Below are 250415 nucleotides of genomic sequence, written 5' to 3' on the forward strand. Positions count from 1 at the left end.
GGTGTCCTTGTGACTTTTCTCCCTGGGTGTCTCCACTTACATGGTTGTTGTCACAGTGAAGTCCATGAATTACCCTCCCACCTTCCAACTATCTTCAAGGTTAGAGTGAGTGCATTCAGATTTTTGTTCAGTTTCTTTTCAGGGAAATCATGTCATATAATGATTTCAATTCCCTGGCTGCATAAAAAAAGACATTGGACAAAGGAGCAGAAGGAAATCTTTTCGCACAGGAAAAAGCCTGGCACAGCCAATTGAATTTCCCATCACCCTATAACAACAACACTTCCCCTGCCCCTGGCTTGTGCTACGGTAGCTATGCACACAAGTGGAGAGAAGCAGTACGCCAAACGCTCTGTGAGCTGAACTGGTGAAAACCGAGGCAAAAAGGCTCCTCTCAGAATGCGGCCAGTGCAGTCCTACCCGAGCCCGAAGCGGCCGGCGCGTGGCGGAGTGAAAAGGCACTGTGGGTGTTATTTCAATTTCGCCGGATTCCGCCTCAGCAGTTGGGAGATTAGCAGCTGTAATTCGGCGCAATCCGATTTGCTCGCCCCGTGCGATTTTTCATTGTTGTGCTGCGAAAGCTCGCTAATCCTAGGAGGAATACGTGCGCGTAATTGGTGTGAAGTTGTTAGTTAGCCGTCTTTACACAAGACCGTCAATGGGCCGGCCACACAGGACAAGCAGATCCCTGCGACTCCTACGTCCTGCCCCACCAGCCGCGCTCTTGTGAATACCCCCTGACATGCATTACAAAAACATACATTAGTCCAACATGAAAGGAATATGCTTTTAGTGTATGTGAAGACATTCTGTATGTATATCTGATATAGTACATGCCGAGATATACTACATCAGTATCTGTCTCCACTTGTATATACATGACGCATTCATCATAGAATGTTTTAAAATATATTCTAATTTACAGGAAATTGTCGCATTTACTTTATAGTTTTGCGTATATTTTAAACTTACATAATTTTGAATGCAATGCATTGTTGTATGTTGTTCGATCTTGAGGCAACACTTTCCAAATACCTTTTAGGAAAGAAATAATTTAAACAAATGCCAGCCTCATTTCTCTTTACTTTATTCTTTGGTCAAGTCAGCCAAAAATCATACTGACCAGTTTTATCAAATGTCTCCACTGTCTCCATTTCCTGCTAGATACTACTGTAAACACAGAAGCATCAGCCTCTCATTTGTATGTACAGTATGTATGACTCTTTCCATAAGTAATAGATGGGGAGACTTAGATAATGGCTGATAAGAATGTGCCTTGGCTCACATTGATAGTATCCATCATTCTTCAGTTATTATGCCCATATTAATTCAGATTTTTTCTGATGTCCATCAGCATTTCTTACATCTCTTTCACATAAACAATTCACCCACATTGGCCTGACCAATGACTTATCACAACTGACTAGAGATCAGATAGCCTCACTGGCTCATGTCAGAGCCAGCAGCTATCAAGTGACCAATCAGCATAGAGAGATGTAAGCAAATGGGGAGGCCATATTTCATTTTATCTTGCATCTCAAGAGGCTTGACCACTAAGATCTCAAACACTGACAACTGTTTCTCTCATTCATAAGCCATGAGGTGACACTTACTCTCCCTGAATAAAATCCAGAAGTGGAACTGAAGTTTCATTTTTTATATAAAAAATAATGTTGAGATGTCATTAATTAAAATGACATTTCTTTACATGTAATGTAGGAAAGTGAAGCTGCCATGGTTTTCTGTCAGAGCACAGGCATGGACTCACACGCAGACCGAGCGAACTCAGGTTCCAAGCGGTTTATTGAGATCGCAGGGCAAGTTCATAGTGGGAGAACAGGCAGGGTCAAAAACCAGGAAGGCAGTCCGAGGCAGAATCAACAAAGAGTAGAAATCAAAAAGCAGGAACAGGCTGGGTCGAACCCGTGCAGACAGGCAGATCAGGCAACCAAGGCAGGGCGGCAGGCAGGGACGAGGTCAGAAGTCCAGCAGAAGTCAGAGCAGGATAAACAACAATAAATAATCAGGCGGGTACGAATCAGACGAAACCGAGACAAACTGGCAACAAGACAGAGACAAGCAGGGAATATAAATGCCTGGGCTGATGAGGAATTGGGATGCAGGTGGGCAGGCAGGCAGGTGGAGGCCATCAGGTAATCAGGGGGGCAGGGACAGGGCGGAGAGCAGGGCAGCGCTGGAACACAAGGAAAACAGTAAACAAAAGCACATGGACCATATAGACAGACAGGGAGAACACCAAAACAACAGCTAGGGGGCCGGAGTACTGACAGTTTTCCTTCTAACCATCTTTCACTGGAGATTTAAAAATATTCCCAGAATTTCATGGGATTCGGTGTTCCGTAGGGCTTCAGAACCTGTAGCAACAGGTGGTTTATATCTTATAGCCTATTAAGTGCAGGAAAGTGTGTAGACAGGTGGTAGGTCTGTTTCTCCCTCACCTAACTAAAGAGTGGAGAACTTTTTAAATAATTCAGCGCTGATATGACCAGACTGAGAATATGCTAGGAATCACCTAAACCAAACCAGACATCCTGGTAGTGTGTACACTGATTGTCCGAGGGGCGCTCACACGAACACTCCCCTCTCCCTGCAGGTACAAAACGGGGCAAACGGATACGATTACCTCGTAAATCTTTCGTCATGGCTGTCCAAAGGCAGATAACCTTCAATCAGAGCTGCCTGCCGCTCGCGGGGCTCTGGGTCGACCCGCGAGGGGAGAGGCTCCGTGACCGGAGCGAGAGTGCTCGACAGGCGGAACGCGCTTGTCTCCGCTCCCACACACACCCCAGGGTCACAGCCAGGAGCGTCCCACGGGATTCGTGATGATGCGGCAGTTTATGTAGAACAGATGGCACCCTCTGTACTTTCTGTGCTGCGTTAGCATTGCCACAGTGTTACTGCTTCCTTATGGAGGTCAGCCACTGTCTTCAAAAACCCCGCACAAACACTGTATTTTTAGCTCAATGTGAATTATTGCCATTTTAGCATATCACAATATATTTCTGCTTTGCATTAATGTATTTTAAATGTGTTTGAAACACAGTATACTCTTTGGCTGAACAACATGTTTGTCAGGATGTTACAAGATATTTCATTTCTGCTTAGAACAACAGAGGATACTGGTGTTATTGTTAAAATGCGATTACATTTACTGGCATGAAGGACAACTCATAAAGCTGACACACAAACCCGACGTTTTTAGCGAAAAACAATTTTAATTTTTGTAAGAAAACAAACAGCATGTATCAGATACAAGAATTGCAAATAAATAACCAAGACAAATACTGTTTTTTCCATATGTAAATGTTAGAAAACTAGTTTAACATGGAATGTTAGGAAGACCTTCATGAATGAATTGTTTTCAGTGGCTACTCACGTAACTTTGAGAGTTGTTTTAAAACCAGTGCTTCAGAAATGGCACAACAGTTTCTACTCTCACGGTGATTGTACCAAAAAACATGGCCACTGTTCCTCAGAGAGGGCTCTATATTATTTCACATACAGGCACCAAGTTTTGCACACAGAATCAGATAATATCTATGCATATGACTTTGTGATTTGCAAACAAACAAAGGCCTCTGTTAAAACATACATTCATGAAAAAATGTAGTTTTTAAAACAAAAAATGTGTAAGGTTTTACCAAAAACATATTTTAAAAAAGCTTTTCATATTTTGAAGCAAATATCTCAGTCCGTTGTTTAATATGGAGAGCTGGAGGTACGCCAAAGGAGTTGCATAACATCTGGATGAATCTGCGCCAGGTCCTGATATTGGCCATAGCCAATCCAGTTGAGCTTCAAAGGGGCAGACTCTAATTTCTACTGTTCAGGAAATATTAGTACAAAAAACAATCCACGCTGCCACCGGACAGCCTCTGGTAACCCAATGTGTGGGAAGGAGGGGGAGAGGAGGGGGCAGGCTTTGGGGAGGGGGGGGGGTGGGGCAGGGTTGGGTGTTATCTCCTCAGAGGGTCAGCCTCCTGCGCCGCCGTAGTCTGTCCCTCTCACACGTGCGCGCTCTTGGCGTGGTTGGCGGAGGAGGGGGGCGCGGGGTTGGCGGCGCCCTGCTTGGAGTAGTAGTAGCGGTTCTCGGTGTACTGGGCGGGGCCGTCGCCGGAGCAGCAGCTGATCATGCAGCCCCCCAGCAGGCAGAAGACGGACCCCACCCAGCCCGCGTAGAGCGAGAAGCCGAACGACATCAGGCCCTGCTCGTGGTGAGCCCCGATCGGGAACCACACGGTCGACACGATCCCGCATGCCGCTGCAGGGAGGGGAGAGGCACAGCAAACACACGGTTCACGTTAACGTGTCACTGTTTCCCCACCAAGCACAAGCCATCATCCTGCGACATCTTCCAAACGTTACCCTTCATGCATTATCCACTTATCCTGCTTAATATTGCACTACATATTATACAGACGCATACAGTGCAGCTCTTTGGTCAAGATCACAATGAAAGTGCTGTATACCAAATCCAGTTCCAAATCCACTCCTCTAACCAGCCAGCCCATTCATTAATAGGGACTTGATGAAAAAAATCACATCATGTTTTGTGCAAGCATAACTGTACTGTGTTAATTAGCTGTAAAGTTACTCGGCTAACTCTCTTAAGCAGATGTGTCACCATCACAGCTGTCCAAGACAGACTAGAGCTTTGACAAAAGACATAAAAATGAAAACAATATTTCAGCAAATGTCTGCTGGGCCAGCCATCCCCCTTTGCCAAATATGACAGCTGTATTTAAATATGTGACAAAGGCGATGACATTCCCAAACCCAGGGAAGAGGAAATTTGGAGATTTATAGCAGCCTGGTTTATGGCTTTTTAATGCCTGAGTTATGAGGGAGGGCTTGGGTCACTTTTAACGTATTAGCTGTATGTCTGTTTAACATTATAGATGGGGATCAGATGGGAAAGTAATATTTTGAGTATCCTGCATATTTGGACAGCTCATATTAATGTCCTATGACAATAATTTTAAAAGATTGCTTTCTGAGGCACTCAGAATGTGCATCAAAATAAGTGGTTTATCTTAAAAAAATAATAATGAATATATATGAACAGAGAAGTGAGTTCAACTGAGGATTAGCGCCGTCCCTCATGTACTTAAAGTAAAACCGCATTCCTAACACCCCATGCAGCCAACCCAAACCTTAATCGCGCTATTCAAAGGCTCATAGACAAGCACGTCCTGATAGCCTACAATTTCGATTTTTATTTCACGCCACATTCGGTTAAGAGGGGCGCAGTGTATAATTATGGAGGTCCAGCTGGCCGAACTTACCTATTAGCAGAATGAGGACTCCTCCCAGCACGGAGCGTTTGCTCTTCACGCTCTCGGGCTCGTTCCCCAGGTTGATGCAGGGCATGGACACGAGCACGAGCGCTACGGCGGGCAGCCCCAGGATCGAGGCGGTGATCATCAGCGCGCGAGACGTCTGGATGTAAGCTGCGGACACGAGCGGGGAAAATCAATAAGTCAACACTTAAAAATCAATAACGTAATGTGCTCAGTATCCAAACACGTGTTTCGGTGGCGATTTTTAAGAGGCATCGCACAAGGCGCACACTGCACGCGTCGCAAATGTCACGTTTATCCATTTTCCTTAACTTTTTCTTTCAAGTTAAACTATACCTCCAGGTCAAGGTTACGTTACGTTTAAGACCCAGAATATGCTGGCATAAAATTAAATGTCTTAATTGCTTTATTTAATTTCCCCTTATTACAAATAGGGGCAGCTTTGAAAATACCACTATAAAATGCTTTTGGTTTCGTGTTTTTGTCTCTGTTCGAATTACCGTACAGCACCTTTTAAAATGAAATAAAATGTGTATTCTCTCTAGAAACCAAAATAACTATATTGTTTAATTAACATCGAAAACAATTAGGCTATGTGCATGTTTTAAAATCAAATCACTTGCTGTGGCGTATGCAATGGATTGGATTTCGATGTTTTGATAAAAGTGAATTGATTCCAAAATATAAAATCTTTAATAAATATTTAAAACGCAGTCGTAGGCTTAAGGTGTACAGAAGAATGCAACACGACTAAGACGTGAACGATACTTACCAGGTAAGTCGAGGATCTGAGTCAACGATATGCAGTGGTACAGAGCTGTTGAAATGACACATTCCGCCCATAAGCCTTTGGCGCCCAGCTCGTCCATCTTCTTGCATGTGTTCATGCCATACTTGCAGGTGACGACCCAGTCATTAGTGGCAGTGGCAATGATGATCCCAATCCAGCCAATACAACTGACCATAAAACCGCTGAACTGTATGCAGGTGTTCGCCATGGCATTTAACAAAAAAAGAGAGTCACGAAGGTAAAGTTTTTGGATGTACTTGAAAAAAAGTAATAAAACGGAAACGACAACGAAAAAACAAAAAACAATCAGACGAATTGATTATGGAAACAATAAAAGTGTAAGGATCTGATTGATCTGATCAGTGTCCATTGAAAGTTAATCCAAGCAAAATGCTACCGTACGGTGTTTCTTCCCGGTGATTTGTGGTTCAGTTCCATTAGCTTTAAAACATATATCTAACACAGAAAGAAAGGTTAGCATTACAACGGTATCAAGGGTTTTATAGCCAATTGTAAGTCGAGAAAAAGCCCCCGAAAACTTCCAGCCAATCAGGTGGATAGGAAAAAATGTAACGGTCCTTGTTTTCTCTCTCCCCTGTTTTTAAGAGAGGCGAGTACTGAAACATGACGTCGTCATATAAAGCACTATATATTTATTTTTTCAGAAACTCAAATAGCCCTATCAAATTGTCGATACTTTTTTGACGTTGTATTAATTCTGTTTGTCTCTTAGGTTGATATGAAAGCCTAGATGCCTGAAACTTGTATTGATTGAAACTGTCCTTACGTCTTTCTCCCTCACGTTACTATTTACCCCAGTAGCCTACCTGAGCAGAAATTTTTCGAGATACCCGAAGCAATAACTGTTGTTTATTACATATTTTATAAGTTTTAAAGAAAAATAAAAACCCATGCTTTCACAGTTCTTTTGTGTCACAGGTTGTTTTATTCCAATTGTTTTGTGAGTTTTCATTTCTGAATAGTTACTGCCACCTAGCGGTCCACGTTCTCCCACTCTCGACGATTCAATTCGGGCATAGAATTAAACGGACATGGTTTACCGTTACATGGTCTACTACGTTATTGTGTCATGACAGTTCAAGCCCCAGCCTTGAAAATCCAATGAAAACGACAGCAGGCGGCGTATCAATTGTCTACTTTATTTTAATATCCCACAGTAACTTTGGAGAGTACTGTTCTACTGTTCTATAAAACTGAAGTATAAATACAGTTTGGACTTCATCATTTCGTTATACATTCAAACCCCGGGGGAAAGGGAAACGTACTACCATACAACAACGTTAAGTTACAATAAAATTGTGCAAAATAGACAAACATGTGCAATAAGGTGCCATTACAAAAGATACATCATCCAACGTCACCAGATTCTGTACAGTTCCGTGAAACCAACCAATGACCTCTCTGATGGGTTTGAAATACTAGCTAGCTGTTTTATTTATTATTATTTTTTAAAGAAATAGAGTAAAATAAACGGCAACATCAGAAACATCGGTGAACAAAAATAAGAAATACCGTCCAATACTGTTCCAGGGCAAACCACTCCTGCCTTTAACAACATCCACCTGAATATTTATTTGGGTTACTATAAAAAAGGCAAGTAAAAATAATTTTATTTCATTTTTTTCAGGTTAATCTCCATTTAAATCGAAATCTCTTATACAGTATACCATTTGAAGGGTAAAACATCCAATAGAGACATACCAGTTTCAAACAATGCAATCTCAAAAAATGCACTGCAGGTTAACAGTGAAAGAAAATCCTTTGGGTGTTCAGATATCTTATTGCCATTACAGCCTTCAAAAGGCCAATCTCTCTGTCACCACCAAACATATATGGTCTGTGAGTATAAGTTAATTTAATTTAGATTTAATTTAAAAATCAATTTAAAGCATGGCTAAACTCATCAAAGTCCTAACCAGCTATTATTTCGAGGGGTGGAGGGGTACTACACCATCTACTGTACATACATTGTTGGTGCAGATTGCAAAGCTATACAATACAAATATAAGCATGGAACAGCATGCCAACAACAAAATATGGATCAGATTTTAAATCTAAATGTTTAATTGAAATGCTGCTTGAATTTATGCCCTCCACTACTATAAATTGAAAGAAAATTGTGGGCACTGCAGTGATGGGCATTAAGTCTACAGTAGCCTGAATGACAAAATTTCAAAACTTAACCTTATGATGCTTCCACATAAGAAAGTAATTCACTCATTGTTTCATACTTTCGTGTAATATGATATTAGGGGACACGAGGAATGCTCCAATAGGCCTCTTCAATGTAACTTTTGGGCTTTGAATCTGATATTCTAAAATGGCAACAAGCATTGTATTTCTCCCCTTCGTTCAAAACACTTTTGTTCATTTCACCGGTCACCATATCGAGAATGCTATGCATGGAAAATAATAGAAACTGAATCATTTCTTTGATAATGTTAAGATTGAGTACATAAAGAGGTTCGTCAGAGCTAAGGACAAAGCACACCACAGTTTGACTGAATTCACAGAGGTTATTCAAATCTGAGGACAAAGCATATTGCAGTCAAACTGAACATACAGAAGTTACTCAAAGTCAAGGACAAAGAAGCTTGCAGTTAGGCTGAATACACGGAGGCCACAGAAAGCTGAGGAAAGTGTCTGTTGTGGTCAGATCATACATACAGTCTTATGCCATTGGAGGAGCTGTTTACATGCAAACAGAAAACAGTGAAGTCCTACTTTCTCTTACAACAGCAAGGAGCATATTGAACCTGTTCAGAAAACCTATGGTTAATGCTTTGTCATCAGTAATGCACTGTCTTACCTGGCTATTTTCATACACTTTCATTTTTCATTGCAACCATCTACCTGACGTGCAGTTGGAACATCCCATTTCGAACACTTTACCTGGGTTTAAATTTCAAATATTTATTCACTTTCACAAGTTTTCAGAACTTGTGTACGGTGACCTCTCACTCTAATTCACTTGAATTTCTTTGAAATTAAAATGTGAAGAAAATATTCAAAATGTCAAAAATGTACATTTTTCAATTCTTTCCTTTTGGTGAAATGCCCTTAAAAATGAAATCATTTCAATTTAACAGCACAGTCTGTTGACATTAATATATGAAACTAAAAATATAAAGAGTGCATTGTAAACAGCACAACTATTGGTGCTTTTTAAAGGATTAATGATTGCAAAATATGATGTTTAGAAATACACCAATATTAATAAATGTATTTTCATAAATGTAAGTGTTTTTAAAGGGGACAACCAGGTTGCCAGACAGAAAATTCCACACAAAGCTGGAGTGTACACTGTTGAGATGGGTATACACACAGCATATTATTAGTACATACTGTAACCTCAACATGACAACCCTGGCGTCCTCAATAATAATACATTTATTAACATTGGAGAATACATCAGCAATATGATATCTAATTGTGTCTAATACAGGTACTAATACTTTATTAATCACTTATGACTGAGTTGCATTCTACATATAAAGTGCCACTAATGCATACAATATTCAGCCTTTGACAATATTCCTTATATTTTTGAATACATATTTTAATGTCAACGCAGAATTAAAAAACCATTCATAAATCCCTCTCTCAGTTCCACACTGATACACTGCATCACCTCATTTCTTTATACATACAATATTTATAGAAAAATAATATCTGCAAAGGAGACACAAAGAGAGTACACATAAATTTATCTTTACAGCTTTTGCTGGTCCAACACTAAAAGTAAAAAAAAAAAAACAATCTCTCGCGCTCAGCCAGTGAATTGTCATTCATGGCCCAGAATGAAGTCAACAGGGAACATAGACTTTAATTTATCATAGACTTTATATATGCGTTTTTAGTCATTACAAATAGAATATTGTATTTTGTTTTCATGAGAACATGCTATCTAGATACTAAATATCTGAATATACACAAGAGTATTTTCCCATTTATTTGTCAGGGACCGTGTCATATTTCCAAACCCAAAACGGTAACTTGGCTTCTTTCAAATGCAGTCTCTAGACAGGCTACGGTAATGGAATGAAACACACATACTGTGCGATTGTTCGGGGCTGTTCTGAAATGCTAAAATCTCAGACAAAGTGCAAAAAATATCCATGTTATATTTAATATAAAGCGATCCCCAAATATTGGTCAAAGAGGGGTGGGTCAGTTTGTTGTACTTTCGGTTTAAGTAATAGGAAAGTGATTTGCAACGGGTGTGCGTTTAGCATAAATTCGACAATGGATAAACTGAATGTCTGTAATACCAAACAGAGGTGGACCATCTGAAGTGTTATTTACATTTAGTTGTATTCTACTGCCAAAGCTACAATAACTACTTCGATTATAACAGAAAAAAGACTGAGATCCCGAACACTTGACGATATGACAGGAGCACTGGTGCCTCTTCTGAACAGAGCAGCAAACATTATTTCTACACTGTTCCATTGTGTTACGAAAGATGCTGTATAAAACCAAGAAGGTAGGCTCTCTATATTTTACACTGAAAGGCAACCCCTGTATGACTGAAGCCAGAAGGTCCGAAGTTAAATAACATAAATATTAACCAGAACACTAACCGGAATTCCTCAGCCAAGCCAAAGAGGAACGTCATGAGCGTAGTCTTCCTAGTGAGAAACGGCCTCCAGAGATACTGTGCGATCTGAACTTACTTGAAGCTGTGCATTGTGGGTAGATCTTCCATGGGTCTGAGACAGGGTGCGGTTTGAGAGGGCAGAGGCGCACACCTCACACTTTGCATCTGATGTAGGTTAGTCCGGTGCGGAGGGCCTGGAGGTTGGGAAATATTTCACACAGCTCCTTGGGCAGGAAAGGCAAAGAGGTCGGGGGGGTGATGCCACCCACGGAAGGCCTCTTGTAGGGGGGCGCAGAGAGGTGCAGGAAGTGCGGGACCGTGACCAGGGATTCGGGGGCCACAGTGACACAGTTCTCTCTCTGCCTCTATCTCACGCTTTCTATGTCTCATTCTGTCAGTCACTCTCTATTTCTCTGTGTCTGTCTCACCCTCTCTCCGTCCCCCCTGCTCTCTTTCGCTCTGTCTCACCCTCTGTCCTTCCTCTCTCCCTCTCTCTATCTTACCCTCTCTCCTTCTCTCCTTTCGCCATCTCTCTTTCAGCCTTCCTTGCTTTATCTCCCTCTCTCCTCTTTCCTTTATCTCCCTCTCCTTTCTTTCTGTCCCTCCCCTCTCTCCCTCTTTTACTCTGTCCTTTCCTTGTCCTCTCCCTCTTTCTGTCCCTCCTCTCTCTTTTCCTCCCCTCTATCTGTCCTTCCTCTCTTTGTCCCTTCCCTCTCTCCCTCATTCTCTCTCTCCCTCCCCTCTCCCTCCTTCTATATCCCTCTCCCCCTCTCTCTGTCCCTTTCTGTTCTCTGTCCCTCTCACTCTCTCTCTTCTCTCTCTCCCTCTCTTCCTCTCTCTCTCTAGCTCTCCTTCAGGGAGTTGATGCGGGCGCAGATCTTGAGCGCCGGGCCCAGGCGGACGTTCATGGCGCTCATCAGGTGCTCCTCGGTGAGCAGCAGCAGGGCCTGGCCGTCGATCTCCTGCAGGCGGAACTCCTCAGCGATGTCCTGGCACCCTGCAGGGGAGGGGAGGGGGGGGCAGGGTGGGTGATACAAGGACTGACTCTGCCCCAAACATGCTTCAGAACAAAAGCTCAGCTCAGGCCTCTGATCCAGGCCTCATAACGATTAAATATGGCTCTACAAGAGGTACCGCGCAGCCATTTTTAGGGAACAGTTTCCGAACTCTGTGGTGCGTGTGACAGGATGTGGGAGGTACCTGGCAGGTTGTATATGAAAGACCAGACTTCCTGGACGCTCCAGAGCGTGGGGTTGGAGTGGGCGGCGGATGGGCTGCCGGGGGGGCCGCCCGAGGCCTCCCTCGTCCTCACCAGGCCCCGTTCCCGCTCTCGCTCCCGCTCCAGCTCCGTCTGCCGCCGCAGCCTTGTCGTCATGGGGACTGGGGGCTCCTCCTCCTCCTCTTCCTCCCGCGAGGGCTGGACGTCCACCTGCAGCTCACCAAAAGGTGACACATCTCTCAGCATGCTCTCTCTCTGTCTTTTTTGAACTTCAAAGCAGTCAAACCTGTATGGGTGTCATTCCCTCCACCCAGTAGCCACAGCTTAATTAGTTCAATTTGTTTAATTGGCTGTAAACATTTACATTTCCCAGAATTCACTGCAATACAAGTTAAGTCACGCAGAGCAAATGCCGGAGCTAAAACAAGCAGATGCACAGACAACACCTGAGTCTGATACTCCTGTCCTATGGGACACCATGTTTCACACAGACAAGAGGTCAAGGGGTGTGTTTATTTAGGGGCGGCAATGTAGCATAGTGGTTAAGGAGCAGAACTTGTAACCGAAAGGTTTCGATTCCCCACTGGGGCACTGCTGCTGTACCCTTGGGCAAGGTACTTAACCCAGAATTGCCTCAGTAAATATCCAGCTGTATAAATGGATAACATTGTAAAACAACTGTGTCCTATGTAAGTCGCTCTGGATAAGAGCGTCTGCTGAATGCCAGTAATGTAATGTAATGTAATTTAAAGGTACTGGTTCCATTGATTCAGCGCTTAAAGAGGGCAAAAGCCCTATGGGGTGACGCCTGCCCTCATAAGTCACCCACCTGTCTGAGGAAGTGCTCTCTGGAGCCCCCGTCAGGCCGGCTCGGGGGACGGCCCCGCCTCCCATCCGTCCTGCGGGGCCAACGTCCCGTTTTATCGGCCTTCAGCAAGCTGATGCGTTTGGTGCAGCTGACGTTATACCTGCAGGGGGAGGAAGAGAGAGAGGGAGAGAGAAGGAGAGAAAGAAATAGAAAGGGGAGAAGGAAAAAGAGAGAGAGGGAGGGAGAGAAAGCGACAGGGAGAAGGGATGAATCCAGGGAGAGAGGGGCACCACAATGAATCCTTTTCCTGGATATCAGACTGTCCGCTGTGTAAGATTTTGTGTCACATTAGTGCCTATTTGTATACATTTAATAGCTACTAAATCATTTGCATGAGGCCATGCAAACAGATTGAACACTAAATCCAAGTTAACTGGGTGCCATTTCATAGGTTTTCTCACACTTTCTGGGGCTAAACACATCTCATCTAAATACACGCCTATATGGATGGCATATGCATGCATGGTGTGATTACCTCCACTGGTGCAAAGACAGGAAGAAAGCTAGAGGCTACTCCATAAAAACACATAAGAAACAAGGTTTCATCAGTGCCAGTCATATTACCAATACAGAAGAGGCAATATATGAATTATATATAACACATGCCATCTGTTCTGACATGTACCTAGATCTATTCCTTACATTCTGGACTTTGCAATTCAATGTGTATTAACTTTTCATAAGGGCACAGAGAGAATTGTGTGAGACAATTTCGTCCTCTGCAGTGCCCTGACGATATGAAAATATATGTGGAATCATGCGGCGCAGAAAACCGCATGATTCCAGCGTTGTCTCATTCTGAATTATTCAGTAAGCAATATCGCACAAAGAAAGTTTTTTAGTGCGCCTATCTAGACTGAAGCATTTCAGTAACCAGGGAATTTGCATACTACGCTATACTGATTGTTTTCTTTCTGTATGAATAACCACTTTTCAGAGTTTGAGTGCACTCTTCTAATCACACAAAGCACCATTCAGGTTATTAGTATCTCGCAATGAAAGTATTACTTAAATCATATCCCAGAATTAAAGCTACTTACAAGCTACCAAAGCTCCTCTGTGATCTCCTTTGTCCTTCGCGAGAACAATTAGATGGGCATTTTGCTCCAAGCCTACATCTGGTCCGTTTTGAATCACCAATATCTCCTCCCTCTTTGATGTGTGTTTAGAGGGTCGCAGAGGGAAATCTGTGAATGATTATGTATTTTGGACCCCCAGTTCCATATGAGAGAATTTGATTTGGACAAAATGGGTTCCAGGTGCAAAAGGCAATACATTCCTCAACAAGGACAAATGAGTGAAGAGCTCACCTCCTGTCTGCGCTGAAGGCAGGCGAGTCAGGGGGGAGGGGGGGGAGAACCAAATCGAAGTTGTGTATGAAAAACAGGAATACCCCCAAAAATACCTAAATGGACAACTTCCCAAACCTCCCCACAATGCAGCAGGACATTTAAATCATCTTTGTGAAGGATGCTAGCACTAGGTGAGGTGGGCTGCTACACATTGCTGGTGGCTGAGGTGAGTCACCTTTAAGAACATGCGTGTTGAAGGACACAACATAAACACAATCCATGACGATAATCCAATAACCCTCTGTTCCCGGATGGCCTCTTGTTCCAGATGACTGCACGAAGTTTCAAATCATACAAACTGAACCTATGCTGTTATAGCACCCACTGTTTGTACCTATTGTACACTATCATACCTTCTGTACCTATTGTACTTCTTGTACGATAATCTACCTATTGCATCTATTGTACGATGTTGTACATATTGTATGCATCATATTTATAGTACGTACAGTACTACAAATTTTGTATACATTGTTCTTATTGAACGTACTATATCTATTGTATCCACCCAACCAGTAATACCCACTGTCTGTATGATACCTGCAGAGTCTACCATACCTTCTGTACCTGTTGTTTCTATGGTACCATACTGTATCTATCATGTACCTATTGAAGATATATCGTGTTCTCACCGTCGTACGCAGATCATGGAGCAGAAACGCTTGGATCTGAGGAAGGTGTGCGCGTACCCCCTCTTCCCACAGAACTCGCACTCCAGCACGCCCACGGCCCCCTCCTCCGCCCCGTCTGCTGGGAGAGAAGACCACGTTTCACACACCGGAGCTCTCCGATGGGGTGGAGTTCATCAGCAGCCACATTTACATTTACGTTTACATTTATTAATTTGGTAGACACTTTTATCCAAAGTGACTTACAAGTGAGCAAAAACCATAAGGAGTTAACAATATTAGAAGCGGTGACCAGGTTTCAATGGTTGGCCAGACAAGGTACAAGCTAGCTGGTAGAGCTAACAAGTGCGTTAAACCATTAGATTACTTTTTTGATAAAATATTTTATTTTATAGTTTAATAGGAAACAGTTTTGAGACAAGAGAAATTCCTTCAGGAGAGCTTCAGGACTAACCCTCGGCAGCGGGCGCGTCATCCATGTCCGAGTCGGTGGAGTTCTCCGGGGGCTCGGTGTCCATGGGGGCGTCGCAGGGCTGCTGCTGCCCGCCGTTGGACTTCACCTCCTGGGTGTCGGGCAGCGAGGCCTGCTGGTCCACCATCAGGGAGGAGCGGCTCACCTGCGGAGAGCGCACCGCCGCAGTCACGTGACCGCGCCGAGCAGAAGCTCGAGGACCGCTCCGAGACACCGCCGCACGCGGGACAGATGCCACACAGAGACGCCCAACGACAAGACGGACCTCCCACCTACGGCCCTCCGCTCCCTGACTCTTCCCACAATGCAACACCATGCTAACAGCTGCCTGCTTTTCATGGTAGAACACGGGCACGTGTGCAACCGCCCTACACAGCTGTTACCCTGCTCTTTGCGTGTGTGCCCCCAGCAATGATCGTGTAGAACATCTTTGTTTTGTCTCTCTACTCTTATCGGGCTCTGCTAAAACCCCACAGCGTCAGCGGCTCCCTCTTGTGGACATACCGGGAACGGCTCCAGCCCCTCTTGGATGACGAAGCCCTCAATGAGGTGTGTGAGGATGTGGGGTTTAACGATCGCCTGTGGGGGCTGGCTCTCAGGACCCCCTGGGAGGCTGGCTGGGGGGGGCTGGCTGGCGCTTCTTACCACTGCAGGCAGGAGGGGAGGGGGGGAGGAGTTGACATAAGGGGACTCTCCGGGGGACCGTATCACAGAGGTGCTGCCCGTCGACGTTACGCAGGAAAAAACAGAAACCGCTGAGGACCAGAGCAAAGGACAAAATCACTGCACTGTACCCAGGGAGGGGAGCCAGGTACTCCCTTCGCACTGTACCCATCACACAAGAATATCGCATGAGCATTACACTCTGCCCCGGACTACAGAGAGCAGGGCCACCTTCAGTCCTAATCTGGGGATACCTGTATTGCTGTCCTTGTGGGCAGACGAGTCCTCGCAGTTCCCCTCCGGCCTGGCAGGTGGCGACAGAGTTGGAGGAGTCGGCGTCCTGTTCCTGCGTGCCTGCGTGGGGCCATCCTCTCTCGCTTCCTCTGCGCACGTCCCCTGAACCTCGTACAGCTCCTGCCCCTGCTGTGTCAAACACATTACATTACTGGCATTTAGCAGACACTCTTATCCAGAGCGACTTACATAGGTTACAGTCTTTTTTTTACAAAGACATTATGAATTGCTGGCGCTGTTTGTGCACCAGTGTCTTTAACTCTGAAACATAAAAGCATAGCTTGACTGCCATTTATTGTTTCTGTCTGTCTCCGTGATGATTGGCACTGTTTTTGCCTTGTCTTTTCGCACTCATTTTCATGATGTGGTGCCTCCTTAGTTCCTCACAGAATCTTAGACAGTGCAGACAGAATGTGTCCCATTTCTCAGCTTTAATTCTTTCACTGATCTTGAGACTATCATAAGACTCACAAAGGCAGCATTTTTCACCTGTAAAAGGGTCTTTCTTGTCCCTGTCACGTCCCGTGGCATCCAGGCACTTCGCTGAACCGCACTACTCTTTTTGTCTAAATATTTTATGCGCTAGATGCTTTAGGAATATAGCACAAGGTAAGAGACATACTAAATTCAAATTGTGATGGATTTTCTCAGTAATTACTTGTCCTTGCACTAAACTCAGCACCATATTACATTTTGATTGATTGAGTGATTCTTATAAGCAGATTGCTTGAGTCTGTTATGTGGTTGTGTGGTGTTTCAGTTTTATGCATTAACTTTCGTCCACGGAACACACCTTAACTTTATACTGCGCAGATTTAGGTGAGGACACGATTATCTAAGGTGGCAGATCAAGCAGACGACGCTCCACCCCACTCCCAACCTGACAGCATCTACAGCCTGGTGTGATGGTGGCAGTGGTGTGTGGAACGCATCCGTAAATCACACCTGTTTAGCAAGCTAGCAGTGTTTTCGTTTTTTTTTTTGTTGTTTTAGTTTGTTTTGCTTTAGTTTTCGGCTAGGCAGGTGTGGGAAAAATTTCGGGTCGGCCTTCCCACTGCAGGGGGCCTGCACTCCTCTTTTTATTCGTTTGTTTCGTTGCTGCTCAGCCTCTCCATTCTCCACTGCGTGTAATGCGCACTGTTGTACATAAAACACTGTTGGTGGTGTTAACCTCAGCACCTGAGTCTGGTTTTATATCAGGCTTTTCAGTCTGCCTGGTTCTTGACTACACATTATGTTACAGTTTATGTTTACATTATATTACAGTTTATATTACAGTTATGTTACAGTTTAAGTTACTGTAATGTAGACAGTTTTGGAACTAAGAGACTCTTCAGTTTATCAAAAAGCGTTAGCGTATAGGAATGATTCTGCCCCAGTGTTTTCATCGCTATATCCTGTTGTTTCGTATATCAGTATCTCTTATAAGCGGAGCGCAATGTCCTTACTGATTTGCTCAACAGATGCAATTTTGGAATCATTTTCATTGCTCAGATTTCATATGTTCACAATTATGTGGATGGCTATTACCAGGGCTATTCAGAGAACCCTACTGGGGTAAGAAGTCATACTCCCTAAACTGCTCCAGTGAAGTGACTCACCACTGGGGGCTCTGTGGGGGCAGCTGGCTGAACCTTCAGGTCCACCGCGATGGTCTGAGGAGGCGGAAGGTTCTGGAAGGGCATCTGGACCAGCGCCTCGGCCACGGGGAGCTCCTCCTCGGACAGCAGCACCTGCCCTGACGGCACAGCCAGGGCCTGCAGGGGGAGGGGCTGCACCGAGGTGGGCGGAGCTGAGGGTGGGGCAGTGGGAGGGGGAGGCGTGGCCTGAGGTAGGAAGACGTGCTGGGAGGCCTGGAGGGAAGCGGACGAGGTGGTGGTGGTCATGGCCGCGGTCTGGGGGAGGGACTCGACATGCGAGGGCAACTGGGCGGGGCCGAGCCGCAGAGGCGGAGGCTGCGATTGGACGAGGGCGGCCTGGGGCTGGATGACGATGGCCGGGGACTGGCAGGTGGGCGACTGAGGGGCTGCGGGGGAAACGACCACGGTCTGCTGCTGCGCGGCGGACTGTGACGGCTCTGTCGGGAGGGCCGCTGTGGAGATGGCCACGCAGTGCTGCGATTGGACAGTGGCCGCGGTGGGCGTGGTCAGGGTCTGAATGGAGACGCAGTGCTGGGAGGGGGGAGGAGTCTCTTGCGCCGTGACCCGCAGGGCTATGGGTTGGACCTGCCTGAGGGCACCGGCAGGCTGCTGTATGATGAGCTGGTGGTGTGCTCCCTTGTGGCCAGGTGTGCAGTGCAGCTGGTGCTTCAGCAGAGCCTGAGGCTGGATGGGGGAGTACGATGCTGAAAGGCAAACATGTAGACGTTACAGCCCTGCTGCCAAAAACAGACAACCATTTGCCAGCAATGTATCAACAAGGTAACGCTGAGATAACACTGAGACAATTCTCGGCTGTCTAAGGGTGGTGACATACTTGGCACAATGAGCTGATGGGCAGAGGGCAGGCGGGCGACCTCCGTGGCCCGGGACTCACTCCCAGGGCTGCTCTCCGAGGACTCTGGCTGCTGGCTGGGCCTCAGAGGGCATATGGACATTTTGGGGAGCGAGGGTGCCAGCGCCGTCCCCTGCGAGGAGGCCTTGAGCGGGACGCTCTGCGCTGCAGGCGGGGCACTGGGGGGGTTGGCCCGCACAGCCAGACTCTGCACCTGGGAGGACACGGCAAACACAGCCAGAAACCCAGACTCATTTTAAGCCACCTCTGTCTGAAATACTTCAGAGCGTGAAAACCCATCCATTAATATGCCGGACACACTCTCCTGCCAATAAATTGGTAAGATGGTAAGATTATTTGGCAAGATTCTCCCCCAGAATCAAAGCTGATTGGCTGATTGTGGCCCTGCCCACCCCCCAACTCCACGCACACCTGCAAGCATGTAACGGGGGCTCACCTGGGTGGAGGCGGGCTGAGAGGAGGCAGAGGAAATGACTGGCAGCTCAGACTGCACCGCCCCCACCGTGGCAGCAGGAGTCAGAATCAGCTGAGAGACCAGAGCAAGAGAGAGGGAGAGAAAGAGAGAGGAAGGAAGGGGGAGAGAGAGAAAAAGGAAGGGAGGGAGAGAGATGTAGAGAGAGGACAGGAGAGAGAGAGAGGAAGGGAGGGAGAGAAGGCGAGAGGGAGAGAGATGTAGAGAGGACAGGAGAGAGAGAGAGGAAGGTAGAGAGACCGAGAGGAAGAGAAGGAAAGAGACAGAGAGAGTGGAGGAGGATAAAAGGAGGAAGAGAATGAAGGAGAAGAGAGAGGAAGAAAGATGTAGGGAGAAAGGTAGGGAAGCAGGGGAAGAAGGAGGGGACAGAGAAAGACAGCAGAAGAGTAGAATAAGAGTGGGAGAGAAAGGATACCAAGGTTAGGAAACATACAGTGAAAATGAGAAAAGTAAGAGAGAGTGGAAGAGATAGAGGGTTAGTGAGGAAAAGTAAGTCAGGAAGAGAGGGAATGAATGTGGCAGGAAGGAAGAGGGAAAAAAGAGGGTGAGGGAGAGAAATCAAGGGAAGACAGGAGCTGGATGTGTTAGTGGAAAAAAAAAGGCAACTTTCACTTTCGCATCCATTTATACCTCACACACAGAGCTTCGATATTTTACACACATCAAGGGTTCCAGAACACAAGCCAGCTTCTAAGAAAGATGCTTTGATGTGGCACACTCGAGTTCCGTTTATATGTGCTCATGGAAACAATGAGTGAGAGTCTGTCTTAAAGAGAAAGAATGTTTTACTCCAGATGAGTAAACAGTGACAGTCAAAAATCTGGTTTCACCCCTGCCCAGACATCTTCTTTGCCAGGTTATGTGGTCTCTTATGACATATGACACCAATATTAGAAACTAATGTGAGAGTCACACACCAAACACAAGGAAGGGGTCACTGGACAAAGAGGACCGAACCGCTTTCTGACTGCTTCTTGACCAGAGTGCTGGGGTACTAAACTGGCTCTCCCATTACCTTACTAGACTACTTCTCGACCACATAATCTGTTGGGTTAGTTGAACTAATTCTTAACCACAACTCAACCTTTCTCTTGCCAGACTGCTTCCAAACCACCAACTTTGACATTTTTCTGCTACAACGATGTCTAACCACAATGTTTAACCATTATCCTACAGACAACTTCCTCACCACAACTTGCAGTATTTCTGCTGCTGGACCACTTTCTAACCACAATGTTTAGTCATTATCCTGACAAATAGCTTCCTGTCCATAACAGTCAGGTGTGATCTGGTTGGACCACGTTCTGACCACAGCATTCAACGTTTATCCTGCTGAACCATTTCCTAACCACGACTTTTAGTCATTTTCCTGCTGGACCACTTCTGAACTACAAATATCCTACTACCTGGTTTCTTGCCAAATCACTTGACCGCAACCATAATCACAAGGTTTGGCTGCCATCTTGCCGGTCTGCTTTATGACTGCAGCGAGGTATCTACGGTTCTATAAACCGCCTTTCTCCAGAACGCAGCTATGCACATCTCGAAGCCAGATCTCCAAGCTTCCTGACCACCTGAACAACAACCAGGACCTTTCCTTTGCAAACAGATGACTTCACTTCCACATTGGCCTCCCCAGAACACAGACCCACAACCTTCTCATATGGTGACTTAACCCGTACAACACACTGCTACCTGCTACGGCTCTTTTCATGCAGTGTGTGTAGACCGCAAACCACTGGCCAAGACACGACATTTGTTTCAGTATTATTTATATAAGTGCCCGACATACTGTTATGAAGCCATCAACTCACTTTTCAACAAACGGAGGTCTGCTTTTGTTTAGCTGGTTTTGAAATCAGCAAATTTTTCTTCATAATTATTGGAATGATGGATAGCCTTAGGGAGAAAAGTGGAAAGCTTCAAATATGAGGAAGTCTCTCTGACCCATGTGCGCCTCTGAAGGCTGTTCTGTGAGAGCTGACCAGTTTCACAAACGTCTATGAGACAAAGTGGCTGCCTTCCAAATAAGGGCATTCGGGCCTCTCTGCTCGGTCTCCAGCTATGATGTCATGAGGTGACTCACAAGCAAAATCACGCAAAGCAACAATATCATATTTGTCTGCGACAGTCTTCACAGAGCTAGCCAGTCAGGGCTGTGCTGCCCCCTTTCAGACGGACTGAATTTACAAATTAAATCATTTCAGAAGGGGCTCAGCTGCGAAGCATGTGGAGAGAGGTCAGAGGTCACGGGTCAGAGGTGTGGGGCGGTGGCCTGTGGCACTGGGGCTGCCTCCTCACCATCTGGGTGCGCAGGTACATCTGGGCCTGGCTGCAGGTGGGCGAGCCGTTGCCCAGGAGCATAGCCTGCTGGGATATGGCGCCCCCGGCGGCGGTGGAGCTGGAGTTCTGGGAGCGGCTGATGAGCTGGGCTGTCACCGGGGAACTGGGCAGCGTGATCTGAGGTCAAAGGGCGCGGGGGGGAGGGGGGGGGCATGAAGGTTTAGGGAGGGTAAGTTGAGGGACAGATGAAGAGATGGGACAGAGGGAGGGTGGGGACCAGGTCCAACAAAGGAGGAGAAAGACAATCGTAAGGGAAAGAGAAAGAGGGCAACATAGGAGGAGAAGGGTGGGGGAGGGGGAGGAAAGAGTGCAGAGTAGGGGGTTAGACAGAGAGGATGGGTGACAGAAGGAGCAAGAGAGTTATACAAGAACTATAGTACACAAATATGGACCTGGCTCTGAAATACGGTCCAGCACTAACTCTGCTAAAGCCATTTTGTCAGATTTGTGATATACATACATTCCCTCAAAGCTCCATATCTGAGCGTTGTATAATTCTACAGAACACAAACTTCTCAGTAAAACAGCTGGGTAGCTTCTTTCCTGTTACATGTAGTTGTACACAAATACTCCCTTTAACATACCCAACATTTTTTCCATCAACTGTGGGGCTGTAAAATTGCTACTTTGTATGTCATGTTTTTTGTTATTCATTTTAGCTTGATTTTTGTCAGTACGGACTCCCAGTTCTGATACATGGATATAAAATTTCATTCAACTGAGCATATCTTGTATTTCTTATCTTCATTTTAAAATAGAATAGGTAATGGCTGTATGCAATGGAGATGCAATGTTTCAGGTCTCATATGTCACACTCATTAATAAACTGTTCATAATGATTAACCTGGTAATGCTACATCATTGTGAGACATCTTTTAACCACAGGATGTCCTTGCCTGTTTTCGGCTTGAATAAACTGAGCTGAAATGAAACTTGAGTCAACGTCCTCTCTCTGTAAGCAATGCAGAGAGTTCTCACAATTCAAAGACCTCATAAGACACTTCAGCATTGTGTGTTTTTACCCATAACACCTTGCAAACAAAATTAAAAAGTAGCTGTGAATAATTGCACACAGTCAGTGGAGCCGGGCACTGCTGCTTCCTCTGTTTCTTGGTGACTAGTGCGAAAGCGCTTCAAATGGATCTTACCTTCACGTCCTCCGTGTGTTTCAGAAAGGCAGAGAGAAGCCTGGATTCAGCTTAAGAGAGCAGCAAGAGTTCATAACTCGAGCCAAGCGTGAATACGCACCGGGGCCTGCGATACTCCAGGTGACGGGGCGACACTCCCGTTGGGCGAGGGGGAGGGGGAGGGCGACTGCCTGCTTCCCGACAGCGTGGTCTGAGAGAGACGGAGAGGCGCTCGTCAGGGTGGGGGGAGGTGACGAGGCCAGAGGCGCACCAGAATGCTTGCGCACACACCCAGGCACACGAACAAGAATACGGTAAAGCATACTGGATACGCAGTGCATTGTGGGATTGGGGGGGAGGTGGTGGTAAAAACACACACACACACACACACACACACACACACACGCATGTACGCACATGCACACGGTGGGGACAGGGAAACTGGCAGGGAAACCGTGGCCTTTGATGTGCCTCCGAGTCACACACACAGGCGGTGACTCACAGAGCACACTGCTTCACCTGACCTTGGCTTTGATCAACTCGTTCTGCAACACTAACATTAGGTACCTTTTTGGGGATGAAGGGGTGGGGGCTGTTAACAAGTTGCAGAGCGAGGAGAGGAGGAAGTGTCAGAAATGCATCGCCATAATAATACAAATAAAGACATAGATGGTTCAGATTGATGCTGAACAAACAAGACAGGGATGAATGGGTGAAGAAAAAATGCAACGGTCTGTATCACTCCTGCTTGTCACTCATAATTACCCTGCTAGCCACAGGGCTAGCTGGAGACAACGAGAGAGAGAGAGAGAGAGAGAGGGTTAAAGGGAAAGTGAGACAAAGGTAAAGAGAGAGCGAACGGAGGGATGGAGAGTACGAAAGTAAAGGTAATACAGCTGCAAAGTACAGATAAAGACACAAAAAGAGGCAGACGGACAGTAAGTGCGAGAGAAACACTGCAAGACAGAGAGAGAGAGAACGGGGGTTAGAGAGAGAGAGGCAGGAAGGGGGGTTACAGGGACAGGAAGGCAGAGAGAGGGGAGGGGCTAGGGCAGAGGCACAGAAAGCAGGCCTGAAATGACTGGTGGGTGCGGAATGAGGACAGCATGGGTACAGGTGTCAACTGTAGAAAGAGCTCTGGGTAAAGACTGAGGACAACCTGTGTGTAGGTATTTGGTGTAGCATGAAATTTGGTCAAAGACTAAGGACAGCATGTGTGTAGGTATCCAGTGTAGCGTGAGCTCTGGGTGTAGCGCGTGATCTGAGTGTAGCATGAGCTCTGGGTGTAGTGTGAACTCTGGGTATAGCATGTGTTCTGGGTGTAGCGTGAGCTCTGGGTTTAGCGTGAGCTCTGGGTGTAGCGTGAGCTCTGGGTGTAGCGTGAGCTCTGGGCGTAGCGTGAGCTCTGGGCGTAGCGTGAGCTCTGGGCGTAGCGTGAGCTCTGGATGTAGCGTGAGCTCTGGGCGTAGCGTGAGCTCTGGGCGTAGCGTGAGCTCTGGATGTAGCGTGAGCTCTGGGTGTAGCGTGAGCTCTGGGTGTAGCGTGAGTGTAGCGTGAGCTCTGGGTGTAGCGTGAGTGTAGCGTGAGCTCTGGGTGTAGCGTGAGCTCTGGGTGTAGCGTGTGCTCTGGGTGTAGCGTGAGCTCTGGGTGTAGCGTGAGCTCTGGGGGTAGCTTGAGCTCTGGGTGTAGCGTGAGCTCTGGGTGTAGCGTGAGCTCTGGGTGTAGCGTGTGCTCTGGGTGTAGCGTGAGCTCTGGGTGTAGCGTGAGCTCTGGGGGTAGCTTGAGCTCTGGGTGTAGCGTGAGCTCTGGGTGTAGCGTAAGCTCTGGGTGTAGCGTAAGCTCTGGGTGTAGCGTGAGCTCTGGGTGTAGCGTGAGCTCTGGGTGTAGCGTAAGCTCTGGGTGTAGCGTGAGCTCTGGGTGTAGCGTGAGCTCTGGGGGTAGCGTGAGCTCTGGGTGTAGCGTAAGCTCTGGGTGTAGCGTGAGCTCTGGGTGTAGCGTGAGCTCTGGGGGTAGCGTGAGCTCTGGGGGTAGGCTGTGCACAGGGTGTGTGCAGGTGTCGCTGGGCTCCCCCCACCTGCTGCACGGCGGCCAGGCTCTGCTGCTGCTGCAGGGCTGCGGTCTGGAGCAGGAGGTGCTGCTGCTGCGCCGCGTACATCTGCTGCAGGTACTGCGCCGCCATGCTCTGCGGCCGCTGCATGGCCTGCTGGATCACCTGGGGGGAGGGCGAGAGGGACACACCCGCTACAGCACAGCAGACGTAAAAACCCCGCCCGAACACTGAGGAGGACAGGCCGCCGGGAGAGGTGAGGGTCAGGCGGAGAGGGGGGGTCGGCTGTCTACTGATCTGCTCTGCCAAGGTGAGGCGACACTCTGGCGCGCAGCCATCAGGCCCGACAGTAACAAAAACCAGGGAAACCAGGCAGCCAGGTGGAGGATGCTGTTATATTCATACGAATCCTCAGCAAAGGCATGGAAACAAGTGATCGCGGAGCGAGGGTGTAAATCAGCCTCTGTCTGAGTGCTAAATATTTTCGTTCAGCTTGGAATCACGCAGCAGTTGTCCTGCTTTGATGTCGTACTGACTGCCAGTCGGGCTGCTTCCCTTGTTGCCTCCCACCTCCCTGCAAAGATGGCTCCTGGGTGTTTATTAGCCTCACCAGGTGTTGGGTCTGCCTCGTTTATCTCTGGTAACAATCGCACACTTGCAGTGAGCATGCACGGATCATTGTCTTGTTACTCTCTGGTCCCTTGTTTAATGAGATACGCCTGCTGCTCACTGACTGAGCGGGCACAGCAGCCGCTGCTTTTGATTGCCTGGCCTTTGCGCATTCATTATCTCAGCTCAGAGCATGGCTGTCGCCAAGGATGCTGCCGGGCCTGACGCGAGGCGGCGGGGCAGCGGCTCGGCGCTGTTACCTGGACGGCCTGTCTGTCGGTGGGGGCGCTGTAGAGAGAGGTGGGGGGAGCCTGGGTACGGGTGGGGGTGGGGGTGGAGGCGCTGGTAGTGGCGGCGGCGGCGGCCGTCGTGGCGGTCACGGTCGTCTCGCTGTCCATCTCTCCAGGACTCTGTCTGTCGGTCTTTCCCGAGTCGGCGGGGTCAGGAAGCTGGCTGGACAGAGACGGCATGTGACCGTTACCACGGTGACCTGGCTAACGCACGCCGTCCGTGCCGGCGTTGCCGTGACATCGGAGGAATGCTAGCTCGATGCGGTGACCTCGTGTGCTCGGCGTGTCAGCTGAGGACAGTTTTCCTCTTTCATCGTCTGTAGAAAACCAAATCTTGTGTTGTAAGTGTTCTTACTTTTCTGCAACCAGACTAGCTAGCAGTAGACAGCAGGAACCTGCACACTATGTCATGTATGTGTGTGCGTGTGTGTGTATGTATGTATGTGTCTGTGCGTGTGTGTGTGTGCGCACAAGAGAGTGTGTGTGTCTGTGTCAGACTGACTTGATGAGACAGGCCTCAGAATCAATCACCTTCAAGCAGAAGAAGGAACATGCTTTCTTTGGACTTATTCTGTTTCTTCACACATCACACATAACACACAGTTTTGCATAAGCAGATTTTGACGTGATGTCCCCCTGTAAATTTTTGTGGGAAAATAGGTCTGTGTTTTTGTGTTTTTTTCTGCATCATATTTTCTGAATGATGTCAAGCATGTAATTAGGTCTTCTTACTATTTTAGCAGAGTGCTAGAATTTCTTGCCATTTTTTGTATATATGACATCACAATAAATGACAAGGTGCCTTTTTCTGTTCATCCGCTTATCTCCCTCTAATAGCTATACGTGTTACGGACCACAGAAACGCATCTCTTCCAGCTGCAGCCTTTTGATACCATTTAACCAACCGCTGCATTGTGGTAGTTTATCTCACACAACCGCGACAGGAAGACTGGGCCAAGGGGTAGCATTCCCCTAAACTCTTGTCAAATTCAATACGAAACCAATCTGTAGGACGTGGCTGCGGATGGAGACAGCGGGACTGCGAAAAGTTGCCGGCATAGGCTTCTGCCGTTTTTGCGGCCTGATCATCGCTGTGGGTCAAGAGAACCACGTTGACAAATTCCAGTCCGGAGAAAAAAAGAGGGAAAAAAATCTAAAACACACCCTCTCAAGTTGACTTAATAGTAAAAATACAGCTGGATCAGCGAATGCGCAGGGGATGACGTAATTGTTTCATATTTCATTGTCTTTTTATGGCGCAAATGATGCTACCTTAAATTATGCCCGACCTCAACTGTTTGCAATTTATTTAAAAGTTTTTTTTTCAGCTCTGTTGTTAATTTTTTCTCTGTGTCAGCAACATGCAAAATTTCAGGCAATAAAACATGCAGGTACAATGCTGTAATGTTTACGGTTGAACAGACGCAGTGTTGTGAATGCAGTTATATGTAAGCCCTGAGCACTTGTAAAACCTATTTGACAGATTTGTGCTCTTAATGGATTAAAACGACTATTGGCGAGGACGAGAGAAATTATACCCGCGGCCTCTGAAAACGTACCATGAACTAGGAGAAGAGACAATAAATCCTGACAGGCGGCAATAAATCTTCAATTCTTAGACAAAGATGAGGAGATATGCTACGGCTGACTGTGTGTGCGTGTGTGAGGGAGCGCGCCCCTGTGTGTGTGTGTGTTAAATGCATTCATTACACTCAAAATGACAAAAGCCTTTGCAACCGACGCCCGGAGTGTCATTACAGATTTGCTAATGAGTGGTCTTAATTATTTTGTGATTTTTAGCTTGATAGCCCCTAATTAGATAAAACGTTTCACTAATGACACAGAAGTGTAAAGGCTGTTTTTTGGTTATTTGTGAAAAATCTGTTTTTGTGATATTTTATATAAAATGTCCCTCTATGTATGTAATATAAAATTGCCATTTTATGCAATAATCAAACTTTAAATAAATAAAAAAGGCTACAACACAGATTCCCGTTTAAGTGTAGTCTATTTTCAGCACTGAACCCCAATCAAGTCGACCCCTAATCGATAAGAACATTCTGCTATAGCATAAAAAACAATTGCATGCACGTGCAGGATCCCATCAGTACGTAACATTAAAAAAAAAACTATCTGTTGCCAAAAAAAAATTAATCAGTTGTGTTTTTGGCAGTAGGCAACCCACTTTTTTGATATGCAGATCTTGCATGTGACGTTTTTATCCAATAACTATTGTTAGAGGAAAATTTGACAGTCCAGAGTAAACCTTCATTGGCTAGCCAAAGATAACGTTTTAAACAAATAAACTTACAAGCAAAGCTATTTCAAAAAACAAAGCTCAAATTGTCTTTAAAAGCTAAGCAAATCGTCTGCGTTCATTTAATCTGCTGAAAAGGCCAAAATAGTATTTAAATATTCAGACAGGCAAACTGAAAGGCAATGTAATGATTTCAGTTTCAAAACGTGTCATCAAATTAAAAAAAAATAGTCTAGTATCTTTGCATTAACAGGTCCGACAAAGCTGAAGTTGTGTATTTTGTTCATGAGAAACCACACTGATGTAGGGACAAGTGAGACGACCAGGGAAATTATTTTTTACTAAAATTCCATATGATACATATTATCAATGTCAGTCATAAATCTGGCCTAAACTTTAATGTGGATTTTTTTCCTGAAAATTGCCTCTCCTCAACCAGGGACTTTTCTTGAGTCATTTAAGTATTTGGTGACATGTTAATTTATTCTAGCAAATTTCTCTGTTTGTGAACAGCACGAATTAATACTTATGTTCCATTTGACTCATGCTACATGTTGCATGGTGTTAAAATTAAAACGGCATTATCTTTGTGTTCGACAATTAATGGAAGCCCTTTTTATTAAAATAAGACGAAGAAACTTTGAAAGCAAGACAGTGTAATGATGATCTGATAGGTATAATTGATGTAAATTAAATTTCGAAGCCCTCGCTTGTTTTTCTTGTCTCTGTATTTTGAGTATCGCGTCTCCTTAATTAAATTTGCCTCCATCGCAAGCTTTTCTTTCTATCGCACTGCAAATTACGAGCGAACCATTATTCATTAAAAATTGAGTATTAAATTGAATCTTCGCTGGGTTGACAAAGAACACCATCAATTTCATTCTTTATCAGGATTTTTACATAATAAGTGAATTGTGCCTCAAATTTCAGATGACGCAATAAATTTGGGCTGAGAGTCCCAATCTGAAATATTTAATAATATTTAAGTAAATACATGTTTGAAATATTTGATCGTCGTGTGTTTTTAGCAGACTTAATTGATTAATGTTTGAACTCATATCCAAGGAGACATGGTGCACGAAAATTCATTAAAATTTAATAAATCATACAAAATATTTGGACAACATCGAGAAAATAAGTAACGCAACAACGCAAGTAATAATAGCTCCAACAAGAAAAGCAAACACTTCCATTTTTAACCCAGCGAATGCCGCAAAACATTAAACATAAAAGGCCTATTCAGAAATTTGGAGTAGATCAACAAATATGACTGCACACAAAATTGATTATCATAATGCTGATAAATAAAACTACAACAGGTATTACAACAGCATGTGTCGACATGCTAAACTGTAGCCTTGAGAATTACACTCACATGAACACAAGCTGTCGACCGAAATAATAATAAATAAATGAACACCCGTGGGGTTTTCGGAATTCACAGAAAGGGGCAAGTCAGTGTGTATGCTCTTGTATGATATGTGTCTTTCAATACCATAATCTCTTTAGAAATAAAATCACAGTCCCATTCTTTACAGCGCGAAAAAAAAATATTACCACTACTGTGCGTACTTTCAACAACATGCTACTCAAATCGGGAACATACATAGCACTTCCCTGCCATAGAACAACCAAGGAAAACGTCAAAGCTCTACAAATACTGAATTCTTTTTATAAAATCTACCCCAAACACATCAGTTCACAAAGGGGTTTTGAGCTCAACACACCCCCCAAACACACATTCGAACGTTCACAGTGGCTAAAGGGTTTCACCCTCAATAAAAACACAGACATAACAAAATGAGTTAACAGCATGTTGTAATAAAGTAGGGCACGGATGCACACACGGTTCTCGACCTTTGCATTTGCAAATTGCCAATTAATTGACTTTAATTTTACTAGACAGGGGCGTTTAAGTCAAGTGCATCGCTGGGCTCGCATGCATTTCTCCTCGCTCTCCTCCTCGCGCATCTGCTTGGAGGTGCCGCCGCGGCAGCTGTATCAAAGAAACGCCCAGGTATACTGCAAATAATGTATTCTACCTCTCGATACGATATATCTACAAAAGTCACTGGCAGCATAAATTATAAAATACGTATTTGAACACATCGCCTCTTTCTCTCCAACGAATTACATGGTCCACACCATCACAGCGCCATGCATGCACACGCATTAAGTTTCCCTATTATTCTCGTTACCTGCCTGGAATTAATATTAGACATGACCCATCTCGGAGTGACCGTGCCACTGGATCAGGCTGTCACCGTCCCAATCATGTTCTAATGCGTCAATGCTTTCTAAAATGGAGATAAAAACAAAACGCTACGCACAGTCAAGAATGAAAAAACAGACACAGCACCACTCGCAGTTTTGGAGGACCTTTCACAGGCAAAGACTGCTTTGATTTTTTTGGGAGTAAAAACTCATTCTAAGCGTAATTTTTCTTTTCCCGATCAGATGGATATAGCCTATTTTTCTTAGCTGTTTTTATATAGGCCTTTCGGTTGTAATTGTTTCATTCAGTCAGCATAAAGTTCACATGCTAACGGTTGCTGTAAAGTTCTAGTAATATGTAGGCTACTTAATAGTGTTAAACGAATTCTGGCATATTAACAGTGGAACTACTGGATCAGAATAAATTGAAATAAAACAGAAGCAACTTCATTAATTTATAACAGACATGTAAATATTTTGTTGCGAGGGAGATTTAGCACTACATTTATTTTATTGCGCCATTGTCTTCAACATATTGGATATTTTTGAACATTAGAATATTGTTTTGTGTAGATTTATAACTGCCAGTTAATTGATCATACGTCTGGTCTTCGAAAACGGATGAAGGTTCATGACTCGTGCTTTCAATTGCTTTACACTGGCCCCGTTAACGGAACAGAGCGACACATACATACTTCTTTCCTGCACGCTGCTTTAACGGATTTGATGTTATTGCATTTTGACTATATGTTGACACCCTAGCCGAGGTTTTACCATTGCAAAATACAGGGGGACATTGGTTACACACGTCGAAATCCGCGTGGTCTTTCAGTTGGGGGGATTTCCCTACCATTTTCTACGCCCCTGGGCATCGACGTTATAGATGTATCGCATGCCATTGTGTGACTGACTCTCAGATTAAGCAAATTAGATCATTCTGACAACATTTTAATTTTCGTATTGAGTCGCGCTGGGGGCCAATGTAAGATGATTAACTATAGCGTGTCCTGCAGACGTTTTACACCTCTGTTGAATGCCAGACAAAAGGAAAGTATTGGCATGAGCGTGTTAAGCACAAAAACCCAGCACGCTTTGTTAATTTAAGACGTTAATTAATCGGATAATCGTTTTCACGGTGCATTATAAACAGATTGAGCGTTATGTTTTAAAGCGGTCTGCTGCACTTGGGAACTACAGCAAATGGTGGCAAGGTCATTTAGTGGGCTAGCTAGCCTATCACAATGTAAACGCCGCAAGAAGAACCAACGCAAACACAAGTGCGCACAAAGGTGTGAAAGATTTGACCGAGGATTAAATTGGTTATTATAGTTTTCTACTGGATAGCACATGAATTGCCAGAGTAAAACTCTATACCTAATACTTTAAACATTGTTGAGGCTCTAAAAGAAAACATGCCGAGTAAAATAGTATCCATAGCAACAACTGTCTACCCATGCAGGAGGCCTTCTGGCCTTCCACGGGACCAAATATTAAAGAAAAGCTAAATTCATTACGGCTTAATAAAAGCCTTAAAAACGTCCACACAAAAAGAAAGAAATCAATTCTAAAGACTACATGAAATAAAAAATAAAGAAGAACCGACTGTGTTCACATTCATTGGTGAAATTTATTGCATGGGATGTTATATTTGAAGTTAGCCATCACATGCGGTTTATTAAAAATTGATATTGAGGTATTTACAATCTTTCCTTAAGCTGAATGAAAAGGAATGAAATATAGCCCTTAGAAAAAGTAATGTGCCAATAAATAGAAAATTCAATGTACAGTATAAAGAAGAAAATATATATGCCAATATAGTACAAAATTGCCACTTTCAGATTCGCAGATTTATACAGCAGAATGTTGCCTCATTACGATATTCATCATTTGAAATATTTTCTAAAAATATATATAAAAATACAAGTATTGGCATAAAGTCACTAATGTGATTTGGACATGTTCTTTTTGCAGACACTGGTATCCTGGGCAAATTGTAATGCTTGCTGTCGGCATTGCCAAATTATTGTTTTGAAGTGGTAATATCAAACCACCAAATCACACCTGAACACTATAGTTTTAAATCGCAGGGCAACCAAATTATGTCTGTCAGAGTTGCAGTAAGCGAAATAAACAGCCTCTTGGTACTTCAGTTTCAAAGAAGCAGATTTTTAATGATAATTGTTTACATTTAAGTAATTATTACTGGCATATTTGAAATATGTGGTTAGGTGGAACTGTCCATGATTCGGACTTAAGGGTGATGAGGCCTCGCGCAGGTATGAAATTAAAAAGAATTATGACAGTGGATGTGACCACTAGAGGGCAGAGTGGTGCTGACGAAGCCGCAGTTGTCTTTGTCATTCCACTGTAGTCGAAAGCCATATCAAGGGCGTAAAATTCCTTTCGGGCCACGTGTATTTCTTGAGAATATGGCTCAAATATAATATTCGGTAATAATTAAAGGTAAAACTACATAAATGTTTAGGATATTTATGCAAGGAAGAGCAGAAGGTGGTGAAAATACATGTGACCTTCCAGGAAATTAGTTTGACTGCACTGATAGAGACCAGTCATTATAAGCAGTCATAGCAATGTATTATTTATTTATACACCTGGACGTTTACAAAGGTACCTTGCATAGTCGTATAACGTTACTCCACTTGGGATTTTAACCCTCAATTATCTAGTTACAAAGTCAACTGTATAACCGCTATTCCTCAATGACCTGCCTTAAATCACCAATGGAACCTGACGGTGTGAAATACGTATCCATCCACAGAACGTGCCACGGGTTATAAGACAGGAAATCACGTTGGAATGGGTGATCTAACTCATACTTTTAGAGTTATCTAACATTTAGAGTTATCTTATCGTTTTACTATATTTACTCACTTGTTTAAAGTAACTAGGTGTTGATCATAATTTGTCAAGTGTAACACAATTGGGTGTTAATTAGTTTATGGAATTTACGTAGATCTCAGTATGTTTCCCGTTGTAGGCTACGTATGGAGTTAAAGTCGCTTAACAGTAAACAACGGCGGTCTAAGTATTGAAGCAGACTGTATTTGTTTCCTATTCCTTTTCACATCTTAAGTATATATGCCTATCTGTGTAAAACGGCCCACCTATATAATATAGCGTGTCTGACGTCTATGAAAGTATAAATGTGGAGAAGCATCCGCAAGAGGACATTAACTACATTGCAAAACATCATATGTTTATGCTTCGTGAATATAGACTTTACATTAATTAAATCATCTCTGCCATGCTGCGTTTGAAAAAGACTGATTATTACCCACGGTGAACTCCCTTTGACAATTTGTCTGCGACACTAATTGCTATAGACATTGGAAGGAAACACAGACACGCACGCACGCACACTGCATTCCCCATTGTACTTAAGAAAACGGAGCGGGGGACTGTCCCGCTGTGACTGCATGGAATTCTGGAACTGCAACTCCGACATAGAAGGCAGGGGCTTTTAGCAATGAGGCGCAAGATACGCTGATCCTTAATGATGACTCCTTGTTTTCAGCGAACTTATTTTATTACCCAACTCTATTGACGTTTGAAGCCAGAAATCATGCAACACAACTCAGCAGCGGTTGTCAAATAAAACCATGGCCACTGGTTACATTGTCAAGACACTACGGCGAACAACGTCATGTCAGCAGAATGTTTTCTTTCATTAAAGGTCGGGGAGGTTTTTTTTTTCAGCACATCAACGTATTCAACTCTGATTGGACAATATATTCAACTAAACCAATCGCATTCGAACAAATACTCATCTGTTGATTTAAACATCTCACCAGGGATGTCGTTTGCTAAAGGGGGAAACTCTTATAAAAACCTCTACACACGTTTTACCCTAACTATATACAACATAGCCAAACGTCAGCAATTTGTTATAAAATGTAATATTATTTGTTATGTACAAAATCACTTCGAAGCAATTTCGTGCACGTTTTATTTGTACAAAAGATGTCTCCTCTACAATTCAGTTGGTACAATCGGAATGCTAGTGAGCGCATCCATATTGCCAGTATCGGGGGTTTCTACAATGTTGTCTTTTTACATTTACACCCAGACTATATTGAAATGACAAATATTTCTATGTTCATCGTAATTATTTTTATGAAATAAGACAAGCTGTCGTTTTCTGTGGTTTTATATCTCGGTTATCCGTGTTTAGGGAAAGCGTATCTCCCCTACTACATTCCTCGATTGGATTCGTCCGTTGCGAGGCCTCAACAGTAGGGAGTGTTTTTAGTGTGACCACCAAAGTTAGGTTACTTGTTGTGAGCTGGACATTTGTAAACTGAATATATTAACTAACTACCACATTTTCTACGGGAGAAAGCAGACAGGCTGCTGGAACGGTGCATACAGTTAAGGTAGCTACGAAAAAGAGGATTTCTTCACCTGCTAGCTCGCCAGGTTACTGTAAGTAGCTGTAGGTCCGAAATCCGGAGCTTATGATGCCTACGTTGCGGGACAGCACCATGTCCCATCCCGGCGAGAGTCCCCATCAGGTCCGGGTAAAAGCCTACTACAAAGGGTAAGTCAAAGACCGGCGATCGTTTGTTTAATTAGTTTCCAAGCTTACCTGCAAGCTCACCGTGTGCGCTTCAGTCGTGACAATGTACAATGACGTTAGTTAGGTATGTCGGCTGTTAGACAGCGCTCCCCAGTTAGCTAGCTCAGGTAAGTTAACGTTAGACAAGATGGGCAGGTGAGGAAGCCAGCTAACTAACTTTGTCATTATTTTCTCGTTAGTGTGCTAGGAATTGACTGTTTAGAAATAACGGTCCAGCCAAACGAGCTATGCTGTGGTCAGTAGCTACCTAAGTAGCGAACTAGCAAATCAGTTAACTATTTGTGATGAGGCATCGGTAGCTAATTCAGCCACTGCCCCATCCTCTTGTCTCAAGTTGTGTCTTCTAAATTTTAGCTGATGATAATGAGAGCAGATTTGGGATATAATCATCTGGCTGGTTTTCTTGATACATCCAGGCATTTATTTCCAGTAAACCATTTCCTTAAATAATTATCTTGCTTCCTGTTTAAGTTAGCTATAGAAGGTGGGTCAAAGGCCTATAACTGTACTTTTTCTTCTTACTGACGTGCCCAAGTTTGGCCAAACAGTTAGCCTCCTTTCTCCTTCAGTGTCTGGAACGGGATTATCTGAAAATAATGTTGTTGAGGTCAGCAAGGGCGATACTCTGTAGGAAATACACATTCAAAAGACTGTCACGTTTCCCAGATCCATACCTTTGCAGGATTATGGCAATCAACTTGAGTATGCTCTGCGATCAGCTGTGTTAGCTAGGGTGACTTGTCTGCATGCTCTTAGCGAGGTGATACCCTTCTGATGTTTTCACGCTGTCCACCTCAGTCATATAGTTTGCTAGTAAGATAAACTGGCTCACTTTGGCTAGGTGTCAACGCAGTATGCGTTCAGATGGTGACAAGTGGGGTTAATTGTCCAATTCAATGCAACGTAGCCATATCCATTGCCCCGTCAGTTAATATACATGTGCTTCCTCTACGGTTTATTATGATAGTCTGATACTGTAACTAACTGCAGTATCTTATATTGGCAAATGTACTACGACACCCTTTGAGTGTTTGGTTGCGTGCAATAAGATTTAAACTGTCTAATGCTATTCTGAATTGGAATTTCTTTGTATGTGAAATGTAACCATTCGCGACGTGCACTGTGTAGGCTGCGAATACCTCTGGCTGCAACAAGAATAACTTGTAGTACCAGTTACTTGGCTAAATTCTGCCAAACCCGTTGTCGTCCCGCCCTCTCGCCGCACGCTCCACACGTTAATTCTCGCCAGCGTAAAGCATATCCCTCACAACGAGGTATTCAAACTATTTCTGAAATAACCTCTGAGGAATGTGAGCGATCTCTTAAAAGCAGTACGGAAATAAGGAACACCTCGTCCGCCAGCCTGTCAGATCTAATACCGTCGAGGTGACTTGACAAGTCAGTCTGTGTCATCGAAACGTCCGCCCCTCTCCTTTTTCATTCTTTCACAGAGTGCCGCCTGAGAGTTTGTGCACGGCTGACTCAAAGCGGAAAATATTAAGTCACTGGTTCACTTGAGGGTGTGATTATTACCTGAACTCCTCTCTCCACCTGGCTGTGTGACTGACCTGACCTCTGGAGTGGATGGCGTCCACACGAAGTCCAGTCAGTGGCTGAACCATGAAACCTGGGTAGAACAAACCTGAGCTTCATTAGAAACTACAAGGTGGCCATGATGGCGTACTGTTTTCACACTGAGGTGTTTGGCTTTTCTCATGGGCCACCAGAGACAGCTTGTCAAACAAGTTGGTGAACAGTTTTTACAGTTCTACATAACATTACATTCATTTAGATTTATATTTCGAGCAGAAGCTCTTAGCCAAAGCAACTTCGAGCACAGTACAACATAAGCGTTTTCATTCAAGTTGAATGGGCAACAGTGTCAGAAAGGGGCAACAACACTCCCAGGGTGTGAGCATAACACTATTCAAGCAACATTTGAGGATGCTGAGGGCAGATTTTATTGGAGTTTTTAAAGTGCCAAAATGCTACAATATGATTCCAGGCATGATTGGAAGACACAACAGAATCTGGGGTGTTGCTGGAAGTGGGTTGTAGTGAAGTGAAAGTTTTTATTGGTGAGTGTCACTGGGTGTTTCCTCCACTGACTTACTGCTCTCAGACTGGCCCAAATGACCCCTGCATCTTTTCTCTAGGTGTGAGGGTATGGTTTCATTTTGGTGGCAAGGGGGTCACTGCTTCACAGTGACCTGAAAAAAGTTTCGCAAAGGTTTGATCTCAGTCAGACTCAAAGAGGCGGGTGCAATGGCCAAGCCGCAACGTGTCGGAAGTAGGGCACAGCTCAGTCAGAGAGGGTTGGAGATATCTCCATGTTCCAGTTACTGGAACACTGGCCATTCACCAGGCTGGTTGGCACTTTTGGTAAGACACAGGGAGAGAGGATTCTTACGTAAATGATACACTGGAAAGTGTGTGTGTGTGTGTGTGTGTGTGTGTGTGTGTGTGTGTGTGTGTGTACACATATATATATATTTAAACACACACACACACACACACACACAATGAAATTATTTTCATTGACGCTCACCCTCCTCATCCACCCACCCAACATACAAGTATTTGTAGAAATACAATTCATGTATGTTTGTATACCCTATAATTATATTTGGCAGAAGCAGTGGGTGTGGACTTGTTTTGAAACCAGCAATTTGGCCCAGCGTGTTGGTAGACATTTCTTTGAGCTGTTTATAAACGCACTGTGCCAGCCCCCAGACCAAGGAGGTGGCCGTTTGGAGGGGGCCAGCTGTGTGTGTATTGTCTCTCGCGGAGGGCGCTTCAGGCCCTTGCTTTCAGGCTGTTGCTGTTTTAAGGCAAGGCTTGCTGAGGAGGGTAGACCACTTCTGTCCTGCGGGTCTTCCACCGTTTTATGATGCTTGCTTGTCGTCTGGTGTTCACGGCAGCTCGTTGTTTGAACGCATAGAGGGTCGGGTCTGTGGCGAATGAGGACAAGAGTGGCCCTCTTGCTGTGGCATCTGCCTCTCAGGGCTCGACAGTGCAAGCGTTTCACTCGCATTTGCGACTAGAAATAGATCAGTGGCGGCGGGTGAGCTGGAAACAGGGGAAGCCCGAACATTACCTTTAAATCTATCATTACTTTCAACCTGTTCCCCTTTATCCTCCTTGATTAACAATAAAACAAATAACTCACGGAATAATCGACACCAATGGCGTAACTAGAGTAAATGCTTATTCTTGCAAAACACCGCAGATTGCCTGTAGTTTGTGTGCTATTACAAAAGCTACAGCATGAGATTTTTTTAATTAACAAGGATGGCAATTTGAATAATTAAGTGGCAAGTAATCCCAAAGCCGTGTGTTACAATATTCCAATTAAAAAACGGAGCTAAATTTAGTTAAATCGATTTAAATTACTGAGAATGAACTTTTAGGTTAGGCTGAGTGCAATGAACAATAACGTTTAGAACACAGACCTCACAAAAGCTGTGATGTGTCACGAGCATTTAACGTAATTTAAATCGATAAATGCCATCCTTGTTAATTGTAGTGATAGATTTAAAGGTAGCGTTCGGGCTTCCCCTGTTTCCAGCTCACCTGCCGCCACTGATCTATTTGTAGTCTCAAATGCGAGTGAAACGCTCGCACTGTTGAGCCCTGCCTCTGAGAAAGCCCCTGGAAGAGGCCAGATAACACCTCTAACTATTAACAGAGTCGCTGTTGTATGTCTTTTGTGATGTTTGATTCTGGCATGAGCAGACACACCAGGGTGATATCATCAGAGTGACTTTTAGGTAGTATTGAATCAGACTTTCACCAAAAGTTATCAAATATATTGTTCACAATAATTTGACAGATATTTCCCATTGGTCTTCTTTATCTGCACGCCTGTCTTTAAACAGGACTATATCATTGTGTCCTTTCTCTGCCGGATGTTAATGTCGTACAGAACTTTATCTCGCTTTTCTTTTACTAACAGCACCAAGAGTGCTCTGAATTTGTTTAAGGAAATGTGTTTGCTAATCCTTCAGCTGTGTTCCACCACAAAGAGCTTTACCCTTTCCAGTGCCTGTCTGCAGCGTGTCAGACAGGGAGAGCCGCTGCTGAGAGAGCACACTTTGTGCCCTCTTCCGTCTGATATTCTCCCCGTTCTGGTCGGGGAGTGCCCGCCACCTGATCTGTGGGCAGTGCCGTGGTACATGCAGCCGGCGAGGATCTCTGATGTAAGCTGCCCTCTCCAGCCACAGTGGACACCCCTTTATTGAGCAGATGGGGTCAGCTGGTAGGGGGGGTTGGAGGGTGAATTAGATGTTCAGGGATTTTTGCCCCGCTGGGTTTTTAATCGGTCTGTGATGAGATCAGTTCCTGTCAACACCCAACCCTGCCCGTGTCTCTCCCCCCCTGCGGGTGTGGCTTGTTGGCACCTTTGTGATGTCATAGAGTTGGCAGGAAGTGTGTTGTGTGTAGTCACACATCACGAGCAGCAAAGTCAGTGTCCTGTTTGGTGTCCGCATAGTACAGGATGTGATAGTAATGCCATTTTAATGCAGTTACTCATCAGTGAGGGTCCCGCGCAGGGGTGCTGCTCGTTTACTCACCGAAAAAAATCCCCCTCATTAAAGAAGAGGCCTCCTGCCAGGCCTGGTATATTCGCTGGGAACTGTGGGACAGTTTAACAGCAGCATCAATTACTCACTTCATTTCAGTAGAATTTCGGTTTCTGGAGACAAAATGTGGGCTGTCAGAAGACAGTTTTAGGTTAGTCGTGTAAAACGTTTCGGCCGTGTGAAGGAATGGTCTCGTTCAATCGAACGTCGTTTTATTCTTTTCCTGTGGTGAAGCACCAGGGCTGTGATGTGGAATCCAGTGTGTTGCAGCCCAGAGGATTGCCACGCTGGACCAGCGCGAGGATAAAACACAACCCCTGCTACCAGCAGCCTGAAAAATCAGTTCCACATGGCAGTCCTCCCAGTCGGGGATGTCCAAGCTTTGTCTTTGAGGTTTAGACGGGGCTAAAAAAAATCCTCAGTCGCGTACACACCCTCTCTCTCACACACAGAGTGTTTCTTTTCACCAGTTAGCATTGCTTAAACATAAATGGCCCAATACATTGCGCAGGGCAGCAGTTAGCCTACTGATTTTCTTTAATTGTTCTACCAGCCTGATTAATCCTGGCAGAACAGCGTGGTTTTTTTGGACACTTATCTTGTACTGCGGTTTCCGTATTTAAATGGGCTGTTGGTTAAATCAGGTGAAGTTACTCCTTTAAAGGATTTACTGGGATTTTCCTCTGAGAGACAGTCAGTAGCGTACCCTAGCAATATCATTTAACTTAGGGCTATAGTTAATTGGAGCTTGAATTCAATTAGGCATGTATAATCGGAGCTCTCTGGAAAGAGCCAGTAATTGTTTGCAAACGAACCCAAGGGAAAGTGTTTAGACATGAAGACATGCCAAGTAGACTGCGGCATTCCACATCACATACCTGCATACCGGTTAGCTGGCACAGAACTTTATGATTGCCACACTAAGCACAGCTTCCAAACTCATGTATGTGAAAGGTTTAGCTGCTGCAAAATTCTCTGGATGTGATCTTGTGTATGTGTGAACGTCCAAAAAATCATTGCATCTACAGAAACCATTCTTATTCCTGCAAAAGAGGAAGCAGTGAAGCAATATATTTGCTTGTGGGTATGGAGCTGTCCATTTTTGTGAACATGTTGGACTAGAACATACCAGAAATACCGATGGCACCTTTTGAAATGTATCAGGAGGTTTGATAAACATATGTAATATGAACCAGAGCTCACAGCAATGGTGATTGGATTGGATAGTCTTTATTGTCCCCGAGGGGCAATTTGGTTTGTAAACAGTAGTCAACACAACCAACACACATCAGAAAATAAATAAAATATGAATAAATAAAGAGCATAAATACATATAACATACAGTAGATTGTCATCGTATTAAAAATGCAATGAGATATAAAACACTAGGAGTCCATTAGTCCGTTGTTAAAATGTGTGTGCAATAGCAAGTAGACCTACAGCTTGTTTAAAATCCCAACAGCTGATGGAACAAATGAATGACCCAGCCAGTAGCTTGCTGGAAAGTACGGACTACCGATCAGCTAAGTACATAACATGGCAATTATTCGATCTGGGACGCATCCAGCATCTCTAACAAGGTGTATGAACACGCAGTCCGTCCAGCCAGACGCTTTCCCATGGTTTGTTTCTTTCACACCACTTGCCTTCCAGAGGAGCCAAGGTGCCCTTCACATGGTAATAAATAAACTATTTGCATTAGCTGGGAGGGGTAGCTTCCCCGTGCAGCCCCGGGTGCTTGCGCGGGTGTGAGGGGGAGGGGGGGCGGAGCCTGGGCTGCTGCTGCTGCTGCGGATAACCTGAGGTTTCCTGCCCCGGGGCTCCGTGCTGTCATTGATTAACCAAAGCAGGAAGCATCGGAGTGACAGGCCCCGGACTGGCCGCGCGCCAGCCATTGTTGGGGGCGGTCAGCTGACCTGGCCCAGTGCTCAGATGTCGTACCCCCCCACCACGTTCTCCTTTGGAACACCATACAGGAAGGGGAGGGCACGCAGGTGCAGGGATGGCCCCGCCCCCTGAAAGAGGATTCACATCATACCGGCGCGGACTGGACGCGTTTCCTTATTAGGGCTGGGCGGTATGGCCTAAAATTTATATCACGGTATAATTTGAAGCATGAACGGTAACGGTATATATCACGGTATATTTGTTTTTCTGAAAATTAATATAAATGCTTCTGAAGGGGTAAAGCACTGGTATGGCAACTGCATGGCTATATATTGTACTACTAGGACATACTTCACATAGTACAGAGGTATTTTAAGAAAATTTATTGTGCAAAACTGCAATAATAAATAGAAAAAATACAAAACCTTGTCTCAAGTAATTTCTATCTCTGAAAAACACTTTTTTCATGAAATACAATAAAATCAAGCCGCACAAAGTGAAAATAAAAACTGACTCGGGGATTAAAGTTCTCCGTTGCTATGACGGATTTCCGTCATTTGGATTCCAGAGAGGCCATGTATGAGATCAGTGTAGATCCGAAGAGGGAGAAAAGCAACGGGAGGGGGTGTTACAGGACTTAGGAATTGCACTACCAGGTGATAGGTAGCTGATTTGTATAGGCATGCAATCTACTTGTATGTCGGTAATATATACACTATATGGACAAAAGTATTTGGCCACACCTGTTTTTCAGGGCTTGGGCTAGGCCCCTTATCTCCAATGAAGGGCAATCGTAATGCTTCAGCATACCAAGACATTTTGGACAATGCTATGCTTCCAACTTTGTGGCAACAGTTTGGGGAAGGCCCTTTTCTATTCCAACATGACTGTGCCACAGTGCACAAAGCAAGGACTATAAAGACATGGTTTGGTGAGTTCGGTGTGGAAGAACTTGACTGGCCCGCACAGAGCCCTGACCTCATAAATGCTCTACAGAATGAATGGGCACAAATTCCCACAGAAACACTCCAAAATCTTGTGGAAAGCCTTCCAAGAAGAGTGGAAGCTGTTATAGCTGCAAAAGGGGGACCAACTCCATATTAAAGTATATGTATTTGAATACAGTGTCATAACAATGTAATGGTCAGGCGTCTGAATACTTTTGTCCATATAGTGTATATCTCTAGCGGAACAATCGGAGATGATAATATAGCCCCACAGTGTACTGAAGTAGGCTAATCAATTAATCTTGTCTCGGTGGACGCGCGCACATTCAACTTTCGTCGACGTTAGATTAACACCAAAATATACATTTATAAACGTGAACAAAACACCCCAAAACCCCCAAATTACGAGAGTCTTAATATCCAGAAGGCAATAGGAATAGTTCAAATACGAATAAAGTCAAACAAGATTGCAATCAAAGTCAAAGTTTGTGACGAAGGAGGGGGGAGAAGCCACAGTTCAAAAAAGAGCAACGTGCAATCTCACTACTCAGACGAATGAGAAGAAAGCAATCCTTTTGCAACCACCCACATCTTCCGATCGAGAATAATCCACAAGGAAAGTTTATTCCAGCAGCTAAGAATTGTGACAGTTAGATGAGCCCGAACGCCGTGTTCACATGCATGCGCACACTAATTTCCCCTCATTCCTATAGCACTTGGCCTGTGAGGACGTCCTATCCGTCTTAATTATACAATATAATCAACTGATAGCACACACAATGCATAGCATAATTCAAGAGTGATGGAAAGAGAATAACCATTATTGTGGGACATAGGGGTTTTGAAGGGTTTTGTCATGACGTTGTATGTAGGCTACATTTTGTGAGGTTAGGCTACTGCTTTGTGTGTGTGTGTGTGTGTGTGTGTGTGTGTGTGTGTGTGTGTGTGTGTGTGTGTGTGTGTGTGTGTGTGTGTGTGTGTGTGTGTGTGTGTGTGTGTGCGCGCGCGCGCGAGAGAGAAGGGGTGCACGTCTGACAGTAGCTCAAACTCACGGTGTCCTGTAGGCTATACAGCCGCCGGGCTCACGGTGTCCCAGACAACAGTATTTTAATGCTTCAGAAAAGATTAATCACCGTCAGGTCAGCAAAGACTTGTGTATGTAGGTAAAGCTTAGTATTGTGTCTTTTCGATGAAGTTACACCTAGATCTGTGAAGGCTCTACCGGTTAGCACGGTATAGTCAAAATCCGTACTGTAGGGCAAATTCATACCGGTGGACTTTCTATACCGTTTATACCGCTACTCTTTATGTGAGTTTTTACCGCCCAGTCGACGTGCACTCCCCGGGCTCTTTTATTTTTACGGCTGTTTGTAAATGAGCTCCCGTGGGGGGGAGTTTGGGCTCTTAACGAAGGCAATAAAGAGAGCGGGTGGGATCTGCCCGGGGACGTGCCTTTCGCATTATTATTGTGTCCCTTTTAGCTGATGTTTGCGTTTTTTTCATTGGCAAATCCCTGTCAGCGAGGATCTCTGCTGGCAGTATAAAATACTGTAAAACGCGCGCACACGCACACGCACACACACACACACACACACACACGCACACGCACACATATAGGAAGCCCTCATTGTATGAGGACCTTTGACCCTCACTACCCATCTTATCACCCGTGGGCCCTGACTGGTTCTGAATTCTAAAATTCCGAGTCCCAGTGGTTGCAGCTTGCCGTTAGAGCCCACCTCAGTGGTCACAAAGGTTTTGAAAAGGTGACTGTGCCACCCCCTGGGGCACTGCCATCGTCCCCTCCGCAGCACCAGCGGTGACTAAGGACCTGAGGACATGGGCCGCGAGCTTAGTGGACAGGCGACCGCAGGGAGTGGAAGCCTTTTATGAGGCTGATGTGAAGCTGCGGTCAGAGAGCATGCCCTGTCACAGTCCAGATCGCTCTCTCTCTCTCTCTCTCTCTCTCTTGCGCTCTCTCTCGCTCTCTCTCCCGTGCTCTCTCTCTCTCTCTCTCTTATTCTCCTCCTCAGTGCCTCCCGGTCACATCCGAGCGATCTCATCTCGCGGGGGTCGTGACCTGGAGCATTCCACATAAAACAGCACCTCTTTTAATCAGTTTTACAGGCTGCTGTTCCTGCCCCTCTCCCAGGCCTGAGCACGGGTGCCATGATCCGCATACACCCACCACCCCACCCCCCCCGTGCGGGATTACGAGACCGGGGTTTGCTTAGGGCATAGCCCAGTTTGTTTTTGCACTTCCTCCAAAACAGAAAAATGAGGAAAGAGGAAAGTTTGAGCGGATTAAGAAGTTTTGCAATGCAGCTTAGAGCGATCGCCACCTTGCAGACGTCCCGGTGAAAGCCAGGGGAGATTGCGGTCACCCCCAGGTGGGTCACCGAGCCCCTGCCTGTGCCTGCAGCCATACAGGTTTTACTGTGCAGTGGAGAGAAGGGGGGGCGGGGGGGGTCATGTGACATGGGGCGCTGGACCTCAGAGCCTTGACCCCTGCCTGTGGTCTGCAGTCTGCTCCTTGCCCCCCCTCCCAACCGCCCCGCCTTTGTGTGGGCTGTCTGGCACAGCGTGGGGGCCCCCTGAGGGGTCAGCTGTAGCCCAGATTCTAACCCCCCTCCAGCACAGGGCCGCCATTAGCGGAAGAGTCCGGAAAATGCAAACAAAAGATAAACGTGCTAATTGGCCTACATAACCACCGAGTTTCTGTTTCCCTGTTTGTCCTTGCTGTCCTAACATGGCACCTTATGTGTTTGAGTATAGGCCTTCTGCGAACAGTTAATTTAAGTAAGAAAACATTTTTTTAAATACATTTTGTGGTCAGAAATTTTAATCACAGATTCCTCTGTTTGTGAAAGGGATGTGTGCTTAAAAATGGTATACATTATGTTAAGAAGCAGAATATGTTTATACATAGTGTATACACATAAGGTGAATATAACAAACAATATAACACCAGATTCAAAAACAATGTGGCACTACATTCTGTTAAACAACTCTATGGAAAATTTGTTTCATATATAGAAAAGATTCCCTCCTCAATTTGTGATGTTGTAGTTACAATAAATATTTATTGAAATAGTATTGGTCCCAAAAAAGTGAGTGAATAGAACCTAATGTATGCTTGTGCCAAAATGCCATTGAGGGGGCAAGTCTGTCAATGGCAGTGACTGTCGGTGATCCCCATCCTCTCCCTAATCGCCGTGTCATTTTGTCCTTCCTCCCACAGAGACATCATGATCACCCACTTCGAGCCGTCCATCTCCTTCGAAGGCCTGCACAGCGAGGTGCGCGACATGTGCTCCATGGACAACGACCAGCTCTTCACCATGAAGTGGATCGACGAGGAAGGTGCCCTGTCTCCCTCTTCCTCTTCCTCCCCCCCTCCCTCGGCGTCAGCGGCGGCCCTCGTCGCTTCGTAGCTTTAGCGTAGCGGCGTAGCCCGGAGCGCTGTGTCACTGGTCATTTGTCTGGGGAAATGCGGGCCGCCGTTCGCACGCTTGTTTATTTTTCCCAGCCTGCTCGCTGCTGCCAGGCTGTTAAGTTCAGGTGAGGCCTGAGCAGTTCCAGTGAACTCCAGCGGAATATCACAGGAGCTGCTTTACAGAGTGAGGAGAAAGGACTGGTGCTGCTGATAAGTACTATGTATTTGCTTAGCATAAACCCTCACCCAGGGTGACTTGCATGGCTCATGTTTTGTGTATGATTCACCAGCACAACTCAGTATGTACTGAAGCATTAAGGACACTGGCCCAGAGCATGAAAGTAGTGCACTGTGTATGTGGTTATGAGTTGATTACTGGTTAATTTTATGGCCCTGGAAAGCTAGATATCAGAAAGCAATAGAACAAAAGAGATAAGAGATCATAATATTGACTTCGACAGGAAGTGTTTTTAAAGTAGTAATTTGATGTGAAAGGTGTGTGCGTTTGCATTTGTGCGTGTGTGTTCGTGCGTGTGTGTCCGAAACCCGGCGCACCCAGAGCGGTGAGTAAATGCGCCCCTCGTGACTCACAGAGGGCTGTAAAAGGCAGAGCATCCCCCTGCGCCCCCCCTGCCTTTAACGGGAGCACCTGTGGCGACGTGGCCAGGGGGGAACAGGAAGTGCATGCGGGGCCTGCGATGAGTCACATGCTCGGCTGCCACGGGCATTTATCCTGCCCGCAGACGGCTTAGGAGCGCGGGCTGGACTTTGTTTCCCCTGTGGAAGGACTGCAGAATCCGTGCTTTTCGAGTGAGCCGAATGTAGCGCAGTTATAAACGTTACAGTTACACGCACTTGCATCTGTGCCCTAATGCGGCAGCTGAGTCTTAGTGGACGGCTTCATTTAAACGTCAGAAATAAAATGTGAAGGCAGAAACATCTGCGGACATCTCAACAAGAGCTGTTTAGATGTCCTTCAGCCCATTGAGGGCACAAATTTTTCATTCGTCTTGCGATTAGAGCTGTTCTCGATGACCGTTCAAGCAGCACACCGGATGCTGGTGGGTTCTTGTTTAATGGGGATGTTTAGTTGTCAGGCAGCAGGGTTAGGCCAGATTAGGACAGGGTGCTGACGGACCTCCATAAGGTATTTCCAGGACTTCTGAGGCTGGCAGGGAGCATCAGCCCACCTGTGCCACACTCAGTCAGGGAGTTTGCTCACAATTCAGCACTGATGTAGGATCCGTCCTTCCTCAGGCTGTCAGAAACCGCACCCTCTAGTGGTGTGGAGTGACACTGCATGAAAATCTCAAATTCAGTGTTTGTTTCTTCAGTTTGGGTGCTTTAAAGGCTCCTAACCTTGAAATGGGAAAACTTTTCATTTGTTTGAATACCTAGAAACACTGATTTGAAATACCTTTGTGCTTTCTTAAGTAACTTCTCCTCGCTAATGCTCATATGAGGCTACAGCTTAACCTCTCACTCCGTCTGTGCAAATACATATGCAAATAATGTTGTTGCTCATTCTTTAAAAAATATTCCTGCTGACTTAAACACATAAAAACAAATTGTATAGCTGGGCTGTGTATAGATATTGTGCAGAGTTTCCAGCTTACTATGTGGAATGCTAATTTTTTATCCATTTTAAGAGATGGCTAGCTGCTAACTAACAGTCCCTTTCATGACCAGCTGACTCTGAGTGTTAGAGGCACAGGGGAAGGAAGTGACTTGCCCTCAGTTCGAGCCAAAATTAAGAAATATCAACACCGTGATAGGTGTGTGTGTGTCTGTGTGTATCCCTGTAAGTCAACTTAAAGGGATTCTTTAGCAGGTACCTGAGAGAGACTTATACGTGATGTTAAGCGGTTTACTTTGGTCCTTTCAGGGGATCCCTGCACTGTCTCTTCCCAGCTGGAGCTGGAGGAAGCCCTGCGCCTCTACGAGCTCAACAAAGACTCCGAGCTCATCATCCACGGTAAGCCGCTGCACAGGGCGGGTACGCCCCAGAGACACGCGCCGAGGAGGAAACCCACCGGTGCCCTGCCAGATTAATAACAAAGCCCTGTGCACAAAGACGGTTCGTCCCCAATGCCAAACGACCACATTTCCAGTATGAAAGCCATGCGGTCATGCCATAAGAGAGTGATGAATGCGTATATTCATGTGGGGGTGCTGTGTACGCGAGTGGTGAGGGACATTGATGTAGGAGAGGGTGAGGCTGGCGTGGCGCTCCACAGCCCGGGAACCCTGAGAGCGGAGCTGGGAGCGCAGCGCGCGGCCCGGCCGAAGACGAGGCTCCCCTGCATGCGCGGGAAGGGCGAGGAACCCTCATCCGCTCGCCCTGACACGGGCACAGTAAACATCGCGCCTGTGATACGGTTGCTTTGTAAGGCACGCCACGGTAACGCTCGGTCGCCGGGGAGCGTGTGGCGACTCGTGTCTGCAGGACCACTCTAGGTTGTAACCTTGCCCCGGTTCCCCCCCCCGCAGTCTGCGTCATTTGGCCCGTCTGCATTCTCCCGTCCCAGGCCTCAGTCTGCGGAGGGTGCGTGTGTGTGTATGCACGCATGCCTTAGAGGGCACCGTGGGTCCGCTTCTTGTCCGTCATGCGTCCTCAGGCAACTCCTCCACTGCCGCCCTCCCCCTCCCCCTCCCTGTTTCTCCCCCCACAGCTCCCGGTCACATCAGAGTGATTTCATCTCACGGGGGTCATGTCTGTCTCTCTCTCTCCGTCCCTCTCTCTCCCTCTGCCCCCCACTCAAATTCATATTCAAATGGGCGTAATTACCATGACAAAGATTGCGTAGCCAAAGAAATTGAATACAATACATCCCCCTCCCTCCCTCCCTCTCTCTGTCAGTACAGTAGCTCGCTCTGTGGTCCCAAAGGAACGGCGGTCCTCCAGGCCTCTCCGGCTGTGTTGGAATTAGTTCTGAGGGAAGACCTTCATCGAATTAATCTCACCACTTTTGATGATCTTCAGCGCGCTGGGACGAAAAGACGAAACGGCAGCATCGTGAAAGGCGTAGTAAAGACATAGGAGCCTTGCGAAGATAGGTCAAGCTGACTGACAGATCCCCACTGCGCATAGCTCTGTGTGTGTGCATCTGCTGCTGACATATCTACTCTTGCTCTTGGTCCTGGGTAGAATGTAAAAAACACAATAATCTTTCATTGGTTGGAGAGCACAACAATGCCCTTTCATTGGTTCACTGGTTGTTGTGAAAGCACAGCAATGTTCTTTCATTGGTTGTTGCGAGACCACAACAATGTTCTTTTATTGGCTCATTGGGTGTTGCGCGAGAACAACATTCTTTCATGGGTTTATGTGTTGATGTCAGACCACAACAGCGTTCCCTCGTTGGTTCGCGCGTTCTTTCATTGGCCCTTGTCCCGGCCCGTGGCTTCGGCCTTACCTCACACAAAGGCCACCCTGCTAGCTCTGCCAGCGCCCCTCTCTTGCACCATGTCGTTTTCAGCTGACCCAGATTACCTTTCCACACCAGTCCTCATCCTAAAGGGGCCTTTGGCGTGTGCTCCTGGGAAATCTTCAGTGCATGTTCCATGCCTGTCTCTCAGTGGCTCTAGAGGTCAGGGAATCTGCTAGGCTGTCAGTCCTCTTGTAGGCATTGTAACCTGGGCTTACATTTGGCCGGAAAATATACCACAGACCGGGAGGTGACCGCTGACTGTGCTCCTCTACAGACTCAACAGGTTGTCGTCATTCTCCAGCGGTCAGATCCCAAAAGCGAAAAAAGTGATCGGGCTTCACAGTACCGCATCCTTTCAGTTCATTTCAGTTCAGTTCAGTTCAGTTCATATGCACATTACACATTCTTACTTCAGTTACCTTGAGGTACCCAGAGGTAGCGGTCGTGGAGGTCGAGGCAGACGAATACATCTGAGAGCCGAGGTACCTGAACGCAATACATGAATACATGTAAGGAGAAGTCCCCCATGGCTCCGCGCAGGCCCTGGACCCCGGCCCCTCCCCCTGCAATATGTTTTTTAATGTGCCGTTATGTACGGCCTTGACCCGGGGGTCAGCGCGGGAGATGTGAGGTGCAGGGCTTTACGGGCGGCCTCTTTTATGGGCTCTGAGTTATTGAGCGTGTGATTGACAGGAGTGTCGCGGAGGAGCGGGGCCCTGGGCGGGGCTGCGCTAGGCCCACGCAGGGGTGTGATTGGCACATGTGGACTGGGGCCAGGCCCCCGAGGTCTTAATCAAAGCCGGAGCGTTCAGAGTGGGGTGGGAGATGGGGGGGGGGGGGGGGGGGGTTGGGGGGGGGGGGGGGGGGGGATTCAAGGCCAAGGTGGCTGTAGTGAAGAGAGGTTGGTGGGGTATGGGAGCTAATGAGAGAGCGAGAGAGCGACTCACACAAACACACACACACACACACACACACACGCAAATAGACACACTAATGAGACACACAGCTCTCGCACAGCCAGCTGCAGGCACACACACACACACACACAGACATACACCCTAATTACCTTATCTCACCCTGTTTAGCTCAACTCTGACACACATACCCAGATACAACGTTCTAACAAGGACACGACTTGAACGCACAAGTCACCTCTGACACGTGCGCGCACAAATACGCGCACAGGTCAACACGCACATGAACGCAGGCATAACAACTCCGGGAATGAGTGTTCGGAGAGTACGGTGGTGAAGTTCGGACCCGAACACACACGCGCCTCACACTGTCCCCTTTCTGTCCTCAGTATTCCCCTGTGTTCCAGAGAAGCCCGGCATGCCATGTCCTGGGGAGGACAGTAAGTACACTCTCTACACAGGCCTCCTCCGTTCCACCTGTCCTCTCCTTCCTTCTCTCCATTACATCTGCCCTGTTCCCCGTCTCCTCCCCCTCTACCTCTCCCCTTTCCTTCTTTTCCCTGCCAGTTCTTAATGCGTTCGCCGTTCTCTCCTTCTCCCTCCCTCCCCCCCTTCTCCCTCCCTCCCCCTCTGTCCCTCCTCCCTCTCCCCTCCCGCTCTCCTTCTCTCTCTTTCCCTCTGGCTCTCCCTCTCCTCTCCATCTCGTCCCCAGCGTGCTCGCGCTTTTACGCTCACCTTTTACGTACCCTACAATTAATGTGCATTTTAATGCTAACAAAAGCTTGCTGTTTCTGAAGCAGGAAGCACTGAGGGGACATGTCCTTTGTTAGTTTTCTATATAAATGTACCCTTGCCACCTTCCAAAAGGCCCAGTGCTTTATGTACTTTCCCCCCGACGTGCCTTTAACTGAGCAAGCACCCTCCAGCAAGACTGAGTCGGGCTGGATTTGTGTGCTTTTTGGAGTGTGCGTAGGACCCAGGCAATCTGTCACTTGCAGTGAGGGAGCATGAGAGTGAGTTTGTGTGAACGAGCGAGTATGAGATTGTGAGTCAGTGAGTGAGTGAGTGGGAATGCAAGTGCAAATCAGTATGAGAGAGTGAAAGTGTGTGCATACACGTGGTGCTTATATTTACACAGGAAGGGCTGTGTAAATTTTGCCCTCTAATACAAGGGCAGCATCAGAGAGGGTTGTCAGTTTTTCAGGGCGTTCATCACAGCAGAGTCTGACCCCCCACTGCTCTCCCCCTCGCAGAGTCCATCTACAGGCGGGGAGCTCGGCGCTGGAGGAAACTCTACTACGCCAACGGACACGCCTTCCAGGCCAAGAGATTCAACAGGGTGATTCCCTTTCACAGACACACGCCGGCCTCTCCCTAAAGGAACCTCCAGCTCTGCATGCAAAACGGACCAAACAAACAAAAAGCAACTTCGGTTTGCGGCTGCTGAGCTGTTGGTTTGCTCGTATCAGATGTGCTTCTGCGCTTACGTGCGTGTATGCGTGCGTGTCTTGCATGTGTGCTGCGCGCAGCCGTTCTCACGGACAGCGATAGACAGCGTGGCTGTGTGGCAGCTGAATAATGGAGCGGGTTTTGATGTGTGTGTGTGTGTGTATGTGTGTTTCTTCCCTCTCGGCAGAGAGCACACTGCGCCATATGCACAGACAGGATATGGGGCCTGGGCCGGCAGGGCTACAAGTGCATCAACTGCAAGCTTCTCGTCCACAAGAAGTGCCACAAGCTGGTGACGGTGGAGTGCGGCCGGCAGGTGATCCAGGTGAGGGCCGCCGCCGGGGTCAGGAGGGGTTCGCACCTGGGCGTGGTGCCCGGTGAAACCGGGGGAAGGTACGCAGTTAGACGCGGGAGCCGTTCTGAAAGCAGCCTTGCTTCGGAAAGGACATGTCCAAATGCGCATTTTCCTCCGTGGCAGTGCTTTTTCACAAGGCTTAAGGGTAAGTCCACGTTTTGTCACAGTAAAAGTCTACCCAAAGGTGAACTCGGGTTTGGTCTCGACCGTGTTGTCAGCCGGCAATGACCGGGAGCCCAGGGCGCAGGAGCAAACTGGCTTTGTTGTGCCGGGGAATAGGGGTGGGCACATCGGCCGGGGGTTTGTCCATCTCATTGCGCACTAATGACTCCCACTGGTCAGTCGGGCCCCCACAGGAGAGCACATGTTTGTCTGTCTTCTCCCAGATTGTTAGGGGGTGTTGATGTGTGATGATGAGCAGCATCTGTAGCATACAGTTGTGCATTCCAAACTGGGAGAAAGGGGGGAAAACCATTGGGTATCTGTTACCGCCTGGCAAGTCTATTACAGGATTCACCACTGAGGTGTTTTTGAGCAGAGAGTAGTCCTGGGTGCACTTTAACTGCGTCTCCACCTCCGGTGTGTAGCCTGACGCGGCGTCTCTGTGTTTCTCCTCTTCCAGGAACCAGTGGTGGGTCCGGTGGGTCCAGGAACCGCTCAGCTGGATCCCCTGGAACCAGGTACGCTCCACTCTGAGGCCGGGTTTCGCCTGAAGCGCAGGTTGCCATGGAAACGCCCCCCTCACGTTGAAGACACCGTTGCAGTTCCCCACACACAGACCAAAGTGTCCACATTCAAAGGGGCCACCCGATGCCGTACCCCCCCACCCCCTGAAACACGGGCAACATGAGCGCGGGGGGCTCAGTGTGTGTCTGGAGTGAGCACGGCGGGGTTTTTCGCCGCACTGGCGCTAACGCACAGCATGTCGCCCCTGTAGAAGCCGTCTGCAGGGTCCCCCCTGCTTCACGGGTCATTGAGCTCCTGCAGCTAACGCCAGCCTTTATCTCTGATAACCCACGCGATACCCCATCCTCTAATCACCCGTCTGATTTTGTAGCATGTAGTGCTCTTACGCTCTCTTCTAAAGTGCCTTTTGATACTGCGACACACATTTGAGTGGAATGTGAGTATTATGATGTTTGTAAGCACAATATTTCATCCCTGGCATTGCCTGGTGCTCCGTTTGTCATAATGAATGCGTGGTTCATAATAGCCGCCCCGGGGGGATTGCGTCTGTGCGCGATGTAATGAGTCCAGTCACAGCAACGCTAATAAAGAAGGATAACGTTCTCTAACGGGCCTCTTAAAACCCAAAGATGTGCGTGTGTGTGGGGGGGGGGGGCCTCTGGGTGTGCGACCGTAGATGTGTTTTGAGGCTGTGGTGGGTATGGCAGGGACAAGCGGGCGCCTTATTGTATGTCACCGACCGGGTCCTGTTTTTGCAGCCTTTCCCTACAAGTCGTCCAGCGAGAGCCTGAACCATGATGGGGAGGAGAAGGAGGTGAGGAAAACTGGCACCTGTTTCTTTTTACCCCAGTGCTGCCTTCTCTGTCCAAATACGCAGTTTCCCATGTGGGAAGCGCAGAACCCTGGTATGACGCAGCTAAGCAGCTGCTCTCTTTCGCGTGATGCTGTGGTCACTCTGAATTTTTGCTTTTCCAGTAAATCGTGTAGATTTGTGCGTGTGTGTGTGTGTATGTGTATGTATGTGTGTGTGAGTCTGTGCATGGGGGTGTGAACAGGGAAGTGTTCATTTCTGTGCGTGTGTGTGTGTGTGTGTGTGTGTGTGTGTGTGTGTGTGTGTGCGTGCGCGTGCGCATGCATGGCGGCATGTGTGTTAGAGTATGTTTGCATTAATAGGTGTACGTGTCTGTGTGTCTGTCTGCATGTAGCAGTTTCCGGTATGTTCCATCTTTAACTCAATCCTTGCCAGAAGGGATGCTCCATCTCCCAGAGGGAGTGACATGCTTTCTCTCTGAGGGCTCCTCAAGGGGATGCTTCAGCCCTGTCTTTGGTGTATTGATTTCCCATGGCAACGCTAATAAAGTGGCCTTTAGTGCCACTCTGAACACCACAGCCTGATTAACAGCCCTGGGGGGGGGGTGTTTGGACAGTCGCTGAGTCACAGAGGGGGAGGGGTGACAGCTGCACCCCAGCCCACAAAGGGAATGGAGGGGGGAGGGGGGCGGGTCGAGTGTCCGTCACAGTGACACCTTTAACCCAAAGCGCGCCCATCCCCCCCCGCCCAGGCCATGAGCAGCCGGGAGAGCGGGAAGCCGCCCTCCAGCCTGGGCCTGGTGGACTTCGACCTGCTGCGGGTGATCGGGCGGGGCAGCTACGCCAAGGTGCTGCTGGTGCGGCTCAAGAAGACGGAGCGCATCTACGCCATGAAGGTGGTGAAGAAGGAGCTGGTCAACGACGACGAGGTGAGCGCGCCCAAAAACGCTGGCGGTCCCGCGGCACAATACAGCCTGGCGCGCATGAACTGTTGGTCACAACTGGGATTCAGGCAATCTGACATTAGCGATCGAGTGATGACCATCACCGAGCTGTGGTAGAGCCCAGGGCTGGGGCGGCACTGTAGCATAGTGGTAAGGAGCAGAGCTTGTAACCAAAAGGTTGGTGGCTTGACTTCCCACTGGGACACTCATACCCTTGGGCATGGTTCTTAACCCAGAGTTGCCTCAGTAAATTTTCAGCTGTATAAATGAATAACATAAATTGTAACCTATGTATATCACTCTGGATAAGAGTGTCAGCTGAATGACAGTAACATAATTATTGATTGATTGTTAATTACGTTCTGTTGGTGAACACTGAATCTGACCCCTCTGTGGTTTAAAATTGGCTCTCCCTTTTGGATGAATCTGAATCGTGATTGAAATGGAGACATAGCCATTGATGAGCCTTGTAAACAATGATTAGCTATACTTACTGTGATTGACAAATTGCTTCATAATCAATACTCTACTCTGTGGGCAGCGCTGCCGTTCTCAGCGATCAATGGAGAGTCCTCCACTCCTCCTCTCTTAATACGCAGTTCATTCACAGCGTGTCCGGTTCGTGTGTGTGCGTACGAGACACCGTGAGGGGGACGGTCTGTCTCTCCCTGTGGCTGTCTGGGTCTCGGCCCGCACCAGCGTCTGTGTCCACGTCGCCGTGGCGTCGCTGTGATGCGCAGGCTGACCTTCCGGAACGGCTCTTCTGTTCTGCAGCCGGCGGGGGCGTTTTGATGTCCCATTGATTTGTGTGTGTGTGTGTGTGTGTGTGTGTGTGTGTGTGCGTGTGTGTGTCTCCCCTCTGCGCTGCAGGACATCGACTGGGTCCAGACGGAGAAACACGTGTTCGAGCAGGCGTCCAACCACCCGTTCCTTGTGGGCCTGCACTCCTGCTTCCAGACCGAGAGCAGGTGAGGGCGGGGCTATACACGTGAGGTTAATGTGTGTGTGTGTGTGTGTATGTGTGTGTGTGTGTGTGTTACCGAGCTCATATGTGCTCTTTCTGTCCATTTGCATGCGTCTGTGTGCACATGTATGCAGTGTGCTTGTTCGCACTAGCATCTGTCTGGCATATTAGCGCAGAGGAGCGTGTGGTCCAGACAGCCATGTTAAGAGCTGAAGTATGAGCTGCTGTGTTTGCGGTTGACACTCTGTTCGCCCCCCTTTTTCCAGGCTTTTCTTCGTGATTGAATATGTGAATGGCGGAGACCTGATGTTCCACATGCAGAGGCAGAGGAAGCTTCCGGAAGAGCACGCCAGGTGAGCGCGTACCTCCACACCTCACCCGCGAGACATCTCCTCCATTTGCCCAATCAAATGCACCTCTCTGGTCGTCCTATGCCACCATTCAACACCTCCCTAACAAGAGAGGCTGAGTTATTTCACCTCAGGTTCAGTTACGAGGATCACAGACCTTTGCTGCTTCAAATTCCTTATTGATTTGCCTTCTAAACAAGGGTGACAGAGAGCTTAAGCCTTAGAGAGATGGTGGTGCACCAGTCAGTCTTGCGTCACAGTGAACTGTCGGCCTGTGCTGTACTTTTCTGGTGTGTTTTAGTAATCCAAACGGTTTCCCCTGCCCTCAGGTTCTACTCTGCTGAAATCAGCCTGGCCTTAAACTACCTCCATGAGCGCGGCATCATCTACAGAGACCTGAAGCTGGACAACGTTCTGCTGGAGTCAGAAGGACACATCAAGCTGACAGATTACGGCATGTGCAAGGTGTGTGTAAGGCCTGTGAGAGGTGTGTGTAAGACATATGCAAAGCATGTGTGTATGCATGCCAGCCTTAGCCTGTCTCTGCCTGTGCTGTTCACAAGGCATTGTAGAACAACCAGAAACCGGTGTTAGTTGTGACCCTTTCTGTCTGCACAGGGGCTAAATCTGAAGCTTAAGGTGTTGTTGGCAAGTCCTGAAAGGCTTCTGAATGAACAAACACATTGTAATATTTTGTCAAAGGTCTGGTTTACAGTCATATGACAGCTTAAGCTGGCCCAGGTGCAGTTTAGCCTCCAGGAGGAGTGCAGCAGAGGCTCATGGGTAATCCTATACACCTTTTTGTCCGTTGGGGGGGGGAGCAGTGTGTTGATTTGAGCTTCTGTGTTGCAGGAGGGGCTAAGGCCAGGAGACACAACAAGCACCTTCTGTGGGACGCCAAATTACATCGCCCCCGAGATCCTGAGAGGGGAAGATTACGGTAAGGGAAACGCACACGCATATGCTCCAGGGTGCTTAATTTGGCCGGCTGAGCCCTCCAGCCCAGACACTGCATGTGCAAGTCTGAGCTGTGTCATTATTTGATTATGACCAGGGTGGCGAGACGTAAATGCCTTTGACCCACCAGAACGGGGCGGGTTACGTGAGCCAGAGCTCCTCATCAGCGCCCCCTAGAGACTCATCAAGCACCTACAAGTTGCTAGTTTTGCGTCAGTTAGAGATATGCAAATCCTACAAATGCGACTGGCTGTCCTGTAGGGCATTGTGGAGCATGTGGTGTCTGAAGTAGCGGTTGGCTGTGCCCGTTTTGTCCCAGCACTCCTGTACGATCATAGAAGGTCCTGCCGGGTGGCAAACTTAGCATGCAGTTGGAGGTTCAAAAGCCAGGTTGGAAGAAAATAATACTGTTACATTACATTACATTACATTACATTATTGGCATTTAGCAGACGCTCTTATCCAGAGCAACCGACAGTTTTTTTACAATGTTATCCATTTATACAGCTGGATTTACTGAGGTAATGGTGGGTTAAGTACCTTGCCCAAGGGTACAATAGCAGTGGCCCAGTGGGGAGTCAGACTGGCAACGTTTCGGTTACGAGGCCTGTTCCTTAACCACCATGCTACAACTGCCGCCCTTGATGTCCCCCGTTCCCTGCGTGGCATCCTGACCTCGCCGTTTCACCCTGTTGCAGGCTTCAGTGTGGACTGGTGGGCGCTGGGCGTGCTCATGTTTGAGATGATGGCAGGGCGGTCGCCGTTCGACATCGTGGGCAGCTCGGACAACCCTGACCAGAACACAGAGGACTACCTCTTCCAAGGTACACATGAAATCAATGAGACATTATCATTAACTATAGTATTGCTATTATTGTTATTAGTATTGCACTAACTAGTGCAGTATTAGATGGCAGTAGGAGAAATATCAGTGTTAGTAGTCGTAGTAGTAGTAGTAGTAGTAATAGTAGTTATAGTACATTCTCATGACGTCTCTGTGTCTCTCCTTTCTGCTGTCAGTAATATTGGAGAAGCAGATCAGGATTCCCCGGTCCCTGTCGGTCAAAGCTGCCAGCGTGCTCAAGGGCTTCTTAAACAAGGTACAGAAACAGCAGACAGCAGGATCAGTGCTAATGGTGTTATTTACAGACGGTCGTCTGCGGGGATGATGTAACATGACCCTCCCCCGCCCCCCCTCCCCCCTCCCCCCTCCCCCTCTGTATCTCTCTCTCCCTCTCCCAGGAGCCTAAGGAGCGGCTGGGCTGCCATCCGCAGACAGGTTTCGCTGACATCACGGGCCATCCCTTTTTCCGAAACGTAGACTGGGACCTGGTGAGTCACCAACTCCCGCTGTCTGCGAGTGGCTTCTTACTGGATGTGGATCACTCATAGTAACTGAAAATCATTTGACGCGCGGCTTCTTCGGAAAGCCGAAAGCAGCCCGCGACACCTCACGCAGCGACGAGCTTCCACAGAAACCCTCGCACACAGACCGTGCTGTAATACAGAGGAATGATCTCGTCAGCGAGGGAGGAAGGCGTCTTTTAGCATTAGCTGAATGGAAGGAGCACTCAGGTCTAACAATGACAGAGCGCACCTGCTGCTTAGACGTGGCCATCGAAGCACGGGTGCGGTGGCTCTGCACCTGGCAGGTGGTTATTCTTTTTCTGCGGCTCTGATTGTTATGGAGAATGCGGTTAAAACGGGAGCCCTTTGGCGCAGACGGAATGCCGCCGCCGCCTCTTATCACCTGTTTGGTCTGGAGAGCAGCTGGGGAAAGCCGATCGCCGCCCGCAGGGATCGGGTTACACTTTCCCCTCAGACCGAGACGCGATGCGGCGTCCCCGTCTGGGGTCGCGTTACCGCCGCCCGCCCGAGGGCGGGGCCCTGCCTGTCGGGAACCGGCAGAGCCGGCTGCCCGTGTCCCTTCTCTAGGGTCTCTTCCCCGTCTCAGTCTTAGATGAGCTCTTTACTGAGGCAGGCAGGGGAAACAGCCTGGCCAGCACAGTGGTATAGGAGTCAGAGCAGTGGATATCTGGATCCAGGTTCTTTCAGGTTTGCCCTGTTCATTTGGGTAATACAGTTCATCCAGCAAAAACATCGAAATTGTATGAATGGGGTAATCAAATGAGGAGCAAATCAGGGCAAAAAAAGTGGAATAACTGTTCAGGAATCCTGCAGGGTTGATCTAAATTTCAGTCAACATCTTATTCACACTTTGCACCTATACTCATGGCTTAAGTTTAACAGCAAGTGGTGAGAGTGAGCCCATCAACAGCACAAAAGCTGCCAGCAGTATAGGTTTGAAAGCATGTTTTAGCCATAAGCAGAGCTGTGAGATGGGTGGAGACATTAGGGTGGGTGCAGACTGCGAGAAGGTGTTTCTGCAGGTGTGCAGTGTGTTTTTGCTGACGGAGGCCGTGTGCTTCCAGATGGAGCAGAAGCAGGTGGTCCCGCCGTTCAAGCCCAACATCTCCGGGGAGTTCGGCCTGGACAACTTCGACGCCCAGTTCACCAACGAGCCCATCCAGCTCACGCCCGACGATGAGTGAGTGCCTCCCTGCCCCACCCCATGCTCTGAGCTGGGCCACTGATCCCGGATCAGCTCTGACCCGCGCTTAAACAGCCGCTCTGCCTCCCCTTCACATTCGCATGAATGTTTCACGATGTCCACGTGACCCCATTCTATGTCGTCTCTCTCTCTTTAGCGATGCTGTCAGGAAGATCGACCAATCAGAGTTCGAAGGCTTTGAGTACATCAACCCGCTCCTCATGTCCGCTGAGGAGTGCGTCTGACCGCTCCGCTGCTCGCCGCGGGACCGGAAGCGTCGCGATTGCCTTTCCTACAGCTCCGCATGGTCAAAACCTTCTCCTGTTCAGGAGCGGCCGCTCGGCAAACCCGCGTCTCAGATGGCTGCCGTCGGCCGCCAGTTACCAAGCCAATCTCACTCTCTGCCATTAATAACCACTAGTCCTTAAGTGTACCGTTTCCACTCTGTACCCTGTAAACGCACACCGACGTCCAATCACGAATGATCTAACTGTCACACCTACTCATACTGACCAATGAAGGTCCAGTGAGGTCGTTTCCCTGGTCACAGGTCAGAGGGAAGAGGATATTTACAGTATGCTGGAGGCACGTTAGCCTCCATGTCTTCTCTGCAGCTGGGTGTTTGATAAATATTTTATTGTACATATGAAACATTGAGTGTATGTAATAGGTGCAGGCGTTTAGGGTCACATCTCTGAAGGGCAAAGACGTTTTTTTTTTTTTAAACTGTGGATCAGACACACAAGGGGCAAATCCGAAGCTTCTGCTTGTGGAAGCTTCCACAACTAGCTTTTGTCAGGGCCGAGCCTGTGGATTTGTGGGGGGGGAGAAACACTAGCCTTTTTTTTTTTTTTAAATCTTAACTTTTTTTCTTGTTTTATTTAATAATGTAATGGTCGGTATGTAATGTGCACAAGTGTTACGTTGAGTCTGGCTCCCCACTTGAGCCAGGAAGGGCACTGTATTATTTACGGGCGCTGGAGCCTGCCTCCAGGGCGGAGAGAGGCCTGGCCTTTCAACGCCGGCAATGCTCCAGTGAAGCCACGTCGCGGGCCAATTAACACTAATGTAGACTCTGACAAACTGTGAACGGGGGACGACAGCTGTCCGTCTGGAGGGCCGGAGCAGAGGCGTAGCCACTCTGAGCGCGCTGTCACCCAGGACCAAAAACTATCATCAGAACTTTAAAAAAAAATGGTAGTGAAATTAAAAAAAAAAAAAAGAAGAATGTTCTTGGAGGTGCACTTAATGTGTATTTTAAGTAAGAAGTGGTACTCTTCCAAGATGACACTGTCTTGTCATATGCAGTCTGGTTATATATGTTAAGTCTTTTATTTTTTTTCCTCCTAGATTTTCATGTTTATAAAAGCACATTGCCTTTCTGACGTGCTCTCTGCACGCTTTTTTTTCCCGCCGTTTGTTTTGTTTATCCACTGTTACCTGGCGATATCGTCGTTACTGGAGGTCAGCAGATGTTTTGTCGCTTCTCCTTTCTGCGTGCGACTGGCGGTCTCGGGCTTGGATAGCGAGGGAGCTGGAAAACAAAGCACAGTGCAGATGTCTCTCCTGATCAGCGGAGCCCGGGCCGGGGCCCGGGGCAGCGGGGAGGTCTCCCGAGGCCTCCCGTCTCATCCTGTTCCTCTGGCTGCGTTTCATAGCAGCGCCGTGGAAACGTGAAACTCAGTACGAGCACGGTCTGACGCACAGAACGCCTCTAATCCTGTCTCTCTCACACACACACACGCATACACACACACACACACACACACACACACACACACACACACACACACTGCTGGAAAAAAGGAGACACGGACTTTAAGGGGCATTACAACGACTGGGTTACGTGAGGATCCAACAATCCATAACCTTTCAGAAGTCATTAGCTAAATTCTGAAAACTCAGAGCAGGCCTGTGGAAAGAGGCATGGTTTGAGAAGCTGACAACCACTGGGGTACCGGATCCACTCGGAAACTGAGCTATTCTGTTACTTTCAAAATAATGTTCCTTTTATACTTTTTTATTTACATGCTGTTAAAGATATCGTGAACACTATGTTGTTTCATATTTTGTCGATGGGTGAAACATCTATGAACAACTATTGAAAATAAAAAAAAATCTGAACTGGAAAATGACTAATGACTGGTAAATGACTGTTAAATGACTTTTATATAAATAAATATGACTGAGCCGTCAGTGGTAGTAGTCCCATGACAGCCAGGCACTTCTGTAACAGATTCAGGCTCGCTGTGACATACTGCAGGTAATTAATTAAAACATTATTAAAAACAATTGCTGAAAATATGTGAATACCATGTTGGAGAGGACTGCTTTATAATCTTTGTTCACGAAATGTATCTTATAAGTCATTCTAATGTATTTGAAGCAACATAGAATGTCAGAGCCCTGCCCTTTTTTTTGCATATCTGGAAAGGATTGTCTCCCACAAATAGAATTGCACTTTTAACCTGTGTGATAATCCTGTATCTATGGGTCATACTCTGTGGGGCTTCCTGAACCCTCAATGGGTCATGTGACCCTGGTAATCCTCACTGGGTCATGTTACTGGAGTCATTTGCCTACCCACCACACTCCACCTGAATTGAAAGGTTAACGTCTCCAGGCCCCATGTGCATGAAGTGCCAGAGAGAGGTTAAGAAAACCAGAAGATCTACAAGAGGAAACACCACAAAAAATATGGACATTACAATGTACCAGTAGCAGTACACGCATTGGGTTTGAAAAAACATCCCCCAGACATATTTAAAAGATACATTGACAACACATATGTATGTACGTCCTTGTTTAAACTGCTTTCGGTATATCGTTCCCTATTCAGAACCCAGAAGAGACTCTGAAACCATCTAGAGAATATGGATTACCGGAGCCACTGAAGTGCACATTCCTCCACCATGAGTTCAGACAATATTGGTCAGAAAATGAAATTCTGTAAAATGTTTATTTATGAGTGCACACTGTTGGGAATGCTTCGCCTGCTGGCGCTTCATACATTTCATGAAGGCTCACATGCATGTTTCTGTCAGCCTTCTGAGCTTTTCCAGAACAGCATGCTGTCTAAGCTCAGACGATAACCCACCCCACCTTCAAAATAGTGCCTTGGTCTGACAGGAACAGCTCCCAGACGAGTGGGAGAGGATAGAGTCATTGGTGTGTATTTCTCAAAGTATGAGGTACGTTTCCCAGCGCGTTGACGAAGCTGACGGCGTGGCAACAGAGAGTCTGACGGTCCCTAACGCCCCCCCTTCCGTGCACACACACACAGACTCACACACGCTCCCGCTCCACCGGGGGGCCTCTTTGTAGCAACCTGCTGGAGTGACATTGAGCAGCACGCCGCCGGGCCTCTCAGGTGCACCGTGCGCAGAAAAGCGTCCTCTCTTCCCCAGCCGCCGCCGGATGACATTGCCGGATATCGGCTTGACATTGCCGGAGTGCTCTCCGTCTCAGAGCGCTGGGACTCTGGGAATCTCCTGTACAGAGAGCGAAATCCACCCCCCAATCCCACCCCCCCCAAAAAAAAATAAGATCACCTTGTAGGTCTGGTTTGATTAATGATCTAAACGGCAGAAGATCTGAAAAACCCATCGCGCATTAATTGCTCTTCGCTTGCAGGATTTCCACACCCCCGGGGGCATTAATTAAGCAACAAACAAAGCCTCTTCTGCAACAAACCGATCCCTTTGTAGAGTGTATGCTGCTGGCAAAGGTGCGCATCCACTGCGGATTTGCATGGCAAATTAGGCGCTCCGCTGTCCCCATTACTGGAGGAACCAGCAGTGATGTGTCTACATCCCCCCCGCGTCATTGTGGCTGTTTCCATTACTAGAGTAGACCTGAGAGTCTATATTGTCCTAGTGTATCAATATTAATATCAATATGTGTCTGCTTCTTGCAAAAAAAGTGACTAAAGTGACTCGGGCCCACAGATCCAGAGACTAGAAACCTCTTCAGTCGTACAGCATCTGAACTCATAACCACGAGCACAGATTTGGGTGTATCACGCTATCGACTGGGTCTTCATGGATCTCACTCCATACTTATAGGAACCACAAATTTTTCTCGTGGCTCTGTAATGCATTCGTCTTAAGCTCCTGCAGAGACTCCTCTCTCCTGGGGGTGCTTACTGAATTAGCCCAGAGATGGAAGTCTGGGCTACTAATATAGACTACTAATGGAAGCAGAGCCCAGACAAAGAGAGCAGCCCACCAGCGCTCAGATCGATGTGCGTTCAGATCACTTTTCTTGCAGCCATTTCCCAGACCGTTTGTACAGTACGTTTTGCTATTAATGAACGATGGAGTCAAGCTGTAATAGTTCACCTACGCGATTCATTTACCCTACAGAACGACAAGTGAGTTGATAACGGAAATCAATTACTTCCTGCTCAGCTGCCTGGAGCAATGCACTCATCTTAGCTTTCTGTGTATGGCTGCTGGCCTTGCTATCAGTGTACAGCAAAGAAAACAGTGATGAAAAGTTTACTCTTAAAGGCCTCTTATACCATTGCTCCATCAGATTTCACTGTAAATCAACTGTTATCATTTTCCTCTTGATCTGCTAATGTTCCTCTTGCCACAGTTTTCCTTGCTAATGCAAACAAAGCTTAAAGGCAACATGGAAGAGGAAGACAGGGAAGACCACCAGTATCGTAGCAAGTCTGGCATTTCCAGCTCACTTCCCTGGCATCATGAACATCAGAACCACTGGAACCTTTTGGCTCCAATCCGCATTTTCCCTCCCACCGTGGTTTAAGGGGGTTCGGGCTTTATCGTGTTAATTGGTCTCTTTTTTTCGGACAATGAGTTTCATTGCCCGAGCCCTTGCTCTTTCACATTAAAAACAAAACACCTATCAGCAGCTGGCGCTGCAGGACGGCGGCTCACACTGTGGACGGCAGGCCCGTTTTTAAAGTGCGCGGGGACGGAGGTGGCAGGACCTTTGTCCCGCGTCCTGTGCTCCTCGTCGGAGGCCATCAGGCAGTGAGTCACCGCAGCTGTGGGTGCACTTGCCTTCAACCTCCTTGTCCTTCACACGGAGCTGGAGTCTGCTCCCCGCGGCTGGCCGATGACTCATACCAGCTTGAGTCGGTTTAGTTTTAGCATTCTGTGTCTTCAAAAAACTGAGATAGCAGTTAAGCTGGAAAGAAAGATGTTTCTCTCTCTCTGGGTATTTTCAGAGTGTGGTTTTTTTGCAAAAAAAAAGAAGTTTTTCATTAATGTTCATGGTTTCTGTATTTGTAGCCACGGAACGAATGGAGCGTTGCAGCCATTTGAGTGGGCGCCTTTTTCAGTCTGATTTAGAACCAATGGACGTTTCAGTAGAGATAATACTTTCCCCCAGAAGCATTTTTTGAGGTCATTAAAGATAAACTGACAAATTTGCTGTTTTTATGCTGGTTTCTGTTCTAAATTCTTTCCATTTTGTTGTCTTAATGTGCTTTTCAGAGACTTCCTTTGGAGACTTGCTTTTGTTATTTTTATGCAGTACTTTAAAGACTTAAATTACATAAATATGAATAGTTTCAAAGATTGGTCTGACAAAGAAGCACAGAAGTTGTATAGAGTGGAGGCTGTATCCCTACTGGGGTGATTGTCTTTCTTGTAATTAGTCATTCAAGGTCCTTCTCTGGCACTGTTAGACAATAGTCTTTCAAAGTTAAGAAAATAATTGAAGAAATTATCTAACATTAGCCAATTAACATGTAACCTTGGAGCTAGCCTTTCATTTGGGGCAGAATCCATTACCCTAGTGTGGGTTTTATACTACTAATATACTTTACACCCGAAATCTCTGCAATCCACCAAACCAAATAAAAGAATTGTTGTCTTCAGAGCCAAAGCAGGGCCCCCCACAGCGTTAAGTGTGTTGTCACATTATAATGATTCTCCCCTCTTGGTTGAGACACACAAACCACAAATCATACCCCGGCAAATTTGCTGTTGGCTGCGCTGGTCACGGGATGAACAAGGAGACAAGGGTGTTTTGTTGTAATAAAATTACGTGTTTAGATTTGAGGCAGAACCTGTCTGGGAAGTAGACCTACGGGTGGAGGGGCTCGGCCAGTTTTCTTTTTTATTTACAAGCAGCAGATACTCCTGTCAATCTCTCTCGATATGCTAAAAAGGGGGCACAGAAAGTAGTGGTTCAGCGTGTTCTTAGAGTCACTCGGCGAGGCAGACGGAAACATTCTGTTCTGACATCTTACTTTCGTTTCTGTGTGACGTCTCCGTGGGAACAGTGTGGGCACACGTACACGCATACACATACACAGATTTGAGAATGACCTTTTTTTCCTTCAAAGAAGCCAAAGTCCTACTTGGAAAGAGCACCGTATCAAACTAGATTTGCTTTGTGGTTTTGAAAATGATGTCCCTTGTCGCACCTTTGAAATACTTAAGTTGCTATCTAGGTATATAAATAAAGGGTTGAAGCTGAGGGCTGTTTCACATTCAACACAGGGGAAATGTAATGTTGAGAGAAAAAAAAAACAACCTAATACACTTTAAAAAAAAACGAGGCTACATGTCATTGAACGTGGCAGAAGCATGTCCGTGCTTTGCCTCTGACCGCAGTGCTCAGTACGTGTCGATACGTGACCTATTTTAACTGAGGCAGAGGTCGGCGACAAAACGCAACGCCGCCCGCCCGCTTCGCAACTCTCCACGCCAAAACACGGCCGTACAGACGGCTGGGCGACACGGCTGTGCCGACGCTTCCCCTCCCTCCCTCTCTCTCTCCCTCCCTCCTCTCTCCTCTCTGCCCCTCCCCGCTGCAGATTACACGCAAAAAAAAAGCCAGACTGCGAGACAGACGGACACCCCCGCGCAGTTTCCGTGACATGCCCGAGTCTGGCTGACGTAGCCCCGCTCTGTTGTGGAGTGACGTCGCGCGTCCGTAGCGCCGTTTCTGGCTGGAGCTTGTTGACGGTCAGGCAGAGAGCGAAGGGGACACCGAGGGGAGAGGAGCCCGGAGCGCGTTCCTTTGAGGCAAGTCTGCGTTTTTTTTAATTTCCAAAAGACTGAGCGATCCGTTTTCTCGCATTATTGTCGATTCAGCCGCTCGTCTCCGGTTTCTGCGTCTGTGTACACGAAATAAACCGGTTAATTTTTGTTAAGCAGTACGCCCGGGAGGTTTACGCTAGCTTAGCTAGCTACCACACAGGGTGCGAAAACTGGCTTGCTCCGGGGTTAGTAGGGTACCTACTGCTCGGTCATTTTTAGGCAGATAGTTTCCTCATTATGTTAAATACTTTCAGAAGATCCGTGTTTTAACTTGAAAGAGATGGCTAGCTGGTTAATGAGCGAGCTGTGTGACTACATATATTCTCTGTTGCTGGTAATGAAAATGTCATATTTTGTGAGGAACGCCAGGGCGAAAAGCACCGTGGGGAAGGCGTTCAGGATGGAGTGCCAGCGAGGGTAGATGGGCTTTAAAACAGCGCTTTTAGCTGCCAGTCCGTTAGTTTGCTGGGTGATTGTTGGTATTTAATAATCCCCACGATATGTACCAAGAGAAAGCCTGAGAACATTTTTAGCCAGCTCCTCTTTTGGAAGCGAAAATGCTCGGTGCGTCGCGGTGTAGCTAGACGGCTAGCGGATTCGGTAACGTTAGCTCTCCAGCGGTGACGGAGCGGTCGGCACTGGCAGCCGTATGGAGGACAGAGCAAACCGGGCACCGATTTTTGCTTATTCCAGCGGCGGTCACCCGGTGAGATCGTTAGCTAGCGAATGCCATCGCCGTGAACTGCACGTTGGCAACGTTTGCCAGCGATCGCAGCCGTAGCCCAGCAGTAGTGAAACAGAGAGAGAGAGAGAGAGGGGGTGACAGAGGGAGGTGGGGGTGGAAGCGATCGAGCCGAGCGAGTGAGAGTTGTGTGCGGTGTCCTTGCGAGTAAGAGGGAGGGGTGACAGAGAGAGGGAGAGAGAGAGAAGGGAAAGCGCACGGTCGAAATGTCAAGACTCGCTCGCTAGCTGGCGATCGGTGCGCCCGAAAATCGGCTGCGGGGAGGAGAGGGACGGACTAGCGCACGAAACGACCGAGAGATCGGCCAGATACGACGCGCGGCTCGGTTCTTCCGCTACACCGGAGGGATCCCCCCGCAGCGTGTGAAGGGGACGCGGAATTCACCGACGCGGTTTAAAGCGTGCTTAGGTCTGCTGGCGCCGTAAAGTCGGTGTTGTTTTTCCTACACTACGCGAGTTACGCTGGGTTTATACTTCGATCGCGGACACGTTTGTTGTTAATGCGGGCTCGATGCTGTTATGGCAGTTTCCAAACGAAACAGAATGAAGACCTTGCTGGAATTTACATTGTGAACAGCCGCTGCGGCCAGGTAGACTGTGTGCGTGTTCGGTCTTCTAAAGTCCATTTACAGGATGTAATTTTATTTCTGTTTAGATCAAATTGTTTAAGCAAACGTGTTATTGTTATGCTTTCATCGCGGTGCTGTGTATTCGTTCGCACGCTTTGGAAAAATAACCATTTTAAAATAACCTTGTTTAGTGGTGATCTGAAATAGCCTACTTGGGATTTGCAGCACTAACACGCGTTGGGGTCTATTGGTGTACTTTTAGCGTGGTTGCTGTATATGGTTAAAATGGCTTTTCTATTAGGTCCTGCTGGTAGGGTCTGGTTGCATAGTACATTTTAAGGCGTAATCGATGGTACTTTGGAAATCTGTTTCCCCATTGAACATGTTGTTCCCGAGAAACGTATTAATTTATGAGTAATTGATCCTAATTTGAAAGGTACTTCACGTACGATCTGTTCGAAAGTGTTTCAAATACGCTAAAGCCTGTTCTTGCTATTCCAGGTGGCCACAAAGCTTGTCATACTTTACAGATGACATGAGTTGATTCGCTTTCGTTAAAAAAAATCACCTTTTCACTCAGTGGTGATTTACACAGTGGCGATGTATCACTCAGTGGTGATCCTTTTGATAATGCAAAATAAGGTTACGGGAACACGTAGTGGAGCGGGTTGTAGTCCCCGTGGTGTGTGAGTACATTCAGAAAACGTAACGTGGGAAAATAGCTTTGACTTATCGTAGTGTGAGTTTCGAAGGCATATTGCCACGCTGTTGTGGGTTCACTCGATGACAGAATGTTGGCGTATGTGTCGATGTTATTGAAAGCATATTGTGATGAATTCCCCTGGGCTCATGAATATGCATGAAAGTGGAATAAGTCAAGTGTTTGTGCTCAGTATGGTACTGGCCATTTGCTTCATTGCTTATTTAGTAACAGTCAGTCTCACACGTCTTAATACTCCCCCTGTGTCCATAACATAGAAGGTTGTTTATTTAATGCACATCAGGTTTTTTCGGAGATGCATTCGTTGGTGTCCTAATTTATAACATTATTAAGGGGGAAAATCCTAGGAGCAAACCCTTGGGATGGAAATGTTACTGGGGATGTTTGTGTCTAAAAGGAGGGAAGCTTTTTTTGACCTCTGCATTCCTGTCTCACTGTCTTTCTTGAACCTGTTTCCCTTCCACAGAAAACGAGCGATTCGCTAACAGAATTTCAACCCCTCACCATCATGCACGTGTCTGGACACCTGAAGGCTTGCTGCAGAAACTAAGAGAGAAGAAAGGCCCACGCTTTGAGGGAGAAGGAGAGAGCACCAGACGAAGAGAGAGGCCCAAGATCGGAGTACAGCCATGGCCAGCGCTCAGGCGAGCCTGAAAGCACCTTTCAAAGAACTGACCTCGCTGAAGGGCGCCGCGGGCAAGCGGCCGTCCCGCGAGAGGATGGAGGACGCGCCCATCAAGAAGCGGCTGATGGCGGAGATGAAGCTGAAGCGCCGGGGCCTGGAAGGGCCCCCCCGCGCCCCCAAGGTCAAGCGGGAGCACGCGGAGGAGCGCGACGCGGCCGACGCCTGCGACCGGGGCGGAAAGCACGCCCTCCACGCCAAGGCCCTGGACCTGAGTCCAGGCCTCAAGCACACGCTGGCGCAGTTCACCCTCAGCAGCCAGAGCTCGCTGGGCGGGCCGGCCGCCTTCTCGGCCCGCGGGGGCCCGGACCCCGCCTCGCCGCCGGGGCTCCTGGTCCCCCTGCCCTCCCCGCCGGTGCTGGGCGGCGGCCCGCTGCTGGTGCCCTGCGACAGCTCCACGGAGCTCACCCACTCGCTGCTGGAGGGCGAGTCCATCTCCTGCTTCATGGTGGGCGGCGAGAAGCGGCTGTGCCTGCCGCAGGTGCTGAACTCGGTGCTGCGCGAGTTCTCGCTGCAGCAGATCAACGCCGTCTGCGACGAGCTCTACGTCTACTGCTCGCGCTGCGACGCCGAGCAGCTCAGCATCCTCAAGGTGCTGGGCATCCTGCCGTTCAACGCGCCGTCCTGCGGCCTCATTACGCTCACCGACGCCCAGCGGCTCTGCAACGCCCTGCTGCGGCCCGGCGCCGCCCTGCCACCCGACCCCAGCGGCAAGCTGCCCGGCCATGGCCTGCTGAAGGAGGGCGGCCAGGCCGGCTTCCAGGTGGAGCACCAGTGCCTGGGCAAGTGCCAGGGCCTGTTCGTGCCGGGCTTCTACACGCAGCCCGACGCGCCCTGCATCCAGTGCGTGGAGTGCCAGCTGCTCTTCGCCCCACAGAAGTTCGTCATGCACTCGCACCGCTCGCCCGACAAGCGCACCTGCCACTGGGGCTTCGACTCGGCCAAGTGGCCCTGCTACCTGCAGCTGGGGAGGAAGTACCAGGGCACGGCGGAGGAGGCCGAGCTCAAGCGGCTGCTGGACGAGATGAAGGAGAAGTTCAGCTACCAGCTCAAGAGGCCCCTGGACAAAGTAAGTGCCGGTGGATTTCGCGCTCTCTCTCCCAGCCCGCCGTTTAAAGTAGAAGGCCCCGATTGTAGCTTACGCCGCTATTTGTCAAACTGGTCTGGGAGTTTGAGGTCGGAAAAGCATGTTCGTACTGGTCTCTGATTTTTGGGCGTCCCAGCGCAGACGTCTGTAGCAGATCAGTGTCGGCTTTTGTTGGTTTCAGGCCTAAAAGGTGACCCGCGGTGAGGGTTTTTTTTTCCATTCACAGTTGGATGTTTTCTTAAACCAGAGTTGACCCAGATAGAGTGAGGGGAAGGTTGGAGTAGGCCAGGTGACGTGGCCTCTGTTGAGTCTGGAGGAGGTATCCAGCTGGTCTTTCTGCTGGGGGTAGAGGGGAGGGAGGGGGGAGGGGAAGAGGGTGTGAACCAACTGCCGTAGGAATCAGCACAGGTCATCCAAATGTCACAGAACAAAAGAGTCAGTCCGGGCTCTATTGCGTTTCATTTTGACGCATGTTGGTGAAGGGCTGCATTCGCGCTGTCGTTTTGGTGAACGCGTCGCGGTTGCATCGCTTTTTTTTTCTTTTTCGGTCGCGAAACCCAGAATTCTAAAGCATTTGAAGCGGTGTGAATAGGTGAGGCTTTTTGTGGCTTTTGTTACCCACCCCCACCCCCACCCCCCTCCGAAAAATCTGAAGTCACCCAGAGCGCGAGGGAAAGCCAGCTCTATTAACAAAGCCAGCCGCGCAGCGGAACGGCCCAGCCGGGCTTGGCCCGACGCCATTGGCTGGCCCACGTCTCATGACCTCTCTGCCCGTGCTGTGCCCTTTTTTTTTTCTTTTTTTATGGTCATGCGGTCATTGTCATGACCAGCCAGAGGAGAGGCATCACAAATTACCCCACGCACTTCTCCCTGTCCTTTTCTCCTTGGCATGGAGGCGGGGCAGGGGTTAAAAGGAGCCTCTCTCTCTCTCTCTCTCTCTCTCCCTCTCTCCCTCTCTCTCTCTCTCCCTCACTTGCACTCTCTCACTCTCTCTCTCTCTGTTCCGCGTCGGCACAGGTGCGAGAGCTCTGCGCCGTAATTTCGAGCACGCTTCCTGTCTGCGCGGAGGGAGAGCCCTGTCTCCGCTAACGCTGCACATGTGCGGCGGAAATACCGTCTGGTGTCTCGTCTGGTGTGCAAAACCACATTCCTGCTCCCCGCCGCTCCTGCGACGTAATCGTCAGAGAGAGAGAGAGAGAGAGGGAGAGAGAGGGAGAGGGAGGGAGACAGACAGGGCTGTTCAGACACGTCTACACCGCAGGCTGACCTCACCTTTACTGTCAGACCTCCCCCCCCACACACACTCCTCGCACTCACACACGAACTCACTCACGGCTCAGAGCGAACACCCCCCCCCCCCCCCCCGGGATGAGCATGGAGCTGAGAAACCTGCGAACCCACTGCGCTCTCGCCGCATAATGAGGCGGTAACTGCAGGGGCTGTGACATGCCCCTGTCTGGCACCGTCTCGCACCACAGCAGGAGCTTCAGACCCGGGCTTTTGCGCTCGTCTGAGTTTCTCTTTTACTGCAAGGGACTTTTCTCTCAGTTGTTTTTTTTTTTTTTGCTTCTTTTTTCCCTGTCACATTTTCCATCTCGCGAACCCAGGCGGCTTGGGAACCAGGCGCAGTTGGGTCAGCACGCCAGCTCTTCCGAGAGCAGTTAAGTTGCCGTTTCCTGAGAAGAGGGTGCGTTTTTCAGTCCTCTCAGGGGCACGGCTGATGTTCTGCAGGTCAGAAATGTGTTTTCGGTTACGAGCGCCGGATGCATGAGTGTGCGAGAGGCGAGCGCGCTCAGAGAGTGACTGCTCATTGTCCTCGGGCGCTTTGGGACGTGCTGTGGTTTTTGGGGTTTTTTGATGTCGAAACTCGCCCTCTCCGGGGTGGGAAGCGGGGGAGACGTCTGCCGCTCGGCGGAGTGACGCTATCCTCTGGACTTTCCTGACTCACGGCCCGACGCCGGCGTGCACCTAAACCAATAAACCCCCGTGGCATTCAGGAAATTCACGCCGTGCGATAAACAAGCGGCAGGAACGACACAAACACGACAAAAAACGCACACTTGAAACTGCATGCAGCTCTCACTCACAGGCGCTTGTGTGCTTTTAGGCCAGTCAGCAGCCAGCGCAAGGCAGAACAATGTCCGCTTCAGTCATTCCTAATGTTGCCAGTTTCGAGCCCGGAGCTGTGTCCGGAGCGGTTATTTGAAAGCCCCGTTCATCTGGAATAAATGAACTGCCAGCCCAGCGTGACTCACCGCTTCCAGAGCAAGTGGGAGCTGTGGAAGCAGGTGCTTCCAGCGGGCATTAGTGTTAGCTTTAGCATTAGCTTTGAGCGTCAGCCTGCTCAGGAAGGCCTCCCTATGGTGGATGCCGCAAAGGCCCCAGGGAGAGCGGGGCGCGAGGGCCACACACAGCTGACAGGGATCCTTCCGGATGGTGTTTCTGTTTGATAGTTTAGCGTTTGTTTCACCGGGTGTCCTGCTGGCGCCAGCAGGTAGGCCTAGCCAAAGCCCGGCTCGTCAAACGGCCTTTTGTCCCCCGCGGGACTCCTCCCAGCTCCCGCCAGAGAGGCGATGCAAAGGCGCCGTAAAAAGCCAAGCTGTCAATGGGGGCGGGGCCAGCGGGAGCCCAGTTTGATTGATGGGTGGGGTTCTTTGTTGGGGGCGGGGGGGCGTGTGTCCGTTTTCACAGCCTGACTGGGTGGAGACGTCGCCAAAATCCTTTCGCATTTCACGCGCTGCGCTTCTCGCTCGCTGAAACGCGACTCCCGTCACGCGGGCGCGCGCGGGAAAGGGGGAGGACGATGCCGAGGGACGAGCAGAGAGGGAGAGAGAGCAGCGCTAGCGCTCCCTGCGGTCGCGGGCCTGGCGCGGCAGACTGTTCCGGCCGCCTGAGCGAACAGACGCGTTAGCGGCTGTGGTGCAGACAGCAGACAGCTGCCTGACTCTGTGTGTTCCTCTTCGGAAACCGGTGACTTCATTATCACAGGCTCGGTCTCTCTCTCTCTCGCTCTCGCTCTCTCTCTCTCTCCGCCTCCTACTCACCATGGTGGCGGCTGACATCACTGGCAATTCCGCTGCAGTTTGCTCCACTGGAGGACACACAAAACACTGCAGTGCTGACATGGCTTCCCAAAAGCCTGTTTCAGAAGACAGGGCCTCCCGATACCCCGTGACACAGACAGGGCCTCCCAAAACCTAATGCCACAGACAGGGCCTCCCAAAACCTAATGTCACAGACAGGGCCTCCCAAAACCTAATGTCACAGACAGGGCCTCCCAAAACCTAATGCCACAGACAGGGCCTCCCGATACCCCATGACACAGACAGGGCCTCCCAAAACCTAATGCCACAGACAGGGCCTCCCAAAACCTAATGCCACAGACAGGGCCTCCCAAAACCTAATGTCACAGACAGGGCCTCCCAAAAACCCCATGGCGCAAGCAGGGCCTCCAAAAATCCCGTATCGCAGACATGACTTTCCAGAACACCCCTCCATTGTCACACAAACGCTGCCCTCGGCACGGCACGTCGTCACAGGCCCCCGCGGCACGGACGCCCTCTCTGACGCTCCTGTGTGTTTGCCAGCCGACTCTCCAGGCTCCAGTTCACAGGCCGTAAGAGCCAAAGCAGGCCAAATGCCCGGCAAGCCAGTCGTTACATAAACAAAGAGCACTTGTGCATGCCCGCTGAAGGGGAGGGGAAGCCCTTCCAGTGCGGAGGGGGTCTGCGCTGCTGTTGCATGGGAGGTCGTCACCAGTTCCTCTGTACTGTGTGCGTTGTTATTTGTTGTATAGTAATATGGCGGTGGTTTGTAACTGTGGCTGCAGGTTAAATAAAGCCAGTCTGTGGTCAGGGGTGTGTGTATGTGTGTGCGCACCCTTGGCCCAGACGTCCCTCCCTCCCTCGCTCCCTCCCTCGCTCGCACACAAACTCAGACAGACAGACAGACTGAGAGGCAGCTGCATTATCAGGCGGTTCCCCTGGAGGCAGATGCTGAGATGAGGTGGGGATCAGTTTAGGACAGCTGTCTCCTGCTGTCGCCATGGCAGACTGAGCCAGGGCAGACACACACACACACACGCGCACACACACACACGCGCACAGTGACACACACATAATGACAATCACACATTCACACACCAACAAACACTAACACATAGACACGCACACACACACACATGTACAACGACACTAACATGCGCACACACCCATACAGCCACACACGCATACATGTACACAATGAGAGTAACACATGCATACACCCACAGACACGCACACACACACACAAACACGTACGAAATAACACTAACACATCCACACACACACAGACATTAATATCCACTCTCAAACACACATCTATACACACAGACACCACACACCAGCGGTTCCATTTCAGTTCACGCAGTTCAGGAACGGAACTGAAATTTGTCTCATTAGTCGCGGTATTGTCAGAGAAAATGATGACCGGTTAGTTGTGAATTCATGAATTGAATTTCAATTAATTCCCTGAAAAATAAATGAACTGAATTGAAGTGGCATTGACTCCAACTCAGACAGACAGTAATACACAAACCGCAGTCACAGGGTGAAAATTAACTGCCTGAGGTCTCTGTAAAGTGGCTGGCCTGTATCAGCCCTCCCACACAGCCAATCGCACGCCGGCCTCCGATGATTTTCATACGCAAACAACCTCTAACCTGCAAACAAACCCAAAAATCCCCCCTGCTGTCCACATCTGCGCGGTGCTGCTCATCTTTTCCTGTTTTTTTAAATCCACTCTCAGCGTCTGTCTGCGCAGAATATTAGACATTCTGGAGCTAGAACTGCGCCAGTCCTGGACTTTAAAAAGGAGACTGGGTGTGTTTATTGGTAAGAGGAAATGATCGGTGGTTTACCAAGCACAGTTGCGCGTAGCCCTTGTGCCTTACACTACAACAGGCGGTTTTCAAAATGTTTCCAAACAAACAACCATGTCCTGTAGTAGTCAGGGTTGTCCTCTACACCGCCTCCTGCTCTCACAGATTGTCCTTCATCTGCATGATCTTGCGGGAGTTTTGTCCCGTTGCTCGCCGATTTCTAACCCACTAGGGTAGCCTGTCCATTCAGCAGCCTCTCAGACTGACTCACGAACCCCGCCCCCGAAATGCCATCCGATTGCAGCGTGGAATCCGACCGTGACGGTCGCAGCAAACTTCGGATCGGGAGACGCGCTCGGTCAGTCTAGCGCAGGGTGTGAACGCCGTAACGGACCGCCCACCCTCTGGGAGGAATCGGCGTGAAAGCATCGTTCGGCTGCAGGGTCCCGACGGGTCATATTGACAAGAGCAAGAGGAGCGCCCCAGAACAGAGGGACTAATTGTTAACGCTGGGTAGCGGTCGCCTCGTTTTAGTCACGCTGAAATGCGGCGAAGCTAATGCCTGACCGCTGCGCTGTTGCATGGTTGAAGTCCATCTGCTTCCTGGTGCAGAGGCTGGGAAGACGGCCTGGTCCTTGCATTTGCAGCTGGCTCGGGGGCATCAGATGAGTGCTCAGGCCTCTACATACAGGGTTTTGGCTAGATTACTAGGCCCAATTTCCCCGTGTATGTGGCCAGTCTGGTCAGGGTGTCAGGAGTCATTTGCTTGTCGCACTAGGCCCTTCATAGGTCGGAACCAATCCACCAGGCTCCTCCCGTATTTCATGGGCCGAGCCTCGGCACCCCACCAGGGGTTAACCCTCGGCCGCCGCTGTCGCCGCCGTTTCCCAGCAACTCAGGTTGAGTCGGGGCGGTCACTCTGTAGCTAAGCCACTCTTGCTCTGGGTTAATGTCGAGTGCCGTTTGTGAGCGGGAGCCCAGAACACCGAGACGAGCAGCGATGAGTCCCGGGGACACGGATGGAGTGGTTTACTGTAGACATGCAAAGCCGCATGTAGGTCAGGACCGATCGGTCCACATTTAGATTAGTGCAGTTTATCTCCAAATAGCGCAATTTGTCTTCACAACCGACTTTTAATCATGCCTGTTTTTAACATGCTTTTTAACCGGTTGCGTACTTCTCTGAGTGAATAGCGGTCTACGTTTCAGCTGCCACGGTTAAGCAGCCTGGTTATTTGCCCTCAGTGGTCTGTAATGAGTCACGGGCACAATATAGCGCTAACAGACTCACATCGTAGAAAGAGAGAGGGAAAAGCGAAGCGGCTAGGTCGGTAGCCGCTGAGCGCAATGATGCCGAATCGTAGTATTAATATAGGGAGAGCCGATAATGAGGTTAACCATCTCCCCACGCCAGGGGTAAAGAGAGAACACGGCGTTTTGAGTTTCAAAGGCCAGTTAACACTGAAGTGCCGTCAGAGACTGTGCTCTCCTGCGGGTCATGGCCATGACTTTGTTCGTCCTCGCCAGGACAGCCTCTCCAAGACCTGTGACACGTTAGCGTAGCCTAGCGTAGCCTAGCGTAGCGTTTACATAGTGATCAAGGGACACCACTTGACTTTATAAATGGGAGGAAATACGGAAGATCCCTCACTTCTGTCCTATGCAGTTCATCCATCGCTGTGTTGCACACTGTATTGCGTTTTCGGTTGCTGGTAATATGAGGCTGGGGCTTTGTGAAATGGCCCCTCGTAACGACATGGTAGAGCAGCGCAGTTCTTCAGAGCTTCTGTCCTTAGTGTGTTAGCGCAGCAGGGTGTTTTATAGGGGCGTTCTGTGTAACGGTCTCTAATGAGAGTCCGGGAGTCCTGAGAGACGGAGTGTGGCGTCCTGCTGCTGCACTTCTGGGGTAACCCATTGTCTCTCTCTCTCCTCTCTCTCTTTCTCTCTTTCTCTCTCTCTCTCCCTCTGTTTGTCTTTTTCTCCTTCCCTCCTTCTCTAACGGTCTTCCTTCTTGTCTCTGGCTCTGCATGGGAGAGGTCCTTCACAGAGGCACTTCCACTGGTCCTTCCACCAGACGAGCTCAAGCGTTGTTTTAACCAGATCTCACTCGCACATCAGCTGGACCAGGCGGAATCATCCTGCCATGTACGCGAAGGTTCACGTGTAGGTTCAGGATCCATGTGTGGGTCCAGCCAGATGGGGGCTGCGTTTGGGGAAACGCTGCCCATTTTGTGCAGGAGTGGTTCAGCCTGAGATCAGGCTGCACTGTGATGGCAGTAAGAGCAGGTGGATATTAACTATAGTGATGGACTGTGTTTATGTAGTGCCCTTCATGGGCCTGGCAGCCCTTCAGAGTGAGGGGTTATGCTTGTCTGTGCGCCCTTGCACTCTCAGATGCCGTTTGCGGTGGGTGTGGGGCCGGGGGTAGGGTGGCCTGAGTGTAACCGGGACCCAGCAGAGAGTCACTCAGTTCGGAATGGAACCAGAAATGATCTGGGCCGCTTTAACTCAATTTGCCAAAATTCAGCCTGTTGCTAGGCACTTTCAGGAAGGAAAGCTGCTGAAGGGGTCAGCAGTGCCAAGCTGGCAACACTGGCAACATTCTGCTTTTAGCCAGAAGACCCAAACACCCCGATTCTGAGTAGCTTCAGTATCTTCCAGGAACGTAGTTTGAATTCGTTATGGGGATCCCCGTTTGAGAATGGGGCGTGTTGGAAACGCTCCCGTACGTTTGCCCGATGTCTTTATAAACTGTCGGAAAGCAGGCCTTTACTTGTCTGTCTCTTTTTTTTTTTTTTCTTTTCTTCTGCTTTGAAAATATTTCATGCTTCCGCTTGCACAGTTTAGCCGTGGCGTTATTTTCACCGCTCGCCTGGAGCGGAGCTTCTTAGAGGGCCAGGACTCCCGTGCGTGTCCGAGGCGCTTGCTGACGTTCGAGGCACTCCTGTTACGCGCGGGGCCAGTGCGCCTGGTGACCCTCCGCCCTCTGCAGTGGCACGGCTTTGGGGCAGAGACTTGCGGTAAGCCCTCTCGGAGTGGCAGGCCTGACCGTGAACTGGGAATGGACCGCTCACAGGGAGAGAGAGAAAGAAGGAAGGAGGCAGAGGGAGAGGGGGAGAGGGCAAGAAAGTGGAAGAGAGCCAGAGACCAAAGGGAAGAGGGAGAATGAGAGAGTGGAAGAGGGAGAGAGAGACGGGGAAAGAGAGAAAGCAGTAGAGCAAAAGAGAAATGGGGAGGAAAGATACAGCGTGAGAGGAAGAAGAGTGAGAGTGAAACAGAGACAGAGGAAAAGAGACCGAGAGAGAGACAGAGGGAAAGACAGAGTGAGAGAGATAAAGAGGGAGAGTGACAATGAAAGAGAATCAGCGGGAAAGACAAAGAGCAAGAGAGGGGAAGGTGGACAGCGAAAGACACGGAGTGAGAGAGGAAGAAGAGAGAGAGCAAGAGCGAGAGAACGAGACAGACGGAGGGGAAGAGAGAGAGCGCAGGGCGTGTCCCTCAGGGGTCCCGCGGGGCTGTGCTGTGTGGCGTGGGCCGGGACCCGGCGCGTGCCTCTCCGTCCACGTGCCGCCCTGATTACGCACTGTGACTCAGGTGACCTGTGACAGCTGGGTAATTAACGCGGTCGGCCGAGCGCTCCACGCCCACAGCTGGAGCAGCGGAGCAGGGAGCTTCACCTACATCACTCTGCCTGGGGGAGGGGGGGAGGACTGCTGAGGAATGACCCCGCCGGGGACTTTGACCGCGAGAGGCTGTGTCAGTTCCATTCTTTGGCGGTTTTTCAGTTAAAGAGCAGAGCAGGGGGGGGCCCCCCGGGCTCAAACGGCTATGTCGAAAGCGAGACGGGCTGGGCTTCTCACAGGGAAGGCATTCAGGTTCACACAGAGCCGCAGACAGACAGCCAGACACCCAGACAGAGGGACCAAAATAGCAGCGAGCAGGCTGCGTGTAATTCGACACCGCCCCCGGGTGGGGGAGTGGCCTGTAAGGAGAGGGGGGGCCAGTCAGGGACCTGCATTTCCTGATTCACCGCTCCGGCAGCTGAGCAGGGTTTACGGGGGGGAGGGGAGGGGGGGGGGGCAGGGACGAGCGGTCGGCCCTGTCAGAGAGGGTAAACTGCCAAACTCAACTCTCACACACGTCACACCTGCTCTCGCGCCTGATCCGGTTCCTCCTCACTCTGTACAGACAGTCAGTTCTGTCCTGTCCTGTGTCCCTGAATGAATCAGTCAGGTGTCTGGAGCGAGTCCCCCGCCCACGGGAGAGACGGTCACTCCTGTTCCACTTGACGGCGCCTGATGTTATCAGCCGAGTGCGTATCGGGGCCTCAGACGGTGTCTGGCAGCGAGCTGCACACACTGGCAGTTTGTCTCCTCTGCCCAGACGATACGCGTCTAGACGGGACACCCATGTGTCCCAAAAAATCCGCCAGAGGCCCACGGCCAAATTTGGGCAGGCCAAATGTGTGTCTGTGTGCGGGGGGGCGGGTAAAGTATGTCCTGTTTGTGCACAAATTGGTGTATGTGTATGTGTGTTTGTATCGGAATGTCTTGGATTTCTGTGTGGGTTTTTTTTGGTTATTCTGATGTGTGGTTATGTGTAGGTGAGCCTCTCGGATTGTGTGTATTCTGGTGTGTGTTCTCGTGTGTTTTCTGTGTTTTGTGTGTGTGTGTTCTCGTGTGTGTGTGTGCGTGTGTGTGTGTTTGTGTGCTCTGGTGTGTTTCTGTGCGAAATATTAATGACAGTAGAGTGGCACGGCTGTCTGTGCCAAATGGATAAATAGCTTAGCGGATTAGAGGCTCCACACAAAAGGTGTGGTATGGTGGACCACCCCCTGCCACTGCATGTGCTGTTCCTAGATTACCATAGTCCCGGCAAATTAAAAAAGCAAATGAACTCGATTCAGGAAAAAACAGACTTGAAAAGCGTGAAGGTTGGCCTCCCCTCTGCCTCTCCCTCCCTCTCTCTCTCCCTCTCCCTCTCCCTCTCACATGCCCCTGATCTCTGCTGTACTAGAAGCCTGAAGTGTAACAGGATGTGGTAAAGTACAGACAGGGCGTGACCAGCTCTCCCCCTCTCTCGCTGTCTCACTCGCTCCCTCGCTCTCCTCCCTCTCCCTCTCTCTCTCTCTCTCTTCATCCCTCTTCCTCTCTCCCTCCCTCCCTCTCTCTATATCTCTGCGCCTCTCTCTCTCTTTCCTTCTCTGGCCTTCTCCACCTCCCTGTCTCTCCCTCTCCCACCCTTCCTCTGTCCCTTTACCTCTCTCTCCCTCTCCCTCTTCCTCCCTCTCTCTCTCTCTCCCCCCCTCACTCGCTCCCTCTCTCCCTCCCTCTTTGAAAGGAATGAGAAATGTGCCAGAAAAGGGTTGTTTACTTGGCCAGGCCTCCGTCCTCCCGCGGCCCCCCACACAGATTGTGCCCCTCTGGTGTTTCGGCTGAATGCCGGCGGGGATGAAAAGGGGGCACAGTGCGGCTTTGTGTGCCCCCCTCCCCGGGGCATTCCAGACGCGCCCGGGGCCGGCGAGCCCGGCTCGGAGGAGGAGAGCCCTGTTTTCACAGCAGATGGAGTGGGGAGGTGGGGGGTGGAGGGGGTGTGCGCTGGCAGGGGCCGGAGAGTTCCGAAACAGCGTCCGGGTTTAAAAAGACGCACGCTCCAGAGCGCAGGAACACACCCACGGGGCACACCCGGAGGCCGGCGCGCTCCCTGCCTCGGGACGGAGACGAGCCGGGGGTTCCTCGCGAGCCCGGCCGAAAAAGCAGCATTTCTGATGGGGTCTCTGACCCGGTTCTGAAAAACGAAAAGCCCCATTAACCCTACCAAACGGTAACACGGAGCGCTTTACTCTAACTCAGCCGTGACCCTCCCCCACTGCAGGGTCACTTACCTGTAAAACTCAGATCAAACTTGTTTTTGATCTTGTTTTTTGGGGGGTGGGGAGTGGGGGGGGGGGGGTGGCTGAGAGTTCAGCTGCAGCCAGGCCTGAGTGAGTGCCTGGAATGCTAATCCACTCTGTCATAAGGTTGGGCTTTGGGGGGAAGAGAGTGTGTGTGTGTGTGTAACGCGTACAGTGTGGGAGCAGTAAGGTGAGAGGGGAAGGGGGCGGGAGCTCCACTGGTGTGGCCACGCCCTCACCCTCACCATGGGGCCCCAGTGTTTGGGCGGTGAGAGCGGTTTTCATTAAAAGCAGATTAGAGCGGCCGAGCGGGACTCCTCTCCCAGCCTGCCACACACACACCCCCCATCCACAGATACACACACCTCATGCACACACTCACAGCACTCCTGTGCAGACTCAACATACACGCGCACCACCCCCCACCATCACCACACACAAACATACGCACACGCACACTCACACACGCACACACACACGCACAGATGGCAGATGCCTGCAGTGTGCTCATAGGCCCCTCCTCCTCTTCGCACCCTGTGGAGGAGCGAGGTGAGGGGCAGCAGAGGTGTGTGTGTGAGAGGCGGGAATCCATCCCCCTCGCCAGCTCTCGCGGGGCTGAGAGCCCTCTAACCCCTAATAACAACATCCACCCTTCCAGGCAACGTCATTTAAAATGCTGGTTGAAAAAGGTGGGGGGGAAAAACTGTGTATGTGTGTAGAATTGACACGCTCTTGCAGGTCTCCGTGGGAACCGTTAGAACTGTTAGAACAGTGCGCAGACCTGCCTTTCACACGTGCTGTGTGTGCGTGTGTGTGTGTTTGTGTATGTATGTATGTGTGTGTTGTGTGTGTGTGTGTGTGTGTGTGTGTGTGTGTGTGTGTGTGTGTGTGTGCGTGTGTGCGTGTGTGTGTGTTTGTGTGTGTGTGTGTGTGTGTGTGTGTGTGTGTGTGTGTGTGTGTGTGTGCGTGCTTGGTGTTTGGGGGTGGTGGAGAGCACAGGCATTCAGTAAGACGTCAGCGGCGCGCAGCTCAAGAAGATGAATGAAAGGAGGCTCCCCCGCTGCACCCGTGCAGCAGAGACCGGGGTAACCTCCACGCTCAGCGCGCCGCTGCTGCTCCTTTATCACCGCTGCACACACAGCCGCGGTCCTACAGAGGCAGAACGTGCCCCGTGAGCGCGGTTACTGTGACGCCGAGAATGTCCGCGAAACAGGAGGGAGGTAAACGGCGTCCTGGCCGGGCCGTTTCCTTGCCTTGCTGATCTGGTCCGCGCCGCGCCGCGCCATTCCGTGTTGGGTTTTTTTGCTTGCAGCTGCATTGCAGTTTGTTTTCCGCCCTCGCTCTGCTGCAGCGGGTCTCACGTCATTGGGAAATAACCCCCCCCTGCCCCCTCCCCGCCACCCCCCCGAAATCAAATCCCCCCTCACGCACGCCCCCTTTTCCCAACGTCTCATTAACACCCCTGCGCGAAACGCGCGCAGAGAAAAAGCAGGGCGCGCTCTCCCTCTCACCCCCCCTCTGTGAGAGCCGGCCGGGCGACGCCAGCCACGTCGCAGCTTCAGAGATTAAAGACGCCTCGCGCCTCCCCGTTTGCGGAGGGAGGCCTCCGGTTGTAGTGGCTGTCCGCGTTTGTTGATTCCGCGAGCTCTCCGTTAAAAGCGTCTCTCTCGCGTTTGCCTTCTGCTGTGCGATGAAGGAAAAGCTTGCCTTTACCTCCGTTGGTTTGCCCTGCAACACCTCAGACTCTACCAGCGCTACCTGTCTGACGAGTGTCAGATTGTGATACCTGCTTTGTTTGTGTGTGTGTGTGTGAAGGAGAGAATTCAGTGGCATAGATTTATTTCGCAGGTGCCTAGAAACTGGGGTAGGAGGTTAGAGTCTGGCATAACACAGTAACAAGCATGCATGTAAAAAATAAAATCAAAAAACAACCACTGATGTGTGGGGGGGGGGGGGGTGCTTGAACTAGTGCCATAGCCTAAAGAGAATGGCTGGCTCACTAATACCCCTTTTTGTTGGTAGAGCTGGAACCAGGCTGGCCCACTAATACTGCTTTTCCACTGTAGAGCTGGAACCAGGCTGGCCCACTAATACTGCTTTTCCACTGTAGAGCTGGAAACAGGCTGGCCCACTAATATTGCTTTTCCACTGTAGAGCTGGAACCTGGCTGGCCCACTAATATTGCTTTTCCACTGTAGAGCTGTAACCAGGCCAGCTCACAAATACTGCTTTTTCCACGGTTGATCTGAAGCCAGGCTACCGTCACAAGAAAAAGCAGCGGTGCAGCCGGTATGGTGGAGCTGCTTGAGGAAGAGCCCGGGCCGTCACCGTGACGCGGCAGATGGCAGCGCTCGGTGCGGGGTCATGTGCAGTGCTCAGCGGCTGCGGTCGGGGGTCTCTCAGGGCTGTGCGGTTGTGGTGTGTGTGGGTGGCTGCAGTAGAGAAGCAGCTGCCAGTTTCAGCTGCAGCTTGTGCCAGAACAGGTCTAGCCCTAGTTCTCATATTGGTGTGTGTATACGTCTTCTTGTGTGTGTCTCTATATGTGTGTGTGTATGTGTGTGTGTGTATGCCTATCTGAGTGTGTCCTTATGTTTGTGTTTATGTGTGTATATATCTTTAGGTGTAGTGTGTGTGTGTCTGTGTGCATGCTCCGCAGCCCTGGGCCTGTGTGCAGTGGCACGGCTGTGTACAGTAGATAATCATCAGCTCCAGGCCCTGCTGAGTGTGCTGTGGATCAGAGCAGAGAGCACTGCAGGGAGAGAGAGGGAAAGAGGGAGAGGGAGCGAGAGAGAGGGGGAGAAAGAGAGAGAGAGAAGTAGAGAGAGAGACAGAGGGAGAGAAGCAGAGAGAGAGAGGGGGAGAGGGAGAGAGAGAGAGAGGGGGAGAGACAGAGAGAGAGAGGGAGAGAGAGAGGGGGAGAGGGAGAGAGAGAGAGAGAGAGAGAGAGGGAGAGAAGTAGAGAGAGAGAGGGGGAGAGGGAGAGGGAGAGAGGGAAAGAGCGGCGGAGCTGTTTACGGAGCGCGTCAGAGACGCAGCCCTGCACTCAGCACACACATCATTCAGATGATACACGCCATCCCCATCTGCATGAGTCACGCAGGCCTGCCCCTGTCTGCGTGTGTAAATACGAGCCGCCGCAACACAGCCATTGTTATTCTGGAGCAGGCTTCCTGCTGCGGTCTGGGATCAGAGACGCGGCTTCCCTCCCTCCCACCCTCCCGCTCCGATACAGTGTGTGTGCCTGCAACACACCCCCACCCCGGCCCCAGCCCTGTCCTGAGGCCGCTTTTCCAAGGATATTTTCGTGGCCAGTTTGAGAACAATGGGTGCGTGTGTGTGTGTGTGTGTGTGTGAGTGAGAGAAGGGGGAGTGGCTCTGTTGTTACGCTGCTGCCACAGAAATCAATCCCAGCAGCTGGAGGCTTGGGATGGAGAAGCCGTTGCAGTGTAATGAATTTACACACTCCCGGAGCGGCCTTGCTGCGGGCTGGGGGGGTTTTGGGGGGGATCTGATTTTAAAGTGCATCGTTGTGCTGGGGAGGGACGAGGTCCACAGTCTCCCCCCCCCCTTAACCACTGCGCTGTCCTGTCTTGCAGAAAGCCGGCATGGAGGACAGCCAGGTGCGGAGAGTGAGCCCCGACCTCTGCTTCCCCAATGGAAAGCTGTCCGAGAGCGAGCCGGGCAGAAAGGTACAGGCCTGCCCCCTCCCCCAGCCCTCCCCCCCCCCCACCCCGCGCACCAACCCCCAGCCACTGCCCCTGCCACACATCGGGGTCACCGAGGAGGTCACCACCTCACAGTGCAGCTGATGTCCCTGCCACCCCCCAGCCCCTCCCCCAACACCCTCCAAGTAACACACACCACCCCTCCCCCTGACGCCCTCCAAATAACACACACTCCACCCCCCCAACACTTTCCAGATCACACCCCGCCCCCCCTTCCCCCAACACCCTCCAAATCGCACACACACACCCTTCCCCCAACTCTGTTTCCTTGCGGAGAGCCTTGTATTTGTAATTAATTATACGGTTCTACCTGCCAGGGCACACACTTTGCGCCATGATGTATTGCTTTGTGTTCATGCGAGCCAGACCCACATGCGTTTGTAATCCCCGCAGAAATAACAGGTCACAGCCCGTCGCCGCTAGCATTCGTTTCCTCCTCTGTCACGTCTGCCAAACTCTTTTCCCTGAAATGATTCTAATGTGTGTGTGTGTGTGTGTGTGTGTGTGTGTGTGTGCGCGTCTCTGTTTTCACAGGCTAAATCCTCCCAGCCTGCCTTGGTTTTCAACCGCCTGTACCCGGACATCAAACAGGAGCCCGGCCACTCGGCCATCATTCACCCCAGGTAATTTTTGGTCCCTTCCCAGCATGCACCAGTGCTTCCCAGATGCCGGTCTGGGGGAGTAATCCCAGGCCAGATTAGGGCCGGGATTAGACAGTGCAGTTTACAGCGCCAGCGCACCGTGACACACCACACCGCGGCTAGACTGCAGCAGGGCTTTGCATTAGACCTGATCCGTCTGACCACTGATCTCCAGACAGGCGGGAGAGATCCTCGCCCTGCATCATTATCTCTTGCCCTATACAGGGCGAGACATCCTCACCGTCCATTAATATCATGTACCAGACAGGGGGGGGGAGCTCCTCACTCTACATGAATATCATGAAGGATTCAGGGATGACAGGACGATTCTTTATACATGCTACTTTCACACTACAGGGTCAAAGGTCAACAAGACCTGCTGCCCAGGAAAGGATCCTCCCTCCCTTTAACATGTATATATAAATGTGAAGTGTACATGACACCTCTCACAGATACGGGTCTGAACCCGACCCTAGGGGAAAGCGTTGGATTTCCCATGTAGTGACCGTGCGCGCTCCGAGCGCTTTCCCCCGGGTTTTATTTCGGCCGTGGAGGCGCCCCCCCCGGCTGCCCTCTGAATCCCACTTCGGCGCTCTCCCCCGTCCCATCCCGCCGGAGGAGCGCAGAGCCGCCCCCCCCCCCCCCCCCCCCCCCGACCCGCCAGGCCAGGAAGCGCCCGCTCCCGCGGCGGCCAACCAGAACAAACCCAGGAGTAAGCTTCTGAACAGGCGCCCGAGGCCGAACACACGGCATCCCCAGGACCACCCCTGTTTGTTTGTTGTCTTTAACAGCGTAACAAGCTCTCATGAATAATAAGAGCGGCGGGTAGCGTGTGTGTGGGGGGGGGGAGGGTTTCAGATCCGCTCTGCGCGCGCGTCTCTGACCGCGCCCCTCTTCCTCTCCTCTCTCTCGCAGCTACTTCCTGTACACGTGCGACAAGGTGGTGGCGCCCAACGTGTCGCTGCCGCACCCGCTGCGGAAGGAGGGCGAGGCGGGCGCCGAGGTGCTGGGGGCGCTGCTCAAGAGGCACTACGGCGAGGCGCGCCGGCGGCCCACCCAGGAGGAGCTCGCCGCGAGCACAGGTGCGTGCCCCGCCCCCGTAACACACACACACACGCACGCGTGCGCGCGGGGAGAGAGGGGAAACGCCGGGGAGCTGGCACTGCATGGGCTTTCGCTAATGATTAATGGAGACGTGAGGGGTACACCTGGAAGGGGAGAGAGAGAGAGACAGAGAGAGAGAGAGAGAGACAGAGAGAGGGAGGGAGTGTGTGAGTGAGTGTGAGAGAATGAGGGCATAGCGTGTGGTGTTTGTGTTTGTGAAGTGCGTAGTGTGTAGTGTGTGTTTGTCTTTGCGTGTGTCTTTGTGTCAGAGAATGTGTGTGTAATATGTGTGTATGTGTGTGTGTGTGTGTGTGTCTGTAGTGTGTGTGAGTGTGAGAGAGAGAGGGGTTAGCGGGAGAGCATGAGGGGGCTCCCTTGTTGCCAGAGCTGTGTCTCTGCATGTAGCGTGTCTCTCCGCTCCAAGCTCGGTAGAGGGAGGGGGGGAGGGGGAGGTTTTGCACTGCCAGACCGCGGCACTCAGCACACCCGCCCCTCCTCCTCCCCTCCCCTCTTTGCGGCCCTCTCTCCTTCCCTTTCGCTCCCTCTCTCGCCCTCTTATCTCCCTCCCTCTGTCTGTCTCTCTCATAGCCTCCATATCTCTTTTCCTCACCACTCCTCTCCCGCTCACTCTTCCTCCCTCCGTTTCCCTCTCCTTCTCTCCCTCATTTTCTCTCCCTCATCCGCCCTTCCTTCCTCTTCCTCCCCCGTCTCCATCCCTCTCTCCCCCTTCCTCTCTCTCTCTCCATCTCTTGCGTTCTCCTCCCGCCTCCCCCTTCTCTCTCTTGCTGTGTAGTTCGCGTGTGACTCACTCCTGTGTGCTTGCGTGTGTGTGTGTGTGCGCGCGCGCGTGAGAGACAGACATCACTGAGTCAGAGTCGGCTGGCCAGCGCCAGTCTCCGGCCTCCGCTGAGAATCCCGGGCCAGGCATGCTGGGAAGGCAGACCTGCTGTGAACACAGCCCTCTCTGCTTGTTAAGAGGCAGTGCATTTGCAAATGTGTTTCTGCTTTTTTTAACACGGGGCTCACTGGAACAGCCTGTCTGTAAAACCATGACTGGGACCCGCAGTAGTAACACTTCAATTCTCGCACTCTCCCCCCTCTCCGTCTCTCTCTCTCACTCCTTCCCTCTGTCTTTCCCCCTCTCTCGCTCTCCTGCCATTCCTTCTCTCTCTCTCATTTCGGGAGTCTCTCCTCTCTGATGAATGTGTGCGCTGAGCGTGCTCGTTGGGTTTGTGTTTTTTTTTTTTTTTTGGCAGCAACGACACGGTTTGCATGTAGGTTGATTTTGGGATCGGCTGTGTGGTCTCCATGGTTCTGTGTGTATGTGTGTGTGTGTGTTGTGTGTCAGTATATGTTTGTGTGCAAGCTTGTGTCCAGGACTAAGCCAAAACAAAGGGATGGAGGAAAAAACAAGGCAAGCATTACTATAAAGGCTCTATCTACCCCCCCCCCCCCCCCCCACAAATAATCGAGGGTGATTGTTTCAAAGTTTGACTATGCCTGTAATTTATAGAAGGTGAGGCCACCTGCTATTGATACTAACGATATCATTATTGTCAACATTATACACGTTACCTTGGAAGCATGTTGTTCTTCATTAGACGTAATCAGACGTTTGCGGATGTTTGTGCGAGATGATGATGTGGTACGGCTTAGCTGAACGCTCCTGAGCACGGCGGAGCAGCACTGGGTCCGTTCCCCACAGCAGCACGGGAATCGGTGTCATAGCAGAAAGCCGCCCACGGAGGCGGCGGTATTAGTCACAGACATGCTGCACGGCCACACTAGAGAGAGAGAGCATGTGTCTGTGTGTGTGAGAGTGTATATCTGTGTGTGTGAGAGTGTATATCTGTGTGTGTGTCTGTGTCTCTGTGTGTATCTGTGTGTGTGTTTGTGTGTGTGCGTGTGTGTGTGTGTGTTTGTGTGTGTGTGTCTGTGCCTCTGTGTGTGTCTGTGTGTCTCTGTGTGTCTCTGTGTGTCTCTGTGTGTTTCTCGCCGCCTCCTCGTCTCACTCCCCCTCCTCCGCTCTTCCCTGACGCAGACGGAGAGCTCCCGGCACTCGCTTCCCGGCGCGCGGGCGAGCGAGAGCGCGAGGCCCGGCCGGTCGCCATGGAGACGGGCCCGGGCGAGGACGCCCACGCGGCCGCCTCGGCGAAGGACGCGGCGAGCGCCGAGGACGACAAGGACAGGATGGTGCTGGAGATCGTGCAGATGTACAGCCGGCAGCAGGAGCGGCTGCACTCCACCCTGCACAAGCAGATGCAGCTGGAGATGGTAAACAAGATCGACGAACCCCCCCCCCACCCCCCACCCCTTTACCCCCCCTTTTCCTCTCACGTCCGCCCCCCTCCCCGTACGCACGCCTCTCCGCGTCACACCGTGCTGCTCCCACGCAGATTCGGGTGGGCGGGGAGGAGTGGGCGTCTGAGTGCATCTGTCCCCCCCACCCTCCCTCCCCCTTCTCCTGGCACCCGGTAGATGAAAGAGCGTCATACCAACAGGGAGAGAGACAGACAGTGTGGGGGTTGCGTCTCAGTGTGTGTGTGTGTGTGTGTGAGATCATGCGGTGACTCGGTGTTTGTGTGTATCAGAAGGGTGAAGTTTGGACGCGTGACAGACAGCTGTAGTTCTGAGAGGCTCGAGTGGGTTTAGATAGCTGGAGTGGAATACGACTCAGACGCAACACTGTAGAGGTGTGTGTGTGTGTGCATGTGTGTCCATGTGTCTGTGTGTGAGAGAGAGAGAGAGAAGGAGAGAGGGAGAGAGAGAAAGACAGCCTTTCAGAGGGTGTTTGCCTGAGTGTTTATGGCTGAAAGCCAGAGACGATCACTTACACTCTCAAACAGACACAGGTCTGATCCCATACCAGCTACACAGTGAAAGAGAGGCGTATCTGATTGAACAAGCTCTGAGCTGTGAACTGTGAACTCTGAACGCTCAGCTGTGACAATGGCCTGTGGGGTTTTTTTTTTGCATTACAGGAAATGCAGGCAATCATAGTTAGCTACACCAGTATTAGCTCTAGCTGATGGGGTGCATTTCACAGTTGTCTATGTTGGTATATGTCTGTGTGTTTGGTCTTGTGTATTAGTGTATATAATGGACTATGTGTGTATGTGCTATAGAGGAGTCTGTATGTTAGCCTGTATGTGTGTGTTATAGGAGGGTCTGTATGTTAGCCTGTATGTGTGTGTGATATAGAGGAGTCTGTATGTTAGCCTGTATGTGTGTGTGATATAGAGGAGTCTGTATGTTAGCCAGTATGTGTGTGTTATAGGAGCGTCTGTATGTTAGCCTGTATGTGTGTGTGATATAGAGGAGTCTGTATGTTAGCCTGTATGTGTGTGTGATATAGAGGAGTCTGTATGTTAGCCTGTATGTGTGTGATATAGAGGAGTCTGTATGTTAGCCTGTATGTGTGTGTGATATAGAGGAGTCTGTATGTTAGCCTGTATGTGTGTGTTATAGAGGAGTCTGTATGTTAGCCTGTATGTGTGTGTGATATAGAGGAGTCTGTATGTTAGCCTGTATGTGTGTGATATAGAGGAGTCTGTATGTTAGCCTGTATGTGTGTGTGATATAGAGGAGTCTGTATGTTAGCCTGTATGTGTGTGTTATAGAGGAGTCTGTATGTTAGCCTGTATGTGTGTGTGATATAGAGGAGTCTGTATGTTAGCCTGTATGTGTGTGATATAGAGGAGTCTGTATGTTAGCCTGTATGTGTGTGATATAGAGGAGTCTGTATGTTAGCCTGTATGTGTGTGTTATAGAGGAGTCTGTATGTTAGCCTGTATGTGTGTGTGATATAGAGGAGTCTGTATGTTAGCCTGTATGTGTGTGATATAGAGGAGTCTGTATGTTAGCCTGTATGTGTGTGTTATAGAGGAGTCTGTATGTTAGCCTGTATGTGTGTGTGATATAGAGGAGTCTGTATGTTAGCCTGTATGTGTGTGCTATAGAGGAGTCTGTATGTTAGCCTGTATGTGTGTGATATAGAGGAGTCTGTATGCTAGCCTGTATGTGTGTGCTATAGAGGAGTCTGTATGTTAGCCTGTATGTGTGTGTGATATAGAGGAGTCTGTATGTTAGCCTGTATGTGTGTGATATAGAGGAGTCTGTATGTTAGCCTGTATGTGTGTGTGATATAGATTGCTCAGTGTGTATATGTGAGGGGTAATGACATAATGACAGTGACTCCCTGTGCGTGTGTGTGAGGGGTACTGATAGCGACCCCCTGCCTGTGTGTGTATATGTATGTGTGAGGGGTAGTGACAGTGACTCCCTGTGCGTGTGTGTGAGGGGTAGTGACAGTGACTCCCTGTGCGTGTATATGTATATGAGAGGGGTACTGACAGCGACCCCCTGTGCATGTATATATGTATATGTGAGGGCTAGTGACAGTGACTCCCTGTGCGTGTATATGTATATGTGAGGGGTGGTGACAGCGACTCCCTGTGTGTGTAAATGTATATGTGAGGGGTGGTGACAGTGACTCCCTGTGTGTGTATATGTGAGGGGTGGTGACAGTGACTCCCTGTGTGTGTAAATGTATATGTGAGGGGTGGTGACAGTGACTCCCTGTGTGTGTATATGTGAGGGGTGGTGACAGTGACTCCCTGTGTGTGTAAATGTATATGTGAGGGGTGGTGACAGTGACTCCCTGTGTGTGTATATGTGAGGGGTGGTGACAGTGACTCCCTGTGTGTGTAAATGTATATGTGAGGGGTGGTGACAGTGACTCCCTGTGTGTGTATATGTGAGGGGTAGTGACAGCGACCCCCTGCCTGTGTGCCCGCGTGTGCAGGAGCTGGAGGCGCTGCGGGGGGGCGAGGCGGCGCGGCTGCGGGAGCTGTCGGCGGAGCACAGCGAGCTGCAGAGCGAGCTGCAGGCGGTGCACAGCGAGCACGCGCAGCGGCTGGGGGAGGTGCGGCAGGAGCAGCGCGAGCTGGAGCGCCGGCTGGAGCAGCTGAAGCAGCAGAGCTGCGGCTGCGAGCCCAGCGCGCACCGCGAGCAGGAGGCCCGCTACGCCGCGCAGGTACGCCGCAGCCCCACGCCGGGGCCTTTCCCGTCTCCTTTTTTGGATGTCTGGCTCACGGTGTCTGGCAGTGAGTCTGCGTTTGTGTGTGCGTGTTGGTGTGTCGGTTGAGCGCTGTTGTGACTAACTTGATTTCTCTCTGTCTCTCTCTCCCCTCTCCCTTACTCTTTCGTACCCTTGCTCCCTCTATCGCCTCTTCCCTCTGTATTTCGCTCTCTCTCTTTCCCTCTTACTCCCCCTTCTCTCCCTCTCTCTCTCTCCCCGTCTCCCTCTCCCTCTCTCCCTCTCTCCCTCTCTCCCTCTCTCCCTCTCTCTCTCTCTGTCTCTCCCCCTCTCTCTCCCTCTCTCTCTCTCCCTCTCACTGTCTCTCTCTCTCTCTCTCTCTCTCTCCCCCTCTCTCTCTCCCCTCTCTCTCTCTCCCTCTCTCTCTCTCCCTCTCTCTCTCTCTACCCCTCTCTCTCTCTCTCTCTCAACCCCACTCTCTCTCTCTCTCTCTCTCCCCCTCTCTCTCTCTCCCTCTCTCTCTATGTCTCTCCTGCTCTCTCTCTCTCTGTCTCTCCCCATCTCTCTCTCTCCCCCTCTCTCCCCCTCTCTCTCTCTCGGGGGGGTTAGCTGTCGGAGCTGCGGCGGAGGTTGGACCGGGCCGAGGCGGACCGGGAGGAGCTGCAGGAGGAGCTGTGCAGGGAGCGGGAGGCGCGGGAGAAGCTGGAGCTCATGATCTCCCAGCTCAAGCAGCAGATGTCCGGGTCCGGAGCGGCGGGGGGCTCCTCTCCCCCTGCCGCCCCCGAGGCCCCGGCGGCCGCCCCCACCCCCACCCCCGCCGAGGTAACCCCCGCCCAGGACTAGAGAGGCAGCCGGAGCCCGGGACAGACGGCCGCCTCACTCACAGACACCCACACTGCAAAGAGGAACTCTTTCAGGGCTACTCTTCTTCAATCACTCTTTCCTCGTCCGTACTTTTTTTGTTCTCCTAAATGTGGAAGTACTTTTTCAAGGACACTTTACACTTGTCGCTTTTTTTTAATTTAACATTTTGCTGAAAATGAGGGTTCATATTTGTATTTGTTCTCTCTTTAAACAGTATTTAAACTCCTTTTTTTCTGGATGTAAAAGTTTTTGTTTTAATTTAAAGTTTTCACACAAAGGCTGCTTTACAGACAGGAGGTGGTTCTTTTGGGGAACCTGGTCCAGTCCCCACGGTTCCGCCTCACTGCCCCGCTCCCACACAGACCCCGCCCCTCAACAGCTCCTGCTTCTGGCCTGCTGTGGACAGGACAGCAGCTGCAGCAGGGGCTCAGACTGACTCCTCCCCTCCGCTCAGCCCTCAGACGACTGAAAGGGACTTTGCCAACGTTCACTTTATACTACCTGACTGACACGAAGGGCCCCATGGACACAAAACGGCACCCTCTCCTGCGTTACCCTGGACAAACGGCCGAGACTCTGTACCAGCGTCAGCAGGAAATCGCCAAGCATGGACATATTTATTTTTTAATTGTTAATGCAGAGAAAAGGTAAAAAAGAAAAAGGTTATAAATATTAAGTGTATGAAAAGATTATTGCAAAGAGCATTTGTTGTCATTGTAACCTCACACGCAAACACACACACACACACACACATAAAAAAAAGACCTGACAGGTCAGAGAGGGGCAGTACACTGGAAGAAGCACCCAGACCATGGTGCCAGTCTCTCCTCCAGGTTAGGTGGGAAATGAACCTGGGAATCCGGATGAAGCTGTAACAAGCCTGCTGTCAGGCACACCTTGTATAATTGTATTTCCCTCCAAAAACCCCCCAGTTTCTCTGTGGCCAAACTACAAGTAACGCAATATGGCTGGCCCAAAAAAAGGAGAGGACGTGAGGGATAGGTGGTGTCCCCCCCTCTCCCCACCGGATGATGCTTGGGCCGTGGGATGAGCGCGGCTGATCTGAGCGCTTATTTTTGACCCGCCCCGAATTTCTTCCAGCTCGGCGGAGTGTGAAATCGGCCGGCTCGGAGCCAACAGGTGGGCCAGACAGACAGACGGGAGGAGGGCGGGGAGGGCCGTCACGGCGGGGACACGTGCGGGCCAGAGCAGCTGCTGCCGGACGCGGGCGCGCGGATCCCACAGGCACGGGCGCACATCCCAGCCCAAAACAGAACAGAGGTTTTCAGTTGTTTTTTTGCCCGGAGCTGCAGGTCCATTCCTGCTCGCCACAGAACGTCTACAGGAGACGCTCATTTAACACTCTGACGGTCGGAATTGGCAGATGGCTGGAAAATGGTTTTTGACGGTTGCGTTCGGGGCTTGGGGCTGTAGTTTCCCCCTAAGGCTCCCCCGGCCCCCCGTCCCCCCGCCCCCCCCCCCCCACGCACCGCAGCTCACGAACGGTTCGTCGGCGCACGTGAGAGGATTCGGTCCAGTCCACACAAACAAACACGTGGAACAGTGCCCCAGATTACAGGCTGCTATTTTCGCTGCATAAAAAAAATGCTATGCTGTGTCTTTTTCTGTTATGTTTTTTTTTTTTTTTTGTTTAGAGTTTTTTTTCCTCTTTGTTAAACCTTCATCTTGTTATGAAAATGTGGGTCACAGGTGAAATGAATTAGTCAGAGCCCTGTCCTCAGTCCAGCCCCTGGTAGACGTTATTCCAGTTCACTGAACAAACAGCTCTCAGTCGGAAAGATTGTGGGTGGGGGGGGGGGGTGTTGGGGTAGAGACTGACGCCCTGGCTAACTGGGTGGCCCGCAGTGCTGGTTAGGGGGTTGGAGGAGGTGCGGGGTGCTTTCTGTCAGAGCAGAATGGGACAGCTGCTCCGTGTTGTCTGTGGATAGTCTACAACCCCCCCACACACCCCCCCCCCCCTCCGTCAGGTTCCCATCACCAGCCAATCAGCTATTTGTTTGTTATCCAGTAGACAGCGAGCAGACGGACAGACAGCCAGACAGACGGAGCGGGTTTGTTTAGCCGCCAGCCGCGACGTTTCAGCTCTCTTAATTCAACAGCTCGGAGCTCAAAGGTAGCACGTAAGGTTGTTTTTAAACAACGCAGGCAACGGCCAGACGTGGGCTTTGTTGCGTCTGTGGATTCGACACCAGTTGAAAAACATTCCATTTCACTCAAGTTTCAAAAGACCCCTCTTAGACAATAACAGACCCCTCTCTCCCCCCCGGCCCATAACAATATACAGTACGAGCTAGTTAGCTCACAGATACTAGAGTAAAGACATTTTCATGCAAATAAAGCAAACATCCCATTTGCTTTCATAAGTGAAAATATTCATTTCATAAGTGAAAATATTCAATATATTTCAATGCGATAATGCAAATGTGTGCTCTACTATTCCATATATAAACTTTTCTTAAAATTATACTAAAATTATTTAATGTATTAACTAATAAAGATTTATATTCACTTTGTATATACTACAGTAGTCATTAATATATTAGCTATGTTATTACGAAATAATCTTCAAAAGGTTATATAGAAAACAAACAGTGGCTACAGACAGCCGAGATGTTTAACTTTTCACAGAGTAATCCAGTACAAATTGAAGATTTTTTTTTTGTAATTGTTTTGAACCTGTGAAAGGTGTAAAAGTTAGTTTTGTGTATGCATGCAAGTGGCAGGGTGTTTGGCGAATGGCGTTGTGACACTGGATGAACAGGTGACAGGAAACGATGTGGCTTGCTACTTTCCATCCCTTGACTGATTTTTTTTGTTTTTTAATATTAATATTACTGTGGATCTCGGCTCAGTTGATAAGACGTTGTTCGATGTGAACTCTTTTATTTGTTTGTTCTTTGTTTTCCTAAGATGCCCCATGACAGTTAGAAACTTGTAACATTTCATATGCAAACAGAACCAAGACACGAGGTTTGGGAGTGCTGGAAGCTGTTGTATGCATAATGCATTGGATTGTGAAAAGCTCACAGATTTAAAAAAAAAAAAAGATTTAAAGAAATAAAAAGTGAAGTGTTTTGCTTATATTTACACAAGACCCAAGCTACTGAGGAAACGTCTCTGGAACTGTAAAGCTAGGCGGAACCCCCTTCTTCTTGCTCCATGCAGTGTGTATGCTGAAGTCTCTTCAAAGTGTAAAGTGCCATGCCAAAAAGCCTTGACCTCAATTCCAGCTACCATGCAATGCCCGAGCTCGCCACTGGGTGTCTCTGCTGAGCGCTCCTCTGATGAAACGGGCTTGCACGTTGCATGGTTCTGAAGAGACACCCTTTTGATACCTGCCGCGTGTGTGTGAGTGTGTGCGCGTGAGTGAAAGCGAGCGAGAGTGTTCTTTCAAGTTCCTACAGCTCAGAGGAGGGATCTGAACAGAACTTTTCAAGGCACTACTGCATGGAGGGGGGGGATGAAGAGCCGTCTTCAAATAGCTTTGCGGTCTTGTGAAGTCATTTCATTCAAATTCAAAACTGAATAATTGTCCTTTGGGGGAAAAAAGAAGCCCTTTGTAGAGATGTTGTAATTAAATGCATTGTTTCAGATGTGTTTACAAGGAATACAATTGATAATCAGTATTAAGTTCACCTTCACCATGATTACCTCTGTAGACGCCAACTGAATGCAGTTTTTTACGTAGTTTGGAATATTTTACCTTTTATTTTCTAAAGCTTTTTCCCCCCCATGTACTGTTCAAATACCATGTGTTATTTGCATCTGATACACAGGGGGGCGCTGCAGAGCTATCTTATACGTCATCATAACGCAAGGAAAGGGAATGTGAAAGGAAGGGAGAAGGGAGATGCCCTACTTCAAAGTAGCTGTTGCCTCCGGAGGAACGCTTGTGAGCCCCCTCTGTGTCGCACTTGCAGTGTTAGAAGAGTACAGGCGGATGTGAATTTGTACATATTTTATGGGTGTGCAGTATGTCAATATTGCTAAATGAGAATAGGCCTGTCGTGGTAAGCAGGATTTTAACCCCCACACCTCCCCCCCAACAAATACAGCACAATTTCAACGATTTATTCAGATATCCCTCTTTGCTTGTTTTTCTGTTAGGGAAGTATAGACCGTGAAACATTTCAAAATGACTGAAAACAGTCTTTAGAGGGGGGAGAAAGAGAAAGAGAGTGATTGAGGGCTATCCCACACTGAGTGGCAATGTCCTTAATGCCATGTGGCAGACTAGCTTTTTTAAGAACAGATATACTATACGTTGTTGTTTTTGACTGTTTTGTCGTATCGTTTTGGATATCACACCCGTTATTATCTGCTTCTTAGCTTCTGTCTCACTCAGATTTACACAAGAGCTTCTGATTTATGACACAGTTTGACACTTGGGATGAAAGCCTGCTTACCCCGCCACCGGCTGTAACAGAATACACCTAACATATAGAATAAATATATTACTCTCTATGGCTTTGTTAACATTTAAAATATTTTTTCATTGCTATTCTGAAGGGCGAAACGCAGTGTCTGTATGTGGTCATTGCATATGATGTTACTATGTTGCCAATACTACACAGTGTGATAAGACATTTGTTCTTGCTTTGCATGAGACAAGACACTGTCCTCCTACCTCATGTTGTGATAAAAAAAGAAAAAAAAACGATTTTTTTAAGCAAGGGACACTGCATCTCTAACCGTTTATCATAATTGGTATTTACTAGAAATGCAAACCTGTATATGCTTTTAGGTATTATCTCAGTTGTACGTAGTGTTTTTGTTTTCAACCCCCTCCCTCCCCAGTTTCAGCTCCTGTAAATATACCCTGTATAGACAATGAACTTGGATCAAATTCAAGTAAAGTTCTGTAGTGTCTAGCTGTTGTGCTGCTTTTTTTTTTTTTACTTGGTGCTCTTACAACTTCAGGCCATAGCCTGGTTTTAAGTTGTGGCCCAGCAATGTTTTGTCACAAAGCCATAAACAGTTTCTACACTGAACAATGGGCTTAATTTAGTACTTGAATGAATGTGATTCCGTCATTCGGGGTGTGAAGAAAATCGAGTCATAATGACTTACATAAATTATCGCTGCATCTGCCGCTTATTACTCTGCCAAGGCAGGCGGCTATGACATAACAGTTTGCAGACGGCAAAAAATTAGCATTATGTCTGGCTCTTCCTCGAGGGCAGGTCTGAGCAAATGTGACGGCCATCTCCACCAGCGAAAGAAATGGGCTAGTATTTGATTTTTACTCAGGCCTTGAGGATAAACAGTTGATTGAAATGGACTAGATGTGCTCAGTGGTGTCAGTTAGCTATAATTTTAGTTACCCACTACATATAAAATGAAACGCACAATTAAAAAAAAATGCTGAAAAATAAATTACTCAGAAGAAGATTTCAGTAGGCAGCAAGCAGTGCAGAGTGCAGTTTCTGAACAGTTTTAACTGCAGCTTACAATGAACTAAAATGCAAGGCATTTATGTGAGGTGGTCTTTATAGTAACAGATCATGCCCCGACGAGAGCTCCAACCGCATAGCACATTAACTGCCAAAACCCTTGGACGGCTCCACAGACTGACATCTAGGTCATATGGAAAAAGGCTTTCATGCCAAGTTTCCCACTATTAATCACAAATACCACAGAAGAAGAATGCAATGAACAAGAAGGCCAAAGGGGAAAAAAAAACTTTTGGGGATGTCACACTATAGTAGGGGAGGTTGTCACAGTTCACTTTGCCTTTTCAATACAGGAAAAAGTAAAACGACCCCAGTAATAAGGAACCAAACTAAACATTTAACTGCACCGCACTGAGGCTACAATCTGAAAAGCCTAATCTGTGCCGTATCTGGATTTGATGCCGTGTGAGAGGAGTACTGGCAGAAAGTAATGTTGCCATGCCATCATGTGATCGGTAGAAGGTGGACATGGTGGTGACCTTCTTGAACAACTGTTCGATTTCCATCACAGATCTCTGTAGATACACCACATCTTAATAACTTGCGTATTCGTTCACATGTCCTTTATGGTATTGTATGTACCCATGGTTTCCCATTTATATATCATTTTGGCAACTGCCACATATAGTACACTCCTTATTTATTCATACCCCTGATTAAAGAGCAACACACAAATGTAATTCATAGTGCAAGCTGACCATTCAAAATTTATTATAGAAAACATGAGGGTTTTATTAGTTCACCCTGTTAATTAATCTTTTAAGTAAAATTCAGTCAAACATAAGTGGCTGAAACTCAAAGGAGAGGTTCACAAACAAAAACCTGAAGGTATGAAGAACACCAAGCAATTCTGCCAGGGGGGAATGGTCTAAAAACCCACTTTAGAAGTGCCAGACCCTCATAAAACACTATGGGAAATGTCTCAGTGTAATCCATGCCAGAGGAGGATTCACAAAAACTATTTACATGGGCTATGAATAAATGTAACCCTCATGTTTTCTGGAATAAAATGTATTCTTTGTGCAATGTTATTGAGATTAAAAATAGAACATTTAAAAATTAACATGTAAAATGATCCAATACATATTTTTTCAATTATATCATGTTTGGCTGCCATGAGCCAATGGAATTCACAAAGTTGTTCAAAATGACGCAGATTAGGCTAGTTCTTTTATAAATTGACTGATCCTCATGGAATTTGTCTTATTCCTTGCTGACAGCACATATAATGTGTGCAAAATTTGGTTACCATGTTTTAGTAAATTTAGTATCTCACAAAAATGGTGCTTATCAGTACATAGGCCTGGATATTAAAAAATATATCCCCACTGAACCAATTGACTAATGCAAACAAAATTTTGGTTGCAGGATCCTTGTAACCAGGACCTTATGTGGCTGCATAGTGTCCCTCTGCCACCAGGGGGCAGGAGAATCTTACAACAGGAAAGAGAAAAAAAAAACAGCAGAACCCCTTCAGAGGTACCGACATGCTCCTGCTTTCTGCCATTGAAAACCGACCTGGTACTGGCACCAGTCATGAATGTAACTATGATGAACTATGGGCTAAAAGCAACTGTAGCCCCACACAAGATCTTGCATGGGGCCCTGAAAAACTGGGGCAGCACATAGTTGCAAAGTTGTCAAAAGAAAGTTAGTAGGCAAAATAATATGGCCGCCCCAAGGCAATTTCAGCCTTGTCTTTCTTTTCTTATGGCCCAAATGTCCACAACTTCCAAACTGATCATCTGACATCAGAGAAACCTTTTCAGACTGCAGCTCAATTTACATTACATTGCATGACATTACATTCATTTAGCAGACACTCCTACCCAGAGCAACTTTCAGGAACAGAGAACAGAAAACAGAGAATCCATCCAAGTTAGACGATCAACAGTGTCAGACCAGGCTAACAACACTCCCAGACCAGTGAGGGCATGCACAACACCATTTAATTCCTACCACAAGTTAATTTGTGCCAACCTGAAACTAGACAGCCTCTACAACACATAACACAAATCTATTTAACATAGAATAATAACATTTTGTACATGTCCACAGATGGAAGAAAATATGCCTCAACACTGTTCTTCCTCTGTTGCTGGATTTTCATCATTATGGAATACACTTAAAAACTATATCCTCCTTGACTGTTTGACTTCCTTGACTGTCTGCATCTTGTATTGCACCAATTTACTTAACCAAACAGTATGGTCACTGCAAGCCAGTCGAAATAAAGTCTTGGGACGGATAATTGAAAAGCACCCTTACTCCAGACGGGGAAGTTACCATGTACCCGCTGCATAATCGTGGCGCTTTGCTCCCATAAATGCTCCATGCAGCTTTAAATGTATTGCTTTATTGTGTATTCAACAGACGAACAGGCAAACGTTTATGACTGCAGTTCCCCTAACCTCATATTACCCGTCAACCACACTTCCCATTTTAACCAACCGTGAGGGTTTTCATAACCCCTGCAGCTGGCAGAGCATCACAGCACATGTTGCAGTTTATAGACATCTCTCATAGATGTAATTCATCAAAGTGCCCCACATGTGATAATGTACTGATGTTTTGTCAGCCATTTATGCCTCTTTCTGCTGTAAACGTTGCCCTTTGTCCTGGATGCATCTGGAGGGAGGTGTCCTGTCTCTGTCTTTCTCCAGGTCCCTAGTCTCTTTTACACCCTATAGAAAAAGAAAGGAATGACCTGAGCGCTGCCAAGAACAAGGGGGAGTGGTGGGGAGTGGAACAATAGTGATTTAGAGTTGAGAGTGTGAGAGAGAAAACAACACCAGTTAAAGGTGAAAATGTTAGGGTGCCACCGCAAACCCACATCTCACACCCATGAACATGCATAACGTACCAGTCAAAAGTTTAGACACACTTTTCTTTCAATATTTTTTATTTTCCACATTTTAGAATAATAATCAAAACTATACCTAAAACTAAATCCTATAATTCAGATTCTTCAAAACAGCCAAAAAATATTTTTTAAAACTAAATTTCTGGGACGAAATTCATACAAAGGTATCAATTTCACGATTTATATCTGTCTAAGAAACAAATTTAAAGCATTTAAGCCTGGATCAAAATGATGAAAAGATCAAAATGTCTTTGAATCCATGTGTTTCACTATTTTAATCATGTGTGTCCAAACCTTTGACTGGACACACACATATATATATATATATATATATATATATATATATATATATATATATATATATATATATATATACATATACACACATACACACACACACATATGCACACGCAGAGAGAAGGAGAGAGAGAGGACATCAGTTTGAGATCAAGGTTCTTATTTCTTTTAGTTACTTATTGCCACAACTACCGCTTTGTCCCTACACCAGATTCTTGCCACATCCACTTCCCGCCAGAGCCCATTACATTGATGATGTTTTGCTGAAGTTAAAAGAACTCGTTAAGCTGCACATTTATTATTCATTCGGTTGCACAATGTTTGTATTCACTGTTATGTCTCTATTCACAGGGATGAGATAAGGAACAGTCACTAAAGCATTTACTAACACTGCAGGCAGAACATCAAGAGAATTTTCACTTTGTCAGTGATCTTTGCCACTTTGGGTGCGGATAAGACATGAATCATTTGGAAAGTATTACCAATGTAAAGGTTTCCCTCTTTAAGCACAGTCAGACCTTTCTGTACAACCTATGACTCGTCTCATTATGACCTGTTTCTGTATCGAATTACTGAATAAACCTTAAACAAAAGGCAAACATCTCTTTACCCTTGAAAACATGTACACACCCTGAACAATGGCCTTCAGCGTTACATCTCTGGAGAACACTGTTTCCTACACCCCTGTCCGGTTTAACCCTTTTGCAATGTTAGTTAAGCAACTATTCATGTCATCATACAACTAATATTCCTACTAATGACAGGCCAACAGTTACTTTTTAGCACAAAGTTCAAGAAACCTTTAGTTGACCTTCCATCAATCATCAGTGAGGCCACAATCCCCATTCATTACATTATTGTCATTTAGCATATGCTATTATCCAGAGCAACTTACAATTTTTATCCATTTATACATAGCCAGACATCTACTGAGGCAATTGCAGCTTAAGCGCCTTGCCCATGGGTACAGCAGTGCCCCAGTGAGGCATAAAACCTGCAACATGTTGTGTATGAGTCCTGTGTAGCATAATGGTTAGAAGCAGGACATGTGCAGCATAGTGGTTAAGAAGCAGTACTTAACGGAAAGTTTGCTGCTGCCTACATATTTCCTCACAATCAACTGCATTCAGCAATCCACCACACACAATCACAGACATTTCCTCCTTCGCTTTATTGTCAAATTTATTTTACCTGCAGAAGTGATCGAGCAAAAACATCTCACTGACATCCATATTATCAGTATAGTATTTAATCCTATATCTGAGTGTGTGGTCTGAGTCTACTTGTTGACAGATTATTGATTTTCAGTTACTTTCTGACTGTTTAGAGTATAGTTTGCAGTCTCAGACCCAATCCTGTTTCTAAATATATCACATGCCACAAACAACATGCTCACACACACTGTGGCGGGGGCGGTTTGTGCCCAAAAAAAAGAAGAAAATTAAAAATGAATTGTCTTTGCTTTTGATTTTGGCATCAATTTTCCATGCATTTGACCTGAATTCAGTGTTTTACACTGTACAGTCTTCCAGCGTCCTGTAGGTGAACATAAACGTTAAAAAAAAAATCACAAAAAAGATATCCAAATCACATGCAAATAAGGATGCTGAGAAGCAACACAAGCCTGCTAGTGCATGCAATGAGACGTAGTTCATAGTTACGACACCCATCCTTTTTTGCAAAAAAGCAGAATGCATTAAAAGAGTAGACAATAAAATTCCAATTGATGAAAACATAATAATCAGTGAAATCAAAACATCCTAGTGGTACTGTGTCATCTCTTTGCTGTTGTTCACTACAGTTTTCGGCTTGTCGGAATCTTTCTGTGGTGGGCAGTACTGATTATTTAATTTGCAAAAGCAGTCCACCCACTTCTGTTTGCATCTCACATTTTTTCAATATATACCACTAACATGAACTTTTAACAACCAAAGGGAAATGGTGATAATGCAGCTTCTCTATCTTCTAAAGGACTCTCACATGTTCTTAATTAGCTGGCAGTACTGATCAGAAAAGCAAGCCTAATAAATACAGTAAAACTGGACCAAAGCCACTGGAGGGGGTTTAGATTATTGTACCTTAATATTACATAGCTTTTAACATTACCTTTTTACACTTTTAATATCGCCCTTTTAACCTGAGTTGTAATGTAATTTACAGTCAACAAATGGAAAAATCCTATTGTAATAAATAGGTACATTCACTGCTGCAACTTTGCAAGCTTAAACAAATCAGAATCTAAGGCTATGTTCACACTGTAGGCAAATGTGGCCCAAATCAGATTTTTTTTTTGCTCATATGTGACTCAGATCATAACAATGTGAACAGCACAAACCACATGGAATCTGATCTTTTTAATTCCGATTTGGGCCACTTCCATATGTGGTCCTAAATCAGACACAGGTCTGATTTTTTACAACGCGACCTCAGTCTGAACAGTCACATTTACGTCACTCTAGATCGACGTTCGTCACAATTCTGCGCTGGCGGAAGTGACATGACTAAATTCCTTGTCATTAGATGTAATTGAAAGTAGACCATTGACATCCTGAAATTTTGGATGTAATCGGTTTCAGTGAAGCCATACACGTCACGATCCCACCACTCCTGGCTCCGACTCTGCATCCAGACACACCTCCGTCCTGAAGAAGCAGCCATTGCTCCACAAAAAGCAATTAAAAATTTTGCTCTCTTTCTCCTCATCCTCGTCCTCCTTATCGCCTGCCCATGAATTCACTGGCTTCCGCTGCACATCAACTTATTAAAAAAAAAGCGTAAACGCTGACTTCAGTGGCCTCCATGTTTATTTCCATATGACAGCGTGCTGCGTGTGACGTCTTTGTTTTGTTCTTTTGCTCATGCGGGTCAGTTCAGGACTGTGACCAGTTCACACTGGAATCTGATATTGGCCACATTTAAAAAACAAATGTGAACAGCCAAACAAATAAATCGGATCTGAGCAATAAATCCGAATTGAGCACCACGGCTTGCAGTGTGAACGTAGCCTAATTGTCTGGTGTTACAGTCCATCAACTGCATCATGCAAAGCTTGCGTCTTACTTGTGTAGAAGTCCTTGGCTTCACAACAACATACTTTGTCATTTAAATTGCGCAATGCTGTAAACAGCGAACGGCAATTTGAAGTGTGCATCAGAGAAGACGAGGCATCCCTGAATGCCACGGGGCGGAGCCTCCCCCAGCCACGCTACAGCGTTAGCCAACTTTCATCAAGAGCAGGGGTTTTTGAAGTATTTGGAGCTTTGCCCCCGCCGCTGCTGTTCGCTCCTGCGGAGTCTGAGCTGAAGTGCCAGTCGCAGAAGCCATCTGTGAGCGAGGAGGTCCTTCCGAGCCGAAAGGCCCCGAAACGCTTCCAGGAGAGCGCGCCGACCAGGAAGCTGTTGAGGAAGCACAGCCAGGGCACGTTCATGTCCAGATAAGCAGGCACATCCGCCCACACCAGGAGGAGGGCCATCTGAAAAATCACGAAGGGCGCCCACGTGCTCAGGAAGGGCTCGATGGTCAGGCACAGGACATGCCAGCTGAGTGGCCCTCCCGCCCGGGGCCCGTCCGGGAGCAGGGGCCCCAGGCTACAGTAAAGGAGGGTGCAGCCCACCGTCAGTAAGAGGACAGAGGAGACCTGGGTGCTCTGAGGGCTGGGGAAGACCAGACACCGGCGCAGCAGGAGGTGGGAGCCCTCGCCTGTGTCCGGGCGGAAGCCGGACGCCGCGAAGACGTAGAAGAGAGTCGCGGCCCAGACAGCGCAGGCGGCCCAGGCGTACGCCAACCGGCGGGTCCAGCGCAAGGGGTGCCGGCCGGGCCACAGGGTCCAGTAGTGGTCCAGGCCAGCGAGGAAAAACACGGGCCAGTGCAGGAGGCCGTAGGTGAAGCAGGCGATCTGCACCAGCAGGCAGATGTGGTACCGCGTGAACCTCAGGCCCAGGAGGCGGAAGTCCTCCAGGCCGTAGATGGCGGAGACAGCGAGCGTGAGGAGGCTGTCCACCAGCGCCAGAGAGATGCAGAAGGACCCCAGGAAACTCCTGACCATGTGCTGCCTCTGGCCCAGCACCACGGTCCAGTTCAGCAGGCTCTTAATGCCCAGGACCAGCAGCAGAGAGGGGATGGAGTTGTCCATGGCGACAGCATGAGTGTCCATGCCTCAGATCGTCTCTGAGCTACGTCTCTGCGGCACAGAAAGAGGAATTATCACCTTGTATAACGTGGCCATGCAGTGGGATATACTTATGGAAAAAAAAACGCAATCGTTATCTCATATAACACTAAAAGGGTGTGTCTGCAAATACAATGAGAAACCACTAAAGTAAGGTACGAACTACCTCTGCTGGTATAGTCTAATTAAATCTGCATTGATCTATAAAACGTACTAATGTAGTCAAAGTCCAAGTAAAGTCAAACATATTAAAAATCCTTTTTTTCTGAATCTCACCTTGCAATTTATTTGCCATTTACTTGACTTAAAGAGTTGTTTCTTTGGTTACGATTTTCCGCCAAATGATTTATACAAACAAAATATATGCAAAAAATTTGCAAATACCGCTGGTAAAAGGTTTTGAAGTTTTTGTTTGTTTTGACGTTTCCATTGGATTTCCAAAGGAATACTTCAGAGGAGAACTTTCAGATACTCCCTATGCAGTTGACCAAACCTTAATAAACTGGTCCCAGCTATGAGTATCCCATTTATCCTCCTACTTACCGCTTCCTTTCAATGTCAGCATCCCTCCTCCACCCCATCTCCACCATTTCCCCAGTGCATGATGTCAAAATGGGTGATAAACAACCTTGCTCTTGTGGCCGTATGCAATCCCTTCATCAGACTCCAAGCCAAAGATCAGTACCCCTATGCCCTCTGCGGTCTTTACACTTTCATTGATTGGATCCTCTCTCTTTGGATGAGTTGCATTAGACTCCCCTCGTTGGACTGACTCTGACTGCAAAAAGCTCACGACACCTGCTCCTCCTACCTTTGTGCCTGTACTGGGTTTGAAATCTCAGCGACACAAAGCTCCAGCATCGGACTCTAAGAAGGTAACCGCCTTCCTGCTTACCAGTACCAGCCTGTACTTTGTCTAGTGTGTACACAGTTAATGCAGGTACAAAGATATTTTCATGATGTCACAATGGCGGCTGAGTCACATGACATACTGTGAAAACAGTCTGTTTTATTCCAGTGCAGACAGAAGCTACCAGTTCTCCCTGAAAGTGTGGTTTTCACACCGACCATGTTTCAACACAAACCCCTGAGCTCAACTGTGCCAAGGCCATCATTACAACACAGCTTATGGTCCTTAATGGATCTCCTCACCTCACCCACTACTGTATGTATTTCTGCTGTGCTGCTTAGACACTTGACTCAGACGTTCCAGTCCATGCATGTGCTCAGTTGCAATTAGTTTAAACTCAGAAAATTTGAGGTGTTATGTCCTGTAGTCTCAAAGACACCGCCTAAAATTTCAAAATGAACTTATCTTGTCATCATCAGAACCCAGACTCAGACTTATTTTTTATATATACTTTCAGCACATATTAAATATTTAGTGTGTGCAATACACTTCAGTGCTATGGTACAGCCATGCAGCCGTACACATCTGCGTATGTTTCTCCCGAATAGTATTAATTTAAATAGGATATTTATTATTTCATTAAATATATACAGCTCAATTTTAATTTTACGGTTTAATTTACCGTCATCAATGGTATATACCTTGCATGATAGAGTTTCGTATTTTTAAACACATTAACAATTTAAATTTTATAAGTAATATTCGCAAAGCCATTTTCTGCGTACGGTGCATTGCAGTTTCGGAGTACCGTCCTTAAGAGTCAAATTAATTTAACCAGTTAAAAGCTGTTCACATATTACCTTACATAAAAGTGTAGCTCAGTCAAGATCCGCAGCCGACATTCTTCTTTGGATTACCTGTAAGACCAAAATTCACCGTATAGTGTTTCACAGAATTTAGCCATGCGAGTTCGGGGATCCTGCGTAATGAGTTGTCAACAACAAAATAGGACAGGACGTTACTAGAACTTGGCAACGAGTTGAAGTAACGTGGGGAGGGATGTTGAGGCTAAAGCCAAGTTGTCAGTTTGTTGGGTTTTTGCGCTTTGGGTGAAACGTAGCCCACTTAAGGGCGTGTTTAGTCACGGCACTAGGTTAAGTGTGAACTATTTCAGCACCTTAGGCTTATCCTATTGTGTGAACTTAAAGTCGCCACAGCTCGTACATACGCGGAACTGCAAGACTGATGGGTCAAAATAATCTGGTTTAACTGGAACAAAAAAATGTATTCAGACTGCAGTTTTATTTTTATATTTATTATTATTTATATTTATATTTGTTTTTTATATTTATTATTTACAGTAATTATTTAAGATGTTGCATGCTTTAAATTATTTCGTTACAAATTACCTTTAACTAATACGGAATTTTTCAGTTCTGACAACTGGAAAGACTTTTTGCGAAAGCGGATAAAAAATGAATGGGATCTTAAATGATGTTGGTGGCTCGCTAACCTTGTTAGGTAGGTAATGTTAGGTATTTTCAGTGAGGTAAAGTTAGGTGCGATAACATTTACTGACGAGAACCACACAAATATCTATATCATAATATCAAATATTTCCCAAATCCGCACTTTGCCGTACGGCATCCTAACAGTAGGTAATCACCTGTTTTACTTACAGACTCACGCCGACACGACCCTCCCTCTGACTCTGATTGGCTTTAGCGCCACATATAACCAATGAAAATCCGTGTTTTATTCCAACTCCGTCCAATCGTATTTTCACATACATGACGTTTTATCTGACATGGGACCAGATGACTGAACCTGCTGGTGTTGCAAGAGTCATTTTCCAAGGTAGCCAGCTAGCCAGCTAGCAACCGAGCCAGGCGCATAATGAACTGCTGTTAGTTAATCGTATTAGTTAATCAATGTTGCAGGCACATTGTGCAAAAGTGAAACGCTGTGCGGCAAGGTTACTAGTGAGGAGGAATATACCCTCATTGCCAAAGCTAAATACCTAGCGACGCTAGTTAGCCTAGCAAGTAATGAGCAGGTAGACTAGTGTGGTAGCTAGCAAGCTAACTGTTGTCCATTTCCCCGCATTCTACTTAGTTAGCTCACGGTGGGTTTTTGTGTTGCGTTTCTGGTCTATAATATGATTTTAGGTTTGATCAAGATACTTCTGTTTTAGGCCGACTAATTGTACGTTACCTGCCATATAGTTATAACTAGTAAAACTAAGACCCAGCATATCTAGGGCTAGCTGGCTACCTATGTTTTGAAAATGAAATTCATTCATTTGAACAGCTGGAATTTTTTGACTGCCATGTTTTGTATTGTAGCTAAGTGTTGAAGTCTCCTGAATATTTCAGACGGTTATCAGGTTGGTTATCAGGAGATGTACAATAGCCAGAGAGAATAGCAGTTACATAGCTAGTGTAGCTGTATAAAGTGAACCTGTAGTTTGCCCCGCAGGATGGAAGGGGTGGAGGAGATGGAGGTGCGGCCTCCGTCTAAACACGCAGAGGCTGAAGTCAGCTTGATGGAGGCCGAGAGGCCTCCCAAGAGGAGGGAACGCCAGGGGAAGTCGCCTAGGAGACGGCGGGATGTGAAGAGGCGGCCGGATGATCATGAACAGCTGCTGAGGCGGCGGTTACCAGGACAACCAGAATACTCCGAACCTGCAGCATCCACAGTGGAGACCGGCGAGAGCTCCCCAAAGAGATGGGACAGGTGCAGGTAGTCGTGACAGCCATAACAGTATAGCATAAGCATTACCCAGCGGGCTACTGACGTTTATTCTCTGGGGCTTGTGCAAAAACCCATTTAGGGGTTGACTGAATGAAAACTTTTAGTCGTCTGTTGACGAAATATAAGAATAATTACACGTTTGGTGCTAGTTGTCAGTATTGTGTCTTTATCAGCCAAAAAAACACTATCACCCAAGTGTTAGATTAGTATTACAATGACATTTGTGGTCTCACAGCGACCTACAACAGAAAATAACATGAAAAACTATTACCCTTTCGGTTTGTCTTATTACAGGCGAGGCCACTTTCTGCATGGACCATACCCAGCTACTCACTTTGGACCCAAGGCCTGCATTCTGCCAAACCCCACCTCAGTCATGTAAGACAATGTGATCAAAAAGTTGTGTTTTCCTATTGAAAGTTGGAGGAAAAAAAAAAAAAATATGTTTCTCCTAGCCTGTACAGTGGTGTCTCAGACCTGATTGCATAACCCCTCACAGATAAGATAAGAGAGAGGTAAGGCCACATTCGCTTTGACTGGCTGTCAATGTCTCTGGAGCGGTCGTCCCGGTCACACAAACAGGGTTTGACGTGGAGGCCAAGTGCCTCACTTGGCAGCAAGGCCGTGTAACACTGAGAGGGCGACAGGCATCTATTCTCTGCTCAGGATGCCTGTCCTCCATCCAGGGAAGGAGGAGAGAGAGAAGCGGTAAAAATGGCCGACGTGGACTTCTGACACCATTTGGAGTGTGGACCTGGCTAAAGCTTGTCACACAGTCGTTTATGGATTTCTCCGAGTTGGCTTTGTTTCGAAGCATTCCCTTATGTGCTTGAGGTGCCTGCTTACAGGGTGTTTAATTAGGAATGCCACCACATTAGCTCCATGCCATTTAGCATACATTGTTAATCCTGCTCTTTCCACAGAGGAGCTGTCTGTCAAAAAGACTACTGTTTTGCTGTGAAAGTTTGCTGTTTACTGATAGAAACTGCTGTCTGGGGTTGGGATTAGTAATGGGTTAAAAGGAGAGTTGCAGTAGGTAACCAGGGAGACATTTTACTGGTTTGTCTGTGCAGATGTTACTGAAGGGTTAAATGTTGTGAAATCAGGCACATCCAGGACCCGGCCAGCCAGAGGCTCACCTGGAACAAACCTCCGGTCAACGTGCTGGTGATCAGGAAGATCCGAGACGAGAGTCTGCTCGAGCCCTTTAAGGAGCTCTGCAGGTTTCTCATCCAGGTACTGTGCTGTTGTGTGTGTTTCTTGCAGAGCCTGGGTGTGTGCGCGGGTGGGCTTGTGTGCGTTGTTTTTGTAAGAGTCCCGTTTTTTGCGTATGTCCGCGAGCGCTTGTAACATGATTATGTGTGAGCTTTTTTAAAAAGGACTAGTTTCGTGTGTGTGTGTGTTTTTGTAAATGGACCAGTTGGGTGTATGGGTGTTTTTGTAAGAGGACTGTGTACGTGTACGTGCGTGCATGCCTGCATGCATGCTTCTTTGTATCTGGACTCATCTCTGTGTTGATGGCTAAAGATAGGGTTGGTCATTTCACAAGCTTGATCATTTCAGAGGCTTGATCACACGTTATTTTTAAGGACAGTGGTGAAGAGTGATAAACCATCAGGCTCCAGCACTAAACTGAACTGAAAAGAAGTGTACAGTACAGTATCACAGCCAGTAGATTCATTTTGAAACCATACTTTTAAATTTCATCCTTTGTGGGGAGTGTTCTGTCACCACATATGCATATGTCCAAAAAGTCTCCAACCCCCCCCCCAGCCCCTTGTGCTAATGGCATATGTTCTGATATGTTGTCTTGGGATTAAAGACAGATTCTGGTGAAATTGTAACCATTTTGTGGTCAAAATAATGGAACCAGGTTTATAGCAATTCACAAGTATGTAGCAATAATGCAATATGTTTTAGCCCTAAAAAGGCTTTTAAAAAATGATTCCAGCTTAAAACAATAACCTACAAGGCTATTACGTCAGGAACCCAGGTATCTTAATGTTTCTCAGTTTTTTTTGAGGCTTTTTCCACTTTTGCGTTTGTGTCATTTGCTGACATTGGCCGGAGTTCCACAGCAGTCGGGCAGATTGGCTTCTTTCCTCTTGGGATAGGGGTGGGTGGCGTGGCCAAGATTTGCTCATCTCTGACTCGTCAGGTGCCTGCCAATTGCTTGGATGATGTTGGTGGTCATCTTCAAATTAGCCTATTCTACTCCAATTAACACCCATCCTCCAATTAATCCTTGGTCTCCCCTCCACTGTTGTGCCTTGTGTGACTTGTAGGGTGAAAAATAGCCAGTGACTGTGTGCAAAGGATTGCATTTATCTTGCCTCAACACTCATGCATGAGTGCCGAGGTTGTCGCAGTCAGACAAGCCTAGAAAATACAAGTAGTGATTCTGTTGTAGAAAAGAATATGATATATTTTTTTTAAAAATCTGCATTTTCAAAATGGAGGCCAATCCTCAGATAGTAATGGCCTTCTTTGCTAGTTGCCATGACACCTGTTCATATAGTGTGGTTTCGTAGCAAGCTGTCCCGTCTCATTTGTTTACACCCGAAATATGAGCTTACGGTTTTTTTTTTAGAACATGAATACTTCAGTTTCTGTGACAACAGTTCTTGGAAATCTCATGTTAGGTGCCCTCTGAAATTGAACTGGTTAAGGACTTCTTTTTTTCCTTTTTTTTTTTTTTCAAGGAAGGTTAACCGCATAGCATATTTGCTTGGATACTCTGAAGCTGCCCAAATAACATATCCAGTTAATGTGTACGATTTTCGCTGGAGTCAAATTCATATTCAGATGGAGCTGTATTGGCATGCGAAATAAAGTTGTGTTGCCAACGCATCATAATCTTTGAAGCTCAAAATGATCTCTCTTTATCTGTGTCTCTGTCATGAGCAGGAGAAGCAGCTGGTGGTGTACGTGGAGAAAAAAGCAGTGGACGATGCCGCTCTCTTGAAGGACGAGGCGTTTGGTTCTATTCGCAACCAGCTTTGCACGTTCCGGGAGGGTAAGAGCACACTGAGCTTTGCACGCATCACGATCTGCAAGCTACTGAGGATTTGCGGTGAGAATACAGCACCAGAAGAGCTGGCTAGCTTCTAGGTCGCTAAACCACTAGCAGTGTTCCTCAGCCGCAGGTCACCGGTTTCCTGTGAAGCTGACAGTCACTCTGTCGCTGCTCTTTGGCCCTCTGTCTCTCTGTCTCCAAGGCTACGATGACATTTCGGACTGCGTGGACCTCATCATCTGTCTCGGGGGCGACGGGACCCTCCTTTATGCTTCCTCACTGTTCCAGGTATGCTGGGTCACGGTGCCACCTGCACCTTCCTGTGGTTATAGCACCCCCCCCCAGGTCAAGGAACTGAACAGTGTTCCCTGTAGGTCATGTGACATCAGTTTCCAAAATAAAAACCCTAGCTGTGCAGATGTTCCACCCAAGAGAACAGCAGCGCATTGTTCCGCATTGAATAAGGAACAGTGTTTTCAGACCAGGCTAAAAGAACTCCCAGACCAGTGAGTGTAATCACAACAGCATTCAAGCACTACCACAAGTTAACTTGTGCAACCTGACTAGACAGCCAAGTACACACACTACCATATGTCACACAGCCACTAAATCACAGTATCCATAACGCATTGCAGTACTACAGGTAAAATAAGTGGCAGGTAATACAAGTAGCAAGTGTTAGGCAAAGATGCAAACTCCTCACCTTTTGGCGAAGTTTGCCGTTTTGAGATCAAAATAGGTCACCTACAACATTTGTGCAGATCAGAGGAGAAATTGTTTTGGGGGGGGGGGGGGGTGGGAGTGGTTGTCACAACAGCAGAAGTTCAGAAACACTTGTTTATCTTCTCTGTGGACTGCATTTTTTCCCCACCTGCATTCTGTGAAGACCCGCCCCTACTCCGCCTCTGATTGGCTCTGACCCTGATATTCTTAGCCTAACCATCTCACTCCTAACCAACAAAAGCAAAGAGTAGCCTACTAGCCAATCAGAGAAGGTTTAAAAAAAAAAAAAAAAAAGCCCTGGCGCATTCCACTAGGAACGCAGGTGACTTCATAGTCACTGCCTTCGTAGGCAGCACCATAACCTGTTAGGTATCTCAGAAGGCGACGGTAGATATTATGTTTGGAATGCCCTTTGAAGTTTGAATGTGTCACACGAGACTTGCGTTTGCTCCCACAACATCGTCTTCATCAAACAAGCGCAGTACGTACGCTGCGCGTTCACACTGTTAGCATTCACACTAGCTAGCTTCACAGGCTCCAAACAAAAGAACTTTATAAAATAATTGAAAGGATAAAAGCCTAAATGACAAAATTGCTTACTATAATATTAATAACATATATCATTTGGCGTCTGCCAAATGACCTAAATGTAACGTAATGTAAAATGTAATGTAATATATTATTCAGTGGTGTATTCTCCCACTCATTTTTTGGTAGGAGAATCATTACTAGGGGGTGGGGATTGAGGTGGAACCGCTTTGCAGTCTCGGGGGTAAAGTTTAAGGTTAGCTTGAATTGAAGGTCGGCTAAGCTAAGGTTGAGTGTCAGCTTGGATTAGTTGGATGATGCAACGTGTTTTCAGAGCTCCTTATTGGCTGTGTGTGACTGCCTGACAGAAAGTGTTGACTTTGACTGATATTTCTGTCCCCGAAAAGGCGAGTGTCCCCCCGGTCATGGCATTCCACCTCGGCTCCCTGGGCTTCCTGACGCCGTTCAAGTTCGAGTCATACAAGACAGAGGTGGCGAAGGTATTTGAAGGTACAGTTCAATGAGAGAGCGCGCATGCGCTTCTGGTTCTGTCTTGAGTGTGCTCTTTTGTGATGCCACGGTCACAGTTGCTGTAGGCTGCTATGAGTTATTTAACATGCTCAACACTGCCATCTTCAGGGCAATATAGGGAATGAGGAACCACAGAGATTCAGTCGAAGTGGACACTTCAAAATTATGGGCAAATACTGATTTCTTTTCTGAGAAAGCCTTGGTTATTAGTCTTATAAATCTGAAGTACAATGTTAAGTATGTGTGCTCAAATGGCATGTGAAACCATGTGTCTGGTGACCAAAAAATAAGCATATTGAAATTGACTGCGCCTTGCTTGCAACAAAATATGTGCTGTGCTGGTAATGCTATACTATTGCATTTAATACAATTCGCCTACGCCGGTCACATATCAGACCAGGGACAGCGAAGGTAAGTGTCCTCATTCACGTGTGAACGTGTTCGCGTGTGTGTAAACGAGCGTGTGTGTAAATGCGCGTGCGCGCCCGCCCCGCAGGGAACGCGGCCATCACGTTGCGCAGCCGTTTGAAAGTGAAGGTGGTGAAGGGCATGTCGCAGAGGACGGGGCAGTGCTACGGGGAGGAGAACGGCGTCGCGCCCCCGAGCCACAGAGACGCCGAAGCAGGAAAGACGTCGCTGCAGCTGCAGGTGAGAGCCGCGCGCCCGGGACGGAGCGGGTGTGAGTCATGTGACCGGGACGGAGCGGGTGTGAGTGTGTCATGTGACCGGGACGGAGCAGGTGCGAGTCATGTGACCGGGACAGAGCGGGTGTGAGTCATGTGACCGGGACGGAGCGGGTGTGAGTGTGTCATGTGAAAGGGACGGAGCGGGTGTGAGTCATGTGACCGGGACGGAGCGGGTGTGAGTCATGTGACCTGCAGTATTAGGAAGCTGTTCTGCAGCTGTTGATGGTTAAGGTACAAGGTGTGTGTGTTCAACCACAATTAACTCAAAATGATGCTTTGATGTTTTTTTTAGATGTTTTTTTAATATTGTTCATTAGGGAGGTAGGTTCTACACTACATCGACAGCTGTGTTCTAAGCACCTTATTCTGTGATATTTTAGTGGATTTATAATGCTGTAAAATCAAAACAAAGCAAGAGAAGTTAAAAAAGGCCCCCTGACATGTTTTTAATATTCAGATAAATACTTTCTCTAACAATGCCAATGTGAAATTCTCACTAATACCATAACACATGAAAAGGTAAAATGATCCTGGAGGCTGTTTGAAAAGGAAGGAAAATGCCACAGTGTTATTACTGAGGACTCGTGACCCTGGAATACCCCTCTGCAATACAAAAGAGCACTCTGTCAATTCTGGGCTTGGAAATGCTGTGCTAAAAAACCGCCATCACAGCTGGTTTTGCTGAGATGCATTGGAAGCCGTGGCCTCCAATATCACCACACCCGCTGGAATAGCGATCTCCCGTGAGATGGTCCATAATTTCAGCCCTCACCGATTGGCCCATTATGAGAGGCCCGGGCACCAGGGTGCTGGCAGTAAAGGGCTAGAGACTGGCAGAACTTGGCACAGGGTCCCGCTCTCAGGCTGGGTGTCAGACGGCACATGTCCGCTCACACCGCGGGGGCCCCGAAGGACTGACATCATTTCCTTGGAGACAGCCATAACAAACTGATGTGCGAACGGGCGAAAAAAAAAGGGAAAAAAAAAACAGACAAAAATGCGTGTTACGGATCTGTTGAGTCTGTTGCCACGGAGACGATGCCGTCATTTCTCTCGAGTCTGCGGCGGACAGAATGTGCTCTGACACTTCAGCCACGCAGTCGGGATCGGCTTTCGATGATTTTTAAGCAGTCTGCGACGTGGACAGGGAGCGGTCAGTCTAACTCACTTTGAGTCACCACAACAAATTAATACCGTTACTACAGTCTTTTTAAGCGTGCACAGTGTTTTCGCTCAATTCAGAGGCCGCCAAGCGGTTGCAGTGCATTACAATATTAGTTAGCAGTGACTGTTAGCCCACATTATGCGTTTTGTATTGTGTAGTTAAAGGTGTTCTAGCACAGTTAGCATTAGCTGTCAGCTGTGAACTGAGTTGACCTCTCCTGCAGGTGCTGAATGAGGTGGTGGTGGACAGAGGCCCCTCCTCCTACCTGTCCAACGTTGACCTGTACCTGGACGGCAGGCTGATCACCTCGGTGCAGGGAGACGGTGAGATTAAGGGGGGCGGGACGGGGGGGTCGAGAGTCAGGAATGTTTTTCACTTTCCTGTCCGTGTTAGTGTTTTTTTGTGTTATGTTCTGTTCCTGATCATGATGCACGTGGAACCAATGTGATATGGTCACGCTGGAGGGGGATTCCAGTACCGGTGCGCTCAGTCTCTTTCTTGGCCTTGCAGGTGTCATAGTGTCCACCCCCACAGGCAGCACTGCCTATGCTGCGGCCGCGGGGGCCTCCATGATCCACCCCAATGTCCCCGCCATCATGGTGACCCCCATCTGCCCACACTCCCTGTCCTTTCGCCCCATCGTGGTGCCGGCCGGTGTGGAGCTCATGGTGAGAGAGAGAGAGAAGGGGGAAAGAGAGGGGGGGAGAGACAGGGGGCGAGGGAGGGGGGGAGAGAGAGGGGGCGAGGGAGGGGGCGAGAGAAGGAGGGAGGGAGGGGGAGAGAGAGGAAGGGAGGGAGGGGGTGAGAGAAGGAGGGAGGGAAAAAAAGAGACAGTGAGAGAGAGGGAGAGAGAGGGGGGGCGAGGGAGGAGAGCAAGAGGGAGGGAGGGAGGGGGTGAGACAAGGAGAGAGGGAGGGAAAGAGACAGAGAGAGAGAGCGAGAGAGGGGGGACGAGGGAGGGGGGAGAGAAAGAGGGAGGGAAGGAGAAAGAGGGAGAGAGTGGTGATGGTGAGGTGAGGCGGGGCAGGGTGGAGAACATGAGTCATTACGTTCATGACAGAGCAGAGGAGAAATGGATATCCTGTTAATGTGTTGGATGGAATCGGAACTGAGCAAAGCTGTAAAAGGATTTTATCTTCGCTGTAATGGCCCTGCCACTGCCAAGCACAGCCATTTCAGATTTGTGACAAGCGTGCGAACGGCTTTTCTGTTTTGTGTAGATAACGCTGTCCCCTGATGCACGGAACACAGCCTGGGTGTCTTTCGATGGCAGGAAGAGGCAGGAGATCCAGCACGGGGACAGGTAATCCCACCAATTGCCACTCCTCTTCCTCACCACGTGATCTCAGCGTCCTCAGTCCTGCTCCTGCAGGACTCCTGCTACTCCAGAATTCATACTTTCCTATTACTAGCTAATATACCCCTGCATTCATCCTGCCCTGGTCAGGCTATCCCAGAATTCACAGCACCCTGTTGCTGAAGAGGTAGATGAGTCCTGTTCCTTGTATGCAGTGCACATGCAAAGGAGTGTTGTTCTGTTTTTCTCTGGCACGGCGCCCCCTGCAGTATTAAAATCACCACGTCCTGCTACCCGGTGCCTTCCATCTGCTGCCACGACCTGGTGTACGACTGGTTCGAGAGCCTGGCCGAGTGTCTGCACTGGAACGTCCGCAAAAAGCAGACCCGCCTGACGGACGTTACCGATTCCTCCGACACAGAGAACTGAGCCCCCCCCCCCCTCCCCCCTCCCCCCTCCCCTGCTCCCCTTCCTGTGGGTCCCTCCGAGGCCGGTGACGAGTGGCAGGGTGACGCGTCACTTCTCCGATTCTGAACACAAGCGGCAGGGAGAGTGAATCTCTGCAAGATCCCCGAAAATGTGTGGGGCTTCCATGGCTCGCCGGTCTGAGCCAATCATATCGCTGCCATGGAGAGGGAAGTCTCTATTCAATAAGTCCGCGTCTCACAGCACATGGTGGCCCAGCCCATTATGGGGTTCATGAATCCCTCCATCTCTCGGCGCTCACCGAACCCCCTGTGTGGCAGTTTCCCTCTCTGCCTCTGACCGGACTGAGCCGTTCGGGACGCGCCAGACAGACTTTAACCCCAGTTACGGACCACAACCAGGCATACGGCTGACAGTCAACACTGAGAGAAATCTCACTCGGAACAGCACTCTTTACAAGAGACAGCAGCTAGCTTTAGATTTCATCATTTTAAGTGCTTAGAGGCACCATTAACACGTTGCATGTTCCCAGTGGGTAAAGTGGTCAGAGCACGACCAGCAGTGCAGGTGTCAGTGTGACACACACACACTTCCAGATTATGAAATTATGGAAAAATCTGCAAACCACTCAGATACAGAAGCTGTACAGAAGAGGATGACTGAAGATGGAAGTATATCTCACTGCATTTAACCTACATCAGTATTTATTCATATTTATCGATTTGAATGTATATATATATGCTGAAAATAAAAACACCATGTTTACTCTTTTAAGGAAGTTTCTGCGTGTTAGTGTATGTTTCTGTATGACCTTGGGCATCGTTTTCGCATGTAGATTTCATCCTGAATCGTACATACGAGCCTGAGATGAGGTGGTGTTGGACGTCTCTGCAAACTTCGGACCGTGTGTACGAAGTAATCCGGCTGAACAGATGTATTGTGGGCATGAGACTGATGTTTTCCGATCTGTGAGCTTGATGCATTGAAAGAGTTGAAAGACAGTAGCAGACAGCATTATATAGACGGTGAAGATGCATCAGTTTGAAAATTCAAACAAAAGCAATACTGCGGGTAGTGATAACATTCAGAAATTAACTGGGCTATAATACCTAGTTACAATATTCAACTCAATGGCATATTAAGAGTTTTAATTGTTCTGCAATAAAATAATTATATTTGGTCAAGACAAGTTAAAAAAGTTTGCAAATTGCACAAAAAATGTATTTTGTGACAGCATTTATTGTATAATGTGACAGCATTTCAACCAAAAACAAATTTTTACACTGTTGTGTGTTGATGTAACTATATCTTGATGTGTGATGTAGCTTTTGGAGGGTGTGGCTAATAGTACCTTATGCCAGTGTTTCTCAAGCCTCTCCTGGAGGACCTCCCCTGCTCCAACACAGCTGATTCAAATGATGAGCTCGTTATGAACTCCTGAAGCTGCTTAATAACAAACTGATCATTTGAATCAGCTGTGTTGGAGCAGGGAGAGATCTAAAACATGCAGGGCAGGGGGTCCTCCAGGAGAGGGTTGAGAAACACTGCCTTATGCCGCGAGTGTGTATTCAGAGATCACGTTTTTAGCATGTGAGCATGAATGGCTCATTAGACAGTTCCCCAGAGCCATCCTCTTAGATATGTGTCATCTACTCAGTGGAACACTGGGGAGGGCGGCTGAATGGAATAGCGCTATTCCAGCGCAGATGCCAGCCCTCTCCACGCTTAGCTTTCTGGCCATGGGGACGTGCGAGAGGGGGCTCGGTGTCTGTTGTGTCCTAGCCGTCGGTAAGATGCATTTTGCCGGCGCGCCGAGGGACATCATTTGTCTGACATTTGCTTCCTGTGCACCGCAGTAGCACAAGAGGACATCAGACGGGAATTGAAAGTCCTCAGTGGATTCAGGCAATCAACTCCACACATGTTGATATACAGGCACCATCAGCAAAAAACAAAACTTGCTTATAGTCCTATTGAGGTTAGTGTAAGGTCATTTTTAAAGAACTGGTGAACCTTTGTACAGTAACATGTAAGCACAGGCATTATGAAAGTTGTGTTTCCTCAGCAACAAGAATATTAACAGTATATTAAAAAAATCTGATGGCATAATGTATGCACATATCTGAATTATAATATGTAAATATTTTATAAGAGCATAACCAAAATTGCTATGGTTTTTAATGTATACTCATTTGCGTAGCTCAAAATATAATGCACACAGTAATTTAACATGTGAGAGGACGGGTAGAAATAAAATAGAAATTTGTATACACCCAACACATTTCACACAAACAAGCACCTTATGTCTGCTTTCTAAATCTTTATTGCAATGAAAGGATACAGATATACTTCCCAATAGACAATTATATAAATTATATTCCAGTAACTGTAAAGACCATCTTCAAAGTGATATCAATCCAAATATGGACAACTAAGTGGTTGAAGAAGTTTTGACTGGACAAATGTTAACGGGTCTTCTTTTTAAAAAATTATGAAAAGCTGCATGTATGTGTAATATACATATAAATATATGTATATATACACATATATACTTTGTGTGTGTTTGTATATAAACATAATATATGCTCACACACACAATGTACAAAGCTACAATACAACATATTGATGCTGTGCAACACTTAAATGTAATCAGATTTCTAAAATAAGAAATTATTCAGCCAATATCTACAATACGCATCTATCTGGCACACTGGTAAACCTTTTCTTTCGGTGAGAGAGAGAGACACAGAAAGATGCATTTAAGAGAGAGAGAAGCAATGCTAGAGAGAGAAAATGACGGTGCTATCTGGCGCTTGTTGTCAACTACAAATGGCAAGGTCCTCAAAAGCGGATGCACTCAAATGGGTTTCCAGACAACGGAGGAGCACAAGGCAAAGTGAGTGTACAGGCTGGAGGCCCTCAGGCCTGCTGTGGTAGGCTGGGCACCAGGGGAAATTTGGGGGGGGGGCTTGTTTTTGGAACTCCTCTGTGGGGGTCTACATTGGGTCTGTCCTTGTGCAATGAGGAAATTTTGTCCCCAAAAAAAGCATCAATTTAACGCTCTGAAAAGTTACTGTAAAAGCTAACACCAGGATGGCAGACTTAAGATCTCACATCTCCAGTTGCTGGACAACAGCGCCCCATGGATAAAACCTTGCATTGCTACCGTCCACAAACAAACACAGTTATTGTCCACGCACTTAAAGGCGATCTGTGTGCAGAAATGAATACATGACGTAGCTACATAGACGCTATTGAAACATAAATCCAATGATGTTAAATACCAGATGGTTTGAAGTTCCGAGTATTGGTGACGCACTACCTACAGTAAGTCTATTGGTGGTCATTCAGAGATTGGAAATGCTCCAAACAACACAAGACCAACAAATGGTGAAAGAGCAAAAAAATATATATATATAAATTTCAAGTTGACTCGCTATTTTCTGAACGGTCAATATGAGTATCTTGAATATATCTGTGGAAATCATATATAAATTTTGAATTTACAAGTACTTTTTTTTTTTTTAATTCTCCACACTATGGTGAAGGAACACCTAAAATTTACTAGCAAAAATAAAATGCATACATACTACAGAACTATACTGGACCCACCCAGTCCACCAGGTTTCAAAGGTAGGTTTTAATCGCCAGCAAGTTAGTAAAGACGTCAATTTCATCACAACTCGACAAAAAAAATGGCATATCGGAAACCACACGACTACCTAGACTTACGCGAGATGGAACCTTTGCACCATCGCGCCAGTGCAGCTGGCCGAATTGACAAATCACTGACAGACTCGGTACAAGCCGACAAATGTGGTCAGACAAGCGCAAGCAGAACACTCCTGCCGATGTGCGTCACATCAACATTTTACGTAATGAAATCTGGCTTGTTGTGATCATCATTGTGCATGAACTGTCAAGAAAGGACACATTTACCTTAAATACTAGAGACTGCAGGTGACAAGTGACCAGTTTTTTTTTTTTTTAAACTTGATATTTATCAAAATTCCTTGCTTGCATTTGATACTTTCCTAAAGCACAGCGCCTGCTTGCTGCATTTGGCACTAGCCTTCAAATCAATATCCGTATTCAAGTCATAACGAATTCTCTGCATGTTGCTTCTCCCATCATTGTCATATGCAAAAGGTAAACTTCTTTTGACCTTATATTAAATATTTTAATCCTTGCAAAGGGTTACCACCATTATAACCAGCTAGCTGTGCAGTGGTATTTTTTCGCCTCGATGTTCCACGATCAGGACTGGAACGCATCTCGTCTTTAGGGGGAGCAGCCACTGTGAGAAGCTTCTGCAAAGCACTCTGGGTAATAGCACAGCTGGGGTCAAAGGTATATGCAAGAACACTGGGCAGTGTTTGCACACCTGCCTACTCTTCCACCACAATCATATACATGCCCCCCCCCCAAAACAATACACACCTGTGGCTGTCTGATCGTAGGAAAAAGTACCTTCAAGCACAGGTTAACACCCTAAGATGTGGCATAACATATCTGTACTAGGTTGTGCACAATGGTGCAAGCTCTTCCATGCCAGGTAGCTAGAGAAGGAAAGGAGAAGGAAAGACAGGGACAAAGGTCCTAAAGAAGATGATCTTATTTCTTACAAAAAAAAAAAACAGATCATGAGCATCAAACAAGCTTTGGTCCGACTAAACAAGTACTGTGTGATCTGGGGGTGTGGCTGCACCAACTGCACGTAAGTTCACAATTTGCCCTTCCTGGACCGGCCTTAAAATAAAGACAAAATAAAAGTGTTTCGTGGGCTTTAAATTACCACTAGGCAACAAACAAACTATGCACAGTTGTGCAGTTTCCCTCAGGGCTACCAGACTCTGGTCCTGGAGGACCAAAGTGCTCTCATGGTTTCTGCCTGCTCAAGACAATAACCACCTGCTTCAGCCAACAATTCTGGTTATTAGAGTTAATTGAACAGTACACACCCTTCCCAAATCTTACGTGTGTTAGCTGTTTAATATGAGCTGGAAAACCTGTTAGGTTTTTGTCCCTCCAGGAAGAGAGTCACATAGCTGTGTAGTTTCATTTCTGAATTTGAATAATTACAGTTGGTTCACACACAGAACATACTGGTACTTCCAAGGAAAAAACCATGCGTACACGTTACTACTTCGTAGCAATGATGAGCAATTTGTTTCTTGTTTTTTTTTTTCTCCACAAATGGACAGATTTGAAAACCGGCTTGATAACATGGGTTAATGGATTCTTAAAACGGGAACCATTTCATCAACCCTGGAAAAACTCAATGAAGTGTTGGAGGATGGGATTTAAGAGAGATTAGCCTCAGGGGGTAAATTCTTTACACAAGCACAACAGTTTGTCATTTCATGTCTTCTTACAGAAGGGGAAATGGATTCAGAACCACAATAAGGCTTCTTTGTCTCAGTTGTGTTTTCTTTTTCTCTGTCCTCAGTCGAAATTACCAGGAGGGTGATCGGAATTCTTTGTGGAAGATCTCAAACCAACAGGGAAAATGGGTGGCCCTTTTCTTCTGAGTGTGTGAAGCAGCGTCCCTGGCGGACCGCAGAAGTTCATCGCTTGGACACACCGCTTTATGTTTTCACTGGCGCCGGCTTAGCCTCGCTGTCGTCATCCTCTTCCTCGTACTCCCCCTCGCCTTCCTCCTCCTCCTCCCCCTCCTCCTCCTCCTCCTCCTCCTCCTCCCCCTCTTCCTCCTCCGTGTGCTGCTCCAGCTCCTCCCGGGTGATCATCTCGAAGTCGTTGCCGTTGCTGTGCTGCGAGCCCTCGTCCTCCCTGCGGTCGCTGTCCGTGTCCGAGTGCCGCTCTGCGTCCGGCCCCTCGCCAGCCGCCCCCGCGGTCTCCTCCGCCGTCGTCGTCGTCTCCACCGCTGCCGCCGCCTTGGCCTCTTCCTCCTCTTCCTCCTCCTCGCCTTCGTCCTCCTTCTTCTCGCTGTCCGAGCGCTCCTCGCTGTCCGACTTCTGCGCCTTGGCGGCGGGCTCGGCCTTGGCCTTCTCGCCGGACGCCTTCTTGCCGTCGGCGCGCGGGCCCTTGTACTCGTGTGTGTAGAGCGGCCGGAAGGAATCGATGAAGCCCACGTCCGCCGTCAGGTTGGGCAGGAACCAGAAGTGGTGGCGGCCGGCGGTCACCACCCAGATGATGAGGAACAGGATGCAACGAGCTGGAAAGAGAAACGCCCCAGAACCCATCAGCTGAACTGTCATAACCGAACGGACGGCACACAGGCTTTAATATGATAGGTGGACGTGGCTGCCTGGTTTCAAAGGACTCTGCTCCTCTGACTTTTACAGTGAATTTCGCCCAGATTCAATGAAACCACGTAGCACTTTGACCAAACTGAAGAGATTCATGAGCTGCTTTATTTGTACTTGATGGCACTTGCCATTAATTCCAGCAACTGCCAAACTAGGTGTAGTGGCAAGGAGCAGGGGCTATGACCAAAGGGTTGCTGGTTCAATCCCTGCTGGGGCACTGCTGTGATACCCCTGGGCAAGGTACTTAACCCACAATTTCTTCAGTAAATATCAGGCTGTATAAATGGATAAACTTGTAAGTCACTATCACATCTGCTAAATGACAATAATCTAATGTAATGTAATGTAATGTTATACATTACATTACATACTGAAAGTACTGAAAAAAACTTGCTATGTGCTTGACTAAGACTATGTGGTTGAACAAGTTATGGACAAAGTGCACAGCATCAAATCTGCGTGTGGTCAAAGTCTAGGTGACAGCTTAGCATATGGCTGGGGGGTGAGGTGGAACGCGGTCTCGACCGCTTGACTTAGACGCGTACCGACTGCCAGGAGGAGTATGCTCGCGACGAAGCACCCGGCCGCCACACTCAGGTAGTACACGCCCACTCGCATCTCCGCAGGCCACAGGGGGAACAGGGTGGCGGCGATGACCGCAATAACTGCAAAGGAAACGCACTTTCAATATCGCGGCCACCACAGCAACAAAGAGAAATTGCTATTCTTTGCCTGAAAAGCAAAGAGGGGTGGCTGTTCACTCATTAATGCTCAACAAACACATCCACCCCCCAGGGACGGTACAGATATTCTAAAGATACGGCCGACATTCTACGTAAATTCAACAGATATTCCACACGCACTACAAGACATTCTACATACACTTCAATCACTCCAAAGAAACTGCAAGACATATCACACATTCTACTCACTGTGTACATATTCTATATTTCACGTAATCCAAAAACATATTCTGTATACTAACAATTACAGTTCAGCCTATTCCACATAAACTTTTAAATATACAAATCTTAGGCTATTTCAAGTCTAGTTTATGTCACCAAAATACTAATACCTTAATACTGAATCGTAATAGCATTATGATACAGAGGTGTACAAATGAATTGGCAATAGCTCTCTGCTCAGGTTGAATGAATTAGCAAGGGCTCAGCTGTACATTCTTTCTTCAAAGACAGAAAATGGCTCAATCTCTTCTGTAACAACTTTAAAACACCCACCTAAAATCAGTCCCATGGCAAAGGTTTTAAAATGTACCGGGTCATAAATCCACACGTAGACCTGCAGAGAGGAAGGAACGGATCACAAATGGTTAGACTCATTTTCTGTGCAAGTATTTGAAAATGCACATTAAAAGATATGGCCAGCGAGGGAATGATGATTCTCTGAAGACCTTTGATAAAATGGACCATTTAGAGTTGGCTCATGACGGAAAAGGAGATTTCAACATTTTATTTGTTTGGGTAGGGTCAGGGTTCCGTAGCTGTAGGAAGTCCCTGTTCATACACCTCACCACGGTGGTTGGATTTCATTCCCATTTATTTTCATTACGGGGGTACGTTATGAACTTGTCCTGTTCATTCACAACTTTTACAGAAGGAAAATAACCCTCAAGTATGATTTTTTTATTGATTAATGACACCTGGCAGAGTAACATTCTCAAAGGCACTTGTTTATCCCATGTTTAACAGAACATCTGCCCTAACATACGGCAGCGGAAATTTTCTTAGGAAAACGGTTTTTCCTGTCTGCCTTCCTGCTGCATTTCAGAATAAGTCATGGTTCCAGCATCACCAGCACACCATAGAAGTCCCACCCTCACATGACACAATGTAGAGGTTTTGGTTTCATTGATACAATATGACTGGCTGTTCAAATGCAGCTGGAAGCTGGGAATGTCTCTGGAGACCCGTCTATGTTTGTAAACAAAAGGGCAGGATCGTTTGGCTGGTTTGTGCATTCGGTCCCGATCTTCTGTTACAGAAGGAAATCCTGTCTGTGCTTTCATTATTTGCGGGACGTGAATGTTTATTTTTCAAGAACAACTCCTCAAAATGTTAACCACACCGTGTCCCCAGGCAAGGGATAAGCCCCGTTTGGGATGCTTTGCAGCTGTGGTGTGCTACACAAGGTGCCCATGCTCCTGCTCCCCAAGATCGCAGCGGGCTGGCTCCAGGGCCAGCCCGCTGTCCCATCCGGGGTCAACCCCCTATGGAAATTCGGCTCAGGTGTGGCCCGGCCACAGCTGGGGCAGGTCGGTGGTAACAGTGGTGACGTCAGAGTGACTCCTCAGAGCCGGGGAGCGCCGCTCTGGCACGGGGGGGGTTGGGGACCCGGAATGGCATCTGGTTCTCATTTCATCTGAGCCCTTAATCCTAAGATCGCAACGGACCAGTCTCTCAGATGGGTTTACCCAACCCCCCCCCCCCGGGCACCCGTGCTTCGCGAGAGATAGAGAGGGCTTCAAAATGGGCAGATCCAAAATCGTCCTCCCCCTCACTGACCTCGTTGCCATCCAAGAACATTTGATCCTCGTGTGGCTCCAGCTTGAACTTCTTCTTCACGTCCTTCTTCTTCTTCGGAGTCCCCGGGCTTTCATCCTAAAAGGCCGCACAACAGGAGAGAGACAGAAACATTAACCTGGGGCGGCGCATCTGAATTATTTGGTATTTGAATATCCAATGGCTCACAGGATTGATTATTCAAATAACCGATCCCCGTGTTTCTCCCTCCAAAAGCCAAACGAAACTCTGGTTCACTCTGCTTAAACAGCGACCCACTGCAAAGTGATGTGCATTCACTCACGTTTGGGCAGGCAAATTATTTTACACTGGGCTTTGGTTCATTAGTGCTTTTGAAAAAGGTAAGAATTTGTTTTCTTCCATGTTCATTCTCGACTCATGCAAATTCAGATCCAAGTTATCAAGTAGCGGTCAAATATTCAATATTTGGTCCCTAGTATGATGCAACATTGTTTTTTATGCAAAGCCATCACAAAGCATACAGGAAATGACCCATTACTCAGTCTGTCGAGTAAACATGGCTTAGTGGTACAGCAAAAGATAACAGCCTGGGATTTGAGCCATTGGGCCCAAGTTCAGGTCCAAAGTCCTAGATCATACTACTGTCCCAACAAACTACACTCAAACCTTATACTTAAGAGATTCCATTTACCAAAACCATGGTATTCAAGTATCAGGGTGGAGAGGTATTCATGCACTGCATCTGGGTACTGTTTTGTAATAACCATTTCTCATCTATTGCACTATGGAATCACAAACTATACATCTCTATACATGTGGTTCTTCAAGGACCTATGAGAGGAATTTTGGTCGGAGGGGGTACAGTTACCAAACCTTACCATTCTTAACCAAAATTAATTTTCTTATGTTCACAAAATTTACTATAGGCGTTTATCATATTCAAGGAAAACACAGTGAAAGACAGTTCCTAGGCCAACAGCCCCTTTCTGGCAAAACTGTCAGACCTCTCTACCCTAAGGTCTTGACATGAAACAGGACCCAAAACTGCTCTCCCTGAACTTTGTAGATTACTAAATAATAAAGCACAGATACAGAAAAGCCATAACCAATGAGTTAATGGATCACGTTCCCCTAGAATACAGGCATAATCAAACACCAAAAAAGGTAGGTGTGTAAAAGCGCCTGGGATGTATCCAAGTAACTGGAACGTTCTCGTTGCAAACAGCAGTGCATCACTGAACACAAGCAGACAACAACGATCCACTTACGGTCTTCTCCTTCTTAGTGTCCATGGCTTCGCTGTCCTTCTTCTTATCCTTCTCCTTCTTGCTCTTTTTCTCCTCCTCTTTTGCGCTGTCGCCTTTGCCCTTCTCTTTCTCCTTGTCCTTCTTAGGGTCCTTCTCTGGTTTCTTCTTCATCACCTTCAAGGCCCGGTGGAAGAACTGCTTCTTCAGAAGTCTGGAGAGGTCAAGACGGTTACTCACCGGTCTATACTCACGATCTTCCCAGACTCAACACACTGCACACCACAAGCACCAATCCCATCGCTCCCCCATGCCCAAACCACCAATCCAATGACCTCCCTCATAACTTCAACCACCTTGCTGGCTCTTTCCAGCAGACATTTGTTACAATGACAAATGTAGAACATACTCACACATTTATATTTTATATATTGTGTATATCCAGATGATAACATTAGTTTATCAAGGGTATTAATAACCCGAGGGGGACTATTTATGTATATATACATATGTGTTTGTTTATGTACTTATATGTGTACCTTTGCATATGCAGACAAACACAAGTATACACAAACACACACATGGGCTAAGTTGAAAATACCCACCTAGCCTAAAAATACACCTAATAAAGCACTCACCTGTTGCAGTAGTCCACCACAGACTCTCTGGTAGTGAACAAGGCCTCTTCCCCTTTCTTTGCTTTGGCCCACTTGGAGTCCAGGAGACAGTCCACTGCTTTGGAGGCTGTCAGAACAGAAAATACAAGTGCTTGCCATGGGTAAACAGCAGGCAGACAGATAGGAATGTTCTGTCATGTCTTGCATCTTTCACTGAGAAGACACTGGCTTAGAAAAGAGGCTGTCTGACTTGGATCAAATTAATTCTTTAAAAAGGCCTACATGCACACAGTAAGGTATGTATATTCTTTTATTTATTCACACATATTTTATTCAGTGGTTAAATGAAAGCTATTTAACCCTCCTTTCCATGAGGGTTAAAGATGTGGTGGATTTGAACATATTGCAGTGTATTACACTGGAAGTATTTTAAAGGACTGGCAGAGAAGACTCTTCGGTCAGCAAAACCTTGAACCAGCAGAGGTGCTGATGGGAGCTGAAGTCCAGACCTTGCACTCTGAACTACTTCTACCATGATGCATCACATTCATACACACAGATAGAAATACATGGAGCCGAAAAAGATGGGAGGGATGTGGAAACTAACCGACAAAGTAGTCCACCCTGTGGCCCATCATGTTGGTGGACTTGGTGGGGCAGTTGAAGCGCAGGTACTTGGCCACCGCCTTCTCCTCCTTGGTGGGTTCACCGACCTCCTGCAGGGTTACAAGCATTCTCAGACCAGCGGTCCCTTTCAGTGCGTTTAAATGAGCCCCAGTCTGGCTGGTCCTCAACATTGCTGTGTTTCTTTCTTCCTAAGGTATACTTGAATATGGCCTCTAGTCTAGCAGAATGCTAACACCACAAAGGACAAAATAACAGGATCTCAGTAAAGGCAACTGGGATGTATCCCTCCAATCAAAGGAGATCCTGGGGATATTCTCTGATCCCCCCCCACTCACACACACACACACACACACACACACACACAGATTTTAGGCTAATCCTGCACGGTTTCCATATCTGCCGACAAAAAAAACACTACAATCATGAAAATGACACAGTGCTGTCTACCGTAAAAGTTCAAATATACAGAAGACAGACATGCCCTAAAAGACAAACTGCAAACTGTTTGTCCCCAGACTGCAGAGACTCTGGGCAATGACCTGAATACCAACAAGAAACACAAAACGAAAAAAAAAAAAAACAAGGCAAAATGAGATCCCACAGGCCAGAGACCAGCTGGCACAAATGACGCAATACAAGGCACCTAAAGCTACATCTCTGTGCTGACGTCGACTTACTGGAACAGCATAGGGAGCAAGCACAGCCAAACAACAGGGAGAAAAAAAAAAAAAACCCAGAGGTCCGAATGGAAACTACACCCAGTACTACCTGGCCTAGCCCTTGCATATCTGAGAGAGCTGTGTTCTCTCTGTTCTCCAATGCCAATGAGACTTCAAATAAACTTCTACGCCTCATTTGCAGTCAGTCATGGGGGGTGGTGGGGTCAGAGCTGTCATATTCTGCCTCTCGTGTGCTCCGTTGGCTCAGACAGTGGACAATCTCCCCTTTGTTTTACGTCTGGTATCAATCACTTGGGAGGAGGGGAAGGGGGTGGAGCAAAGACACCGGCTATCAAATCCTTGGCTCGGTGCACAAACCACCGATCCGCAGATCAGCTTGACTCCCTTAAGCCTGTTAATTAAAAAGCATACGAAGCACCAGAGAAACCACTCTGACTAAATCCTGCACTAACTTACACCAAATTGAAATTAATATAAAAAAACTGCCTTGGCCGTGGACACGCTCTGACCTCTCTTGCTCAAGTTCAGGCAGATGTCTTTCAGCACACCAGCAAGTTGATGCTATTCAATTTTATTTGCCACTACAGAACCATCTTTCAGCACAACTAAGTCCTTACCTGGCCTCTGTACCTGTATTGGCACCACACTGACTACATTTTAACATCACCATCGTGTGCGTGGTTACTGAATGCAACCGCGTGGAGGCCTTTGGGCATGATTCAGTGCTCCAGCTGAGAGGATATCAGATTCTATCTGAACTGCAGATGATGCAAACAGACTATCCTACTGTTACTAGTTACACCAGGAACACATTGCAACTTGCATAATAGTACTTGTGGTATGTTCGTCAATACGTTGAAATCAATGCATTTCATAAACGTAACAATAAACCATTCCATGCCATTCACTGGAATTCTGGGGAAAACGTGGCTACAATAAATCAAGTTACCAGACGGTAAGTGTAAATATTGAAGACTCTCCAAAGGGTGATCGTGAGGGAATTTTAACTGCTGTATTGCGTAACACCGTTGTACCTTGAGACTGTATGTGTGTCCAAACTCAACGTTCACCGAGTGCGTACGATAAGCAATATTGTACACCGCGCTTACGCAATACAAAAGTGGCATGCTAGAGTCGGTGTGCAGTGGATTTAGCGTGCTGTGAGCGTCTGTGAAGCGCATCAAGTGCTTTTCATGGAGGGCACGTCGTGTCTACCCGTCATGTATAGACAAACACCACCTTCCGTTTTCAGAGACGCCACAATCCAGAAAAAAAGGCTAAAACGTGGACCCCGGGGCGTCAGATCATTGACGTGAGTGACTGCGTCTGTTACCGTTGTTCCGAGTTCCCTCCCAAAAACCACCTTATTAGCCATTGCCAACACTGGCTTTCGTTATATGCAAATATTTCTATTTAGAGAAACATCTGAAACGAAGAAATGGCATAGCTAACAGCTAACTGGGAAGTATACTCAGGTGGCAGATGATACATAACCAGCTAACATCGGTAGTCTAACGTTAGTCTAGATAGACAGCATGTCTTTTCTAGGATAGAAAGATCGCTAATAACTATCCAGGGTATTGGCTGTACGACTAATGCTGTCTGCAACCGAACAACAATTCGATTAATTTTGGTTGACTAAGACTTCTGCACCGTAAAAACAAGCTAGTCGTCATCTTGTGCATTCAGCTAGTCAGTGATCTGCATGGTTGCTGAACTAGCGATTAGTCAACTAGATAGCTAACTAGCTAGTGTAGCTATTAATCATTCCTGTTGGGAATCGGAGATGAAAGATTCTAGTAGCCAGCGATAGCTAAACTGATTCTTTGTAATTGCCAACAGGGTGACCAAAGGGTGCCAGCACATCTGGTTTCTGGTCACGACACAGCCCCCACTGCAAGGTCTTGGCTATCCAGTTAGCCCACGTTAGCGAGACAAATAAGCATGAATAATATTAGTTTACCAGCTAGCCACCAAAAAGCCTCAGACGGGAAAAGCTAGGTCTAGCTAACTCACATTAGTCGACCATGCCTGCTTAAGATCTTGTCATGATAACTCGAAAATAAAACAGTATAATTTACAATAGCAGGCAGCTAACTGTCCAACTCGGTCAACATTGTGATGGCCAAATTACTTCCTGTAAAAACATCATCATCCCCATTAGCTAGCCAGATTGACAAGCTAACTAGCTAACTAGCTAGCAAGAGACCAGCCTCCGTTTTCCCAGCAAGCTTAACATCCAGTGCTCAATTTCCCTGCAATAAACGATGTAGCCCAAATTATGCAACAATATGTAGGACACCAGAGTGGGCCATGGCTTGAAGATGAATGCGAATTAATATTACTCTCTTTGTATTGCTCTTGAAAATAGCTAGCTTGCTACCTGGATTCGCTTCTTGTGTCTCCTGCGCTCCGCCATGTTCCTCCGATTCGGTGTCTCAGTGTGACGTGGTCACGACAGTAGATATACTACCGCGAGAGAAAGCGAGAACGTGATCTGAAGGTGGGTTTGCCACACAAACGACTGCCAGCAAATTACGGTACCCACTTAGCAGCAGTTGCTGCATCTGCAAAGGTACAGCGTATCTAGTACTAATGGGTAGACTGTATACAGATAACATCTCTTCACTGTGCATATCTTATCATCAGCTACCTATCATCACCGTGGCCACAAGGTTATGTAAGGGTAGTTGCACTCATTCGGCGGTTACTTGCCTGCACGTGTACGTGTTTTATGTTGGTATCATTTGCAAATTTCACTTGTAGACTTTTATTAAATAATGGAAAAATTACGGTGCGTTGAGAAGGAATATTTGCAAGGCTTCAATGTACAAAACAATATTTAGCCTTATATTCAGTATGCAAAGCAATACTTATTAACATTTACACATATTCATTTAGTAGACGCTTAAATGTAAATGTATTAACCTTATGAACTCAATGCAGAAATTAATACCAAGTGGTAGAATTAATAATCATGTTAATGTTGGTGTCATTGTGTAAGCCCATCAAGCAGTTCGCCTCCTTCCCTGACACATTCTTCGGTGAAAATGCTGAGTTGAGGACCTTTCTTCTTGCCGGACACTCACGGGAGAGAGGTCGTTATTTTGTGGATGACAGGGGTGCGGTGGCTGTTTTACGTTCATGACCTCGTTGGAGAGGACTCGGTTTATTTTGGTTCCGTTGCGTCCCTTTAAGGGATTTTTATGAAACGTTTCCTTTGGGAATCTTGGAGGAGAACTTTCTTTTTTGGCTGCCTTGCTTTGCTTCGTGTTTGTTTTCCAGGAAAAGGGAGATTACTCTACAGATGAAGAAAAGCTTTCAAATGCGATCTAACCAGAAGTTTGTTTTGACAGTCTGGATCTATGGATCATATTGAATTGATTTTCCTCCCCGCTGTGTCAATTGTTAGTGAAATTATATTTTTATGGAACGTATTTGCAGATTGTATTATTGCATTATTATCCTCCATCCTATTAATGCTTCATGGTACACAAAATCAATCTTGTTTTCCTGTAACTAACTTAATGTGAACATTAATACCTACCCAATCCTGTCATACCATATCTGCAGGCTGTCTGGTCTGGTCTTCCTTTTGAGGTTCCTTTGTAGCCAGGCTTATGAATTGTGAATAAATATTCTCATACTACAGCTACAGCTGTTCACATTCTTGTCTAGTCATCTTTACACTTTATGATAAAAAGACAAATCATACAAAGTTTGGAAATAAAAGCATTAGAGTTAACATTTGCTGATATCCATGTTTGGCTTTTCCTGTTTTTAAATGACATTCCCATGAAGCACTGCTGTTGGACCTTAAACCCTTTCTCTTTTTGTAAAGTGTGTTGAGATAAGATCAAAAGTGTTATACATAAATAATGAATTATTCATACTGTGACTATGATCATGGTTGTGGTGGTGATGATGATGATGATGATAATGATACACAAGAATAGCAGAGACTGCAACAATCAGTCCAGCCCTTTGGATTGCATAGAAAAAAAAACAGTTTATCACAAACATTAATAATAAAACCATATGTTACAAAAACACAGCATGTGCCTTCCCTTGTACAGCGCACACAGCTCAACACAGCCTGTTCATTAACATTTGAGAGGGAAAAAAATTGAAGCCTCTCCTACAGTGCATTAATCTTTTTTTGTTTGTCCTGTGTGTTTGCTTTTCCTCAGCACATCTGCACATCTGATATGTCTATTGGGGATATGGGAATTTTACTTTTTATGTAGAATGCTACTAGAAAAACTGCTGTACCCCCCCCCCCCCCCTTCACTGGCTCATTCCAAGTTTGCATGGTAGAACCAATGCTCACATGTGTCCCTTTGAAAAGGCTTGTGTGCCAGTTTATTATGTACTTTCTTGTGAAAAGGGTAAACCTGAGTGCAGTATAGGAAATGCAGTGGGGCACAGCAAAAAGCAGCCGTTTTTGGCTGATAGTGACAGTCTGAGTCCCCCCTGATCCGCGTGGGATCCCACGCAGCTCAGGCGGTTTCCACCGTGGACTGCGGGGTGGGGTTGTCCATCATGGGCGCCTGCTCAGGGGGCTTGGCGCTCTCCATATCCCTGGTGCACGGGCTCCCCAGCAGCTCCACGCTGTTGCAGTTGAGGGGGGAGCTGACCTCCGACGAGCGGTCGCCCGCCTTCTCCGGGTTGGTCTGCAGGGCGGCGGCGGCGAGCGGCAGGTTCATCATGTAGAACATGCTGCCCATTCGCCGGGACACCTGCAATGCAGCAGCATCGGTATTACACAAACTGCAGTTAGAAAACCATCCGGACAATGCCCAGAGACACTCAGGGTGGTTGGAGGAATAAATATGATTGAAGGAGAGCTTTTGGCTGGATGTACCAATTATTGTGTATACCAACTGATTGTGTGAAGTCTATTGACAAGGTAAGTGCTAACATTTACTTCTGGGATTTGTCTTAAAATACAAGCAGACTTTCCCTAGCAAGTTTCAAATTAAATGCAAGAAACTATTAAATACTCACCTTGAATGATTATTGCTAGGTAAACTCATAATTTGTACTTTCATGAAAAGGTGACCCATATTCAGTGAATGGTTCTTACTGCCCTTGTATTTACTGAGTACTGGATGCTGGCATTGCCCTTTAGGAGGTATACATACAGTGTATGCTCATTAGAATTATTAGAGTATTTCAGCTGTAGGGGGATATGCTGGAGCTTGCTGTTGTGGCTATCTTATCTATTGTAACATGTCTCCCTGCGCTGCTCTTTGTGCTGCTGGCCTTCTCTCGTACCTGGGATCGGACCTTGAGCGCTGGGCCCAGCTTCATGCTGAGCGTGTCCAGGAGGTGCTCCTCTGTGAGAAGGGGCAGAGTCTCCCCGTCGATCATGTGATCCTTGAACGTCTGCGAAGAACAACCGTCGTGACAGTGAGGCTCTCTCCCTCTGCCACATCACCTGCTTCAGGGCGAACGACGCCAGAGAGGCCGGCGCGGCCGGAGGGGGCGGCATGTACCTGAGCGTACTCGGAGCAGCTGGGGATGTTGTTGACGAAGTTGTAGACGTCCTCCACTGTCCACTTCCGAATGTCCTCAACAGACGACATGTCTTCGCCATTGAGAAAAACACTGTTGGGCCCTGATGGAAAATAATGTACAAAATCAAAAAAATCTGTCGGCCAGTCTTGCTCTGTCTGCATGTAAATATGTGTAAGCATATTTATATACACACACATACACACATATATACACGTGTGTGTGTTTGTATCTTGAAATGGATATATATCTTGAAAATGCAGTCATGAAAATCATTTAGAGTTATCAGTGGGCAGCTGGTTGGACCTGGTGTGCCTTTGGCATACAGAATGCCGAAAGTGAAAAAGAACTAAAGAAAGCGCTGAAGACAGCGCTAATGCAAATGGGAGCTCATGCTGCCGCTGGTTTTCATATCCAACTCACCAGGAGGCAGGAGTCCGCTGCCTGGAACCGGGAACATGTAAGGCATGTTGGAGAGCTGGGCAGAAGAGGAGGGGTAGAGAAACTTGTCGTGGAAAGTTGAGCAGGGGTTGGGCATGTCTTTGTCCCCGGCGCCCGCAGAGAGGCTCGTGCCATCAGCACATCCATCCTGGCTGATGATGCCATTCTTGCGCAGTCCCGACTCGCAGTCCTTGTAGGGCTTGCTGCTGCCGGACGGCAGGTCGGCGTCCATTTTCGTCAGGTCTGGTTTACTCGCGGTCTCGCTGCCTGACTCGCCTTTCCCTTCCACCTCCTTTTCCTCTCCCGAAGCCCCCGGGCTCTGCTCCACGCTCTTGTCTTCCGATTGGCCCTTGGAACCGGGGGCGTTGCTGTCTGCGCTCTTGTGATTGGTCACCCTCCTGCTGGCCCGCCGTCCCCTCTCCCTCTGCAGCGTGCTGATTGGTGGGTAGGGGCTGGCAGACATGAGGAGGCTGTTGGCCTGCAGGTCCTCCAGCGTGGTGCGGTGGACGAAGACATCGCTGGGGAGGTGCCCTTCGGGGAGCCGCTGGCGCCCTCTGAAAACCATGCCGTTTGGGGGGATCCCCTGGAACATCACGGGGGACTCAATACCCATAAGCCCCTTCTGATGGGCACTCTCCAGCTCCTTCTGGTGCAGTATTGCGTTCATCTCCATTCTGGACATGGAAAACACAAGCATTCAGTTGCTGCGGGGTCTATCCTGAAATACTGTGGATATGCTGGAAAAAATCTAAAACATTTTTTTATGTCAAACTGGAAAAAAATCCCCCAACTATTTATAAATAGTGTGAAACTGAGGCAAGCTGTTCTCGAACTCTCCGAGAAAATATGTATGTGATAGGTGGTATCAGTATCAGTATAGAAACGGATGGAGTGTAGTCAGAGCCAGCAGTATGGTATTTAATATCAAAGGAACAATACTTGAGCAAGACATTACCCTGGTAAACTCCAGCAGCTTTGTGGGTTGATCCCTGTGTGTTAGCGCACCTGTGTTTTGTGTGTAACACCTCTCACATGATAACTGAAGTATAAACAGGGGCTAATACCTGGCTATGCTCTGCTTGTGAAGCATCTCCTGTCTCCGGGCAACCGTCTCCATGGGTTCTGAGGGCAGGAAACCATATCCTGGAAACAGACGAGTGACATACGCACACACAGATGGAGACAGGATCACAATCATTATAGCTGCTTAATATTAATTTATTCATATTTGATTAATGCAGTGAATGGGAAATGTTGGACTAGTAGCTTGTATGAGAAAAATTATGAGAAAAACTGTCTGAGAAAATGTAGGTATTACACAGTGGAGCTGTAGTTAGGTGCTAGTGATCAAGACTTTGCTAGGTGTGAGTGTTACTATGCCCTTGAACAAAGCGCTTCATGGGACTTTCTTCAGAATTGGCTTCGGTTTTAGAAACAGATACCATGCAGAGATAAGCCTTATGTAATTGACCAGGGATAAGACTGTCTGCTAATTAAAACATGACGTAAATAGGAATGTCTGTTCCACATTAAAGTGTGCATCACAGTGACATTATCTTTCAGCAGTAAGTGCATATCCACACACATAATCTCTACGGCCATTCTTGTTTAATTACTGATAATTATAATAACCACTCACTACTGGGGAGGGATTTATTGAGATCACTACACTGGGGAATGATTAGATGGCCAGACTGGGGATTTGACCAGGCCACAAAGGAACACCAAGGGAGCTATAATGACTACCATGAGTGACAACTTAAATTGATTGTCTCATACAAAAGAGGGCATCTCCAACAGCACACTGTCCCTACTTTTCACTCCTATTAGTCCAGGGGGAAGGCTGCCCCATACTGGATCAGTAACAATATAGGACCCTGGCTTTCCCCAGGGGTCTCCCATCCCAGTACTTAACCCATTTTGCTTTTGCCATTTGAGAAGAGAAATCTACAGAGAGGTATGGTTCTGGGTATGGATTTGCCTGTACCTCCCGCTTCTGAAAGTGTGAAACTCAGCAAACTGAGAAATAGCTGGCTTAGCCCACCCAGTGCATTGGGGTACTGGCTCACCTCCCCCAGGGAATCCTCTGGTGGGCATTACATTGGAGTGGGGGGGCAGGGGCGGGCCAAGGTGGGGCCCCATGTGGATCTGCCGGGCATCAGTGGGCACCATCTCAGAGGGGGCCACCAGCTCCCTGGGGATGAAAATTGTTGGGACACATCAGCCATTTTTCATTTCAAGGGGAATCAGATTGGTGGTTTGTCCAACCAAAGACTGTTTTGATATTCAAATACTCATGGTCTCTTTACATAGGGTTTATGCTAAGCTCCCCGGCAGTTGAAAATACTTTGCAAACTGAAATACAAGAGACTGACCCTAGGTGCTCTTTAAATGTGTTGGACTTTATAATGCAGTTCATGACCAAAAATCAATAGATTCAATTGTCAGTACGGAATATAACTATAAGCACAGACTAGCATAAAAGAGGTCTAATTTGTCCTCCTTGCAGGTCTTTACCTGACTTAACATGGTTTATTCAGAAACTGTGCTACAGTGACAAACAGGAAGTACTGAGTCTGGATAGGAAGCGGGATGGTTGCGCATTTGCTAATGTTCCACTTGTGATTGAAATGTTTGCAAATGCTCAACCACCGACTTCCTGCCCCACCTTTGAAAATCCAGCACAGGCAGACCCGGGCCTGCTATTCGACAATGGAGCAGGAGACGTGCTCAAACGGCGCTCTGCTGAGCCGCTGCAGGGCCGCTTCAGAAGCAGCCCTGGAAACACAAAGCCACAGACGGTACAGACCACAGGGCCGCCCACGCGGGGCACAACCACTGCAGGACCGCTATTGGACCGTAGACGAGCGCAAGACTCCCACGCACCGTGGGAGCTGTTACTTTTCACCTCAGCACCCTCACCAAAGTGAAGAAGCACGCCTGACGCCCCCATCCCCCTCTCCCCCCATTGCTTCACGCAGCATGTTGTGTGTCGAGAGAATGTGTGAGACAAGGCTCTTTTCGCCAGCCCCTTCTTCCGGCTCGCACCGGAGAGCAGTCCTCCACTTCACTGCCGTTTTCTGGATAAACCAGACCAAAACCGTAGAGGGACCAGTTCTGGAGGGCTTTGGCGAACAGCTCCAGAGTGTAGGTTGGGCAGGACTGTGAAATGTGACACCGGGCAGGAAGTGCTCCTTCTACAAGAGCTGGATGCTCAGAATCCTGCAGACACATCACTGTTAGCAACAAGTGACACATCTGCCTGTGTGGGCGCAGGAGGAAGAGTTGTTTGTTTGTGTGGAAAAAAAATGAATATAGGAAAGTGAGCAGGAGAAGGAGGTTGAGTGAAAGAGAAATTGTATGCTTTTTGGCTGTTTGTGGACATGAACGTGTAAACCAGCAGCTGGAAGCTTAGAGATGCTGAGAATTCTTTGGAAGGATCAGTGAACACAGAGCTCTGCTTACACGAAAGGAACGCGCCACGTATCGCTTGATCTGCACCCACGTTTGAACACGGCTAGACTTTCCACGCTGATAGCAAACAGCACTGATTCACCACCTCTGGAATCAATTAAAGGAACAGTACAAAACAGAGTGTAATGAGGAAGCACCCAGAGAGAGAGGGGCAGATGGAGAGAGATAGGAAGAGAAGAGGAGAGAAGGAGGGAAGGAGAAAGGGGTTGAGAGAGGCAGTGATAGAAAGAGGGAAAGAGAGGAGAGAAGGAAAGAGCAACAGACTGTAAGAGAGGGAATTAGAGATAGTCGGAAAGAGGGATAGAGAGAGAAGCATAAGAGAGTAAAAGAGAGATGAGGAGAGTATAAAAGAGAAGAACAGAGGAGATGCCTCCCAGTCATGCTCGTCGCTACAGCGGCGGGGGTAAAGGGAGGGGCGATGGGGAGCTCACCGGTCCATGAAGCGAGGCTCAAACTGGGCCGGGACGCCCTGCAGGCGCTGCTGACCCTGGGCCAGGAGCTGGGGGGCCATGGCCATCTGATTCCTCATCAGCAGCTCCTGCCTCTGCCGCAGCTCTGCCCGATAAGCACAGACACCATGCTTACAGAAGGGCTGGGAGGCAGAGCTGTATGCATCCTCCCACTCACACAGCTAACACACACACAGCTAATACATCCTCACACTCACACAGCTAACAGAGCTAACACAGCTAACAGACACACAGCTAACACAGCTAACACACACACAGCTAATACATCCTCACACTCACACATGCTAACTCAGCTAACACACACACAGCTAATACAGCCTCACACTTATACAGCTAACACAGCTAACAGACACACAGCTAATACATCCTCACACTCATACAGCTTCACACACACAGCTAATACACCTTCACACTCATACAGTTTCACACATCCTCACACCCACACAGCTGACACAGGTAACACAGCTAACATACACAGGTAACACATCCTAACACACACACAGTTAATACATCCTCTCACTCGCACAGCCTCACACCCACACAGCCTGACACTCACACATTCTCACAGCATCACAGTCCAGCAGCACAATTTTGTTTCCTCTCAGCCGTCCTCTCTTTTGTTTCTTTAATTTTAGTCAGGGAGAGGGCTTACCCCCCGCAGACATCCCGTTGACCAGGCGGTACCAGTGCTTCTCATCGAGAGGTCCCTGCTCCCCCAAAGCAGTCATCTTCCTCAGGTGCTCCCGGGGGGTCATGACACAACCGCGGCTCTACACCTGGCGTGTAGTTTCTGTGTGGAGAAAGCCACACACACACACAAACACACACATGCGCGCACACACACGCAAGCATGCACACATTTGTTACTAGCTGATTTCAAGGGCATCTTCAGCTGCGTTCTATAATAAATCAACACTTTACCTCATATCTTCATGTACCTGACCAGAGCAACTGAATAACAACAGAATTTGGAAAATATTGTAATTTTATTGACATATTGACTGTAATAGGTTGTTACATTAGTTAGCAAATCTAAAGTGTTTCATATTTACTTGGTTTAAAATAGTTGAAGTTCAAGTTGAACACAAAGCCTCTGGCACTTACTTACTGCACCACTAGGTGGAGCCCCGATAACATTTGTCAGTGTTTCCACAATGGGCTACCAGCATATTGCACATCTCTACCTGTACACACCAACTCAACAGCAGTACCAGACACTATGGAGGATATCCAGTCTGCTCTACTTCCTATATGTATTAACTCATTACCCCCAGGAGACTATAATGTAATGACAATGACAATAGTGCAGGATGAAAAGAGTGCGTAACCGACATAACAGGAAATCCAGCATCTGATTTCACAGTGTGCCCGTACAAAAAATGCAATATCTTAAAGTCTTAAATCTAAAATTTGAGGAACATTTTACGAATAATCTCAAAATATGCTGCACATAATAAAGAACCGTATATATCAATTATTGTGTAATTATCATAACATGTATGCAAAAGTTCAGATTTTTATAAATATGTATACATATGTAACATATATTATTTTTTAAAAAATCGTATTTGGATTGCAAATATTTTGTCATAGAAGCAGACAACAAACAATGTTTCGTGAACTGGAAACTAGCAAACACAGTAATTGTGTTATAATATTTACTCTCACTCCTCGTAATATCCAGACATTTGCAAGACTGCTTTACCTTCAGAAACGTGAATGACACTTCATCGAATTCGAACCCGGGCTATGTGATTTTTACTTGCGGCATCCATGAAAAGCGATGACAGACCGTGAAAATCTAACAGGGCACGCACCCCTTTCTCCTCTCGACTCCTGCTGTCAGAGCCGATGCAAGAATGTGGCAGCAGTACCTGCATTCTTCAAGGTGGGTAACGAGATCAGCTGCGTCTGTCAGTGTTTAATCTGCTGCTTAAACCCTGTGGGTAACAAGGGCAACCACAGGTGCCAGGCCGTGGCAAACGCACGCTCAGTCCGAGCCAGAGAGAGACTTAACGCCGTGCTCTTTGAACACTCATAGTGAAACTTCGCTGGTGTGAAGGCCCGAGAGAGAGCCAGACTCGGCGAGGAAGAAAAAATGTCAGTCGTGCTGTACCTGCAGGGTCCTTGAAGATGTCTTCTCCTCGGCTCTTCACACTTTTTTCAAGGTAGTCGGTCTGTCTGTGTGTTTGTTGGTCTGTCTGCTTTCCCATGCCACAGGGGCAGGGGCGGGAAGGGGTAGAGAGAGGGGGGGGGTGAGACATAAAACGGGGAGAGAGAGACAGAGAGAGAGAGAGAGAGAGAGAGACAGGTTAAGAGGAGCTCCTGTCAGCGCGGCTTGTCTCGCGTTCAGCTCTGGCTCTGAGGAGGAGCTGAAGAGACGCGCATTGCCCCACAGGAACAGGAGGTCCCGTCTGCGGAAAGTCCCTGCTCTGATGCGCTGCAGCGCAGTGGAAAATCGCGATCGGCGCACGCACGCCAGAGAGCTGCAGCACAGCCTCCCTGCAGAGCCGGAGCAAGCAAATGACTCGCAGTGCATCCCCAGGGTCGAGAGTTCTAACGTGCAACACTGCCGATTGCGTACCGATAACGTGCCGATTGATATCTTTGGTTTTGTAGGCCGTTTAGTTTCAGATTAGTACAAGAATGATGTGTTGAATGGCATTGTGCTTGCATGAATGTAATGTAGTCTGTGTGTGTGTGTATGTGTGGGGGGGGGGGGGGGGGGGGGGGGGCACGTGTCCCCTCTGTGGAACAGGAGGTCTGTCTGGGACATGGCGGAGCATGTGACACAAAGATGTGATCACTTCCTGTACCTCCCATCCCCTCAGCCTTGATGCTGAGACCACAACAAAAAAATCTGATTTAGCAAATCAAAATCACGAGCCTGAGAGATTTTCATTTTTATTTCCTTTTGAACTTTTTGCTGTCTGTGAGAGCACACACATACCTCCTCTGAGAGAGGCCATTTTCTATTGGATTATGCCAATGCATTATGGGATTAAGTGCACTGTACAATATTCAGTAGTCTTATAGGATGTCCCCACAAGGGATGACCTTCAAAATAGTATTAAGCTGTGCAGGGGCTAACTGTTTTAATACGATTAAAACTAAACAGTACACCACCCCAGAACACCTTAAGGTAAAGGGGTCCCAGGTGAACCCAAAGCCCACAATCTCTCAGGGGACACTTTTGTGGTCACACTCAAGATGACAATGTAATCCATGGTGTCATGCTTTATGAAAGATGTAGGGTACATTTAGTGATGAGATCCTTGTGGACTTAAATTGGTGTAATGTGGAGTGGTACAAAGGCTGGACAGTCAAGACCCGTTTCCCAGAGCGGGCATGTTCTTGCTGGTCTTTGCTCTCACTTCATTGGCCCAATCATTTATCCGTCTTCTCATTTTAGCATGTTTGCAAATGGTAAAACATTGATTAAGACTATGCTGGGGTCCCATTCTCAAGAAATATTTTACTTTTTGTGGGGGTGCATATGTGTGTCTTGTTGGGTGGGGGGTGTGGTCATATGACAATGTTCCTGACCATGCAAAGTATTATCCCCCAAATTAGTTCATCCCCCAAACTCCCCCCTACCCCCGCCCCCACCCTCGGCTCGTGTATTACTCGTTGTCCCATGGTTCACTAAGAAACCCATCTAATCCCAGTCCTCTAATCCGCAGTTAGTCCAGGAGTCTGCCAGCAACATCTGCTGACCCCCATGCTCAAACTTGCTGCCTGCCACCTGCCCCCCCCAGCCCAAACCCACATCCAGGCCCCCTCTTCCCCCAAGATCCTATTAGCTAAGTCCTGGCTATGCAGCACTTTAAAGGGATGTGTTGGAGTTAATCCGGGCGTTTAGAGTTTTACCCTCAGCAAACCTTGCCGGTAAGCATCCTGGACAATGCGCCATGAGTGCTAATGCTATTAGCCTCCATTAGCACCCCAAGATGTCCCAGAAACACCTCGGGACAAATCTGGGACGCAATCGGGTTATTAAAGCGCCTCACACATGTGCCCCCTTCCTCCAGCATGAACCACCCCCCACCCCCCGAACGCCACCCCACAGTCATTAATGCAGCCATGAGTGCACCTGTGCTGGTCTGCAGAGCAGGTGGATGTCGACAGGGCCAGCAAGAGTCCTACTTTCTAAGCAATGTGTGTCTGTGTGTACCCTTTTCTTGCGCATGTGCACACGCGTGTGTCTGCTTGTGCGTCATATCTGTGTCTGTGTATGTATGTGCGTGCGCATTTACAAGAGCTCACACTGAACCAGCTCTCTGTACCCATCTGTCTCCTAGTCAGGCTCGGTGCCTGGAGAAAATACAGAGGGGTGCACTTGGGGTGGGCACAAAAATGTAATAAATATTATGTAGACATCGGGATATAAGGAGACAACTGAGGGTGCACTGAGGTCTGTCTGGGGCGCCCCTAAGCACCGCCATAGAGCCGGCCCTGCTTCTAGTGTGATGTTGTATGAAAGGCGTCAACAGTTTTAGAGCCGGGGATCGCGGGAACGAAGCTTGCGCAGCAGCGTCGTGTTCACCCCACCAGCCTGCCACCCCCAACCCCGCCATCTTCCCAAGCCCCCTAGGCCAGCCCCGCCGGCCCACCGGACACGCAGGCTGTTCCAAAAACACCTGCCGTTAAACGCGAGCTAGCCGACGGCGAGGAAGCTAATGAGAGAGCCGGGATTCGGCAGGTGAAGCTCTTCACACCTGCCTATTAATCAGGCAGGAGGAGCAGGGCTTGTGCAAACATGACCGGGGAGGAACAGGTCGGCCTGGGTTGCAGTGGCCCCCTGAGCAGAGGTTGCACGCATTCGGTGGGGGTGGCGGCGTGTGTGACTCATGCCAAAGTGGAAATGGATGGGGGTTTATTTGGCCCTCAGGCGACAGGCGCTGTTTTTCATTTCTGCCTGCCGTGCGATCTGGATCCACACATCACACATCGCTGAACCACAACAAGGGTTGGTTTTTATGCGAGAGGGAGCCGCGCCATGCTAAACGATCCGACAGTAATACTGCCCTTAAAAAAAAAAAAATGAAGAAGAAGAAGCAGTTCTGTTCGGGGAAGCATGTAATGATGCCCTCCCCCTCCCTGCCCCCCAGAGCTGGTCTGTGCCCGTCTGATAGAGAGAGAGGGGGGTGACGAAAAAGCAACAGGGTATGTAGCGGTTAAGGAAACAAAGGTGCTGCATACGGAGACCGCAAGTTCAAACCCTGGGTGAGGCAGTGCCGCTTTACTCTTGGGCAAGACGCTTTACACAAATCACTGTGAAAATGCTGCATGTTTATCTTCGCTTGTTAAGCAGACACCCATATCCAGACCAGCTTACAAAATGTGCATTCTGTAGGGTTAGGCATGTAGCCTGATAAGTACTGAATCATTACTGCCGTTTTTGTAACGTAACACCAGTGTGGGAATCATTGAAAAAACAACTGCCATCATAAGGTGTACACCCACACGTGACTAGTACCCTTTTCAGCCACCAAGCTTGTAACGGTGATAGCAGTACACAGCTGAACAATGCATAAAAGTTGTGCAAATGGATAAGGCACAAAAACGAAAGCTATGATGCAGCCTGTAAAAGGATGTCTGTAGAGCACATAATCAGTGAAGGCGTAGCTAAGACCAGCGCTTGGGCCTGACGGATTTGCTGCTCCATAATCTCATTAAAGGAATGAATTAAAGCAAAATTGCTGACAACTTAAATCAAGCCCCGAAGAGGACATATTAGATCAGCAACACCGACTTCTCCACCCCTAACATGCACACAAATATCACCAGCCCTTTTAGAAAATAAAAATACATATTTACAGTTTACATTTCATCATTCAGCAGAGATCTTCTAGAGTGACCTACAGGCTAAGGGTATGAAGGACATATATGCAGATGGCCCAGAAAGTGGCGTTCCACATTTAAAAGACAAAAAAAATTTCCAAAGGAAAGTGATCACAACAAGTGATCAATTAAGACAAAATATGTAAGTACAGAGACCCCCATGTAACCAATAAATGTGCTTACTCTATGGGGGAACATCACAGTTCATCCAGACCAGGAGAGCAATATTGCCTGCATAGCCCTCATACATAAATACCAAAATCATTTCATATTTGTATGACACAAGACTTCCTAGCAGCACAAAAGGTAATGACGTAGTTATCGTAATAAATAAAGGTAATGCTGAAATCAACATTCAATATGGAACTGAGCAGATACGGCTCTGTGGCAACATAGAGAACTGTGGCTATTCAAAGCTCCTGCAGCTTATCAAGCCGTTCTGAGTGCCCCAGGCAGCGAGGGACCGATGCGTGCCGTGACTCAAACAACAAACCGTCCTAAGGCTCTCACTGGGGCGAAGGTGACCCACACGCACCCACACACACACACGCGCGCACACACACAGAGTCTCAGGTACGTCGTCACAGAAAGAGCTGCAAGATACATCACGCATGGCATTTCCCCAACAGAGAGAGGAAGAGAGGCATAGATAATAAGGAGATAAGAAAGAAGCTATATAGATACACATATAGAGACAAAGTGAGAGAACGACTGAAATACACATGAGGGAGGAAGATGTATGTACGCATATAGCTATGTATCTGTATATGTGATACAGAGAGAGAGAGAATGAGTGTGAAAGACAAAGAGAGAGGTGTTTGAGATAAGAGCTGCAGAGAGCGGGAGTGAGAACGAGAGCGAGCGAGAGATACGGGTGAGAAGGGGGGGAGCAGGGGAGCTAAGCCACATCACAGAGCGCACAGGAAGCAGGAGAGCCTCGAGACCCGACAGCCCTCTGACTGACTCACCTGCAGCCTCCTGCAGACAGCACCGCCGCAGGAACAGAGCGGCCGGAGGGAGAAAAGACGCAGGGGCAACTTCGAGCTCCGAGAGCAGCGCGGCCACCACGCCGTCACTCCGGGTTACCCCCCTTTTTCACACCGAGAGGACTTTCGCTCCGCTGAGAAAACTCCGAGGAGTACCGGTTTGACGACTCCAGGGGGGGAAGAGGAGGAAAAAAAAACCACGCCCGCTGTCCCAGTGCCAGCCCGATGCCTTAACTAAAAAAGATCTTTAAATACAGATTCATGTTATCTTCATTAGCTGGCTTTATCTCCTCCACTAAACCCTCCCTTTCCTGACATCACGATGATCTCTCCTCCAACCGCACTCCGGGCGCAGCACTGAAATGTAATTACAAGAGTACTGCCTAATCGTGGGAGCTAAACCTCTTTCAACGTTTACCTCAGTAATCCCTTGTTAGCACTTAAGGCCGTTGGTAAGACGCCTAAATACTCTGCTTCTTTTTCCAACCGTGGGGGGAAAAGAGCAGGGCCCCTTGACCCTGACATCACCTGTTGCAGAAAGATGGCAGTTGCTTCCGCTAATCTATGTTCATCTTATCTGCGTTTTGTTTCTTCCAGCAGGCTCTGTTGGTAAGAAACAAACAGACCCAGGATTCTGGTTCAGGTTCAGGCCTCTGGGCGGAGGCTGGCCGTTTGGCTAAAAATCCTCCTCAATGTGTTGCCAGGATCATCTCCTCAGACTTCTTAATCTGACAGTTTGTGATTACAAACCGCTTACTGTATGCCCCGCAGTACCTAGAATTATATATTTTTAATGCTGTGGGGATAAAGAGCATTAGTCTATAGTTAGGTGTACAGCCGTTGGGTGGTGCCGAGCAGACCTCCCCATTCGTCTTTTCCAGCCAGAGGAAACCAAGACAGGGGGCCTCCTGTAGGGCTGAGCTGGCTGTCTGTCAGCATGCTGCTGTCTCACCCAAAGCAGAAAAACAGGCACGTATGTGCGTACACACACACACACATAGATACACATAGGCCCTCATATATGCGCACACATGCACACACACAAATATACACACGTACACACGCAACTCATGCATGCATGCGTTTACACACAAATACTGTATACACATTTACAAACATACAAAAATAGACACACATACATGCAGTCATATATAAACACAAGACTCGCAAAGTCTTCTACATGCACACCTGAACACATCCATACTCCAGAGCAAATACCACTTACACGCAGAATTGGGAGCATACATGCATGTACGAGTGCACATATATACATACACACACACACATATAAAGCACTTACATGTACACACACACATGCATGCAGACACACATCTGCATGTTTGCACACAGCCATATACACAATATAGTATCAATTATGAATCGATATTATAGATGTATTATCAGTGTTCGGGCCTTGAGATGGAAAAAAGCTACATTTAGGTATCAGTGACGTGCGGTGAGGTCAGTGGCTGGAGAGGCACTGGATAGTATCAGATGAACCCGATAGAGGTAGCTTAAATTCACCATTCAATTGGCAGGTTGCACAATGACTATTGGTTAGGCGACCGTATGTTTCATATTTCATATCAGCATTCTTTAACACACGCATACAGGTAAGTTACATATTCGATTCACGTTTTATTTTATTTACCAGTGCAGTTCCACTATTCATACTCATTCAACACAAATAAAAATATATATTGCATGGTCTTGTAAATGAAGTCCATTTGCCTATCCTTCTGGACAAGGATGTCAGTGACTTTGTTGTAGAAGTCCTCTTTATTTTCTTTTAGTTTTAAAAGTCGCTCCGTCTGACCAATAAAGCGTCACCAATTACGTGGGCTCAAGACCAGGGACTTAACGTAGAGGGAGAGCGAGCGTCACCAATTACGTGGGCTCAAGACACGCCCCCCCCCTCAGTGCGGCAGATGTGATAGCTACCTCCCCCAGTGCTTTTTCATTGCAGTTTTATGATGAGACCAGCCAGCCTAAATATCTTTATACACATACATGAAATAAGTTACCTAGACTATGGAAGGCGAGGACATGTAATGAAGGGGTCTACAAACATTACATTGGTGACATACAGAGAAATAGTAACAGGCACGCGCTTATTGCCCACGCTCCACCCAGTTTCTGAGGGTGTGCGCAATTAGGGGGGAGGCTCTTGTCTCTCCCTGTATTTGCAGCTGAGCTCTGCAAATTTGGCGATTTTGGCTAGAAAAAAAATGATTGGAATCATACAGAAATGACATTTATAACACAGATGGAAAAACAATGGAAAAATCTTAATGTCTACTTTTACTTACTTTTTACTATTAGTAACAGCTATTTTCATTGGAGTACTACAGGTGAGACTCTGCCTCCCCTGACCGCACGTCCCTGTTAGGTACAGCAGCATAATTTGGTTTGCTTCTGTACCTCCACTGTAAGTCTGTGATATTCAGTGATGAATAGATGAATGGGGTTCTCATTGAGCCAAAGGCCTGTGCAATCACCTGGTGAAAATGTGCTGATGGATTAGGGTCGGGGTCGGGTCAAAAGTAACATGCAGCACCGCATATAATGCAAAGAGCAATTGTAGCACCAGATATGATGCAATAAGCAATTGCAGCACCAGATACAATGATGGAAGCAGTCAAGACGGGGGTTGGGGGTGGGGGAGGGTATGAGGATTATGTTCACATATGGTGGAGCCTATTGTAATGGTTACTTATGATCATGATCTTTTTTATTGTGACGATTTTTCTAAAATACCTAAAAATACCTCCTCAAAAATGCCATTTTCATGAATGTTAATCAAATCAAGTCGGAGAAAAGTGTGTTATGTCCTGGCCGTTTTAAAAAATTCACATGGTAGGCCCGGCTTTGACCAAAATGAATTCTCCCAGATTTGTTGTTGTGTGAATTTATAGTTTAGTATCGTACAGCAGTATTACAACTAATCCCACAACATGGAGAGAAATAAACAATCAGACTGACGGAAAAAAAAGTATCACTTTGTTTCAGCCAAATGCGCACAAACATCCAGACAGCTCGCAAACAAAAGCAGTCGGGAGTGGGCAGCACGAAAAAGAGAGGAAATCACTTGCGCCGTGCTTAACAATTAAGCATACAGGGCATTAAGACATTTAAACCGCTAATTTAAGAATCTCAGCGAGTAAGCTTTTTAAACAGGATTTATGCTCGCCTTGTTTGGGCCGTGTATTAGAGAGTCACGGTGAGGCAAAGGGGATGAGAGCTGATTTAACCTTTAAAACAGCTCCAAGTGTTCTTTATTCTACCCTGGGGGGCTGACCTAAAGCTGTCATTGCTGACAGTCACCTAATTCCCAGACTCCAGTGTATTACTGCTCAAAAACTGTCGCGACAACGGAGCTAAGCGCTTTTCCCAGGAATTGTTTTCAGATTTAAATGTTGACATTTTCCAGGAAATTTGAAAATTTGAAAATATTTTTTGGGGGGTGGGTGGTGAGAGGGAAAGAACAGCCGTATGTACTGTTTGAAGGTCTGCCACCCTCTCTTTGTTCAGACCGCTTTTCCAGCTTTTAAAGAAATCTCTGGATCTTGATAAACATTTAACATTCATGATTTTTTTTTTTTTTCAAAAGGGTTGACAGTCAATGTAAGGAACAGTGGGTCCACAATAAGAAGGCCAACAATGGCCTGCCAGGCAAAACCTCAGAAAGGGAAAAAAATGAATGAAAAAAATGACAGGCTCACAAGAGACTGAGAATGAATATGCCAACTGAATGATCAAATGAATATAATGAATATAGATGACTTCATGGCAATGAAAATGTTTTGAAAACTCCTGTCATGGTTCTGGCATATATCAAAATGTAGAGAGTCTGGAACATTGTAATACATGGGAAATGGTGCAAACCTTCCAGCACCAAATCCAAATCCAGTATTTTTGTCAACAGTCTGGCACAATAATGTAACTAAGCTCACAGCCATATGGAGAGTACCAGTGAAACAAAGACTCCAAAGAAAGAGCATCTTTTGCAATCCAAAAGTGGAAATATATTGCCCATCATGCTCCAAGAAGCTTTGATACACCACAGCAATGCTCATTAGATAGATAATGTACAAGATAAAGACAGCACATTAGCAGATAAAAATGGCTTATTCAAAGTGCCTATTCAAAGAGGACAGAGAGGAAAATCACCTGGTTTGAAAAGCCGTCACCCTGCAGAAAAAGCACCCTGCAGGTCTCACGACCTTCCTGATTCGGAGCGCAAAACAAGGCTCATTGATTTTTTTAGCCAGTATTTTAATCTCTTTTTGTTTCGCATGGATGTATGGGAAACACATGAGTGCATTGGTGAGAATGCAGTCATGACCAATCTGACCTGACCTCTCTGGTTCTATGATATACAGTATATGTTGAGCATTCCTGTGTCATACCTTTCTAAAAGCTGGGGTGGGGTTAGAGGTTGGTTATTAATTGGGTTATGGACCTCCAAAAAAAACAGGCTGCTGCTGCATGGGGTGTTGGTGGGTCAGCAGGCAGGGGGCGCTCATACCCCAGGATCCCATAGAGACCAAATACTCTGGCAGAGTGATAGGGACACGGTGCTATGGGAGCCAACACTTCACAGATGATAAACTGAGGCCCTGGCTCACTGCGGTCACTGAAGATCCAGCTTCACTGATTGTATGGAGTGGCCAAGTTAACACAGGTGACCTGGCGAAGATCCAGGTTTCCAGTCTGGCTCCTGTCCGGAATCAGACAGCTTGGGAGACAGGTCAGGCCCTCTCCATCAGAAAACTCACCTCATCGCAGTTTTCAGCCAGTATCTCCTCGCCTGATCGGTTCATTTAAAGCAAAATGCAGTGTGTCCCCGATACGTAGTGAGTTGGATGAGCTGAGCTGCCACTCCACCTGACAAGCTTGATGAGTCACTTTGAGGTGTAGCACTGCATACACACAAGACATTGTACTTGGTTTTTTACATGAATGCTCTCCCACAGGAGCAACAAACTACCTTTTCAAGGTTCAGTAAACAGTTTATCACAAGACACTTTGTACTGTCAAGTCTGTCAGCAAGTACAGTTGTATGATCGACATGTACGTGGCAAGAGCAGCTGTAACTGACAAAGCGAGGGTTAGAAGACTCAAAAGTCTGTCTAAAAAGGACAAAGAATACTTTAAGATAAAATCCTTAAGGAATGGAAAGAACACAAGAACACAAGCTGAACTGACAATGAAGCTAGCAGAGGGCTCAGGTGTCACTGTCCATCCGCCACCGGTATGACAGTCAGGCTTCAAATCAGGGCTTAGAGGAAGTGCTGAAGTAAGAAAGCCCCTCTTAAGGAAGGGGAAGACTAAACGGCTAACATATGCACAAAGCTTCCTTATGCATCAGAGCATACAGGTGCAAAATGCGTACATCTGTTGCACGGCAGTGCATATTATTTAAATATTATACATTCACACAACTTGATAATTACTACAGCAATTCCGATTAGCACTAGACTGAAGTGCCACAGCAGAGCCCCAATCCTGCAACCCCGATTACAAGCTCAGCTTCCTCATTCCTCCTCCCTATCACTGACATACAAAACTGAATGTCAGTGCAAGGTGCTCCCTGTTCATTTGAACACTCATTCAGCTGAAGATTTCAATGTGCATTTCAATGTGAACCTGATATCATGTGAAAAAACATGTGCTGATGAAACTTTACTTCCCACGTAAAAGCAGCCACATTTCATACATGCATTTCATCCATTACTTTGATGGAATGGCAGATAATGTTTTCTTCACTGAAAAACCCTATTCTCAACCCCAATGATGTGCAAGATATAATCTGCTATTATTATTATTATTAGTTGTAGTAGTAAATGTAGTAGCAACAGCAGTAACAGTAGCAGTAACAGCTAGAAAATAATTAATACACCTATGATCTGCATGGGCATTTTTTCATTGTCTGTAAATGAATGAGATAGGGTGTATTGTTTTTTTCAATAAAAAATGCACCCTCTCCTCTGAATGATCGAATGCCCCATGTGAGACCTTTGGGCCAATCAGATACCGGAGCACTCTGAGCATGAAGAGAAAAGCTGCAGCACTGTGACAGGATCACCAGCGTGGTGGAGCCACTCACCACACTGCACTGATGCGTCTGGACTCACCCTGCACCCAGAAAAGCTAGACCCTTCTTAGAGCAACTTGATTGGTGGCGCACACAAAAGTTTGACCTTTCAGCCCCAGGGCATTAGCTAAACCCTAAGCCTCTGGGCCGCAGTGGAAGACTCACGACATAGGCCCCTTGCAACAGGGTCAAACAGGAATGTTGAGTCAGTACTCCACCTCCTTATTTTCCTATATTTACTGATGACTATCCTCTCATAACAATAACTATCGTACCTGAGCGTGACAGCATACATCTCTGTGTGTTGAACCTAACCCTGGCTAATAAACTGTGAGTCTCATGGAGGCCCATGGAGGATGTATCTAGAGAATGGAAATGGGAAAATTCCAGGTGCAGCCGTTGAACCCTTGCACAAGGGACTTGACGTGATGGTGCTTCAGGAAATACGTCTACTTGTGTAAATATTTAATATGTAAAAATGGTCATTCTGTAAGCAGCCATGGTTAATGGTGCTTGTAAAGAAAACAGATGATAAAAGCAAGCAGCTTCCCCAAGAAGCTTCACCTGAAAGTGGTAGCGGTGCTGCAGAACAGTTAGACAGCTGAGCACATTGGCTCCACCTATTGGACAGATGACTCACCTCAGTGGATGCAGGCTGTGTGGAAAAACTCCTGAATACTTTACTGTACTGGGGCTGCCTGCTAACAGGAGGGATAACTCTGGTATTGGTTTTTTTTATATTTCTTTTGCCTGGGTTTCTCTCAGGTAGGTCACAGTACAGGCTGCTAATACTGTAGACCACAAGTGCTGCTCAAGAAAAAAAGAGGTCAGCTTACCTGGCCCAACTTGCACGCACACACACACATACACCCACACAGCTTGCTCAGTCAGGACACACAGCTATACGGCATGGGTCATCACAGAAAATTTGATAATCTGGCCAGTCTTCTTATTAAAGCGGTGGCCTTCAAATGTGTATATTCTGGCATACATATTCAGCTTCAGACTTTTCTCTCAGCAGTACCAAATACGCCTTCATTTCCTCAAAGAAAAAGACCTTCAGAGCTCCTAAAATATCTGAAAGCAGGACATACCTGCTTGTTACTTCACCTGCTTGGTAGACATTCTCCTCTTCTTTCCTGCAGGGAGGCCTTGTAATTTCCAGACCAGGATGTTCCTTCGCTTTGTGACCTCAGAGTGTCAGATTTATCCTCCAATAAGAAAACAGGAGGTGTGGCCTTGGTGCCACTCCATGGCCTCCCACTGTAAAAGCTTACACGTCTTCCCCTGTGTGGCTGTTGTCTGTTGCTCACTGACCACTATAACAACAAACCCTCTGAAAGCTACTACCTATAGGCACACAGAAGAATACGACCCAACCAGGGATAAGACCATTTTTGGCTGCAGCATTTCTCAGTAAGCTGAAATCTCCAACCCTGTTTTAAAACAAATATACTGGAGACTGCAGTGTCCTAGCGCATCTGGACCTGAAAGGGGACTCCAGGGTAGGCAAGCTAATACTGGGCTCCCATCAGCAACAGCATGACCCACTAAAACTAGGTTTTCTGCACAGAAATGCCTGCTGTTATCACACTACACATTATCATGTAGACAGCAATAATGACGACAGACTGAATAGTAGGAAGACATAGAGATATGGATTTACATTGGTAAATGTGCATCGCACACATTGAACCGATTACAGCTCAGTGGTACACAAACCATTAAATGTGCAACTCACAAACGTGTCAGGGGAAAAATGTGTGTGCATGAATCAGCATGCCCTCATAGCTGTCTGTCCATACATCAATGCTCTGGGACAGACTGCAGTCCTGTGGCTGGGTTTACCAGCAGCAGTGCGGCTAGCCTGCAGGAACAAATTCTTCCCAGAATGGACGCTGGTTTCTCAGGCACATCTGAGCCACGGGCACAGTCAGTGCCTCCTGAGGAGAAGCAAAAACATTATTACATTACTCATTCCAAAGAAAGCAGGGTGGAGGCATGGATTTGTGGGTAGAAATCCAACCAATACAGTCTGGAAAGGTTTAAACTCGATTCTCTTAACTAAAGCATTCAAATCAGTATGCACAGAAAAAGTAATGAAGGCTCTAACACCCGCGCTGTGACTCAAATAGCATTAATTTTTAATTACTTCATTAGAAATTTAATAATTAATTGCAGATAACTTAGCAAAGCTCCATTTCTTCAATTTCTTCTGTTTTTGAAATGAGGCAGTTCACTGGTTAGATTCTGCTGTTAACACAATGACAGTAAGCTACTTCATCTGCGTCATTTGTAATTCATTTGGTTATCAAGAAAAGAGAATTAAACATTCAGACCATTACCTTATAAAACTAGAAAATGATATGCTAATATCAGTCAATAGTTAACTCAAATACTGCAGAATGAAATTGTTATGAAAATTACAATTACCTTGGTGGTGCATTATTCACACCATTAACGCGGTTAGAATTTGTCTTCCCGAAACACTGGCCAGTTTGCTGCGCCATCTGGTGTTCATTTTTAAATTTAAAATTAGATCATGCTTGTTCCTGTTATTTTCTTGCTGCTCTGTGTAGACCTGAGCGAAAGTCCGGTATACATACAGTATATGAGTTAATGTTTACGCCCAGTGCAGCCACCTTTAACACAACAGACACTAATGTCCACAAATGAATTGCGGAAGACAAACCCAATCAGGTTAATCGATAAGATCAACACTAAAAACTGCCACGCGGTAGACGTTAAGCTTACTGTATGTCATTTATTTATTTTCTTATAAATCCTCACAATTGATTGCATTTTATGGTACCAACAATAAGAACAACTGTATACTAAATGGACGTCACGGGAATATCCGGTACACAGTAGGCTACGCAAAACCGCAGTCATTGAAATGGCACGGAACGAGTGATACAAGAACAAAACAAACTTTAAATTTGCATATTACCAGAAAGCGAAGGTGCGTTACTCAAGAGCCGCAAACAATCTGCAGAAGAAAACACTGGCCTTTTTCAATTGGTGGATTGTTTTTACGTTACTGTGGGAATACGTTCACGGGAAATGTATCCACATTTATTCGCATATTTCATGATCTCGACGCACAATATTTTGACATGGATAATACGTTTCAAGACCTGCTGCGACTGCTCTGTCCGATCGTGACAGGGCGCCCAAACAGATCAAAGAAAGGGTCGACGAAATAACCAAGTCTCTCTTCGAGAAATAAACAATTCATACTTTTGGGAAAAAGGGATACTACGTTTTCTCTTGTAAAATGTAAACAATACATCTGATTGCTACAACTCATCGCCAGCTAATATAGTTTGGAGACCGAGTTTAACTTTAAACTTCACGAGGAGAAGTCCATATGGAAACGAATTCCTGGGAAAGTGGTCGCAGCAAAACAATACCCTTTGGAACATACCGGACTGCCTCTCTCCAAGGTTGGGGTTGTGCACAGCGAGGAAAAAAAAACAACCACCAAAATTCACAATCCAACAGCTTGAACATAACGAGGCCTGGTACACATGTAAGATTAAACTAAAAACACACCGACACACAGAGATACTGACGCGAAACATGTAACAAATGTAGATGGTCAAGCGCCAATAACGCTCACTCCTTGGCGTCCGCGACAAATCATCCATATACTCACAACAGGTCACAACCAAAAACGGTATAATCATGAGCAATTCGTGGTAACCTCATAGTTTCACATTATGTATATGAAACACATCTGTCATTTGCAAATCACACTTTCATGAGTTTATCTTTAACATTTTTTCTTTCTTTGAAGGAGGTAAAATCGTAGAGAGTAGGTACGGTTGTTAATTCACACCATAATCCTGAGATGTTCTGGTCAGGCAGAATTCACAATTCTTGCTTCTCAAGTCATTGCTTCCTGGTGCTGACACAAGTTAGACACATGTTTGCTTTATCAAAAGGGCAACTCTGAAGATCTGTTGGGATGAAGTTCTCTTCTCTGGTCATAAAATCTTGTAACTCAATGACGCCACAGGGCACAATAATCATGGGATTGCTGATTCAATTACTGATCTGTGCCACGTACAAAAATGCAATAACTGACCCTTCAAACAGGATTCTGTTCATTTTCCCCCCACACACACAAAACTGTCATTTTCCTTTAATTTTATGGTGGCCATCAAGTTCTTCCAAGACACTAATGAAAGCATCTGGACCGAGTTAGGGGAGCGGGACCAATGGTCAGAATGCTTGTTTGCATTCACGTTCGGCTTTTGTACCTGAAGGTGCTCAAAACACACAAATCAAAGTCAAATTTCCCAGTCACACATTAACACTTAAATGCATAAATCCTTTCCATGCAGGAGCATGGAGTTATATGAGTTACAGGAGTTAATGGTGTTACATTAGTGCCCCTTTGCTAGGATATGGTAGGATAGACAGTGATTGGTCAAGGGTCTGACTGCAGACTGCCAATCGGCAGGAGGGTGCTGGACTCAGAGGAGTGGATGCAGAAATTCTGGCCCTGGCTGCAGGTGGCCCATGGGTCTCAGTTGAGCTGCTGGAGAAAGATAAATTGCGGCTCTGAGAAGCCGACGGCAGTCCGCAGGAGCTGGTCGGTGGGGGCGGTGCCGCTGCTCTCTGCGGGGGGCGGGGAGATCAGCATCTGATGGTCGGTGGAGATGGCGAGGGAGGGCGGTGCCTCTGTGGCCTTAAGCTCCACCAGGCCTGACGCGGTGGCCTTCCAGATGACGGGGTCATCGAGGGAAACGCCCAACCTCTGACCTGGGCCTGGGCTGGGCAGGTCTGTGAGTGGAGGGTGGAAAAATAAATCGTTCAATCAGTCAATCAGTGATTTGTATTTCTTAGTTTCCCCAACAATCAATGGGGAGCAAAATGAAAGGCACTGAGGGGTGAGAGGGAGAGCAATATGACAAAGGGACGGAGAAAAATAATCAACCAAATAACCAATCAGTACTGAATTTGATCAACTGGTTTCCACATCAAATCAGTTTAGCCAGCCTACACAGAAGGGGAATTGGTACAAAACTTTTATGTTACTGTGGAATGTCCTAGACAGAATGTCAGTACCCCCTCCACAAACTCAGAGGGAATCTGGCAACCCAGAATTCACCAGGCTGGGAGCCTGGGGGTTGCTTAAGGGATTTCCATTCCCTAACTGAATAAAATGTTATTTTGCATACCAGACATCCTTACTCAGGGCTATTTACATACCATACATTTTCTATATATTATCCACTTATACAGCTGGATATCCATTGAGGCAGTCAAGTGCTGTTTATCTATTTTGATTTCAGTTTTATGTAAGCTGCTCTGGGGTACATGGGCAGTGTCCTGTCTGGAGGTTAAACGTTCTATCAGGTTACAGGTCCAGCGGTGCACTGGTGTTACCATGTGGTGTTACGGGGAAGAGTTCATAACCTCAAGATTGGTGTATTCATTCCCAGACAGGGGCACTGCTGCAGGGTGCTTAAACTAAATGACCTTAAATATCCAGCTGTACAAATGAATAACATGTAGAACATGTACATGTAAAAATGTAAGCCATGCAAGTAATGATAAGATCATCAACTAAGGGAATGTAATATCCACTTTCCCAAACACATAGTGATGTTTTCTGAATTTCCATTGCTCTAAACATGAGTCCACAGGTGGTTTGGGACCATTTGATGGACACATGAGGGGTCAGGCATTATAGGAGAAAGCTGGTACCAAAGCTATTCTGTTTAATACACGGATATTCATATTCATGGTCAAAGACAGAACACTAGCTAGCATAGCAAAAAGGGAACTGCACCGCAAACACAGAACCACAGAACGCTGAGCTGAATATCTGTAAGTACATCATCTGTGCTTGTGCTTACCTTTGTGCACCTTGGCTTTGTGCTTCTTCAGGTTCTTCACATCTGTGTAGGAGTTTCCACACAGCTCACAGACAAAGGGCTTCTCACCTAGAGGAGTGCGAGCAGGCCAGGCCGAGACCACACTCAGAGGCTGTTCAACCTTTCACCCTTAAGTGAAACTGAGCTTGACTTATCAAAGAATAATGACACGACGACAGTATCAGCTCTGCACATTAGCTCAGTTAAGGCTTTTACCTACTGTATCTAATGCATGGCCCACTGATTCCTCTCATAAATCAGAAAATTAACTTTTTAAAAACAAAATATTGAATAAAGCTATGATTAAAAGCAGCGTGCATGATGCAGCAGCGAAAAACTGATTGTCAGCTGTTCGCAAATCAGATTTTGTAAATAGAGCAAATCCTCCCGGGCAACAAGTAAACAAGGAGGCCAAGAATGGGTCAGTGGTGCACTGCGGAAAGGCCTCTGCAGAGATGCTCTTCCCGCTGCTGCACAAAATATGCCACATCACTGGACTGAAAGGAGAATTAACTCAATGAGCTAAAAAAACAGGGTGGGGTTAGCTTTTAAAAAGTGCTACAGGGGGGATCCTCCAGGGATGCCTGCTGAGTGGACCCACAGCATTTCCAGCAGGGGACTTCCTAACATTTACATTACCAGATGTTCCATTTTTTCCTGCAATCGATACGATATTAAACGGAGTTACCCGAAAATGTACACAATCATGAAATGAGGCGTGCACTGAAGAAAATCAATAACAAGTTCAAAGCTGGGTGGTTTTTGAAATGTTATTTTTGTGACTAATGGAATACTACGAATTGCATTTTCTCCAGGTAATGTAATGCAATATAAAGCATGTGGGATGAACATCACCATTCCTGTGATGCCAAAATGGATTAACCAAAAATGGAGAAGAAATGAAATAAAGGGACATACTGTACGGTTTTCTGTATGCACCTACCTGTGTGCGACCGGCAGTGCTTGTTGAGCTCTCCGCAGGACGTGAAAGACTTCCCGCACGTTTGGCACACGTATGGCTTCTCTCCTGCACATAGCAGACCAAAGACATGCCACAGTCACAGTCATTCACAGTCACAGTCAGTATGAGGACTGATTTCAAACAAACATGTGGCAACAATAGAAGCTTAAAACTCCTGACAAACTGACCAGGGGACAAGAAATGTGGAAACTACATTTAGGACCTACATTCCACACCTTCTTTTCTGACATCAGCTGCCGCAAGGCTACGAAAAAGCCTATACCAAATTCTCAGTGGCATTGTGAAGAAATGGCATCCTTTTCCAAGCCATGACTGCTAGAACCAAATATACGCCCCAACAACAAGCATTTCACCAAGGTGCAGTCCCTCCCTTTACCACACTAAAAGCTGAGAGAAAAAGAGAAGCACCCGTCCGAAATGGGGTTTGGGTGTCCCCGCTCCGCCTCACCTGTGTGCTTCCTGGAGTGGGTGATGAGCGAGCTGGACACGGCGAAGGCCTTGCCGCAGGTGTCGCAGACGTACGGCTTCTCCCCCGTGTGCCGCCGCACGTGGTACGTCAGCGTGCTGGCCTGGGCGAAGCGCTGGCCGCAGCGGTCGCAAACGTACGGCTTCTCCCCGCTGTGCTTCCTGCCAGCAGGGCGGCAGCAGTGAGCAAGCCCGAGCGCAGAGCACCTGAGAGTTCCACCTATCCTTGTGGCAGTGATGCACTTCATTTGCATTTATATACTATTACATGGTATTTGTCATTAGCTCAGGGCCTCATCTGGAGACATCCAGCATAGCTAAAATTTCACAAATTGTATTTAATTATACAAGTATTTGCTGTGGGGAGTCAGTCATAGTCACTCTGTCATGGTTAAAAAAAAGAAGTGCACCATCTACACTTTAAACCACTGCCCCTGTCATTATAACCCCTGTTCCTTAAATAACATGCTAGGCAGTGGCCTAAACCAGTTTCTAGGGATTCTTTACATGCAAACGCACAGGCATGCACACACAAACTTCAAATTAAACAGGGAAGAGCAAATAAAATGACTTCATTTCACTTCCTTTGGGAAAAAGGAACACCGAATACCAACACAGCAGGCTACTGATCAGTCAGCCGAATATAGCGTATTAAACCCTGGAGCCATTTCCTCACTGCTTTGAGGCTAAATTCGCTTAGCGTAATCGAGTTTAGGCACCCTGCGTGACGGCCCGGCTCCCATGATCCCGGGGATTCACCTGGAGTGGATCTTGAGGTTGCTGGACGTGGCGAACTGCAGGCCGCACACGTCGCACTTGTAGGGTTTCTCCTCCCCGTGGTGCATGCGGCTGTGGAAGACCAGCTGGCACTTCTGGGCGAAGCCCTTCTGGCACAGGTCACACTGGTACGGCTTCTCTCCTTCACAGACAGGGACAGCGTTATGCAGGCCTCTGTGGGAGGCTTTCAGCCAAGGCTGTGGCCTGGGGTGCTTTCGGGTTTCGGTTAAATATTCGTCTAGCTTTGCACTGTATCAATACCTTCCCAAGTGAATGGGAGAAAACACAAGCCATTATTTTTTCTTTATTAAAAATCGACCCCCATATTGATGTATACTCATGGAAACTCTCAACACTGCCACCATTAACTGGAATGTGCTGAAAACGAATCTTAAAGTTGTGGCCAGAAGACCGCTCAGCTGCCCCCTTCAGACTGGACGTGCCCTAAGCCCGCGGCGGCCCCTCTCACCTGTGTGGGTGCGCACGTGGGTCTTCAGCTGGTTGCACTGCGTGAAGGCCTTGTCGCACAGCTGGCAGACGTACGGCTTGACGCCCCTGTGGATGCGCATGTGGCGCCGCAGGCTGCTGGCCTCGGAGAACACCTTCCCGCAGGTGTAGCACACCGGCTTCGCTCGCAGCTGCTCGTCCAGCAGCCCCTGACGCTCCACCCCCACGGGGCCGCCCCCGACGCCCCCCTCGCCCAGGGGCGGCAGGGCGCGGTTCTCCTTCAGCGGGCAGCTCTTCCGCGCCCTCTCCCGCTCCCTCTTTACGGGTGGCCTCTGGGGGGATGGCCTCGGGTCCGTGTCGTCATTAGACGGTGGCGACCCCATCTGGGGCTCCCTGCCGCCCTGCTCCTCTGGTGTGACAGGGACGGGGACAGGGACGTCTGCTGGCTTGTTACCAGCACCGTTGAACACTTCCAGCAGCAGGGGGTGCACCCTGGGCCCCAGCTGTTTCAGCTCCCCCTGGTGGCCGCTGCCGGGTTTGCGCCTGGACGCCCGGGCTCTGTTTGTTGATCTTTCGGGTGCCCGGACACAGGGCTTGGGGGCCTCTTCAGCCTCCAGAGTCACGGGCCCCTGGGGGCCCTCATCCGATGTGACGCTGTCCGTCTCTGGCTTGTGGGGCTCAGAAGTATCAAGACTGGATGGGCTGGCCCCCAGGTCCTCTTCATCACTCACCATCTCCGGGCAGACAGGCTTGACATCCTCCAGGGTCAGGGTGCACTGGATTACAACCTCCTCCATCTTGAGGAAAGTGGCAGCTTTGCGAACCTCTGTCACATTACAGCTGTACAGCAGAGATATCACAGATAACACACGCCACTGGCTGGATATATATATATATGCCCAACTGGAGCACTTGGTGGTTTCATTTTTTTAAACAGTGATCATTTTTAAGGCTAATAACAGATGCCTGGGTGTACCAGTCAAACATTTCCTCTGTGTATTTCTTGCACAGCCAAACTACAATCATGCAATAATTTACACATTCATTAAAATGGAGCATAAAATCGACTCTCCACTAGTCTTCATTTTGCTAACTAGGTGATGCAACTCTGAACAAAAACATATCTGTATGTAGGAAAAAAAAGAACAGGACAGGTTTTAAACTTCTGTTCCAAGGTGCAAGAACGTCAACATGTTCATTCAAGGGAAGATTTCCATTCTGTTGTACTTCTCATCAAGTCTTTTACATGTATTGACAAGCTTTGAGTCATAGTTTTTTTATTTTTGTTTATTTTCAAGTGGATTAAAGGCTGATTGGTATTTAGGCCGCAAGAAAAACGTACCCATGTGGTAGTTCCGTCTGTACCAGCAATGGCAATGAGCAAAGCTTCAAAGCGCTATTTACGCATTCATGGACAATTTGATGACGCTCGTGTCACCTAAAAATGTATTAGCATGTTAACTAACTTAACCAAGGCGCTAATGAGTTGTATAAATTACATAATGCCTTTTTTTTCCAAGATTCTAGAAGAAACAATTGTGTGTGCGCCTATTGTTGCAAGTATAATAATACAGAGGGTGTGAATGCGTTCGGTGTCAAAGCACTGTGCCTAGCTCAGAGACTAAAGGTGACATCAGGGTCTGCTGCCTGTGTCGTTAAAATGAGCACAACTTTAAATAATTTTTAAGTTTTTTAAGAAACATTTAGTATTTCCTTCGACCAACATAGGACAAATACGGTGTTCATGGCTGACCGGTTAATTACCTGTCAACGTTGAGGTCCCCTGAGTACACAAAGTCGATTAGCCTCTGAAACACGGCCTCGGTCACCCACTCCGGGTCCAGGGAGGTGACGTCTTCGCTCGCCGCGGTCGTGCCGCACAGAGAGCTGAAGTATCCGCTGAAGGCGGCCAGGACGTTCCAGTGAGCTCGGAACCTGGACTGGCCTATCGCGACAGTGCAGTCGCACAGGAAACCCCTCTCCTGCTGCTTCCTCAGCCGCTCCAGGAGGCGCTCGCAGTGCATAAGGGGCGGCATGGTTAATACGTGAATCCGTTAAACCTAGAAAGGGGACATAATTACGATAATAATGTCGCGTAGCTAACCACTATAATTCGGTTGGAACACAGGCACGTATGAAAAGTGAATGACCACAACATTGCCAAAATTAGAGTAATTTTAAGAGGTGGAAGTGTTTGCAAAAAAGTCAGCTAGTGCAGCTATGCTTAGTTTATATTATCATTAGACAATCCAAATGGGCACCGTTTTCCTTTTTTGTATTTGTTTTTGGAGGGGAACTAAATATTTTTATAATAAAATAAATAAAGCAAATATATATGTGCTGAGTATTTTTCATACAGTTGTATTTTGTATAGCCTACATGTGTGTCCCAAATGCGACATAAGTGATAATGCATTAAGTCAAAATTGACTAATTAGCCAGCTGGTAACAACCCCGTTACTTTATGAGATCAAAGGGTACTCTTTCGTGGCAGACAAATGACGTAAATGAGTCTTTTAAGATTGCAATGTGAAATATACTGCTACAGGGTTATTTTCGCCTCGGTATTTCACTTTATGACCGTAAACGACCGAGTGCAAGCTGTTTGATAGTACCTAACCCACAGATCCATATTTAATATTAGTAGTCTCCGGGTCGTATTTTCGCAACAAAAGGGCTCTTATTGCGAAAGGACACGTCGTGCACGGCAGTAAAACGAGTTGAAAGCACACACCATACATGCAATGTCAATCATTGTTGCCACTGCTTCTGTACTTGCACGGTTTATATGCTGTGAGATTTTCAGAGTGGCACTACAACAAACGTTAAATTTGCAAAACAACCAACCTGTGTGGTTTGGTCCGATTTTTTCTTACTCCCATTCAGCCATTTTGCGAAGACGTCAACAAGAGTACTTCATATCTAGGGAGATACCACACGCTACTCCTTTCCTGGACTAGCTATTAAGTTCCGGTCTACACTTGAAATGTTCAATTTAAAGAGTTCCGGTATAGGAATTTAGGGTTAAAATTCTCGGAGTATCTCAGAGTTGGATTACAGAGTACATTCTGGTTCACTGTTACACCCTATCTTTGTTTTAACCCTTTCATGTTTCATGGACGTCATTTCCGATGAGGTCGATTTGTAATTTATAGAAAACGAAGATTTTGTACCCGAATGCGCTATTTTTTAAAAATGAACAAATATTTTAATTCATGTTTGTCATGAAAATAGATTTTTTTGAATTGTTGTCACAGGAAATGTTTTACAATGTACAACTTTAGACCACGTTATAAATTTAACAATTCATATTTAAATTTAAGCTTATAAGAAAAATAATTGTTCATTTTTTAATAACTCATATCTTTCACATCAGAAAATGTTACTTTATACATGTGACCCTTAAAGGAAAATCTGTGACTATATTCTTGGTTTGAACACACAGAGTTATATGAGTTAATTAGCCTAGCCCCCGCATCATTATGACAACAGCTAAGTCTAAACTAATACCAAGGATCAAGACATGCTTTGCATTTTCATTACAGGGACAGAGAATGTGAGATTCTGCATAATACTCCTTAAAAGCTAAAAGGGAGTCTTACTTCAACTAGGCTGACACAGAAGGCAGTGTCTTGTGGCCTCTAGGTAACAGCTAGATTGCTTTATAAAATTTGTCCTGGTATGTATCCCGTGATATCAATTAACCTAATCATTCACTTTATGTTAGAAATAAGCTTACAAAGCCAGCTGTTCATCCCGTAACCTTTTCCTGTCACGTGATCCAGTGGAACAAGTGACTCTTATAAATACAGGCTTTCTGGGGTACATTATAAAACCATCCAAAGGCTGCAAAGAGGTAAGAATAGATTTTCTAATATACATATATATACTGCAGCACTGACAGACCTGTGATCAAATGAAATATGGTTGTAATGTTTTATACTGAAGGAAGGTGAGACTGTTACTAGTTGTTTAGCAAATGATTAATGCTACACTTTGATAATAGTACAGAATAGTTGTCACAATGTACAGGATAGTTAGGTCAGAAAGATCAGATACCATAATGTGTTTACAGATAAATGTGGTAGTGGATGTTTTTAGAGTTTGTTGTTGCTGTGTAGTTCCTGTGAGCTATATATCTCTGACCAGCACATTTGACAACCTGATTTCAGATTTGGATTTTTAAAGAGATCTTCTTGATGTGTGTGCTCAGACTATAAAACCACATGTATATGGATGAAGGTTTTTCTTTATTTGAAGTCAGAAAATGAGCTTGCTGGGAATTTAACATGGACACAAACTTGTCATTAATGCAAAGCAGGTCTGAGGAGAAGCAATATTTACCCTGTGGTCTGAGGGCACTAATATAGGAACACAACTCAGGGGAGTGCACGTCACCATTTTATTTGTTTGTGAGACAGAGGCAGTGAACTCCATGTGGACATTAATGCTTTCATCGACCACAAGATTAAATCAATACCTGCAATTTCACCTTATGAGACTGAACCCATGAACAAATTGTACCTGTATATTTCTTCAGGTTCATTTTTCCCTTCTAAAACAATCCTGGGACTGATTGATCAAACAAGAAAAGAAACTAATCTTTTAAAACCTTCAGAGGGACCAGATCAGCTCTGTAGATTTATGACACACTGTCCTTGACTGCCCATCCACTGCTACACTATGCCCAGTATATTGAAAAAAGGCCAGTTTATTCTTTATTGTAGTAATGCTCAATGAAGCTGACAGTTCTGCGATTGCCTTTTATCATTGTAGGTAAAAGCTGGCCCCAAGATCATGAAGACCTTGATTGCCCTCATTTTGCCCCTGCTCCTGCCTCTTGCCATTGCCCAGATACCCCACTGGGGGCCCTGTCCAGAGCCCGCTGTCCAGCCAAACTTCATCTTGAAGAAGGTACCGCCCCTTTGTTGGCCCCCCCAATGAGACGTGCTCCTTCAATGTTGGGACCCCTGGGTCAGCTACCTGTCTGTCAATCACAGGGAGCTTGGTCATGATGGGGGCTATCAAAGGCAAAACAATCTTGATTGTATCATAGTAAGTGATAGTGCCTGATTTAGAAGTGTATTTCCCAGTGTGAGTTGACAGTGTTGTTGAATAATCTGAACTCAGCCTTTCATCTGATCTGACGTGTGATTGTGCAAAGTTTGTGTACATGTCTTTTACATCATGAACACAATTTCTTTTTACTCAGTTTTTGAAATGTGTTTCACCTTTTCAGTTCCTTGGGAGGTGGTATGAAATTGCTAAGCTGCCGGCGCAGTTTGAGAAAGGGAGGTGCATCGAGACTAATTTCTCAATGAAAGCAGATGGGACCATTAAAGTATCAAGCTCAGAAATACTGTGAGTGTGGAAGCTGATGCCAAGTACTGTATACCACAAGATCCTGATCAGATATTACATCACACAGATTTCCTCACCCTCAGTAAGGGTTAACCTCCCTTCAGGTGCAGTTAGTCTTGGGAGGGTCTCAGAACACAGGAACCTATAGTGAATAACAGGGAAAACACTGACGGGCCTGTAAGGAGAAATATACAGTAAAAGTTAAATTCATTCTAAAAGCTAAATATATCAATTTTTAATATCCTTTCATCTAATTATTGATATTTGAAGTAGTAATACAATGTTTATTCTGGATCTGGTTTCAGCTCCATGTTTTCCTGCCTTCATGACATAACGTGTGCCGCTTCATTTATTTGGAGAGCTTGGCGAAGTTGTATGAAAGCTTCTGAAGGGATGACAAGGGAAAATAGCTATTATTGATACCATTGCCATGACTGTATTCTATTTTAAACACAGATTCATTTAGATTAGTTGTCTTTCTCATTTAATGCATTGTCCCTGATTATCACCATTTTGTGTCCCAGGAAGGGAGAGCTGAGGACCCTCGAGGGGACTGGCGTGGTGGAGGACATTAAGCAGCCAGCAAAACTGGGAATCAGCTTCTCCTACCGTAAGTATGGACATGGTCACAATCACCACTGCCTTTACAGCTAGTAGAACTCTGCAAAGGTTGTGTTTTACACTATGACAAAAGCAGAAAAATCATATGATTCATAGGGCTGGTCATATTGTCTGGTTCATGACTGAATCTCTCTTAGTGGACAGACCCCACTTCATGTTGTGGTCAGACTGGTCAAAAACAGTTTGCTGTGCTTGCCTCATTACATTATTGTCATTTAGCATACACTCTTATCCAGAGCAACTTACATCAATTACAGGATTTTACACTGTTATCCATTTGTACAGTTGGATATTTGCTGAGGCAATAGAGGGTTAAGTACTTTGCCCAAGGGTACAGCAGCAGTTCCCCAATGGGGAATTGAACCAGCAACCTTTCGGGTATAAGTCCTGCTCCCTACCCACGATGCTACACTACCTCAATCTAAAGGGAACATAAACAAAAGGTCTCATGACTGTTCTAAGAGTTACCACAAAGTGGACTGGAGCTTGATTCACACAAAAAGGCAAAATTGAGTTTGAATTTGTCTTTCACATGTTTTGGAGCTCTGCATTAAAAACTAAACAACTATGAGCTGATATGAGGTTTTGTTTCAGGTTTGGGAAGTGCGCAAAGTCAAGCTTTTGCTTCAGTCTGATTATTGTTGTTCTGTCTTACATGAGTAATTTAGGGAAGCCACCAACTGTACTGGGAAGTGTGATAAATTTATTTTCAATATGAATAAATGCGGTATCTCTGTGTATGTATTTTTATGTACTGTTTCTGTCTCAGTCACACCCTACTCCCCTTACTGGATCTTGTCCACCGATTACGATAAATCAGCCCTGATCTATTCCTGTACTGATGTGCTGAGGCTCTTCCACGTGGACTTCGCCTGGATCCTAGGCCGCACGCGCATGCTGCCCCAGGACACCATCAACAAAGCCAAAGACATTTTCACCAACAGTAACATTGATGTCAGCAAGATGATCGCATCCAGACAGCAAGGTTGCGACAAGGAAATCTGAATTACAATGGTCAGACATGTGGCAAATGGAGATTTTAACATGGTTGCTTGAAAGAAAATATGTAATTTTTATACTTTTACTATTTAAGATCAAAGGAATTCGATAAATCATTAAATCTTTTCTTTTCAGGGACAAAATGTGCATGTTATTTGGTACAGTGAAAGAACATATATGTTCATATGTTTACTTAGTGGCTTTTGTATATTTTCTTTGTAACGACAGCACACTTATTTCAGCTGGTACTTTAAAACCGTACATTAAAACGAATGCTAACATCACAAATTTTAACCATGGGATTATTAACTCACAGAAAATAAAGACCAGTGTCTAAAAAACAAATTACACTGTCTCAATTTCTCTGAAAGATTCCTTTCCATAGATATGCCAGGTGCAAATCTACTGCCATCGTGCGTGTCACCGAAAACATTTCATCTGTAAAAAATGCACTTTTGACTGAAAAAAATCTTGACGCGCAATGAATGATTTGTGAAGCTGACGACACATAACTATTATGTCGTAGTCAGTTTGTGTAAAAAATATTATCATTGGATATTTTTAAATCTTTTAAACAATATTTTCTCTGGTTGCAAATAATGTTTAATAGACCATCACAACATGCGTGATGTTGTGAGCACTGCACCTCGTGCATGACAACAACCCCGAAGACAAGACAAGGAACTAGCTGAGGTCAGTTTGAGGGCAGAAAAGTAGGCCTCAGTGATCACTCACATACTGCACGTTTTACTTTTATAGTTCTCTTGGCTCAGTAGTGAGTTCTGTTTATAAACACCAGTAGTGCATTTCCACAGATTAAACGCACCTGCCATGAACGACCACACAAACAAATCGTCCTGCATCATACCAGTTGCTGTTTTAATAAGAAATAATCGTGTTCTCACCAAACTGCCAACTTGTACTGCAGAAGCACAGCATGTTCATGCTTCAAGACGCCTTACGTGATCATTGCACGCCCGAACATACAGAGACAGTGTAACCGTCTGGCTTGTCCTTTTATCAACACATGCTAGTTTTGCTTCTTAGCATCTAACACAATTTTGCTGACAGTTGCCAGTTAATCATGTGCAGTATTACTTTCATTCTGTGAAAAAGAGACTAAACAAAACAGCAAAAAACTTCTGCAAATTAACTTCCCTTGCATGCACTGCATTTAAAGGTTGAACAGCTTTGACTGTGCTCACCCTGATCAGTGTGTGACCCAGTTGCAGCAAGACCGAGAAGAGGTTAGTGCATTTATTCTTTGTAGAAGTGGGAACAAATTAGGCCTATATGATTATTATTGCTTTAGTTCCAGGACCCATGTTGGATGATGGCTTTTGCAAATGTAGTAAAATTCAAGTTTAAAATAAAACAATTCGCATGTGGCGTGATGTTTTCTTTTTAGATTTTTAAACTGGGGCTGGTGAGCGAAGACAATTAGCCTATCCATTAGTGTAGCTGCACGGTTGTAGATGGTCTCTTATGTTGCACGACCCTCTCGGCGTAGGTCTCCAAAACAAAATGCTCACTAGGCGTCAATACAATACAATACTCTACACCTATATGAACCAATTTGTTCGTGAATGTGATCTGGGAGAATTCAGCGGGGTATCTAGTAAAAGGAAGACTGCATAAATGAAAGGAGAAATGATTGACATACAGACTTAGTAATATGCAGCCAACGTTCAAACATATCCTATGTTCTTTCCTCTGTTGTCTTTGTTAACAGATACTGAGATATGAATGAGCTGCTATATAAATGATGTGTGACGTCACATAATTCATGTTAACTCCATGTCCTTAAGAATCTGAAAGAGTGGAGGAGGTGGCTGTGGATCTGCATCTTACTGTATCTCTCTTACAGGATGGTTTTTACAGTCACTGAGAATGAATAATCAAAGCAAATGTCTCAAAATATCAAGATGGTTCCTGCTGTAAACACACTTCTTCATTTAATTGGTAATTTTTATATTTAAGTATATTCACTATTGTTATGTAATGAATTTTATTATATGAGTGCATTTATTCTAGCTAAAAGTTTGAAAACTACAGTTCAAAATCAACTGTATACATGTGGGTCTAGTTTGAAGAGCTGAGTAGATACTTCCCCATCCAACCAATATCCAATGTACCTGAGTCATTAACCCCCATCTTTATGCTGTGTTCCAGTGTGTATAACCCCCATCTTTATGCTGTGTTCCAGTGTGTATAACCCCCATCTCTGTGCTGTGTTCCAGTGTTTATAACCCCCCATCTCTGTGCTGTTCCAGTGTGTATAACCCCCATCTCTGTGCTGTTCCAGTGTGTATAACCCCCATCTCTGTGCTGTTCCAGTGTGTATAACCCCCATCTCTGTGTGTTCCAGGGTTCCTGTGTGGGGGGAGTGAGGGGCTGGCAGTGGCAGCTGCTGGTTCCATCACCAGTGTGACAGTGGGGGAGAGCGTCCTGTTTCCTGTCTCACCTAAGGGGAACCACAACTACAGAGTCGAGCTGATTTTTAGATCCATGCCTATAGTTACAATATATTCTGAAACAAAAGACTCTTTCATTCACAGCCAATATAAGGATAGAGTGCACATACCTGATAATGGCTCAATATGGCTGAACACAGTGCGGCTGTCAGATTCTGGCCTTTATCAGATTCAAATACAGTACACCTCAGGAGACTTTATTCCACCAACATACTCAGATTTTCACCTACAGGTTTTTGGTGAGTATGCAGAAGGCTGGTCTTCTATTTGTTGGTACCTTTAGCTACAGTGCACGTAAGTGTAAAATATTGTATTCAGTTGTTAGAGAAAACACAGAATTTTATTACTAGTGGATGGAATGTGACCTTAAATTTTCAAATTATGACTGCAAGAATGCACTCAAAGGATTGGTTGACGATTGTCACTGACGATTGATAGAGTAACTGTGGATACATTTAGCAGTGTTTTAATGTATAAATCTTTGGCAGTATCAAATAACTATATTTTGAAACACATGCTACATATTATTTATGTTGGAATGCATGTAATTTGTAGGGCTGTCCCGAATACCATTTTTTTTGGCTCCGGAGCTTTGGTAGTAATCAACAACGAATATTCGAAGCTTTGGCTGGGGGGGGGGGGGGCGGTGCTGAGCATGATTCGGGAAGGACTCAGCCAGACATTTCTCCGTTCTCGGCTGAGATGGACGGCATAGCACTGCAACATGTGTCTTTCAGTTTAATTAAAGGCATTAATTCTTTAAGGATTCTGTTATTCTACAGTATTGTTGTTTGTACAGTCACGCGCCGCTTAACGTCCATTCGGGCAACGTCCGTTCGCATATACGTCCGTAGTCCCATAAGGTTATAATAAAGTTTAAAAACCCGATCGCAGGACGTAGCGGTCGTAACTGGACGTAGTGAAGGCAACTCTTCCCGCACGCAACACGTGTATCTCATGTCTCGTGGAAATAAAGCGACTGCGCTGCCAGACGTATAATGGTACCTAGTACAGCCTACCATATACTGTATATAGTATGGTGTTCGCACAACGTCCAAATCACAGGCCTAACGTCCTATTTCACAGAACGGTTGGTCAAAACCATTACGCCCTCCGTTCAGTCCCAAAGCACGAACTCGGCGATCGCCGGATACTTTTTATTTCCCATCACCATGACGTTCACTCTTGTGAGTGAGAGGGATGTCAGGTGCCCAAGCTGAGATGGTAGGCTATATATTTCCACATTTTAACAGTGCAATTAAAAAGTATAAATACAGTCCAAGAATGTGCTGACAAAATGTATGCCTACATTTAACAAAAAAAAAAAAACAAAAACGAATATCCGAATTCAAAAATTGAAAACCAAATACCTACCCAACGAACAAATAGTCGAATATTCGGGTCCAGCCCTAGTAATTTGTACATTATTTACATGTAATGTATGACACTACATGGGGTCTGGTTGTTTATGTCCATTTACATACAGGTTTCTCGCAAATGTATAACATATATTTTTTCCTTCATTTCCATTGCAGAGCCTGTATCTAGTCCCACCATCACAGTTGAGTGTCTGGGGAAGAACATCAGTCTGAGCTGCTTCAGCAGTCAGGGCAGTGAAGTGACCTACAGCTGGGAAACACTGTCCCCTTTTGGGAATGACACCTGTGTGTTTCTGGGCCAAATAATGGAGTTTTACTCCCCACTTCCATCTGAGTCCATAACATACAGGTGTACGGCCATGAATCCTGTCAGTAGAGCCACCAGTGACCCTGTGGACCTGGCAGTGTGCCCAGTCCAAGGACCAAAAGGTGAAGTCAGATACCTGCTAGGGAAGGGAGATACACTGTAATTACTGGTAAACTGTATATGTTAAGAAATGATAAATTCTTGCAATACCAGGTAATTGCAGTCTTCAGAAATCGTACCACAGTTGTATGTTTCACTCAGGGGTGGGAAATATTAGTTTTTTTGGTGAGATATATGTACCACTGTATTGTATATTTAATTGTAATGTTACTAGTATTTGTTATTATAATGTTTATAATATAACTAATAGATTTAGATCTGGATCAGCTTCTGATCCCAATCATGATCTTGAGAATCTCACAAACAGAATCAATGAAAGATGACAAAGGTAGGAGGTAGGACGAACAGGAGAGAAGAGGCAACCGTGGCCTCACTCAGAAATAAAAAGATGAGAAAAACGTCAAATATCAATTCAAAATTCTCCCCTCACTAAATAAGTTCTGTTGTTGCAATTAGCAACAGTAAATGTGAAGATATAGTATCTCCCAAACATCAAAAAGAAGGTAATATTTATTCCAAAGAAATTAATTATTTTAATGAAACAATAATCCAAAGGCTAACAGAAAAGTCAGTGATGTACAGGGCATGAACAGGGCTGTGACTGACCCATGATTTGTCCCTCAGGTGGTAGATGGATTGCAATCCTGTGTGCCGTGTTATTGCTCATTGGAGCACTGATATGTCTATACAAGTGGAAAAAGGGAAACACATCAGGGTAATTATCACCCCATTACAACTTACAGACACATTATGTGGAATCTTTTTTTTTTGCAAGTTGAACAAAAAATAATACTAATTTATGAAATGTTTATTATTTTAGCTCAAACTAAATCACTGAACACAGAAGAGGAATCATCACCTACACCACTGATTCTCAATCCTGCTCCTGGGGACCCTCTGCTCTGCATGCTTTCCATCTTTCCCTGCTCTACCTACCTGACTGAACTCATAAGTGGCACTTTTGATCAGCTGATGCTCACATCCAGACAGCAAGGCTGCGACAAGGAAATCCCAAATACAATGGTCAGACACCTAGTAAATGGAGATTTTAACATGGTTCGTTGAAAGAAAATATGTATATTTTTTAACTATTTAAGATTGAATAAATCTGATAAATCACCAAATCTTTTCTTTCAGGGACAAAATGTGCATGTTATTTGGTACAGTGCAAGAAGATACATGTTCATATGATTACTTATTGAGTTTTCTATGTGACAATACACTTCTTTAAATTTGTAGTTTAAAAACTGAAAAACGAATGCTAACGTAACAATGTTTAACTATGGGATTATTAACTCACAGAAAATAAAGAGCTGTGTCTATAACAAATTACATTGTCTTAATTTCTCTGAAAGATTCCTTTTGGTAGATACACCAGGTGTATCACCAGGTTTTCTACTGCCACCGTGTGGTGTCAGTGAAAATACCTCAGCAGTGAAAATTCCACTTTTGACTAAGATAGAGCTTTATTGTCATTGGTCTAGACAACGAAATTACAGTTGCTACCCCGTGTCAGTACCATGAAAACATATAGAAAGAATTTAAAAACAACAAGAATATATACAAAATGTGTGAATATATAAAATATGAGGAGTATATGGAAAATAAATAATACATGCATTGACAGGAACAGTCAGCAGAGTATGTAAAAGTCTGGGGTTGTGGTATATAATGCACTCCATAGCTGTAACCATAAAAATCTCTGTTGCACACGTATCTGATCATTGCACATGCCCGTATTATTGCATTACATTGTACTGTATTAAAGTGCGGTGCACGTGGTAAGTCAAAAATGAAAAGCAATAATTTCTCTATTTGTTTACTTAATATATAGGAATAAACTATTTTTGATCCATCTAAATTCACATTTCCAGTTTCCCATGTGCAGTATTACTTCCATTTTGTAAAACTGGCTGACTGACCAAAAGAGCTAACACCAGGGGAAAAAAAACCAACAAAAAAAACTTTCCTCGCAAAAACCGCACAGCGGCGTATAAAGCTGCACACTGCTTTGATTGTGCTCACTCTGGTCACTGTGTGACCCAGTTGAAGCAAGGCCACGAAGATGTGAGGTTAGTGCATTTATTCTTTGCAGAAGTGGGAATATATGAGAATTGTTGCATTAGTTCCAGGACCCATGTGAGACTTTTGTAAAACACCATTCATGTAGCGTAATATTTTCCTTTTAGATTTATAAAACCAATTATTTGTTTACGCTTATTTAGCGCTACAAAGTGCCAAATCAAGAATTTGAAGTAATTAAGTTTTTCATCAATGTAAATTTTGTTCTGAACTGAATTGATACATATAATTTTACTTCCTCTGGTGCTTGACGTATGTTGTATGTACTGTACTCAAGGTTGGATGTGTTTATATGTAATTACGGTTATCTATTGTCTTCCTTTTTCACAATGGACCTTAGGAGGATAAAACAAATTGTCATTACTGTTCCATCAACAATGACTCTACGAAAACGACTTTTGGTAAGAGAACAGGACGGTATGGCAGAGCCACTCGGCTGTAGCCTAGGCTGTTGAATCTTTTGGGAAAGAGCGTTTATATGCGGTCTGTGTAGGTTACATGGCAAAGTTCCAACAGAACAGGTTTTCCAGGACTGTTCCTGTCGACCTACAGTATTGTGCCAACAAATGTGCACCTAACTCTCCCGCCCCTCTTTTCAAACAGTGTTACGTGATAAGGTGGGCAAGCCAGATTGGGTGAACGGAAAACCGAAAGTGCAGGGCGGAAATTTTAAATTTTGAAGTGCAACATTTTCATATGTAAGTATTTTTCCTCTTTTCATTTAAAACTGCTGTCATGCTTCGTTCCAAAGTACGAGTAAGCAGATATATTTAATTTCAGAGCACAGTGGGAGGGGAATTCTTTATGGAATTTTCAGTTGTCCTGCCCGCTTCTGTTGCCCACACTCAGATACAGACGCATGCACCGTTCTGTTCAGCGTCAAACTACTTTCATTCATTGTCTTATCGCGTTGTCAGAGCTGTACTGTACAGTATCAAAATCGTTGTAGGAAAAGAGGGTACACTTTAACGTTTCTTTAATGTGTTATATACCTTCAAGAGGTCTGTTCACAATGTATTAGTTGCATGATTATTTCAAATATATGATAGCAAGGAGTGATGAAAGTATGCAATATTTTAAATATACTTCATCGTCTTCAAAGCCATTTCACACAAATGTGAAGAAAGAAATGGATTTAAGTTCTGATTTAACGTGTTTTTAATGAAGATATTCGATTGTAAGCAAAAACAGCAAAATGCTGAGCATTTCTCTGTTGACATAGAATTACTCTGCCCATACTTTAATATTTGCTAAATGGTCATATTACAATTTTAAGTTAGTATGTTTTAAAGATAAAGTGCATTTTTGTATATGTTACAATGCGTAAACATAGGACTGCATAGATGAAAGGAAAAATGACTGATATATAGACGTAGTAGTACAGAGCAAATGTTGAGACATATTCTATATTTTTCTTCTGTTGTCTCTGTTAACATATGCTGAAATGTAAACTCCTATATAACTAGGTGTGATGTCACATAACCCATGTTAATTCCATTTCTTTAAGAATCAGAGTGGAGGAGGTGGCTGTGGATCTGCATCTTACTGTATCTCTCTTACAGGATGGTTTTTACAGTCACTGAGAATGAATAATCAAAGCAAATGTCTCAAAATATCAAGATGGGTTCCTGCTGTAAACACACTTCTTCATTTAATTGGTAATTTTTATATTTAAGTATATTCACTATCATTTTGTGGTACAATTCATTATATGAGTGCATTTATTTACAGTTTGAAAACTACAGTTGAAAAATAATAATTTATGATAATAACACTTTGTGCATGTGGTTCTAGTTTGAAGACTTGAATAGATAGATACCCCCTGCCCAGACAGTATGTGTTTCAGGGTCAGTAACCCCTGTGTCTGTGATTTAGTTAGTGTGTATAACCCCCATCTCTGTGCTGTGTTCCAGTGTGTATAACCCCCATCTCTGTGCTGTGTTCCAGTGTGTATAACCCCCATCTCTATGCTGTGTTCCAGTGTGTATAACCCCCATCTCTGTGCTGTTCCAGTGTGTATAACCCCCATCTCTGTGCTGTGTTTCAGTGTGTATAACCCCCATCTCTGCGCTGTGTTTCAGTGTGTATAACCCCCATCTCTGTCCTGTGTTCCAGTGTGTATAACCCCCATCTCTGTGCTGTGTCCCAGTGTGTATAACCCCCATCTCTGTGCTGTGTTCCAGTGTGTATAACCCCCATCTCTGTGTGTCCCAGGGTTCCTGTGTGGGGGGAGTGAGGGGCTGGCAGTGGCAGCTGCTGGTTCCATCACCAATGTGACAGTGGGGGAGAGCGTCCTGTTTCCTCTCTCACCTGAGGGGGACCACAGTTTCACAGTTCACCTGATATTTAAATCCATCGCTGTAGTTTTGTGGTCCTCTCGAATAAAAGTGCCAGATTTACATGACCAATACGAACACCGCATTGACATTCAGGAAAATGGCTCAATGTTGCTGAACAATGTACAGCTGTCAGACTCAGGCCACTATCAGATGAAAATAGATTACAGATCAGTAGGCAAATCACCAGAAGAATCAAGCTTTCACCTGCAGGTTTTTGGTAAGTATACAGACAGCAGGTTTACTGTTGTTTGAATGTCCCTGTACCCACAATTCATTCTATTCACAGTGTATTATTCATTGTGGTATACCATGTATCTAGTTGTCATGGAGAATTAATTGTTGATGGCTGTAACAGTTGAAGAGAACAGATTAGTCCAAAATCAATTCCAAAAACTCACCAGGGTGGTGTAAATGTTCTATGGATTGATGCGTTCATGTTTTTTCTTACAAGTATATTTCTTACAAGTGTATTGCACTGTAGTACTTTAGTGTGTAACATACTACAAGAGCCAAGGTTAGAACCAAGACTGCACATGATTAAATTCATGTTTTCTACAGAATACGTTTCTTGTGTTTCCACTGCAGATCCAATTACTAAACCCAATATCACAGTTGAGTGTCTGAAGAAAAACATCCGTCTGAGCTGCTCCAGCAACCAGGGGAGCAATGTGACATACAGCTGGGACACACTGCCTTCTTGTGGCAATGGCAGCTGTGTGCATATTGGCCAAACTATGAAGCTACACTCCTCACCGCCATCTGAGTCCAAAACAATCACATGTACGGCCCAGAACCCCATCAGCAGAGCCACCAGTGATTCAATAGACCTGGGAGTGTGCTCCATCCAAGGACCAAAAGGTAAAGTCAGACATCTACTCTGTGTGTGTGTGTGTGTGTGTGTGTGTGTGTGTGTGTGGCGTGCCACATTGGGGGTGGGGGGTATCATTCCAACTTTTTGTGTAATTACTTATTATAATCGACATTTAAGTGGTGAGTTTTACAAAAGTTATTTGGAGTTTAGAGAGTGTGATGCAGATGACAAACCGGAAAAGGCAGTTTTATACGTCCAGGATTCCAACAGATTGCGTGTGGCTAGAGTCATTTCAGTGACATTTTATATTGTTGAAATGTCTAAAAATCTGTTGGATTTTATTTAACACACTGGATTATCAAGGTATTGCAATCCACTCTAATTGCAAAATGGAATCTAAGGCACCAAAAGTTGTGTTTGTTGCAAAACATCAGTCCTTCAAGGGAGCAGATTTATAGAATGATTTATTGTGCATCTGAATCAGCTGGAAATTTAACTTCCTACCTTGGTCCTAACAAAATGGATTAATCAGACCTGTGAGTTGCTCAGATAATGTAAGTGGAAGAGCACCTACCCCCAATGAGCACCCACCTTGTTGTAGTGTGCTGTTTGACTTGTAGTGCAAAAATCACCATTGGCTGCGTACAAGTGCATCAAAGGATTGCATTTGTCTCACTTCAGTGATGCTCTAGGAGTGCAGAGGTCATATAGTGAGACAAGCTTAATGTGCAATTGGTGATTCCAAAATAGCATTGCATAAAAGGGAAGAAGCATAGAAAAGGAAGAGGCCTATTATTGCATCAAGCAATCGACCTAAATCTGAATATTACGGGATTCCTCTCAGAAGCATAAATAAATGAATGTATTTGATTCAAAAATAATCCAAAGCTAGCTAAGAGTCCATGACTGAAACATTGCATTTGAACAGGTCTGTAATTATCGACTTTGTGTCGCAGGTAGTAGATGGGTTCCAGTCTTGTGTGCTGTGTTGTTAACCTTATTGCTCATTGGAGCACTGGCGTGTCTCTACAAGAGGAAACAAAGTAACACAGTTAAAAGAGAAACAAACCAAGGTAATTATTATCAATCTCCACTACTTCTGACAGACATAGTATATGCAATCTATTTTATTGACTTAAAGTTGAAGTAATCATAGTACTAAAATAAGCTATTTTATTTATTTAATCACAGAAGAGGAACCATCACCAACGCCCCTCATTGAGCCAGTGTATGTGACCCAGACCTGTGCAGTTTATCTCAGCAGCAGCTAACATGCTGTGGGCATTATCAGAATCTTCTGACTGTGGAGAATTTGAGCAAAGCAAAGGTAATCAGAAAATGAGCAGCTTTTAATTTAATGGATCTTGCCATGATATCTTTGTATCAAGATGTTTAATGGAACCACCAGATGTTTTTTTCTCAGACAACTTGGACATCTTTTCACACACCTGTGCCATGTGACCATTGTAATGATTATATTCTAAAGCCATTCTTCTTTTGTTAACGAACAAAGCATGCTTTTCTTCTTTTGATGTCAGTTTTAAAATCAAATTTCATTTTGCTCATAAACTCTGGATTTCTCAGTTTTTAAACGTGTTTGATTTTGATCAAATTTTTTTGCAAGTTTGTGAAAGACAAGACATTTCTTTGTGTTGTATTTGTTTGTTTTGTACATTTTTTACTTTTTATAACAAAATAAAGTGATGAACTGATTTTCTTTACACATTGATGCATGTCATTCTTGGTTTCCATGTGCCTTTTTAGAGTGTTGTGTAGTGAAAGTTGCAGGGTAGTTAGTTCAGGTGGTTTTAGCTTTGTCGCAAACAACGGCAAACTTGGGTGAGGGGTTTTCATGTAAGGTGGAACATTCTGTGGTCATACATACAGTACACAGGTATATCAGAAGAATTCTGCGGGCACTGTTGGAATGGACTGCGCAACCAAAAGCAAAACACCTACACAAACCCACCTCCATTTTGTGATCAACAAAGGGGGGGTGGGTGGGGGTGGAGGTAATGAAGGATCGCCAAGGGCACAGTATTATCATTGTCATTCTGATGTCTTCAAATGATTAACCAAGAAACATGAAGTTATTTATGTCACAAATTATTTTCACGGTGCTGTGCATTGTACTTGTATTCAGTAGTGATAATAAGCATGTGATTTGATAGTCTGACAGATTTTGGACTGCAGAGGACAATATAAGGTGTTGATGTTGTCTTGTACGTTTCCATTGCATGTAGCTGCTGCATACAGTTTGCACACCAGCTTGGCTTACAACCTATCAACAGACCCCACACCCATGCCAGATAACTGCTCTGCTACCTCTGGTCATCTACTCATTCCTTCCTGGAAGGGTTGCTCATTATGTTCATGTCCCTTCTATGCTCTGGCCTCAAAGTGGTGGAATAAGCTCCCTATGGCAGTCAGGGCAGTGGGGTCCTGGTCCACTGCGGTCACACTGACAAAACATCTATTCAAACAACATCTTGGTCCCCCCAAATTCCGACCCTTCCCCCTCCCACCATTGTGGTAAAAGCCTTTTATAAAGATTCAAAACAAAAGTGTGGTTGCAGGAGAAACGTTTGTGGCGGCAAAAAGCTTCATGGTGAAACCTACAGCAACTAAAGATTGTGGTAGTACAAGCTTGGTAGCTGAAAATGGCAAAAGTTGTATATGTTTGTGTGCATTGTGAAAACATTTATTGTCACCAACATTAGCTCTACATTGTAAGTATGGCAATGATTCAGTATCTATACAGCTACATGCCTCACCCTATTGAATGCAGTTTTTGTAAGTCACTGTAAGTCTGGATAAGAGTGTCAGCCACATGAATAAATGTAAATGTAAAGTAGTTGCTGAACACCACACTAACAGAAAAGCACAGTATGCAGTTTAATGTCTTTATTGAACTGTCCAGACTTCAGATAATTCATGAAAATGGTCCTCTGGATGAATGCAAGTAAAAAACAATATTAACAAGATGCATAATACGGCAGGCAGAATACAGAAGACATGTTGCATACAAGCAAACCCAATTAACAACAGCACTACACCCACGTAAAGCGGCTAGATAGCTTACATGTTTCACCCCTTTTCACAGAAACAGAAATCTGAACCACATAAAAGAGAACAATTTAAGGAAGAGGGAGGTCAGCAGGTATGTTGTAAAGGTAAAAACGTATGTATCAACAATTTGAATATAGGAATATGTAGCAAAATATGATAATTCAAATTGAACATCTGATTTGAGTTTGAGTGCAACAGAAATGTGTATGGAAGTAATGAATTAATTTCTCTAATTAGGTTCCTTGCACCATCCTGCTGCTTACCACAATAGTGATTAGGTTTTTAAATTAGTTTCTAAGATGTTCTACTGACAACAAGCAATGTCATCCATGTAATATAATCATAGAACTAGCATTGCAGAATACCATGCATTGATCAGTATAATTTACCTTTATCCACATGCCTGCATAAATGTGAAAAAGAAATTATTTGGAATCCTACTTTGTTGCATGATAAATTGGGCCAAGCATGGTGTTTGCTTGATAGGGCATGTTAAATCTCAAGGCACAGATATAAAAACAAGCTCATTGACTAGCGTAAGTGTATATGTGTTCACCCAGTGTTGGTGGGTGTTGACCCAGTTTTCACATAAAACCCCGGTCAAAGCCCGGTCTCGGAAATGCGGTCCAATGGCTACAATGGAAGCTTTTTCTATCAAGATTTGGAGCATTTCTACAGGACTAATGCTGCAAAAAATCTTATGAAATGCTTTAGGTTTGTCGTTTCAAAATCAGGAGCATTTTAAAAGCATGTTAATGTTTGATCTTAATGTTTTGAAGTATGATTCGAAGACCTCAACAAACAATAAATAACAAAAAAAAACCGAGGAATTGTGTTAAAGTAGCTTTGCTCTGTCTTTAAAAAATGAAATAAAACGGAAAATCTGTTGTAAAACTGGTTAATTCGGGGAACAACAGTATCGGACTGTTCACGCGTCCCGAGTCTCTTCAGTCATGACCGGGGGGTTAGTTCCATGCAAAAATAAAACCCTGGGAAAATATTCGGTTGGACATATAAGCGTTTATAAATCACCCTTGGATAGGGTGGCTGCCTAAACGCTCTCGTGGCTTTAATTTCCAATGTGAAACGTTTCCCCAGCAATTGTAACATCTCATTTCAAAGACATCTCGCTTGTGACTGGTGAAAACAGACAACGTCCTGCGCACGGGTAGCGCAGCGGTTGCCTCAGTACAGAAACAGAGCGGTTGGCTGCTTCTAGGGTGTATGTGTCGGACCCGGGTGGGAAATTACGAGGTCGCTTAAGCGGACCTTAATTTTAGAAGTCTGTGGGTTTGGTGGAGAGACGAGGCGCACATCGCGCTGATTAAGCGACGGTGTTGGTCCTCACAAAGAAAAAAAAATTGCATGCAGCAGACTACTCGTAACAAAAGCACGACCGCAAGCCATGTACCATAACGCCTTTACCTTTATTTTCTAAGATAAAGTAAAAGTTTTTTTTACTGCACCAACGGAGCAACGATTAAACAAATTAAACAAATGCTAATCTACCCACTAATATAATAAAACACAATTCTACTCAAGTAGCATAAATGTGAAAAACTACTGCTACAGGTGGGCTTGTACTTGATGCAAGTACACATCAGAATGAGTTTATCACTCCCTATAACTGATTGGTGTACAACAATTGAATTGTATTTTGTAGCTGGACTTCTAACTGCTATTCATATTGAACCCCATTCTGAAACACCACTGGCAGCATTACAGCATCATTAAAGGTCTCTAGATTTCTTTGCAAGGAAACAGTATATGTGGCCCAACACACTATTGTCAGGAGATTCATGGAACTAGTAACTATCCTTAATAATTATGATCTAACTGTAACTGTAACTGTTGTAATCAAAATAAAATATTCTGGTAACTAACTTCCCTGTCTCCATGGATAGTCAGTGAATTGTGCCATGTGAACCCAAAATGTAGATCACTGAGATGTGTGTCTTGTGCATGACCAAGAACATAGACAACATCACTCCCACATATACCACAAAAAAGAACAACATATTGTTCAATCTACAGGCCATGGAACAATTGTGAGGTTAGTGCTTTAACTTTACAAAATGACAATAACAAAAAAGATGTTTCCATTAGAGTTTTTAAAAATTTGTTTTTAATTGAAACAAAATGCATAACCATTATGCATTAGGTCTATGCATATGTTGATCAGCTCTTGAAAAGATACAGCCATTTTAGTAAAACTGAGTAAACATAAAGCACAGATGGAGCATAAAGTGGAAAAGGCAGATAAGGGAAATACATATGTAAAACAAAGACCTGTTGGCAAGCCTTTCTGTGTTGATTTAGTACCTTTATTTGGAGAAAAGGTAGGGTATTTATGAATAAAGAGAGCACTCCAAGGGACATGGGTCTGTCCCTTACCTGTACATAAAGCTGTCTACACTGATCTTCACTGTCTGGCATGGCCAGAATGCAAAGCAAAATCCAAATGCTTGTCTGTTCTGTAATATAGAGTATCTTTGTGTTTGTTTTATTTCTTAAAGAAACCCTGCCCCTTCACCAAATTGAACTGAGTCACACTGTGATGTTATATGCTCACATCTATATGCTTGTGCACTAAGAGATTTGGGCCTCTATTGAACTAACATTCTAACACATTAACATTGAGTTATAACATAGAAATCGGATCCTGCTCTCTAGCTATGAAGTGTTAGTGCCAAATGTCCTGTTATTAATTTCAGCTTTAAAGTAACAAATGATTCTCATTTGATTGTTAATATCTGTCCATCAACCCAATTACCTAATAAGAGGATGCAGCCTCTGCCTGTAGTTTGTACTGTGTGTCTTTGTGTGTTATTGGTGTCATGCTCTGTAGCAGAATGTAAGTGTGTCATCAATTGTGTACTGCTGCTGCTGCTGCTGCAATGTAGTGAGGGGATTTTGAATGTCTGAAGACATGTCCATTGAAGGCTGCCATTTAAGGGAGAAACTGTTTGCAGAATGCTAATCATTGTTACACTGAATTCTCATACAGCATACTTCAGGATTTCATTATTATTATACATTATGATGCTGCTAAGAAATGATCTTTGTGTGTTTATTACCTGCATGGTATACCTGAATAAACACTTCATTTTAAGTTCTTACTGATGTGGATGTACAGTATTACTTCCATTTTGGGTATTACAGGCAGTAGTATACTCAGGCAGAAGTAAGAAAAACATGTTGTTTTGTGTCATTATTTACTCATATTCTGTGTGGCGCAATGATATCATATGGACGAGGTGGCCATGGTGAATTACAATGTTCTTGGGCGCACTTAGACTTGATAAACTAGACAAATAATGACGAAGGGGGAAAAATGATTTTTATGCAACCATTGCGGAACAGTCAGGTGAACGAAGCAATGTGCTGTGAAACACTGCCACCCTGTGGTAAAACGATTATACGGACTACTCCCTCCTTAAGAGTCAAGAGTCAAGAGAGATTTTATTGTCAGCCCATCAAAGCAAAAAAAAAGCAAGCAAAGCAAATTTGCAAACTGATTGCACCTTTTAAAGTGGCTGTGTGCATTTTAAATTTGGGGTGCTCAGTCCAGGTGAGTGGGCAGGGGCATGCTGTGCTCCGGGGGTGTGGGTCTTTTCTTGTGCAGGCGCAGGAGGGTAGGAGGGGGCAGCGAGGAGTTGAGGAGCCTGACTGCCTGAGGGAAAAAACTGTTGCAGTGTCTGGCAGTGACGGTTAGCTAGTGTTAAGTGCGCTAGGTCATTCATTCATTAGTGGTATAACTTTAAATTCAGCAACTGTATCTCTTTTGAATTCTTTTAGGGATCTTTGCTGACCCATCTGGCCATTTTTGTTTTATTTCTTCAAAAGGTAGATACAGACACACGTCAAACTTTTGGTCCACTTTGCCATAGATGCTAACTGAAGAGTTACCCTGCTCCCACCCTGTGACTAAGGCTAATTATAGTACCACCTATTGGATCTTCTCCGAATCTGCAGCTGGGTAGACTACTGTTGTCCGAGTCAGACCGCAAATAACCAACACAACATTTAGCCAGCGCAAAATTGATGCAACACAACAGATAAACATCGGCCACTGCCATCGGTGAATGTCATCTTATTTGCCGGTAGGCCGATGGCAGTCAACAAGGCGAATATCGGCCGATACCGATGAATGGCCGAAAAATCAGTGCATCCCTAAAAAAGACTGTTATAAACGTTATGAAAATAGGCCCACATAAAATTGGTCTCATGTTAACAGCAAAACAACAGCTAGCAAAACATTGGATATTGCATTCTAATTAATAGAACTAGGCCCAATGGCCAATGCAAAGCCTAGCCTAATGAACAGTATTTTTATTGAGGCATATGAGCATGTCCAAAGTGCTTGGATCCAAACGTGAACGCTGGGAAGTGACAATGTTGCCAGCCACAGAGAACACCCTCTCACTGGGGACACTAGTAGCAGGCACACTGAGGTAGCGTTTCGCTAGCTGTCTGCTCTACTATTCTCATAAATGTCAAAGAAACTGGACATTCTTGTAGGCCTAGTCTCAGTCAGTCAATCGCAGTGATTGCCATCACTATGGGTGGTGGTGGGTCGGAGCTTGTTTCACCCACTTCTGCCCCCGTCTCAGTCGCTAAATCCATGAGCTTGGCCTCAAGTTTCTCAGACATTTTCTTTATTGTCCATGTCAAAAAATGAGTGTTTTAAAACGTTGGTCAAGGGAAACGGCAATTTCCATAAACTGAATGACAGTCTCTGTTTGGTAGCGTGTGCTGCAGTCCCGGTTTATTTCATCTTTACAGTCTCTCTGGATGGGCGAATCACCAGCACATGGTGCTGATGTTGCTCGTAACTCCTGCAGCATTGGTAGAAGTAGAAAAGAGGTGACCTTTGTCTCTGAGCTCTGTATCTCGATGGCCTCTTTAAAGGGTTCGAGAACAGGCAGTAGGTCTTTAATCTGAGCAAGCTCGAGTTCCGTGATGGGATGAGATCTCTGTCATCTGCCCTTCCGGAACCGATGAGAACTGCACAAATAGTGGGGTCCTGCTCAACAATACGGGTCATCATATAAGTATAATTCCATCTGGTTTCAATGTCTTGCACCAGTCGGTGCTGTGGTAGCTGTAGAAGGACCTGTTTGTCAGTGAGGGACCTGGATGCTGTGACACTGCGTTTAAAATGTCCAACATTGCACCTGCACTCTCCCAAAACTCTACTCACTGTTCGGACCGCCATTCCCCTTTTCATGGCAAGGTTCAGCGTGTTCAGCCAATGTGTTGTCACCCAAGAAGCTGCAGGGCATTTGTAATATTCTGAGCATTGTCAGTAACATACATAGGCTGTGGGTAGAACACAGTAGAATTTCCCACTTACTCTCCATGTTTGCAAGGCTTTCACACAGGTTTTGTGCTGTGTGACTGCATCCAAGGGGAGAAGTTTGCAGGACAAAAGAGTTCATCTCAAATGCTGAATCAATTACATGTGCAGTAACCATTACATAGTCATCAGTAGCTCGTGAGGTCCAGGAGTCGGTAGTAAGAGCAATGCCCTCCGGTTTCTCAAGCTGCGTACGCACCATAGTCTTCATATCGTCATGCGTACCTCTTAACACAACGTTGGTGAAGTGTGAGCAACAGGGTACCTTAAACCCCAGTTTCATTTCCCTCAACAGGTTTAGGAAAAAGGGACTCTCTACCACGTTAAGTAGCTGCATATCTCTGACTATAAATTTTGCTACACAATTTGTTAGCTTTTTGGCCTGTGGCGAATCAATTGGTAACTTCCTCCTGCTGATCAAATTTTTTGCATTTGTAGTTTGTACTGCCTTTCGCTGTACATCTCTGCCATTTGCAATGATATTTGTTCATATGTGATATTAGATTGGTTGTGTTCCCGGAGAATGGCAATTCTGCCTTTTGCACACAGTTTTTGTTTTATCCAGGTATTGGCCAGCTCCATCAACCCAGAATCCGAAATGAGCCCAAATGTTGCTTTGTTTGCTCTTTCCCCAAAACTCTCCAGTATTTTTGTCCACCATTACATTAGCCTAGCCTAGTTTACATACACCAAAACATACACCAGCAGCACAAAAGTAGGGGCGAGAGAGGTGAGCAACGTAACTTAGTAATAACTATACAAAAACATATCGATAAAATAACGTGCCGATCAATAATCGATATATCAATATTTTATGACATCCCTAGTGAACAGTTCATGGGAGGGATCTGTGGCGATGCAGGTTGCATGCCGGATGCAGTGATTGTGGAAGAGCTCTTCCATGGTTGGGAGAGGGACCCTGATGATCCTTTCAGCTGTCCTCACTATCTGCTGTAGGAACTTGTGGTCAGCGACGTTGCAATTCCCCAACCAGACGGTGATCCAGCTGCAGAGGATGCTCTCTACGGTCCCGCAGTAGAAGGTGGTGAAAATGGGAGGAGGGAGGCTGGCCTTCTTCAGCCTCCACAGGAAGTGGAGATGTTGCTGGGCTTTTTTCGTTACGGTGGTGGTGTTGGGTGTCCAGGTGAGGTCCTTTTCTATGTACCCCAATGAACAGAAGTGAAAGTACAGTGTTAACATCAGTGTTTTTTCTCTTCAAATGTTCTCTGTACTCTGATTCACTAGTAATAGTTAGAGAGGTAGGCCTTCTTGTGGTTTACTGCTACCCTGTGGTCATACAAAATATGGGACCATTCAGGAAAACCTCTGGTCTCTGACATAAGTAATGATATATTTAAAGGGCAAAAGGAAGAACTTGTAAAGATGCACATAGATTGTGTCAAACTGATTGTACAAAAATTTCCCCATTGCTTCTACCATACAATATCATAACTGTTCACTCATTGATATATGCCTGTGGGCTCTGAAATTCAACTGCTCTGATCTCATGATCACTTTTAAGATAAGCTGTATGAAACTGGACAGCCTATTGTACACACAGAGAAGCACACAAGCTACAGGACTTGTATGGTCATGCTGGAAGTGATGGTCACTCACAAGAGTGTTATTAAAGGGTTTAACTGTGAACAATATGTACTTGCTTGAAGAGTCTGTGGAATAGCATTCAACCCACACGAAGAGTTGATCTTTTCAGGACAATCATCACGTACCTACCCAAATGGGCATTTTACATCAAAACATCTTCGTACATGAAAAGCTTTTCCCTATGGAATAACCAGACCTTCATTCCCTCCTCCCCCCACCAACACACACACACACACCCACACACACACACAAACACACACACACCTTACCCTCTACAGGATCACCTCACCCTCAGCCCACCTTAACACAAGAACAGATACATGGAGATTAAAAAACAACTTTACTAACAATTGTGTTTTTCACAGGAAACTTCAACCGTTCATGTACTGTGAGACACATCATAATAACGCACTCTCCCCTTAAACTTCCCTCTGCAGGTTCAGGATGCTGACTTCAGATACAAGCACCCTCCCGCAGGTAAACACTCCCACACACACCCCAATTCACTTCATGCCAAGCCATTGCACAAACACACACACACACAAACCATGTTCAGCAATACATTACAGTACACAAAAACTGCTACCAGGAGCCCCACTTCCACCCTTCAGAGCTCACACCAAAACACAGGCAAAGCATCCTCCACACATGGTGTGCATGTTCCCAGATCTTGAACACTAAATTCTGGGATCAGTCTCCAACTTCTCCTTGACGCATGTCTATGAAACACCTTACAGTTTTTTACAACAATTTTCACACTTAGGTCAATACCATGTCCACTTTTTCAAAACTCTTAACACAGTGTGCTTAACAACCATGCATATGAGCACATCAGTTAATCTTTTGTGCAAAATGCACTACAACCATGAAAACACTTCATAATTCACCCAAAAGTGACTTAACTATAGCAAATGCTCTCTCCCAGAAACACTACTTTGTCTCTCCACTCCACCCCCAACAATCCCCCACACCCCATAAATATTTGAAGCCAAGCAGCTATCATGACACCAAGAACAACTTTTTGATCTGTAATGTTGCCTGTCACAAAGATACCACTATTGAGTGTGGTAAATTTACTGTAGTTGCATTCTTGGGCCACTTTCTCTCACTGATAGCCCATGACTTACATATACAGCAGTAAAAGTGGAAAAAATCTCTTCAGCGATAACTACATCTATGTTTTGCCATCATACATGCACATTTCAATGCAAATATGATTTTTGTATAGATGGTAACAAGGCTGCAAACAAAAAAACTGAATAAAGTTTCTGCTAAAATCAGCATAATCTGTTTTATTTCAAGCATATAGTTTCATTTGTCTGTCAAAATGCAGCATATTTCCATCTACAGTGATCTAAATTTTGTTAGGGTTTGAACTGAAAGTTAACTATTCCACAGAGAGTATCTAAATGTCTGCAAAATTTGCTGTAGTTGTACAGAATTTTGCTGATGGTGAACATTGACTGAGAGAGGTATTCATGAATTTTGGAAGAAGTGGTGATTGAATGCATTTTGTATAAAAGCAATGCAAAAAGTATACACAGTTTAGTTCACATAATCTAGTGATATGGTGAATGTGTTAAGTGTTTTGAAAAAGTGGACATAGTATTGAGACACGTGTGAAAATGATTGTGAAAAAACTAATACGTAGTGAAACGCATGTTTAGATATGAGACACACGTGAGAAGCATAAAGTAAATGTGACATGCTCTGCAATACAGATTCAGTAGTTGAAACGCTATGGCTATGCTTGGAGCTGTATGCAGTTTACAGACTTAACAGTTAAGACACTGCCGTGTACTCCGCCACCCCCTTCACACTGTAAATCGCAGGGTGTATTTTTAATCCCTTTCGTCTATATAGCTACATTACTTCCTTTCCTTTTATCAAGGAACTTGTGTCTGGGAATTACCACCGACAACTCCAGTAACAGTTTTGTAGCTACTTGAGCGCAGCCCGCCAAGTTATTGACATTTGAAATAACCTCTATTCACTGATTGGCTGAGTGAAGTGAAAGTATACAACAAATCAAATTGCGGCACCATGGCGGCACATTTGAAATGACAAGTAAGTTTACGTACATTTTCCATTTAAAATTAAATCATTTCATACGTTTATGAAGTATTACTGAGAGGTTTCCGAGAGCTATGGGTGATAAGGATTTCGCAGCCGGGTAAGATCAAGATATAGTTAGTTCTTGCACATGTGCTAACTTTAGCTGTTCATCTGTCTGCAGAAAACAGGAATAGAATTATCAAAAACTAATGATAAATGCAATAGTGATATTTAAAAAGTGATAGCACTGAATGGGAGAATAATGAAATGAAAATGTGCATGGTCTGAAAATCAGTTGATTTAATATCACTATAGTGATTAAATATCACTATTGCATTTAATGATAAATGCAATAGTGATATTTAAAAAGTGATAGCACTGAATGGGAGAATAATGAAATGAAAATGTGCATGGTCTGAAAATCAGTTGATTTGTGTTGCATTGCAGAAATTAGCCTATATTAGGGGTGCACCCCCAGTTGTCTCCTTATATCCCGATGTCTACATAGTATTTATGACTTTTTGTACACCCGTGGATTTGGATTGCACCCTTCTGTATTTTCTCCTGGCGCCGAGCCTGTAGCCTACATCCCACATCCATACAACATAGGCTAACATTACATTCCATACATTTTACGAACAAAAAGCTAGGTCTAAATGCAAAGCAGGGGAAGCTATCGACAGAAAGGGCAAAACATTGCCGAAAAAATGTGAAGCTTGATCGGCATTCTCTTCCGTGTGTTGTGAGAGATAAAGAGAGATAAAGCTCGCCAAGAAGCCACGGGAAGCAATAAGTTGCGATTGGTCCTTTATCTTTCCTTGCTCTGTCGACACAATGTAGGCGCTTCCCAGAATAATACATTACCTTATTGTAATTTAGCAGACAATCTTATACAGATTTGCATAGCTTACACTTTTTATGTGTTTTCCATGTATTATATTTATTAAGACTATTCCGGGTTAGGTAGCCTACCTTGCCCAAGGTTAGGCTACAGCTGCAGTACCCCTGCGGGGCATCGAACAAGCAACCTTTCGGTTAAGCGCCCTGATGCTTAGCACAATGCTGCATTGCCATTACCTAGACAGCCTAGACACTAATGTAAACCATGTGGTAAACACAATACTATACGTCGCAGTCACTAAATCACAGTATTCACAACACATCGCGACATGCCGATACTACATGTAAAATGAGCAGCAAGTAGGCTAATACAAGGAAACAGGTGTTAGGGGGCGTGGATCGAGGTGGAACCAAGATGCAGTGTGAAGAGGTAGGTCTTCAGTCTGTGTCGGAAGATAGCCGGTGATTCTTCTGTCCTGACCCCGAAGGAAGTTCGTTCGACCACGAGAGACCAGTACAGATAGATAGGCGTTGTGGCTAAGAGGAGCGACCCCATCAGGAAAACAGGAATAATAAAGTTGTTTTAACAAAATTAGGTAATTGTTTCAACCTTAAAAGCCAGACTTCGCGAAATTGTTTAGTCGACATTTAAAGTCGAAGAAATTCTCTTATTTTCACCTGTGTGGCCAGGTTTATTTTCACCCTCAATCGCTGCCTTTTCAAAATGCATTTTTACCGCAGTCTGAATATAGTTTCACAAGTGAAAGCCAGTATTTACACATGCGGCATTAAACTGAGTCCCACTTGTTATTCAATACTCTTTGGATATTCTACATATGGACAGGTATTAAGCTACAGATTGAGTTTGGATCTATTCAGTTATAAAGAGAAGAAAAATCCAGGACATCCAGGCAACTAAATCATATTCGGTCTACCTTAAGTAAGCTTCCGGACTAATAATTTTGAAAGTGCCGGCTGCTTAAAAACCGCAACCATTCTAGTGACATTTCTCAGTGTGCCGTTGTTGGATCAGAACGGTATGTGGGAGACTGCTCTGCTCTGGATGTCCTTATTAAAGGATAATAATCCGCGAACAATATAAATGCAAAAGACCTGTATGAGAGTGCACAACACATATTACGTCATATGCGTAAATGAACGAAGCCTATATAATTATCAAAGCTGGCTAGCTGTTGAACTTAGTGTCACTCATGCTAGCTAACGTTGCTACTTGAACACGCGGTGAACACATGTGTTAGTATTCAGAGTTGTCCTGTTGGGTTAACGTTTATGGATAGAAGCTGGATTGTTTGATACCATTATTATTTTAAATTGTGCCACAGTGCCAGCTGAACATTGTTTTATTAACAAACACTATGTATGTAGCTATATAACAAATGAATTAGCCTATATTGAGTTTTGCCAACTATAGCTCTTCAGCCACATTGTTGGTAACACGTGTATTTGAAATGTCTGAAGTATATATGCATTCATTTATTTTTGTTATCACAATCTGACAGGTTTTGAATGAAGTAAATCGATGAATCAATGGTAAGACGCGGGAATCCTTACCCCAGACATTGTGCAATTAGATCATGTCACGAATATAAAGCTGTAGATACCTTCCCGTGATTAAACCGTTAATAGTGGTACAAAGGTAAATTAAAGGATTGTGTAACGTTTTGGAAAGGAAGTGAAATAATTTTCGGTGGATATTAACAGGTTATGTGAGTAGCATTCTATACGTTACAGAAGGTAACGTTGTGGTTGTACATATTAACATTGAACTTTTCATAACAGAAACAGTATACCCCTACAAGACCAATAACTAATGATAACAGATTTTGAATTATACATTTGCAATGCGTCTTTGCCAATGTGCAGAAGAATACAGATTTATGGAAGGCAAAACCTGTCAGATTATGATAAAATATAAATGAATGCATGAATAAAAAAATAAGTATTTGAATACATACGTTGGCTTTTCCACAGCATGTCAACATTTGTTTATTTAGATGGAACAGCCTATTTCCCCATTCTCTACTGACTTTGTATAATGTTGAAATGCTTAGCAACACTTCTGTCAATCAGGGCTAGTAGGTGGGATTAGGAGGGAGGACTACTGGCTAACACAGCCCGAGCCACAGAATGAGTCTATAACAACATCCCTGTCACTGAATGCTGCTGCAAAATAGAGCAGGGCCAGAATGATTGTAAAGTGATTTAAATGACATGTGATAACCAGGGTGCTTATGGAGTTGCTCTCTCTGATGCTCAAGAGAAGGAAAGTATCCCATGTGGGCTGTTGCCTAAGGAGCTGACATGCTGTGTATTTGCAGGCTATGTGATATCTTGGCAACAGGGTACACCCAGTTTGAACTCAAGTGTTCCTAATGTGTTCTCAATATTTTTCTTTTTTAACAAACGCTCCTGTTATATTATGTACAATCAACAGTTGTTTTGTTAGTCAAGTCAGATTTTAAAAAACTCAGGTCTTTAGAAACTGAACACTGATTCAAATTAAGTGGGAATGCAAGTAAATTAGATTCTTTAAGAGGAAGATGCGATGCTTATACACTGTTGGACACCTGCTAATTACTCACTAAATCTGAAATGCAAAATTAAAACATCAAGAATGCATGTTTAATTGAAGTAAATATTACATTGTACCAACATGTGTAAAGTAGTATGCTTTATTAATGATTCAATGGAATCAACCAAAGTCTTACATTTTTCAAATAACAAATTTATCCCCCCTGCCCCCCAAAAAAACATCTTTCACAATTATTGGAGCCCCTGTTTTAATACTTTGTGCAACCACTCCTGGTAAAGATGACAGGCCCAAGTCTTTTCCTATAATTTGTGATAAGGTTAGAAAGCACCGGTGGAGGGATTTTGACCATTCCTCCAAGCAAACATTTGAAGATCATTCATATCCTTGTGTTTGTGCTTATGAACTGCCCTCTTCAATTCAGACCACAGGTGTTCATGGGATTTAAGTTTAGCCACTGAGACTGAGCCATTGCAGAGTATGGATTTTGTTTTCATTTGACCATTTTGGTATGGATTTTGATGTATATTTGTGGTCAAATAATCCACCTATGACCAAGTCTAAGCCTCCTAGCAGAGACAACCAGATTTTCTGTCAAAATTTCCCGGTATTTGGTGGAATTCATTATGCCATTGAACTTAACTAGAGCCCCTGGACCAGTGGCAGCAAAATATCGCCAAAACATCTATGACCCACCTCCATATTTGACAGATTGTATGAGATGCTTCTCCTTCTCTTTTTGCCCTTTCTCTTTTGCCACCAAACATGCTGATGGTGTGTAAGTCTCATCTTATGGTTTTTGAGATGTGCTGAGATTAACTTAAGTAAATTTTTATTGCCAATTGATTTTATTTATTTAGGGGTGCCAATAATTTTGAACCTATGGTTTTCAGAAAAAACGAGAAATGAAAAAATTAGATTACTTAAAAAAAAACAATGAAACATGAGAATAAATGTATTGAAACATAAGTATATAGCTTTAATATATTTCATATAACATGTAGATTATTATCTGTGTTTTCATTATACGCAGCCTGTTTCCTTCATTTTTATCAAGGGTGCCAATAATTCTGAACCTGACTGTATATCAAATATGTCAAGTACCATTTCTTTTTACCAAAATAATATTTATATATTATTTGAAAGTGGATATAAACAATGTATTCATAACATAAACACATTCAGTATTATGAATTTCACATTTGGCATAGTGATCGTTATTAAATCAGTGCTGGGGCTCTTGAGTTTCTTGGTGGTTAACATGCTTGCCTTGTGTGCCAGCTAAGCTCTATGGCCAGTTTTTGATTCTAGATGTGTGATCAACCAACAATGACATGGAGCTCACAGTAGTGGAACATGTTGGCTCTGTTCTACCCTGAATACGGGTGGGTAGGTTGGTCAGGGTGTGCTTGTTTCGCTGCAATCAGGCCCCACACCCTGCAACTCATTAGACACCTGCAGGTTGCTTGGATGAAATCAGTACAATAGGGCCTATTCTCCAATGAGCACCAACTCTGCTGTAGTGTGCTGTGTGACTTGTATGAAAAAATGGCTGTGTGCAGCTGTATGAGGATTGCATTGGCCTTGCCTCTGCGATCCTGTGGGAGTCCACAAAAGTTCTAGATGTAAGACAAGCCTGATATACAGTAAAAGGGAAAAATACTCCACAGTCCTATGAATCTGATGGACAGGTGGTTGGAAGAGACTATGGGTTGGCTGATAACTGTTATTGTCTTGCAGGATCTTTCCATTATAAAAGATGAACAATCCAAACATACATTGGGAAAGTGAATGTTTGAAAATATCATCATGGGTATCTGCTGCATATCTTTATTTAATAGGTAATTTTTACATTTTAAATTCACATTTTCACCTGATAGCATTTATTTTTGTTACAGATATGCAATGTAAAAATCCAAAATGTGATTTAACTTGACAGTGAATGCCTCCACCTCTGTGCTGTGTTCCAGTGTGTATAACCCCCATCTCTGTGTCTTCCAGTGTTCCTGTGTGGGGGGAGTGAGGGGCTGGCAGCTGCTGGTTCCATCACCAATGTGACAGTGGGGGAGAGCGTCCTGTTTCCTGTCTCACCTGAGGGGAACCACAGTTATAGAGTCGAGCTGATTTTTAGATCCTTTCCTATAGTTACAATATATTCTGAAACAAAAGACTCTTATATTCACAGCCAATATGAGGACAGAATCAGCATCCCTGATGATGGCTCAATATTGGTGAACACAGTAAACTTGTCAGATTCTGGCCTTTATCAGATTAAAATACAGTACAGCTCAGGAGACCTGAAGCCACCAAAATACTCAGACTTTCATCTGCAAATTTTTGGTGAGTATGCAGAAGGTTCGTCTTGTATTTTTAGCTTCAGTACTTCTACTCTTAGTTTGTTAGTGACAGGTATAAATATTGTATTCAATTGTCAGAGAAAACACAAAATTTTATTACCAGTGGATGGAGTGTGACCTTAAATTTTTGAATCATTACTGCAAGCATTCACTCACAAGGTTGGTTGATGATTACCTGTAACTGATAGTTGATTGATTGATTGAAACTGATTAATTGCTGATACGTAGCAGTGTTTTGTACTAACAGTGTATAATTTCTTTTACCGGACAAATCTGAAATTTACCGGTCACGTTTCAGTAACAGTCTGTGTTACAAACGCAAATATAATGTACACCCAGGTTGACAAATAAATGACAGCGATCTCAAATCAGTCTGACTATTTAATTAACAGTAACGATTAAGCAAAACGAACAGTAACGATTGAGCAAAATCCTCAACATTAGCCGCTTAAATGTAGGCTATTACGAAACATCTGTAACCTGTAACATCTGTAGCCTGTTTTAAAAAAGGCTAGGCCTACATGGCATCAAATGTAGCCTATAGGCTACCAGGTAACATTTTATTTTCACCTTTTTTCATTGCAGCAAAGTCCTCTGCTGCCGACTTGAAATCAAGTGTATGTCGCTGTGTCGCTGTCGCCTAGCTGTTGCTTGCTGCCAGCTTGTCGGCGTTGCTAACGTAGTTTTGAGGAAGTGGGCTACAAATGTATTGACAGGAGATGCATCAATTTTCTAAAAAAAAAAAAAAGTATATACTAATAACTGTTATAAATATACATTTATTTATTTGTTTACATCGTCTTTGCTATATTCATCGTGGAGTTGTATGTTTGTATTTTCTTAAAGATTCAAGATTCAAGAACTTTATTGTCATTGTGCAAGCACAACGAAATTGCACTAGTGTCAACCTCCAACGGTGCATTTATATATAAGTCCTCACACATTTTTACAAACAAAATAAGCAATATAAAATATCAATTAAAAAGTACAGAATCTAAACAATATAAGTACAAAATATAAACAATATAACGTATAAAATATAATTAACAATAAAATACAACTACAACTAACGAGGGTGCAAAGGCGCTAGCAGCAAAGGTGCGGTGTGACAAGTATGGAGTGATGATGTATTGGAGTGTTGAATGACGTGGTTGAAGTAGAAATACTGCACATAATCAGTGGTTTGAAATGACATGTAAGTAAATATTGCACGTGCTCCAATGATAGCAGTACATCAGTCTCGTCAGATTGATGAGATATCTGAGTTCAATGGTGTCACAGCTTTTGGGAAGAGACTGTTTTTCAGTCTATTTGACCATGTGCGGATTGTTCTGAAGCACCTGCCTGATGGGAGGAGCTTAAACAGATGGTGTCCTGGGTGTGTAATGTCTTTTATGGTGTTCTTAGCCCTCCTCACATGGCAAGTGTTGTGAAGATGTTCTAGTGATGGCAGCTCCATGCCAACAATGTCCTGTGCTGTTTTCACAACACGCTGGAGGGCTTTTTTATCAGCTTTCGTGCAACTGCTGTACCAGGCTGCCATGCAGTTTGTTAGGATGCTCTCTGTGGTGCATCTGTAAAAGTTGACAAGCAGCTTTCCTCAGAAAATAAAGGCGTTGTTGTGCCTTGCCCACCACTGCTAAGGTGTTGTCAGCCCAGTAGAGGTCCTCTGTGATGGTGACTCCCAGAAACCTGAACCTGGGGACTCTCTCCACAGCCTCTGTGTTGATGTGGACAGGACTGTGTGTGGTCTTCTTGGTAATCTCCGATAATCTCCTTGGTCTTTTTGGTATTTAAGACCAGGTTATTACTGGCGCACCACGCTGTCAGGTTCCAAACCTCCTCCCTGTATGCGGCTTCATTGTTGTCTGATATGAGCCCGATGACTGTTGTATTATCCGCAAACTTAACAATAGTGTTTGAGTTGTGGATGGGTTGGCAGTCATGCGGGAAAAGTGCGTAAAGGAGGGGGCTCAGCACACAGCCCTGGGGGACGCCGGTGTTCAGGGTGAGGGTGGAGGACGTGTGCTTGTCCAGTCTGACGGTCTGGGGGCAGTTGATAAGGAAGTCCAGTAGCATATGGAGGGAGTTAGTCCTAACGTGTGGAGTTTGACGACCAGCTTGTTCGGTATGATGGCATTAAATGCCAAGCTGTAGTCAACAAAGAGCATCCTGATGTGGGTGTTGTGTCTTTCTAGGTGAGAAAGAGCTGTATTGAGAGCCACACAGATGGCGTCCTCAGTCGATCTGTTTGCCTGGTAGGCAAATTGGTGTTGGTCTAGATCAGCTGGGACAGTGTCTTTGATGTGGGTGAGAACCAGTTTGCATTTTGAAATGACAGGGGTGAAAGTGACTGGCTGACAGTCATTGGGACAGGTTACCATAGGTTTTTTGGGGCAAGCACGATGGTGGTGGATTTGAGGCATGCAGGGACTGTACATGCGGATAGAAAGAGGCTGAAAATGTGTGTGAATACCTCTGCTAGCTGGTCAGCACAGGCCTGGAGTACACACCCTTGTACACCATCAGGCCCAGCTGTTTTCCGTGTGTTGATGCTGCGGAGGACCTGCCACACCTCGTGAGTGTGCAGAACAAGAGACAGTAGGTCTCCCGACAGATTGAAACAGACTTAGTTGGTTATTGTCTTTGTCAAACCGAGCAAAGAAGTTGTTGATTTCCTCCACTAGGTTGGCAGTGTTGTTGGCTGGTGTATGCTGTGTGTTATTTTTCCTTTTATAGTCTGTAATGGACTGGATGCCTTGCCACATCCACCGTGGGGTTATTGTTGAAGTCCTCCTCTATCTGTAGTTTGTAATTGTGTTTTGCAGACCTGATACCTCTCTTAAGGTTCGCTCTGGCGACGCTGAGGCTGAGGTATCTCCTGATTTAAAAGCTGTACCTCTTGCCCTGAGCAGCCGTTTGACTTCACTGTTCATCCATGGTTTCTCATTTGGGTACACTCGGATCCTTTTGCTAACAGTGACATTGTCCACGCAGTAGTTAATGTATGACTATAGAGGTGAAGTGTACACCTCCAGGTCTGTCTGATGGGCAAATATATTCCATTCTGTGTGTTCAGTCCTGGAGTTGAGAGATGGCTCCCTCAGGCCAAACTTCAACTGTCCTGCTGGTTGGCTTAGCACTCTTAGCAAGGGCTTTGTGTGGGGCAAGAAGCAAGGATAGGTGGTCTGGTCCCCCTGGTTGTGCATTTGACATGTTGGTAGAATCTGGGAAGAACATTCTTGAGGTTCTGGTATCCGGTATGTTGTGATTCAGCCACAACTCCATAAAAATCAGAACACAGCAGTCCTTTATGGTTCTCTGTGTAGCGATGCTCAGTCTGAGCTCATCCATTTTGTTGGCGAGCGATATTACATTCGCGAGAAAAACACTAGGGAGAGAGGTTTTGTATGGAGCAACTCTTAGCTGGGCTAGCAAACCAGCTCGCTTACCCCGCTTCTGATTCTTCTCCCTGCGCTGTCTGCATCGCCTCCCCCCGGGGATAGGGATTCACGTTAGTCCCGGTGGTCTGAGAATCTCCTGCGGTATTGTTTTTGAGTTGAAATAGTGTTCTGTGCAGTCTGTATCGATCTGTAAAAGTTCTTGGTGGCTGTAGTGAATGTTCACTCTCGTTTCTTTGACTAGCAAGGCAGGTCTATTAATATATCGCCCAATATATGCGTGAACCCACAAATCAGGTGCATTCCCGCTGAAAAATATGTTCTGAAGGGAATTTATTTTCCTATAAATAGTGTAGTCTTGTTTCAAACACTACTGTTTCACCATGGACTGCAAAATAGCATTCGCAATCGCCATGGATGGATTATCATGACCACAGACCCTGGACACAAACTCACCACGGGCCCCTACCTACACAGGCAAATAGTACACATGCACTGTGTGTGCACTCCCCAAGCACACAGTTTGGTCGCACAATAGCACAAGGCAACCCACAACCACACAGCATATATTATCTTCCTGTGAACTTGGGCTAGCAGTGCAGGCATTAGCATCCAGGTCGTCCCCCGGAGGCAGCGCTGTACCACTGGCACCGCTGCTAACAGTAACACCATCACCTTCCACCTGTTTTTTGATGAAAAATGTTGAAATAGAGGGTATTTGTTGTACCAAAACGGCATCTTTAGCTTCTTTTCCTTTTTTGAGTTTTTTTGACCCAATAAGGATGCATTTCTCCATGTTGACCGCGAAATTGACGTTTGACCTATATCCTACATCATTACGACATTGTGTGATTTAATTGGCTAATTTACAAAACGTTCAAAGAATTTCATAATCATACTACATTTTCAAAATAACATTTATTCCACTATTTTAAAAACAGAAATACTTTATGTAATGGGTGTAGAGTGCATGGGTCAGCGAGCGAGCGAGTTTCGAACCTGCGTTCTCACTGCTTACTGTCAACCCCTTCCAGCCAGCATCATTGCCAGTTGAACTAGAGGCAAATTGCCCCTAGCCTGCTGGCAACAACGCTAGTTAACCAGGTCTCAGGGAGTGATGTAACCACTGCAACCACTCGGCTACCTACTACCCGCTACCTAAAAGGCTCTTACGCAGGGCTCACACGAGCTACTCACTTCAGCTCTGCCACATTTACACATTAAAGAAAAGATAATAATAAATCTTAAGGCCAAGGGCCCCCATCCTGGCTTGTGATTACTAGGTTTCAGAACTAATCAAAATGTTGGATCATTTTTTTCAGCAACGTGTGTCACGCTGCCTTCACTCACATTGGTAGTCGCCGTGTCGCATCGCTCAGTATTTGCATAAAATAGACCGCTAGTCTATTTTAACCCTGCCTAGTTGGCTTTGCAACGGTCACTTGTCTCTTGTCGCTGTAAATCACCAACTCTCATTGAAAATGAATGGCAGCCGGTCGCTTTGTCTCTCCAGTGTCGTCCGTGTGACCGTACGGTCAGTGTTGCCCAGCGACCATTGGAAATTAATGACTTCCGGCCGATTTGTCGCTGCTTGTAAGCGCACGGTTAATTCGATTCTGCAGAGAGAAGCCCCTCTCTGTTGGCACGCTTGACACGGGCAGAACACAGGCAATTTTATCCAGTGTAGCCCAGTCGGAGTACAGCTCGCTGAACTCATAAATAAGCACGTTTCGCTGTTAAAACACAAATGTCCTGTTTAGGGATAGCCTTCGTTATAGCTACGTTTTGTATGAGCATTATTACCGGACATTTTGACCGGCAGGTCGGTTTTTTTTAAATAATTTTTACCAGGCAAAAACCGGTAATTAGGCTCCCGGATAACAGAAACCCTGATATAGGCTATATGCCTGGTAAAAAAAATAAAAAACCGATAAATTAAAAACTTGCCGGTCAAAATATCCAGTAATAATGCTCATACAAAACGTATCTACTGTATATAAATCTTAGGCAGCATCAGATAGATAACTGTATTTTGAAACACATGCTATATATTATCTTTGGAGTGTATTTTTTGTACAGTATTTACATGTAATGTATTACATATATTTTTCCTCCATTTCCATTGCAGAGCCTGTATCTACTCCCACCATCACAGTTGAGTGTCTGGGGAACAACATCAGTTTGAGCTGCTCCAGTGGTCAGGGCAGTGAAGTGACCTACAGCTGGGAAAAACCACCCTGTTGTGGTAATGACAGCTGTGTGCATCTGGGCCAAATAGTGGAGTGTTACTCCACACTTGCATCTGAATCCATAACGTACAGGTGTACGGCCAAGAATCTTGTCAGTAGAGCCACCAGTGACCCTGTGAACCTGGGAATTTGCTCTGTCCAAGGAACAAGAGGTGAAGTCAGATACCTGCTGGGGAAGGAAGATGTAATTATTGCTAAGCTGTAAATATTAAAAAATAATACAATCTTGGAATACCAGGTAATTGCAGTCTTCAGAAATCATACCACAGATGTATGTTTCACTTAGGGGTGGGAAATATTAGCTGGATATTGTATATTTGTATATTTAATTGCAATACATTTAGACCTGGATTAGCAACAGTTTTATATATATATATATAACTATATATATATATATATAATAATAATATATCTCCCAAGCATAGAAGAAAGAAGGTAACATTTATTCTAATGAAATTAATTATTTTTTAATGAAATAAATATGCTAACAGAAAAGTCAGTGATGTACAGGGCTGTGCCTGACCCATGATTTGTCCCTCAGGTGGTAGATGGGTTCCAGTCCTGTGTGCCGTGTTATTGCTCATCGGAGCATTGATATGTCTCTACAAGTGGAAAAAGGGAAGCACGTCAGGGTAATTACTACAGTGCTGTGCAAAAGTATTTGCCCCCTGACCAATTTCTGACATTTCTTGCACGTTTGTCACGCTCATCCATTTCAGATCAAGCAAACCTGAATATTATACAAAGATAAAACACAAGTAAACACAAAATGCAGTTTTCAGTGCCAATGTCATTTATTAAGGGAAAAAAAAACATCTGAACCTACATAGGCCCATGTGAATAAGTAATTGCCCCCCTAAACCTAATAGCTGGTTGAACCGCCTTTTGCAGCAATAACTGCAGTCAAGCGTTTGCGATAAGAGGTGATGAGTCTTTCACATCGCTGTGATGGGATTTTGGCCCACTCTTCTGTGCAAAATTGTTTAAGATCAACCAGATTGGATGGTTTTCGGGCATGAACAGCCTTTTTAAGGTCATGCCACAGCATCTCAATAGGGTTCAGGTCGGGACTTTGACTAGGCCACTCCAAAACCCTCATTTTGTTCTTTTTTAGCCATTCAGAAGTGGACTTGCTGGTGTGCTTCGGATCGTTGTCTTGCTGCAGAACCCAGGTGCGGTTTAGCTTGAGGTCTCGAACTGATGGCCGAACATTCTTTGCCAGGATTTCTTGGTAGTGAGCAGAATTCATGGTTCCATCGATAATGGCAAGTCGCCCAGGTCCTGAAGCAGCAAAGCAAGCCCAGATCATCACACTTCCACCACCATATTTCACTGTTGGCACAATGTTCTTTTTATCAAATGCAGTGTTCTTTTTGCGCCAGATGTAACGGGATGCATTTCTCCCAAAAAGTTCAACTTTAGTTTCGTCAGTCCAGAGGACATTTTCCCAAAAGCTTTGGGGATGATCAAGATGCTTCTTGGCAAAAGTGAGTCGGGCCTTGATATTCTTTTTGGTCAACAGTGGCTTTCGCCTCGGAACTCTTCCATGGATGGCATTTTTGCCTAGTGTCTTTCTGATGGTGGAGTCATGAACATTGACATTAACTGTGGCAAGTGAGTCTTGCAGTTGTTTAGACGTGGTTCTTGGATCCTTTTGGACTTCTGCAGCTAGTCTGCGCCGTGTTCTTGGAGTAATTTTGCTAGGTCGGCCACTCCTGGGAAGGGTCACCACTGTGCCATGCCTTCTCCATTTATGGATAATGGCTCTGACAGTGCTCCGCTGGAGTCCCAAACATTTACCAATGGCTTTGTATCCTTTCCCAGACCGAGACATCTCTATAATCTTCTTTCTTGTTTGCTCTTGAAGCTCACTGGAACGCGGCATGATGATGTGTGTTCAGTATGGCCTACCTCACCTTGTCAGACAGGTTTTATGTTAGTGGTCTCCTGATTGGAAATGTCTGGCAGCAATCAGGCCTGGGTGTGGCCATGAAATTGAACTCAGCATTCCCCAATAATAGGATTTATCACAATTACCTCACCTTTTAACAAGGGGGCAATTACTTTTTCACAGAGGATCATGTAGGTTTGGATAGGATTTTTCACTTAAATAAAATCATAACAGGACAACTGCATTTTTTTAATACTTGGGTTATCTTTGTGTAATGTTTGAATTTGTTTGATGATCTGAGAAGGTTAAGTGGGACAAAGGTGCAAAAAGGTAAAAATCAGTAAGGGGGCAAAAACTTTTGCACAGCACTGTATCAATCCCCGCTACAAATGACAGACATGTCGTTTTATTTTATTGCAAGTTGAATTGGAAAGAAAACTAATTCATGAAATGTTTATCATTGTAGCTGAAACTGAATCACTGAGCACAGAGGAGGAATCATCACCTGCAAGAGAACAGTATGCTGCCTTTTTGTGGTGATAGCACTGATGTTAAGAACCTCAAACATTTAGTATCACACATGATAACAGAATGTGGCATGTACTATTGGATTGTGACACTTTTGTAAATAACTCTGGGTCAGAGGGCATGCTAAATGATTAAACGTGAATATAAAATGACTTAAATGTTGCGATAAAAATGGTTATTTAATTGTTCCTGCACACGTGCGAGTGTACGTAAACATTTGTTATCACAGAAGAATTGTTAGTAGCAAATGCAAGCAAAACAGTTGCACTGTACCTCAGTAGCAGGTATCAGGCTATGAGTTTAACAGTAACATTCAGCGCACATAGGAGTGATTTTGTCCCAGTGTTTTTGATCTGTATGCAGCTGATTCTTGAATCAGTATCAGGTTTTGTTTTGCACATTTTGACTGGAAATCTAAGGATATTGGAGGATATATATTATTATATATTATTATTGACTGGAAATCTAAGGATATCTAAGGATATATTATAATAAGGATTCTGAATTTCTCAGGGAAGTTTGCAAAGTTTGTGTGCAATACAAATCATTCTTACTTGCTTTTTAATGATAAAATAAAGTGCCAAAATGATTTTCTTACTTTGTGTTACAAAGAATTTTTGATTTACTCAGAAATAACACTGACTTATGACTCCCTTTTAGTTTCCTTGCATATTGTTCCTTAGAGCTGTTGCAGGGTGTGTTTTTTAGTTCAGGCAATCAATTCTTAGATCAATTCTTTCCTCTGTATTATCTGTGTGTTAAACGTGTTAAAATGTTTAAACAAGAAACACAAAGACATTTTATAGAAGATAACTCTGAACAATAATGCTCACGGTTGCACAAAAACATTTGGATAAATAAGGATAGTATGTCAACAGTTAACACTTGTTTTACACCCTCCTCTGGCAGCCAGGCGATGAAGATAGTGTTTTTATATGAATAGACTTTCCATTGGCACTACCTGAAGTCATAGAAGTCAGTAGTTAATGTGTTTACCATGAGTACAACTGACCACACAGCACGGGCTTGATCCCTGCTATAGTGTGTCATATCTTACAGTACATATACTGTAAACTGAAGGGCTGACACAAAATTAGCTCAACATCTTCATTCAGTGGTATTTTACAGTGGTGATTGAATGACTGTGTATCTCCATGTATGAATTTCTCTGTGTTTCCAAGATTCTTTCCACAGAGTGTGAGAGAATTTAGCATTGCATAAACTCAGATCTTGCCTCCAAACTGTTTTGAGTGACATGAGCTATGCTGGGAATTACTATACTATACTATTACTATGCGACATGATTGCATGATAAAGTTCATTTTGCTCCAATTCAGTGCATTTGACCAAAGTAATATTTCTGATCTACTGCCACCTCTGGTTACTTTTCTGATTTATTTAACGTCAAAGGTGGAAAGTTCATCCTTAAGTATTTAAGAAAATGGCTCTGAAAATATAGATCACTGTAAAGTCTGACAGTGCTAAGGCATAGAATAAGCAGAACTAATGTCAACCAGATATAGATACAGCAGATCATGTGAAGCAATGACAATATTTCAATATCACTTTGTGTTAAAGGCTGGTACATGTAGGGGAAAAGACAGCTCTATTTTCTACTCATAGACAGAAGGGAAGATGAGCGCACACAACATCCTGAGTAAAGTTTGAAAGAAAACAAGTAAGAAAGTAAGACCTGAGCCTTATATCCATTTTTATGAAGCTCACCTATTGACAGAATGTTGTATTCTGAATGAGTCTGACACTCAGTAGCTGTACAAACCACCATGATAACCACTGCAGAAATATAGGTAGATCAGTGTACTAGCTCAATGTGGCATGTGTTTGAGCAATGAAGAAAGTAAAACTCCAGCACAAAACAAAATGAGGTAAAATGTATACTGAATGCTTTCATTCAAAATGAAATTTATACCTAAAATATAACTCATGGCTGTGTAAAGTATAAGATTGGTATGTCTTTCTTAAAGTTACTGTAATAACATGAGAATCATGCAATATCGTGTATTATGGGTCATGAAACTGACATCTGCCCCTGCACTAAACACTGAATTCCATTGTCACTAAAGCCAGTCCTATTTCTTCCTAATTCCTCCGAATTTCTTAACTTTTGATGAAAAATACCTTGAAACAGTTATCAGTTGCAGCTGGAGCAGGTGGTTTACCATTACTAAGTCATTTAAAATGAAGGAACAGATGAGACTGATAAGTTTTTGTGTGCTACTGAATTTTTCAAGCCTTTACCTGTTAGTAATGAAAAATCACAAGAATAAGTGTCTAAAATATATTTGGCTGTAGTGGAAAAGCCATACATAGCCAAACAAAGAAAGGGGGTGAAAGCTGAGAACCTCTAGTTTCAGGAACAAGTGAGGCTGATTCTAATTTTACACTCCACAGAATGTTTCTGGCCTTTTTGCCTTGGTACTAAAAAAATGCATATTTTTTGCATATGTCTAAAATATAATTGACTCTGGCAGAAAATCTGTACATGGAATGAAAAGGAGGTGAAATTGAAAGCTGAGACCCACTAGTTTTAGGAATGGGCGAGACAGAGAGTGAAAATAGGCAACATTTTATTGGAAGTTACTACCAGAAACTCTGGACTGTATTATTTATTTTTTTTTTTTTTGCTTCATGGAGCTCTAGGACTGCCTACCTCCACTATAACACTACAGTGATATTTAGATGATTTTAAGCCTGGCATCTCAGCATTGAAGGACTGTTGAGGAGCTAAAAGGATAACATAAAGGGCAGGTGTACAGCTGTGGTGTTCATGGTTTATTCTGTTTGTACTTCAGCCATTACAAGCTTAATCTTTCTGTGCTACCTATCCTTATCTGATTTTTCTAGTGAAGCAGTAAAAGTCTTCCTATCTGTCCCATAGGAAACATGACTAATAATTGATATTAATTTATTGAAATAGTCTATTTCACAACAGCAACAACTGTACATATGTCACATACTGCAATGAGAGCTGGACACAAGTGCGGAACAGCAAACCTTTATTGTGGAACGGGGCAGGATACAAACAGGGCACGAACAGAAGATCAGACGGGAACAGGCAGGCAGGAATCGAAACGTTTTGAGAAACCAGGCTCAGTATACCCTTACGCGAATTTCACACAATTTCGTTTACCCCAGACACCTGAGTTAGATCTGAAATAATAAAACTGCGTATGTTTTGCTGCAAAAGTTTTCGTTTGCTACAAAATTAAATGTGTCGAAGTTTCGTCCTTAGCTTCCCGTCATAAACGGGAGGTTAAAATGATTTCATGTTTTATTCATAACGAACTGCGCTGATTGTAAATAACACTGATTGCTCGTAAACGGAATTGGGGCGGAGCTTCTGTGCACTCTAACGTTAGGGACGACTTCACACCTACGCCGTTTTTTTAATTTCCGTTTCTCTTTCAGTCTGGTGTACGGGGGAAGTGGTAAGTGGGAAAAAATGTGCTCAGCGCCAGTTATACTTTTGAAGAGTATTTTGCGAACAATGTCTGTAAAGTGCTCCGTGAATGTGTTTACAACATTTTGTACAGAGCGTGTCTTGACATAAGCGAACTTTTTGGTTATTTTTTGGCTATATAAGTGATACAGTCTAGCTATCGGCTCACATTAACTAGCACGTGGTGAAAGCCATTTGTGAATGTCTTGGACATGATTTCAGCGGCAGTCGGTGAGAAGAAAGGAGACGTAACATGGAAATGAATGAAAAGAATCATACGTTGTTGGAATTGTTATCACAAACGTAACTCATATCGTTGCAAGTTAAATTCTTGAACAATTCTATCACGTTTTGAAAACAAAATGAAAATAATACTGATTGTCGTTCGTTGGATATTAAGAGCCTTTGTGTTTGTTAGTCTTTTTTTAAAGGAACCTAAATAGGACCAAAAAGTAATCTGAAATGGTTGTACATTGTAAAATATTGAAAATATTGGATTTTTCTTAACAGACAGGATACTATTACACGACCACAGACAACTAAAAATAGCAGGTAATGAGTTTTTTGCACATTTCAATGCACAGAAGTGTACAAGATTATTGAGAGCCAAAGGTATTAGATTATAATAAATTAAAATCAAAATAAATATTTGAATACTATACAGTTACATCCATATGTATTTGGACATTGACATGGCTGGCCCCTGAAAATGGGGGGCTATCAGTGGTGGCTGTGAGCTGGAAACAGGGGAGGCTGAAACATTACCTTTAAATCTATCATTACTTTCATCCTGTTCCCCTTTATCTTCCTTGATTAGCAATAAAACAAATAATTCACAGAATAATTGACACCAATCGCGTAAATGGAGTAAATGATTATGCTGGCAAGTGCAGATTGTCTGTAGTTTGTGTGCTTGCGAAAGCTACAACGTGAGATTGTTTAATTAACAGATGGCAATTTGAACAATTAAGTGGCAAGTAATCCCAAAGCTTTCTCTAAAATGTTTCACATTCTATTCTGTTCTATACAGGTTGAAAGTAATGACAGATTTAAAGGTAATGTTTCAGCCTCCCCTGTTTCCAGCTCAGCAGCCGCCACTGGGGGCTATGTATAAAAATTACTGTAATTCTTAATGGTTTATATGATATTTTTGTTAAACCCCTCAAATTAAAGCTGAAAGTCTGCACTTCAATCACATCTTGATTGCTTCATTTCAAATCCATTGTGGTGGTGTACAGAGCCAAAATCATGAAAATTGTGTCACTGTGCAAATACTTATGGACCTAACTGTACATGTATAAATTAGTAAATACATTTGAAGACAAATGTTGAAATCACTTTTCCATACCATCACAACATTATAATTTTTTAAGATGGCACAGCCTATTTCCCAATTTCATACTGTCACAGAGCCACAGAAGGAGGGTCAGGAGGCTCTTGTGGGGCAGAGTGTTTGTAAAGTGATTTAAAAGATGCTCAAAGACCAGGGTGCTATTACAGCTACTTGCTCTGATTCTCAGCTAGTTAGTGAGCCCACAGTGGCAACAATGACAGATTGAAGTATCCCATATTGATGCACTGTGTATTTGTGTGAGTGTTACATTTTGGCAACAGTACTCATGTTGGGTTCGCCACACATAAGTGTAATAATTGTAATTATTGTAATAATTCCTTTTTATTATTTTTTAAACAAATGTTCCTTTTCTTGCACAGTGTTAGGCCCAGTGAAAAAGATTTAGGAAATGAAGTCAAGTCATTAGAAATTGAACACTGGTTCAAATTAAGTGGACATGTAAGGAAAGGGGATGCTTTATTATGACAAGAATGGAGAGGAAGTTGCAGTGATGAGACTACTCTAGTCAGAAATACAAAATAATAATAAGAAATGTATTTTAATAGAGGCAAACTATGTCAGATTAAAATATCAAAAATGTCAAATTCCATTGATCATTTTGACAAAATAAAATTTTCTGTATTATTTTGTAGTGAGTATAAACACATGTATAGGTTTTAGCTTTCATAATGAATCCTCTCTGGTAAGGAGCTACTGGTGTCACATGGTGAATATTTAGGTGATAAGAGGGGAGTGTGAGTTGGCGGTTGTCTGTTATTCTCTTGCAGGATATTTTTCTCCATTATAAAGGATGAACAGTCTGAAAAGTCAGCATCTGAAAGTATCAAGATTGGTAAACATGCTCTTTCATATGACAGGTAATTTCTGCATTTTAAAATACTTTTTAACTGTTTATGCAAGCCCATTTTGAATGGCTGATTGTATACTTGGCTCGTCTCATTGCAACAACCTCTGTGTTGGAGTGCGGAAGCAAGATGAATGCAATCCTCCAATACAGTCGCAGGCACCCAATGGCTATTTTTCACACTACAAGTCACACAGTTCACTACAGTAAAGTGTGCCCTCCTTGGATGACATCATCTACATCTGTTCAGTTGCAGGATGAGAACTCTGGCCAACCTACCTACTCGCATCCCTAGTAGAACAAAGCCAGTTTGTTCTGCTGTGGGGTCCTGGTCATGGTCAGCTGTTTTTCACAGGTCAATTTTTACATATTAAAGCATTTAATTGTGGCTCACATAGCTTGAATACACGGGTATGAAATGTAAAATGTCAGCATGCGATTTTACTTAAAAGCTCTCAGTGAATAAACCCCATGTATGTGTTTGTAAATATTCCCCATCTCTATGCTGTGTTCCAGTGTGTATATCCCCCATCTCTGTGCTGTGCCCTATTATACAGTCTGTTTACACACAACTGTGTTGCCAAATATGACAACAACAGCATCATAAAATTCTCAGATGACACCACAGTGATTGGACTAATAAGAGAAAATGATGAGAGGGCCTATAGGAGGGAAGTGGAAGAGCTAACCATATGCTGCCATGATAACAACCTCTCTCTAATTGTCAATAAGACAAAAGAAATCATTGTTGATGTAAGCAAGATCAGAGGAAATCACACTCCTATTTCCATCTGTGGATCATCTTGAAATTGTTGATAGTTTTAGATTTCTTGGCACACACATCTCAGACACCCTCACATGGTCTCTCAACACCAATTTCATCCTCAAGTAAGCACAGCAGAGACTGTACTTTCTGAGGTGTCTCATAAGTACCAAATCTCTTGTGAACTTTTATCGCTGTACCATAGAGAGTGTACTGACAGGCTGTATCACAGTGTGGTTTGGCAACCCGACTGCTCAGGACTGCAGACTGCTACAAAGGACTGTAAAGACAGCAGCAAAAATCATTGGTACAGAACTACCACAACTCCATAACATCTACACCATTTGATTCAAAAGGAAAGCCCAAAACATCATTAAGGACACCAACCACCCCGCTCATGTTCTGTTCTCCCTCCTTCCATCTAAAAAACGTTACCGGAGCTTCAAATCATGCACCACCCGTCTCAGTAACAGTTTCTTCCCACAGGCAATCAGGTTGCTGAACAGCTGATGCAACCATGAGCACTGCACATTGTCGTTGTATAATATGTAATGTTATTGTGTACTGTATTCTGTGTAAATAATGTATACTGGATTCTGTGTATATAATGTAATGCTATTGTGTACTGTATTCTGTGTATATAATGTATATCTACATGTGCAAGGTGTACATAGTCTGTGTAGGTCTGTAGAATCCTTCTTTGTTGGTTTTGTGACGGTGTGCACTGTTAAGGCAGAGAGAGTCGGAGCACAAATATATGAAAATAAAGGTGAACCTGAACTTGAACTTGAACTTGTTCCAGTGTGTATAACCCCCATCTTTGTGCTGTGTTCCAGTGTGTATAACCCCCATCTCTGTGCTGTGCTCCAGTGTGTATAACCCCCATCTCTGTGCTGTTCCAGTGTGTATAACCCCCATCTCTGTGATGTGCTCCAGTGTGTATAACCCCCATCTCTGTGTGTTCCAGTGTGAATAACTCCTATCTCTGTGCTGTGCTCCAGTGTGTATAACCCCCATCTCTGTGCTGTTCCAGTGTGTATAACCCCCATCTCTGTGATGTGCTCCAGTGTATATAACCCCCATCTCTGTGTGTTCCAGTGTGAATAACTCCTATCTCTGTGCTGTGCTCCAGTGTGTATAACCCCCATCTCTGTGCTGTTCCAGTGTGTATAACCCCCATCTCTATGCTGTGTTCCAGTGTGTATAACCCCCATCTCTGTGTGTTCCAGTGTGTATAACACCCATCTCTGTGCTGTGTTTCAGTGTGTATAACCCACATCTCTGTGTGTTCCAGGGTTCCTGTGTGGGGGGAGTGAGGGGCTGGCAGTGGCAGCTGCTGGTTCCATCACCAATGTGACAGTGGGGGAGAGCGTCCTGTTTCCTGTCTCACCTGAGGGGAACCACAGTTATAGAGTCGAGCTGATTTTTAGATCCTTTCCTATAGTTACAATATATTCTGAAACAAAAGACTCTTATATTCACAGCCAATATGAGGACAGAATCAGCATCCGTGATGCTGGCTCAATATGGCTGAACACCATACAGCTGTCAGATTCTGGCCTTTATCAGATTAAAATACAGTACAGCTCAGGAGATTTTAGACCACCGAAAGACACAGACTTTCACCTGCACGTTTTTGGTAAATTGCAGAAGCCAAGTTTTGTATTTATAGGTATTTTTTTAGCAACAGTATTCCTACTCTTAGCATGTTAGTCATAAGTGAAAATATTGTGCTCAAGTTGTGAGAGAAAAACACAGAATTTTATTAGCAGTGGATGGAATGTGACCTTGTGAATCTTGACTGGAAGGATTCCCTCGCAAGGCTGATTGAGGGAGGCTGTTACTGATGATTGACTGATTGAAACTTAAGATTAACTGCTGACACTTTTAGCAGTGTTTCAGTGTATACATCTTTGGCAGTATTAGATAGATGTATTATGAAACACGTTCTACATATTACCTTTGTACACGTTGGACTGTATTTTTGTACTGTATTCACATGTAATGTATTAAATATATTTTCCCCATCATTTCCATTGCAGAGCCTGTATCTAGTCCCAGCATCACAGTTGAGTGTCTGGGGAACAACATCAGTCTGAGCTGCTCCAGCAGTCAGGGCAGTGAAGTGACCTACAGCTGGGAAGCCCTTTTCCCTTGTCCAAATACCAGCTGTGTGCATCTGGGCCAAATGATGGAGATAAACTCCTTCCTTCCATTTGAGTCCATAACATACAGGTGTACGGCCAGGAATCCTGTCAGCAGAGCCACCAGTGACCCTGTGAACTTAGAACTCTGTACTGTCAAAAGTACGCAAGGTGAGGTCACATACCTGTGGGGAAGGGAATACACTGTAATTATTGGTAAACACTAAATGTTAAGAAATAAAAGAATCTTGGAATACCAGTTAATTGCAATCTTCAGAAATCATACCACAGATGTGTGTTTCACTCAGGGGTGGGAAATATTCGTTTTTGGTGTGGATATTTGTATAACAAAAGTAGAATAAAGAAGGTAGTATTTATTCTAAAGAAATTCATTATTTTTATGAAACAATAATCCAAAGGCTAAAAAGTCAGTGAAATACAGGGCTGTGCCTGACCCATGATTTGTCCCTCAGGTGGTAGATGGGTTCCAGTCCTGTGTGCCGTGTTATTGCTCATTGGAGCATTGATATGTCTCTACAAGTGGAAAAAGTAACAGGAAAAAGGGAAACAGATCAAGGTAATTATTACCAGCCCCATTACAACTTAAGACACATTATGTGGAATCTCTTATTTTTCTGCAAGTTGAATAGCAAAGAATACTAATTTATGAAATGTTTATTATTCTACCTGAAACTGAATCACCAAACAGAAGAGGAATCATCACCTATACTAAAACAGTACACTGCCTTTTTGTGTTGGAAGCTCTGATTCTAAGAAGCTCTAACATTCAGTAGCACACAAGGGTAGTAAACTTCTTTATGTCATGAAAATTGATATATTATTGATATAAAACTGTTGGGAACCAGTGCAGCAATGTGGAAAGAAACACATTATTGGTAAAACCTTTGAGACTGTAGTTCCCTGAGACAAAGGGAGTCTTCCCTTATAGTGTTTCATTTGCTTTGAGACAATAACAGAAGAATGTTGCCTTTTTCTCTTATTCATATGTTTGGCAAGGGAAATCCTTGTTTGCTTGTCAGCTGTCTCCTGTTTCACACTTCCTGTTGCTTGCCTTCCGAACGCCAAACGCAAGACGCTTATCGGCTAAGACCCAGCAAGGATTCAAACCCGGAGTATTTGTGGATTCCAACATCTTCAGAAAGTAAAGACTACAAATGTAAGTAGCCCGCTAAATTATCTACGATGGCTTCTCACAGCTCCGTTTCTCCTATCCTTAGTTCTCCTCCCTCTCGCTGTCTCCCCTGCTCAGTGTGCAACATTTTTAGTTACTCCTTCCCCGCCAGTACTGCTAGCTTTACCTGTGATAAATGTGAGCTAAACATTAGGTTGACGAAGAAGGTAGCAGAGTTAGAAGCATGCATCTGCACCTTATATGAGATTAAAGCAGTGGTGTAGTCTATGTGATACGCAGGTCTACGCCGTATACCCGCTAAAGCCCCTTTCACACATGCACTGGATGCCGGATCGTATCCGGCCTTTAGCCGGAGGAGCTGCATGTGTGAACGCAAATGTCGAATCAGTTGGACCGGACATGTGACGGACTTCGTTCTGCCAGCTCTCTAGTATAAAGTCCGGCTCATATCGGAGTGATCCCATGTGTAAATAGATCAGGTAACGTTCCGGAGAATCCACCGCGAGCGAGTGGGCGTGTTGATGATGTTTCTATCTTTCTATCATGCGACTGGCACAAAACCGGAAGAATAGAAACATCTGCCTCGTACTCTTTTCTGCGTGCCTGTACATTGCTTTCCACTGTTTCATTGACATTGCGGATACATTCAAATACATGCTATTTTGAGTCCAATGATCATTAAAGAGACAGTTAGCTATAGCTGTACTGCCAAAACTTGTCTCTTATGATGATTAATAACGTTGGTTAGTGGTTTATTATCTGATTAGTAGCCAGCTAAGCTGCAGCTAAGTAATAGTGATAGATATAGTGAGATAGGTGAACTAGTGACCTAAAATTACATAGCGAACAACAAAACTTACCTTCTTGTTATAATAAATGTATAATTAATAATAAATTATGTGTACCGGTAGCACCATTTGGATGGCTACGTATGATTTTTTTAATAGGCTACCCAAAAGTACAATAGCTATGTTCACCTTCTCCTCCTCCGCGCCACATTATGTACCCGTACCTGAAACCTGAAAATACTTAAACTCGCGAATCCTTTAGGTGACCTCGTAAATACCTTTCACTCGTGAGAATGCAAGTGGCGTCTAACTGGAAAATACCACCAGGAAATCTGGACGTTTCTAAACTCGCAATGATTTCAAGCGACAATGTAACATACTACAAATGTAATTATTAATGGTCGCATACTGGGTAAAACACTGAAAAATAGCATGCAGTATACAGTATATACTTGTGTAGTACGCAGTACACAGTATGCAGTAGGCGGTTTCGAATACAGCCACCGCGATTTATGCAGCATACTTTTTATGTCATGTCCTGCCTCCTGCACGCTCTACCCAGGCACCACCCCTCGCCTAAACCAAACCGGAATATTTCCAGTAGGTGAGAACGCGTCTGTCACGGACAATCTCCTGTTGTGCGCTACATGTGTGAAAGGACAATTCCGCCCAATTTCCGGACCTGATTCACCACACTTTGTCCGGAGTTCATATGTGAAAACGGCTTAAGAAAGCTCCAGGATTTACGTGTACCCACTTAAAAATGTGCAAGGATACGTATCAACATAATTTTGTGACAGAATTTTCACATGAGCTATTTGTTTTCGCAAACACTGGATTGGGAGACGGCAAACTGTGCAAACGTCACCGAATATGTAAAAAAAGATTTCATATCACCCAATCGGACAACCCCCCCAACTCCCCATCTCCCCATCTCACTCACCCTGAGCACCAACAAGCACATTTCAGAAGCTAGAGTGTGTACACATGCAACTGCTGCAGCTGTGTGATTTCGGGATTTTAAAATAAAATTTGGATATTGAAATAAAGTTGAATGAAATAAAATGAAACAAAAACAATTAACACTCTTGGAATTTATAAAAACACATCATCTGAAGCCAGAAGTTGAAGTTTCTGATCCTGGCAGACTGGCACCTGAGATTGCAGAAAAGGAGCCTGATAAGTGAAAATCTCATACAGACTAACATTAGCTGATTAGCTAGTATATATTACTCTAACAGCAGGGGATGTGTGATATGTGTATTGAATTATATTTGCTGCCATGTCTAGTGTGTGCCTGAAGTTAGCTGGTGAGCAATGGTTTTCATAGTTTTAACCGCAAGATCTAGCTGTCTAGCTAACTAAATTGGCTCGCTAGCCAACAAGTAGCTAAGTTAGCACAGTAGCAGTATCTTGTGGTGGATATCCCCCTGGTCTGGGCAAAATGGACCGAGGGTCTTCCTCCACATTTTGATGCCTCCCGGAAAATAAGAAGTCCTCACAGAGTCTGATGTAATCATGGTTGTTTGGTTTATTGCATATGGTGATCAATCACATACAGTAAACTGGTTTGGTCCACGGAGCAACAGGTGTATATGCGATGTGTATACATTCACAAACACTCCCCAATCACTCTGCCCTCCCCTCAGCCTGCATGCATCCTTTATGCCTTTTCTCACTCGTCCTATCCCAGACCACAATTTCCAACTCCTCCTAGGCTCCTCTTTCAAGATCATCCCATTTTCCATTTAATACACCATTATTTAATTTTTAAGCTGTTACATTTACCCCCCCTGGAAAGTCCCATAAACTCCATAGTCATTAATTGTATATTATTTTTAAACATAACACTTCTGAAATTTCCCATTATTTCCACTCCACACCTATATGATTTTTAAACATAATTAAATAATACACAGCATATATGCCTGGAATAATACCATTATTTCCAGGTCCACATTTAAATAATAAAAAGGTTAAGTAACTCAGTTAGCCAGACTGCGGTGCTGCAGACTGTAAGAAGGCACACAGATATCTATGTGCCATAAGCTACAAAATAAGACCTTAAAACAAAGGGTTCCTGTAAGATCTAAGCCCCGTCTGGACACGGCCCAGGAGATGGGCCGCGAGAGCAAGACAAAGAAGAATTAAACCCCGCTAAGGGGGGGTCATTGGCTCAGCACTACTATGATGGGCAACTATGACAAACTGCAGTAAATCCACATACAGTTTGCAAGCATTTGCCAGTAGATGTCAGCTAGGCCAAAGCAGGCAATCAACTCTCATTTTCTAGCTGTATGACTCCTAAAAGCAAATATAAAACTAAAATGGGATGCATATGTTAAAAGGAGGCAAAAACATGTACGACAACAAGCGTGACTGTAAAACAATAGGAGAAAGTGGCATGACTATGAAACCAGAGAAAAAAGATACAATAAGCGTAGACCGTAAACCAATAGGAGAAGTGAAGGAAGAGAAGATACAATAAGCATAGATTATGAACCAATAGGAGAAGGTGGCATGACTATGGAACAGCAACATAGTGCACGAAGGTTTTGGGGTGACTCCCAGGGAGGGCCAATGCTGAAGGCAGTGTTCCTGACAAACAACTCCCAACTACAGCTAATCCAGTATAAGGTCATGCACAGAACACACATCACCACCCGTAGAATGCGCCTCATGGGCTTCACCAATACAGATATCTGTCCACAATGCACCCTCAACACAATAGATTGTTATTATCACTCTTTCTGGCAATGCACACCAACCAAAAATTTCTGGCAAGCCATAATATTTGAACTCTCCAAATTTCTGGGTCACAGCATTCCACTGTCCCCGTCCCTTTGCCTTCTAGGAGATCTCACACCCATCAGTCATATTCACAAATACCACAAGATCATACTTGTCACCTTAACAATAGCCAAAAAAACAATACTCCTAAACTGGAAATACAGGCACAAACTTTCAATATCACAATGGCTTAATCTGTTAACAGACTACCTCTCAATGGAACGAATCACAGCTAAAAACAATAAACAGACCAAATTATTCAGTAACACCTGGGAACCCATCCTTGTAGCTCTGAACTTTCCAACAAATTGACCCCCCCCCCCCTTTTTTTTTTTTTTTTTTTTTTTTTTTTTCTTTTTTCTTCCTCTCTCTCCCCCTTCTTCCTTCTTCTCCCCTTTTCCTTTAATGGTATCTAAATGTTATCTTCCTGCTTCATTACTATCACTACAAAAAAAAAAAAAAAAAAGAAGGCAGTGTTCCTTCTCCAAGGTCACCCACTGTCCTATAATAGCCCCCAAGATTACCCCCCTAGCAGTGTCTTACAATGACCTACATGCAATGTTTATGACCTAGGGTAAACCCCAGCATTATTTAGGCATAGAATCACATCATATTACTTTTCAGTAGTAGTGCTTAATGCATACAATATGTTCCACTATACAAAGTATAATAGAATACGTATTATTTAAGACTAACATATTAGATTGTCTGGTTTCCTTATATACTTCCAGACCTCCACATGTACAGTAAAGATAAAGTAAATAGCTAATGTAATGTATCAATAACTTTAGTTAATATGTCAATAACTGTGGCTAAAATCAAAAGCTAACATCTGTTGGCAATGCCTATGATGTTTGCTGGCAATAACTTATTTCAACCATGTAACAAGCTTTAATCGTACCACGTCAAGCTCCACTTTTCTCGGGGGGGGGGGGGGGGGGGGGGGGGTGAAAGTGGCAATACTCATAATTTACATATGGGGTATACACTTTATCAAAAATTTTCCACCACAGTCTCCCTCCTCTTCCCCCGTGTTCGCCCAACCTTCCTCTTTCAGGCTACTAAACATCACCATAAGAAAACGTAGCTAGATAGATAAATAATCAAATGATGGTGCTCAGAGATGAAAAGCTTTGGCATGCCTGGTTAACATCAGTCTTGCACATGATATTGATACAGGTGGATGAAGTAAGGAACTTTGTTTTAGTGAAAGTATAACTTCTCAGATTTATGCTGTACGCTGGTAAATGCAAAAGTAGGCTACTTAATTTCAAGGTGTAGTTAAGTGAAAGTAGCTACTAAGTATGATTGTTACCCACTGTGTTTGTTATAGCTATGATTTTTTATTGCTAGGAGGCATTCAATGCACAAGCCTTTGAACTGTGAATGTTAGTAGTCAGGTGGTTAAATGCAGACTTTAAAGGTGCACTCCGCGATTCTAATCCAATACATTTTTGTCAAATTCAGCGAATTTCTCCTCACGGTCCTCTAGCTCAGTGGTTCTCAACCTTTTTTCAGTAATGTACCCCCTGTGAAATATTTTTTCAGCCAAGTACCACCTAACCGGCACAAAGCATTTTTGGTTGAAAAAAAAAAGACGTAAAACAGCACTGTGTCATCAGTGTCTGATTTATTAAACTTTGTAACTGTGAAAAACATTGCTCATTTGTAGTGGTCTCTCTTGAACTATTTGGAAATAAAAAGATATAAAAATAACTAAAAACTTGTTAAAAAAAAGAAATAATTAACTTTAGAGAAAGTTAATTATTTCTTTCTTTTAGAGAAAGAAATAATTAACTAAAATTATAAAAAAAGATTTGTGCACATAAAATAATTATCAACTTAAAGTGCCCTCTTTTGGCATTATAATAAAGATGTGTTCTCAAACTGAATTCATGAACTTAATTATAGATAAACATTTCTTCACAAAAAAATCATTAATATAATTATGCATAGCAAATGTTCTCAAAAAAGAAATCTTAACTTAATTTTAAATAAAAGATTTTCTAAAAATAAAAAATAAAAATATTTATCTTCTTAAAATATCTTCTTTAAGGATCAAAAATAAGACTGACAGCTTAAAGTTACAAACTGTCAGCACTTCAACACACAACTGTCAACACAACATTTCATTGTACTGTTGACTCTGTGATAACTTACATATGACAAATAAACTACTGAACTGAAGATTGCATTGTTGCATTGAACTGAGCGCTTTTGCACTTACATTTTAGTGAGAAACTTGGGCTTGTGCTTCACTGAGGATCTTTGTCAATCTTGGTGGCAAGGAGGCAACTGCTGTGATCAAGCTCTTCTCCAGGCACAGTCTGTTTCTTTGCTTTGTTTTGATGACTGTCATTGGAGAGAAGGAGGCCTCACATAAATATGTGGAGGCAAAGGGTAGTAGCTGCTCCAAAGCTTTCTGCCCCGGGTCAGGGTGCTCCTGCTTCACACACACCTAAAACTGTGTGAGTGTGGACGTGGCAAACTTCATCTGGAGGCCACGGTCAGATGACACTTCCAAGAGTTTTTCCTGATAAGTGACAGGTAGCTTGCTTCTGTTTGCTTCAGACAAGAGAAATGGGTTTCTCACCCAATCCAGCTGTTCAGATTTCTCCTCCATGTCAGGAAAGTAGGAATGAAAATCTTGAATCAAGTTGGTCAAATGTCCCACTATGACCGACTTGACTAGAGCTCTGTCCACATCCTCACTAGAGAGAAAATCATCCACCTGAGGAAAGCAGGTGAAATTTCTCTGTGCACAGGCCCTTCTCCAGTCCTTGCTCTGTAGAGACATATTCAGTTTGTTCAGTTTGCTGAATATATCTGACAGATAGCACAGCTTTGCAAGCCAGTCTGTGTCCTGGAAGAAGGTGGCATGGGGGGATTTGCGCTCAATCAGAAAGGTGTGTACTTCGGATCGTAATTTCAACAGCCGGTTGAGTATTCTCCCTCGAGAGAGCCAGCGCACTTCTGTGTGCAGCAGCAGTTGTGTGTGTTCAGCTCCCATATTTTCACAGAGGCGGCGAAACAGGCGTGCATTAAGTGGTCTTGACTTTATGAAGTTGATCACTTTGATGCTGTTGTTCATAACATTACGTAACACAGGCCTCATTTTCTTGGACGCCAATGCCTCCCTGTGTATGACACTGAGTCCACTTCACGTCGGGTTTTCTTTTTTAATGCGTGCGATGAGTTCTCTGGCACTGCCCGTCATTGATGATGCTGCGTCCGTGCAGATGCTGCTGCAGGATTTCCAGCTCAGGCCGTTTTCACAGAAGAAGGCGTTGACAACATCAAAAATGTCCTCTCCTGTTGCTTCCCCCTCCAAAGTTTTGCAGAATAGTATGTGCTCATAAATGTCGTCAGTATCGACATATCTCACAGTTTTCCCACAACTCGCTCGACAATGTCTGTTCCCATTTTATCTACTCTGCGGCAAACGGAGTCGTTTGACAAAGACATAGTCTTTAATTTCTCCGCTGTGTTTTTGTCCAGCATGGTCTCAGCAAGCACAACATCGGCTGGAAGGAGCAGGTCTTCAGCTATAGTGAACAGTTTCTTGGCTTTAGCTACGAGCAAACACACCGCATAAGAGGCCTCCAGGGCTTTGGCTGATGTCGTGGAGGCTTTCCGCATCCTGTCTTGAGATGACCTGAATTCAGAAAGTTTCCTCTTAAAAAAACTCAGGTGGCTTACCAACATGACATGCATGTTTGGTGTTAAGATGCCGCTGAAGATGTGCTGGTTTCATGCCACTGCTAATTTCTCCCCACATAAAAAACACAATGCCTTGGGTGGGTTGCAACTCGTGGACGTAAATCCCATTTTACGAATTTTGTCGGCTCTAGTTTCACCTTCTTTGGCACTTGTCCCTCCATGTTCTCAGCAGCATTGCTGCTACGCTTCAATCACGACTCCATTGTTTGAGTTCTCAAGGCGGCAGTGATTGACATGTGGCACGTGCCAGGTTGGGTCAAACCATCCTGGTATGGGGGAGAGTCGGGGTTTTTCAGAATAATGAAATTGAATAGCCTACTACTGAATATAAAATATAGTTTATGAACTTAAACTTATATTTTATTGAAATATTTATTAAATAACTGTTTTTTAAAGGATTTTTGAATTGATGCTATTTTTTAAATATATATTTTTTAAAAATCTCACGTACCCCCTGGAGTGCCTTCAAGTACCCCCATTTGAGAACCACTGCTCTAGCTGTCTGTTCTGTAGGCCTGTGAGCGCTCAAAAAACTCCAGTGTTCCTACACAGTTCTAGCTCTGTAAATGGGAAACCAAGTGGCTTGACCGAGCCATACACTCTTCCAGTCAATCAACATTGTTGTTGTCCAGTGTTAGCAATTTGATGATGATCAGCATCAATGGGCCCCCTGTAAGTTTTTTTTGAGCCAAGAAAGTACGTTACAACATGGTTGAGAAGCCATTGCTCTGCCATGGATGCAAGGAGGCAAAGCAAAGTGAAGATGCCAGAGTACAAACACATCTGGAAAGCTTTGTAGTCTGGATACCCCGTTTGCACCACCCCCACAGACACTATGCTACTTTAAACATGTAATGTTGTTTGAAATAAATAGGTTTCATCCTCTGAAAATACATACCCAGTCCTTTGGAATGGCCTCAATAGTGTGTGAATACATGTGCAGTATGCGTTGGTGATTATGGTAGTGGTTATGGGGTTGTTGGGTGTAGCGCATGGAGTGTGCGGGTGCGTGGAGGGAGGGGTGGGGGGAATCATCACAGTATTACCCACTACAGCAAACTAGACTAAACCACTGGATTAAAGCTAGTGAAAAGTTTATCGAGTCTTTTTCTGTACTGGATGCATCAGTTAGCCTTTCACCTAGCTCAACCCCGGCAGAGCCTTCGCAGCAAGGTGAGTGGGTTACGGTACGATTCTATTCTTAGAACCGTGAAAGTAGAGACGCCAACAACCATAGTCAATTGCATTCCTGGAGCCAGAGCAACCGACATAGAAGCCAATTTGAAAGTGCTGGTGAAAAGTAAAGGTAAAAGTAAATACTCTAAAATTGTTATTCACGTCAGCGCTAGTGATGTCTGCATGAGACAATCGGAAATAACAAAGTTAACAATTAAATCGTTGTGCATGATCGTAAAACAAATGTCAGAGTCAGTAGTCTTCTCTGGCCCAATCCCCATGTGGTGCAGTGACGAGATCTATAGCAAATTAACGTCACTTAATCGTTGGTAGTCTGAGTGGTGCCCCTCTAACAACATGGATTTTGTAGATAATTGCCACATGTTTTGGGGGAGGCCTGGTCTTTTAAAATGAGATGGCATCCACCCCTCAATGTTCATCTCTAGAAACCTGGATCATAGTCTGAATTTCTCTAAACCTTGACTTATCAGGGCCAAGGCCAGGCAGCAGACTTTCAGTCCTACACAGATGACTGCTTTTTCCCTTGAACCGCCACTTAAACTCATTCCCATAGAAACAGTGTCTGTTCCCCAACTCTCAGTCCCAAACTTCCTAAAAACATCTAGTAGGGGCATTTGTGCTGATAATCTGATGAAAATTAAATTTGACAAACCTGAAAGTAGTATTTGCAGACAAATGGTCCTTAAGATTGCGTTTATAAATATTAGGTCGTTACAACCTAAAGCTGTGTTAGTAAACAAAGTGATTACTGACCACCAATTTGATATCTTATGCCTGAGTGAAACTTGGCTTAAGCCTAATGACTTTATTGCTCTTAATGAATCAGCTCCTCCCAGTTACAGTAATCAGTCCCTCGACCTACTGGCAGAGGCGGCGGTGTTGCTGCTGTACACAGCTCCAAACTCCGCGCCACTTTTAAACCTGGCTATAACTTTCATTCATTTGAACTGTTAGTACTTAGCTTTGCACATCCTGACAAGACTGCATTCCAGCTATTTACCCTCGTAATAGTTTACAGGCCACCTGGCCTTTACAGTGTTTTCTTAACAGAATTTGCCAACTTTTTATCCGACCTGGTTGTTAATACAGAAAAGGTTGTGATAGTAGGCTTTAATGTGTATATGGATAATGAACATGACTCGTTCAGAACAGCATTTTTGTCTGTCGTCGAACCTATTGGACTCTATCAAGCTGTGGATAAACCCACACATTACTGTAACCATACTCTAGATCTGGTCCTCACATATGGAGCTGATAATAACCAGGTGGAAATTATGCCACACAATCCCGTGATATCAGACCACTGTCTCATCTCTTTCAATTTACCGCTAACGTGCTTCACATACTCAGAGCCCAGATTTTCTTCTAGATGCACGTTTGTCTTTTACAGCTAACAACTTTATCGATGAGCTCCCTACATCATACAGCCTATACAATGAAATCTCCTCTAGCTTATGTTCAAACTCTAGTTTAACTGAAATTAATCAACTTGCAGACAGTATTGACTCTACTTTATGTAAAACTCTGGATGCCGTTGCTCCCCTTAAAAGGAAGAAAAGCACAGACAAAAAGCTAGCACCTTAGTATAACGACCATACTCGTGCTCTCAAACAAGCTAAGTGAAAACTTGAAAGAAAATGGCGCTCCACCAAATTACAAGTTTTTTTTCCTGGCGTGGAAAGAAAGTCTCCTAACCTATAAGCATGCCCTCATAGCTGTCAGATCCAAATATTTCTCTGAAAAATCAGGACAATCCTAGGTATCTGTTTAGCACTATCGCCAGATTAACTAAGAGTCCTGCATCAGTTAACCCTAACATGCCAGCAATTTATAGTAGCGATGACTTCATGAACTTCTTTTATAGTAAAATCATAAAGATAAGAGATACAATACAAAAAATTCCATCGACTTCTCCCTCCTGCCTGGCCAGTCCCGTCCCAGACAACATAGGTATATCTTAAGCCTACCTCGTGCTTTGACTCTTTTATACCCATTGAATTTAGCGAATTTTTTTCTTTAATCAATTCATCTAAAAACTCTATCAGCCAACTAGACCCTGTACCTATACTTCCTAAAACAGCTACTACCTGCAATTGGCACACCACTATTAAATTTTATCAACGCCTCCCTTACATCTGGACACATACCTCAGTCCTTCAAAGTAGCAGTTATCAAGCATATTCTAAGGAAGCCCAATCTAGATCCCAATGACTTATCAAACTACAGTCCCATTTTGAATCTTCCATTTCTCTCAAAAATCCTGGAAAAAGCAGTATCAAAGCAGCTCTGTGCATTTTTACACTCTAACAACATTTTGGAATTTTTTCAGTCTAGGTTTAGACCTCATCATAATACAGAAACTGCTCTTCTGAAAGTGCTCAACGATCTTCTACTCTCATGTGACAATGGCTGTATCTCTCTTCTTGTGCTACTAGACTTAAGTGCAGCCTTTGATACCATCGATCATCGTATCCTCCTCGACTGCCTCGAAAACCTGGTTGGCATAAGTGGACAGGCTCTATCTTGGTTTAGGTCCTATCTATCAGAACGATATCAGTTTGTCTCCATTAACAATGAATCGCCTGCTGGTTCCAGAGTAAGATATAGTATACCTCAAGGATCCGTGCTTGGGGCTCTGCTCTTCTTGTTATACATGTTGCCTCTTGGCGATATCATCCGTAAACATGACATTAGCTTCCACTGTTACGCGGCTGACACTCAGTTATACATATCTGTCAAACCTGATGTCCCTCTGAATATATCAAACATTGGAGGCCTGCTTAACAGATGTAAAGAAATGGATGGCCCGAAATATTCTCCTCCTTAACTCAGACAAAACCGAAATATTGGTTTTTGGCCAAAATTCAATCGGGAGCAAATTCACTCATTTTACACTAGACCTTGATGGTGTCTCCCTTGCCTCGAGTGCAGCTGTCAAAGACCTTGGTGTTGTTATTGATCCTGAGCTCTCTTTTGAAACTCATATAACTAACACCTCTAGGACAGCCTTCTTTTATTTGAAAAATATAGCCAAAATCAGGAAAATTGTATCAATTAATGACACTGAAAAGCTAATCCATGCCTTTGTAACATCCAGATTAGACTACTGTAATGCTCTCTTGTCAGGATGTGCAAGTGTCTCACTAAAACCCCTTTAGCTGGTACAAAATGCAGATGCTCGTATCTTAACTACTCTTAATCCTGCTTTTACTTGTACTCTTTATTCCTTTTATTTATGTATACTTGTACTGGTATTCATCTGCCTTGACTGGAAAGCAGTTTGAGTCAACTTTTGTTGTTTTTAAATGTGCTATATAAATAAAATTGACTTGATTTGACTTAACTAGAACTAAACACTTTGAGCACATTACCCTAATTCTAGCTTCTCTCCATTGGCTACCCACTAAATACCAGATCGATTTTAAAATACTCTCACTCACATTTAAGGCTTTAAATGGGATTGCCCCTCCCTATCTTAAGGACCTTCTTCACCCATACCTTCCACAAAGAGCCCTTCGTTCCCACAAGGCTTCTCATCATTCCAAGAGTGGGCAAAACTACTGTAGGCGGTACAGCCTTTTCCTATCGAGCCCCTCTCCTGTGGAACAGCTTACCCACCGAGGTTCAGGGAGCAGACTCTCTCTCCACCTTTAGGTCTAGGCCTCAAAACATATCTATACAGTAAATCCTTAAGATGTGGGACATGGCATGGTGCTGGAATGGATTATAGAGTCTTTGGTGGATTAAGTGGTCATTGGCCATGATTTGGTGTTGACTGCCTTAGAGTCGCCCTCATGATTATGCCGGTCTAGGTATGCTGCCATAATGTTAGCCTGCTGGGGTTTTTTCCTTGTTGCACACTAGCATCTTTTTCCCTGCCCCTCCTCTCCTGCCTCTCTGCTGTACATTCCTGCCACTCTTATCATCCACTAACCAATGTTTTTCAATTCTTTTCCCCACCCGGCTCCGGGCTACTGCCTGGAGCTGTAACTCAAGCACCACTTCGGGACCCCCAGTTCAGCTTCCTGACTGTCATTTCTGTGGAGTCCTCCAAGTATCAAGAACTGGACCCTTGAGGACTACATGCCATGTCACATTCTGCTGTATAACTTTTAAGATTTAAGATTTACAAGACTCATTATGTCTTACGCACCTACATTGCTATGTCTTACTAATGTCTGGTATCAGTCAAGGACCAGCAAGAACTGCAGCGTCTTACCTTCAGTCCATTATCCAGCTATGCACTCCTCCGGCCAGAGTATTGATCATGTTGTTTGTTTGAAGTTCGTCTGTCGTAGTGTCTGCCCATTCGTATTGTCTGGTTAAGTGTTAGTTTCGTCTATCGTGATTATAAGTTGTCTATCATCTTTTGACCCCATCAGGGGTCAGGGGAGATCGCCGTCTCCTGGGAAGCTAGGTGAGTACCTAGAAAAGCACGCTTGTTGTCCGACTTGGATCGACGGCATCGGTACCCCAGGGAGTGAGGCTGTAGTCTACCTGGGAAGCTTGTGTATATTCTGATAAGGATTATCGTGAGGTTTATGTTCGTTTGTCTTTTTGTGTTTGGACCGGTGGCCGCCTCAGTGATCGCGTTTAGGCAGTTGCCTCTGTGCTTACGGGTCGTTGATCGCGTTTAGGCAGTTGCTGCTGTGCTTACGGGTTGCTGGGAAGCTAGATAACAATTATTTACTTAGGAGGAGAATCACGTCATTGTGATTTATGTTGTTTGAATGTTGTGTCTTGGCCAATAACGTACATTTATAAATAAAAATTAACGTAGGCCTACTTTTAATTAATAAAAAAACCTATATAAACCACGGTAAAATGTCGGCAACTAAAGAAACATCCAGAGCCCCTCGTGGTTACGCGGGCAGCATTACTTTGTATTTGTTGGAAAAGTATGTGAAGAAGGAAAGTGAAATGTTGAGACATGGTTGGGATCCAATACGGATCCACTTAGACATCGTTAGAATGGTCGGCGAATCAGAAGAAGGATAGAACTGCAAGCGGAACTGTTATTTTGGTAACAGAGCATAGAAGCCTAATCGAGAAGTGTGTAAAATGCATGACCGCTTACAAACCCAGGGTAAAGAATAATCGGAATTGCGCAAAAGAATGATGATGATGATAATAATAATAATAATAATAATAATAACAATAATAAAAACATGACAACCAAAAAGGAAAAGTCAAACACCCCTATGGATATGCCGGTAGTATGTATTTGCAGGAAAAATACGCGAAACAAGAAAATGAGATATTGAAAAACGGCTGGGATCCAAATGGGTCCACTCCGGCGCCCTTAGAATGGTGGGTAGGTAAGAGACAGAATACGGCATATTGTACTATTAGCCTGTTAACGGAACAGAGAAAGCTAATAGGAAAGTGTGATAAACTGCAAAACCGTTTACAAAATCCAAGGTAAAGAGTTGTCAGAATTAAAGAAAAACATATTTAGAAGGGAAATGTAAAGTCTCTGATCAGAGTGCCGCACTTGGGTGTATCCCTGCAGGATTAAAAGGCATTACGATAATTTACAGTTTTGGCGACAACTAAATGAATTGCAACGAAGTATGTAGTTGCATCCTTTAGATAGGCCTATGTTTTCAATCGTGCGAGTTAAGTGCCCCCTGTAAAAACCGAAGGCACACCGAAATGGCGCTTATTTACGGCAATGATACAGGGCAACTTGCCATTTGCAGAATATGCTGACAGAAAATATGAAACATTCGAAGCACATAGTGGTTTGCCTAACCCCAGTATAGATGTTGCTGCTTTTTCTCAACAACTGTTAGCAGACGCGGGTCTGCATATTCAAAAGGTGTTAGCCATCGGCATTAACCCTGGCAGTTCTTTTAACGATATTGTAGCATGGGTGTCTCGCATAAAAGAACAGAAACGCAAAAACACCTCTGCTTCACATCCTGTTGCCGCTGTGTCTGTCAACATTCCCAAATGTCACGCCCTCCCTGAGCAGGGATATTGCAAGCCTGTCACCCTTGGCGGTCTACCTTCCTACAGATACGCCAGGCAATGTCGCTGTCTTAAGGGGTTATCGCACTATCCCCGAAACCTCTCAGGGCGGCGTGCAGCTAGTACACATTCGACTTGCTTAAATACAACAGAAAGAAATGACAGATTGACGTTACCTACAGTTTCGGGACACGGACGCCAAAGCTTCGCCCTTTCCGTGGCCAGCCCGCACCAGTCGCCCCGCGACGGACAGCCCGGCCTTGGCGTGGCGAAGAGAGAGTAGCGTTCGCTGGCTTTCTTGCGTTTGCGTCGTTCAGTTTTAATATCTAAAAGGTCCCCGTTCACTTCGGTTGCGCTATGCTTGTTGACGCTCTTCGGTTGGTCGCCTTCCCAGGATTTAACACAAAGAAAAGGAAATTGCGCAAAACAACGTCGCGGTAGAGTGGTCGGTCATAAACTGCAGTAGGGTATTCAGTTTTCCCGCGGGAGGCCAGCTTCAGCAGTCCACATCGATCCACAGTGGCAGCCGCACCGGTGCATGCGCAACCCCACCGGAAATAGCCTCATTCCACGTATCGCCCCGGGTCACAGGGTCAAACCACTCATTAATTAAGCAACGCCAACCCTCTTTTCATATTGTACCAAGCAAGCCGAAGTGTTTTAGGGACCCACTAATACTAACAATGAAATTTACTTAAATAAATCTAACAAAACATGTATCAATAATAATAACAGGCTCATCTGGGGACTAATAAGATCTCCTGGCACTCTCAGGGGTCATTTTAGATCTCACAGGAAATGGCCTGTCCGTAACACAAATCCAAAGTAGTTTCATGTGGGATTATAGGACACTATGCTCGTGATTGTTACAGTGGCGGACAGGGAAGAAACCGTGGGAGGGGAAGGCGCGATTCTGACCGCCAGCAAGGGGATCAGAGTGTATGTCGGCGCTGTGGGGGTCAGGGACACTGGGCAGCTAAATATTCCGCCCCTACACCAAAGGTGCAGCCTTCCAATGATAGTTACTCACACCTGAACAGAGAACATCTTATCGCCATGTTGGAAACAATCACAGTAGTCCCACACTCTTTCATTGTGCAATGGCTGAGGTTCTTTTCAACAGTTTCACGGTCTCAGTATGGAGGGACACAGTGCCTCCAATATAGTGATGACATTCTGCTGGCCTCTTCTGACTCTGACTCTCATTTTCAGGCTCTGCAAGCAATTGGAAGAAAGCTCGAATTACTTGGGAGGCTGTTCGGTACTTGGGCTTTGCTGTTTCTGAAGTGTCGGGGCGGCTCCCTGTTGGTGGGGGATTGCTGTGTTGCTGTGCGTGGTGTCCAGGGGATTCTGGTATTCTGGGTCTTTTCGATTTCTGCAGGAGCCATATTCCTGACTTTTCTGTTGCTGCTGTGCTGGTCGGCGCACTCTTGGGGGGGCCCGTGTTGCCCCCTGGAGGAAGTTGACTGGTCGCCTGGATGTGGCGTTGCATTTGCTGCTCTGGAGGCGGCCCTTGCTTCTGCCCCTGCTTTGGGGATGCCTTGCTCTGACCTGCCATTCATTCTGTGGTCAGTTGTTGGACAGGGCCACGCTGCAGCCGTTCTTGCCTGGCCCCATGGAGGTGTGCAACGCCCTGTTGCATGTTGTTCTCGGCTGGGCCCTGTGGTCTCTGGGGTGGTGTGGTGGGCGGGGTTGGGAGGGGATGCGGGCTGCTGCTGCTGCTGCGGCAGTGGCAGTGGCAGTCTCTTCTCCGCTGGTCTCGGTGGCACCACTCTCTGCTGGTGTGTACCATATGGGAAGTCATTTTATTGGCCCCACATATCACACTCATTCACTCCCCTGCTGTGAGTCCGTACCTGTTGAGGGTGATGGTGAGCGATGTTGTTCGTGATTTCATACTTAACTGGTCTTCTCAGGGTTGATCAGGCACCCCCATAAAAAATGGGGGGGGTGGTTCAAAATCTCATAAAGGCCTGAAATGACTCACTACCCACCAACCAAATGACTACTAAAGTTTTGGGCCCGACTGAATTGGACATTGCCAAATTACAGAATGACTGTACCAGAGCAGAAAACTTGGACAAGTCACAGGTATTCCAGTCCAGTCCACCACTCTCGTGCCAAGCCATCCATCGCCTGAAGACACTTGTGCTGAAGGACGTCTGACACCTGGCTGAGATCTGCTGCTGCTGCTGACATCCAACACCTACGCTGTACACACCTGACATCTTCAGAAGATTCCCCAACGTGACCATCTACCACACCGACAATGTCTTCTTTCCTTTTATTTTACGCTAGACGTAGAGGTGCCTATACTCAGCATTAGGTTGTGTATATGATTAATGTCAACATATTTAGAAGGCTTCCTTTCATTTCTTGTTCTTCCTTGCACCACTGGTTTTTGTTTTTCCCCTTTCATGTAAAGGAATCCCTACCTATGCACAGTCGGTCACCGTTTTACATTGGACTATTCCACTCATAGTCTGCCCAGTGCCAGCCAGAAGCAGATGGGCTTCCCCTCTGAGCCAGGTTCTGCTCAAGGTTTCTTCCTATTAGTCAGGAAGTTTTTCCTTGCCACTGTCGCTTATAAGCTTGCTCTGAGGGGGTCTCAGGCCTGGGATCTATGTAAAGCTATTTTCCTACACACAACCACTGGTGAACTTATACTGCCTCTACATGTGTAACTCCCCTTTTCATTTTGTTAAACGTTAATCATAAGGTTAACCTCATCATTCGCTGTATGTTGGGTCAAACAGGAGGGACTGTTAGGAGACAGTTTTGTGGAACGGCATGGCGTTTTATCTGGAGACACGCAATGTGTATTCGAATACAAAGCGATGTCGCAACATCCGACCAGAGCCAAACGGTGCCTCCTGTGAACCCTATGGAGCCAATTAGGTTACAGGGCTCAGGAAATACCCAGTTAGAGAGGAAGCTGTTTAGCTATGCACAGCTGCACGAAACCAATCAGAAACAGCACCCCAGCTGTTCATCATAACTCATATGTAAGTGTGCCTGCTATTAACTGTAAAAAAAAAAAATGAAATGTTATACTAGTTGACCTGTTCCCGGCTGTGCAAATAAACCTTCTTGTCTTTTGCTGCAAACATCGAATCTGCTTCTTTGTCGTAACGAAACACGTTTTGGTGTTCTGGACTTTTAATAACACGGCAAACCCCGCACTATCCCCGAGAAAGCTTCAATGTTAGTAGGCATATTGCACTGGTGCCACCGTTCAGGGAATCTGAGGTGGATTCGTATTTTAATGCCTTAGAACGTATTGCAGCCACTTTGAGTTGGCCAAAGGAGGTTTGGTCTTTGTTGCTCCAATGTAAATTGGTGAGGAAAGCTTTCCATGGAACAAGTGAATCATACTGGTCAAGGTTGCACAAAATCTTATGTCTCCATATGTATACATATGTCTTATACTTCATCTGGCAGCCAGGTGAGTGAAATCAGAGGAATGTTTTTATATGAATAGACTTTCTATTTCAGTTAGTGCCCCTTTGCGTACATAGAACTCAGTAGTTAATGCATTTACTGTGAGTGCAAGCTGACCATACGACACAGATTTGTAAAGACAGAAATAACAACAACGTAAATGTCAGACTCTTTCCATCTTGAATGTGACCTTCCAACAAACAAAAATCCAGAGAAAGAAAGAGTTAATTATTAGTAAAAAAAAAAACTAGAACACCCTAATTGCATAAGTCTGCACACCCCACCCAGCTAATACTTTGTGGAAGCCCCTTTTGCATTTATTACAGCAGCAAGTCTTTGTGAATAAGTCTCTATTAACTTTGCACATCTAGACTTTGGAATTTTATCCCACTCGTCTTTGCAAAAGAGATGGAGATTTAATACATCATTTCTATGAAACAATTCATGATCCAGCTTCCAAAAGGACTGGTTGATTTCTTACAATATAATCTTACAATATATATATCTTGTTCAAGCTGTCCACCAGTCCCAGAATATCAAACCCATTGTTATAAATAGGTCATCCCACTCCATAACATTATTTGCTGATGATATCCTTCCTTTCCTCTCTTACACCAGAAATTCAATCTTTAAGACTATTCACTTATTATGGTAGTTTCTCTGGGTACAAATAAACTGGAATAAATTAAACAAATAATAATAATAAATACATTTTAATGCCCCTGAAAGATAATGTCACCACTACCTTGTCCATTACAATCCCCCTTAACCATCAACACCAAAGGTGTCACATATCTGGAGATTAAAATTAGACAGTCATTTTTGGAAATGCAGAGGGAAAAGTTTTGCAACAGCCTCAAATCCCTTGGAGCCGATTTGGAGAGATGGTCAACCTGACATCTATCCTTACATGGTAGAGTGTAAAAATGGTTGTCCTTCCACAATTTTTTATTTTCTGTGATTCCTTATGGCCCACCAGTAGACTTCCTTAAAAAACTCAATCCATGCTGTCTAATTTCCTTTAGATGGGTAAGCAGCCTCGCATTTGTCTCTCCACTTCACAGAGACCAAAGCACCTAGGTAGCTTAACACTCACAAAGTTTAAATTATATTATTGGGTTTTCAGGATGTGGGCCATTCAAGTCTGGCTTTCTGAGGACTCTCTGGTGTCATAGAGGGCCATTGACACCTCCTTAGTTGAACCACAATGCTTACAGGACATTTCTTTCTCTGCCAAAAAGACTCTTTCTGTTATATATGATCCCATTATTAATTAATCACTCACAGCACTACGGAAACTGGAACATAAATATATCAAACCCTCCACTACCTCTTCTCCTCTATGGCACAATCCTACCTTTATGTTAGGAGGACAGTCACTGAGGAATCCCATGTGACTCTCTAAAGGCGTGAGTAGATTAGAAGATATTTTTGATAATAATGGCCTGCACTCCTTCCAAGACATCAAAACAACCTTTTCTCTCCCTGGTCATCTTTACTTCTTTTATTTATAAGTTCGCTCTGTTCCTTTAGATACTCCTTTAGTTAGTCATCCCTTGATTAGATACTTGTCTGTGGATAGGAGTGTGGCATCATCTCTGTATAAGAACTTTATTGCTCAAGTACCAGAAAGACTGTCTGTGTTTGCTATCTGGGAGAGAGAGCTGCTATCTAATATCAAACCTACTTGGGATAGGATTTGAGGCAACACCTTTTTCAGCACGTAATGTTGCTTATCGCTTAGTACATTTCAAACTTACTCAGAGGGCCTACACAACTCCTTGGAAACAGTTTCAGAAGAAATGCACCAAGGATCCGTACTGCCACCTATGCAATAATGGGGCAGTGGGCACAGTGATACATGTGTTCTGGGAGTGCCCCATCATCTCTGTGTTCTGGTCTAGCGTAGCCTCATTGCTCACTAATGCTTTGGGCTGTGACATTACAGCCCCTCCCTCTCTATTCCTCCTGAATGATGACTTGCTGGCATGGTTTACACCTATACTCCACTGCTTAGTACTTTGATTGCTAGCATCCTTCATATAGCTACTCATGAGAGGTCATGTGCTAAGCTTCAGGGAGCAAGAGATAAAACTATTGATGCCTGGAAAAGTATCGCTGACTTCATGACAGTCTTTGTGTACACTTGTTCATTTATTTATTTCATCTCTTTATTTACGCTTGTTTATCTGTCATATTCTGTTTTCTTACATGTACTGTATCTTATGACAATTATTCTGTTTGCATGATGATCTGCCAAATTTTGTGTACCCTGTCTGTAAACCTAAGAATTGTTGTATAGCCCAGTGTTGTTTCTTAAAATAAACAATATAGCATACGTACTGTATGTATTTTGTATGGCATCAACAATATTGTGTTGTGGACATGACCTGTTGATTAATAAACACTTTTACTTGTTCTTGTCTCTTCCTTGCTTCCTTCCTTGTTTTTTTTTCTTTCATGGGCTGTCTGATTATCTGATAAGGAGAGGTGTGTTGTGCTTATAGCTGCTTAAATGCATTATGTCAATTATTTAGAAATTTTGTATTTGTATATATTTGTATATTCTTACCTTTGTGTATTTATTACCTGTATTAAACATCTGAATAAACACTTTATTATTTAAATTTTGACTGGTTTGGAGTATTACAGGCAGTAGTTCACCTTGTTTGTGTGGTATGGGTGTATATGCTGGGGAGGACCCTAAAAAACTGTTTTACACCCTCCTCTGGTAAGTGAAGTCAGAAATGTTTTTATATGAAGACCTTTACTTTATTTTGACTTGCATTTATTTCCGTTGGTTGAGATTAAATAATCTTCATGTTTCACATCGAAACCATTTTTAATGAACTGAAATAGGCTGGGGAACACTATTGTTGCAATATGATAATGTGGACAATAGTCATATAATCATGCGATCCCCTTTCTCTAAGTTTGAAGCATGTACATGTGTGCTACTGAGAACTTGCAAGTAGAGACACCAGTGAATCAACAAACTTGAGTTAAAAGAAGTTATTTGGTTTAAGCAATATGATATTCAAACATTGCTGAAAAGTATAATACCTTGTAGCTGGAGTCTTATTATTCCTATTGAGGTATGGGAAATGGAACAAAATTACATTTACACTACACAGGTGTTCATGTCTGCTAAAATGCCAATATAAAGCAGCAAATCCTCACCATAGAGTTACACATTAATATAAATTAAAGTATGTCATCTATAGCCAGTCACTTGTGGGTTGTCTCTTGCATTGTTAGTCGTGGTTGAATTCATTGGTATCAATTACAGTCATACTCATGATCTACCGCCATGCTGTGGCCATAACAAAGTTTTTGAAGATTCGGGAAAAACTTTAGTTAGGTCTAATTATAACATGGGAAAAGTGGGAGAAGATCATCCTTAATTACTTATAAAAAATTACCATGAATGTATAGGTTGTGTAAATGATACTGCTGCTAATACACCCATCACTTTTCAGACATAATATCTTTAAAGGTGGAAAAGTTAGTCACTGAGGACTAAGGACAGTCATTTTGAAACTAATTTTCTGCATGCAGTATCAGAACGAATAAATCACTGATGTGATATGACATAACAGCTCTGATCTCAGACTGAGCAGCAAGGAGCAGGACAGCCTATTGGGTAACTCAGAGAGAGAAGTATACAGGCTGTTGAAGCATAAAAAGGAAATGCAGCAAGGTAAGGTTAACTTTCTATTGACAGAACATGCTACTGCAGAATGTAAAATTGCAGGCTCTTATAACTTGCTCACAAATCCTGTGAAAAGATCCATAGTATGTTCTTCCTTTCAGAATTCTGTGGGTTTAAGAAAGTGTACTGAATTCTGTACAAGTTAATGATGTATTAGCAGACACAGAATGTGTACAGTTAATGTCCACAAAACATTAGAGCAGATCATGAGAGACAATTCCTGCCATTTCTCTAATTGGAGACACAAAGCAGTCTGAACACACAACATCCTCAGTGAAATATAATAAAGGATCTGTGTTTTATGCCTATTCTCACGTAGCTCACTTGACAACAGCTGCTGGCCAAGTGCTTAGTGTTGCTGACTCACAAGACTAGAACTGAATACCTCCATCAAGAACCATAATAACCTCTGAATAAATACAGTTACAGCATGTTAATGGCTCAGGGTTTTGCATGTCATGTTCTTGCATGCTACTGTGCCTGTATGCAATAAAGAAATTAAAGCTACAAGAAAAATGGATAATGAAAATAATCTTCTTAAAATGTATGTGTAATGCCTTTACCCAAAGTTAAATTTATATGAATGTCCTTCATTTTCATCTACGTCTAACTGGTCATTGCATGGTCTAAATAATTTCAAATGTGTGTACAAACTAGTATTATCTCTATAAACATGTACATTTGTATTCTCCACCATTAGATCCACGTTGATTTTATGTAGCAAACAGAATCAGACCTAATTTAGATCCCTGAGGAAGACCATTATGCTCATCCAAAAATTCAGATTTTAGATCATCAAGTTGGACACATTGTCTTATTTCAGACAGATAATTCTCACACTGCTTTGGACGACAGACTTTTTATAATTAGCCATTATAGCATAACACCATGGTCAACGGCATCAAGGCCCTGGATAAATCTAAAAACAATTCAGCATGGAACAGTTTATCGTCAAGAACATGTATGGTGACATTTATTAACTTCAAAGCCACAGTAGTAGTGCTATGTTGCTTTCTAAAACCACACTGAAACTCACTTAGAATAGCATTAGCTGATAGCAACTCTTAATTGTTTACGAACAAGATGCTGTCTTCATTTTAAGAAGCGAGAGTTTATGTCACGGTTTCGGCTGCTGCTTCCCGAGATAAACACCAGATGGCCTCATAACCTCCTCACAACAGATTTAGGACAAAAAGTTCTAAATACCACAAAGACGGTCCCCGACTTACGATTTTTCGACTTTACGATAGTACGAAAGCGATAAGCATTCAGTAGAATGGGCAGTAGGCTAACGATATGCCCCGGCCCCCGCGATACTCTCTCGAGGTGCTGGGCAGGGGCGGCGAGCCGCAGTTCCCAGTCAGCCACGCGATCACGAGGGTACCGATACTCTACAGCAGAGGTTTTCAACCTTTTGGGGGCTAAGGCACATCAAAGGTCAAACCAGAACGTCAAAGCACACAAACTTAAAGTTGGTTATCGATTATGAAGAATGTGACACACATTGTGATAGGCTATAATGTCATTAGCAAGATTTAACCCATATTGCACTACAGCAGACTGTCAAATAATTCTCAAATATAGTTAAATCAGACAGGCAATCGTATAATTTATTAAAAATGTCCGACATAGTGCGGCATCATGAACAGTAACATATTAAAATAAAATAAATAAAATAAAACCAAACATTATTGCATTAATACCACAATATAAAACATTAGTCTTTTCACGGAGTCTAACACACACACACCTGTATAAAAACGCATTGGGTTCCTCAAAATTCCACGGCACACCAGTTGAGAACCACTGCTCTACACTGTACTGTGTTGCCAGCGTTTTTTTTTTTGTGTGTGTGTGTGTGTGTGTGTGTGTGTGTTTTGCGTTTTGTGTTTTCGCATCCCATTATGTACTCAATAAATTACATGAGATATTCAAGACTTTATTATAAAATAGGCTTTGTGTTAGATCATTTTGCCCTACTGTAGGCTAATGTTCTGAGCACCTTTAAGGTAGGCTAGGCTAAGATATGATGTTCAGTAGCTTAGATGTACAGTATGCATTTTCGATTTACGATAAGGAGACAACTGGGCGTTCACTGCACCCCTAACCACCCCCCTGGCGCCGGGCCTGGACCGTAAATGTAAACAGTGTTTATCTATTTTATTTTACCTTATGCCATTATTCTGCCCGAGCGCTGCAGCTATTCTACAGACTTTCTTTAAAATTAAGGATATCAGTGCAGTCTGGATACCCATTAATTGGTTAATAAATACAAAATTTGTTTACCGTCAACTTATTATGTTCTGTTGCATCAAAGGCAGTTTGACCAGGTCTCTGATGAGCATTGTGTTGAGCATTCCTGTTTCGCATTCATGCATCGCGGATAATAATGTTTCCTGCACTTTTGCGAAGCTTCTGGTTGGGTTCACGTGATGTGTCCAGCTACATACATTTAAACGTTTCATCGATAGCTTTACCCACGAACTAATTTACAGTGAGATACCTCTAAATAATTACATTTAAAATAAAATCGAAACTACGTTTCACACCAACGTCAGTAGCCTATATTCAAACGACTAAATCGGTGTGTAATACTTTGGACTCTGTTCGGATTCAGTAGTTGGAAAGTAAGGGCTATATTTGAATGAGGTGCGTGTTGTAGTGAGACTATATCATGAGTTGCATTGTCTGAACATATGCCCATATATCGATTTCTCCCGTTCACACGGAAAGCCATGATCCATTTCTAAACTGCGTCCAAAGGTAGCCTATCTTTATCAGCAACAAGCCATTAAACGACCATTGTTGTTTTTACCTTTTAGCAATGATTCTTAGTAGACTTCAGCTATGCACTATGACAGCAGGCAGTGGAAAGCCACGGCATTTTTCGATCCTTTTCGATTTCGGCTCTTCGTCTATTATACAAACCCGCTTTGTGCTTGAGCGGTTTACATATAAGATGCAAGTGCGTGGAGCGGTAGGCGTATTCGTTCTGTTTTAGCGCAACCTCCTTACTTGCAATCGCCTACACCGTTCTGCTACGAAAACCATTCGTTTAATGCTTGGATCAAGCGAATACACCGGGCATACCAATAACTCACAAATCAAGGGACTCGAAGGTGGGAGGACTTGAAATTGCTGCAGGCGCAGTGATTTGTCTGGTGAGTTATGGTAATAGTTTTTTAAATGGGGTTAAATCAATAACATTGATGTTTTTAAATTTCAAATTATATACGAAATAAAACTATGTACTATGGATAAAAATACAATATGCCCACGGATAGCCTATATTACGTTGCACTTGTCTTGGCCATGTGTTGGCGCTTGTTTGTGTAACGTTTTTAGGTGCACCTTGTGCGCGACTTTGCAACATGGGAGGTCGCTATGGGTAAGAGAATCTGCTAGATGTTAAAATGTAAATATGAAATCAATTTTAAATTATGGGTGATAGAGTTCAGAATTGTGGCAGAGGGGTAAGGAGCACAGCTCGTAATCCAAAGGTTCCTGGATCAATTCCCTGCTGGTTCACTGTTGTTATATCGTTAGGCAAGGTACTTAACCCAGAATTGCCTCAGTGAATATCAGGCTAAATAAATGGATATCATAAAAGCTGAAACCCATATAAGTCGCTCTGGACTTTACATAAATTCAATCATGATTGCGTCACGTGTAGTCTTTTGTAGTAGTAAATATAAATTTGAGTTTTTAGCAATGTTGAAGACATTGAAGAAATTGATATCTCATGATTAAAATAACATGATTAAAATAACTCATGCGATAGTGTACTCGTATCTTTTTAAAATACGAATAAGTAGTTTTTGGATTTAAATGTTGCCCATTCTTAACGATGTTCATATGAAATTTGGGCTGCATGTCATGAGGGTATATCTGACTGGCGTATTTTCTACAAAAATATGAAAACTACGTAAAATATAAATGTATAATGGGAAATAAATTATGTATTCAATTTAGAGTGAGAAATATTGCTTCTCTGATGGATTTCAGAGTCTGCATGTTTATACTTATATCTCATAATGGAACTTTGTGTAAAAGCGGCATTGGTGTCACACGGTAAATAGTTACTAAACAGTCCCATTAATCTGATGGATGATTAGAGGTGAATGTGGGTTGGCAGCTGACTGTTTTCCTATTGCAGGATGTTTACTCTGTTATAAAGAATGCACAATCAAAGTGAACATCTGAAAATATCAAGAAGGACTTCTGCTGCTAATGCACTCCTTTATTTAATAGGTAATTTTTATATTTGAAAATATTCATGTCTTTCACTATATTCCATGTATATTGGATAAAACAATTTCACACTGCATATCTGTAGGTATTTCACTGAAAAATAAATAGACCCCTATCTCTGCACTGTCAACCATCCCTGTGCTGTGTTCCAGTGTGTATAACCCCCATCTCTGTGCTGTGCTCCAGTGTGTATAACCCCCATCTCTGTGTGTTCCAGTGTGTATAACCCCCATCTCTGTGTGTTCCAGTGTGTATAACCCCCATCTCTGTGCTGTGTTCCAGTGTGTATAACCCCCATCTCTGTGCTGTGCTCCAGTGTGTATAACCCCCATCTCTGTGCTGTGTTCCAGTGTGTATAACCCCCATCTCTGTGCTGTGTTCCAGTGTGTATAACCCCCATCTCTGTGTGTTCCAGTGTGTATAACCCCCATCTCTGTGTGTTTCAGTGTGTATAACCCCCATCTCTGTGCTGTGTTCCAGCGTGTATAACCCCCATCTGTGTGTGTTCAAGTGTGTATAACCCCCATCTCTGTGTGTTCCAGTGTGTATAACCCCCATCTCTGTGTGTTCCAGTGTGTATAACCCCCATCTCTGTGCTGTGTTCCAGCGTGTATAACCCCCATCTGTGTGTGTTCCAGTGTGTATAACCCCCATCTCTGTGTGTTCCAGGGTTCCTGTGTGGGGGGAGTGAGGGGCTGGCAGTGGCAGCTGCTGGTTCCATCACCAATGTGACAGTGGGGGAGAGCGTCCTATTTCCTGTCTCACCTGACGGAGAGCAAAGCTACGCAGTCGACCTGAATTTTAGATCCATTTTGTTAATATCATGGCATTCTGAAAGAAAACAGTTTCATTGTCACAACCAGTATAAGGACAGAGTCAACATGGCTGATAATGGCTCAATATGGCTGAACGCAGTACAGCTGTCAGATTCTGGCCTTTATCAGATTAAAACAGTGTACCACTCAGGAGACTTGAAGACACCAAAATACTCAGACTTTCATCTGCAGGTTTTTGGTATGTAAGCATGGAAGGTCTTACTTAATACATTTAGGACTATTTTAATGTATAAATCAATGGCAGTAATAATTGGAGAAATGTATTATGAAACACATGCCGCATATTTACGTTTGTATATTTTGGAGTATATTTGTGGATACTATTTACATTTAATGTATTACTTATATTTTTTCCTTCATTTCCATTGCAGAGCCTGTATCTAGTCCCAACATCACAGTTGAGTGTCTGGGGAGCAACATCAGTCTGAGCTGCTCCAGCAGTCAGGGCAGTGAAGTGACCTACAGCTGGGAAACACTGCCCCCTTGTGGTAATGACAGCTGTGTGCATCTGGGCCAGACAATGGTGCTGAACTCCATCCCTCATGCTGACTCAGTAACGTACAGGTGTACGGCCCAGAACCCTGTCAGCAGAGCCACCAGTGACCCTGTGGGCTTGGGAGTGTGTTCAATCCAAAGTATACAAGGTAAAGTCAAATACCTACTGGGGGAGGGAGATATACAGTTTACCTACAGTCACAGTGTATGTTGATAAGTCTTTGAATGTGAAGTTATAGTAGTCTGCAGAAATCATACCAAAACAGATGCGGGTTTCAGTCAGGGGTGAGAAATGTTTCTCTTGAATAGCGGATATTTGTAGTTTAACTTAGACCCAGATCAGCTTGCAACTCCTGATGGCAAAACACTCACAAATGGTTGGATGGACAGGTTGGATGAATAGGGCAGAAGAGGGAACTGTGGCCTCACTCAGAAATGAAAAGCATTTATGAGAAGAAATGCAAATATCTATAGTAAATTAGGTCTGTTGACATAATTGAAAAGTTGACCAGTGAAATACTGGATTTGAGCAGGCTGTGAGTAACCTGTAATTTGTTTCTTAGCTGATAGATGGGTGCCGGTCCTGGGTGCCACGCTGTTAACCTTACTCCTCATCGGAGCACTGATGTGTCTCTCCAAGAGGAAAAAAAGTAACACAGGTGAAAGGGAAACAAATCAAGGTAGTAATGATCAATCTCCATGACTAACAGTAGACAGTATGTAGAATCTGTTTTATTTTACTGCAAGCTACAATCTATGAAGTCAGTGACACTGAATTTTGAAATGTTTCTATTTTAGCTGAAACTGAACCGCCAGTCACAGAAGAGGAACCATCACCACCACCCCGCATTGAGCCAGTGTATGTGACCCAGCCCTGTGCAATTTACCTCAGCAGCAGCTAACAGGCTGTGAATATGTGGGTAACAGGCAGCTAACAGGCTGGGGGCATTAAAAGATTTCTCAGATGCTCTGCAGTCAGATGAATACAAAGGCAATCAGCAGCAGTTATTAAATAACAGTCTTACTATCATGGGTTTAATATTTTTTATCATTTTTTTTCCTTTTCTTCCCTGCCTTTTCACCCAACTTTTGGAATTGGAAATTGTACATTAGGCTAGTCTCATGTAGACATGGCAAATGCAATCCTGTACTTATGTTCTGCACATGCAGTGTAATATATTTACATATAAATATATTTATATAAAGTCTCTCGCAACTTTATTCCACTACAAGTCCCACATTGGACTAGGAAAAAGAAGCTGAGTTGAAGACAGGCACGGCCTATAAGGTGGCCAAGTGCAGCCTGAATTGAAGACAAGGTCGTTAACTGACTGAGCTACTTGGGAGTCCTCTTTAATAGTATTATGTACAAAATGTGAATTTTACTGAAAAATATTTTTGTGCTGCTCAGTGGAATAAAAGCTGAAATTCATGAAGTGAAATAAAATTGAGCAGCATTTATCCTTTAAGTGCAGATATAAATCTGCAGATAAAAAACTGGCTTCCCGGTGCTGGGGATAGGGGTGCATAGACTGGCTCTGGTTCCTTTGCCTTACTGCTCTCAGAAACCCTGCGATTTGTCAAATGCCTGTGTGCTGCTCTGGTGACATCAGCAGAGTAGCACCTCTCTTCTGATGAAAACACTCTCATCTGCAGTGTACAGTGTGACTTTTAGTGCGAAAAATAGCTGTCGGTAGCATGCAAGTGTTTCAGAGGATTGCATTTGTCTCACCTCTGCTCCTGTAAGAGTGCAGTGGGAGGGTGCAGTGAGATGGGCCTGGTAAACAATATTCCATTCCAAAACTTACATACAGGGGGGCATGAAGAATTGCAGTCTATCAGTGCTTTAGTAATTAGATACAGTAGGAGATTCACAGCTATGAGATTCACTGTAATCAAATTATAAAAGGCTTTTTTCCCCCCACTTACTATGTATTGCCCAACTTGATTCAGTTGTATGTTGTGAGGGAGCCCAAAAGGAATCTCATAAATCTTATAAATTTTATTCTTATGAATACAGTATATTTAAACTCTGTTAGTAATGACATGAGTCTGTTGCATTGTTTTTGATTGCAATATGCAGTTAATGCTTGCAGCAGTAATTCTTACTGAGTGCACTGTATTGTAATACAATAAATCTAATATTTTGCTGTAATCTATGGAAATGATTCTTGTAAATTTCTCTGTTAAGTGAATGTTTGAGTTTGTTTACAAGCTTGCAAAAAACAAGAAATCTTTCAGGAACATTCAAGATATGGAGACAAACTAATCTTGACATTGTATGTTGGTTTCCACAATTTTGTATATGTACTGTAAACATTTTCCTTATTCACTTTGTATGAGAAAAGGAAGCAACAAAGTGATTTTATTACCCATGAATAACACTGATTTCTGATGCCCTCAAGAGATCTGTTGCAGGGTGTTGTTCTGGTTCACACATAAACAAAGGCAGTCTGGTTGGGGGCCTTCAGGGGAAGATGGAACATTTTGTGGTCACCTAATACAATACACTCGTGCAAGTGAATACTCCTGTGGGTTCAACAGCAAATGCAAGGCTCTGTTCAAGTAAAACTCGATACTCAACCTTCTTCTGAGCCATTTTAATGTGTTAAAACAAATGTGAACCATAGGGATGTATAATAATCAGTAAGTACTTGAAATTTAGCTTGTATTAAATAATAACGGTAATTAAACATGCATGCTGCGGTCTGGCCACACATATTTCAGAAAAATTTACATTTATTAATGGAGTGCAGAGTATGATGCTATAAACTCACTTAGCAAGTTTCCATTGTCCGTAGAGCATATATGCACTGAGTTATATATATATGTACTAAGTTTACACACTGGCCATGGTTAACCAGTTGCTGACCGCTACACTAACAGACAAGCTCAGCATACAGTTAAATGTCTTTATTTAACTGGGTAAACTTTATGTAATATATGTAAATGGACATCTTAACTATACAAATGAAATAGAACATGATGCATACCATGCATATTACTGAAGTTCAAGTTGCACAAGAAAACCTAATCAACAACAACACAACTCCCACACAAATAACAAAGCAGCTACAGAGGTTATACATTTCACACCCTCTTCACACAGACATCTGACACACTAGCAACAACTGAAGGAAGGAGGAGGTAAAAAGCATTAATCAAAAACCTTTTACTGCTATCATTTATTCTATGCATTTAAACATATACATACATACAACAGGTGTTGATAATGTATTAAAATATGATTTAGTTTAATTAAAATATCAAGAATATGAATGGATATTAGTTGTCTTGTTTTAAGCAGATGGCAATTAAGAGAATTGCCAGACAACAAATCCATACTTATAAATCTGCATTTACACCCATTAAAGGCAATTTTCCCCATGAAATATATTTATTATTTATAACACTACTAAAATTGAAATACTATGCAGACTCCTGTAATTCTCAATATCATACACCTGAGTTTAACAAAAAAAAAAGAAGAAGAAAAAAAACAAGCACCCAAAAATCCACTCTGCAAGACAGACAAAATTAAATAATTGGTAATGATGCACTTTCACTAATTAACTTTTATCCCCTTACCTTCATAAATGTGAAAAAGAAAGAACCTATACTGGAAATATTTTGAAAGGTATTCAGTCCTGCTGGTATGCATTATAAATCATCACATTGGCAAATGCATACTTGGTTGATGTGGCATATTTAAATGTGGAAATATATCAGCTCTGACTTTCAGTATGTGTTGGGTTTGACCCAGTTTTCAATCGTCTTTCCCCCACAAATCCTATACAAAGCCAGATCTCAGAAATATGGTCTGCTGTTCAAAAGACAACTTTTTCCATCAAGATTTGGAAATGTCTATGGGATTAATACCGATATAAATGTAATACAATAAAGGTTGTAAGGTCTGAATCTGTGATCTTTGAAAATCAGTGGCATAACAATCTTTTGCAAGTATTATCTGAAGTAATTAAACGTGTCCACAACGTTTAGTTTGGCTACTCTGTTTCAAGACAGTTGAAATAATGTGCAAATTTCGCACTAAAATATGTTGTATATTAATTTTTATCATGTGCACACCTTTGATCCACATGTCTCTGCCTGTTTAAGGCATCTCGGGCGATTACATAATAAATGAAAAACATTTACATTCTTTGTAAGCTCCAACATGTATTCAAACGTAAGTGTAAGGTAAAATAATGACAGCGTTCTTACAGACATCTCACTTGCGAGTGGTGAAAGGAAATGTCGTTCGCACAGAGAGCACAGCGGTCGCTTCAGTGCAAAAACAGCGGTGGGCTGCAGCTACTCTATAACTGCCGGACACTGGGGGAAAATGAAGAGGACTCTCACGCCTGGTTTAACTTCAGAAAAAGTCTGTGGGTTTGAGGGAGAAGCGAGCGCATTGTGCTGAAGTGATGATGACGATGCTGGTGCTAGCAAATATACATGAAGCATGCGTGCTGTAAAGACAAGCAAACCCACAAACCATTTAACTTTATTTTCCGAGCGAAGATTTGTAGATTTGCTGCGTTTCTAAATGAGCTTATACGGGTTCACTTTTCAGCAGCAGGCTGCCAGCAAATCCCATAAAATTGTCTAATCTACTGAAATTTACATTCTAAACAAAATAAGTATTAAAACGTCAAAAATTGCCGTCTCAGATAAGCCTGTATTTTTGATGCAGATGTACATCAGTATAAATGATCCTTAAACTATATAAATCATTTCCGTGCATTTATTATTTGGTAATAACAACATTTTGTTGCAGATAGCTGTTAGCAATTAATAACCTCATTCAAAGTTTCAATGACAATATTACAGCAAAAATAAAAAGGTTGTAGATTTCTTTGCCAGACGGTACTGTACATACTACCAGATATACTGCTGTGGGGAGATTCGGGAAACTTTGAAGTATTGTATGATGATTACCAAGCTACAACTATCATTGCCAAAATAAGACGTGCTGAGTAAAGCTACGTTGTCTTAAAATGTACTGCCATTACCATCAAGTTAGATTTTTAAGTAGCCTATGCTGTTTTTCTCTTTCAGTGGATAAAATGTATGTTGGTATGTAGCAGGTCACAGAACATCACACTTTCGGGAGGGTAATATCACTAACATACCTGCCTCTAAAGGCTTTGTTAACAGTAGTGAAGGGTGTGGGGGTTGTACCTCGCGAAACCAAAATGTACATCTCTAACCTTTACATTTCGAACACAACCGAGAGCGCAGACAACGGTCCACCCCCGTACGCCACTGAAAGGAGTAGCACCTACATCATTACGGGCCAGTTCAATCTACAGACTACGGAACAACCGTGAGGTCAGTGACTTAACTTTCAAAAATGATAGTAACTAACTAAACAAAAACAAAGAAACAAAACTAAAAACGATACAGTACAAAATTGTAAGTATAGCAAAAATAAAGTTCCAGCAGGAACATTTAAATTAATTATGTTTTCAGTTACACTGCCCTTTGATTATTTTAGTTTATAGTCGAATCTAACTTTGTTTTTTGTTACATTTGTTACTGATTTTTTCATTACTAATACCAATGAAGCACTGCATGGCAGCATACACCTTTAAATCTTTAACTCTTTTCTAAGGTAAGCCAATGTTATTCACAATTTTGTGTGCATCGCTGGACATTGAACTAGAGCACTTTTTAGACTCAATATTTGACCTATTGTAAACAATGTGTTTCTAGAAAGAGTGATAAACTGTTGAAGAAATAACTTGCAGGCATGTTAATAAAAACATAGACGGTACAGGTGGAGAATAAAGTGAAAAGGCACAAAAGGAAAATACATACATAAAAACGAAGGCCTGTTGCCTTCCCTTCTTTATTAAGCATGGAATTACATCCATTATTTGGTGAAAGGGTAGGGTTTTTAATCAAAAGAGGCTGCTCCAAGAGACTGATGTAATGTAGAGCAGACCTGGGTTTGACTTTTCCTGTATAACATTTCTTTATTTAAACAGAATGGCTTAACTTCAGTACAAATGGAGGGGCAACATCAGGAGGTCTGTTTTACCAGTGATTGCTCTCATAACAGGTCAGAATATTAAAACATCCCCCTATATGAACCAGCTGTGTGAATAACCCCCATCTCTGTGCTGTGTTCCAGTGTGTATAACCCCCATCTCTGTGCTGTGTTCCAGTGTATATAACCCCCATCTCTGTGCTGTGTTCCAGTGTGTATAACCCCCATCTCTGTGCTGTGTTCCAGTGTATGTAACCCCCATCTCTGTGCTGTGTTCCAGCGTGTATAACCCCCATCTCTGTGCTGTGTTCCAGTGTGTATAACCCCCATCTCTGTGCTGTGTTCCAGCGTGTATAACCCCCATCTCTGTGCTGTTCCAGTGTGTATAACCCCCATCTCTGTGTGTTCCAGGGTTCCTGTGTGGGGGGAGTGAGGGGCTGGCAGTGGCAGCTGCTGGTTCCATCACCAATGTGACAGTGGGGGAGAGCGTCCTGTTTCCTGTCTCACCTGAGGGGAACCACAACTACAGAGTCGAGCTGATTTTTAGATCCAATGCTATAGTTACATGGTATTCTGACACAAAATACTCAGATTATTATGACCATTATGACGAAAGAGTCAGCGTGGCTGATAATGGCTCAATAACCCTGAACATGGTACACCTGTCAGATTCTGGCCTTTATCAGATTAAAACAGAGTACCGCTCAGGAGATTTTAAACCACCAAAATACTCAGACTTTCTCCTGCAGGTTTTTGGTAAGTATGCAGATAGCAGGGCTTACATTGTTTTGATGTATTTCAAATTACAGTATTTGTCCTTTTTGCATGTTAGTCATAGCTGAATACATTATCTTCAGTTGTCAAAGAAAACAGAATTTTATTACCAACGGATAGTGTAGTTGGCTTCGTTCAGGCCTTGGTCCTCTCACGCCTGGACTACTGCAACTCTTTGCTTGTCTTCCTGTGTGTGCAGTCAAACCTCTACAACTAACCCAAAATGCAGCTGCATGACTTGTCTACAATTTCCCTAAATATAGTCAAGTTACTCCTCTCCTCATCTCACTTCACTGGCTTCCTGTTATCGCTTGCATCAAGTTCAGAACCTTGGTGCTGGCACACAGTGCAGTGAATAGAACAGCTCCCTCATACCTACGACCCCCTCTTCAAACCCTATGTTCCCCCACGCTCGCTGTGCTCCCACAGGGCAACTGACTGTCCTGACGCGACAGAATCGTTCTTCTCAGACACGATCTCTGTCTGTACTGGTCCCTCAGTGATGGAATGAATTCCCCATGGGGGTCAGGACAGCGGAATCACTGGCCATCTTTCAGTGCACTCTGAAGACCTACCTCTTCAGACTGCATCTCGGTTCCACTTCTATCCCCACCCCCTAAAATCTGCTACTTCTTGCATTTGATTTTAATTTTATGTGTAGTATTATGATGTATTAAGAATGTGTGTTATAGGGACTGTTGTATTGTAGTATACTTGGCTTTTGTCAGAGTGCACAAGTTAACTTGTGGTAGGGTTTAAACAGTGTTATGCTCTCATTCGCTGGTCTTGGAGTGTTTTGAGCCTGATCTGACAGTGTTGCTTGTTTAAATGGAAGGAACACACTTGTGTTGTATTGTCATGAAAGTCACTCTGGATAAAAGCATGTAATGTAATGTAATGATTTTAGATAATGATTTGATGATTTATGATTGACTGTTTATTAATATTTAGCAGTGTTTTCATATAGAAATCTTTAGCAGTATCAGATGGATAGCTGCATTTTGAATCATGTAACATCATGTTACATTTCTATATGCTTAAATTTATTTTGTGTGATATTTACATTTAATTTATTACACATAATGTTCCCATCATTTCCTTTGCAGAGCCTGTATCTAGTCCCAACGTCACAGTTGAGTGTCTGAGGAACAACATCCGTCTCAGCTGCTCCAGCAGTCGGGGTAACGAAGTGATTTACAGTTTGGAAACACTGCCTCCTTGTGGCAAAAGCTGTGTGCATCTTTCCCAAACGATAGAGCTGTACTTCCCTCAACCTGAGTCCATAACATTCAAGTGTACGGCCCAGAACCCTGTCAGCAGAGTCTCCAGTGACCCTGTGGACCTAGGAGTGTGCTCCATCCGAGAAAGAAAAGGTGAAGTCAAACATTTCCATGGGGGGCATACTGTAACTGTGACATTTGTTAATGAAGCATTGGACTCAAAGAGATCTTTGATTAGTTAACTTCACTCTGATTTGTTTCACAGTTGGTAGATGGGTGCCAGTCCTGTGTGTTGTGGTAACCTTATTCCTCATTGGAACACTGATATGTCTCTACAAGAGGAAAAACACTATCAGAGTTAAAAGGGAAAGAAATCAAGGTAATGATTATCAATCATTAACAGACACATTACATGGAATGTATTGACTATATCAGTTTATAAGTTATATCAGTTCAACAAATGACACTATTTTATGAAATATTTCTTATTTTAGGTAAAACTGAAGTACCAATCACAGAAGAGGAACCATCACCAGCACCCCTCACTTCATGTATGTGACCCAATCCTGTGCAATTTACCTCAGCAGCACCTCACAGGCTGTGAATATGTGGGTTACAGGCAGCTGTGAGCATCGATACTTCTTTCAAATGCATTAGTATTTCCCTACAGTCAGGGAAATACTAATGCATTCAGCAGCCGGTTCTAATAATATACTTAAAATGAAATGATTATATGTTTCAAGAAGCGTGTTAAGTTAACCATTTATAGCGTGTGCCTTGCTTGGAGTCCAGTAGGGTAACCTGGTTTCTGTTTCTTTTTTGTTTTGTTTTCGTTGTGTATTCATTTGATTTCTTAAATTTAAAGCTAATTTTAACATGAATATTGATTGTTTGGGACAACCTAACTGTGTTGGGATTGTATATTTATTTTAATCATATCCCCACCTTTTTAGATACCCTTTGGAAACAGAGTGTGGCGGCGGGTGAGCTGGAAACAGGGGAAGCCCGAACATTTCCTTTAAATCTATCATTACTTTCATCCCGTTGCCCTTTATCCTCCTTGATTAACAATAAAACAAATCATTCACAGAATAATTAACACCAATGGCGTAACTGGAATAAATGATTATGCTGGTGAAACACCAAAGATTGTCTGAAATTTGTGTGCTATTGCGAAAGCTACAGCATGAGAGAGTTTAATTAACAAGGATGGCAATTTGAATAATTAAGCTTTCTCTTAAATGTTTCACATTATAGCTTTCTTGTGTTACAAAATTCAAATTACAAAACGGAGCTAAATTTAGTTAGATCGATTTAAATTACAGAGAATAAACTTTTAGGTTAGGTTGAGTGCAATGAACAGTAACGTTTAGAACACAGACCTCACAAAAGCTGTGATGTGTCATGAGCATTTAACGCAGTTTCAATCGATAAATACTACCCTCGTTAATTAAATAATCTCACGTTGAAGCTTTCGCAAGCACACAAACTACACACAATCTGCGCTGTTTCGCGAGCATAATCATTTGCTCCATTTACGCGATTGGTGTCGATTATTCTGCGAATTATTTGTTTTATTGTTAATCAAGGAAGATAAAGGGGAACAGGTTGAAAGTAATGATAGATTTAAAGGTAATGTTTCAGCCTCCCCTGTTTCCAGCTCACCAGCCACCACTGCATCACAAATGCGATTGCATATACAAGCATTGCATTGCTCTGCAGAAGCATTGCAAAAAACATGCTTCCCATTAGCACTGTCGAAAATGAGGTATTAAAGCTTATCAGAGTCCATCAAATATAGTTTATATATATATATAGTTTATATACATATATATATGTATGTATAGTTTTTCTTAAAATGCAGTTCTGTTCTAAAGAATGAAAAATAATATATGTTAAACTGTTGTTTTGCACAGCCCAAATAAAATTCTTGAATGATAATCTGTTACACACGTATTCCTATCACTCAAAAATACAAGACTGATCAAATTCAGGTTTGTGTGTTTGCTTGTCTTAATACATGGGCCTACAGATACATGTCTGGTAAATGGTTGCAGCCATTGCACTTTCCTTGATGTGATTATATCTGGTATGGATAGGACTTCTCACAACCAAGTATGTGGGCATTTTATGTTATACCTTTAGATACAGTAAGTCTACTGCTGAAGGGTAATGCAGGTGTAAGACCCGTTATATTTGTTACAGGTCCACAGTAGTCGGAGCTCCTCAGTCCAACACCAGCTACCTAAGATTGGCTAGCTAACATCGGTCACCTCGGGCTGCTGTCTTTTTTAACCCATTCATGTCCATAACAGAAACATCTTTGCTCACAAGAAGAGACTAGCCCACTGATTTTACAGGAATGGTTTAAAATTCCTTAAAAGTCAGTTGGTGGTAAGAAAGAAGGAATGTTTGTTTAGCCTACATTTTTGGTACACAATAACCTATTAGAATTACAAATTTTCCTGGGAAAACATTTTTAAAAAGTACAAATGTACAGCTATAAAATAAACCCACTCTACTTATGCTTCTGGACCTCAGTTAATCAGCCCAACATGCAAGCACAGTCAGTCAGACTAACATTCGGTTGCAGTCCGTGCGAATAATCAAGCATTGACAATAGTCAATAGTACTGGTGGCGGTTGGGGGCCCCCAAATCAAATTCTGCTTGTGTGTGTGTGTGTGTGTGTGTGTGTGTGTGTGTGTGTGAGAGAGAGAGAGACCGAGAGAGAGATTGAGAATGAGAGTATATGTGTGTGTGTGTGTATGTACGTGCACACATGTGCCTGTATGACGCACACGCATATGCCTGCAGACTTCACGCTTTCCCTTGCAGATGACTGAATAGGCCAGCAGACAGTTGGAGAGGCCAGGGACAACAATCTAAAGAGGGAGGATGGACAAAGAAAATGTCATTCTTACTGCAGAGATTACCTTACTAGTCAATGTATCACCATCCATTACAGAAAACATTATTAACTTTCAAACCAAAATAAATGGAAAAAGTGAAAAACTCACCAATCACTGTTTGTAGACCATCTTGGTTTGGTACAGATCAAGGCATGTGGTGGGGCACAGGGCAGGTTTGTCTGGGTAGG

At 44.9% G+C, this 250415-nt stretch overlaps 10 protein-coding genes and 1 long non-coding RNA gene across 24 annotated transcripts; 5 read left to right on the forward strand and 6 right to left on the reverse strand.

Annotated features, from left to right (window-relative positions):
* Positions 1 to 3956: 3956 nt before the first annotated feature.
* LOC118795992 (claudin-11-like) lies at positions 3957 to 6531 on the reverse strand. The gene is made up of 3 exons (XM_036554815.1): positions 6094 to 6531; positions 5307 to 5471; positions 3957 to 4282 (listed from the first exon to the last, which is right to left on the reverse strand). Exons 1-3 carry the CDS (start codon positions 6317 to 6319, stop codon positions 4026 to 4028), a joined length of 648 nt encoding a protein of 215 aa, XP_036410708.1. The 5' UTR covers positions 6320 to 6531; the 3' UTR covers positions 3957 to 4025.
* A 4995-nt stretch (positions 6532 to 11526) lies between these two features.
* Positions 11527 to 30178, reverse strand: phc3 (polyhomeotic homolog 3 (Drosophila)). Of its 7 annotated transcripts, none has more exons than XM_036553819.1 (15): positions 30091 to 30178; positions 25602 to 25794; positions 24760 to 24897; positions 22807 to 22896; positions 21517 to 21675; positions 19180 to 19269; positions 18705 to 18930; positions 17831 to 18573; positions 16190 to 16358; positions 15777 to 16027; positions 15255 to 15417; positions 14804 to 14921; positions 12781 to 12919; positions 11933 to 12161; positions 11527 to 11729 (listed from the first exon to the last, which is right to left on the reverse strand). In XM_036553819.1, the coding sequence occupies exons 1-15, from the start codon at positions 30108 to 30110 to the stop codon at positions 11575 to 11577; spliced, it is 2883 nt and encodes a 960-aa protein (XP_036409712.1). In that variant the 5' UTR covers positions 30111 to 30178; the 3' UTR covers positions 11527 to 11574. The 7 variants fall into 7 exon arrangements, with proteins under 7 accessions (XP_036409712.1, XP_036409715.1, XP_036409711.1 ...); XM_036553822.1 differs by having other exon boundaries at positions 15777 to 15919; positions 18705 to 18936; XM_036553818.1 differs by having other exon boundaries at positions 14804 to 14918; positions 18705 to 18936.
* A 4207-nt stretch (positions 30179 to 34385) lies between these two features.
* prkci (protein kinase C, iota) lies at positions 34386 to 60729 on the forward strand. Its single transcript, XM_036553823.1, has 18 exons — positions 34386 to 34660; positions 45358 to 45479; positions 47438 to 47527; positions 50287 to 50337; positions 51151 to 51236; positions 51534 to 51671; positions 52324 to 52381; positions 53147 to 53202; positions 53951 to 54127; positions 55013 to 55110; positions 55373 to 55459; positions 55786 to 55921; positions 56309 to 56396; positions 57112 to 57237; positions 57434 to 57513; positions 57656 to 57745; positions 58846 to 58961; positions 59122 to 60729. The coding sequence occupies exons 1-18, from the start codon at positions 34578 to 34580 to the stop codon at positions 59207 to 59209; spliced, it is 1770 nt and encodes a 589-aa protein (XP_036409716.1). The 5' UTR covers positions 34386 to 34577; the 3' UTR covers positions 59210 to 60729.
* Positions 60730 to 68487: 7758 nt separating this feature from the next.
* Positions 68488 to 91888, forward strand: LOC118796051 (ski-like protein). The gene is made up of 7 exons (XM_036554882.1): positions 68488 to 69768; positions 84134 to 84226; positions 84797 to 84885; positions 85819 to 85985; positions 88049 to 88281; positions 90812 to 91042; positions 91655 to 91888. The coding sequence occupies exons 1-7, from the start codon at positions 68647 to 68649 to the stop codon at positions 91886 to 91888; spliced, it is 2169 nt and encodes a 722-aa protein (XP_036410775.1). The 5' UTR covers positions 68488 to 68646.
* A 9732-nt stretch (positions 91889 to 101620) lies between these two features.
* Positions 101621 to 106540, reverse strand: gpr160 (G protein-coupled receptor 160). Of its 2 annotated transcripts, none has more exons than XM_036554626.1 (2): positions 106422 to 106540; positions 101621 to 104723 (listed from the first exon to the last, which is right to left on the reverse strand). In XM_036554626.1, exon 2 carries the CDS (start codon positions 104694 to 104696, stop codon positions 103749 to 103751), a length of 948 nt encoding a protein of 315 aa, XP_036410519.1. In that variant the 5' UTR covers positions 104697 to 104723; positions 106422 to 106540; the 3' UTR covers positions 101621 to 103748. The 2 variants fall into 2 exon arrangements, with proteins under 2 accessions (XP_036410519.1, XP_036410520.1); XM_036554627.1 differs by lacking the exon at positions 106422 to 106540 and adding an exon at positions 105255 to 105527.
* An 825-nt stretch (positions 106541 to 107365) lies between these two features.
* On the forward strand, positions 107366 to 116709 carry nadkb (NAD kinase b). Of its 6 annotated transcripts, none has more exons than XM_036554735.1 (12): positions 107366 to 107418; positions 108040 to 108303; positions 108610 to 108693; positions 109422 to 109551; positions 111223 to 111331; positions 111534 to 111619; positions 112990 to 113092; positions 113610 to 113761; positions 115188 to 115287; positions 115475 to 115632; positions 116185 to 116267; positions 116531 to 116709. In XM_036554735.1, exons 2-12 carry the CDS (start codon positions 108041 to 108043, stop codon positions 116688 to 116690), a joined length of 1428 nt encoding a protein of 475 aa, XP_036410628.1. In that variant the 5' UTR covers positions 107366 to 107418; position 108040; the 3' UTR covers positions 116691 to 116709. The 6 variants fall into 6 exon arrangements, with proteins under 6 accessions (XP_036410628.1, XP_036410632.1, XP_036410630.1 ...); XM_036554739.1 differs by having other exon boundaries at positions 108040 to 108297; XM_036554737.1 differs by lacking the exon at positions 107366 to 107418 and adding an exon at positions 107428 to 107947 and having other exon boundaries at positions 108028 to 108303.
* Positions 116710 to 119676: 2967 nt separating this feature from the next.
* sec62 (SEC62 homolog, preprotein translocation factor) lies at positions 119677 to 131151 on the reverse strand. The gene is made up of 8 exons (XM_036554683.1): positions 131009 to 131151; positions 127926 to 128034; positions 127340 to 127445; positions 126726 to 126915; positions 125479 to 125574; positions 124195 to 124255; positions 123502 to 123621; positions 119677 to 122862 (listed from the first exon to the last, which is right to left on the reverse strand). The coding sequence occupies exons 1-8, from the start codon at positions 131042 to 131044 to the stop codon at positions 122276 to 122278; spliced, it is 1305 nt and encodes a 434-aa protein (XP_036410576.1). The 5' UTR covers positions 131045 to 131151; the 3' UTR covers positions 119677 to 122275.
* Positions 131152 to 132902: 1751 nt separating this feature from the next.
* samd7 (sterile alpha motif domain containing 7) lies at positions 132903 to 145492 on the reverse strand. 2 transcript variants are annotated; one of them, XM_036554661.1, is made up of 10 exons: positions 145340 to 145492; positions 140644 to 140728; positions 139180 to 139317; positions 138489 to 138612; positions 136653 to 136777; positions 135648 to 135726; positions 134566 to 135257; positions 134124 to 134245; positions 133903 to 134013; positions 132903 to 133364 (listed from the first exon to the last, which is right to left on the reverse strand). In XM_036554661.1, exons 3-10 carry the CDS (start codon positions 139280 to 139282, stop codon positions 133125 to 133127), a joined length of 1596 nt encoding a protein of 531 aa, XP_036410554.1. In that variant the 5' UTR covers positions 139283 to 139317; positions 140644 to 140728; positions 145340 to 145492; the 3' UTR covers positions 132903 to 133124. The 2 variants fall into 2 exon arrangements, with proteins under 2 accessions (XP_036410554.1, XP_036410555.1); XM_036554662.1 differs by having other exon boundaries at positions 140644 to 140731.
* Positions 145493 to 154555: 9063 nt separating this feature from the next.
* Positions 154556 to 162910, reverse strand: LOC118796052 (myoneurin-like). Its single transcript, XM_036554883.1, has 8 exons — positions 162860 to 162910; positions 161778 to 162073; positions 160036 to 160853; positions 159549 to 159708; positions 158773 to 158951; positions 158286 to 158369; positions 157325 to 157411; positions 154556 to 156245 (listed from the first exon to the last, which is right to left on the reverse strand). The coding sequence occupies exons 2-8, from the start codon at positions 162047 to 162049 to the stop codon at positions 155989 to 155991; spliced, it is 1857 nt and encodes a 618-aa protein (XP_036410776.1). The 5' UTR covers positions 162050 to 162073; positions 162860 to 162910; the 3' UTR covers positions 154556 to 155988.
* Positions 162911 to 164809: 1899 nt separating this feature from the next.
* Positions 164810 to 166999, forward strand: LOC118796134 (apolipoprotein D-like). Its single transcript, XM_036554971.1, has 4 exons — positions 164810 to 164926; positions 165252 to 165373; positions 165898 to 165983; positions 166764 to 166999. The coding sequence occupies exons 1-4, from the start codon at positions 164810 to 164812 to the stop codon at positions 166997 to 166999; spliced, it is 561 nt and encodes a 186-aa protein (XP_036410864.1).
* Positions 167000 to 210130: 43131 nt separating this feature from the next.
* Positions 210131 to 212622, forward strand: LOC118795987. The gene is made up of 4 exons (XR_005005835.1): positions 210131 to 210470; positions 210874 to 211146; positions 211449 to 211552; positions 212069 to 212622. It is a non-coding gene; the product is annotated as an uncharacterized LOC118795987 (long non-coding RNA).
* Positions 212623 to 250415: the final 37793 nt, after the last annotated feature.

Source organism: Megalops cyprinoides, chromosome 20 (assembly GCF_013368585.1).
Source record: "Megalops cyprinoides isolate fMegCyp1 chromosome 20, fMegCyp1.pri, whole genome shotgun sequence".
NCBI lineage: Eukaryota > Metazoa > Chordata > Actinopteri > Elopiformes > Megalopidae > Megalops > Megalops cyprinoides.

Coding starts and splice junctions, on each gene's coding strand:
- LOC118795992 (XM_036554815.1), bottom strand. CDS start 6,319: ATGGCGAACACCTGCATACAGTTCAGCGGTTTTATGGTCAGTTGTATT. Junction 5,472..6,093: donor TCAGATCCTCGACTTACCTG/GTAAGTATCGTT, acceptor TCGTGTCCGCAG/CTTACATCCAGACGTCTCGC. Junction 4,283..5,306: donor AGTCCTCATTCTGCTAATAG/GTAAGTTCGGCC, acceptor CCCTCCCTGCAG/CGGCATGCGGGATCGTGTCG.
- phc3 (XM_036553815.1), bottom strand. CDS start 30,110: ATGTCTAATATTAATTCCAG. Junction 18,574..18,704: donor CCATCAGCTCATTGTGCCAA/GTATGTCACCAC, acceptor TTTGCCTTTCAG/CATCGTACTCCCCCATCCAG. Junction 16,028..16,189: donor CCACAAGGACAGCAATACAG/GTATCCCCAGAT, acceptor TCTGGTCCTCAG/CGGTTTCTGTTTTTTCCTGC.
- prkci (XM_036553823.1), top strand. CDS start 34,578: ATGATGCCTACGTTGCGGGACAGCACCATGTCCCATCCCGGCGAGAGT. Junction 53,203..53,950: donor ATGATGGGGAGGAGAAGGAG/GTGAGGAAAACT, acceptor CCCCCCGCCCAG/GCCATGAGCAGCCGGGAGAG. Junction 55,922..56,308: donor CAGATTACGGCATGTGCAAG/GTGTGTGTAAGG, acceptor TCTGTGTTGCAG/GAGGGGCTAAGGCCAGGAGA.
- LOC118796051 (XM_036554882.1), top strand. CDS start 68,647: ATGGCCAGCGCTCAGGCGAGCCTGAAAGCACCTTTCAAAGAACTGACC. Junction 69,769..84,133: donor TCAAGAGGCCCCTGGACAAA/GTAAGTGCCGGT, acceptor CCTGTCTTGCAG/AAAGCCGGCATGGAGGACAG. Junction 85,986..88,048: donor GGAGCTCGCCGCGAGCACAG/GTGCGTGCCCCG, acceptor TCCCTGACGCAG/ACGGAGAGCTCCCGGCACTC.
- gpr160 (XM_036554626.1), bottom strand. CDS start 104,696: ATGGACACTCATGCTGTCGCCATGGACAACTCCATCCCCTCTCTGCTG.
- nadkb (XM_036554735.1), top strand. CDS start 108,041: ATGGAAGGGGTGGAGGAGATGGAGGTGCGGCCTCCGTCTAAACACGCA. Junction 108,304..108,609: donor AAGAGATGGGACAGGTGCAG/GTAGTCGTGACA, acceptor GTCTTATTACAG/GCGAGGCCACTTTCTGCATG. Junction 113,762..115,187: donor AGACGTCGCTGCAGCTGCAG/GTGAGAGCCGCG, acceptor CCTCTCCTGCAG/GTGCTGAATGAGGTGGTGGT.
- sec62 (XM_036554683.1), bottom strand. CDS start 131,044: ATGGCGGAGCGCAGGAGACACAAGAAGCGAATCCAG. Junction 128,035..131,008: donor GACACAAGAAGCGAATCCAG/GTAGCAAGCTAG, acceptor GTAACCCTGCAG/GAGGTCGGTGAACCCACCAA. Junction 125,575..126,725: donor ACACTAAGAAGGAGAAGACC/GTAAGTGGATCG, acceptor GCGGCCTTTTAG/GATGAAAGCCCGGGGACTCC.
- samd7 (XM_036554661.1), bottom strand. CDS start 139,282: ATGACCCCCCGGGAGCACCTGAGGAAGATGACTGCTTTGGGGGAGCAG. Junction 138,613..139,179: donor CAACGGGATGTCTGCGGGGG/GTAAGCCCTCTC, acceptor CTTATCGGGCAG/AGCTGCGGCAGAGGCAGGAG. Junction 134,014..134,123: donor GCTGCTCCGAGTACGCTCAG/GTACATGCCGCC, acceptor TGTTCTTCGCAG/ACGTTCAAGGATCACATGAT.
- LOC118796052 (XM_036554883.1), bottom strand. CDS start 162,049: ATGCCGCCCCTTATGCACTGCGAGCGCCTCCTGGAGCGGCTGAGGAAG. Junction 159,709..160,035: donor CCACGTGCGCACCCACACAG/GTGAGAGGGGCC, acceptor CTGTCTGTGAAG/GAGAGAAGCCGTACCAGTGT. Junction 158,952..159,548: donor AACCTCAAGATCCACTCCAG/GTGAATCCCCGG, acceptor CCCTGCTGGCAG/GAAGCACAGCGGGGAGAAGC.
- LOC118796134 (XM_036554971.1), top strand. CDS start 164,810: ATGAAGACCTTGATTGCCCTCATTTTGCCCCTGCTCCTGCCTCTTGCC. Junction 165,374..165,897: donor GTATCAAGCTCAGAAATACT/GTGAGTGTGGAA, acceptor TTTGTGTCCCAG/GAAGGGAGAGCTGAGGACCC. Junction 165,984..166,763: donor GGGAATCAGCTTCTCCTACC/GTAAGTATGGAC, acceptor TTTCTGTCTCAG/TCACACCCTACTCCCCTTAC.